This window comes from Triplophysa dalaica, chromosome 4 (genome assembly GCF_015846415.1).
Source record: "Triplophysa dalaica isolate WHDGS20190420 chromosome 4, ASM1584641v1, whole genome shotgun sequence".
NCBI lineage: Eukaryota > Metazoa > Chordata > Actinopteri > Cypriniformes > Nemacheilidae > Triplophysa > Triplophysa dalaica.
The window spans coordinates 11,547,494-11,830,332 of record NC_079545.1 but is presented as its reverse complement, the minus strand read 5'-3'; the positions used below and the strand labels follow the sequence as shown (position 1 = coordinate 11,830,332).

Below are 282,839 nucleotides of genomic sequence, written 5' to 3'. Positions count from 1 at the left end.
ACAAGTCAGTACATCAACTCACCATCCACATTACCAATCACATGGTATGTTGAAATGTGGTTCGTAAAGCATTTTTTTAACAAACCATTTCTCATCTGCTGGTCAAAATGAACAGGATTGAAATCCTTATAAGTGCAAAACAAATACGTAATGAGAAATTGTTTCATTTATCGAATTAAACAAATATTATATCTTATAGATCTCTTTTATATTTTACCCCAACACATAAGGCTGCTATTAACAATGCATAAATGAACACTTGCTCACAAGCTGGGGCAATTGCAGAAATTTAGCCGCTAAATTAAGTCTGCGTCTTAACAAATAGTCTCTTTAACTAGCAATTATTTAAGACCAATCAGTCTTACTTTTCATATTTCAATTAGACCAATCTTCGTTTTTATTTAATTTAATTTAGTCATTTGGCAGATGCTTTTATCCAAAGCGACTTATAGTGCACTTATTACAGGGACAATCACCCTGGAGCAACATGGAGTAAAGTGTCTTGCTCAAGGACACACTGGTGGTGGATGCTGGGATCAAACCAGCAACCGTTTGATTCACCAGTTCAGTGGTTTAACCCACTAGACCACCATCTTGCACGTAAATTTATAACTGACTTTAAGAAGTAATGTCCAGTCTTGAAGAAAAAATGTGTTGACTAACTTGTAAGACTAGTCTTAAGTAGTTTATGCAACCGGGCCCTAGTCTTTCTTTTTAGAAATTTAAGGCAGTTCCCCAATTAATGAATAAAGACATATGGCAGTCAATTGACTTTTACTTAAAAACAATGAAATACTCATTTAAATGAGTCTTTGTTGTGCTAATGACAATTAACTCCCAAAAATAATTCTCTATAAAATAACTTGAGGTTAAAATATCATCATTTAAAGGCGTCATGAATTAAGACATCAGTTTAACCCAAGCTTTTGTTATATAAGCTAATTGTATTCAAGGAAAAACATCCTGGAACAGAGTCACTGCATAGTCTTCCTTTGGAATCCGATTGGGACGGGTGCCGTGGCTCCATTTTGCTACTGATATATCCTTCTGTGTGGTTTTATGAAATTATTAATCAAAGATGATCAGTATTTACTCTTTGTTAAGAATGATTTAAATACGATTACAAGCAAATCAGTAGTTAACCCTTCATGGTATTATTGTTAGTATAGGCCTATGTGGTAGTTCCATCTATTCCTGGAACATGTGTCATTCCAAGATGTCAAGGATGTCAGAATTACAGCCAGACAGTTGTCTCTGTGGTATGAGTAAAACTCACAGAGCCCCTTATTTTAATTCCTTAAATCAATACAGTTTTTATAACAGGTCACTGACTACAGTTGTACGGGCAGAAACATCTTATCATTATGTTTTGGGTACATTGACTCAGTTTGTGTAAGAGAATGCAAACGAACAAAACATTGCGGCCTTGGTGTGTATGTTCTTAGGTTGAGTCAAGGAATGAGCAAGAAAGCCACAGATGAACAAAGAGGAGATGACCTATGACATGTTTGTGTATTTCCAGACCATTTGCTGTCACACTTGATAATCTATGGAACCCTATGTTCTCCGACAACCTCTGCAATTAATACAAATGACTAGAGGTCACCAGGTAATACTAATGCAAATGCTGCTAAGGGCACATCTCTAACAAAGCAAAAGTGTTGTATAGTACAAAAATGTTTTACTCACATAAGATTCCTGCGTCATTCCTGTCCGATCCAATAAGGCACAGCACTGCCTTTTAATTTTAAACTCTCCACAAATTCAGTGTCGACTTGTGCCTTGTTCACGAAGGAATCCTCAGAGAAATGAAACAAACAAACGCTCCATGTTTTTCCCACATGAGGTGTAACGTCTTTAAAAAATAAACTTTAACCCCGCATTCGTAATATTGGAATCCGAAGGAAGGTTAAGCAGCACTGGGCCTGGTGTCAATAACAGATGTAATCTCAGTAACAAGTGCGTTTTCAGTTCTTACACTTACATGATGTTCTGTTTCTGTTCCGTCACCGTTTCCACAGTTGATTCACAAACTTCTCTAGTACCCCATTCTTTAAATTTGCTTCAGTACAATCTGAGTCACTCTGCAGGCAGGTTTCTTGTATGAAAGTCCCCACTTGCTTGACCCTATGCCCTGTGGTCTTTTTAAATCATGCTTTGTCGTCCATCAGTGCTTGCTATAATAAATGACTCTTTGTCAACTGGTGTTGTGCCTGCCGCATTTAAAACTGCTGCTGTCACTCCCATTTAAAAAAAAGCAAAGCACTTATGTGAACAATTTTTATCGGCCAATCTCAAATCTACCATTTCTGGCGAATAGTTGCGGCTCAATTGAATAGCCATCTAATTGATATTAACCTATTTGACCCCCATCAATCTGGTCTGGTGATCATATTTCTCCTGTTTTGGAGTCTTTACACTGGCTCCCTGTCAGATAACGTATGGATTTTAAAATCCTGTTTACATTTCAGGCTTTGCCTGACCTGGCTGATCTGTTATTGCCTTACACGCCATGTCAAAATTTGCGCTCTTCTCAGTGTTTTTTTTGTGCTTCCCAAGACATGGCTTCGCTCCATGGGTGATAGAGCATTCTCCTCATATGCTCCTAAACTCTGGAACTCTCTCCCGGCTGACATCAGGGAGGCAAATCTCTTTATAAAACGTTTTATTTTAGGATTGATTTTGATTAGATTATTTGTTTTTGTTGTGTTGTTTTACAAATTGTTTTTTACAAATTGTGTTGTTTTACCTGATGTGATGTCTGCTGAGAAGCGCTTTGAGAAAGCAACTTTTAATGGCGCTATACAAAATAAATATATTATTATTAAATTATTAATTAAGCACTGGGTTACTGTGTTTTGTATATTTTTGCCCAATTTAGTTTTCATTAAATCCACGGATAAATCTCCCAAGAATACATACACGCATAGACCACAAAGATATGATGAGAAAAAAATCTATGGGGTCGCGGTTTCCCGGACTGGGATTATTTGGAAACCAATGCTAGGCCTTAATTTAATAAGGCCATTTAAGTAGTTTTAACAACAGGCCTAACAAAAAAAAAATTACTTGTGTGCATTTTGAGACAACATAATGGCAATGATGTATTTTAAGATATGTCAGTGCAAGTTGTTTTAAGTTTGCACTGCTCTAACATTGACTTTAGCCTAGGACTAGTATTAAAGTGAATGTCATAATTAGACCTCATATAACAGTATAAAACAATAAACAACACTACTTCATCGCACCTTTAATGCCTCACTTCATATCATACATTAGATCCACATTATCATGGTGATAAAATCTGCCATGTTATTTGCGCTTGTATCGAAATGACTGCATGTTGCTTCAAGTCCAGAGTCAAGTTTCCACAGTCAGTGATGATTTGGTCTGTCATGTCATCTGCTGGTTTTCTCAAGTCCACAGTCAACGCAGGAAATTTAAGAGCACTTTATGCTTCCTTCTGCTGACAAGCTTTATGGAGATGCTGATTTCATTTTCCAGAAGGACTTGGCACCTGCCAACAGTGCCAAAGGTACCAAAAGCTGGTTCAATGACCATGGTGGTACTGTGCTTGATTGGCCAGCAAAGCCGCCTGACCTGAACCCTGTAGAGAATCTTTGGTATTGTCAAGAGGAAGATGAGAGACACCTGACCCAACAATGAGGATGACCTGAAGGCCGCTATCAAAGCAACCTGGGCTTTACTACCCCTGAGCAGTGCCACAGGCTGCTTGCCTCCATAACACACCGCATTGATGCAGTAATTCATGCAAAAGGAGGCCCAACCAAATATTGAGCGCATAGAAATGAACATACTTTTCAGAAGCCTGACATTTCTGTTTAAAATATCCTGAGATATTCTCTATTTTCTGAAACACTGAATTTTGGGTTTTTGTTATCTGTAAGCCAAGAAATAAAGGCTTGAAATATTTCACTCCACGTGTAAGGAATCTATATAATATATGAGTTTCACTTTCTAAAATGAGTGACAAAAATGTTGAACTTTTTCACAATATTCTTTTTTTTGGTTTTCCCTCTGTATTGCATTTTGTTCAATAGATCCTTCAGAAAACTACACACGTCAGAAAACTTTTAATTGAAATCTTGGGTTTTCTTAGTGTAGCAAGAGAAAGTCAGTACAGTTAAAAGACTGTGCACTTTATTTATTTGTTCGTCAATAGAACATCAAATACTCTCGCTTGACATATACTGTAATAAAATAGGACTAAAAACGCATGCAACGAAAGCCAGAAAAAAACAAAATAATTCAGTTGTTAACAATAAACAGCAACTCATTTTCAGTACACCAGTGTTGGCACTACAAAGCATTATGTAACAAAAAGTAAGGCTGGCATTGATACAACACTAGGAAGAATGAAACTGTAAACTGTTTCTCTTACAATCTTGTTGAAGAGGTATTCAGACACTGCATATGCCAATGCTACTGTACTGTACTTTAAACAAGGAAAAGGTCTATTTAGCTTGTGTGTGTGGCCGGAGCATGTTTGACACCTGGAGCCACGGGCCCTTTCAACCAGACCATTATAAAAGGCACTAAAGCTTTACAAAGCAAAGATCAACAGGCCACCACGACACTGAGGAATAAATTCAATGTTGAAGTACCATGATGGATGTGGAACACCTATGTAACGGTCTCGTTTCTAAAGTCACATGCACCTTTGATTCTAGTTTGTTAAATGAATCTTTATAAAAGCAAATAAAGAGAATGACATGATTTCGCTGTGAAATGGAAATAACAGACTTTAGTTATGGGATGAAAGACGTTACGGTGCATTCACAACACTCATGGATGTCTTACAGCTATTGTGACATTTATACAAGTCAGTACCAACTCACCATACACATTACTTATCACTTTGTAGGGCAGTGCAATTAATCGATAATAATCGTAATCGTCAATTTGGGCCTACAACAATTACAAGAACAAAATTGTGCCACATTCCATTTTGCAAGGATGGTATAAATCCACAGCACACCCTCTCCTTTAAGCTGTGCCATTTTTTTACATTTAATTTCAGTTGAATTCACTGTTAAAAAGCCAAGTTTTAAAAAATGTCTTTGTTGTTTTAAAAGTTAATGTCGTGTTTAAAAAATCTGGAACTCAATATTGGCCAAAATAATCGTGATTACAATTTTTGTCATAATCGAGCAGCCCTATTTGTGTTTAAATGTGGCACAGTTCACCATACACAGATACTTTTCAACCAACCATTTCTCATATGCTGGTCAAAATGAACAGCATCAAAATACATAGTGAATTAAAAGTGCAAAACAAATATGTAATGAGAAATTACCACATTTATTGAAGTTAACAAATAAAAAAGGGGAATATTTCACATTCCTTCTTTTATAGATCTCTTTTATATTGTACCCCAACATATAAGGCTGCTATTAACAATGCATAAATGAACACTTGCTCACTTGGTCTTCTTTTTAGAAATTTAAGGCGGTTTCCCAATTTAAGAATAAAAACAACATATGGCAGTCTATTGACCTTTTTTACTTAAAAACAATGAAATACCCATTAAGAATGAGTATTTGTTGTGCTACTGACAAATAACTGACAAAAGTAATTCAATAATTTACTTCTAAATTATTAATTTAGCTCTGGGTTACTGTGTTTATTTATTTTGCCCAATTTAGTTTCCATTAAATCCACAGATAAATCTCCCAAGCATACATACACACATAGATAAGAAAGAAACTAGAAAACAAAGATTAGATTAGAAAAAGTCTATACAACCATTACAGGAGAACTGAATATGCACATCATGATTCAGGAACCCCTGGGGGATGTGCATATAGTTGTGTTCTACACAAGAACCTGAAGAAAACTGAAAGACAGCCTGTTTTGAAATCGTACCAGCACAAGAGTCCAGTATGAGCCGATCCCAATGTCTCTCCAGCTTCCATCATGACATCTTTGACCTCTGCTGCATTGCATCCTTTCAAACAGGCCACACTGTACTCGGTAATGTTTGTTATTTTAGGCAGTTACTAGTTGGTGGAAATTCAGGGTGAGGTTGGACATGACGGGGAGTGTTTGTTAAATGGGGGCGTCACCGAAATGTTTGAGGCGGATCCGTTGGATGTAGCTTACGGGGCTATAGTTTGAATGGGCGGGGCTGTAGCGTCCAGGGCTGCAGAAGTCCGGAGAGCCCAGGTGACGGGCTGGGCTAAAACGGCTCGCCGTGGACATCAAACTGCTTGCAGGGGAGCCAGGGGTTACAGAGTGAGCCCTGAAATTACTTTTGCACACAGCGGGGGTCTGCCAGCTGTAAATGTACCGAAAACATGAAGGCTCTTACTAAACATGTTTGCCATCATCACACAGGAAATGAACGTGTCTTCGATAACAGGGTTTTCATGCTATTAAAAATGTTGTCAGTGATCATTTGCATATACATTTAAAGGCATATAAAACAGAACAGCTGTAATACTAAAGGCCAGTTTAAACAAAGAATGATAACTAACTATAAAGATAAAGTTGGTACAAATTATTCTAAACTTAACAAAAATCTTCATATCATTCCTCCTCGCTCACTTTCTTCCAAGCAAGATCCTTTTAATTCCCATTTCAATAAAATAAAATAAGATGTATCGTACGGCTCCAGGTATCCACAAACAGCAACGATGATTTTGTCCTCCATTGTTGTTTCGGATTTTTGCCTCCACTCGCTATGTCATAATCTCGTCACTACTTGAGAAAGCTACTGATTGGTTATAGCGGCGCAAATTTTATCCAAAGTTCAGATTTTTCAACTCGCTCAAATCACGCGTTACACGTGTCTAACGCACGAAATGCTCAATTCGTGCTGCATCATTCACGCGGATAGTGCCACAGGATGTCATATCACGTCTTTCCATTCACTTACCATGTAAATCACTCGCGCTTAACAGTTATTTTGCGTTTGGTGGGAACACACAGTTAGTGTTGCTGTTAATATAGTTATCATTATAGTTACTCAAGTAAATATTAAATAAACATGATTATATACTGTAGTAGAGTAGGCGGGGCGAGACCGTGGTTCGAGTCTGGTGAGTAATTGTGAATTAGCGCCAGCTCACCAGGTTCGAACCACCTACTCTACTACATATACAAACAAGTAAAAGCCTAATTTAGGAGCTGTGTGAACTCTGTAAATTGTGGTAAACATGCGTGTTTCACAGATATTCTTACCTTTGCATGTCTGACTGAGAGTATGTCTGAACTGTGCTCTTCCATTTGTGAATGATGGGATACTTCGAAGGGTCAACATCTGTTGTTCCTAAAGCCAACAAAACCTCTCGGTCCAACTTAGTGGGCGAATCTCTGAAAAGGGAAAGAAAAGTAAATCAGAATAACTTTTATATTACAGTAATTCCCCCACACATCCATAATGAATTTGTGTTATATAGGGTAAATTGGGACACGATAATAGATTTTCACTTTGTGGTTATCAAGTAATTAAATCGCTATAACAATATTATAGCTACATAAATTTTATGTTTTTTAAATAAACAAAACAGTACAAGTCAAATTCATCTTAAAATGTTCTTCTTTTTTGGCCAACAGATTTTTGAGTGTTTGAGTGTAGTGAGTGTAAGGATAAGAGAGAGCGTCTCTGAATTCGTAACCATTGTGGGGCTTGAAACAAAACTTTAAATAGGTTCTAACTTATTTACGCCATTATCATATGTGTAATTTCACACAATATCAATAACATTAATATCTCTCATATCTCACAGAAGTGAGTACCCTCACATTTTTGTAAATATTTTATTATATCTTTTCATGTGTAAACACTGAAGAGATAAAACTTTGCTTCAATGTAAGAGTGTACAGCTTGTAAAACAGTGTAAATTTGCCCTCAAAATAACTCAAAACACACCCATTAATGGCTAAACAGCTGGCAACAAAATTGAGTACAGCCCTAAGTGAAAATGTCCAAATTGGGCCCAAAGTGTCCATATTTTGTGTGGCCAACATTATTTTCCAGCACTGCCTAAACCCTATTGGGCATAAAGTTCACCAGAGCTTTATAGGTTCACACTGAAGTCCTCTTCCATTCCTCCATGACGACATCACGGAGCTGGTGGATGTTAGAGACCTTGCTCCACCTTGCTTTTGAGAATGCCCCACAGATGCTCAATAGGGTTTAGGTCTGGAGACATGCTTTGCCAGTCCATCACCTTTACCCTCAGCTTCTTTTTGGGTCGTTATCTGCTTCAGCATGTCGTGGTACGTGTTGGCATTCATGGCTCCCTCAATGAACTGTAGCTCCCCAGTACCGACAGCTCTCATGGAGCCCCGGACCATGACACTCCCACCAACATGCTATACTGTAGGCAAGACACATTTGTCTTTGTACTCCTCACCTGTTTGCCGCTACACACGCTTGACACCATCTGAACCAAATACGTTTATCTTGGTATCATCAGACCACAGGACATGGTTCCAGACGTCCATGTCCTTAGTCTGCTTGTCTTCAGCAAACTGTTTGCGAGCTTCCTGAGCATCATCTTTAGAAGAGGCTTCCTTCTGGGACTACAGCCATGCAGACGATGCAGTGTGCGCGTATGGTCTGAGCACTGACAGAATAGCCCCCCACCCCTTAAACCTCTGCCGCAATGCTGGCAGCAGTCATACGTCCATTTCCAAAAGACAACCTCTGGATATGAAACTGAGCCCCTGCACTCAACTTCTTTAGTCAACCATGGCAAGGCCTGTTCTGAGTGGAACCTGTCCTGTTAAACCGCTGTATGGTCTCGTGCCACCGTGCTGCAGCTCAGTTTCAGATTCTTGGCAATCTTCTATAGCCTTGGCCATCTTTATGTAGAGAAACAATTCTTCTTTTAAGATCCTCAGAGAGTTCTTTGCCATGAGGTGTCATCTTGAACTTGTATAAGAGAGTGAGAACGATAACACCAAATTTAACACGCCTGTTCCCCATTCACACCAGAGACCTTGTAACACTAAATAATCGCATAACATCGGGGAGGGAAAATGGGCCCAATTTGGACATTTTCACATAGGGGTATGCTCAATTATTGATGCCAGCAGTTTAGACATTAATGGCTGTGTTTTGAGGTATTTTGAGGGGACAGGAAATTTACACTGTTATACAAGCTTTACATTCACTACTTTACATTGTAGCAAAGTTACATTTCTTCAGTGTTGGCACATGAAAAGATATAATAAAATATTTACAAACACGCAAGGGGTGTGTCTGTGTATATGTATGTATGTGTATATATATATATATATATATATGTATATATATATATATATACTTAAGGGACATATTAATATTGTATTAATTGTATTGATATTTTATCATTAATTATAAATGATATTTTAATATATTCAATGATGTGAAATTCTTTTTATTTTCAAGTATCACAGGGATAGTCGCTCACCCTTCGATATAAAGTCTTTTCGTCACTCTGGGAGGAGTCCTCAATATGAAGTCCTGAGAACTATCTAGAGATCTATAGGAGCTGGAGGATCCTGAAGAGCTGAGGTCTCTGCCCCCATGATCCCATGACTTTGATCTGGCACAGATAGTGCGCTCACCTCCCGGCGACTCATCGCTCAGTTTGTTAAGAAAATCGAGCCTCTCACTGGCCAGAAAGTATTCTCCCGAACTCGCACTGGACCTTGCATCGTCCTCATTTCTGGTCTCCACTCCATCCTTCTCCACTGCTGGTAAATGCGACATCCTGCCTTTTTCAAACACAGAGTCATCTTCAGACGACAACGAGAGGCGGCCCAACCCAGACGTGAGTTCTATGGGTTGGGTGTCCCTGTAACGTTTGCCGCCGCTTCTTCTCCTCTCCCTGTTGGTCCTGTCTAGATCGTCGTGTAGGGACATCCTTTCAAACTCCGCCATTAGGTTTGAGATAGGTGACAGCATACATGAATTTGTGGCACTGCAGATACGAGGGGACATTTTGTCCCCGTTCGGATTCCTGTCTCCGGGGCCATGCTCACACAGGCCGTTTTTACTGCTTGAAATTAAAGATTTCTCAGAGAGCAAAAGATCCTGCTCCGCCGCCGCCTCTATAAGATCAGCATTATGAGAAATGGGTAGGATGTGAAACTCGATTCCCCCTACCGCCCCCTGCAGGCCATCTTTAGAGCAGACGGAAGAGATGCTGGTGAGAGCAGCATTTTGCCTGTTTTTGATCTCTTCCAGACTGATGTCCTCACTCTCATCCAGAAATGCCCCAACAGAGATGGAGTTACAGAACTTTTTGAGTTTTCCTAAAGTGTAAGAAGAACTACTGATGAAAAACAAGATTTTTCACATGATATTCAAAATGTAAACTCCCACAAAACATACACATACTTGTCTAAATATTTAGGAAATATTTAAATCTATTAATTTATATTTCCCAATAATTTAAGTTCTAAATAAACGTACATTAATTGTTATATTTTATCTTTTTCTCAAATATATGCATTCATGTGTATGTGTTCATAAATGCAAAATTAATATGCATAGTAACACAGACATATATTACGGAAACACAAACTTTTATTCTGGATGCGATTAATCGAGATTAATAGCCATTTAACGTTGTAACTGTTGTGACATGATTTACAAAGATACAAACATTGCGTTTTGTGGAGCCATTATGATTTTTGATATGATATTTGTTTAGTACTATTTGTTGTGGTGCCGATACACGATGTGTGAAAAAGAAATTCTTAAGTAAGGGCTCTCAGTTCCTTTATTGATTTAAATTTAAGAACAAATTCTTGTCTTTTTTTAGAGACAGACATACAGTATTTCCATTCTATTCAATTTGATAAAAAAGGTTAAATTGAACGTTGAATGTTGTAAAATTACCCATACCACTAACTTAGTGGTAGTAGCAAGTTTGATTTATCTAGAGGGTCAGAATGTACATAAAAAACAAAGTGTCTGTTCTTATGAAAGAAACCTTTACTAACGTGCGCTTTAGAAAAAAAATTGTTACAATACATATATTTGATATGGCCCCTATAAGGATCAGAAGACAAACCTGGAGATGGGGTTTTAAACCTGTTGCTAGCTTCGTTCTCTCCGGCCTTCTCGTGTGCGCGCTCCCTAAAGTCCTTTTTACTGAGATACTCTTCAAGGGCTTTCAGACCCTGAGCAGATGACAAATCGACAAAACTATCCAGGAAATCCCAGTATTCTGCCCACGGGTGACCGAGCTCATGGGCCAGATCTCTGTAAGCATAACAGTAAACAAAGGGTTGTCATCAAAGTTAAATGACTTCTAAAGAGTGAAAATGAACTCAAATTTAAATAACTCATACAAAATATAAGTGTTTCTAGCTGTCTATACTTGTATGATAGCACTTACCGTCCAACTCTTTCTGCACCGCGGTCAGGGTCTGACTTTAAAATGTTGTGGAAATTATATGCTCGTTCTCTTGGAGGTGTTTTCCACGCCCGTCTGAACTCATCAGCCTAACAACAATTTTTTTTAATTATGGAGTAAAACATCTGCTGACAACTTGTCTAAATCTCACATTAGACTCACTTTAGATGGACTTAAAGGCCCAGCAAAGGCCCTTACTGCCATAATTGGATCCTTTGGGCTTCTGGGTAACCGTGGTGACAGGTTTTCCATTGGCTCAGGCGACCAAGGTGCACCGATCACAGGCTGGGAGGAGTTATCTGTGGCTCTCAATAACGGGATGTATAATCGATCTGTGAGCAAGCAGAATTCACTGTAAGAACATGCAACACGGCTTATTTGTGTAATTAATACAAACACATGGATGTCCTAAGTGCTCACCTTCTAAATACTCATTTATCTTCTGCCTGATCTCCTGACATTTACCCTTTTCTCTCATTCTTTCACAAACAACCTAAATGTTTGAAAAATGTACGAACAGATGATTGATAATTCTGCATTGACAAAATCTTAATAAACATACAAACGTACTGAAGCTAACAAACCTCAGAAGGCTTCTGGTTGTACTTGTTCTTGCAGTTTTTGTCGATGTCAGGATGAGAACAGAGTATATTTACCACATCCGGGCAGCCAAATTTACACGCAAAGTGGAGAGGCGTCTCGAACCCCTACGAAATACAAAAATAAGTTTAGCCTGCTTATATATTTGCTCTGCCACAAAATATAGCAAGCTGCCTATCTAGATAACATTTAAGACATCACAGACACAATCATGACCAAATGGCTGTTTTAATTTCAGGCAAACATACTTGCTTGAAAAGAGTCCCAAGCTCGATGTTGTTAGCTTGGTAAAAAATGTTTAACAAAATTCCTTTTTCCTCGAAAGAAGCTACCACCTTCAACAATTATTTATTGATATTTTCGTCCTTAGATTTTTAAAAGGCTTTTCTTACAGCTTTGTCTGGCGTATTGAGATACAGGTCCACTATATATCTGATACGTTTCTGCAGCATGCTGTCTGGGTCGTCCGGGTACATGAGCCGCATGAAATCCGGATTCTCCAGAGTGTCCAACAGAAGCTGGACGATGCCCGGCTGGTTCTCCTTAGCGGCCACATGCATCACATTATACCTGCAGCCCTCCTGCAGACACACAGAAACATTTAGAACATTACAGATATTGTAGTTAACAAGTGGAATAACATAGAAGTAAAAATAGACAGTATTTGACCTGACAGTCTCATATTGGATTTGTTTCACACGCAGACATCTTAATCTTAAAAATGTATCAATCAAATATTGGCATTTCGTGAATATTAAATACCATCTGTAGGTTGATCAGGAAAGACTAAACAGAAAGACTAAGCAAACATCAGCCATCTCATCTTTGTGCAGACGACACACATCTTGCAATGTAAATAAAAGAACTTCAGTAACCGCAGGTTCTGTTCTCACCTGGACTACGCTTGGGTTGTCTCCGGACCCGATGAGGTATCGAGGGTTACTCCAGACCAGCTCAGAAAAGGCCATCTCATCTCCCTTCTCCACAGCTTTCCTCAGCTTCGCAGTCAAATCTTGCGTCCGAGGGCTCTTAAAACTGTTCGCTTTCTCCCTGTTGATCGTGTCAGATTCTACAAGAGACGTGTGGTCTGGGGAACAGTGAACACGTTTGAGGTAAACCATAGGCCAGTTCTCCGACATGTCTATGTCTATATGTCTATATCCTAAAATGATACTACTAGTCACTATAATAGAACATACAGTGCGCATACTTTCAGAAGAGATCTGATCTTACCTTTACCAAACACCATGCCAGGCTTGACGGGAGAAACGCACGGGGTGCTTTTACTAGGTGACGGGTAGTAATCACAGATGCCTTTGGCAAACTTCTCTGCATCCTCGCGGTTGGAGAAAGCCTTAAATCGAGCCCCCTTCATCATTTTAACAGCCTGCAAAGCCTCTTTCTTATCTGTATATACGTGAGCTCTCTCTACAGAAGCAATGCAAAGAAAGCAATTGGGTTATAATATTATGACAGGTTCAAACTCTTAAATACATTTCAAGCTTATTAAACTTTCCATTATCAAAACAGAAGTCCAGCTTTAGGGTTTAAAAACCATTACATAATGTGATATGTAAAGAGAGACCAATAACATGAGAACATATTTAGCATTTTTTTACAAGATGTCATTCACCGTACACTGCGATTTAAAGAATAGGTAACAAAAAGACATCATCATGCATCAATACTGTTTATGAAAACCCTTCATCTTCATGGTGTTATTTTGTATTCTTTTACTATTACTGTGCCACAATACCACCACTGTACTTTTTGTAATTGTTCAAATCGATCAATATTTTGAATAGAAACAAAAAATAAAATGGTCTCCCATTTTCGGTAGAGCAATGCACTGGCAGCACTTATGAGTTCGACTCATACCTCGTAAGTCTCTGGCATATGCATTAAAAGCTCCAATTAAAGCCAAAGACTTTGATATAAAGTAAACACTTTCTTACCATTCCTAGCCAGGACATCCTCCCATAAAGGGCACACCCCGTAGAAAAGACTGGGTGACGTCTCTGCTGTTTTCGAGGGAGTCTGTGCTTCAGACTTCGAGGTCTCCACATTAGGTGAACACACCGTTCCACTGGACTCCATCAGACCCTCCTCCTCAGGAGGGTTAAGACCCAAACCGTACCCAAAATCGGCATCCGGATCCGGGGCTGCCGACGTGGCACCAGGTGGCTGTTTGGCGGGGTTGACACTCCCAGAATCGCCCGTCCCCACAGAGGAACCATTACTGTCAGGTTCGGTGACTCCAGCATTCTCCACCAAAGCCCGGGCCAGCTTGCGCTCAAATATGGCTCTTGTGGTGGCAGTGATGGGGCCACACTTCAGGTTGGATTTGAGTATCTCCTCCCGCAGCTCGTCGGCACTCAGACCTTTCAACCTGCTCAGAACCGCTTCCATGCTTCTGCTGCTACGGTAACCTACTGCAACACACACATGGACTTAAATGCACAAATGCAATAAAAGCAATGGGATGTGGACAGGATCTTGATGATATGACACAGGTGGAGCATTTCAGAAAAGACACAAAAATGGTTCTGGCCTACAATCATGGTGCTCCTAGGAAATCCTTTACTTCGGTGACGTCACGCCGCCTCGCCAAGACGCGTCACAACAGCGGTTGACTGACAGCGTCAATCTCCCCAGTATTGTTCGAAAACGCAAGTGCGTTAAGTGAATGGTAGGAAGAAACTCGTCTACATTCACTCCACGTCATCCTCTACACACTTTCACGACATTAAAAAGTTTACCGAAACCGACGCGTCACGCCCAAACAGTTTTTGTCTGTATGTTCCACGAGCGTGATTAATGGTGATGACAAACGTCTAAAGAAATCGCGATGAAAACGTCACCCGTAATATCAGCGGCACTGAAAGGTGATGCCATGTGCGGTGTGAACGCGCAGATGTGCGTGTGCGATCAATTATACGTTTATGTGGAATAGCTCAGACGCTCTAGAAGGGTCGCATTGTTTACAGCTCGCTTTGCGCATGCGTGCGGCACACTCCGTGCCTGCGCAGTGGCGGGGTTCCTGTGTTTTATAGGTGAATGCCGGGTAAAGAGACTGGTCAACTTTACTTAAAGCACATTGGGACACAGTATTTTAATCATGAAACCCCACAAGTAGTAAAGAATTAAGACAACCTTTGATTTGTATGTGGCATTTAACAAAGCTAGCAATGACATAGAATTAAAGCAAGTCAAAACCAAACCTGTCAAGTAAATCTGAGTTTTACCTTTGCTTCTGCAAGCAAATATATGAAGAGCGCAGGAGAAGAGATGCGAACCAGGAGCTCTTTACATGTTTAGTTTCCATGCAGGCATGACTACTGAAACGTTATGTTCCAGAACAAGAAGTAAGTCTCACAATGGTACCTAAAGAGACTCTTTTCATAAAATATAATGGTACAGAAAAGTATAATTGTTAAAATTTAAAAATGAGTTATCGATATCACATCTGTTATTTCAGTCTGACTAACGTTTAAACAAAACGTGCTTCCCGGAAGTGTCTTGGTCGGTGTTGGCATTTGAAAGGGTTTAGCAGCGCTCCCAATGGTCGCCCCCTGTATTTATTACACACTTTAATTTTTGTGTAGAGAAAAAGTTGCTTCTCTTTCATTTTCTTGAAGTTAAACATGCTGACCACGGATTTTTTACTACTACTGTCACACAACTGTTTAACATAACAGTAACACACAAAAAAAGAGTCAATTACATTTGATCGTTTTGTCTTATACTGTCCTCACGAACTGCTTTCATCCATCAATGCTTCATCCCAGTTTGCCTGTGCCTCAGAAATCTCAAGAATTTTCTGACAGTGACCATTTGAAAATTTCAATTCGTTTTATATTATGTGACAATTTGTGTTTTTTTGCAATATAACGATACATCGTAATTATTGATAGGCTAATAAACTCAAAATTTACTTGAGCTAAATATACACGATACATTGATGCTACATGAAAATAAATAGTACTAAATTAATTAGTTCTATAAAAATAAAGAAATTGTAAACATTTAACGTGTTGTAAAAATAAGGATATTTATGTTTATTTAAGTACTGCATACTGCACAATAAAGGCTGGCTGTAGGAAATTACGAAACATTTTCAAAGATTTTTTTTTTAAAGTATATTTTACTATGATATTACACTTAATATGACTTGTTTTAATGGAGCGAATGAAGTATGTATACAATGTCAGGCTGTATGACATATAAAAACACTTTTTAGAGGGGTGGAATTATGGCATTGCAAGAATAAACCCTTTTCCCTTTTGTAGTGTAACAGAACATAGCCTGCCTTAAATAAGTATGTATTATGCAAAGAAATGTCAATAGCTTACATGTATTTTATGACTGGGCACTAGAAAGCATCTTCAAAGTTTCCCAGTACAGAAGTTTTTTCAATTAAACTTTTTCATTTCATAGGCTAAGAATTTGAATCTGAAATCAAATGTTGTACTTCTCTAAAGTTCAATACGCATCTGCAAAACAGAATATAAAAAGAGAGACAACAAGGAATCATCTTACAGAATGATTTATATTTTACACACAATTATGGCATATTCCATAAAAGCAAGCATTGAAACATTGAAACAAAAGTTGAACATTTTCTTTGAAACGTTGAACAGAAACTCGTGCGTTTAACGGTCAGTACATTATATTACACACAGTATATTTTCAATTAATTAAAAACCCTCCCTTTTGTTGAATGTGTATTATTCCTTTTAATATGAATGTACATGTCAGCATGTAAAGCTTGATTTCCCAATACGTCTTAAACATTTAAAGCAGTTTAAACATTACTACAGATCTCAAAACATTCTTAAACAGTTCAAGCCAATGACAGTTGAATTCAGCTTCACTTAGACAAACAACAGACAGAGTTTGTAAATCGCAGATATCAGGGGAAACACCAAAAAAATGACCAAATTATAAATCTTTTTTTATAATATATCCATATACATCTCCAATAGTTAAGGCTGTAATGGCAAACCATCCATGAGAATTTTGAGAAGCAAAAATGTTTTTGAATAATTGAACATTGCATCAACACAGGCAAAAAAAGGGCATCAAAAAGTAACAATATTTAACATCTGTCCATCCCTGAAAGTCAGTTAGCTTTCTAATATTATCAGTTGTGCAAAATCAATACCTTTCATTTATATTATAAATATATACGTAAAACACACTCAACAGTACTTTCAAGAGCACATTCATCCATTCTATGTTACATTATTTTCCAGGTTTTAACAGAAATATTTTTCAGTTTATTTACTTGAGAAACCTGTAGCTGTATTTCTTTTTTTTGTCGTAATTTTAAGGCGCAGCCCTAAAGAAACTAGTGAAGTCGCACTCTCATAGCAGTTATTTTATTACAGCATCAGGGCGATATTTACAGGATCTCGCAATTGCAACCAGACGTCAGTTGATGACCTGATGTGATACACGAGTTGTTACCCTGTACAAAAGGGCAACTGCTTTCTCCCACTTTCACACAAATATTTACACATTTGGGGGTTAAAGTCCCGAGTTTGAAACTTTGGGCATTACAGGAGTTAAAGGGACAGTTCACTCAAAAAGAAAAAAAAAGATGACTGTTCTATGGAGCACAAAATATATTTTGCGATGTCTCGGGGGTTTAATGTTGGTTGTATCCGTTTAACAGGTTTGGAATCATGATGGTCAGTGAATAATGAAAGAATTCAGATTTCGGGTGAACTGTCCATTTAAGGAGGACATGGTGCAAATTACAGTATTGGCTCCAAGGTCCCATTAATCCTCACAATGTGATAAACCATCCCAAAGAATGTGGTACAAACAGTGGATGTAAACTGAGACTTGTGGGTAAAGTCGTACAGTTTATAGTGTATAATGACAGGACATTGACATCATCGCTATAGACTTTCTATCAGAACTATTCATATCCTGGGGTTTAAGTCGGGCTAGACAGCATCCCTCTAGGATCGGAGAACAGCCCTGCTATTAAATGTAGAATTTTCAAAACAAAGAATGCTGATCAAGGATCTGTTTTTGCCAGTTATATCATTGGAAGAAACAGAATACTAGAAAGAAAAAAGCTAATATGTGCTTGAGATGTTTGATAAATAGGGGGCCTAGTTTTGTTGATAATAAATGCATATTGCATTGGGAACGGCTCAATGTTGGCTTGAACAGGCGTCTGTCCAGCCACGGAATGAGAGATTAGCTCATTCGCAGGCACAGAGGAATGGAAGAACAGTTCAGCTGCTAAATTCTCCATGCAGTGAGTACTACCACCAGACGGATATGCAAAATGTTCGCCGACCAAAACAGGCCCCTAGTTACTGTAACACTGAAAGTCTGGTGCCCTGAATTTTTTTCACTGTCCTGCAGAACTAAGCAGCCTAGCAGTAGCCCTCACTGATCCGTTTCTGCACCTCTCGTAAGATGAGAAAGGAAACGACTGGAAATCACAACGTGAACATCGGGTGGGCGACTTCTGTGAATTGCGAGATGAAGAGCGAGATTTGAGAGTGAGCAGCTCCGTGTAACATAATAAATAGTGACAAAAGAACAAAAACAAACAAACAAACACCCATATAACCCCAAAAGAATAAAGCTGTGGTGCACACAATCAAGTTTCACCTAAATATTCTTGTTGAAGATGGGAAAGCCAAATATTGGCAGTTTATAAGCAACAAAAAAGTATTCTTTCTAAAAAGTGCCCAAATGATGAAACAGAACTCTCCCAGCAAGTGTTTTTAAAGGATTTTTTGTGCATTACGAGAGCTGCATCTCCTGCTTCATGTCATCATTTTCTTCTTTACTAGATGAATCTTTGCTATTGTCATGGAGTCCCAATCTGTGGAGCTGATCCTCTGCGGTGGACAATGATGTCACCGTGACTGTGTGTTCCTCCATCTGCTTCTGAAGGCTGTCCATCTCAAGCCTGGGAGAAAAGACCATCGGGGAGATAGTAAGGAGATGCATATAACTCAAGCACCATCTGCTCTCTGGTTGTGCTAACTTGATATTTATGAAATGTGTAAAATAATTCTGTCATACGGCATAGATATAGAACCACGGAATTTTTTTTGTTTACATTTAATTTTTGAGTATTTTTGTTTAATTCTCCAAACTTTAACTATTTATTTCAAATAAAAATATGGTTCCAATTAGCAGTCATTTGTAGAAAATGAAAACTGGAGAAACGGGTCAAAATAACAGAAAAGATGCTCTGTATTTTTCAGACTTCAAATACTGCAAAGAAATCATGTTGATGTTCACGTTTAAGGAATACAGCAGTCATATTTCAAAAATGATTTTTTTATATGATGATCTCAGTATATATCTTAGTTTTCATGTGTTTTGTTAAACTGTCAATCTGTGAGTCATGTTGGATGACTGTAACTCCCGAGGTTCGAATCTGTTGAAATTCAACGGATGTCTTACGAATGTATATAGTCACATGTTTCCATGAATGTATATGGTCACATGTGCAAAAGCCTTACTTCAGCTGTTTCAGACAGTTGTGGAGGTTATTGAGAGGTTCTTTATTAACTGATGTTGAGGGCCTCAACAGTTCGTCTAAGAGCGACGCTGGAACAGGGCAGTCTGGGATTTTTACCGGCGTCACTGGAGTCGACTCCCCCTTTAGCTCCATTCGCTGGTGCGGGGGAAGAAAACAGAGCGAACATTTATTACACACTTCTAGTTATTTACCATTTCCAAAATTAGTAACAAGCACAAATATTACATTCTTTGAGAAACTAAGCCGAAGCCTATCCTTCTCGGAGGTTTTGTGAGAGCATACACAGTAGATCAACGTTACCTTCCTCATCTTGTTGTTTTTGAGGTCCTGTTTGAGCTGGTTGTTCTGCTGAAGAACCGTCTTCATGGTGTTCCTCAACTCCACCACTTTAGCCTGCAGCATGAACTTATCCTTTCGTGTGCCGTTCAGCTCCTCCTGGACCATCTCCAGCTCCACCTTTATCCTCTACACATGACAAAATAATCAAGATGAATGAGGAGCTACATAACATAATAATAAACATTACTGATCAACCTTAAAGGGACAGTTCATCCAAATAATGCTGTCATCATTTACTTACCCTTAAAGGGCACCAAATCTAGCCCTTTTACAGAATGTAATAGAAGTCAGAACAGGAAGTTTTAGCTCAAAATACACCCCAGATCTTTTATTATACTGTGCCCTACATGTCCATTTTTGCCTGTGAGGAAAAACAGGCTGTTTTGCTGTGTGTCTCTTTAAATGCGAATGAGCTGCTGGTCTACGTCCCCTTTCCAGCAGAAAGTGCTGGGCTGTGCGAGCCGGTGCTTCCAGTAACAACAAAACTGAAGAGAATGGTCATTAAGCGAATCAAAAACACCATCTCTTCTTTAAAAACCAATGCATCGTATCTATAAAAACATATGAAAACATGCTCTCCATGAGTGAATGCACAAACGCGTCATGTCTTTATAACGAGTGCATTGTTTTTTTATACGGGAACACGGGACAAATGAGTCATATGTTTAAAAACTGAAAACATGACCCATTATGAATCCAGCATATTATTAACATTCTTTTGTCAAGCACCCAAGTGTTAGGTGACTTCACCTGATGTCTTCTGAACATTCCGTTGAGAAATAATACTAATCCACAGCGTATACAGAAGCTCAATGTCGGGAGTAAATGAAGACTTATGTTCAGTCTTGCATCAAACAACAAAAACCGTTTTTTGTTTACAAACATTCTTGCAGCTCAAGTAGTCCAGCGTGAGGACAATGGCGGACAGTGTACAACTCGATGAGGGCGGAGACAGCAGAGTCCAACAGCAGTCCATCAGTCCATCACACCAATGTGTGATGTCAAATAACAGAGGGTGCAAACAGCTCATTCAAAAGGACAGTTGAGGTTTATTGGGGATTTTAATAAAAATGTATGGGTGGATTTATATAATTCTAGGGTTGTTCTGTAGACACACTCCAGACACACAGATATGTTCAAACAACATTTAAAAGTGCCTTTTCTGGATTAGGGGGACTTTAAGTTGTTCCAAACTTGTATAGTTTGTTGTTCTGCTGAACACAAAGAAATTTGAAAGAATGTTTGTAGCCAAACAGTTCTGGGGCACAATTCACTATCATACTAGGGGGAAAAAAAAATACTATGGGAGTCAATAGTGCCCCAGATCTGTTTACAAACATTCTTCCAAATATCTTTGTGCTCATCAGAACAAAGGAATTAATTGAGACTTAGAACTAGAGGGTGAGTAAATGATGACATATTTCATGTTTTGGTAAACCCCCCCTTTAAGCAAGTTATCTTTACATTCCCAGACAGTGTGCAATGCAAGACAACGTTGTGGAGTGTCTGACCTGCAAGGTGTCCTGAACAGAGTCCATCTCTCTATGGTGACTCTGTTCCACCATCTCCAGTTGCTGTTTCTGTGTCTCGATCTCCCGCTGTCTCTGCTCCACTTCCCACTTCAGATCTTCCACCTGCAGGGACGCAGCATATGGAATACAGTGACTCAGAGTGGGAAGTGGGTGTGCAATGTTGCTATTTATGTTGTGTTTTAATCCACATGAACACGCCATGTGTGTCGTACCTCTTGGTTGGTGAGGGGCTGTTTATTGAGCTCCTCGTCGAGTTGCTTTTGAAGGATCTGAAGTTGTTCGTGAGCATCATCCAACTCCTCCTGGAATCGAGCAACCTCCTCAGAGCGCTTATCATCTTGAGCTCTGTTCAAGGAAATTAAACATACAAAAGAATTTAATGATTGTAATTGAAAACAAAACAATACATCTATTACAAATGATGCTAAAACCGAATAATGTATATTTTTTAGGGCTCTCAAACAAGGCTCTCCTGTTTTTGCCAAGTGGTTGATGTCCTTAGGACAACATTGTGTTGACCCTGGGACAACATTTAAATCAACCAATCAGATTTCAGAAATAAGATTACAGTTTATTTTAAGTTTAAACTTCCAACCAAGATGAGGTGCTTCTAGACCCCTGTCTTTCACTTATCATTCCCCTCTGATTTTAGGGGTAAGTTATGGTTAGGATTGGGGTTTGGTGTGGGTTTAGGTTCTATTTATAAAAATGTTATCCTTAGGTATACAAAATATGTTGACCTAAGGACGTCAACAAGTTGGCAAAATCAGGTTGAGCGTCAAACGATTAACTCTTCCAAATTGTGTAACCTCAATGGCAGGGAAAAGTACAGAATCTTTTAACCTAGAAAGTATATTTTATCTGTTTTTTATCTGTTATCCCTAATATTTATTTTAAGTTAAAATGCAACGCCCTGGATGAAATGCTTTTTTAATGCTCTATAATTGTAGTGCTTTGTAACTTACGTAAGCATCTTGGCTTCTTTCTGCAGAGCTTTGACCAGCTCCTCCTTGGCATGCAGATCTTTCTTGATCTCGCTCAGTTCCAGCATGGCTGCCCTGTAGTGCCTGCGGTTGTGCGCTGCCTCCAGGTTGGCCTCGGCCACCTGCACGAAACACACATGACCAAAACAAAATAAACTAAAGCCTACGGGCCTCTTAAGTGGAACTGGAAATGTCAAGCAGCTGCTGTGGAGTTCACAAAATGTGTGACTATTACACAATGTATTAACCTGCTCTGTGAGATCCTTGACTTTGATTTTCTCCTTTTCTAGGGCAGCCTGGAGCGTCTGCACCAGCTGTCTCATCTGTTGGTCCTCCTCTTCTTTACGCTTTAATACTGCCTGAACCTGCATTATAGTGATTCAGAAAGACCACCATCATGTCCAAATAAAGCATTCCACAGTAATAAATCAGTAATAATATTACAGCTTTGGGTTTTATTAATTTGATTAAAGGGATAGTTTTCCCATAAAGAAAATTCTGTCATCATTTATTTACCCACTATGTCGTTCAAAGCCTGTATATAACCCTTTCTTCTGCATAACACAAAAGATATTTGGAGAAATATGTCAGTGGTTTTGTGTCATAACAATATATGTCAATGGAGGCAAATGTTGATTGTTTTTGACATTCTTCAAAATATCTTCTTTTGTGGTTTGCAGAAGAAAAATGATACTGGTTTGGAATTACATGAGGGTGAGTGAATGAAGGAATTTTCTTTTTTAGCATTAAATTAAATATCAGTTGAAAGAGATGATGTCATGATGCCGTTTCACACCTGCAGGTTGAGCTGCACCAGGTCTGCTTCCCTCTTAGCCAGCGCAGCCTCTAAAATATTGGCATGTTCCCGCAATGTATTATGGGATTTCCCAAGCCCGGAAAGTTTTCCTTTCTCGTGCTCCAACTCGAGCACAAGCTTCTTATTAGCATCCTCCAGACGACGAATTCTCTTTTTAAAATTGCGTGATTCTTGCAACTGTGGGAAAGAAAAGTGAGAAAAATATCAAGCGTTTTTGTTCAAGACACTAGTTGTATAGAACCCCAACTCAAAATTTATTTAGGGAATGAGTTTCAACTGACCTCGTCCTCTAGTTCCATGACCTTCTCCTGATATTCTTCCAGCTCGGTGCTGGTGAGGGTGATGACCTCTTGGAGCTCTTTCTCAAGCATGGCTTTACTATGGCTTACTGCCTTCAGCTCTCTCTGCAGGGACTCCACTTTGGCCTGAGGCATTCACAACAAACACGCAAAAAAAGTGCCCTGTAGTTTACTCATGGCATCACTTTAACATTGTAGCGTTGATGATTGTGGTTTAAAAGCAAGGTCAAGTGTTCTAATCACAGTGTTTCAAAGCATTTGCATCTTTGCACGTTTGACACCTTTAATACCCATTTACCTGAAGTTCCTGACTATTTCCTCCCTGAGAAAGCCGAGCTTTCACTTCCTCGAGTTCGGCCTCTGCAGTCTCTTTAGCCGTGAGGGTTTCCTGTAGCCTACGGCTCAGAATGCCGACTGCATTCTCATAGGCCTTATGCTTGGCCTTCACGTCCTTCTGCGCGCTGGTCAAATTTGTGCCCAGACGCTTCATCTTCACCTTCTGCTCCGAGATGGACCTGCGAGAGGAAATAGAGAGAAAGTTACAAACAGTTGATGGCATAACAATCGCACGGTTGCTATGGAAACCCTTATGGCTGGGTGGAGGTTGTGATGGTGACTCACTTCCTGGCTTCATCTTGCAATTGCTCGATCCTTTTTCTCAGATTTTCATTCTCCTCCGTCACTGCAGCCAGCTGGCTCTGGTCGAACTGAAAAGACTATAGCAAACAATGTGGAGACCATTAAACATCACCAACGGATGCATCAGGGGCGTATTTTTGAAACCGGGATTGATGCCGTGTGTGTACCTGCAGTTGAGAGTCAAGTTGGTCTCTTTCTGTTTGTACAGACTGTAGGTGGTTTTCCAAGCTGTTCATTTGTTGCTGTACTCGCTCCACTTCCTTCAGCAAGCGAGCCTGTTCCTGCTCGGCACTCTTCTTCTCCCCATCCATTCTCAGAAGTTCCTGCTTCAGGTCTTTAACCTCCGCTATCAAACGCTTCTTAGATGCCTTCAGCTCAGAGATCAGCTGATCTTTAGAGCTGGCGTCCCTCCTGTACGCTTCAACCATCACCTTTAAACATAAAGGATAGTTTTTGTGCAAAGAACTGATTTGGATTTTGGTAGACTACACTTGAGACATCTAGGGCACATACCTTTTGATGCGTGAACTGCTCTTTTAGTTTCTGTGCTTGTTTTTTTAAGGTGCCATTCTCTTGTTGTAAAGATTCAATCTTGTGGACAAAAATAAAACAAAGATTTGTATCACAAAAGGCTAAACTGAAAAGCTCTGGTTTCGAAATGCACAATTTCCGCTGAAAACCACTCACCTGTGTTGCTTTAACCTGCACTTCCTGTCTGAGCTGATCGAGCATCTCGGAGGCCACCAAAACTCCCTCTCCGAGCCTCTCGGCTCCTTCATCCAGCTCGCTTTTATCAGCACGGGCTGCCTGCAGAGCCACTTCTAGGACGATTTTCTCGTTCTGCAGATACTGCAGGGTTTCATCTTTAGCCGTGGCGTCTGTCTGAAGCTCCTCCAGCTGCACCTGGAGCTCCTGGTAGCGTGCTTCCAGCTGGTTGAGGGCCTGTTCTTTGGTTTGGAGGTTCTCCTGAGTAGTGGTGAGCTGCTTCATCAGCTCTAAGTGCTCAAGTTGGAAAGACTCCAGCTGGGCGTCTTTTTGGGAGAGAGTGAGTTTAACCTTGGCAGGAAGAAATTGATCATGTTAGGTTTTATTAGGGGACAACTGAACCCAAATCTAACCAGCCCATTACAGTTTTATTCAGAATAAATGGGTCAAGTAACTGAAGTAGAATAGTGTTAATCTGGAGGTACCTGCTCTAGCTCTCTCTCCAGCGTTGTGGCCGTGTTGGCCAGTTTAATCAGATTCTCTCGTTCCTCTTCAAACTCCTCCAGCTTGTGATGAAGATCTTCCTCCACCATTGTCTTTGCTTCCTGAATCTGATGTATGGCTGCTTCCTGTGTTAACATATCAACCTAAACAAGATACAGTCCGTTTATTATACTGACCTGGCAAGATTGACTGTAGAGAATGATACTAAATCAAAAATATTATGATGAAGAGAGCAAGAGGTTTAGTGTGCCCGACCTCAATGTTCTGTAGCTGTACAGCAATCCGTTCCTTTTCTTTAATCGAACGATGTTTGGTCTCTGTGAGTTGGTGAGACAGTGTAACGTTCTCCATCTTTAGATTTTCCAAGACGCCGATCTGAGTCATCTGGCCTGCCTGAAAGTAAATAAACAAATAAATGCATTTAAAATCTAAACGGTTCTGACAAACACATTATTCAAAAAATGTACACATTCTTTTAAATAAAAACTAGAGATGTAACAAAACTACATGTCTTCAATATTGCCTGCTGGACGACTAATCTACGAAGATCTGGGGCTTCCTGTCGACTTCACCTGCACGATCTTAGCAACTTCGGGGTGTCAAACGATAAATCGCATTCAGAATAAAAGTTTTTGTCCACATAATATGTCTGTGTACTGTGTACTGTGTACATATTAATTTTGTATCCATAAAAACATAGGTGTATTTAAGAAAAATATCAAAGAAACATTTATATTCCATTTAATTATTTATAGATATAAATACATGTAAATATTTTTCAAATATGTATAGGAGTTTATAAATACAAAATTATTATGCACAGTACACAGACATATATTGTGAACACAAACTTTGTTTCTGGGTTCGATTAATCGTTTGACAGCCTTATTAGCAACAAAATGTTTTTCACCTTCGTCTTAAACATGAATGCATATCGCCAGCAGGATATACATACCTGCACGTTGGCCATTTCTCCCTGCAGCCGTACACGTGCCTCCTGGGCCATTGTGAGCTGTTGCTGGTACCAGAGGCGGAGCTGCTGTAGGGAGTCCACCTCCGCCTGTGACGTCTTCAATCTACTCTGCAGAGCGTTCCTCTCGCTCTGGACCCGCTGAAGCTGCGTCTGCAGACCTCCCATTTGCTGCCGTAGATCAGAAACTAAATGGAGAAATAAAAATTAGCTGGTCACCGATTTGGTGTGCACGATTAACACTGACAAATACTGACTAGCATCTTTCTCTACCAATTCATTCTCACCTGCGTTGTCCTTCATGTTTAGACTAAGCTGCATCTCCTCGACTTTACCCATCAGTCTCTGGTATTGCTCTTCAGCCACTTGCAGGTCGTTTCCAAGTGAGGCCAGGCTGGCGTTCTTTCCCTCCAAACTGGCCTGGAGGTCCACCATGGCCTTCTCCAGCGTCGAGCAGTTGGACCGTAGGGTAGTGACCTCAGATGTGAGGGTGGTCTGCCTCTCCTGACTGGCATTGGTCTGCTCCACCTGGCCCTGCAGCCGTGCGCTCACTGTGGCCAGCTGAGCCTGGAGCTCAGTCTTCTCTTTCAAAGCCTGAAGATGAGAGGTGCCTTCAGATGGTGCAGGTACATGACAACAGTGTTTATAAAAACATTATCTCACAGAAAGGAGTACATCCCTCGCATTTTTTAAATATTTTATAATATCTATTCATGTGACAACACTGAAGAAATTAAACTTTGTTCTTTGCCCTATATTCAAATATATTATTAAAGATGTGTTTAAATATTGTTTGCATAGCTGTGACTGGAGAGTAAGCTTAAGCTCACTTTTTGAAGAAAGTTTGGCAAAACGTTTACATTATTTATTCAAAAACAAGAGAAGATCAACTAAATATACGTGTTTGTATATATATATATATATAATAATTGTTAATAAAATAAAAAAATAATACAATTGTAATCAATGTATGCTTTTTTTCCTGCAAGCGTTCTGTTAATTAATCAATTTCTGTACATTAGAATAAAACCTCCATTCCCTGAAATGCTGTAGTTTGCCTTTAAAATATGGAGACTGTAGTACAAACAGGTGATAATTTGATATACTAATGTTTTAAACAAACCTAAGAGGGAATTCAAAGCAAATATTGCACAAATATTCCCTCTGGACACCATTTTTTGTCACTCTCCTATAGGTTCTGTTGGCGATGTATATTTCAGCTGTTAGTTCTTGAGACTATCATCAACTAACCTGATTGGCCTCAGATGATAGAGATTCTAGCTGTCCCTCTAATCTCATTTTCTCTTTCAACACCTGGAGCATCTCATCATGAGTGCCCATCACCGAGCTTCCATACGACACACTATCAACACACACACAATAAACAGATTAGTAATGTTTCCCGACAAACATTCTGGGAACGAATCAACAAAAGAAATGCAATCATAAATCACACACCTGCTGGAAAAGCTGTCTCTCCGACTACGCGGCTCCACACTGCCTTCTCTCTCCTGTTCCAGTTCCTCCACATGTTGCTCTTCAGTGGCTGCCTGCAGGACTTCCTGTAGCGATGGGAAGTGGCCCATGGCCTCTGGAGCGATCTCTCTCCCTTCTACATTATATGGAGCTCTCGGCCTGTTAACTATTGCTGCCATCATATTATACGTCCCTGTAATAGACACGCTACTGTAGGAAGAGCTATCGCTGTCATTACCATCAACCCTGAAACCTGATTCGCTCCCATCCATCTCAAAGTCTCTGTTTGGCGGAGAATATTCCAAATGAGCATTGGACTCCGAGCTGATGCCGATCTCGGAAACCGTGGACACAGAGCTGATGGAGGAGTGCAGTGAAGTGAACGAAGCATCGGCAGACGTGGAACCCGCACCTCCTGACGCCTCAGTGTTTTTGGTGTCAGATTCAGGAGATTTGTAATCGGCGAGAGAATGAATCTTGTTTGAGCGGGATGATTTCAATCTCTTCTCTTTTGTTTGAGGGATTCCCAGGCTGCCCAGTTTGGGGCCACGAGGAACGCTGGTGCGCAGAAAGGAGTATTCCTTCGTCATGGCAACGGTACTGGCCCGTGGGAGATCCTCTGGATGGAGCATGAGCTCCGGGTCCAGAGTGCTGAATTGGCGGCTCTTAGGGGTGGAGCGATGAGTCTGAACAAGACACGGAAGCAACCATTACCCAATTGAAACATTTGTGACAACCAATTGTTGTCACCTTCTCATGTTAATGTTGGTTCAACAGTTTTAGAGTAATTTTTGCAGCTCAACAACATTTCGCATTGACTCATTCTGTATGGAGTTTTCATTTAGCTCATTTGGTTCAGCATTGAGTTCTTATCACAAAGGCAATAGGTTCGATTCGGAGGGTTTACACATTCAGACACTGCAATGTAAGTTACTTTGGATAAAAGCTTCTGATAAACACATAAATGTAAGGAAAAAGTCTCTACTTATATTCCAGGGAAGTACAAAAGTCAAGGTTTCAATGCATGAATGACAGTCATTCCTAAACATGTTATTAACTGACTCACTCTCTCTTTGTGCCGTTGTACTCTGTATTGTTTAAGCTGTTCCTCCAGACGCCGACGAGCCTCCTGACGGATCTTCTCTTCATTTTCCATCTCCATAGATGGTTCCTTAGATGCTAAAAGAGCAAACCATCAGTAAACAAACAAAGACACCTTGCTGCATCAAAACATTCAGATGAAAGGTTTTGATATTGTCAACCAAGCTGTAATGGATTAGATTCCAAAAGCTATTGATTTTTTGAGAGAAAATAACAGCTCATCAATCATGAAACATACTTGTTTGACAATGTCTTTTCCAGGGGTGGGAATCGAAAGATGGTTCCATAAAAAGTTTTTCATATTTATTTGTTATGCATTATGTTTGTAAAATTGAAAAATCAGTCAATGTTAAAGAACGTATAAAATATTTGAATACTTGTATATTTATTGAGATATATACAGGTATATCCTTATATTCTTTTGACTGACTTTCTACTGCAAAAAAAATACAGAAAATCATTTGGTGATTTAATAATGCAAGAATTAAAATTTTTGGCTGAACTATCCCTTTAAGATTTCCATCCCTAGACTAATCCCCAAGAATTAAAATGCAGCATGTGAGCCCTGCTGCATCCCATGAGCCATTCCAGATATATTAGATGAAAAGTCATTCCATTACAGCCACAGTTAGTTTGTAGTAGTTTACCAATGTGTCATAGTCAAGCCAAACTGACTTGAATATTGACAATGGGCTTTCGCCAATCTTCTCTCGTTCATCTGAACAACATACCCTGCCTGTTTTCCCAGAATACCCACCCCTGAAATTAGTGCAATTTTACCACCATAACACACAAGCAGATATTAGAATTGCCATGAACGACAGCCGTCAAAATCCTCACAACCACGAGAGACAGCTTAGCCTTAAAAGAGGGGACGAATTTAAAACAAGAGGGACATTCCTAAAAAAATCTCTTTGCAAGCCAAAAGAGAGCAGGCAAAAATAGGGTACACTAATCAGGGAGAGGTTGCCTATATCAGCCTCAAAAGCCAATCTCTTAAGCAAACTGAGGAATTACAAAGTAGGGAAGAGGCGACATGGGGGGATTATCCAGTATTTTGTGCTTACACAATTCCGTCTCCTGCATAGGAATACTTAGTCTGAGCGATTGCAATGCATCGCCCTTGTGAACAGAGCCCTCAGACTTCTCTAGGTTGTCAGGGAAACGGGCCACACCTGGATCCGGCTTGGCATACAGGGGGGAGTCAGAAAGCTGGCTGCCTGGAAAAGGAGTTGCCAGAGGTGGGGTGTCTCCAACAGGTTCCTGACCCTCCACCGTGGCCTCTCCATTTGGTAACGGCTCAGACTTGACATGGCCTACAAAGAATGAAATCATGAAAAAGTCAACCAAAACCACTCTCATGCTAGTGTACACCATTAAACATTTGTCAAAAGTAAAATAGGTAAAAAGCATTTTACAAACTAGAATAATAACATCTCAAAATCATTATTGAGGATATGAGCAGTGATTATGTCCACAACATTCACAACTTCCAAATGTGAAAAACAAGAAGCGTAGGTTGAAAGTCTTCTTTGAGAAAATCTTGCAGAACAAGTCAGATAGTCAAATCAAGCTACAGAATCCGGCGAAAGAACTGAGCGAAGTCTGTTAAAAGATCTACAGTCCAAATAGTCCTTACAGAACAAATGGCATTTATCAAAAGTGAGAAAAAAAATCTTAAAAGCCAAGTGAAGCAGTAAACTGCAAATGTTCACTTTGCCATCTTGCCAGATTTGGAATAAAACAGCAAATAACAGGCATAAGCTTAGCAGTGGAATGCAAAAGGTATGACTGAACAGCTTCAAATGAAACAGCTCATGAAACTGAACAACAAAAACTCACCATTTGGGATTTTCTGTGTGAAAAGTGATGTGTCCAGTCCTCCATGCTTCAGAGATTCTACAGTATTGCTGTCTGGATCTTGGCTAGGTTGCGTGTCTGGCTGGTGAGGGGTGGCCTCGTTTGAGGGCACTTCTGCATTTCCATTTTCCATATCGCGTTAAATACAGATGCTGCTTCAGCATCCATGAACATAAGGTAAGTCTCAGTAGTGCAATGCGCCTTTACTTCATGGTCGGCAAACTTTGGTTAAAACTGTAGGCTGGGCTTGACGAAGGTGCCTTGAGGGTCTGTAAAATAAGAGCAAGCGTTTAATTGGCCAATATGTGAGAAGAAGTTTTATTGCTCAGAGCAACCTGGAATAATGTTTCTTTGTAATATAGACTAGGGCAAAATGCACAATTCACTTTATGTTATTGTTGGAGAACGTGGTACTGGCTGTTTACATATACTTGGAAGTTGGTCCATAGTTAAGGTATCTGCATTTGCTGTCGCTCATATTTAAAGCTCTTAAAGATAAAACGAAATAAAACTGCATTTAATAAGATAAAAAGGTTATTTATTATAATAAAAATGTAATAATAAAAGGATTAGCATGAGCTTATAACTCATTTATATATAACTATTATCCAGCTGTGGTTTAAATGACATTTGCCGTATTTCTGTGTCATGACAACCTCGTGACTGACTGACAGGAGTTCAGAGGACGACACGGTATACACAGACATCATAGAGTGGCGATTTTCGTGACACACAATTGTAAGTGATTCGACAGGAGCGCAGTGATTTAATTATAACCCAGTTTATATATTGTAACATCCAATTAATACAACTTTCAGTCAGACACGAAAATACATCTGACATAAGTTTTAGCCAAAGCTAACGTTAAAAATCCACAAATAAACAGACCAGACTGTCAAAAGCATGAAAACATGTTTGATGCTTTCAGTTTTAAATAACGTTACTATGCCTTTTATTTTGGTCAAATAAATTAAATTCTGGACTAACGTTAATGCACTGACACAAACCGAATTAACAAGCAACATTGACAAGTTTTTACTATTGAGGTTAGATGTAAAATGAAAGATATTGAGCGTTTTAAATAGATATCTGATCTTATTAGCAACAGTGTGTTAGCTGCTTAGCCATCATCGCGCGACATCCGGAAAGCTCATGCAACCGATGCATGACACTGACACGAGAACCCACTACTGTAAGCAATAATCACGTCAAATAAACGGAGGACATTAATTGTGGTGATAAGCATATGCACCTTAAAGTAAATCACAACCAACCTTTCAGACGTTCCCCTCCCTGAACTACGTGGCTGTTTAGATTCCGTCCTTTAAAAAGATCCCACTGGTAACTTTATCTGAATAAAAAAGGTTCCGCCTAGACTGCTGCGTAGTTCAAATACCGATGTGATAAGAATAGAGTATAAAGAGAACTAATTTTATTTATTAATATATTGTCTATATTATTTCCCGTGTAAAAAGTTAGTTAGCACACATTTATTTAATTGTTAAATATTATATATAAAATGTTGCTATTCAAGATCCAGGCTACTGAGCGTGTTTTAATGTGCATACTCTATATAGCCTAATGTGCTTTATTATTTTAAGCAGCATTTTATTTTTTTATTCATCGTTTTAATATTCGTTTTCAGCGCATGTTCGGTATTTGAACAAATTTCGTAAAACTACATTTTGCAATTAATGGTAAAACAACCAAGATCTGATTAGGTTTAAAACGAATGCAAAACACACACTGGCATATGAATATCAAACAGGCTTTTAATTTGGTTTGTATACAACCCTTTTACATTAATTCATAATATAAGAATTGCCACTGCAAAATGAAAATTTAAATTATTAAATGCCATTGAAAATTATGAGACCAGCTGCTTTTATTTAAAAAATGGGAATTTGGGGAACGTAATGTTCTTCAAACATATCAATCCTGGAAAAAAATACTAAAATGCACAAAATTAAAACAAAAAGGCAAAAACATGAAAAAAAAGCTATGAGCAAAAGGTGTTGTGTGAAATCATTTAAAGATTGCCTTTATGTATGAGATTCAAATATTCTTTTTTTCTTCTGGATAAAATCCTTATGGAATGTTAAACATGTTCGATCTGTGATAATAGCAGCTTCCTATTCCAAATGCTAATCATTTCAAATGCACAACGCAAATCCATCTAAAATATTTTTAAACACTTTCTGCTTCTCCAGCTTGCGGGACAAACAGTATGCAATTACTGAGTCAACCATTTTTTATTGTCTGGATTTCCATTTTAAGCAGTAGTGGGTCACTCAAAGCAGGTTGAAAATGTCCTTCAGTTATTGATGACAGCGCCGATTTACCCCTCCACAGAATATGTTGTGAAAAATAGTCATATTTAGTAAATATTAAAGCCACAGAGAAGTCAAATGTTCCTCATGTGACTTTATTGTAAAGAAAAGTCAGATCTCAGATACTCACACTCCCTATCAACTCACACAACCTGCTCTCATATCAGACAGTGCTCATCTAGAAACTCTCAATATAACTCTAAGTACAAAAGAAAAAAAAAAGAAGAAAAAATTGGTTACCCAATGTGGGAATCAATCAATAGCACAAGCCTTGTATCATTACATGTCTTGTCAATACACAAATACATGATAGCTGACGACTGGTCCACAATGTATGGGAATATGAAAGTCGATATGAGAGATTGCGAATGGGACAGATGATCACAACAGCTTGATGACAGAGAAAATGGACACATTAAGAGTGGCATCAAGGTCTTCTCAATTCAAGAGGCCAAAAAGGAAAAGTGTCCAATTTAAATTTTCAGAGTCTGTTGTAAAAAAGGGGAAAATGGCAAGTGGAGGATCCATACGATACAACGTTCCTGGGCTCATTTCTTCTCTTCCTCCCCCGTTTTCTCCTCTTTCTTCTCTTCTTTCTTCTCTTCCTTTTTAACCACTTTTTTATCTTCTGAACTCTTTGTCTTGCCATCATTCACAGAGAGCTCCTCCAACTTCTCTGCCACTTTGTTTGGACTGTTAACGCTATCTGCGAGACAACAAAAACTAAACATTAAAATTGAAGCTCACACGTTTAGCATACATTTGGCCTTAATCAAAAATTCCTATAAACTGCTTCGGACACAAATAACTGAAACTAATGTTGTGTCAACAAATGTCTGAGAAGATACTATCACCTGCAAAGTGAATGGCAAGGTGCTTCATAACATTCTGCATGTTACTGTAGCAGACAGAAAAAGTTTAAGGCCGGATGCTTCGGCCTCAAACAGAGTGAGTCTGCATTAAAACATGGTAGAAAATGCCATAATCTTACCATCTAGAGACTTTTGGGCCTCTTCTTTGCATTCATCAAACTTCACCTTGAACTTCTGTGCATCTGCAATAGTGGAAAATAAATGAAAATGGCAGAAGCAACCAGAGTATATTTAGGCCAATGAACATTAAATCAACTTATAAAATTCAAAAAATTGCATTATAAAACTCCCGTTTAATTTCAATGGTTTCTGAAAATGACTTAAAAACAGCTCTAAAAAACTGCTTTTTATCATAGCACGACAAATTGCTATACTTTACAAGAAGCGGCATTAAAACCGACACCTGATTTACAATATTCCACAAGGTTATGTTTTTTGTAAACATCCATGGTAATTTATACTCACTCTCTGCATTGAGAAATCGGATAGCCAGCAGCTCTGGTTTTGGTTGTTCATCTGCAAAGTCAGCAAGTGTATTCCACACCCAGGCCCGGTCACTACCAGCATTGGGCTTTAGCTCCATCGATGGCATAACTACAGAATAAGACGCAATTCGTAACTCATCAGATCACCTTAATAAATATAAGTTTATTTGTGCTATCCAAGATCTATTACACTTACTGTGGTGGTTGGCACAGATTTTGAGAGTGCGATCTCTTCTCATGAGAAGGCGGATGGTACCTCTCTCTTTGTGCCGCAGGAGTTTGACATCACCTGTTCCACGTTCCTTCCACTCAGGGGGGTCGTTCTCACTGGCAAAACGATACAGCTTTGCCCTCCTGAACATTAAAAAAAGTGTCAAATATTTTTGAAGCTTGGGTATACATTTAGAAAACAATCCCAATGAAGGGCTAACAAACAAAGCACAATAAGTTTAAAGTGGTTTAAACTTGCATTTTGAAAAGTTCCTCTTCGTCCTCCTCTAAAGTTTTGACATCCTGCTCAGGAAGTGAGACTATAGGCTCAAATTGAGGGTCATGGTTGGACTCTTCTACAGCATCTGTGGGTGTTTCAGGATCATCTTGTGCCGCCTGGAGGGTATAATTATAACAGTTGACATACAGCAGACAACGTCTAGGAAAACGTGATTATCATAATGCGATGCAAATTTACAACAGAACTTCTAACACCGCACATATGCTGAGCTTTACATGGTCCTGATCCCTTCCATGTTTCCACACCACTCATCAGATCAGTGCAGTGAAAGGCCGTGGGTTTTGGAGGGATGGCTCTGTGCAGTTGGCCTATTGTCTCCAAATTTGCTGCTGCAACCAAACTTGCACCCGCTTGTGATTGCCGTAAACCTTTACTCAATCCTGATAATGCTTACTGATTCCTCTCAACTCATCGACAATATAACATAAATGAAGGCCTTGTATCTTGAATTTTTAGCTTTTTGACCAACTCTGACTGCATGTGTAGATATAAAGGGCTATGGCTGCAAAGTGCGTCAAATCACAATTACTGGAAAACATGCATTTCGCCAAATACTGGACTTTACGTAAAACCAGAAAGGTTGTGTTTACATTAGAAGTCCACCGTATGACTACGCAGTCGGCTAACGGTAACGTTAGCTAAAAGCGCCAAGAGCGGCCTAAAATTACTAAAGTGTCTGTCTCTGTTTCTCGTGACATAGTTATAATCTTACGGAGCAAACATTGTTAAAAACACCGAGATCGTGCCAGACATAAGTTACACGAACGGTTTGAATAAACCGGCTTTAAACATCACATGTGCTGCGGTTTAGGGATGCTAAAGCACATGCTAACAATGTCGTAGCATGACAGCTTGCAACTAAAAACAAATTAACACCGAACAGGAAATAGGTGTGTTATTATCATAAACGCACATTTTTGATAGTAGTATATATAGTTTAAATCATTATAAGCACAAATTTATACAAAAACGGATTTTGATGGGCGTAACAGTTGTAACTGAGCTTGTGGTGTTATTATATCTAAACAAACGCATTCAGTAGCGTTAAATAACGCGATTTCAAGCGGAGAGAGAGTAATTTATCATTAAAATGTGGCGCGTTTGAAGACTTTGTGCAAAACGCCTGAGGAAAGAAGAGTACAACACACAGCCGGCTTTTCCCTCTCTGTTTAATAAGACACAAGAAAAACATGTATAAACAAACATATCCCCTCAAATAAGCGTCTGTCACAGTTCGAAAGGGATAGGTGATGAAGATGACAACATTCTTACCTTCGTGTCCGCCATTGTTTTTGCAGATGTTTAAAGATTACAGGGAGTTTCTTTGAGATCGGATCAGGACCAGCTCGTGTGATTTCACTCCGACACTTTCGCGCGCGCCTAACCGGAGTAGAAAGCCGATGACGTCAGCGCAACCCGACAAGGCGCGACATCAAGGCAAAGCGGCGCTCTAATTGTGCAGAGACGCACATATTCAACGATTTTTAAATCCTAAAATGATGTTCCTGTTGCTGTTATTTCGTTATCTCCATTAGTGACATGGACTCTGGAATTAATTTCAGTAAAAGCATTTGAAAGGGAAGCTGTGTTAAAGAACTTGTGAAGTCTAACATTGTGAATACCGAAATGAGCTACCAATGTGTAAATGTAATATGTTCGAGTACGAAACCAAATTATATAATATGAATGTGATTGCAAAGACTCCTTACTTTCTAATTAAAAAAAATAAGATAAAAGCTGTTTAAATTGTATTCTTATTATTTTGGGTTCTTGTATTATTCTATTTGGGAGAGCTATGTGATCACACTGAAATACATAACCTTAAGAAAACAAAGGTGCATGTCCATCGTGATTTTCTTTCATATGTGAAACCAAAGAGAAGATATTTTGATAATTATTTCTGTGGTTATACAATGGAAGTCAATAAGTGGCCGTTTTGTTTGTATACCAACTCTTTAAAATATCTTGGGTTTTGCAAAAGAAAGAAAGTCATGCATGTTTGGAATGATATGTATGAGTGTGAGTAAATTACTATCTTACTAAACTAAACTATCCCTTTATGTATTGCCATTTTGCTTCATAATATTCCAGGAGTGGCCCTGTAACTCAGTTCAGATCAGCAGAAGCAAATAGATTTCACTATCACTATGTTCACTAAATCTACAAAAGCACTTGATGTAAATTATAATGCACTCATTGATCATCCACGGAACTCACAGGAGCAAGCTTCTGACTTATCCCACAAATCAATCAAACACTGGTTTTACCCGCAAGTCGCAGAGTTTATTCCTTTTTAAAATATACATAAACAACATTTTCTGTTTTTAAATACCCCAAATTCCCTCCCATTCCTCCTATTTTAAGCCCACTCCTCCCCTTGGCCTACATCATTAATTTGCCATTCTTTTCTTTCCCCTCCCTTCTATGAGAGGGCAGCTACTACCCTCCACAAGAAAAAAATCACTCTAGATGTGCAGCATATTGCTTTTTCTTTTTTTAAGACATTTGCAAACATAAATTCTACAGTTTGTTTACCGTCCTGGTGTTGGACTGTTCAATAACAGAGTGAGCTGAAACAGCAATGTCCTCCGAGCTGCCCTTCCACTGCAAAACATCAAAAATACAGAGGGCTGTTCTTCCAGCCCATGGTGTGGGTTACACAAAGCAGATACTGAATGGATGCACTTTCAACCCTCTGTTAAGCTGGTCTCTTTTTTTTAACTTTATTATCCCCTCCAGTGGTCGAGTTACTGTTTCAAAGGTTGAAACTCCATTCTGCATTCACCTTTGCTTTTTTCTGTTGGTCTCACTGTACATCTAACCAGTTCTCTCAAATATTCCGCTTCCACTGATGGCAAGATGGGCACCCACATTTTCGAGTTGGAACTGGTTGGTGGACAAGGTTACAATAGGTCCACAGTAGGTGGTTGCAGGCAGGATAAAGGGCAAAGCTTAACTGCATTACAGCACTAGAGAAAAGTTGACTTAGTCACAAAGCATGCATGTTACACACTCAGTTCTACAGTCTGCCCACCAAAGGGTGCGATATCTGTGTGCATGTACATACATCTGTCTGTGTATGCGTGTATGTGCAAATGTATGAGCGCATCTTTGCGTTGTGTGTGCGAGTTCAGCCTTTCAAGTGTATTGGTTCTTTTGTCTTGCAATCTTTATTAATGCAGTCTTTTAGGCCCACTGCGCCTGGGCGTCGCGGTCTCATACCCTGGGGGAGTATTTGGGGTTTCTTGGCACCTCGGTGAAAGATTTCAGCTCGTAAGGAATCCCGGCATCCACCTCGATGGACTTGCGGGAGAATAGCAGCCGGATATCATTGTGCAAGTAGATTTTCCCAGATTTGGAACTCTGGAATCTGAGATATGCAAGCAGAGAGACAAATACAGGTTTATTCTGCAGCAACGATTTGAATTGAACTACTTATTGCAAGAAACAAATAGAAGTTGCTTCTTTTCAATTAAAAAGAACATTAAAGAGTACATAACTAGGGATTTTTAAGGTCATACTTGGTTTATGGAGTGTCCAACAACAAATTTATGTACAAAGATGGTGTAAAAACACTATTATTTCGTTATAATAGGTAATTATTCTTCCCTTACTTCTTGACTGACTCTCAAATAATTCGTTCCAAGATTCATCTGTCTAGTCTGCTGTGATTGGTCTGCCAAGAATGAGGCTCACCAGCTACATTGTTTGGGGGTGAAGAGTGAAGTTTTCGCGGGCAGTCCTAGCAAAACGTTGGGGACTATATGTAGTGATGTAATTACATCACTAATATGCAGCGGCTCGCGAATCGGACTAGGGACGACTCGTTTGCGTGATTCAGAGGTGACGGTTTTTTCTAAGCCAATAACTTTGTTATTCATTCAACTTCGGATCTACAACTTGGCAGACTGCTTACTTTCAAACACGGCAACATTACACACTGCATGAAATTTGATTTTCATGATCCCATGTTATGTACTCTTTAATATTCGTCAGACAAAGACATCCAGGCAAGTTTACCTGAGGTGTATCAAGTAGCAGAGAATCTTCTTCCTGTCAGACAAGGAGCCCTCCTGCCCCTCTCCTGACCCCCCTGGCTCCTCCACAGGCACCAGGAAGATACGATGGCGCAAGAAGGTCATGTGATTGACGGGCATGTCCCCAAAATTATACGTCACCAGAAACATTTTAACCACAGTCTTATTTGGGTTAAATAAGGTCTGTGAAACAAACATATAACAGTATTTAAACCAGAGTTTTTGAATTGTCTTGTCATTCTAAGGTAAAGCATTTAATTCTGTCCATGTTAAAGAAAAAAGATATGAGGTGTCATCAAAACATTAAAACTTAAGTTGGCATAACAACATTGTTTACCAACAGCATATGTTTTGGTGGTGTTATCTGATCGTTGGACCAATGGGAGTGTTTTAGAAAATACGTTTGAAAACAACAAGCATTTGTAAGGCTAATAACGCAAAAATGACATCCTTCATAAACATTTTTGTAAATAAAAGATGTGCAAAACTAACACTGTTAAATTGATAGTTTACTAAAAAATTAAATTCTGTCATAAATTACTCATCCTCAAGTTGTTCCAGACCTGTCTACATTTCTTTATTTGGTTGTACAGGAAATATATTTGGAAAAATGTTAGCAACTGAGATTTCTGGGGCACCATTGACCACCATAGTCGTAAGAAAACTATTTTCTGTTCTGTTAAACACTGAAGAAGATATTTTGAAGATAGGAAAGACAACTAAATTTTGACTATCCAAATATTGACTCTTCGAAATGTCTTTCTTTGTGTTCAATAGAACAAAAGGTGCGTCCCAAATCTTGCACTTATGCACTATTCTACACCACTTTGTAGTATAAATAGTATGAGTAGTGCGCTCACATTGAAAATTCTCAAAAAAGAAGTGCAATTAAAGTACCCGGATAATGCACTTTTTCAACCGAAAATATGAAGTGTGGAACTGTGGACACTTCGCACATTCAACTGTTGCAGTGTCTCTTACGTGGCGGAAGGGAGGTGGGGCTATCAGACGCTGCTTGAGCAAAACTCTCCTGTAGAGTGATAATGCTTCCGTCTGATGATGACTAAAGTAATGCTGGGCAAAACAGACGAAAATCACAATAAATGTACACGTTAATTTTTATTCACAGTCATGTGCCGTGCGTTTGACGTCATTTGCGCTTGTCTTGGAAACCGATTCACTTATTTAGATACTATAAAACCGTTTAGTTTTCCATTTGGGACAATACTAACCTTCTAAAATCCATACATTTCATTGGTTGAGTACATAGTTTAAGTTGTGGAAACAGCTAAAGAAATTTATACAGGTTTGGAACTACTTGAAGTTGAGTAATTCATGACAGGACTTTCATTTTTGGGTGGAGTATCCCTTTAAGGAAAAGAAGGAATGCCCACCACTTGAATGGTCCCTGCTTTGGGTACACTGTATCCTTTCTTCCCAAGAGGCTCTAGCAGGATTACCCCCTAAACACAAATATATAGGTACTAAATATCAAAAATAAAATGCATTTGAAACCAAATTACTACACAAAGGTTGAGAAAATTATTAAATAAAGTATCCGTATTATGAAATCCACACTAAAATGTAATCTCTCACACACCATGAATGGGGACGGGGCGCTGTGCTCTGAGGTGTCATAGTAAGTGACTTGCACAGGTAAAGTGGCGTGTTGCGGACAATAGGAGCCGCTTGCCCCGATCTCTGCCGTGAAGCCCTCTATGCGTCCGGATGGAGTGAATCGACCCTTTAGGATTGACTCCTGAATTCACATTCAGACACAGAACAACATTTAGAAAAGCATCAAAGCATCATCACTTCTGAAATTAAATTTAAAGGTCCAATGTGTAATTTTTGCAGGATCTACTGACATGTCTATGTCTTCAGAGGTGTGTAAAGACCTTACAAAATAAAGCAGTTTTTATTACCTTAGAATGAGCTATTTATATCTACATACACTGCGGGTTACCTTACATGGAATTCTTTGTTGTTTCTACAGTGCAGACAAACTGCACTACAAGAGCGCCTTTTGTAAACATTTTGTCTCCTTCGGCAAAGAAGCGAAAACATAACAACATCTTAGTCCTATGTCAACCACCTTAGTGTTTCGAAAGTGATGGCTGAGCGTGGAGTGAGGCGTTGGTTGCAATTCGCAACCTCACCTCTTGATGCCGCTAAATTTTATACACTGGACCTTTAATTATGTTGACTATTATATTGCAATATTCAGTCTTATGACCAAAAAAACACAAGAAACAGGTCCCATGATAGTTTATAATAAGCATGTTATTTGTAAAGGCTTTAGACTTGGATGTACCTCAAAGTTGCCAAGGAGGGGTCTGCTTATGGATGATAAAGAGGAGAGGGAACTACAGGAGCGGCTGGTGTCTGTCCTGCGTCCACTGCGCAGCTGTCGACTGTAAAAACAAAACAATAACATCCAAAAACATTTCATCATAATATAATCATCATTCAAAATTGTTAAACAGCCTCAGATTATTAAATAAGTTACAGAAATAGGAAACATGCATAATTATTGGTACTAATAGAATGTTTGTATGTTTTAGAAGAACAAGACGTACGATTTGAGACGATTCCCAGCTTTGAGCCTTCTCCCTACTCGCAAACAGTCAGTAGCCGTCTAAAGAGAAGGATGGACAAAGATGTTAAAAGTAAGGAATTTGAGACATCCATTCTAAAAAACTGGACTTGGGACCACAAATAACTGTGTCTGTTTTGTGATCACATAAAAACAGATAAATGTATAAAGTACATTTATTAATTTGCGACATTTGTCATTACTGTCATAGATATGAAAAAGAAAGGTAAAAACTTAATAAAAGGTGAACAAAGCCAATTATGACATCATTTTGTTTACATTTAAATGTGTTGTTTATAAGTTATTAAAGCAGAAATAACCAGTAAAATATTTCAATGGAATCTATTAAGCAATTATTACCACAAAGTGCACTAAAAAGTGAGCGAATACTTACAGATGACGAGGTGGCTACAATTTCACACACACTGCAATAGTCCATAGTATAGTATCATTCTGATAACATGCGCTCTCTTTACATCAGCTAGTCTCGTCGATAAACTTTGTATCAAACACATAAATTTTCAGCTATTTTCTGCCTCTATTTCGACTACTCATCCTCCCATCTTTCTTCCTGAACTCATTTCATTTGTTTCTCTTTGTCCCGTTGTCTCATTTCACTGTCCTTCACTTCCAGTTTTATTCCTCCTATTTGGCCTTCCTTCAGTCCTAAACTCAACCTTCAGTCCTGAAGTCAACCTTCAAGCACTGACATTGCCATGGTGAAAGTTACAGCATGAGCCTCTGTAGTCTTTTTAACTCCTCTGACCCCAAAATCAGTCGTTCTGGAACTGAATTTGACCAGAACAACCTTTATGTGTGTCAGTTAGGTCAGGTGAGGTCGGCCATAAACAATGGCTATCTCAATGGGTTTTGTTCTGGTGTCCTAGTGTGATTCTAATGCAGTGTAAAATGAAGAGTTTACTCTAAAAATCTCAGAATTTCCCTTTCAAATGCTTTTTATAATGTATCAGTGCATGAGATGGTGATTTATTCTTGCCACCGACATGCTATCTACCAAGTTTAAAACTGTCTTTTTAAACTAAACTATCCCTTATTTCCACTCCTATTCCAAGAACTCAGAAAGTAAAGAACACCTGGCATAATTGTTTGTATATTAAAGGGATAGTTTCCATCATTTCTCCCCTCATGTCATTCAAAATGTGTATATGACACTTTTTTCTGTGGAACTCAAAATATATTTTCAGAAATGTTTTTGACTTCCATTGAATGGACACAAAACCACAAAGGCAGCCAATCTTGTTGGCTACCAATGTTATTTTTTAAATCTTCTTCTTCTGCTGGTTTGGAACAACATGAGGGTGAGTAAATGATTAAAGAATAACAATTTGGGGGTAAACTATCCTATTAAAAACTAATAACAATATCGAAACAGAATGGAGAATGCGAGACATGGGGACATAATGCAGTTGGATTTCTACTTGATAAGCTTTTTACCTTTGTGTTTTCCCTCGCTGATGGTAATAGATGGTTCCAGAAGGGTGCACCTTTGGCGTCAGTGCTGCGACAGGATGCTAACCCAAGCCCGGGCGCTAACAGTGCCGACCGACAGCGTTTTGATGTGGATGGGCCCTCGTCCTCTGAACAGGACTCGCCTGTATCACTGGACGACAGAAGTCTTCTCTTGATCGGGCAGGCAGTGGATGACCCTGATGTCAAGCCATTTGCCTCTACTGGAGTTTTCTCGACAGAGCTCAGTCCATTTGAAGAGGAGAAGGTCTTTGTTTCTGATGGCGGAGGAGAGGATTCGAAACTTGCCCCCCATTCAACAGCTACAGCTGGTGTTGAAAATGGAACGGGTGCCCAACTGCTCTCTGCGGTTCCTAACGTTCCCTTGACCTCCACTGAAAGATTACTGCTGCTATGGCTCTCATCCCCTGGGCCTTCTTTGGAATCAACTGGGATGCTTCCTGCTGTGGAGGCCTCAGTCCGAGGAGTAAGGGAGGAAGGACTCCCCTCACAGTGGCCCCAGTTGGAGTGAGGCCCTTGGGGGTCAACCATGGGTGGAGATTTTGGGGAGAGTGGGGCGAATGTGTCCGGGATGGGCCGGTCATGATTGTGCTGGGCAGGTCGCCGACCAGGTATCATTGGATGTGATGGGGAAAGAGGAGGGGACCTAGGGATTTCTGAGTCTCTGTGCTCGTAAAGTGAACTGGAAAACAGTGGTTCCACCCCAGATCCACAAAGCAACTCCCCTTCGGACTCATTATCAACATCTTCATCCGTTTGGAAAGGACGCTTTTGGGCGACCGGGACCGGTGCGCCCTCCAGGCCGCGTTTCATGCCTACTCTAATTGGCCGCAGCGTCTCTTGATTTTCTCCGAAACCACCTCTTTGAGATAGGATGGACAGCTGGTAAACCTTCTGCAGCCGCATCTCTTCTTCTCCGAAGGGCCTGGGAACTGATCGTCGGACTCCGGGCTCAGAGCTTTCACTCTGAGTGTCAGGCGGTAAATCCCGAGCCTGGGCTGGAAGCTCAACGGGTGGCTCTTTACGAGCCAGTTCCACATGGATGTGACGCATAGTTACTTTTCTTGTGCTGGGTGATTGTTTTAGGGGAAGTTGTGCAGTGTTAAATAATGCAACCACAAGCTCTAGTGAGTTCTAGAATGTCTAAACGAGTGCAATAAGGCTGTACATGTAAAGTAAGCTTCCAGTACCATAGATGGAAGGCACTATAGTCCGTGGGTCAGTTGTGGAGCAGGCACAAACAACAGTGCACACAGCTTCTGAAGAAAAATAAACAAGTAAAACAATCGTAAGTAAAATAAAAAATACTAACAATGCAACAAAATAACTGTATTGACACACATCATGAAATACATTGGCATCCAAGTTAAAAACTGCTGAGCGTAATTTGGGTTGTGTGTCAGTTATAGTATTACTACTTAAACACACTCATGGGCATCAATCACTTTATTATTCTTACCTTGAAATCCATCCGTTTTCAAATGCACACATTCAAAAAAATATGAAAACTGCAAAAATTATTGTGCTGCATTCCATTTCGCACGGATTGTCTTATTTATTTTTATTATTTTATATTATTTATTTAATTAATTAAAAATCTGTTTTTATATTTTTCTTTGTTATTAAGTTGAATCCAGTGTTAAATTGACAAGTTATTTATTTAATAATAAATAATCTATTTGTTGACTTTGTCAATGTGTATTTGTGTTAAATAATCGCAATCTCAAAAAAATATTAATAATTTTATCATCTTTATCATCTGAAAATCATGACATCATTATCTGTCAAAAAAGAATGTGCACAGTACACAGATTTCACAGATTTCCAACCAAAAAATCTTCTCAGTTGTTTAAACGATGAAGGCAACTATCAAAGGGTGCTTTCTCATCTCTAGTTCGGTTTATTTGGTCCGGACCAATGGCAAAAAATTATATATTGTAGCATTTTTCAGCGGTGTTGGTTCCTTTTCACACCACACTGATTGCTTTGGTCCGAACCAGTTGAAACGAACCAAAATGCATTCATGTGACAACATCCACACCACTGTTGGCGAGAACTTATTTCCTAAACTGCATTTTTAATTGAAATAAACTCACCGTCAACATTGCGTGTCAGTTGTGGTAACAGATGTTACCCCGATCAACTGTGCTAGCATCACTCGCATCATTGTAAGCGGCGATGGCGATCTCAAAAACATCCACCGGATCAACATCCGGTTTTGCCCCAAGTATATTATCGAGGTAATCGTACCAGGGGAACTTCTAGATCCCCCACTTGGATGATTGGGACTCATACAAGTGTGTGCATGATCATTTTCCCAACTTACGTGCTTCTTGGTGCTTGAAACTTGGTTGCAGGCCTTTTCACATCCACCTTGACCCTGACTTTAGCCCCAGAGTTTGGCCATCTCCATCACTGCCCCTCAGATCCAACAACAGGAATCCCAGACACAAAGGCAGCGAAGAAGGGCCTGTACAATGACAATAAAAAAAAATAACAGATTAAAAATAAATAACATTTATTTAATGATATCTGTCATTAAACTCAATGAACTATACTCAATGAACATAAGGTCTACCAACATTTGACAAAAAAAGACATTTGGTCTGCTTATTAATTATTTTAATTGCATGCTATTAGTCCACTTTTTTAAATTTACTTACCAAGGGCGGTGTGTCAGTGAGGTGGGAGGAGCCTTGCAGAAAGTGCCAATGAATAGGTAATATCCCTGCAACAGCTCCACCCAGATATGGCCAGCGGCCAATCACGCCTCCCCTTGTCTCCTGAACGGAGTGAACTGCTCAATGGCTGCATCCTGAGCCAGGCATTCCAGAGACACGACCTGTCAAAAAACAGAGCTATTGATAAACAACAAATCAGTGACCATGCTAATAAAAAGTCATTGTTGAACATAATCCGAGATAAATTGGGCTGATATCTCATTTGGCCTGATGAGATAAGATGTTGCTTTATGTAACAGATGCCAATCAACTTTTAATCACTATCAAAAGCTGGTTCTGTGAGTCATATCAATCAATAAAACAATACATTACACGAATGGGGGAACAATCACGTGACGGGAAACCTCATTTTGTGGCAATCGTTTAGGACACATGTTTGAACAGACTGTACCGACTGGCTTGGTCTTTGCCTGATTCCAAGACTGAACTTTACAAAGCAACAAGACACACTGAGACACACAACAGAGCCTTTGTACTGTCCTACATCACAAAATGGCCAGCCAGGCTGATTAATGATAAAAACAAGAATACACACATGAACATTCAAGCTTGTGCAGCCAGAAGTAAAATAAAACATAGAAAGTTCTTATAATGCAATCTGGCTTTGACTGGAACAGGATGCAAATGACATTTTATTGCTCCGTCTATGTCTTAGTCTTAGTAAATAACCTGTTCAAAAAAGAAAGTGGAAGAGGAATGCAAGCCATCACTGTTGTGTCTATTTCTTAAAGATATAAACATCAACGTCCACTGAGGGAATATACTTACAAATTCTTTAACTGACCAGTAAATTAAGTTTTAATAATGTAAAGAGATACTTATAGCATCTATTTTACGCATCCATGTGTCATGAATACAATTAAATGCACAAGGAGGAAAGTGGTAATTGATGGCACACTCAAGTGACACATTATGCATCACATATCTTGCAGTACATCGGGATAATCTAATCAAGCACAAATAGGTCAACCTTTTAAAACGGCTATAATTTCACGAAACATGCAATGAATAGAATCAGCCCATTCTTAGAGATGCATTTGCATTACACTGCTAGAACGTAGCATTCAGTGGCCTCTCAAGAGAGGGGCTTATCTCAATTGGGTTAGGCGTGTCCAGAATGGAACACACTACATACTGCGTACTAATAAAGCACTAAACAGTAAACATTATGCGTATACAAAATGTAAGACAATACACATTTTTCAATAAAACATCCATATTTAAAATAACTGTTGCCACATTACCTGAAAACACTGCATGTTTATTTAAAGTAATCCCCTTTTATTTTGTGTGAAAAAGCGTGAAAATGTAAAACAAATGTTAGCCTGTTCAATCCAACAATGAGTTATAATGTACAAAAATTACATTACTTACCCAAGGCATTTTGGGATACAGAAGTCTATTCACGGTACACAATATGGATTATGCACACTATAAAACTAGGGCAAGTAGTATAATTATAATTCTTTTCTATCTCTCTACGCGTATGTTTGGAATAGCAATGGAGATGTAAGTTGAGAGGATGACAAAGGGTGGGCGGAACAAGTTTCTTGACCTGAGCATACATTGTTAATGCCTAATGTCTCATTACTGCAGTTGTAAAGCTACACAAATCACAAGAAGGGGTCAAGGAGACCTCACACTGACATAAGATCTGAAATAACATTCAGACATATAGAACGGTCTATCAAAACAATATCCTGAACTCTGACAGGCTGAAACAAACCAAGACAGTTTTCAGAAGTGTGAATAGAGCTTGTTTATCGACGTCACGAGGAATGTTGCGTCATCTTGGGAGGATGGCTGCTAGTGCATAAATATAACTAAATATAACTATGGTAGGTCGGTTTTGCTTTGTTAAAAACTGCTATAGCAATAAGCACAGTCGTTCAGGAAAGGCCCATGGTTCTTTTACTTTTAATTTCTCCATATATCAAACAAAAAAAGTAACGGTACACATCAAAACAATAATAGCAGTGGAGTATTGTCCTCCCAAGATGGCGGCGCCACTGCTACATGAGGCGTGAAGTCAGCTTCACATTCTCTATTATACTGGGTGGTCTGTGTACCATGATGATGTAATGCGTTCACAGAGGGTTGCTGTGAATCTCTCAGGCTCAGATAGCACGAACCCTGAACCCCAGTTCAAATACAGCGGAGTTGACCCAGACAAAAACAGCCACTAGCAAACAAGACAGTGTTTACCGGTTCCACACCTACATGTTTGAAGATGCAAGTTTGTTTATTCTTTGATGCTAGTTCTATAACTAAAATACTCATATGCACTCCTCAACTACAGACTGAACTCTCCATATGAGTCTCAAATGTTTAACTTTTTTCTAGTTTTAGTTTTGACATAAAAGGTTATTGCTGCTTCAGGCCACTTGGTTAATCATATTCTTGAAGGTCTAGATGGTTGCATCATGAAAATCTGCATATCTTTTCAGATGTTTAATGAAATCGACCGAGAAAGAACTGCCTTCCAGGTTGAATGCATACATTGAGACACGAAGAGTTCAGTTTGATCGCTCTGCCTCTGAAAAAAATCAAGAATGTGTGTAAACCCCCACTCACAGAGAATTCAACACTGACTGAAAAAATAGAGAGAGTAACCAAACAGTCAAGGCTAGCAAGGACAGCTGTCAGTGTGATGATGTTTTTCCTGGTTACTAGGTTATTTATATTGTGTTTAAGGAAAAGCAATGAGTCATAAGTCATTTTCATTTTAACATCACGCCTTTCACAGTACAAATAGCTTAAAAGTAGCTTTACAGAAAATAATAATGCTATAAACAATCCAAAAAGCGACTATGGTAAAAACTTCCTAAGATTAATTAAATGACTATTTAGGGGGTATAGGAAAGCTTATGCCCAAAATATAACTTTCAACAATGAATTCTTAAATGCATGGATGCACATCTGTTTATAATTACAATGCATGTAAGTGTATAGTCTTTTTTGAAGCAGACGTTATTAAAGAAAGTAAAATCACTTCTTGGAAGAAAATGAAAATTCTGTCATCATTTACTCACCGTCTTGCCATTTCAAACCTGTATGACTTTCTTTCTTCCGCAAAATACAAAAGAAGATATTTTGAAGAAAGTTGGTAACTGAACAGCGACGATACCCATTCGCTTCTAAAACCAACGAAGGTCAATGGGTACCGTCGCTGTTCGGTTTCACAACATTCTTCAAAATATCTGTGTTTTGCAGAAGAAAGTCATTCAAGTTTGAAATGACACGAGGGTGAGTAGGCTAAATGATCATTTTTTGAGCACTAAATGAGCACTGTTGATGTGTATGGCCTCAAGGGTTTGGCAAGAACACCTGGCATTTACAACATAGGAAGTCTTGACAAACATCATGAAGAGGAAAGACTAAACCACTCACAAGCGCACCTCCGAGTTGTGCTTATCTCCCAGCAGCTAAAAGCCTGTCGGTTAGCAAAACCAAGGGCTGAAATATTATCTCTAGACACGACAAGTGTAATGATGTCATTGATTCATTTGTGCCTTGACAGAAACCAGAGAGATTTTCACACAGGTGTTCCTTTAAAATGTTTTTAATGAATATGTAGATTCATATGTTTTTAGTTGAGGTCACAATTACTTTTAAATATTTTTTTTAAATCACCTTCTAAATAACATTCGATACATTTCATGTCAACCACCCATAAACACAAACACAAGACACGTTCACTGTAACCTTCCAACCTACCTCTCTAGGAACTGCTGTCCTCTCCTCCTCGACTGTTTCTTCTTCCTGACTGTCGAAACTCTCCAGTCCTGGTTGTTATTACTTCAACGCTGTGGGGAGTTGAAAGGTTACATGCCAGGTCTCTCTGTTCCTCCCCTGAGAGAATGAGATATACAAATAAAATAAATATACAAGGCTTATTTAAGTCCCAAACAATCTATAAAGGCACATCTCTCTCTGTTTATCCTCTTGTCCCTGCTATTCTGGTATGCCCAACTGAGAATTTCTCTTCCCACCCCTCTCTCTCTCTCTCTCTCTCTCTCTCTCTTTTTCAATAACTCACAAACAAAACCTCTCTCTCAAGCTCTCTTTGGCACATGCATATAAGCTCTGTAACCCCCCCACTCTCTCTTCTAGCTTCCCCCAACCACCTCGCACTCATTTATCCCCCCTTAAATAACTTGAACACAATGAAAGCAGCTTTGGTGTACCGCTTCGGCCCCCCCTCCCTTTCTGTGCGGAGTGCTCTCTGCTGCTTGCAAAATTTCTCACCACTTGTTTTCTCTCTCTCTTGCTTTGCCTTTTTAGCCTACTTCCTCTCAGCTGGTTAGTGAAGGCGTGCTCGCTTGCTCAGTCAGCACACAACTCATGTTTGAGGTGGCTGCTGGGATGTGATTGGCTGGAGGGAGGGGATTCTGATGCCATGGCTGCTGTCCTGATAGGCGTGAAGGTATAGGGTAATACTGAAAGCCCCGCCCACCTGTTCTGCTTGTTTTGCAAATGCAATGTATTCTCTCATAGAGCTTTAGTGAGTTATTGTGTGTCGATGCCAATATGAGTGTGTGTTGCGTGCATGTGTGTTTAATACACTCCAAAGCAACCAGTTTGTGTTACTTTGAATATGCATTTTTTGAGATGCGCGCACACACACACATATGCGCAGTTCTGTGTCAGTTCTGTTAAAACCTATTTAAACATTACAAAACAATTCAGATCTTAAGTAAGGAAATGTTATATGGTGTTGTAAGATTCTGTAGCTTAAGTTTTGAGGTAAAAGTTTTGTGAATTATCATATATAGTAAAAGAGAAAAGAATACGAAAAAAAGAGAAGTGTAAAGCATAGCGGATACATCATTGCGTGAATCATGTTATCAGTCCTTTCACAGACTTCTGAGACTTCTACTGGGTGTGAAGACATGGGTGTGTGTGTGTGCAGGCAATGTGTCACTTGCAAAACCTCTTTCAATTGCATGCAGCATCTTCCAAATAAGGATCAGCAATTCCACATGCACTCAAATAAAAGCTTTAGCACATGTCGGACGCAGACACAGATTAATTTCATCTCTTTACATACAGTGAATGGCAAAGGAGTGGGGGAGGGGGCACAGAGAGCTTATTCTGAGAATGCATGAGGGGTTTCTTGTGTACATTGGTGTGAGAAAGTTAGACTGTGAAAAATGACAAACACAAATGTGTGGAATGATCAAAGTGGAGGGTTATTCACACAAAAGTGCTGTGAGGTGCAAAGTTCTGATGTCTTTTACAAGTTGTGGTGTTTAGACCCGCTTAAATTGAAAACATTCCTTGCAGAGACACACACAGCCACTTCTGTGCCCAGATATGGAGTGCTTGGGGGCGTGGCCTGAGACACAAGCTCTCAGCTGGCTGAGTTCAGGTCAAAACACAACCAGAAAAGTGCACAGACGCAATGCCAGACTAGTGACATTCAAGCATACTTTTGTTCTATGTTGCTGGCTAAACACTGAAGGAGATGACAACCCTGCTTTCAGCAAGCTCTCAAAACAAGTTCTATTGTTTTGAGCATTTCCCCAGAAGCTATTCTTAGCTGGGTTGACACATCAGGTCTATGAGGGCTGTTGAAGCTCACAGCTAGTCAGCTTTATTCTAACCCTTCACTTTCTTAATGTTCCTGGCATTCTTTTTGGTCAACCATATTTGAACTATCGTAATAATTAAGTCAATACTGAATTTGACAAAACCAACTAGACATTTATATTTCTCTGACAACATGAGAAGAGCTAGTCGGACATGTATTTGCTAGGAGGGTTATAGGGTGTTTTGTAGGGTGCATTTTGTGAGATAAAGGAACAGTTCACCCAAAAATGAAAATTCTGTCATCATTTACTGACCCTCAAGTTGTTCCAAATATGATAAATGTCTTTGTTCTGAGGAAATCAAAGAAAGATATTTGGAAGAATGCTTTTAACAAAACAGTTCTTGGCCACAATTGACTACCATTGAAGGGAAAATGGCTTTATACTTGTTTTGTGGTGTTGAAGACAAAAGAAGATATTTTGAAGAATGTAGAAAAGCAAACAGTTCTAGGGCACTTATGTCCACCATCATACTTTTTTCTACTATGGTAGTCAATGGTGGTTTGGTTACAAGCATTCTTCCAAATATCTTTCTCTGTGTTCATTGGAACAAATACATTTATACAGAGCTGGAACAACTCGAGGGGGAGTAAATGATGACAGAATTTATATTTTTGGGTGAACGGTCTCTTTAAACCATGGTTAGTTTTCGTAAGGTTGCCAGATGGTTATTTCTTTACCCTAGTCAAAATAACCCACCCTACTCCCTAGTTATGTTCTGGGCACCTACTTGTAAGTCAATAACTATTTTGTCTACTTTCTTTCTGCTGTTTGTATGACAGTTGTATATACAGTGGTTATGAATATAAAAGTTGTAAACAATATAAGTTATACATGTTATGTTGTTACAGTAGCAGACATTTGAAGCAGATTCTAAGTCCCACCAGACTGACGCTGTTATAGTCAGCTGCTCAACTTCCTGTTTTCCACTTCAATGAGCCAAGTGAGAACACACAAAAGTTAAAGTCCCTTTACTCTCAGCTACAATATCGCACACCAGTGTAAAGACATAGAACGTCATTTCTGCTGCTAGTCTCACCTTCAGTCTAATGATACTTTTCTCACTCCATCATTCTCACTTCTGACATTGGCACTTGTGCGAGGAATAAAGAGTTAACTAGAATAAAGGTAATACGTATGGAGAAAGGCACAAAGGAGACCAAATCTGTGCCCTATTAACAGAAAGCAAAGCTAATAATAGAAATGAGACAGCAATCTGTCGCTCATATTCACGTGTCTGTTTTTACTCATCTCTATAACAAAACAATGGTGTTAAAGGTCCAGTGTATGAGATTTAGCGACATCTAGTGGTGAGGTAGCAAATTGCAACTAACGGTTCACTCAACTCCATCCCTCCTATTTTAAGCACTATGGTGGCTCTCACAGGACTAATATGTGGTCACGTTTTCGCTTCTTTGCCAAAGAAGATAACGTACCCATGGTGTATGTAGATAGAAATAGCTCATTCTAAAAATAGATAAATAGATAGAAAACACCTAATATAGGCACTAACACAATGAGGCTTTACAAATCTATAAGGAATCAATTTAACACTTAGCCGTAAAAAAGGCTAAACATTAAGGTTAGCTGTTTTGTAGCACCCAACACTGATGACTGATGACTGTAACTATCATACTCTTGGTATACCACTCCCTGAGGTGGGGGTGGCGGATGACAAATTTACTTCACACTGTAATAGAGTAGGGGCAAAAAGGAGGTAAGAAAAACATGGTGCCTTTGACTGCAAAATAGGATCAAATTAAACTACAAGTAATATGCAGAGACCAGTGCACTGCTAAAATAGACTGTGACAATACATCAGAATTTAATTTCAGAAAACATTTCTAGAACAAAAAGAGCATGCACTCTATCACTATTCTTTAGTGCTTTGATTTTAGTTTGAAGTGAGAAGATATGTACATTGATTTATTCAACTATTTAATTACAGCCATACCGTATGGCCACTATTTATTGACCCACTGCTTATTCTTAGTAATGAACAGATTAGTAGGTAAGGACCTTGGCATGCTTATATCGCATATGTGCACATGTACAGGCACATACACAAACGCAGATGCATGCGCTGGCAGTGGCAAACCCATGTATTTAATCATGTGATACTGCTGCTGGTCAATCCTTTGTTTTTTAAATCTCAATCAAAGCCATAATGATGAAACCTGAAAGTTGATCTCAGATCAGGGAAGGGGTTAAATGTTGAGGGAGGTGACCAGCAAAATGGGATTGGCTATCAAAGTTAACCAACCATGGCAGCTCCAAGCCTATTTAAAGAAGTCAAGGTCCGCACGTTTATCTCAAGTCACACTTGACACACATGAATCGGAATCATAAAGGATATTCAAATATTATTAATGCAAAAAAATTCTAAATAGATTTTTACATTGCATACATAAAATGTTTAGTTGTGCTTGTCCACGCAAAACCTGCTACCACAATGAAAAGACGTTCTGTGTGGTTGCCAGGGCACCTTGCTAAGATGTTATCAGTGTTGCTATGTAGTTTCTAGGTGGTTATCTACTTGCTGTGACACTTTAGTTACATGCTGAAGATTAATACTTAAGCTTAAAGGGTTTGATGGGTTTTGTGTCCTGAAGATGAACGGAGGTCCTAGGGCTGTCAATCGATTTGAGGGTAAGTAATGTATGACAGAATTCTCATTTTTTGGCAGTTTCGATTTAAAATACAAAACCATAAAAACACATCAAGACGAGAGAAAGAGAATACATTGCATCTACCGGAGATGTTGAATTGAAACCCGTCATTCAACATTTACACATATATCGGTTGCAGAAACAGAATTGCTGCCGGTCTTAATGCCCTCATGCTGAAAAACATTAAAAACGCATTTTTAACACGCTTTTCCTTCCAACATCAGCTCGACGTGGCTTATCTTCTATGCAGCAGCTATTCCTAACATGCATTTTCCCTCACCAACCCAATGATGTAACAAATGCTTCTGCTGATAGCCACACTAAAAGAGGTCACGAACCAAGGACATTAGGAGACTCTAAGAGGACTGGTGATAAAGGGCAAGGTTCTACCTGCAGTTATGGGCCATTTATTACAGCGCGAGAGAGAAAAAGAGACCCTCTGGACCACTGCTAATTATTTTGGAGGACAATGAACATGGCTCTGCAGCTCTCCACTGTGCTATTCCATTGACGTTTTGTCTGGCATTAGTAATGAGCAGGATGGATGCATTTACATTATTCACACAACCTGTCAGACACACAACCATTCGCAAAATTCTGATGCTAATCCTTCTCTCTCTTTAACAAAATGTTATTGATATTATTGATAATACGAAAAAACACAACGGGCTCGGAGTTGATTCAACAGTAGTCTATTGTGTAGCATGCAGCCAAACCTTTATAAAGAAAGCCAATGGGCCCATTGCTGGAGGTGCATGACAGAAAAAACCCCCACCACATTTCAGTCTCAAAGAGTCCAATAAACCCACATTACATTTAATCCAAAGCGATTTACAAGTAAGAGAGCATATAAACATTTAATCAACGAGTTAAACAGTGCCCTTAGTTTACAAAGCTAAATTTAACTCCAGAACAAAAGGGGAAGAATGACTGGGAAAGGAAACGAACATGTGCACTGATCAAAGTTGCCCTCAGTGGATGAAATAGCATGAATCAGACAAAGCAGAAACGCCCCCTGCGCATGAACATACAGCAGCTCCAGTATGCATTGTGTGCAGATTCATGATCATACTGTGATTAATCTTCCATTATTATACCATCAAATACCATCGATCAATAAAGAAACAGTAAATCATTGTATGAGACTAAGGAATGGTAACATCATTTAAGGTCAAATAAAGAGCTAATGAAGATTGATATGGTGTTTACATGATTGATCAGTCAGACAGATCTCAGGGCTATCCTTTAACTTGGCCATAATGATTAATTTCATCATTACTATATCCGATTCCATACCATATATTTATGGTGAAGTGAAATGAGAGTGATTTAAAAGAGGATGGCAACACAAAGAGAATCAGACTGGTTACTTACCCAAAGCAAATCTATGAACGCAATGACAAGGGTCGCATCAGTCAGCAAACTAACATTTCCATCATATCGTTATATGGACGAGGAGTTTGATCCTATTTTAGACAGCAGACGAGATCTCAGTATCTTCTGCTTAATCGACGACAAAACTATCTGCGCTATGTAACGACGATATATTTGGGCGATGATGATACAATTACGTTGACACGAGATCCTGGTTTTCAAAGGTCGACCGAGCTGTCTTGATTGTCTTTCTTCTCCTTTTCGCGTCCTGTAACTACCTCTGCCAACGGGCCTTTCTATTTTCTGCTTGACTGTCGGTCCAAAGCCCTCGCCCATTAAACGATCTTGTCCCTTTAAAAAACAATACTTCCGGGATTTGCTGAAAAATAACTCGGGGGAGGGACGTTCGAACAGCTGAAAGGCTGTCATTTAGGCGATTGGTCGCTTTCTCGTCCACGAACCAATGAGAGTTGTACAAAAATACAGGCTTCGAATATATTTGCATAAAAGTAATATATTTCGACGAAACGCGTTTTCATTAGTTCGAGGGCAGGCGACGTCGTCACAAGCCACGCCCCAGTACACGTGCTATTTGTTCCATTTACTTCGCTTTGGTGGGGAAATCTATGGATAACAGGAGACCGAAATAGGGTTTATGTAACGATGCACTTGTAATATTTCGTTAAAAAGATTAGCTTAGTTATTTCTGCACGCGGCAAAGCACGTCATACGCATGATCCTGATTAAAAGCAACCTAAATCATTCGGAGCTGAAATCAGTCTCAGCTGTTATTTAGTCTTCTAATACAGCATACAGCATACAGAGTGACTTGTAACATGTTCTCGCGTTTAAACCACATCACATGATAATCTTTGTTTATTCTTCTTTTTTCTGTTTAAAATATGTATTTCCTAAAGCAGGTAATTTTTGTGATCTCATTGTTTATGTGAAGGTCTCATCTAAGGCTGATCTCTGTATTCTTGTTCACGGTTACTTTCTCCGACGCTTTGAAACTAACGTAAAGTCATTATGATTTTGCAATGAAGAAACACAAGTTTACCGTTAGATGGCGCAATTATGCTTTAAATTGGACCCCAAATCAGTCTGTACAGTACAACTGACATACGGCTATTAAAATAACAGTTTGATCTAAATTTAAACAATAATATATAACGACCTGCAATTATTGCTGTTGTCGATTGATTGTTAACGTTTCCATTATGTACACATTAGTGCATAAATACTTATTTATATTTATTGGCGAATGCAGAACAACGAAAAGCATGAGGTGCAATAAAAGCTGAGGCTACACGCTTCTTCCTTTACGAAAGAAAGATCATCCAGATAATGTTACATATAAGAAAGTATCTACTCTTTGATGGGGGCTTTACATACCTGTGAGCGTCCAAAACGTTATTATCCTTTAGATCCGCCCATATGCACATTTTAAGGAGTGTTATTGGTTCACGCTCATGTCACTAACACCTAGGGAACAGAAAGGGTTACCCAGGCTCATTGCAAACACAAGCGATACTTCATCCTCATTGTCGTGATGACTTCTAAAAACTACTTTTGTTTCTCGACGCTTCATGTATCGTTTAGTAACGGAAGGAAATAATACCGCCAATGGCAAATTACGTAATTACGCCAAAAGCCATAGGTGTGTTTTGCTGGACTTAAATCTCAGCCATGTCGCTTCTATGCGTGCGAGGTTAGTAACGTTAACCTACTTGATACTTGTTAATATTTCGCATATTTTTCTCTGTATCTCATTTTAAGCTTCTGTTTAAATCAAGACTTTGAGGTTGGTGTGTATAAAATAGTCTAAACTTCAGCAAAGGAAAGCAACAGGTAAAATTGCGAATAGGAAATTTATTCCAATAATGTTAAATTGCTGTTACTTTAGTTGTATTAAACAACCAGTATTTGTGTTTTTAATAGATTGATAGCGATTCATCGTCTGTTAAGACGCTTAACGGGGTCTACCGGCGTTACGGGCGGCAGATACTGTAACATTACACTTGTTATATTTTCCTGCTAACGTTATTATACGGTTTACCTATGCTACAACAACTCTTAATGGGGTTTCCTGAATTGTTAAACTTCTTCTTCTGACAGGGCTGTGGGTCTGTTTTTTGTGATTTTGTTCTTTACAAAGTGCCACAAAACTGTATCTTTTGCCTTAGGATGTGGTGCAATGTAATATTGCACTTAGGATCAGTTGTTATAAATCGTTGTTGATCGTGTGTTTGAAATGTAGTTTATATCAGATTTGCACTGGGCGTTAAATGTTACATTAAAGTTCCTGTCAGCGGGTTTGTTTTCGAATTAACAAATTGCACCTGATGGACACATGCATCAACGTTTAACATTATGGACGTGATGCTGTTACACTGTGTCAGCGAGTGTCGTCTGACTCTGTTTAAAAATACTTCAATTGATTTTCAATTTGTGTGGACTACAGTAAATTGATGTTGTGTGAGATCATTTGTATCACAGAAATCTGCCATGCTGTCAGCAGTCAGGAGAGAGGAAGCATGTATAGAAAATCTAAAGCGACTGACATGTCATTAGTGAATAGAGGAGAGATATTCTGGGTGCAAATCGTTGCAAAATACATTCATCCTGAATGTATTGGGATTGAAATCTTTAGCATACTAGTTTTGTTTCTGGCCATGTTTAAGAGTAATGCAGTGTGCAAGATCATCACATATTCTTCAAAATAAATTAGTAGGTTTGCTATGGATTATTGAGAACGCAGTCATACATTTAGATGTTTGTTCTCCACATTGTAGATGGGAAACCCACCAAGAGAAAGTGATAAGGCATGTGTATAGCATAAAGCTGGTGTTGGGGGAGGACAGATTCATTATAATCCTCTAGCCATCTGGTGCAGACTGTGTATGCGTCGCCGGTCACTGCAAAACTCTGTGATGTCTGCATTCATCTCACCTGACCAGAAGAACGCATTGAACTCTTGAAGAACATCTTTATTGTGAAAAGGAAGGAACAGTGTTTGTTGACAACATTCCATCCTTTCCGCATTGCTTCAGTTCTAGTGTTATTTGAATATGCTAGGTGTGGATAGACTAGCTTAGTGTTTCTTATCTTTGTCTCAGGTGCCCCCGCAACCCCATCAGGAAAGCTAAAGTACAACTTCATCTCCACCAGATGTGTGTTTTATGTTATGTCATGTAGCTTTGTACTTATTGTTGATGCTGATTCACATTTAAAGTAGCAATTCAGAAGTCAGAATCATGGCCTAAAATGGACCCATGAAATTGGAGCCTCCTTTAATTAAGACACATGAGCTTGTTTGTCTATTAAAGGGCAGTTCAACCAAAAAATTAAATTCTGTAATCATTTACTCACCCACATTAAATCTTTTTTTTTAACTTTACATCTTCTACAGAACACAAAAGAAGATATTTTGAATAATGTTCGTAGTTGAACGATGGCATCCCCATTCTATTGTACGGACAAAAAACCAATGCAATGGATACCACCGTTGTTCTGTGTAATACGGTTCAATAAAAGGAAGGAAGGTGGCGGGAACCGGCCAACATTTAACAAACCACTTTAATAAAAATAAATAAACAATAACACGGAAGTAAAAGACCGGCAGCCACCTCACGGTCGACTGCCGGCAACATGTCTGGGCCCGGTCCTCTCTCGTCAGCAGTCCCGTCGCTCATCCTCTTATGCTCCTGATTTCCTCTGTGAGATATGCGGGACCGGTGTGCGCACAGCTGATTCCAACTATCAATCATGCTACCGGCCCCGCCTCATGGATCTCGTCACGCCTTCCTCATCACATACCCCCATCGCCCCTTACAGGTCGGGGGGTACCACCGAGACTGTACCTACTCCCCCCCCCCCCCCAGGGGAGCCAGCCTGGGGGTATGCACCGATGAGACGAGAGAACAGAGATGGGAGCACCAGGAGTGTCAGGGGCGATAGGAAAATAAAAAATTAGGTCCGGTTCCCCGACACACTGTCGCTCGGACCTCAGCACAGCCGAGAGGCTCTTCCTCATGGTGCAATGCGGTGATGCTGGACGTCCGGTGGACGACCCGATCCTCCTCCTCCTCCTGGCTCACGAACGAATACACCATTTTAGAGGTTTAGCAAAGCAAAATTTATATTATTTTGTGTACCCCATAGAAGCTGCTTAAGTATCTCCTGGAGTTCTATAAGTATTCCTGTTATAAATCAATAGACTACCAGAAAGCATTTGTAAAGGTGACAGAAGTTTCTACTGACTAGGGGACAAAAAAACAGGGTGCCTTGTTTGGAGTTTTTTCTGATATGTTTGGTGGTTAAGTTGTTTAATAAAATGTATGTGTATTTTTGTACCTTTTAATATTCAATACTACAGCAAAACGATCTCACTTTTTTCTTTGTCTTTCTTTTCTTTTCAGTGAAAAAAGCCAAGCTTCAAGGACCTCAAGGTAATGAACTGTTTGCATCATAAAACAGTTGGGCTTGTTATGGCTCTACTATTACCGTGGTCTCAAAGAGGAAAGAATAATGCATAATTTAATGAATTATCATTCAGATAAGTGTTTGGTGCTAAATCGAAGTACTTGAATCAGACATCAAATTCCTTCTATGGCCCAGTTTGACGTGGACAGGAGAGACAGTGAACTGGTTTACTGGTTAGCCAGCAGGCAAACACTAAACCTCATGGGATTTTCCAGCAATCGTAACCAGTTAAGAAACAAACTTTCTGTAGCTCCGTGGTAAGAGCATCGCGCTAATAACGGCAAGGTCGTGGGTTCTATCCCAGTGGATGGCACATACTTTGAATTATTCTATACATTTGTTTCTAAGTAAGTCGCTTTTGATAAAAGCGTCTGCCAAATGCTTAAATGTAAATGTAACATGCTTCTAAAATAGCAAATTTTCTAGTAGGCAGTTTTGATGAAACTAACCTTGGTGATGACTTCCCCTCAAGAGAGGTACTCGTCATGGATGTCCTCTCTATCCTCTAGTGTTCGCGTTAGCAATAGAACCTCTCTCCATAGCTTTGAAAAATTCCTTGCTTTTCTCAGGCATTATTAGGGGAGAGATAGAACAACAAGTTTCACTCTGTGCTGATGACTCTCTCGCTTTATATTTCAGATCCTGTCGCCTCAATCTCTGATTTGTTTTTAATTACTTTCGATCCTTTTCTGGATACAAGCTTAATATCAAACAAGCAAAACTCATAGCTGGTACAATTCTCCCCATTTAGATTGGTGTAGATTAGAAGCACAGTCCTGTTCTTCATCTTCACTCTCTGCCTAGCATGTGCCTCTTTGTCCAGTCGCCCCTCAAAGCTTACTACAAATCCAGTAGTATGCACTTCTTTTAAAGGAGGCATGAATTAAAATCAGAATTTTAACCCAAGCTTTTGTTATATAAGGGGGAATCCTATTCACGCGAACATCATGTAAGTGTTAGAAATGAAAACACCCTTGTTACTGAGATTAAATTTGTTATTGACACCAGGACCAGCGAACAACAGGTACTGGAATGCACCTATCTATGATGACATGAATTAGAAGAATACAGTCGCTGCATAACCTTCCTTAGGATTCCAATATTAGAAATGCGGGGTTAAAGTTTATTTTTAAAGACATTACACCTCATGTGGGGCAAACATTGAGAGTTTTGTAAGTTTCATTTCTCCGAGGATTCCTTTGTGAACAAGGCACAGGTCAACACTGATTTTGTGGAGAGTTTAAAATTACAAAGCAGTGCTGTGCCTTCAATATTGGATCCGATAGGAATGGCAAAGCAATCTTATGTGAGTAAAACATTTTTTACTATGCGACTCTATTGCTTTGTTAGAGATCGCTTGATATGCCCTGAGCACTATTCTCACGAGATGAGTATTACCTGGGGACCTCTAGTCAAATGTATTAATTGCAGAGGTTGTCTGTGACCTTAAGCCTGTGGGAATCGGCATCTCTGTGATTTGGTGGGCTCATATATAATTTTTCAACGTTTTATACACGTTTGTGAATAATGGAGGCTGTTTTAAAGTGTTTTGGTATTATTACGGGTGCTGGGTGATACCAAAAAGTTACTGGTAGTCTCCCGTTTGCTTATTTATCAAGGAAACATTTGAGACTTGCGATTGCGATGATCTTTTGTCCGGTTCGGGATCACTGGTCTCAAATGCTGAGAGGTATGGTCATATATCATTAAACATCATACAACTATAGGCTATACAAACTTTACAAGCCAGTCTGAGCCTGATTCAATTTCATTCAATCATTTTACAAATGTCAAAATAAATAAGCTATTCCCGGATGTAGATTCCACTTGCAATAGGTGCTTACTGGCTCCTACTGATCATACCCATATGTTCATTTCTTGTTCAAATTTGGAAGGTTTTTGGTACTCCATTTTTGACACTTTTTCTAAAGTTTTGAATATTTCTCTCGAAACATGCCCTTTAATTGCTATTTTTGGTGTTCCACCGATTTGTAATGAGAATACAAAAAAGTATGCTAATGTTTTTGCTTTTGCCTGATAGCTTGCAGACGAATTCTACTACACTGGAAATCTTCTATATCTTCCCCCATTTTTTCCTGGTTAGAAGACCTGTTGTCTTTACTATTGATTACAAAATATTATGTTTGCATTAAGAGGTTCTACTGACAAATTTTATAAAAATTTGGGGACCACTTTTCTCTGCTGATTCATAATGGTTTTTTTCTTCTATGGATTCATTTATTTGCTTATTCTTGTGTGTCATTTAACAATTTTTCTTTCTATTTGAAATTGTACTTAAATTCTATTCTCCTCCTTGGGACTGGGTGGGCTGTGGGGTATACTAAGGGTTGTGAAATAATGATTGTATAGATTCCCTTGAATTGTTATTTTCTGGATTTATTCAAATTATATTCCATTTAAAAAAAAAAAGCTTGGTGATGACATTGGACTGTTACAGCGGTCAGAAAAGATTGTGCTATATGCCAACCAAATCTATACTGTATATACTGTGACATACTGTGTGACATGAGAATTTTTTTTGTCTAACATTCATCGGTCCATTTGTGCAGTACAAGCTGTAAGGAGCAGATCGTGATTGTGTGTGATTGTCTCAGTTTGATTCCTCTTATTGACTGTGTCTGGCTCTCAGTCTCCTTTTGCCAACCACACCATAATTTTTTTCTTGCGTTTCATCCATCATCTACACATTTGCTAAATGCTTTAAAGCTTTGTCTGTTATGATGTGTTCACACCAAACTAAACCCACTTTTATGATGCTTTATTATATGCTTTATGCACCTACACCAGGTATTGACAGTTGTAGTTAAAGAAATAGTTAATTCTAAAATTCTGTCATCATTATTTCTCACCCTTTTGTCATTTCAAGCCTGTATGACTTTCTTTCTTCCGCAGAAGACAAAAGAAGATATTTTTCTAACTGGACCCTATTCACTTGCACTGGTTTTGTGTCCATACAATTGAAGTGAATCGGGTCCAGTGCTGTTCGGCTACCAACTTTCTTCAAAATCTCTTCTTTTGTGTTCTGTGTAAGAAAGACATAAAGGTTTGAAATGAGAAGAGTTAATGATGACAGAATTATCAGTTTTTGGTGATGTTACAACCTTTTTTCAGGCATGGTCTAGGGTTGAAAGGAGTAACATTTTCACTAGGGTAAAGTTGTGAAATAATGCTGGTGGCAAGTGACAACAAGGTGACAACAAACTGCCAAAGAAATAAATGTTTTATATGCAAAAGTGAAAATATGATGTCAAATCATATTTACAAAATGGATGTTAATAAAGAAGCAAAAATAAAATATAAATATTAACAATTCGAATAAACAGCAGAAAAGTCAAGTCAAACCAAGAGAAAAGGGAAAATTAGTGACGCCAAAGGAAAGATCATAATAAAATAAAAACAAGTTCTAACTTAATTTAAACAACTAACCTTACTAAGCAAAGAAAAGAAAGGAAAGCAAAATCTTCAGTGCCGAGCGCTGTATACTTACCTACTCTAAGCTTAAGAATAGAATAAAACACACATGCACAAGCGCTCTAAAAACAAAACATCTAGGGATGTAACAGGTGAATTATCCCTTTAAAGCTCCTTTAAAACTTTTTGAAAAAAACTGTCTCCATATCTTACCCAGACTCACAATGGTAAGATCATAAAAGTGTTTTATATATTGAGCTATTGGGTAGGAGGGCTACTATAAGTTTTTTAAAGTCACCTGTAATTTTACATTTCAAACAGAGGTGGCGATACAGAGGCAAAAATGTATGAAAGTAATATTTTTTGAAGAATGCAATTGGTCACCAGTAGTTTGGATTCAAATATTTAGATTGATCCATATTTAAATATTTTTTTATTGCTGCTGAAAGAGAAATGCTAGATGAGTTTTTAAAATCCATATTTTCACCTGACAAATACCTGCTGCTTTCCATACCGTCTATCCACCCATCCAAATATAGAAACACCCATATCTAGGTAGGTGTGTGTGTGTGTTTATACATGGAGACTTTTAATTACCTAATAAAGGACCTTATGGATGCATAATTCATGGTCTCCTGATTTACCTCATGGAGAGTGACTACCATGAATTACTAAGATCACTGGGAGAGAGAGAGACCTCGATGCAGAGTGTGCTTGACTCTTCTGTCCATAAGACATAGCATCTCAGAAATGTCATCTATTCCTAATAGCAGCAAAATGGCTTTTCAGCTCAGTTTCTAACCCACAGCAAAGAATTCAATACCATGTCACAATCAAATGCAGTTTGACTCATAATAAGATTGCTGCCGAAAGATTCCTTATGAAAACTGCATTCTGAAAATTATGAAAATGTCATGCATTCTGACTTCTTCATGTGCTGGCTTCTCATGCTTAACATGGTCAGCTTTTAAAAACAAGTTGGATGTATGACGTAGCATTTCTGTGCTTGATACACTCATCCAGAACTCAAACTTGTTTCGAAACGTTTTTTAAAAAGTCTGTGTCTTTTCCTTTTATTGGGCACTTTTCCCGAAAAAGCATACCCATTGGCGAGACAAAAGAAATAGTACAAGACCCTGTAAATTCAAAATCTACATATTAGGCATGAAGATTTGGGACAAATTAGTGTGATTTTACTAACATGCATTTTAAAAATGTTATAATGTGGGCTTTAGCAGCAAAAGCGTCTGCTTTCTTGTCTTCATACATGCTTTAGCTAGGCACCAGTATATGTTGTGATTTGCATGCTGGTCCCCAGCATGAAACAGTGGTCTGCTGTTGTGACATCTTAACCATCTTAGCAAGAGTTCTTAACGAGCTTAAACAGCACTGCTGTCACATGACCCTTAACCTCAGGTTAGTGTTATCCTCAGGTTGAGGATACTTTTGATCTAACTAAGTGGGTTGAATATTGTAACTTCTGTTTATAACTCCAAGATGTTATTACAAATCAGTTGTAAGTGGCATACTAAACTTTCTGGCTCTTTAAAAACTTTTGGCAGCTTTCAATATGCGGTGAGGTGGCCAAAAATAACAAATTTCTATGGAGTGTTTGTTAGCATTTATAGGCTTATATTACTTTTCTCCCAAGTATGCATTGTTATTATTAGTGTCAGTATTTTTGGGGGTAGTTTATATCGTTTCATTTAAGGCATTATTTTATTAGCATATTTTTAGAACAGTAATTTTGTGGTAATGTTCTGCATTATTTAGCATAATTTTAATTCCTCTGTAAATGCATTTATGCGGCTTTAGAGCCGCATAAATGGTCTGTGTAAATACTAGTGGAGGGCATAGATTTTTTTTTAATCTAGATTAATCTAGATTAATTTTGGAATTAATCTAGATTAAAATGGCTCATTTGAATTCTGCCGAAGGCATTCAGAATATGTGTGCTACCCAAATAATGACTAAAAGTAAGTCTTTGAGAACGTGTGTCTCAAGTCAGGTGGCGCATTAGACCAGGGGCTCATCTCCTGTTTCCAAAATGCATCACAAACTGCTTGAGAAAGCTGTTCTACTATGATAATTGGTGATGAAAATAAATGATGTTCAATAAGATGTACTTGTGTTTACTTCCGCATTAGCTAAGGGATGCTTTGCCTTTAGGTGATACTTGAGACTGGAAGAGCTCCTACCGTACATTTACATTTAGTCATTTAGCAGACGCTTTTATCCAAAGCGACTTACAAAGAGTTAGGGAGCAACAAGTGATATGTCATACAGGAGCCATAATACATTAGGTGCCAATACAAATTTACTTGTTTCAACTAAAGCTAGACCACTAACTGTTGAGAGAAAGTTTTTTTAAACCAATTCCCCATTGCACAAGGTGCAAACAACCTTAGTCTTGTCGATATTTCCATTGGGAAGCTTCTTAAAAATACATTTTCCCTGAAGCAAACCCCGCGGCTTCAAAGCTGCATCCATGTTAGCACGTCACGTTTGATGTGGTAATTTCACAGTAACGTTATGTTGTGTTCAGACCAAACGCGAATGGGGCGTCAAGCGCGAGTGATTTACATGTTAAGTCAATGCAAAGACGCGATAGACCTACTTGCGGCGCGAATCGCGCGAATGAAGCCCTGGTTATGAGATGATGAGGCGGCGCGAATGACGCGAATCACGCGAGTTAAAAAATCTCGTTCTCGCCCGGTACAGTGCAATTCAGCTAGGTATACATCCGCGCTAAAATATCAAGGTGAAAGTCATCATGGCGTGCGTAGTTTAGACCCAGCTCCCAACCCAACTTTGATAATAGATTAACTGCGACATTTTTTTTATTGCGCGATAAGAGTCTCGTTAACGCTGTTAACGGCCCACCACCAGTAAATACACATTTATGCCTCTTCAGATTTGGTTTCTGTGCCTTTGCTGTGTAAAGAGGCCACAAGACATCTAATGATCGATGGACAAGTCAAACTCTTTGCCTCCCTGTAAAGCAATTTACAAATTACAATATTCATTCAAACCCCCTCTACTACAAATAACTACTTTAATACATTAAACTCCACCTTAATCTTTGCATCTTTGATGGGTCTATTTGAAATTTGAAAGGAATTACCTTAGCGGTTATGTTTACGCTACTGGCTCAGTAATATATTATTCATGGGTCTAGAGACAGTAATCTACACATCATATTTCACAAATGTCGATAATAGGCTTCTTTGTTTGATGCAATCAAGAATCTCCAGCTGTTAAACTAAGGATCAGGTAACACACTCTGTTTCTGCCAATCTCATATTAATCTTGAGTACCTATACAGTATTGCATACATTGTATCTTCAAAGAGTATTTTGTTTGATCAAATTCATAAAAGAAAGATACAGCTGTATGATGATTTCCAGAAAAACATGAGCTGCTGGAGGCGGGCAGTGGGACGGAACTACAGCCCGCGCAGACAATAGCATGCGCACACAATTATGCACATACTCAGCGATTGCCAACAAAACTCAGACATATGACTTATTTTCACTAACCACGTGCAGTTCATGCAGTTCATGTCCGCTATCTTTTAGCACTGGAACCATCTATCAGTTTCAAACGATCTCCAAATCCAGCGTTATATCCACCGTTTATATAACATCCATCACTGAAATGCCGTGAACAAACAGACACACCTAAACTTCACTATCGCAGGAGTAACGAGCTGCAGTGCAGACCCACAGTGAAGCCAATCTTGACGCAGCGCAGCCAATCTTGATTTTAAGTGGGTGGTATTCGTTGGCGCGTGGGCGGGCTCTTTCTTTCCTCTTGCTTTTCCTGGAGAATTGCTGGATAAAAGGAATATAATCCTTTTTACGAAACAGGGATTCAGATATATACAAAACTAACAGAAACAAGTTGGAGTGCTGGGGGAGTGAATAAAGCACGTTTTTTAACAAGTTGACCATGTTAAGCATGAGAAGCCAGCACGTTCAACAGTGTAAAATAAATTCAGAATTCATGACATAGTATGTTTTTATAGAGTTTTATTTGCTCTGAATCACTATTTTACGTATGACTTTTTAACAGTGACACACACACACACGGATAACCAACCTGGCCGACTCTTAGACAGAATCAATTGCTGTGCACTGACTTTTTCTATCTTCTCCAGCTCTATCCCACCATCTCTCTCTTTCGTTCAGCCCAATTCTGCTCTTCATTACGATGGTCATATCAATTGTGGTCTGAGGGAGCTGTGGCCCTCTGTGCAGACAGTATGATAAGTATGGATCTGTGTGGACAGAGATTACACAGAGGGTCTTACACCCTGTCTGCAGAGGAAATTAAGGGATTCTCATTAAAGTAGAATTATATGTTTAGATATGCTGCATGATTTCAACATTCAGGACAAACTAATGTTTGCATACACACTCTGAGGAAATCAGATTTATTGCTCACAATATTATTTAGGTACCCTGTTTGAGACGATCATTGAGACAGGGTATGGGTATAAAACTGCAAAATATTTGATAGGTGTTTAAATAACACCTTTTTTTCATTGTGTCTTGATAATTCTGACCCTTCTCACTGTTGGATTTATGAGGCATTAGATTTTGTAAAGCTGCTTTTAAACATTATTCAATTGGGACAAAATAAATCTCTATCACACCATTACTTTCTCAATTTTTCTACTTTCTCCATTTATTTATCCTTGATTAGAAAACACAACTGGGATGGTTATTCTGTGTTTGCCATCCATATATATTTCTTAAGACTGATGGTTGAGGTAAATTGGAGGGAAGTAAAGCGTTGTGTGTTGGCGATGGAGAATTGAAGAATTAAAGTCACGACTGTATATTTGTTAGCAGTGCCAGGTAATTTTGGTTGGAAAGATTGAGACGTTGTGTTCAGTGACAGACACGTTTTCTCTGGGAACTTCTATAAGGTTCATTACATGAAGTAAATCAATTGGTAGAGCAAAACAAGAGGAGGTGGTCCGCAGATTTTATTGAACATTTTCTTTCCGTTTGTTTAAGAGCGTCCTTCGTTCAGGATTGTACAAAATAAATGTGCTTTGTTTCTGTCCTCTCAGGCAAGAACTTGATTCGATGAACAATGGCGTTGTAAAGAGAAATGCCATTGAACAATCTACTGCCGATTAATTCCACCGGATGAGAAGTTCAACCAATGCTGATCTTTTTGTGATAAATTTAGAGTAATCACAGGATCAGGAATGCATTGTTTTATGGAAATAATATCTGGAAGCGAAGAATATTTTCTAGAAAAAATATGAAATTAAGTATATATGTGGGAATACATCTTCTGTCAGTATGGACACATTTTTTATTTTTTTCCTTTTTCTCTCTCACACACACTCATTGTCTCACCTTATTTTGCCATTTTCTTTGAAGAAAGAGCAAAAAAAGACCCTCATGAAATGAGTCTTTATTGGTAATCTGCTTTGAGGTCTTCATAACACCTTATTATTCTGGGTCAAGATCTAGATCTGATTTGCTCTTTTTTTGTTTTTTTACTTGGGCCTTACCAAACCAAATATCAGAATAATGTTAGAAAGACTTTGTGCAGGGTGATGCATATATTTATCAGCTCAATGTGATATTTATGTGATAATAATACTATAATCAGTTAATAATTGCATTAAAAGCTAGTTACCACTATGCAAGAGTGTTGTGTGTTATCTGCTCTCTTACTGACCCAAATGTTTAGAGCCCAATGTAACAGGCCTATGCCAATTTTTATTATCTTTAAGTCTGATAGATGAGAAAATAAATAGATAATTGGGAAACCATACACCTCAAATATATAATGGAACTCATGGGCAAAATGCTTCTGTTGACCACATTCAAGCCGTATTTCTGAGTAAATTTAACATTTTCAAAGTGGTTAAACTTATATAGAGAGTTTCTTTTGTAGAACTACAGACAGACAGTTAGAAACACCTTCTGTACCCACAGCTTTTGAAATGCTCCTTTGACGCTTTATATCTAGGTTTAATTATGCCTGCTTGTTATGACCTCTGACAGTCTTTTTGAACCTGTCTCTCTCTGCATATAATAACTGTTTCATTTACATAAAATCATGAATATTTAACACACAAACTTAAACAGGAAGAGGAAGATGTCACATCTCAATTATCCATTACAATACTTGTCATGACATGCATGATTAGCTTTTTTCAGGTTATACAGTGTTTTAAGTTTTACAAAGTTTTGAAGTTAATATCAGTGAAGTGTTTCTAAAGGGATAGTTCACCCATAACTGAAAATTCTGATGAAAGTCATATGCAGCGTCCCTATTCGCCTACTTCTACTATGCCCTTGTTATGGAAAATTATATACATTTTAGTGCGTCTTAAAACTATATGCAAGCACTGGGACATACTAACACGAAACGGAAGTGGCCGTAGTTGCATAGACGACACTGTGATCCTTAACCGTCAAGAACATCAAGATACAGCTCTTCCTTGCATTTAAGTAATTATTCATTTATTATTTTGTATGTAATGTTTATTGTATACTTACAATTAAATAAAAGATGCTTTGCTAAATTAATAAATGTATTTATGCAGTGTAGCGTCACTTAACTCCGTCCTCTCGTGGTGAGTTGTGGGAAATATGTGTCCATGGATTCCCACTTAAAATTTTCACCGGAAACAGTCGACCATCCGGGTACTTTGAGAATTCTCATTTCACCATTCTATGATTTGGGACATACACATTATATTTCGAATACTATTTAGGACGGATAGTCTGCGAATTGGGACGTAGCAATAGTGATCTGGAACTGGATGAGGGGTCAGTAAATAATGTCAGAATTTTCATTGTGGGATGCGATGCACCATATCACTTTGTGTGACCGGAGTTTGATTCCAAGCACATGATCCTTTTCTGATTCTTTTCTCTTCTACCCCATATGATTTCCTGCACTCTCTTTGCTATATTCTATGATGAGATATACTGTGTAAAGGCCAAAACAATAACTTAAAAATTAAGATTGAATTTACAGGTTTGGTTACTGGCATCTCAACTTGTTCTTCTGTTCCTTTGCAGACAAGTTTAATGTGTATGTCACACTGAAAGTCCAGAATGTTAAGAGTACGACCATCACCGTGCGAGGAGACCAGCCCTGCTGGGAGCAAGACTTCATGTTGTGAGTATTTCTGATATTAGTATTGCGTTGTTGTCATGCTTTTGTGCTTGTCTGTACCACAACACTCAATTCTGTGTTTAATGTAAGTCTCTGATAAATTGTAAGACTCACTACAGCTTTGACCTATGTAATATTGTTATCATATGAACACATCAATCTGTATCAGGGGCCGTTCACATTTGTCATATTTTACGTGCACAAGATCATTACTTTAAATATAGACGCGTGGCAAGAGCACTCAAATTGAGAGCGACATGGTCACGACTCGCATATGGTACTACATACTTCTTTTTTTTAGGCGTGCCACCATCCTATCTAGTTGAAAATATTTCAACTTTTCAGAAAGGCGCAAGCACATTGTAGGTCATGTGTGATGTGTATTTTCCGTGCAGCTTTAGATGCAAAATGTAAAGGGCCTCCTTAAATGTGTTGCTTACATGATAGGTCTGATGGTATCCATTTTTAAACTATAATCTTTGCTGTATGTAAGCTTACATTGCGTTTTACATTCTTGTTGGTGTGCTTTGGTCTTATATTTATAATAGCCTTAAGTTTAATCAAGGTTATTTGGGGTAAAGGAGCTGTCTTTTAACATATCTTAAAAGTTTTACGAACATATTTGTGCTTTTATTCGCTTAATTCAGCAGACAAGATGTTCGTAGAGATTGGTTCTTTTCTTATCTGCTTTAAATTACCCCACACTTCAGTTTGTGTTACCTCTGACCCTTTTGTGTCAAATTGACAAATGTTAAATAGGTTTTTGATGGCCTCTCAGGAGGTTATTGCGTCCCAGAAATTGTCCCCGATTTTCTGGTTGTTCCAAAGAGAATTTTGGCAGAGTTCTGAGAATCAGGCACAGTTTCAGTTTGATTACCAGAGACAGAGAGCGAGAGAGAGAGATGGGAGAGACACAGACAGAGACAGACTAGTGCAATGCTAGATTAGCAAGATTAAAAACTTTGTGTTACAATATTAAAACTGGACCATTATAAGAAACTACTGCTGTTTCGTATCTAATTATGTGTAAACATGATTCTTGTCATTCAAAAATATATATATATTAATAAAAAATATTTTTATTTAAGGTTCAGTTTCATATATTTTGTTCAGCTGAGTACTTTCAATATCTCAAATGTTTCCAACTATGTGTAAATCGTGAGAAAATCGCCATTGTAAACTGTGACATGGGGCTGTGCAGTCAGTGGTGTCATATCCGCATTACCCGATGTGACCGCCATTACTGACGTAGAAACCGCATGACAGCAGTTGGATTATTGTTCTGCCGTAAATCCACAAACACTTTAACAAATAGATTGAAGAATCTCTGTGTGTGCAATAGGACTGTGACAATATATATTGTGATTCACACTTATTTTACCTATCTAGGCCGATTCTGAAATCGAAAGGGCTTGGATTCTGTGTTTTATGCACAGCTCTTCCGTTAACTACGGCTCTTCGATCAGTAGGAAATGCTGCTCGATCTAAAATCACTACGCGTTCGAGTCGTTTATAACGTGCATTTTAAAAAGCAACACTCGTCAAACATCAACATTATAAATATACTTTATATTCATGAAAATACCTGAAAAGGTTTGAAGAACAGTGATAGAATAAGACCATTATCATTACTGGAAATGTGTAAGTAAATCGTTCTTCTTCTGTGTACCATATTTGGAGTTTCTGCGTAAGAGCGCTCTCCCAATTTTGTATGTGGCGACATTTAACCGTAATTCATTTAGAAACTGAGCATAAAAATGACACGATATATCGTCCCAGCACCAGTGTGCACTGTGCAGAGAATAGAGGGAGTGAGTGAAGAAGAAATGAGAGATGAAAGAGAACGATTGATACAGAGAAGATTGTAGAAGGTTTTGAATGAATTTAAGTGACACGAAATGCAAAAAGCTGTCAAATTATCCATTTTAAGCAGGAGCAATATTCAAGGCTGTCATTTTAGTGGTTGTGGTTAAACTGTGTTCGGCCGTGAGTGGATGGGCAGTTTAAATGTCTTCCAGATGAATTTCTTTATTATCTCTGTGTCTGGGGACTCTTTGATAATAGATTGGTTTACAAACATGAATCTGGGTTACACACACATACACATAGTCAAATAAGTTTACTATTTCTGTCATACGCTGTATATAATATCATCATATTATTTCAATTTCAATTTTTTGAGTGTATTAGAGTGTTGTGTCTATGGAGTTTGAAAATGTTATAAAAATGCGGTTCGAATGGTGCAGTTGATTTTTTTTATTGGCAACCATCCAGAATGTAGGTGTTCATAATTGTTAAACTTGTATTTGTTGCTCTTTTTGATAACTAATAGAAGGCACAAGCATAGTACTGTATTTGTTTAAAGTCAGGTGTTTGTAGGTTTTTCTGGTGTTGTTGGGTCAGCGGTCATAAATGTGTATAATGATTCAGTAGATGTGGCCTAAAATCTGGCCTCTCATAAGAGGCTTATCTGTCCAAATCAGAGGATTTGGTGTGGCGGTTATTATTGAGAGACCACAGCTGAAATGTTTGAATGTTTCTAAGGGTTTCTCTTATTTTTCAATCTCTGTTCTTTTAAGATACCTTTAGAAGTATCAAAATGTTTTTCTTGGTTGTGTATTAAGTTTAATTGAAAAGCAAAATGAACATATTTATGTACTCATGAACAGATATCATGTGTCTCATATGAATGACGACATGCTTGCGTCACTGACTGTCAGGGTCAATTCCTGTAAAATGGTACTGATTATGTAATGTAAGGATTAAGATATCGGATATCTAACAGCTGGACAAAACATAGGCAGTGTAATGTAGAAAATTGGAAAAATGAGGGAAATAATACATCAGTCATCTTGTGTTTGTATCAGCCTTAAAATGACTGACTTGAATGAATATTAATAAAAATAAACTGAGAAATAAGAATGAGAGATAAGCAAAAATATTATATCGAGAAAAGCGCTAACAATGGTGGCCTCATGTGTTTGAAAGCCAGGGACAGCGTGCTGCACTGTAAATGTTATATAAATGTTTAAGATGATTAATATTTAAGGACGAATAACATATAAGTGAGACATGTGTCCACATGTTTGTGTGTTAGTGGAGTATTTAAACATCACACCATGCACTGAGGTCAAGAGGTTGAACTGTGAGCTTTTTTCTGGTCATTGATGGGTTAAACTGTGACACGTGCTGACCTCACATGCAAATGGATCAGACTTAAAAAGAGACAAGAAACCTATTTGCTAGTGAAAAAAAAAAGTTAATACATACCCATAGAACGTTTGAAAACCAATCAGATTGAAGCATTTAACCGCCCTGATGATATAAGTGTTTTTATGTGGCTCTCTCTGTAACACTTGCTGTTTGCTCGACTGAAAGCAAAGTTCAGGAATACATTATCAGCAATCATTAGTGCAGCTCAGCATCAAAATTTCAGAGAGAGACATAGGTAAGCTCTTTTTGACTTGAGGCTGTGTACTAAAGCAGTGCGTGGGCTAATAAAGACCTTGGGGCTCCTTAAAGGCCCCAGGGTCCCTAGAGGCCCCTCAGGACTAGTTATAACTCAGGATTAAGCTGAGGTTCAGCTCTTTTTGACATTCAAGAGCGTATAGAGTTAAACTAACATCCTTGAAGTGAGTGTACCAGAGAAAGAGAAAGAGAGAAATGGTATAGATTGAACAATGTGCCCATGGTTTGGAAGTTTTGGTATATGAATTTGGTGTATTATTAATAATTGATTGTGAACTTTACTTAGTGGTTGAAAAGGTGATTTAGTTTAGAGAATCTAGGTTGGCTGGGTGCAAATTTTGTTGGTTAAACCCCTTAAAGAGCACCATTATTTTGTGACTTTGTTGCTTGATGGCAGTAGTCTCTCATTATCCCTTCCTCCAGTTAGTAGCTTTAAATTTGATGGTTATTTTTTTTAACAAAATGAATGTTATGCATTGACAGCTTTCTGCAGTTGTCAAAGTTTTCAGAATCTGCTAAGAAATTAAAATGTTCAGAGAAATTAAAATGTTAAAGGATGAATCTGAATTCTCTGTGAGATCTGTAATTAACCCCTCTTCATCTCCCACCTTGTTATATAATTACTGTCTTTATATAAATATGATTGTGAACTAGTAAGATTTCTGCAATTTCTGCAAGGGACAATGTATGCTTTACTATTTTAACATTTAAGAACATATTACATTAGCTCTTTAGACCAAAAATCAGGTCAGTCAGTGTTAACACTCTGCAAGTAAAATTGCCTTAATTCAAAACTGTTAGCTAATAACACTAGGAATTGCCAAAATAATAGTCTTTGGCATAGTTACAAACGAAATATTAATACTTAAGATACAGCTTCATGGCCAGCTCAAGATTTTTAGGTGTGACCCTAGATTTTTTCATAAAGGTAGAAGAATTGTTTTAAATTTAGTATAAATTTAGGTAACAATAAATTAGTATAGTATACACAAATATAAATGCGCATTTAGCATATATACTGTTCATTTGACTTTGTCTCTATTTCTGTGTCTGTGCTCTTAGTGAAATTAATCGTCTGGATCTGGGTCTGGTTGTGGAAGTGTGGAATAAAGGACTCATCTGGGACACTTTGATCGGAACTGCATGGATCCCGCTTAACACTATCCACCAATCAGATGAGGTAATTGGGCATCATCAGCCAATCAGAGCGCAGAAACAAAGGTTCTCTGCAACCACACATCTTTGCTCAGCTGTCTGTCTGATGAGGCATGAAAGTGCCACTCCTACCATTTCACAGTTATTCTCAAAGCTGGGATTTTGGGGAAATACATATTGCCTAGCAAAATTATTTCAAAACTATCCAGTCAGAAGAACTTTTGATTAATTTGTTTGTGAACTTGGTCTATTTTGTTTATTAAACAGGCCATCATCCCACGTCACCCTAGAACTGTATCTGCCAGCATTTGCATGAAAAAACACAACTTTCCCTTTCTTCAGAAAATTTGAAAACTAGTTACGTTGAATCTCATACATTCACAGTATGTCCATTCACTTCCAACGCACAGACCAAATATTTTCCATTTGTTAAAACAAGTGAATGCATTCCAAATTAAAATCTTTTTTAATGTGTGGTATTTGTTGTGTTAAATTTTGGCTGAAGGTCTATATACATTCACAGTGTATGTGCATACTCTCCAACATTCAGAGCAAATTTTGCAATTTGTTAAAACAAGTGAATGCATTCAAACTTCCAATCTTTTAATGTGTGTTATTTGTTGTAATATCCATGTACTCAATGTCTCTCTCTCTCATAAGGAAGGGTCTGGAGAATGGACCTCACTCGATTCAGAGGTTTTAATGAAGGAAGATGAGATCTACGGCACTAAAAACCCCACACCTCACCAAGTGCTGCTGGACACACGCTTTGAGCTCCCTTTTGGTAATCCTGTTCTTTTGACCCTATCCACAAGATAAAATTGACTTTTTGCCACACCCACCATTGATCAGACGTTTTCTTTTAGTGAAGGATCAATACATCCTTTTTTATACATATTTTTTTCAGTTTTCCAAGTGCTGTGTTATATTGCAGTTTCTAATAAAAGTTTTACTTAAATTTAAAGGGTTTACTTGGACTCTGGTCATGTCCATATGCTGTATATGAACACATTCTTTAATAATGCATCCTGTCCATTCAACATGTTTGGACACTTCAGACACTTTTAAAATGTGTGAATTTAATATGCAAACAAATGCTTGTTAGAGTGATAGATTGAAAAAGAGAGCATTGCGATGTAGTGGAACAGTAGAGGCAGGAGTTTAACATGAATTTATCTGTGACTTGACATTTTTGCACATTTTGCTGCTGTTCAGATATTCCCGAAGAGGAGGCCCAGTATTGGACCAAAAAGCTTGACCGCATCAACACTATGAGGATACATGATGAGGTGCGTGTACAATGTGGGTGTTGTTAGTGTGATGATGATACGCAAGGACTTACACTATAGGCATACATTCAGATTCAAATGTAAGTGCAAGTACTCATAGGTTCCTCAGCTATAAGCAGGTCAGGATTTTGTGAAATGGATTTAAATGTTAAATATTGTGGTCGAATATACCGATAAATTGAATGTATGTCTGTATATATATATATATACATAGTTGTGTTCAAAATTATTCAACCCCCACTGAAATTGATTGTTTTGGTCGGTTTGACATTGATTATGATCATTCAGTCATCCTGCTTACAATTAAATCAAAGAGGCACGTGTAGTTCAGACAAATATAACATAACATTTATAATGAAATAACCACAAATGTCTTTTCTGAGCTCACATCATTATCAGTTTTATTCAACCCCCAAGTGACATTCAATCTTAGTACTTAGTACAACATCCTTTTACAGTTATAACAGCTTTTAAACGTGAAGCATAGCTTGACACAAGTGTCTTGCAGCGATCTACGGGTATCTTCGCCCATTCATCATGGGCAAAAGCCTCCAGTTCAGTCACATTCTTAGGCTTGCGCACTGCAACTGCTTTCTTTAAGTCCCACCAGAGGTTCTCAATCGGATTTAAGTCTGGTGACTGCGATGGCCACTTCAAAATGTTCCAGCCTTTAATCTGCAACCATGCTCTTGTGGACTTGGAGGTATGCTTGGGATCATTGTCCTGTTGAAAGGTCCAACGTCTTCCAAGCGTCAGGTTTGTGACGGACTGCATCACATTGTCATCCAATATCTCCTCGTACTGAAGAGAATTCATGGTACCTTGCACACGCTGAAGCTTCCCAGTACCTGCAGATGCAAAACAGCCCCAAAGCATGATTGACCCCCCGCCATGCTTCACAGTAGGCAAGGTGTTCTTTTCTTCATAGGCCTTGTTCTTCCTCCTCCAAACATAGCGTTGATCCATGGGCCCAAACAGTTCTAATTTTGTTTCATCAGTCCACAGAACACTATCCCAAAACTTCTGTGGTTTGTCCACATGACTTTTGGCATACTGCAGTCGACTCTTCTTTCTTTGGGGACAGCAAGGGGGTGCGCCTGGGAGTTCTGGCATGGAGGCCTTCATTACGCAGGGTGCGCCATATTGTCTGAGCAGAAGCTTCAGTACCCACATCTGACAAATCTTTTCTCAGTTCCTCAGCAGTCACACGGGGACTTTTCTCCACTCTACGCTTCAGGTAGCGCACAGCAGTCGAAGTCAGCATCTTCTTTCTGCCACGACCAGGTAGCGTTTCAACATGCCCTTTGCCTTGAATTTGCGAATGATGCTTCCTATGGTGTCTCTTGGTATGTTTAACATCTTTGCAATCTTCTTATAGCCATTGACCTTCCTGTGAAGAGTAATCACCTGTTCTCTTGTCTTCCTGGACCATCCTCTTGACCTCACCATGTTTGTAACCACACCAGTAAATGTCTAGAAGGAGCTGAGTATCACAGTCATTTTAAAGCTGTCTAATTGGTGCTTATTAGGCTTTATTGCTGCTCCCTGATATCCACAGGTGTTTTCAATACCTGATTGAAAACACTTCATTGAACCTCTGTTCTTCAGAGTGGTAGTCTTTAAGGGGTTGAATAATTATGTCAATGAAGAATTCACAAAAGAAACATTTACTACTGTATTACAAAACTAATTGATGTCATTTTAGTTGCATATGGTTCTTTAAGAAGTCCTTTAAGGATTTCATTCTGAATACAATTACAAATGTACACTAAATTCCCTAAAACCATTTACAGCATTGGGGGTTGAATAATTTTGAACACAACTGTATATTGTGGCGAGGCACAGATCGGAGATCAGCTTCGCCTGGGAAATGGCGACGATAAAAGTTGCGTGCTCCCAGTAAAAAAAGCTCCTGTCCGCTTTTCCGCGTCCGATGCGGAGCGTGCAAGGACGTCGAAGAGGAGAGAGCGAGAAGGCTCCCAACGGCACCGTAGCGAGGAACGAGCCCAGCCGGCAGAGAGAGCTGCACCACCGACTGAGAGCGCTGCCCAGCTGCCAAAGAGCGCTGCCCAGCTGCCAAAGAGCGCTGCCCAGCTGCCCGACAGAGCTACCCAGCCGCCGGAGACTGATGCCCAGCCGCCTGACCGAGCTATTAGCCGACAGAGGACGTGGCCGAGCCGACCGAGAGCGCTGCCGAGGTGGGATTCCCGTTCGCCTGCCAGCCGGCGAGTGTGTACAATTCCGTACCAGCCGGTGATCCAGTCCATCTTCCAGCCAGCCTGGCAGTCCGTCTTCCAGTCAGTATGGGTCGGACTGTCAGGCGACATCTTCCCTCCCACCCTTACATCTTTCCGAGGCGCCTACAGGAGCCGCCCGGAGACCAGGTCGACGCTTGGGGGGGGGATGTGGCGAGGCATAGATCAGAGATCAGCGTCGCCTGGGAAACGGCGACGATAATAGCCGCGTGCTCCCAGTACTCTGGGTCCCGTATCTGTCCGCACCCACCGCTGTGCCTTATTGACCCCCAGAGCGTGAGAGTGGAGGAACAGAGAGGGAGACAGAGAGAAGGCACCCCAACACGAGCACGGACTGGCGAGGTTTTAAAGAGCAAGCATCCCGATATATTTATGTTGGACGCGTGAAAGTAAGCTGTCTAATAAATTCCCCGCTGGGGTTGTTTGAACTGCCATCTTGTGTGTGTGTCGTGTCTCTTACCCAGTCACAATATATATATTAGTGGTGGGCCGTTAACGGCGTTAGCGTGCTGTGTTAACATGAGACTCTTATCGCGCGATAAAAAAATGTCGCCGTTAATCTATTCTCAAAGTTGGGTTGGGAGCTGGGTCTATACTACGCAAGCTATGATGACTTTCACCTTGATATTTTAGCGCGGATGTATACCTAGCTGAAATGCACTGTACCGGACGAGAACGACATTTTTCAACTCGTGTGATTTGCGCAATTCCCGTCATTCACGCCGCCTCATCATCTCATAACCAGGGCTTCATTCGCGCGATTCGCGCCGCAAGTAGGTCTATCGCGTCTTTGCATTGACTTAACATGTAAATCACTCGCACTTAACGCACCATTCGCGTTTGGTCTGAACACAACATAACGTTACTGTGAAATTACGTGATGTGCTAACATGGATGCAGCTTTGAAGCCGCCGGGTTGCTTCAGGGAAAATTTATTTTTAAGAAACTTCCCAATGGAAACATCGACAAGGCTAAGGTTGTTTGCACGTTGTGCAATGCGGAATTGTTAAAAAAAAACTTTCTCAACAGGTAGTGGTCTAGCTTTAGTTGAAACCAGTAAATTTGTATTGGCTGTCACGGTTCTGCCTATCTTGGTTGATTTATTCCTGGTCTTGAGGCAGAACCGAAACAGAATCCTTTGTTTCTTGTGGGGAGAGATGTTTTTTGACCTTTTGGGCTTCCATACTCTCCCCGAGTCGCGTCATCGTTACTACCCTCCTGTTTCCTAGTTTGTGTTAATTAGCTTCCCTTGAGTGTTTATCCCCTGCCCCTGTTCCCTCTTAGTTTGCTCCCTATAAAGAGTCCTCTTGTTTCATTGTCCTGTGCGCATTCATTGTAAACTGTACCTTGTCTGTTTGCTATAAGTTTACCTTGCCCGTGTCTCACCTTGCCCTGTATGCATTTTGCTGTTTGGATGTTCCTTGTTCCTGGTTCGTGTTCCTCTTGTCTTGTAAGTTTAGTTTAGTGTTTGTTCCTAGTGTTTGCATTTGTAGTTTAGTCAGTCTTTGTTCTTGTCTTTATTTATACATATATATTCCTGTCCTGTTTTCCCCCTCGTGGGTTTTTGTTTTGTCATTTTATAGTCTCGTTATTTGTTAATAAATCAGTGTTAACCCCTCAACCTTCTGTGTCTGCCATCTGCCTGCCTGCACTTGGGTTCTGCTCACGCAACCCTGTGACAGAATGAACGCGCCAAGAAGAACCCAGCAGGCAGCCGTCAACGGTCCCTTGCGGTCCCACCAGGCCCGACTACTGTTTGGGCTCAAACAGGGGGATCGCGGGATCCGAGACTTCGCCCGGGAGTTCGTGGCCGCGTCTATGGAGACTGAGTTAGGTTAGTTTTAAACTGCTGCCTCACCGAACCACTCAAGCCGTCCGAGATGAGGATGTTGAGCTCCCTGTGGATGGGCGACATGATCAGGTACGTGGTCAACCGGGATGATCCCTGGCCGTTAGTGCCAGACTGGGTATCCACTCCCGTGGCTACCATCCCTGGAGGACTACGTCCTGGCCGCCCTTACCCTGGGGAGCTCAGCAGCCTCATCAGCAGCACCCCCTGCAGCCACTCTACCCTCTGCCAGCTCCATCGGTGCGCGGGGGAGAAAGAAGCTCCGGAGGGCCCGAGTCCGAAGGTCCCGAGTCCGGAGGTCCCGAGTCCGGAGGTCCCGAGTCCGGAGGTCCCGAGTCCGGAGGTCCCGAGTCCGGAGGTCCCGAGTCCGGACGTGTCAAGCCCCAAATATTTTTTGGGGGGGGCGCCGTAGGGAGGTGATGGGCCGAGCGGCCAGCCCGGTCCCAGAGTCCTTCCAGGAGCCGGTGCCAAGCCCGGTCCAGGAGCCGGAACCAAGCCCGGTCCAGGAGCCGGAACCAAGCCCGACTGCCCAGCCGCCGTCAAGTCCGGCTGCCCAGCCGCCGTCAAGTCCGGCTGCCCAGCCGGCGTCAAGTCCGGCTGCCCAGCCGGCGTCAAGTCCGGCTGCCCAGCCGCCGTCAAGTCCGGCTGCCCAGCCGCCGTCAAGTCCAGCTGCCCAGCCGGCGTCAAGTCCGGCTGCCCAGCCGGCGTCAAGTCCGGCTGCCCAGCCGCGTCAGAGTCCGCTGCCCAGCCGCCAGAGGTCGCTGCCCAGCCGCCAGAGGTCGCTGCCCAGCCGCCAGAGGTCGCTGCCCAGCCGCCAGAGGTCGCTGCCCAGCCGCCAGAGGTCGCTGCCCAGCAACCGGCACCAAGTCCGTTCCAGCCGGAATTCAGTCCGGCGTCAAGCCCTGTCCAGCCGGCCCAGCAGCCGGCGTCAAGCCCTGTCAAGCCCCCTGGGGCTCCGCGCTCTGGCGTGTCCCCAAGGGCTGGAACTTCCCCACCCAGCCCTACCCCTTTTGGACTTCCTCCCATGTTTTCTTGTTTGCCCCCACCCCCCTCCCTTGTTTATTATTTTTATTGTCGCACCCCAACCCATGGATTATTCTTGCCTGTCTGCCCTTGATTTTGTTTTCCATGTTTTGTTTGGTCTTGTCTATGTCCCAGTCTGTCTTGTCCTGTGGGTCTCCTTGAGGAGCGTCAGGATGTCGCTCCTTAAGGCGGGGGTTCTGTCACGGTTCTGCCTATCTTGGTTGATTTTTTCCTGGTCTTGAGGCAGAACCGAAACAGAATCCTTTGTTTCTTGTGGGGAGAGATGTTTTTTGACCTTTTGGGCTTCCATACTATCCCCGAGTCGCGTCATCGTTCCTACCCTCCTGTTTCCTAGTTTGTGTTAATTAGCTTCCCTTGAGTGTTTATCCCCTGCACCTGTTCCCTCTTAGTTTGCTCCCTATAAAGAGTCCTCTTGTTTCATTGTCCTGTGCGCGTTCATTGTAAACTGTACCTTGCCCGTGTCTCACCTTGCCCTGTATGCATTTTGCTGTTTGGATGTTCCTTGTTCCTGGTTCCTGTTCCTCTTGTCTTGTAAGTTTAGTTGACTGTTTGTTCCTAGTGTTTGCTTTTGTAGTTTAGTCAGTCTTTGTTCTTGTCTTTATTTATACATATATTCCTGTCCTGTTTGCCCCCTCGTGGGTTTTTGTTTTGTCATTTTATAGTCTCGTTATTTGTTAATAAATCAGTGTTAACCCCTCAACCTTCTGTGTCTGCCATCTGCCTGCCTGCACTTGGGTTCTGCTCACACCGCCCGTGACATTGGCACCTAATGTATTATGGCTCCAGTATGACATATCGCTTGTTGCTCCCTAACTCTTTGTAAATTGCTTTGGATAAAAGCGTCTGCTAAATGATTAATTGTAAATGTAAATGTACTGTAGGAGCTCTTCCAGTCTCAAGTACCACCTAAATGCAAAGCATCCCTTAGCTAATGCGGAAGTAAACACAAGTACATCTTATTGAACATAATTTATTTTCATCACCAATTATCATAGTAGAACAGCTTTCTCAAGCAGTTTGTGATGCATTTTGGAAACAGGAGATGAGCCCCTGGTGTAATGCGCCACCTGGCTTGAGACACCCATTCTCAAAGACTTACTTTTAGTCATTATTTGGGTAGCACACATATTCTGAATGCCTTCGGCAGAATTCAAATGAGCCATTTTAATCTAGATTAATTCCAAGATTAATCTAGATTAATCTAGATAAAAAAAATAATCTATGCCCACCACTAATATATATATATATATATATAAAGTGTATGTTTTCTCAGATTCACAACGATCCCACTTTGGAAAACAAAATGTAAAGGTGTTTTGACGTTTAAATCTTTAGGGAGTCATATGACGCGATTTCGTGTTTTCTTGTAGTTTTGGTGTGTCACAAACTGTTTCAAAATTTAAAGTCTCAAACCAAAAGAGATGATTTATTTAAAAGCTGAGGCTCATCCAAACCTGCCTAAAACGCCTCGTTTAAACACGCCCCCACATTTCTGCGTCCGTTGAAGAACACAGCCCAAAATGTTTATGCAAAGAAAACATCTTTGTGTAAACTATTTGCGTGTATATTCCCGCTATAGTGTTATTGTTGCTGCCGCAATGTTGTGGGGACGGTGTGTGTTTCATTACAAATGAAAAAATGCTAACTTGGGTCTTCCAAACAAGGACACAGTTAGAAATCGGTGGTTACATTTTATTTACAACAATGCAATTGTTGAATGCAACAAATGCCTTGTTTATAAAATGTTTTATTGATTTTGTCGCGTTGCGTCGAGTCACAGCATCAAAGGCAGCTCAAGAAGTTAGCTATAGTTAGCTAATTGTTTAACCTAATAGTAAAAAAAAGAAAACTTACCGATCTGTTAAGCTCTGCTGGCAAAGTCGGTACACATGGTAACGGTGACATTATCAGCTTTCAAATTTCTTTGAAGACTTATATTCTGAATACGGTAAGGGACCTTACATTTCCGGCACATGCTTGAGGTATTCGGCCATTCCCCACGCACTGGATATCTGGCCAATCAGAGCACACAGCGCTTTTCCCAACGATGAGCTTTGTTAAAAATGGAGGCCTTTCAGAAAGGCGAGGCACAGAGGAGCAACAGTAATGCACGGAATGTGAAAACGTATGTGTTTTTTTTACCGTAAACCGCATAAACACACTGTATTACACTAAATACAGGAAATAATGTTCGTTTTAACCGTCTAATATGACCCCTTTAAATAAAATGGGTTGAGTTGGTGTAGAGCTGTAAAAATCAGTGAATCATTCTTAAAATATTTTGGTCTCCTATTGCCGCCTACTGTGGGGACAGAGTCACTGCAGAGACGGTGTTTTGGACTTTGAGCTATATTTGACAAATGGGGGTGACCCAACACTGTACCAAAATTGTCACGTAAAAAAAATTACCATGCTGGTAGTGAATCTTTATTTTATCCAATTGACAGATAAGTTTGTGCAAAAATATTGTAAAATTATAATCTTTGTCATCAACAAAAAGGATCTGGACACATATCCATTCCGTTTAATATGCCATTAAGCCATTAATAATAATAGTTGGTACATTTATTTTGCTAGCTACGTATGCACAGTTTTCTGCTTAATGGCTTTTATAATTTTTCTACCATTTTTAGTCAGTCACCCGTTATTTATTATCCACTGATTTTATATGATATAATAGAGGGATTGACCTTAAAGCTGTAAAACACTTATATGATAAGATCATATCAGATCACAAAGTTAAAGATGATAGCTTTAAACTGTGTTGCCAGTAATCTCAGTATTGTTGTGTCCTTTGAACCCACGTATATTCTGACCTCATAACTTTCCATCTTTATAGTATTCACCACAAGATGAAGGACAGAGAGGACAGCTACCCTCAGTGCCCTCCCAATGCTGTAAGTGTTCTCATTTTACTTTCTACCTTCAGTTTTTACATGTCCCATTGTAAACCAGTAGGTGGCAGTAGTTTATAGCTATTCTTTTTCCACCCCACTAGGCAATTGGACTTACTTTGGATGGAGTGATCGGCAGAGTATGTACTTCGCACTTCTGTCTGTTTTATGGCATGCTATTTTTTTGAGAAAAGTGAATTTTGAGTCCAAGCCAATCTGTAGGACCATAAGATTCAAGGTGCATATATTGTGCAAAAGAAGAAGTCTGGATGTTAAAGGGATAGTTCACCCCCCTCAAAAAAGGCCATTGTTTATTCACCCTCATGTCATTCAAAACCTGTATAATTTAACCAAGTTTAATAACCCCCAACAAATATTTTGAGAAATGTCTTAAAATTGTGTTTCCATACCATGGTGGTCAAAGGGCTTATTGCAAAAAATATTTGTGTTCTGCCGAAGAAATTCAAATGACACGATGAATAAATGATGAAATAATTTTGGGGTGAAATATTTCTCTAGGTGAAGCTACCATTTATCTTTTGGTCTTGGTAGTTAATGAAATGTCTTCCTGCACTGTGACGTGAATTTTGTAAAAACTGTATTTATAATAAGTTTAAGACAAATAATATAGAATTCATTTTTAATATTTGAACTGTTTCAATGATGTGTGGCCTATCACTCTACAGAACACGGTTATCATTATTGATAACTACAGTTTTTGGTTAACTTTTTTTAAATTTTGTACAGGGAGTCCCTGGTTTATTTCATACTTCCATTATCTACTTTTTCATGTATTCAGAGCAGAGATTATGTGTTAGGTCTGTGTCCAGTTTCCTCTATTCTCTGTTTGTGTGTGCATTAGCTTTCGATGATCATGACAGTGCTGTGGATGACAGAGACAGTGATTACCGCAGTGAGACACACAGCAGGCCTCCACGATACCACACCACAGCCCAACCCAATTCCTCACTCCATCAGTACCCTATTGGCCGGAGATTACAGCATCAGGTGGTATCCAAAGACTTGAAGACAGAGTCTTTCCAGGGTTATGACTTGGATAACAGGGAACAGAGGTAAATTTAAAACATATTAATTAGAGTATTTATGTTACTGTATAAGGCTCATATGTTTTCTTTTTTTGATTTTTCAAATGTTTTATGTTTCTTAATTTAACCATTTGATGATTTTCTTTTCTTCACCATTTGTGTTTTTTTTTTCTCTTTCTGTTCAACCCCACTCCATCAATGCTTTTACAATTTGAACTGATTTACAAACAGTAGAGAGGATGTCAAATTAATTCCAGTAGATTCAGGCATGGGAGTTGAAGATTGGGAGACCAAGTACAAAATGAGCAGCAACATACTGGATGATTACCTGGAAGCAGCGCAGAAAACTTGGGATGATGATGATGACACCAAAAATGAAATTTACAGAATAGTGAGGGACCAGGGTTGTTCTGAAGGCAGTCAGTTATACCAGACAGAAGAGTGCGATGCAGTGTCCCCTGAGGCTGAGGTGTATGCTGCATCTGAAAATCCTATAGGAAGAACAGGTACAGGCAGCAGTGAAGCCCGTTTAGAATACAAGGAAGACAAAAACTTTGAGGATGAAATTTCAGTTATTCCCTCAATTAGGCAGCTTTGCAAACAAAGGGCAGGGCAGAAATCCAAAACAGAGGGACTGTTGTACAAAACCAGAATGTGGGCCAAAAACTCATTTGAAGACACTCTTGAGAACTATGCAATTTATTGTGAGGAGGAGGAAGCCAGGATGAAAGCGAGAAGTGAAAATGGGTCTGCAGGATCTGATGAAATGCAGTTCTCTTTCGGGTCTGAGGAGGAGCTAGATGATATGTCATTTGTAGAAGAGGATGTGCAATATGAGTATGACGCCTATTATAGCAATAAAAGAGGTATGCCGTATACCGAAAGCTCATGTGGCTTTTATGAACAACAGGGGAATGTTTGCAAAAGGGGCCCAGATGAACTATTGTCAACAGTGGAAGAACCAAGTAAGACGTATCATGATACTATGGATGAACTTCAGAACTTGGTTGACTCTGTTTCACAGTATCTGGCTGGAAGAGAGGAGGAAATGAATAAGTATGAATCAATTCAAAAGTCAATAACAAAAAGAGAGACAGGCAGCAAAGAAAAGGAAAGAGAAGCAAAGACAGTTGAATTAAAAGAAGAAAATAGTGTGGAACAAGGTATTGCAGGTGTTAAAAATGCTATGAGCTCATTCTTTAATTCAATTACAACCACAATACCAGCATCTGAGAATACAGAATCAACAGCAGCTGCACCAAAACCAAAATCTCCGGTTCCTCATCAAGCAGAATCTGGTATTTCAAAACTGTTTTCTTTCATGCCTAAACCCACTGGTAATCCGACACCTGTAGCGGTAGTGCCACCTGCGAATCAGGAACCTGGTGTAGACAAAAAGTTATCTTTGCAATCGCTGTTCCCATTACCGTCTCCAGAGCCAAGCCGTCCATCTAGTGCCTCATCAGTGATCGATGTTTCTGACAACGCAAATTCAAATGGTGCTCAACCTCAAGAATCCACTTCAAACCAGCCCCAAACCGTGGTTGATTCATTCCTGGGGCGATTGAGCCCTTTTAGGCTTTTTGGAGACAACCCCAGTGCTGAAGCCACCCCACAGCCAAATAAATCTCAGGGAAACGAGTCCAAAGAGGGGTCAATAGAAAAATCCAGGAGTTTGTCCAAAGAACGTTCAGGCTCACAACCCGAACACCAGTCCTCATGTGGTGGATCAGGTACTGGATCAGTAGAGCTCTTACCTGAAACAGAGTCGTCTGGTGAGATACCTGATGCAATGCCAAGAGGAGATTCTTCCAAACCAGAAGAAAGCAAAACTGAAGAGAAGTCTGGTAGTCAAGCACCAGCTGAAGATGCTGGGTTCTTCAGTCCTTTTAAAAAGTCATTGAACTCGCTGATCTCAACCACAACAGCTGACGACAAAGCAGCTGAGACATCATCATCCCTTTCAATGTTTTCTATTTTCAAGTCGGCAGAGGCTCCAAAATCTGAAGATGTGTCAGGTACTTTTGGAAACAAATTAAAGCTATCTCTCTTTTCTTCAGATGCTCCTGCAAGTTCTCAGGCGCCTAAACCAGAAGGAGGAATGCTGTCTGGGTTTCTAAAACTGGCAAAAGGAGAAGAACAACCCGGTGAACCCCAATCTGGTGGTAAATCACCACTGCCTAGTCGCTCTGCACTTCTTGAAAGTGTGCCCAAAGGAAATACAGATACTGGATGGTTTTCCAACCTGTTTAAAGCAAGTCCAGCAGAACCACCCAACTCACAGACTGCAACAAAAAACATTCCCACAGATGAAGCTTTAGAGGAAATGTCTGCTGATGTAGTTTTAGAAAAATGTACTGATAATGAGTTTCTCTCTGCGGCTGAAAATCAGACCGATGTAAATGCACAGAATGCAGAAGGTGAGATACAACAGGAAACGGCATATCTAAATGAGTCATCTCAAGATCCCAATAAAACCAAGCTAGAGGACAAATGCCACCCAATGTCGCAGCTGAAGCCAAAACCACAAACTGTTGCACAGGCACAACCTGAGTCACATAGCTTGCTGTCTGGTCTTTTACCTGGTGGCAACAAATCCCAGTCCAGTTCTAGTGGAATATTCTCAGGGCTGCTTTCCAGTGTTACTGGCTCCCAAACCCCAAACCAGTCTCAACCAGGGGTTACAATCCCCCAATCAGGAGGACTGCTTTCTGGAATTGCTGCCCCAGAAAGCCTCACCACAAGCACTCAATCAGCAGGTCCACAACCACCTCGATCTTCCCATGAAGATGCTCAAGGAACAGCTCAGAATGACAAACAAATACAGCAAAATATTGCTCCTCCTCAGGCTGGTGGAATCTTATCTGGGTTATTTAAATTGGCTAATGATGCTTCTCAGTCAAAATTAGATCCTGAAAATCCAAAGCAAATGACTACTCAAGGGACCTTTGAAACATCACCTCATCCTCAGTCAGGAGGCTTTCTGTCTGGACTTTTAAAGTTAGCAGCTCCTGAGAATGCCACAGCAACTGAAAAAGAACTCCAACCTCAACAGCAAACATCTGAACTGAACAATGTTCAACCATCAAATAATCAACAATCAGAAGAAAAAAGTCAAACACAAATTGATCCACAGCAAGCTAAGCAACCTCCAAGTCAAGCTGGAGGACTTTTCGGGGGACTTCTAAAATTAACAGAGAGTGCTCTGGCTGGGCCACAACAGCCTGGTGGTCCTTGCAGTCAACCTAATCAAACACAATCCAGCAAACCAAGTTCACAGCCAGCACCTGTTAGTTCGTCTGGAATGTTATCAGGATTTTTTAATAAATTTACAGCCCCTGAGTGTACTCCTCAACAGCCAACCAGTGGAACCAGTAGCCAAACCCCAAAGCAGGACTCTATACCTTCCCAGCAACAACCACCGTCTCAGCAAGGTGGCTTCATTTCTTGCCTGTTTGGCATGGGTGCTTCAGAGACTAATACTCCCAAAGAACCAGCTCCCCTAAGTAATTCACAGCAACCATGTTCTGATCAACCGAATGCACAACAAGGATACAGAAAAAACCTGCAAAAACAAAACCAGGTTCCACCTCAGCAGGTACCTCCAAGTGGACCGAGTGGAATGCTCTCTGGGTTTTTTAATAAGATTGCAGACCCTGCCACTGCACAACCTCAATCACCAGTTCAAACCACACATCAAAGCAGTAAGTCTGGTCCAAACAGAAGTGTCCCCCAGCAGTCTCCCAGCCAGCAGGGTGGATTTTTGTCTGGGCTTTTTTCAACCAACCTTTCACGAACAGAATCTCAACAAGGGCCTCCTGGACCTCAAACTATTCAGCAACAGCAAGGAAACATACAGCCCTTGCAAAGACAAAATCAGATTCCCCCACAAACTCCAACCCCTGAGCCACAACAAGGGGGTTTGCTTTCAGGCTTTTTTAACAAATTGGCTTCAGTAGATACTCCAGCTCAGACAGCAAATTATGTTCCTGAGGGTAAACAAAATCAACAGTCAAGTATGTCAAATGCATCAAGAAAGAGTCAAAATTCTACCCAGCAGACTCCTCCTCCAAGCCAAACAGGTGGATTGTTTTCTGGTACTTTGAAAATGGGTTCAGAGAGTGCAGCTCCAAAATCAACATTGGCAGGACAAGGCAATAATCAGGGCAAGCAGAGTCAGACTTCAACTCAACAGAAAGATCAGCCAAGTGGTTTCTTTTCTAGCATTTTCAAAAAGGCCATTCCTGATGAAACTGAGCAGCCTAAAACTAAATCAGACAATCAGCTGTCAAATAAGTCTTCTGAACGTGCTAGCAGTCAGCAAAATGAGTCTAGTGGCATCCTGTCAGGATTTTTGAGCAAACTTTCTACAACAGCAGAAGAACCAGTTACAACGAATGAGCCCACTTCTGGGCAAAAGCCAAAGCAACAGCAACAAGACCAAGCTGGTATGAAACCCAGTGAAGGTCGCCCACAGATTCAAAGAACTAAGCCAGTTGAGATTCAGTGCTCTCAGGATGGAACAGTAGAAATAGACCAGAAAGCTTCAGCAAAAAAGGGTTTACTGTCTGGATTATTTGGTTCAGTCCAAGAGGAAGAATCTTCAGCTAAACCTCGAACTTTAAAAAGCAAAGATGAGTCAAAAAGTAATACAGGTGTGCTTTTTAGTATTTATAAATCATTGGCCAATGATAGTAATTCTCCAGCAAAAAATAAAGATACAGAAATGGGTTTTCTTGATATAAGTAATTCTATTAGCAGTACAGGGTGTTTAGACTCAAGGAGATCTGAAAGTGAATCTTCCCAACAGCCTGCTAACTTGCATCCTGCAGTGAAGTCAACACAACAGTACATGGATGAGGTCCATAGACTTTTATATGGCACAGATTCTGAATATGGCTACCAGGATCTATTGTATGCCTTTGCTGAGCATGGTGTGATTCCCCCAGAACTATATGAACATCAATGTCTAATAGAAGCTCTTCTTTGGCAGCAGCTAAATGACTATGCTTTATTGGAAACTCTTACAACACAAGTCCAGAACTGTTATCCTTCAAATGAAGGGTGCACACCTTCAACTTCTCGACCAGTTTTAGAGGAGTGGAGTTTAAAAAATATAGAGACTAGTCAGTATCATATACCTTCACATCCCTGGAAGGAAGTTGTCAGTATGCCATTTAAAAAAAAAGGTCTTCCTTTAGCACATGAAGAGGATATTATTGTATTTGACCTGAGTAACCCAAACAAGAAAGCCTATGACAATCTTAATGGCGCAAGCAATATACCAGGAAATCTACATCATTGCCAGTCAAGATCAGACGATTGCCTGAATTCAAAGAATGACTTCAAAATAACCCAAAAGCCACAATTTGATTTGAAACTTGACAAAATTCTTAAACGACTCACTGCCAAGAAAGGTCCTTTGGATTTGACTCCGGGTGCAGTCAACCTCAGTGCCACTGCTTGTGGAGATGTAGATGATGACATATTTTTGGATGATTCTGAGTGGTACCAGCAGTGGCTATCCCTGTTAGAGCAAGGAATGTGGTGGCCGGCTGAGGTGGGAGATTGTGGTTATTATGTGTATATGGATAAAGAAAACATATGTGCTCTTTTGACTGACAGGGCTGGAAAGCATCTTTATGCATGCACAACCCTAGAGGAAAGCATTGCTTTACAACGAATCACAGAAAATATTTCAAGTATTCTGCAGAAAAAGGAGAAAGCAAAGACAACACTCTGTGGCTTTAAAATACCTCTTTTCAATGATGATGAATTGCTTTGGGTGCCAGTGAAGAATCAGAATGACTCGCAGCTCCTAAGTGCTCCTGTTGATCTGTCTTCAGCTCTTAAGAAAGGTGATAGGATTATGAACATGAATCTTGAACAATTCTCTCAAATGTTTCAAGAGTCCATCATTGCAGAGACAGAACAGCCTGTTGATTTCAGCATTTATAAACTTAAAAAAGTTAAAATGGATTCACAAGACCTAAATATCATTTCTCTTGAGGAGCAACTAGATGCAGCTGATCTTTCAAGGAAACCAACAAATCCATTCCATGGACAACCATTTTGGAAGAATCAAGGGAGTATTGAACTTTTCACTGAAGTATCTGTGCCATGGTCCTTCTCGCCACAAATTTCATCAGTAACCTATAGAGATTATCTCTCAACCATAAAACATTCAATTCCTGAAATCAGAATGAGTAATGTTGATGATATACCAGTTAAGCACAATAAACCAACAGTAGGTTCTATTATTTCAATTAATGGGAACAAGACTACATTAGCAGCACAAACAACTAAAGGCACACCAGGATCAAAAATATATCCACAGCCAGGGGCCAGGGTTACAAAATGTCCTGATCCATTGAAAACCAATGTAACACCATTTAAATCAACTAGAACACTCCCTGTAACGCCAGTGAGTTCCCCACAGCCCAGTGCAAACCCCACACCTCAAGTATCACCTGCTCCTTCAACCTCAGCTTTGTGCTCACAGTTCAATGAAAGTATAGGTCATGCTTCTAAGCCATCTTCTGCATCTCCAAGACATAAACTGGCTAGACAGCCCTCACAGTCAACACAGTCTTCTTCATCAGAAGCAAATCACAATTTTGAAGGAACCAAGACTGCTGTAGTTCCAACAGAGCCAAAACATGTCAAAAAGATGTCAAATGAGAGTCGATCATTGCCACCTCCACAGAATTTACTTTTCAACAAACCTCAACTGCCAGTAGATAATCTTCTGTGCAGCAAACCTATGGATTACTCTGGGTCCACTCGCAAAAAAGACAAAGATAATGATGCGAAAACTCCATTAAACACACATGTTGAAAGCTCAATTCAGGATATCATTGACTTTACCAAGCCCAAATTGAAAAATGCTAAAAAGCAGAATGAGACAACATCTGAATTGACAGCTGTTGATCTTAGTGTTGAATTAGATGAGGAGGTGAGCAAAATAAATGTGACATTTCCGACTCTAGAGGTCCACAATTTATCAATGATAATGTCTGAAGTATATCAAGGAAGTGCATTTCCTTCAGCCTCTCCTAGAAGCCAATCCCAATACTACTCTGTAGATAGTAGAATTTCCAGACGAAATGAGAGTTCTGTCAATGAAGCACCCACATTACCTAAACAAAAACCTCAACTTGCTAGACAAACCTCAGTTCAGATGTCCCAGGCAAAAGGTAATATCCCAGAGGTTACGTCTCCAAAATTGTCTTCAAAGGTGGAGTCAACCCCAACAGCAGCTTGGCATGAAGGGCAAGTGGCAGGGACATTAAAATGTAAGCAAAGTGCCAAGTGCAACCAAGAAGGTGTAGTTACAACTTCAGACACCTCATCTCCTATACCATCACAACATACAAGTCCTGATATAAACAGATCACCTCTATCAAGCCCAATCTTACAGATGCCTGATCAAACTAAAAAAAATGGTCTTATGAGGCGGACTTCGCTTTCTAGTGAATCCACAAGAATTATTCAAATGAATGGTCTTTTATATCATGAGAATACTGCTCCAGCTAACTCAGTCAAATCAACACTGGATATGACTTTAAAATCAGTCACAAAGCCTGTGGAGAAAACAATTTCTATGGACTCAGTAACTGAAGCAGTATCTCTTATAAGAAGCAGACGAAACTCTATCACAGATGCTAATACATATTCTGTTGGTTTGCCCCTGCTCGTGGAGCCGTCAGCACCAGAACTAAAACTTCTCACACAAAGGTGCAATTCACTACCACAGCTTTCATCTAGTCAGTCTATCCAACGAAACTCACACAGAGCATTCTTCAAGGAAACCCCTGTTTCACCCAGAACTCAGAGTTTGCTAATGCAGCCTGATTTTCATCAAACAGCACCAGCAAATGCAATGAAAGCTACATTGGATATGTCTCGAAAATCAACTACTTGTTTTTCTGTGGTTACTGAGGCAAGTCAGAAGGAAGCTGTGCCGCTTGTGAGGGCAAGATCGACATCACTCTCAGGTGGCAATGAGGAGCTTGTTGGTGTATCTTTAATTGTGGAGCCCCCTACACGACAGAGTACACCTTTATTTAAGAGATATACGTCGAAATCAAATGTTATACAAAGTGATCCTTTACAACAGAGGATAGATTTCATAAATGTCTTTGCTGAAGTTCAAAACAAAACAGGTACAGCACCAGCTAACACAATTAGGGATGTAGTTGACATGTCTCCAAAATCTTCATCACAGCCACCAGAGCAGCTTTCTGGAGAGCCTGTGATTGAAGCTGGTGTTATGTCACTGGTAAAGACCAGACGAAACAGTGATGTGGAAGATTTTAAAGGTTTAGCTGGTGTACCTTTAACTGTAGAGCCCCCTTTGCTTCCAAAGCAGGTTCATGGTATAAGCAGACTGCCATTGGTTAAAATGTCACCTATGACAATTTCTTCTTGTAAGTCAACTATAGCCCAAACAACAAAAGTACCTTCAGCACCAGCTAACTCCGTTAAATCCTCTATTGATATGTCTGTGGTCCGATCAACTTCCAAAATGGCTTCAGCTGCAGAAATGCTTCCCAATGGAACAATGCCTCTTGTAAAATATAAAGCAGCCACCAACAGAAGTTTAAGAAGAGATTCAATTGGAATGTCATTAAAAGTTGAATCTTTTTCACCTCATGACCATATCCATCAAAAACAATTAGACTGCATATCCCTATCAGACCACAAAGGCAAATCAGACCAAATGCAGTTATTGAAAGGACGTCACACTACAGAACCTGTTTTATGTCAAGAGATCCATACTTCTCACAGAAATGGATTCCTCTCAATCTCAAAGAAGCAATATGCAGAATCTCAAACTTTAAGCCAACCCGTGGACTTCTCCGTAATTGTTTCTTCTACAAAACAAAACTACCCCTCTGTTCTGCAGAATGGACATCCTATGGATTGCACTAAAAACACAGAGAGAAAATCAAGAATTGGGCACAAATGTCCAAACAGTAGTAGTACAGCTTTTAAGAAATCTTTTGTTGGGGCTGTTGACTTGACAGCCGGCACAGTAGTAGATGTAAATAGAAACAAAAATGATGATGAGGTCAAGGATCTTTCAGCCTCAAGAATGACCAGCCTGTCTACTCAGAACACATCAAAATGTTTTCCATCTATATATTCCCTTCAGAGTTATACCCAAGCAAATAAACAAACTTCTTCAGAAATATCAAGAAATCAGGAATTGCATTCTACCCAGTTAAAGAATTTAGCTAGACCTCAAGAATTACACCCATCTGTTCAGTCCCTTTTGCCTACTAGAATGACAGATCACCTCAATATAGCATTTATGGTAATATCAAATACTTCAGTACATTTGAACAGGGCTGATTTGAAAAATACACACAGTTGCAGAGCCTCTGAACAACAGTTGGAAGTGCAAAAAGAGCCTGCAAAACCGATCATTACACAGCTGTTGAATGAACATGCAAGTGTTGCTGCAGATGGTTCTCATCTTGCCACAAATATCAGTGATTCATCCAAGGTAGATAAATTGAGCGACCTGCCCCCAAAATCTATTCCACAGATTTACTGCTCAGAGCACACTACTTTTCAGCAACCAGCTCAAATGTCAATCATAAGTTCACAGATAAAAAAACATACTTTAGTTTCCGCAGCATTGATTAAGAATGAATGTCAGCAGATTCAAATGGCAGAATCTAATTGTCCAACTACAGCCTCAAGACCCAAAGGTATTATTAAACAATCCACAGTGGAAAGTTTTGGAGAAGAGCATATCGCTCAAAGTGAGACAGCTACTCTTCATGGAAAGCCTCAAGTTTTAGACAAAACTTGTTTTGATAGTTCATTGATGTCCCCAGCTACCCCGGCTATATCAATCAAACCGGAAGTGTCTAAAATGGACCAAGATGTGACATCTAACCTTATGTGTCTTACTGCAAACATACCACTGACTTCTGAAGTTGTGTTGGAATCTGTTGTAGTTGTGCCCACAAGTATTGTAAACTGTCGAATTTCCCTGGCCCATGCAAGACCATCAATAACAAGTCCAGCTGTCAGCCCGCCAAGAACACAATCATTGCCCACAAGTATTGTTGATGGTTATTTATGTCAAACCCCAGATTCACGCTCGTTCACAAAGAAGTCAGTCAAGGGAATTATATCATTGTTTGATGGAAAAGACTTGCAAACTGCCCCAGCAAACGTCTCAAAGGAAATTAATTCAGCGAGAGGGTCAGATGTGAAACCATCACTTTATCATTGTGTTGAACCTAACCAGGAAGCGATCACATCTTCAAACCATTCAGTGACAACAACAGCAGACACATCTTTGAAGGGCTTTGTGTCAGTGTTCAATGAAAACCAACTAACTACTGCTTCAGCACATACTGCGTCCTTGGTTTATGCACACTCAGATCCTATTCCAACTCCAATATCTACTTCACTGCCTTCTGTGTTGTGTTCATCTGCTGAAGTTGCACCAGTTTTTCCCACTGACCTCTCAAAGAAAATTAAATGTTCCTCCCCTGAACCAAGAACGTTCACAGATGAAGGAAGCTCACAAGTACAAAATAACAGAACATCTCTTCTTCAGATCACTGAGTCATCTGTTCAGGGTTTGGTCTCAATAAGTAGCACTACTCAGTCATTTAGTGCTTTTGTAAAACTAACACAGTCACAGTCTCAAGAAAAAACATCTGGAAGCATTCCCTTAGATGAGGTTTTAGTTGATGGTTATATACCCCTTCTGGTTCCCACCACCTCTGCTATATCTTCAAGTGAGACTTTAGTTACCCCCATAAAACTTCAAACACAGTTTAAAGAGATCCATTCCATTGATATGTCAAGCAACCAGACTGATTCACGTCTACAAGAAGAAATGTCAAACCAAGGTAACTTGGCTACAGTTAGTAAATCTGACAACCAGCAAATGTTAATTCAAACCACCCAGCAAGACTCTGGACCTCATACAACAACAAGACCTCAGTCTGCTTCAAAATCAAAAACTAAGAATGACAACAATTGTGAATTAGATTTTAATGTCCATAATCAATCAATAACCAATCCTGTTTTGTCTGGGATGATATCTATTGAAGAAAAACCATCATATACTCCAATTTCACCTACTGAGCTAGAGGAACGATCATTACGTATTTCAGGTTTGGGTCCAAGAAAGATGCTCATTCCCCAGGTAATGATATCAGAGCCCAGTAGTCCTGAGGAAGACTATCCTAGTGAAGGAGATGTAATGACATATGATACTACTAATAAAGAGGATTCAACATTATCTTGTATTGAGAGCATTTCAGGGGACAGTACTGAAACTACTCAATATGTAAATCCTTGCCATTTTGATACAGAGGGAAATGAAAACCATTTGACTCTCGTGGCATCTCAAGAAACTGTCAGTCATTGTACCAAAATGGATATCTCAAAGGAAACAGAGGTATCTGATATTAAAACAGATGACTACCTTGAGTGTATTCCCCCCAACTCAGATTTATCATCAACATCAGTCATCCCAAATAATACTGAACACAATTCTTTCAATACTGATCATTCTCATTATTCTGTATCTATAAAGGCACAAGAAAGTTATGAGAGTGTTTGTCCTGAACCTGGTCTTTCTGTACAAAAACAACTTAAAGAAATATCCAATGATGGTGCCAATGTGCCCAGTGCTCCTATAGATGAGTCTCAATCTAACTTGAAAGATATCACAAAGGTTGTAAAGAATTTAAAAGATCTGGAAGCACACTCTCATAAAACAAAAGATATCACAAACTTTGAGTCATCAAAGGTTGAAGAGAATTTAAAAGATCTGGAAGCATACTCTCATAAAACGTCTGCCAAACTAAGAAACAGCAAAATAGCCCCTGAGTCAGAAAAAATGTCATCAGAAGAACCTCCAATTTCAAAGTTCGAACATAGTACAAAGAAAGTCAAAGTGCAGGAGGCAGAAACTGAAAGATTAAATGAAGAGGGAACATCCACCAGCAGCACTGAGACAGTTTCTTGTGCTTCTAAAGAAACACATAGTAATGAGCAGTCTAGCAAAGGTATATTCTCACTTTTTGGGTCTTCTGGTTCTCAGCATCAGAGTGGATCATCTATTCTAGGAGGCATACTCCCTGGGTCTTCATCCTCTGAAGAAATGCCATCCACAGGATTGTTCTCAATGTTTGGAAGTTCTGCTCCTCCAGCATCTGAAGCAGTATCTGTACCCAAAGAGTCTCATGGAAAGGGGTTATTTTCTTTATTTAGTGGATCTAATACCCAATCATCACCACACCTGGAAGGTCCACCAGGGTCTGGGTCGAAACAGTTACCTGTAGGACCTGGACCAAGAGGACCATCAGGCATTGGACCTAAAGCTGCTCAAGGCAGTGACCCAAGATGTCCACCAGCACCTGTTCCTAGAGGTACAATAGGACCTGGACCGAGGGGTCCAGCTCCTAAAGGGCATGCTCCAAAAGAACCACTGGGTAAAGGATTATTTTCTGTTTTTAGTGGGTCTTCTCAGCAGAAAGCACCCACAAGCTCCGCTGCTGCAAGGACACCAGGGTCTGGATCCTCAATTCTTGGAGGTAAACTGCCTGGTACTGGAGCCAAGGAAAATAATGGTTCTGGTTTATTTTCTATGTTTGGTGTAGGCAGTTGTCAAACTGAAACTCTTACATATACTGCTTTGGCAGAACCTGCTAATAAGGAAACAACAGGTAAAGGACTGTTTGCCAAGTTTGGTGGACCAAGTACTGGAGGCTCTGGTGGTGATAGTATGTTTAAAGTTCCTTCCGTTTTCTCTATAGGGAATTCTTCTGACTCTGATCAAACAAAACCTACTGGGTTCAGCCTTATATCTTTCATGGATAAAAAATCTGATGATCCAAAACCAGCAGATGCAACCATTATGAAAGCGAATTCTCTCACAACCCATATAACTCCAGAAACTACAACTGATGAAATTGCACCTATTGAGACTAAACATGCAGATACTACAGAAATCACATCTGATTGTTCTAGGGAAATAGACCAGAAACCAACTGGTGAAATCAAAGAAGAACATGTTAATGCTGAGGAACTGCTCTCTGACCATACAAAGTCGCAAATGACAACACAATTAAGGGGTGCTGAAGGGGATAACCAACCAAAAAAATATGAAATACCTGATATTACTAACAAGAGACTTCAAGAGGAACAAGACATTAATGAGAAACCTATAAATGAAAAGCTGAATGTAGATGGTGAAAAAGAATCTGTAGCCACTAGTTTGGAGAAAACTGATTCTGAAAAAGATGTAGACCAATCTGTGCTAGAAACTTCATCAGAGGCGGTTAGGCCTGAGAAACAGGAAGAGGTGTTGGAGACAACTTGCATGCTTTTAGAAGCCGACAAACCATTGCAGTTAGAAACAACGGTAGACTCCGAACACTTGGTGGAATTGGAAAAATCTCAAGAAACTAACAAGCCTCTGGAGTTTGAGAGTCCCACAGAAACTGAGAAAAGTTTAAAGAGTGAGGAATCAAGGAAAAATGAATGTGTACAAGCACCAGACAAAATCTTAATTAAAAATGAGAAAGAGACTATCTTGAACGTAATTGATGACAGACAGCAATCAGAACTGGAGAGATGTCAAGAAAATCCAGATACCGAAAGAACTTTGAAGCATGAGGAATCTGGGAAGGATGAACATGTACAAACAGTAGACACAATTTCTAATGAACATGAAAATGAAATTATCGAGAGCAAAATTTCTGACAGCAATCACGCAGAACTGGAAAAATATCAGGAAACTAACAAACTTCTGGAATATGAGAGGCGCACAGAATCTGAGAAATCTTTGCAGAGTGAGGAATCCGTGAAAGATGATCATGAACAAACTGCAGAAAAAATGTCAATTGAATATGAGAAAGACACAATTTCTGTTTGTCAGCAAGCAGACCCGATTTTGGAGAACAAGCCAAATAAAATTACAAAGTCAGAAGAAAGTGAAAACTCTGTAATAATGACACCCACACAACCCTCTTTCGATCTACTACCTATTTCACCTGTTCAGCAGCAGGCACTACCTAAGCAAGAAATAATTGGATCACAGCCAGCAATACAGGGTTTTCCAGGTCAACCAAGGCTAAGATTCCAAGTTCCTTTCAATCTTCCTAGACCAGGTATGTCTGAACCAAGACCTGGAATGAGAGGACCAGTACCTGGAAATTCTGGTCAGCCGAGACCAAGAATGCCTGGCCCTCAAAGATCTCCAGAGCCAGCAAATTTTTCCGGCTTTATGTCAATGTTTTCTGGGTCAAGTGCTCCAAACAAACCATCAACTTCAGGTTTCTTCTCAGTGCCACAGAGCTCATTCTTTAAGTCATCACCTTCTCCAACACAACCCCAACAACAAAAGAGCTCATTTTTTAATTTGCCAACCAGCCTGCCAACAGACTCCCTGACAGGTGATCTGTTTGGACTGTTTAAAGGTACGGAAGCCACTAAACCCGATGAAACCAAGCCACCAGTGAATTTGGAAAAATCTGAAAATAAAGCCTCTGATGGAGGACAAGACTCTAAAGAGCAAAGAAGCCGCAGTGATAATAAGTCAAGTACAGTTTCTGAATCTGTGACTCTTAAACATCTTACTGAAAATAAAGACCCTGATAGAGGACTATATTCTGAAGGACAAATGAGCATCATGGGTAATAAGTCAAGTACAGCTTCTAAATCGGAGACACTTGAAAAAATTACTGAAAATAAAGATGAATTAAAGGATGGTGATGTAACCGTGAAGTTTGTTGAAAATCAAGAAGTCCACATTCCACATGAAACCATAGATGACACCAAAGTAGTCACCGATGAACCTCAAACTCCTCTTAAAGCAAAATCTGAAGAGTCCTCAAATGTACAATCAGGAGACATTGAAACGCCACCATTTACAACCCAAAAAACACCCGAAGACAAACATTTGACTTCAAAGGGAATCTTTGGATTATCTGGTTTGTCCACATCTTCTTTTGGTGGTTTGATGTCTGGTGTAGCAGATACAACAAAACCTTTCAGTTCTTTGTTCGGCTCCTCGTCTCCAGCGACCTCAGTAAGCCTCAACTCTTCACAGCCACAACCAGAGAGCGGTGGTCTGGTTTCTGGCTTAAAAGGCCTCTCTGCAGGTCTTTTCCAAGAGGAGAAGTCAGCTCCTGCAAAGGGAGATACCATCTCTATAAGCCACAACCCTTCGCAGCCGCAACCAGAGAGCGGTGGTCTGCTTTCTGGCTTGAAAGGCCTATCTGCAGGTCTTTTCCAAGAGGAGAAGTCAATTCCAGTCAAGGAAGCCCCATCCATGTTTGGAAGAAAAATAGGCTTTCCATGGCAAAGCTCACCGCCTCAGACCCCTCCTGCCACCCAGTGCAAAAACACAGCGTTGAATTATGAAGAAAAGGACGAACCAGAGCCTGAGAAATCGTCACCTGAATCAGAGGTTACAGGCAGCGCGGATCCCAGTGATACAGAATGTCTGAGTGACATCGCTACATATAACCAGTCAAGCTTTGACACAAGTGAAGAAAGTCTAACTCCCCCTAAAGAAGTGGAAAATTTGGAGAAATTTCCAATTTCTCAAGATCATACAGTCAGCAGCAAGGACCTCCTCGATCTCTGTGCCGAAAAACCAACAGAGAGCTCTCTGCAGCAAACTTTTGACAAAAGGCTAGTAAAATTATAATAAATGGCTATTCTACAGCCATTTATTATGCTTTGTTGTGAATATTACCCTCCATCTTCCCAAGATTAATTTGTGTATTTTTTATTTATTTATTTTGGTTTGTCTGGACATGTATTGATGAAGAACCACTTTAACAATTTAATACAATCATCATTTAAAGAAAACATTGTGGTTACTGATTAATCTAATTCATTTACTTGGCTTGGTTTGTTATTTTAGTGATCTCTTTATTATTATAACTACACTTTTTGTAAACCTACTTTTGGACCAGAAGGGGTTAGAAATGTTTAATCTCTCTGTTGGTAATGATTGTCAGTTAATCTTTCAGCTTTGTGAGACCTTTTGACTTGTTCAAAAATACAGTACACATCCAGATTTTAACATTTTGTTTTGTTGTTCCTTAGCCCGGTTGACAGTTCTCGATTTGGGTCTTCTGGAAACCTTAGTCAAGCCAGTTCTCAGTTCAGCTCTGAGCCTGAAGAACAAAACTTTTCAGACACACAAGTCAGGCCTGCTACTGTTACTCAACCCCTTCCACATTCAGATCAAACCGAGAAGGGGGAAAGAGAGATACTGAAAACTGTGGAGAAAGAAGTAAAAGTGGAGAAAGAAGTAGAAGAGGTGGATGTGCCTAAGCCACCTCTTAATAGAGGGGAAAAGCCAGAGAGACAGCAAAGGTATGTGGTGTCTGTTTATTTTACTATTGATCAGAAAACATGTTTTTTTAAATAAAGACTTGCACTCACAGGCAAATCCAAATAAGTAATAATCATAAATAATTAAATCTAATAAATTGTCTTGCATGAAGGTATAATATTCCCTCTGCCTATCAAAAGCAGTGGCTTCCTGTTTCAACAGGAAGCAGACAGCTGTGTCACTCAAGCCCTTTCATGGGTTCGTTCTGATTAGTGCTCTATTTAATTGTCTTTTCTCATTCAGTTTCTATGATTGCCCACCTCCTTTCTCTCCATCTCGCCTGCGCTGGTTGAAGGCCATCAATAAAGTCAGAGTTAAGCTGCATGAGGTAGGACGCAGAGATCTTACATCTTTTCACAATGGACGTGATTCTTGTTTTCTTTTCTCTTCTTTTTCATCCTTAATCTATTTTGTTAAATCTCTCTTTGCTGATGTTTGGTTGATTGACATTTAGATGAGACTGGTTTTAGTGAGTTCAGGGCACAGTGTCTAAAATTCTTCGCTTGGATGGAAAAATATATGAGTTTTTTTGAAAAGCCTCTATCTTCCAAAGTCATTGAGATAGACATGCATACATATGTGTAGAAAGGGTTTAAGTCGATTGTTTAGCATTTTTCAACATTTATCAACATGACATTTGATGGAACATGAATTACTTTTCTTTGTATTGTATTATTTTCTTTGTATTGTATTATTTTCTTTGAATTTTGCTTTTAATGCCATTAAGCTCAAGTCTGACGTTATCCCAGCATCCTTTTGAGAGCGTTGCAAAATGAAAGCAATACATCTTTCGGACCTTCTTGGACTTTTAGGGGCAGTTTCCTACACCAAGGATTAGTTTAAACAAGGACTATGCCTTTGTTAAATTAGAATATTTAAGTTAATTTAACATACTTTACAGAAAAACATTACTGGTGTGCATCTTGAACCAACACAATTACACTGAATTACTTGAAGCTTTGCAGTGTACGACACATCTAACATTTAAGTTAGTCTGGGACTACGTTTAAGACCTTTCCCGGGAAACCACCCCTGGAGTTTATTTTGTATGATAAGAGATTTAAAATGGTGCATTCATAAGTATTTCCTATTAATTTTACATCACACCATTACTATGTTTTACATTGTACAACATTGTAAGATGTTGTTTATTTATTCGTTGGGAGGTTTTGTTACGTTGCAGATTTTGTGTAACAGAAATATAGGGTGGCCAAAATAATTTTGTGTGAAGAAAATAATGTCTTTTATTGAGCGTTTTTCGCTAGACAAAGGATATCGAACAACTGGATTTTAAAACTTGTATTCCTCATATGCCACAATTATGTGCTTTCATGATGAAAAGCTGGATGGTCCTGAATTAAAAATGATTGTAAATCCATAGATGGATGATTATAACATTTTATAAAAATCTTAGTTTGTGGTCTGCATTGATGTTTACAGTCTGCCACCACAGCTGCGTGTTCAGATGCTTGCAGCTGCTGTAGGAAGGGTCGATGATGATTGGTGATCTCAAGTAAAGGGTGATTGCTCTGTTGAGACAAAGGCTGTGACAGGAAAAGTGTTGGTTTGGAAACTCTTCTCCAAATGATCACTATTTTTCTGTTGACATTTTGAAGAGTGCCTTCTGCACTTAAAATTTGACGTATTTGCGCGTTTTCTTTATTATTGGATCAGAGTGCAAGGGATGTTTCACAGGATATTGTGTATATTTTAGTTTGTCCGTTTCTAAAGATTAAGTACAAGAGGCAAGAGTCTAAAGAATTTATGACTCGGATAAGTGCTGGAATTAAGTAAACCATGCTTCTTTGTTTTAAAAAGCCATTGTTTCCTCTTCCTTAACAAGATATTATGTGCCATGGCAACTAAGTGACATTACTATGGAAACGCAACCTTGATTGTTGCAAGAGTTTTTATCCTTTGATGCCTTATGTATGATTATTTTAAATTGAAATACTGAAATGTTGTGTGGGATTTCATATGTCTAGAATACAGTAAATCAAGGACATTGAGTACAGGTATATTGGGTAAATATCGGTTGAATATGATTATAATCATTAACAGAACTTAGCTACTTTTTCTTGTGGGTAGTTTCAAACTGTCACAATCGTGCGACCGGCACGAGAAGGGAGAACCCAAGCGCAGGCAGCGGTAACGAATGAACATAAATAATTAACACATAACAAAGGCCCATGATGGGGAGTAAAACAGGAAAATAACAAAATGCAAAACTTGAAAAAAAAAGACTTCCCACATGGGGGAAAAAACTGGGAGAACACGGTCAAACTAAAACTTACACAACATATACACGACCTGGGAAACAAAGCATCAAAAGGGAAAAGCATCAAAGCAAGGTAAACAGGACAACTACTGGTCATACACAAGGTAAACAAAGCAAAACAAACAAGCACGGGACACTAGACACAAGGACATTTTATAGGGGACTAAATCAAGATGGAACAGGTGTGGGGCATGAAATCATTGACAATTACTAATGAGGAAACGAGAGGGCGGAAACCGAGACTAGACAGGAGAGAGATTATGGATTTGGCAAAAGGCCAAGATGCCCCCCTCCACATAAAACAAGAGGTTCTGTCATGATTCTGCCACTAGATCAAGAAAAGCAAGACAAGATGGTTCAGAACCGTGACACAAACATGAATGAAGAAATACAATGATCTAGTTTCAGTTTTATCATTGTCATTATGTAGTCAATAACATGCTTAAGTCGATTTGGACTGGAAGTAGATGTATTTTATTTAATGAGATTTTCTTCTGTGGTACACAAATAAAGATATTTTGAGATATTTTTCAGTGGTTTTGTGTCCATATAATGGAAGTTAATGGGGATCTATGTTGTTTGGTTAACAACGTTCTCAAAACATCTTCTGTGTGTTCTGCAGAAGAAAGTATGTCATACAGGGGTGTGTTTCCCAAAAGCATAATTCGCCAACTATGGTCGCAAGTTCCGTTGTTCCAGCATTGTTCAACGATTTAAGTATTTCCCGAAACCATCATTCCATCGTACCATCAATCGCAAGCAGCATCGCAATTGCATGGTTGGAACTACAGGTCTAGTAGAGCTCTGGTTAGAAGCATAATTTCTTATTATTATGACATGTAGACTTACATGCATCACGCTTTAAAAAAAAGAAGGCAAGCAACATGCAATGAATTCTATATTCATCATTCTAAACATATACAAATTCAATTGAAATTAAACAAATTAAAGACCTGTTTTTTTTAAAGTGTGCAATCTGCACCTGGCCTATGTGCACTAGGACCCTGGGGACTCCCTAGGCGGAGTGACGTACTATGGTCGTACCATGGTGGTTAACCAACAAGTTATGTTCTTGTTCAAGAAACGCAACCCAGGTTTGGAATGACATTAGAGCCAGTGAGTGATCATTTTTTGATGATCGGATATAACAAAAGTAATCAAATAAAAATTATACTATTGCATGTACAGAACTTGAGGAGGTTATGCTTATAGCTTCATAAATGTATGTCACTATACATAATGAATATATTACTAACAGTATACACTGAATGCTTTCCCCAATGCTGAAAAGCATTTTAAAACCCCTGCAATGACAAATTTGTGTTCCCAATTAGCTTCTATTTAACAGGCATTTTCCTCCGAGCTGCGGCGAAATAATTGCAGGGCGGTCCTGCCGTGGTAACCTGAGGGTTAAGAATAATAATATACCTATTTAAATATAAATAATAACCTGAGGCCAAAATTTAGTTTAAGACCTTTTCGTTCCTGGCTTGTTTGAAAACCTTAAAGGCTTGGTCAACATCGGTTGTTTCTTGGTTTGTGATCAAAATCAAATGTTTTTTCAAAGCTAGACCAGAAAAAGGTGCTTCTTGTGAATTAATGCAGCCAGAATAGGTATTTTTTTATAATAGTCTGTTGATACTGTACATAAAGTATTTTATGTTAATTATCCATGTCAAAGCCACTTGGAAGCAGGATTTGATCTTTGCCTCCATCTATACAAAAAAAGAGAGAGCTACTGATGAGTCCAAGAAGCCTAACACCACAGTTCTGGTAACATTTATTGACTTAAGCATATGACTGATATTTTTTACATTCATAAAAATTTAGATGAACGGGTCGGAAGAAAGGCATTTCCTTCATGAAAGGCATTTTTTTGCTTCCGGCTTTGCTATTGAACGGATGCATTTACTATCTTATTTAAACACCAGCAGTTCAGTACAGTGCTCAGACTAAACAATTAGGCACTAAAACTGGTGTAAAAATGCCTTCTTTTGGATCAACAACCACCTGCTGCTAAAACTGCCACAAACTTCTACAAAAGATTGCAGTTCTCGAAACAAAGCTACTCACAGTATTGCCGTCCCTGCAAGAACACACAGCTGATACTCGCAGTGGACCCCCTCAGCATATAGCCGGTGAGTTATGTGAACCCAGCACTTCTCATCAGATTATAGTTAGCTCAGACAAACCTGTACAGATGCAAACAAAGGTAGCTGAGGACACAAACCGTTGGCAGAAAAAGGGCGCAAGACCTAAAGATGCTCGTAATATCAGACTGTCAAGAGTTTCACAAATTGCCGCATTAGCTTCATCTACCCCAGATATGACTAAGACTCGACTAGACAATGTTGGTATTCTGCCACGCTAATGAATATGGGTGAAGAATCCCCAAATGTGGTCAGGCAAGTGGACACTGCAGTTTGGCAGACGCTCTGTGTCAAAAGGCAACGGCACTCTCCTCAGAAAGCAGCCAAGCCATATACTCTGATAGTGGGGGACTATTATCAGAAACCTTCGTAGCAGGGCTATACGTACAAACTGTTTCCCTCAAGCAATGATTGCTGATGTAAGCAATGAACTCTCAAACAACATAAGTCTGTAAATCAGATTGTTGTACATGTGGGGAAAAATGATACTCGAAAACAGCAGTCAAAGCTCCTAAAAAGGGATTTTAATGAACTCTTTGAAATGCTTGGTTAGATGATAGTTGTAGTGCTACAATCCTAAATGAATCTACCCCCCAACTTTACTTTTATAAATGTTTGCAGAGCTGTTAGGAGAGGTGGAGGAATAGCTGCTCTATTTAAAGATCTCTCTGACTGCAAGCAAGTTTTTCTTGGTGACTACCTGTCCTTTGAATACTTGAGTATTGCTTTAAAAGGTACACCACGCATTCTGTTTACAATTATTTACAGACCTCCCAAATACTCCCCAGTCTTTGTTGATGTTTTTTCAGAACTGCTATCAGCTATTTCCTCAGAATTTGACTGCTTTGTTATTGCTGGAGATTTTAATATTCATGTAGACAAGACAGAAAACAGCACTGCAAATGAACTTTTAAATGTTTTAAACACTTTTGATCTGATCCAGCATGTGCACGGTCCCACACACAATCGTGGACACACTCTGGATCTGCTCATTAGCAAAGGTCTAAACATTTCATCCACTATTATTAGAGATGTGGCACTGTCTGATCATTTCTCTATTTTCTTTGATATATCAGTCAGATGAATTACTTTGTTCCCGTGGCCCTTACAACAAGCATTATTACTTTGTGTTGGGCCTAAAACCAGCCCTTAACTAACACATCGTCTCTGATGGCGTATTCCCTAAAATAACATTCACAACAGCTGGGATTTAATGTTAGTTTTGATAGACCGGCACCAAGAAATGACAAGTGACTACAAACAATTTACTAGGTATTAATGGTTTAGATGTAAACTAAATTTGCCATCAACTTTGGTTAAGTTATTGGAAACCTTTTTTGTATGCAAAGCATAACTGTATAAATCAAGCCATATTCAACACAGGTCTCTGTTTATGTAGGTCATAGTTACATTTTCTTGAATTTAGGACAGGATATATTTATTTTTATTACAGACTGGACAGACATTACTTTCCTTCAGACTTCTCATCTATATGCCTATTACAATAGTCTTCCATAGAGCTGGAAAAACCCTAGAGAGATGGCAGAAGAGGATGTGTCAAAGAGAATCAGAGCAAAAGAGAGAGAGAGAGATAGAGAGAGAATGGCGCGAATGAATTGGATAAGGAAGAGTTTCTCACTCTTCAGTAGAGGTATGCAGTGAATATTAACTGGATGAAATCAAAGACCTGCAGATTGACATTGGCTGAAAGTCACTAAAGATATCCACTTTTCCCAGTTTTATCTCTTCTTCCTACACCGCTGATTTCCCTACAGCCTGGAAGCGTTGTAGCGTGGATGGTCAACTAGACCAATTTTTGTGAATCCCTCCAGTGGCGTGTACATGGTTGATGGAACATTGATTTGCTAATGAAGAATGTTATGAGGTTTGAGAGGAGATTTATAGTACAACTAAGCAATTTTCCTAATAGCAAATACAGTATAAGAAATATTCAAATATCCACCGATGATGTAATTATATGGCCATTCAATTCATTGTCACTTCAAATTTAGTTTGCAATGAACTTGTGCACTATCCCAACTAAGTTATCTAAATATTTCTCAAATTATCATTCATGTCAGTTTATTTTTATTATTGGAAAAAGAGACTGAAGACTGATATTAGAAATACCATATGGCAAATCAGTTGCTTGGGGGTCAGCTGTACATTTTAGTCATACAAAATATTTGATTGCAGAATGCTGTGACCAATCAGTATCCGTTTTTCCAGAGAGCTATGCAATAAGTCAACATAACCTGACATGTTGTTTAATGCTGCAAAAGCCTCAAACAATTTTGTCACTAACAATATGCAAGATTCATTTTTTTTATATTTCTGCAGATTTTTCTTTCATAATGCCAAAAACGCCATAAACATTGGTGGCACGTGATTAGACCTCATTAGACCAAACGGTAGGATGATTTCATAGGGTAAGAGGAAGAAGACCAAGTTGCAGGAAAGATGGAGTGTGCATGATTTTCCGCAAGGGGGAGGAAACGAGAGAGAAACAGATGGATGGAGAAGTGTAGTGTGAATATGGCAGAAGTGTGTGTGTGTAAGAGAGAGAGAGAGAGAGAGAGAGATAGAGCGAGAGGAGGAGAGTGGGTAGAAGTGTATGTCAACACACGCACACACAGCGGAGGGTGGTTGTGTTCTTAGCAACAAGCCAGAGGAGTGTAGGAGGAAGATGCTGAAGAGATAGAAGAGTGTAGCAGTGACACAAATGTGGGTTAAGAGGGAGGAAAACGGAATTGCCTGTAGATTTGAATGAATTACAGCCCGTCTGCGTTATTTTAAAAGAGAAGACAGTGAGGGGCTTGTCAGGACTACAAAGACTACTTTAACTCTTTATAATAGAGAACGATAGCTGCTGGTATTGTTTTAAGTTAACTTGTTGGATTACTGTGGAAGCTGCCTGGAGGTTCTGGGAATGTTGGCTTATGGCTTGATCAAAGATGCTTTAGTGTGTTTTTTACATTTTTGTTAACCTTGAACTGGTTCAGCACGTCTGTAATGGAGATTGTACATGGAAATCGGAATATGAAACTGTGTATTTAAATACACGCTTTTGGAAAAGTTGCACAGTACTTGTTTTTGTACATCTGTGGTTTAACAGAGCTGTGTATCTTCAGCGGTAAGTTGCATGTTTAATTTGTTTTATTTGTTTGTTAGAAATATATATTTGTAGTTTTGAGCAATATTTAAATGTTTGAGAAATCAAATTATTTCACCTTTTTCCTCTCTTGTCAAAGGTGCTTTGAATTGGTTGATTGAAAGTATTTGTATTTTAAAGGAATAGTTTATCCAAAAATGAAAATTCCCATTCGCTTGCATGTTGTTCTGTTGAATAACGTAGCGTAACATCAAAGGAGATATTCTGTTTTCAGACCACTATTTTTCATGAGAAAATGGTTCTATGAACCACACCTTTAAAGCTCCAAAAATTACATTGTTAACTAAATCAATACAAACCGCATTCTTTAAATATTCAGATCATTTTATTCTAATTCTGAAGCCATTGCACTATTTGAACTAGAAAATAGTGATGTGAAGATTCTTCAAAAATTCTCCTTTTTGTTCTAAATACAAGACACAAGATTAGTAAAGATTCACAGATGGTGAAGCTGACGATCTGTGATATATGGGCAACAGGTTTTTGTTCCAGTACTGTATAAGGATTAGGTTTTGCATGTACTGTATTGGAAATTTATTGTCATTTTATATTGATTTGTAGACTCCCCATGTTACAGCTGTTGCATTTATTTTTCAGCTGCGCAGAGAGGTCCATGTAGACATTGTGCATTTACATTATAGACACCGCTTTATTCTCTTAATTGCACCTAGCTCTTGACCTTCTGCCCATTTTTGACCTTTTCGTGAACAATTGGTAGACATGGCTTTGAGAATTAAATGATCTTGCCTGTAGCTGTACTGTATCTGGGTGTGTGCCCGTGCGAGGGAGTTCAGTTTTGACCCATCTGGCGTTCCGACAAATTAAGAGCTTGTAATCGCTGCAAGCAGCATGCCTGGATACAGCAGGAGGTGATGCTGTCTAACACTATAATGTTTGAGGAAATATAAAATGATATGGAAATATAAAATATTGAAACATTGTTTTTCTGTCACTTTTACCTTACAATGTCTTTTTGGTTCGATGTTATTCACAGTACATGGCATTTCCAGTAACTAGTTTTTACATTTTTCTATTGGGCTGTTTTAAATTGTGTCTAAAGCCTGGAAACTGCATAAAGTACAAGGATGATCTTATTGGCTTTCAAATATATAGTTATGATAGTTTTGTTATATTTTTGTGCAACAAGCATTAGAAATTAGATACTGAAATACGCCATTTCTTTGGTACCGAAGCCATGTTATTTTTCTCGTTTGACTTCTCCACTTTTGCCTTTGAAGCTGTAAGGGTTAGTTATAGACAAACCAAAATATCAATATCTAAAGATAGATGATTCTTTCTAAATCCATGTATCATTCGTTCTTTTCATATTCAATTAAGATTCCAAAATCGGAAAATTAAAAAACGGTTTCTTATTTCGTTATTCGTTTATAAATGTAACACCAAAAAACAAATAACGGGTCATTTTTCGTACTTTTGATTTAATGCTTAGATCAAAAATAGGAAATGACATAAAGGGGGCACGACCGATTTTGATATTTTATTTGTTCGATTTGCGTAAACCGGAAGTTATCTTTTGCCGGTGTGTGTTGCACTTGGAAGTTTGCCGCAATTCTGGATCATCCGTAGTGGTTTTGTTGTGCAAGCAGGAACTCCAGCTAGTAGCGCATTGCAATAGTCCAGTCTGTACAGAACACTAGGAACGCTCTTCTTTTTTTCTGTGTTCCATGACATTGCTGCATAGAAAAGTGCTTTTCCTCTACCATTCAATTTCAGAGTTGTTAGTTTCATTTAGTTGTTAACCCTCTGGTTTCTATTCCAGCATGCCCTCTTCTCCAGTCTTTCTTTCAAAGAATCAGGGTTTGTCATTAAATCAGTTAAATACACATAGAGCAAATTAATTTCACACTCCCTTTTAGCTTGTGTGCTTCAGTGATTTTCACTTTGCTTATGTAGATCATTACATGCAGTGAGAAAACAAGTGAGACAAAATTACAAGACTAAGAGGGATGTGAGAGTGAGCCATACCGTATGTGTACCGTATGATTGTGTGAACAATATTGAATGACATATGACAATATTTGCCTGCCTAACTGTGCAGGTGTTGCAGGATTGTAAAGCAAAAAATGGAAAGGATGAAAGGAGAGGAGTGATTTGATTGGAAAAATTGTTGCTGGTGTAATTTTCTCATTTACACTGTTGCACTCTGTGATGAATGGGACCAGATACCCATAGTGGAAAATGAGAAACATACTATTATAGAAATGTATAAACAAATTGAGAAATTTATATATATAATTACCATATGTCTATAGAGAAATCTTTAAATCTGAGAACCTGGATGCAGGTAGAACATGGTTTCCATAGTTACTGTACCTGTGTCTCATGTCTTTGCTCTAACATGACATTTTTTTTGCTTAATTGACGCTCTAGGAGTCTTCGTGAGTAAGCATATTTTCATAGCTTTCCTTTTATTTGTGAACATTTTACTTTTGTATGAATTTTCAAATTCTTTTTGGTTCCAAAGAGTATTCCATAGCACCCTTTTATGTGTCTTAATATGCATGTTTTATGCTTGACTGCTCTTTGTTGCCATGGATTTGAGTGAACGCTCTGTTTAGTTAATCTGTTGCACTTATATTATCTTTTGTCTGCCTGTAGTCACAAAAAGCAGAAGTTGCTTTTGGCTACATCACAGTTGTTTATTTGTTTTTTGAATGTTTTTTTCTTTTTAATGTATTTGGGTTATTTTTGTTACCACATTATGTAACAGTTTCTCCTTAGAAGAGCCTTCCCTTTAGTTGTGGCATGAGTTTCTGTTTGTGGTGTATATGTATGTACAGTATACAGAATACAGAATACAGTGTACATGTATTTACACTGCCCATCCTAAAAACGTCACCATCTGGATTTAACTAAGCAAATAGGTAAGAGCCTCCCATTGAATTGTAGGTATAGGTTCAGCAACGTCATGTGCCCAAAGAATGAGGTCAGCTTACAAACTTAATATACTGAATGACCAGGTTATTCCATCAATGGGTTTTTCTTCCCTGATGCCACTGGCATTTTCCAAGATGACAATGCCAGGATTCATTGGGCTCAAATTGTGAAAGAGTGGTTCAGGTGGCATGAGACATCGTTTTCACACATGGATTGGCCACCACAGGGTCCAGACCATAACCCCAATGAGAATCTTTGGGATATGCTGGAGAACTTTATGCAGCGGTCAGACTCTCCCTTTATCAATACAAGATCTTGGCGAAAAAGAATGCAACTCTGGATGGGAATAAATGTTGGACGTGAATCAAATATGCAGAAGCTTATCGAAACAATGCCACGGTGAATCCGTGCTGTAATCAAAGCTGAAGGAGGTCTACGAAATATTAGAGTGTGTGACTTTTTTTGGGATGAGTAGTATATTTAGGGTACTTAATCTTCAGATGTAAAAAAATATGAAATGAGATTTGGAAGTTGTAGAACAATATGCTAGTCAAGTGGAAACTGTTGTTACTGTAACATACATCTATGCCTGCTGTTTATCATAATGAGCTTTAATTTAATTTATTATTTATTATATTCTGTTGCCCATCATTTACCAAAACTTTGATAAGAGAGGAAAGTAACGAGAAATCTAATTACTCTGTAAGGGATCATGTACTTCCAAACTGAATATTGATATTGTTTAATTCTTTAAAATGTCCTCTTCACCCATAGTCATGTCTTTTTGAATTGTCTGTATCATCAGATGTTTTACATCAAGCCTGAGTAATTTGATTCAGCTCTGCAGCGCAGGAATTGGGAGGCTCTCCTTGACCAATCGCAATCAGAGATGTTCTCCCGGAGCCGCTGCAATGGACAGGACGGGACAGGACTCCCTCAGTATCCAAGACCCAAAAAGAAAACCACGGTGTCCAAGAGGAGACAGCCTAATCCTAAAGTTGCTCTGGTGTTGCGTGGGAAAATCCACCGCTTTCTGCAGGGATCTACAGATCAAGCTGTGAAAGCTTCTGGGCTTTACCATGCTGGAATTGAAGAAGAGGGTGAAGAGGGAGAAGATGATGTTGAGATGTTGCAGAATTACTACAGGAGAGGCTTGGATTCCGGGGAGGTCTATTGTTCACCTCAGGTTCCTAATGGACACGCCATGGGAGAAGTTTTAGGAGCACCTTGCGTGGGGGAGGTCGAGCTGAATCGAGAAGGAGGCATCAAGATTCCATGTACTTTGCTGCAAAACCGTGCCCTGGCAGTTATTCAGAACCAAGTGACCCAAGATCTAAATGGAACAGAGTTTTCATCAGGGAAGGGATTTGAAGTGGAGCCTAAAAGCCAAAAAGATTCTTTGCTGTACAGGTTTAATATGACAATGCAGGATAAAATCGTGGAAGGGAATACTGAAGACTATCAGGAGGAAGAATCAAGTGCCATCATTGAACACATCCTTAAGGAATTGCGCGGGATCAACAAAATTCAAGAGGAGATTTCAGACTTAAGAGAGTACCTGTCATCAGTACGTGGTTCTGTTGAGGAGGTGTCGAGCTGTGTGGATGCGGTTCTAATGGAGATTGAATGTATGAGATCTGGAACCAAATCTGGTGTGGAGACCTGGCCTGCAACCTCCCACCATCAGAAATCAAACAATACTTCTACCCAAAGCTGTGACAAGTCTTATACCGTTGAATCCTCAAGTAGCTGTGGTAATATTCTCTCTGAATATCAAGTTCTGGATGGAAAATGCAGAGAGATGCCAAGCCAGGGATTGGCACGTCAGTCATTTAGATGCCAGTCTACGTTTGCTAGTCCTGAGACTTCAAAATGCAATGAACACATTCTATTAACACATGAAATGACTGATCAGAGCTCAGATGTTTCTCATGGTGTAGGCAGAAGGAGACTAAGCTTTGGTTACCTCGAACACCAGGATGGACAAGACTGTCCAAGCACAAGTTCGCTCTCTTCAGGACAAAGTTCCAAGGCCGAGTCTGACCCAGAAAGACTTACCTTTGGGCAGGGCAATACATGGCAAAACTTGAACCCAGTGGCTTTGAAACCCAATGGGAGTGGGGAGATCAGATGGAGTGAAGATGATTTTGGCTCTAGACAAGGTAGTTTTGAGGAGACAGACTTCTCCACAGGTGAAGTGGGTGGTAGGGAACCATCAAGATCTAATGGTACTTGTGGAATAGGCGTTTCAGATCAACTATCTGATAAACACTACAACTCCCCTTCTAGTACTTGCAGTAGAGAGGATTGGAGGACTTTGAAGCATGATACAGACATGCTCCCTGAAGAACCTGGATTGGGTTATAAGGAATGCACCAAGGTTTGTGACTCTTTTTGTCTTACTGCTGACATGTATGAGAATGAGAAGGTCTATGCATCATCTCTGAAACCAACTGAGTTTAAAGCAGATTTCTGTAAATCATCTTGTGAGAGTTGCCCGGCTGTTTTTAACAGTGTGCATGCAAGTGGCATTGTTGAGCCTTTCTGTAAAAAATCAACAACAGACAGTAACCTTTTATACGACGGCACTTCATCCTGCAATGTCCCTGACTCTACTGATGCCAGCTATGTGACTTTCAATGTAAAAAAATTTGGCAGAGCAGTTTTTGACTTTAAAAGTGCATTGCGAGGAGCACTGAAGAAGCTAGATGGTGAGAAGGTTGAGATAAATCCCCCCATTTCCTCATGTGGGGAGGAGATATCAACTGTTAATGCCCCTTATAATGGAGAAGTGCTTCAAATGGGGACATCTTCAAAATCAGAACCCCATTATGCAGAGGAAGCTCAAGCCACCAATACTGACTTTGTAGAGACACCTGAATGTGAGATTGTAGATGGCAGTAACTCTGCTCACCATCATGATATTGAAGATTCAGAGCATCCGAAATCTCAAGAGTTAGACCAACTCACTAGTAACGCATCAGATACATCTGGACCTCTCACCAACGCTGACTTAATACCGTGCTACTCTACAGACACTATTCCACAGTCTCTCTCACCTGAAGAACTAACAGGTATAGAGGAGCAGAGGGACACCTTAGGAGAAGAAACGCAGTCTCCCACCGAGTTGTCTTCCGATATTGCTGGTAGTGAAGCAGAGCTTAGTCAGAGGGATGCACGTCGTCTGAAGTGCCTTAGAAGTTTCCAGCAGATCCTGAGGGAGAAAAGAGAATCCAGAAGACACCTCAGTATGATGACCATATCAACATTTTCTGAAGAGGATTTGAATGCAGGTACATTCATCACCATTTGACTTGTATGCATGCAAAGCTCTTTCCCCTGGTTAAAAATATGTGCAGTGTTTCTAGTTTAAACTCAATCAATATCAAATTTATTATTATGTCAGAAATGGAAAGTGCAGAATTATAAATAAATTTGTCAGTGGGACGCACATCAAAGTATCTCAAAAGTTCTTCACCAGACATGTTGTGTTTTTATTTTATTCTGTAAAAAACTGATCCATTTACAAGTTGAGAAACTGCTGACTTGTGTTGCCAGTGGGTGTTTAGGCCTTCGCTGCAGATGTATTAGCAAGCACCCTGCTGGGTGTTAAACAAGTCCTTTTCCCCAGGCTTAGGGAAAACTAATTACTCCCATTGAATGGAAATGAAAACAAACCTGACATGAAAGCAGAGTGCAGGCATAATTAATGAAGTTAATAATGCATATCAATGAAACTTTCATGAACTTTGTCTTGATCGATTGCAAAATTTCAGTTATGTAGTTAAGACTGACTGCGTGTTTATACAGTATACTTTAGATGAATATATTAAATGTTCTGTCTGATGATGTCAATATATACATAGACAGGGAGTTTAATTGCTTTGTAGTGTATTTGTCTGATGTCTGGTTAAAAAATTATGTTTCTTCTGGTTAAGAATGTGGTTAGATCATCTACTATGTACTATTTGTTATTTTCAGATGGAGGCCAAGATGAAGATCAGGTTATATCTTTTTCACATTAAAGATGCTTTCTTTTGCAATACTGGAGAAAAATAATCCAGTTTATTCAAATGCCTTTAACAGGCATGATGCTGACATCCTTTAGATCTGAGTTTACTACACCGTTTTGATTTACTCTTAAACATATTGTCTTTGATTTTCTTTTATCACATGGCTTGTTCTTTTGATTTGTCAATGCTGCACACATTTTATTCTTCCATGTTGATTGTGGTTCATTCTTTTTGAAAGTATCCCTCTTGGTTTTAAAGAAATATGCCATGTAAAATAGAAAGTTTGCAGATAAATCTTCAGGCCTGTTGCTGAAATAGATGAGTCTGAGTTTTATGGCAGTGGTTTTTCTACTAGCACTTTGCTGATATGTTTGGCATGATTGTTAAGTCTGCAGTTTTCTATAATCACTTTGTGTCAAGTGTCTCCCACCTTTTCACAGTTTCAGATTTGTGAACTTTACATGTACTTCATTTTTGAGCTTGACCACAGCAGCGGATTGTATAAATATAGCAGGGAAGCTTAATCAACCAAACATCAGATATTTCTCTATTTCTCTCTCTGTTTGTTTGTTTATTTCCTTCATATTATTTGTGTTTTATTGTCTGTGAGCAGCAGCAATATTCATTTTTCATTTTACATATGCTCCACTTTTCATCTCAAACAGAATATCAATGGAGAACACAACAAACATCCAGTGGCCAAACCTGGGTATGAGTCTCTCTCTCTCTCTCTCTCTCTCTCTCTCTCTCTCTCTCTCTCTCTCTCTCTCTCACTCTCACTCTCTCTCTCTTTTTCTCTTTCATTGTAAAAAACAATAACAGTAGTGCAAATACTTCCAAAAAAATATGTAATAGCAGAAGAAAAACTAATAACAGTAGTTCAAAATCATTTATGTATCGTTTAGTAGTTATTCATCCATCTTTTTTCGTGATTGCGTCATCATAAATCTCTGTTTTCAGTGGAGGAGGATTATTTGGCATTGACAGCATGCCTGATCTTAGAAAGAAAAAGCCAATACCATTGGTTAGCGAAGTGGTAAGTTGTTGCTCAAACACTTGGAGTAATGTGAAAACACAACATTATACCACAGTTATACCACAAAGTAATATTTCCTTTTATATTGGTCATAATGTGATAAAATCGTAATGCAGATCTAACCTTAGTCGTGTATACAGCCTTGGAAAAAATGAAGGGACCATTCCAAATTTTCATTTAATCAGCATCAAATTTCAACAAAATCAAACATCAGGAGTGACATAAAGTAATCCAACATCAATGTGAAAGACTGACAGCATAACAGGACAGATAAAAACTGTGATAAAAATCGAGGTTATCACATAAAAAATGAATTATTAACTATTCCTAAATACATGAACAAATGTTTCTGTTGTATTGTTTAAAAGTGAATATGAACTTGTTTTCTTTGCAGTATTTAAGGTCTAAAAAGTGCAAAGCATCATTTCTGTTATTTTAACCCGTTTCACCAGTTTTCGTTTTCCCAAAAAATAATCTATATCTAAACATTCTTAGTAGTTCACAGAATGAAGCAAAAATACATACAGTATAAATAATAAATCAGAAAAACAATAAAAAATCATTTTACTCTTCATTTTTTCAGTGGCTGTTAATCATATCGCACCAAAATCTTACAATTCCTGAAACTTCTTACAAATATGATTTGTTTTTGTCATTTCCACTCATGCGTTCTCTCATTACCAGGCTATGGTAAGTTTACTTTTCTATTTCTCTGACTTTGGTTTTTAAGTTAAAGGGCAGTTTAGCTGCTTTATCTAGCCTAGATATTATTTTCTGTGTGTAATGTTATTTTAGGTGGTTCTGTAATGCATTATGTCCAGTGAATGACAGCAAGCGATCTGAATGTCTCATAATTGGCGTATCCAATTATACAGACTATAGTGTGCTTCACAGAACACTTTGATAATACACAGATGAGTGGGCAGTTTTTTTTGTTTTTTGTTGAATTTTATAGCCATATTATAAGCAATGCTGTTTTGTCAACTCTTGAGCATCTCTCCTTTATGGAGGGATTATTCCAAGTATATGGCTGGAGCATTACAAACAAGTGACTTTGTACATGGTTAAGCGGCTGAGCCAGATAAAGAGGCAATGTGTCAGAAGCCTTTTTGATGTGATAATAGAACTGAGAGAAACATTTGTCATGCTGTTGATTAAATGGAAAAGAAACACACAGACTTGATGTTGACTTGCATCAGCAACAGCTTTCATGGCAACGAATGCTGCAATTAATATCTATTCATTGATCAATAGATTAAAGAATAATTCATAGAGATTTTATGCAAGGAAGTTTAACATTCCTTTATACCGTTTTATTATTTAACGTTATGTGCCCAAAGAATGAGGTCAGCTGACTACCTGAATATACTGAATGACGAGGTTAATGTCGTGCCGTAATGGCTGAGAAAGTCTTCAATGAGACAAAATCTCACAAACAAGGGTTCCAGGTGTCAAGGAGTTAAAACTTTATTGCTCGAGCCAACAAAGTAGTTAGAAGCCCATGAGATCGTCTAACAACACAACATTTTACATCATCAATTATACTGTTTCTCTAGAGGGGTGTAGGTCCTATTAAACCAATCAGGTGTCTCAGGGTTATCACTTTTTTATTTAGCCAATCCCCTTTCCTTTGCCCACATAAGTTTCTAAGCACATCGGCTCAACTTTAATGGTGTCAAGTTGGCCTGTTTAAAAAAAAAATTAAAGACATTCTCAAATAATAAACCATAACATCATTATTTTCCCGTGGCATACAATAATATTTTCTCTAAAACAACATCACTCTCTTCTCGGTAAATAAGAATTTATTTTTCCCAACGGTATTGCTCGTGCCTTATCTCTAGGTCACACTGCCCTGATGAAAATGAGTCAACGCTGAAAACTGTTTTCTGTAAGCCTCAGATGTTCTGTTAGAAAACACTGTATTTTTAATGTGCTTTTAAAACATTGAAACTGTGCATTTGTGTCTTACACAATTGTCATATTGAAAGGATATTTGCTACGAGAATATTTACTACATAGTGAAGGTATTTTAATTAATTATGATGATATTGAATAGTACATAAGTGGCATTATGTGTGTATTTGTTCATAATAGAGGATAAAGGTGACATTTGTATCAATATAATGCATAATATAAAGGTGCTCTTTTATAATATAAAGATGCTCATTCTCCAATAATATCAAAGCTAAAGTCGGTCCAACGAAATATTAGAGTGTGTCACCTTTTTTGGACAGAATGTGTATTTCACAATGCTTCAAATTGTTCTTTTTTACTGTATTTTTGTGCCATTCTTTTTCTAGAAATACGGTATTGATTTTTGAACTCAGCTTTTACATCTTTATTTATTGCAATAAAAGAAACCACAGTTGTTAGCTGAACCTCAGTTATATGACATTCTGAAAGACCCTGTGCAATTCACGATTGACTCGAGAATAATTGAGCCCCAGAAGAAAGATAAAGACAGTCCATTTGTGTCTGTTGAATAGCTTTCATTATCTATGAGAGGGCGAATCATGCTTTCGTGGAAAATAAATCTTACTTTTAGAATAATGGTCAGGATGTCATGGGTTATCTGTTGTGGGTTTTGGCACTGTTTATTATTCTGTCTGTATTTAATAATTCAACTGGATGTTAGCCGTGAAATTCTTAAAGCTATTTATTTAAGTGTACATGGCACCCTTAACGGGCAAACAGTGTTTAGCATATTAATGTGAATGCCGTGACAGCCATGAAATCACATTTGGCAAAGTATTTAAAGTAACATTGTAAGCAATGATGATGAATAAACACATATCAACAAACAATATGATATTATTAGTACTGATACAGCTGGTGTGAATGAACACATTGTAAATCAGTCGCTGTTTTCTTCCAGTCTCTGGTGCGGTCCAGGAAGGCAGGGATCTCGCAAGCATTGTCTGTTCGCTCTTCACTGAAAGATGAAGAATTGGTAAGACTTACATGCAAATAACTCTCCGTCAGACATTACTTTATAAAATGGTCAGTTCTGGTCCTTGATTTTGATTGGCTAAGCAGAGTTCTAAGCCATTATAAAAATCCACGATTTATAACCGCGTTACATAGCCTAAATATCACTTTATTTATTTTAATTTTATGAAACCTTGCTACGCATATGGAGTAACCGTTTTATAAAAGCAGTAAGCCTCGTGAAGCAGTGGGTTGCATGTGCATTTTATAACAGCTAAGGCCATGTTCACACTTGACTTCTTTTTTGACAAGAACAAGTTGACACTTTTAGTTGTGGTTACAAATAGCAGCCAACCATTTTTTGACTGATAAGTGAGTGATAGCAATTTTCATTTATGAACAGATGGTTGCTTTATGCTAAGATGTCTTTGATTCCACCCTGTTTCAAAATAGCAACTTGGCTAGTCATATGCTCTGGCGTCCATTTAAGAATATTTTTGGATAAACTTTTTCATGGTAAACTAACAAAATAGGTTTGGACACCCACTCTTTGTTAAACAGAAAAATATATCTACATGTCTTCATTTAGTCATTATGTTGACACCTGTCTTAACATAACAACACCTACAGGACCAGAGTGAAGCATGTATGATGAACATCTGCCTTTTATTCATTCTTAACTGCTTTTTCATTATAGCACATCCTGCTGGTCTTTGTTTGTTTTGAAATGTGTATTTTTTAGGGTTGTATTCGTGGCCTTTTCTTGGCGCAAACTGGTTTTATTTCTTTCTCTCTCGTCTCTCTGTAGAAGAATCATGTGTACAAGAAGACCCTGCAGGCTCTCATTTACCCTATTTCTTGCACAACACCCCATAACTTTGAAGTGTGGACGGCCACCACTCCCACCTACTGCTACGAGTGTGAGGGCTTGCTGTGGGGTATTGCACGACAGGGCATGCGCTGCTCGGAGTGTGGGGTCAAATGCCACGAAAAATGCCAGGAGCTTCTCAACGCCGACTGTTTACAACGTTAGTCACGTACCAGATATATGAAATCTAAGAGTAGACATATTATTGTTCTTTTCATTTTTTAATGATTGGAACTAAGAGGAAACACAGCAATGTTTTTCTTTGTTAGTAATTGTTATACTGTAGCACTCATGCGTCTGTCTATGATGAATTGATATTATGATATATTGTATTGTAATTTCAGCAGATTTCCCCTTACATTATTTTTCTTGTCTTGCTTTATAACAATCACATTACGTTTTTATAAGAAAAGTCACAAGAATCTATTTCTGTCAACCTTTTTGGTTGATTGTGAGACAAGATGTCATAATCATAATGCATGGCCTTTGTGTGGGTTTGTTTGTTTGTGTGTTTGTTTAGTTCTGAAATTCTGTTGAAATCCGAGATCACGCATTTGACCTTTATTCTGATTTCCAGGAGCTGCGGAAAAAAGCTCCAAAACAGGGGCAGAAGACAGAACGCAGCATATCATCTCGGCTATGAAAGACCGCATGAAGATCAGAGAGAGAAATAAACCAGAGATCTTTGAGTTCATAAGGATTGTGTTTCATATGACCAAATTGAACCACGCTCAGCAGATGAAGGGCATTAAACAGACTGTGCTTGATGGAACGTCCAAATGGTCTGCTAAGATCTCCATCATGGGTACGGAAATCTTGCAGGGACTAGTCATTGTTACTGATCTCTGTCCTCTTGTCTCCTGAATAAATATTTGGAGCCTTCTTTATAATCTGAATTTAACGTTTAAATCATGATTGAGTCAAAACGTAGTGCTGTTAGAATTAGACAGTTTAAGTGGTTATGACAAAGATTTCTCTAGGTACCATGGTCCAGACTGTGTGTGTTTGTGTGTTAAACAGTGGTGAGCGCTCAGGGCCTGCAGGCTAAAGACAGAACAGGTTCCAGTGATCCGTATGTGACGGTTCAGGTTGGAAAGACTAAAAAGAGAACCAAAACCATCTATGGTAACCTTAACCCTGTGTGGGAGGAGACGTTCAACTTGTGAGTCAATATAATCATTTCTCTGTTCTTTTGCGATCCTCTCTTTGCACTGCTCTGTTCATATTATTATTCATTTTCAATTTAATCTATACAATTTTAATGCAATTCTACTAGAGGATAAAAATAATGCTTAATGTTTGCACGAGACCTAATGAAGATCTTACTTGTGTTTTGTTCTTCTTTAGTTCTTATATTTTAATATTCACTTTCATCTCATGTTTCTTCTTAAACGAATAGTTCACCCAAAAATGAAAATTCTGTCATCATTTACTCCCCCTTTAACATTTTAAAGCTCTATAACTTTCTATCTTCTGCAGAACACAAAAGAAGATATTTTAAAGAATGTTGATAACTGTTGGTCCCCATTGACTTGCATTGATTTCGTGTCTATAAAAGTAATAGAAGTAAATGGGTTTTTGGGGACCAACATTCTTTGAAATATTTTCTATTGTGTTCTGAAGAAGAAAGAAAGTCATAAAGGTTTAAAATGACATGTGGGTGGGTGAGTAAATGAAGACATCATTTTTATTTTTGGGTGAACTATTCCTTTAAGGCCTTTAAGAGAAGGAAAATGATAAAATATTGAATATATTTTTCATAGCTGTATATAATAAAGAGCCATGAAGTTAATGTGTACAGTATAGTACAGATCATTTGGTCTTAAAAGAATTTGATGAGAAATATTTAAAGACTGTTTTTTGAGATTCGTCTCCCACTTGTATACATATTTTATTTATTTTATAATAAACCGCAATTTAAAACAGACATCAATGTTTAATGAATAATTAATTTATCATTTAAAATTACATTTATTTTTAATGAATAATTCTAGTGAGTGCCACAATTCATCTGACCGCATTAAACTGCGTGTTTGGGATGAAGATGATGATATAAAGTCTCGGGTGAAGCAACGTCTGAAGAGGGAATCCGATGACTTTTTAGGTCAGAGCATCATTGAGGTCCGAACGCTTAGTGGGGAAATGGATGTCTGGTACAATCTCGGTAAGTTCTCAATGTCTGTGTGCTTGTGTGTGTGTGGTAGTACAGGTCATAAAATGTGTGATGTTACTTAAATATGAACTATAATCCAATATAATATGGCTCAGATCTTTTTACATTTTTAATGTTGTAATACGTCTGGTCGGAAAGACATTATGCAGACTTTTTACAGTGTGTAATCTGGGATATGATCAAAATCTTACTTTGAGCCAATGGTGAAGAAAACCTCATCATTAAATAAATATACGTCCACTATTGGTGCTGGATATTTTACAGCCGGTCGATTGGTTTTACTGCATTTCTCTGAATACATATTAATATTACAGAAGTAAGAGAGCAATTCTTCAGATTTTCATAAGAGCTCAATATATTGATGTCCATCTATGACTTTCTCAGCCAATGACTTCCAGACCAAGAAATTGTTTTGTTGGTGAAATATTTATTGTAAAAAGGGGTAAATAAGATGAGCATGATTTTTTAGTGTGAGATTTTTGAGCATGCAAATGAAAATTGTTAAATTGTACTTTTCTGAATACAATTCAAATTTAGTCAAGTTCACTATTCAGGGTCAAATGTCAGACACCTGTGTCACTATTGGCAATAATCATTTTATTTTTTTCGTACAGAAAAACGCACAGACAAGTCGGCGGTATCAGGGGCCATTAGACTGCAGATAAGTGTAGAAATCAAAGGGGAAGAGAAAGTGGCCCCATATCATATTCAGTACACCTGCTTGCATGAGGTAAACTCTATAAAGCTAACTAAACCAAATACAATAAAATTTGCTTCAGTTTTAAAACAAAAAGTCTGTCTCGGTCGTTCACCTAAGTGTAACTTAATGTCTTTCTCTTTTTTTTTCTTCAGAATATCTTTCATTATTTGACTGACATTGAAGGTCAGGGTTCAGTAAAGCTGCCGGGGGCACGTGGAGATGATGCCTGGAAGGTCTACTTTGATGAGATTCCTCAAGATATTGCAGATGAGTTTGCGATGCGCTACGGGATAGAATCCATTTATCAGGCCATGACGTAAGTACTGACACTTTGTGTTCTTTTGTTTATTAATATTTGGGCATTTGTAAATTTCTCTGGATTCTGATAGCTATACTTCTGTTGTCATTGACAGGGGGTCTTTTACACACTTTGCCACGAATGCATATTCTATTTTTTGTTTCTAAATGTTTATATTCATTGGCTTATTTACACATTTATAAAAAATAATGTTATACCATACACTCCTCTCACAATATGGTACAAGATACTGGGTTAACGATTATGATTTTATAGCAATATTTTGAACAAAATCTAAAAATGGAACAAATTCAAATAACAAGTTTATTTTTGTTTCATTAACCATTTTTAAAGAGATAATGACATTTCATGGTTTCATTGAAATTGTATGGAAATTAATAAAAAAATAGTAGATCTGTCACTGAGATAATAAAACAGAATTTGAACTAAATAAAAATTGGGAATGGAATTTCATCAAAGCATGAGGACTTCTTAAAGCAGTAAAGCTCAAAATTACAAACAATAAAACATTATATATATATATATATATATGTGTGTGTATATATATACACACATAGTGACACAGGTCACAATTTTATATCTTAACCAATAGTATAAAAACCGATGTCAAATTTGTAAAACAATTGCAGTGGTTCTAAACTACATATCATACATTTTTGGTATTATGAAATAAGGCTAAATTGTTACACCCATATTGTCGCTGTCCTTCTGAAACCTTGTATGTTCTGATTCACATTTTTTCAGGAAATGGAAAAAAAACACCGTACTTTTAAACTGATTACATACTGTGTTGTCAAAGTTAAACATTCCTTTTTAAAATAAAAATTATATATAAATTAAATATTTGCGAAACCCAGTGACCAACATAAATGCACATTTTGAAAAGCGCTATATTATTAAAAAAGAATTGAATTGAAAGGGTGACTAATGTTAATGATTTATGGCAAAGAATAAAAATCACAAAATATGGAGACATGAGATTTCAGAAGGATACCAGCGATATGTTATGTGACATACCAGTGACATTTACGCAATAATGCTATTAACACTTAAGCAACGTTCTCATACTTTTTGTTTTCATGTCTCTCTCTGCTCATCCACAGACATTTTGCATGCCTGTCTTCTAAGTACATGCTGTCCGGGGTACCTGCGGTGATGAGCATGCTCCTGGCCAACATTAACGCATTCTACGCTCACCCTACCTCAGTCACCAGCGGCTCAGCCTGTGACCGCTTCACCGCCTCCAACTTTGGGGTAACCTCTACAATAGCTTTGTAGTAAATTCAAATGATAAAATAAGACATGCAAAAATCTAAATATGTGAAAAAAGTCAGAACCAGTGCCATTTAAATATTTTGACAAATAAAGATGAATAATAGATTATTGTTAAACTATTACCTTAAAATGATTAGTGTCTTAAATTAAGTACAGTGCTGTAGATAAGTTGTAATATAATATTTATCGTAATAACACTGGTGGTGACGTTGTTGTATGAAAATGACATAAAACCTTTGATATCCAAACCATGGCTTTCATCATACTATGGCTGTGACGGTGGCCAACCACCGCGGGGGTAAAGTGTCATGGCGGTGGTGAGCTGCCACCGGCGGTAGTGCACGTCACTGTCACAAATATAAGTGTAATAAAAATTATAGTTGTGATCAGGATTGCTATTTGTAACCTTTCAGTTTTAGATGGTTTCATTTAAAATATTTTACATAAACACAGAAACGATTGGCATGTTTCCGTTGGTGCGTTCGAGCCTGCACGACTCTTTTGCGGGTTCTGCAATAGATCTTGTTCTGAAATGAACAGTTACACAAAATCAAAACTTGCTCGGTGTCCGAGCGCACATAGATTCTGCCGCGGGTACTGAAAGACATCTTTTCTTTGCGCTCCTGTGCACATCTTCTGAAGGCGCATTTATTGCAGCTGTAAACATTTTAATCTGGACAACGTCAACATATAAATTTTCCACCAACGAGCAGGAAAAAGTTACGTTTTTATGGCAATCTGAATAGGAAAGCCAAGCTAGGTTTAAACAGTTTGTTTCAAATGGAATTGTTAAGGATTGTAAGGGTTATTACACGACTGAATGAAGTTGTCACTGCAACAAGAGCTTTTTTATTTAATATTTGACTTTCTTATATCATTTAAGCTTTTATTATTTACTGATGTTTATTTAAATGTTTTAGATGCTGTTATGTGTTGTTTACTGATGGATTTGTATATTAAACATGGACTGATGTTTCATCATTTATTTCAGATTTCAAGTATTTAACAATTTCATGTATTTAAATAAGGTCCGTATTTCTCTTCTACTCGTCATGTGGTTGCTTCACGCAAATATAATAATATATATATTATTTATATAAATAATATATATTTCGAGGCAACCGCACCACCGCTTTTGATTTGTCCATTACCACCGCAGTGGTAAAAACTTCCACCGTCACAGCCCTACATCATACACAGTGGAAAATGCTATTGTGGCAGCTTCAACTTCATTCTTTTCTTCCCTATCTTGCGCTTCACCTGACCATGAACAGGATTTTGTGTGACATTACAAGATACAAGATTGTGAATAAGTGGCATTGCAGTGTCCCTGACCCGTTGATTCCAATTCATGTTATGCCTTTATCATTATCATTAGCAGGGTTTTTCCAAACGCATTGCTCTGATATAACTTCTCAGTGATTGTGTGTGCGCTGTAATTATGCTTTCTGTTCTTTGACCTTGGCTCGGGGTATGGAACTCATTCAGAGAGAATCTGATTACAGAGAAATGTGGATGTGAATATTGTGGCAAGGTTTTGTGGACTTTTAGTGTATGTAGAAAGATTGTATGCTTTAGTTACAAGCAAAGTAACAAACATTTATAATAGGAATAAATTGATCAAGAAAGAAAGGTGCTAATGTCTGTCTATCACTAACTTGTCCTTGTCATCATATGTTACAACAGAAAGATCGGTTTGTTAGACTGCTGGATCAGATTCATAACTCCCTCCGCATTGACTTGTCAACATACAGAGTGAGTATTTGTTTTGTTCTAAATTAACGAATCAAATTTTATGTGCACAGATATTGCATTTATAGAAAAAGCATCTAAAACATTTTTACCACCCAGAGTTAAAAGACTGTTCATTGCACATCGAGTCCGAAATTTGCGTCCGAAAAATGTCCGCACATTAAAAACTAAATAAGACCTCACTTTGTGTCAATCACATTTACACATTGTCTCCGATAGATTCCTCCGTCATAAAAAAATTCGGACGGGGTTCGATTTTCTGCGTTTTTTCGCATCTGTCAAGCTTTTTGATTGGCCTTTTTTAACAATTTAGAGAAACCGTGCAAACGAGATCCAAATACGAATAAACGTATACCGAAAATTTCAGACTGTATGTGCAGTGACCTTAAGAAAAAACTTTCAAAATGTAAGCGAGCTACAACCATGAGAAATACGGAGGAAAAATAATGTAAAAATAATGTTAAAGAGGGAAAAGATGTGGAGGGCTGTCACATTTAAAATGTAAATATGCTGCATGCAAACAAAAAATTAATATGACATTATTGCATATTGGTGTGTACAGTTACGTAGCTATAGTTATCGACTTTGGTATGAGTGTACTCCAAAACATGTGTTTTGTTGCCATGGTAAAATTACCAGTTGCTAGGTAGTAAATAACTGCAGGTACAAAAAGGACTTGTACTTTCTCTCGACTAGGGTCATGTTGTACCTCTCACTCAAACCTCCTATGATGTTCTGCTTGTCTCTCTTATCTCCAGAATAATTTCCCAGCAAGCAGTAAGCCTCGCTTGTCGGATCTCAAATCCACAGTGGATTTACTGACTAGCATAGCATTTTTCAGACTGAAGGTAAGATGTCTTGCAATAAATCACATTGGGCAGTGTGTTGTTTTGCCCGTTTCCTTGTGTTTAAAACATCATTTGGGAGTTATAGGATGTAGGTCGAATTTGTAATACAGATATTAAGTGCTGTTTTTTAGAGATGAGTGCTTCATACAGTGGTCTAGATGTCCTAAAACTTATGACCGTACAGGAGAAACAGACAATAGGGTGAAGATAATAAAAGGTTTCAGATGAAGACTTATTTCTTTGTGTTATGAGAGAGAGGCTTTTGTTCAAGGTTTCGTAACAGAGATTAGTCACTGTTGATTTGACAGCTCATCGCTTCTCGGCTGGAGTTACATCGTCTCTATATTCTTCGACTCAAGCAAGAGATATTTTGCCAAGATCTGTGCCTCAGCAGCAGAATATTGCTGTAGTACAATGTACATTGACAAGCTCCTGTCCTCTCTGGTGCCCTCTGTGTTCAGGTGCTGGAACTACAGTCTCCCCCACGTGCAGCGCACGTTGTCAAGGATTGTGTGAAAGCTTGCCTCAATTCCACGTATGAGTACATCTTTAACAACTGCCAAGAGCTGTACAACAGACAGTTTCAGCCGGCGGTGGAACCTGTGAGTAAACATTTGTGACATTGTATGTTTGTTTGATTACAAATGTATATAACATTGTTCCCTTACCGAAATTTACCATGGTTTTACTATAGTTAAAATTGAAAAGCTAGGGTTTTACTACAGTTAAAACCCAAAAAACATGGTTACTTGGTAAAACAATGTTTATCACAAAATAACCATGGTTTTGAAAACCAGAGTAAAAAATGGTAACTGTAGTAAAATCATAGTTTTGCTCTAAGTAATCAATGCACCAAAAAATATGGTTACTACACTTGTATCACAGAAAAGCATGGTTAATTTTCGTAAGGGTTGAAGTTTGGACATTTTGTTTTTTGGTTTTTTTAGTTGTTGAATTTCTGGTGCTGGCTAAAAAGAGAAATATTTTATAGAATTTATCTGCTACCATAGAGGCCACCCATGTCACTCAAACTGTCACTCAGAAATGTTTGTCTTCAACAAAGGGCAAAGGCCAAAATCCAGTCTCAGAATGAGCTGAAAATATTTTTTTAAAATAAATATATATTAAAAGTTTAGAGTGATAGTAGTTTTATCACCATTCACTCACCCTCTTGTCATTTCAAACCTTCAGGACTTCCGCAGAACACAAAAGAAGATATTTTGAAGAAAATTGGCAACCGAACAGCACTGGCCCCCATTCACTTTTATTGTATCGACACAAAGCCAATGCAAGTGAATAGGGTCCAGTTAACAACATTTTTCTAAATATCTTCTTTTGTGTTCTGTGGAAGAAAAAAATGACAAGAGGGTGAGTAAATAATGACAGAAGTTTTATTTTTGGGTGAACTTTCACTTTAATGACAGACAGACGTCATTTTAAAGGCATTTAAATGCATTAAAGGTGCTAGGGATTGACCACAGTTTTCTTGGTTGCAAAGTTACTGTTTTGACTACATTTTAATTTAATGGGATAGTTCACCCAAAAATAAAACCTATCATTGTTTATTCACCCTCGTATCATTTAAAATGCGTATTTGACTCTTCTGTTGAACACAAAAGAAGATTGAGAAATGTCACAGTGGTTTTGTGTCCACACAATGGAAGTCAATGGGTCCAGTTTTGCTTAGTAACCAGCGTTCTTTAAAATATATTATGGCGTGTTCTCCAGAAGAAAGAAAGTCATACATATTTAAAATCACCCCTCTGCTCATTGCAGCAAAAACCAGAAGAAAAGAAAGAAGACAGCGATGAAGAAGAGGAAAAGAAAGCAGAAGTGGACAACGCCACTACAGAGGAACCAGGACCAAGTGTGCAGAACCTGGACTTCTGGCCCAAACTCATCACCTTAATAGTGTCCATCATTGAAGAAGACAAAAACTCCTACAGCCCTATAATAAATCAGTCAGTCAATGCCCAGAGACACACAATGTCACACACAAGCGCATTGAGCGGGTAAGATCAACCTTCTGTGACTCTCACGCAGGTTTCCTCAGGAGCTGGACGTGGGGAAAGTCAGTGCTGAGGTCATGTGGACCCTCTTTTCTCAGGATATGAAGTATGCACTGGAAGGTAAGAGGATGTGTGTTTTTTGTTTCAGTTGTGCGCTTTGCTTGTTTGTGTGCTTTATGTATGCGAATCGCAATTCATTTTTGTTTATTCTGCCTAACACACCATCTTCATCACACTTGCTTCTTTTGTTCTTCAGTCCTTGACCACATCGGCCACAAACATGGGAAGAATGGTAAAGGTTAACATAGTATATGCTACATAGTTTCATAGATTCTAAGCCTCATGTCATTTCAAACCTGTATGACTTCGGCAGAACACAAAAGAAGAAAATGTTTTTAACCAAGTAACATTGACCCCCAATGACTGTCATTGTATGAAGTCAAAGTCAAACACATTTCTCAAAATATATTCTTTCGTGTTCCACAGAAGAAAGCGTCATATACAGGTTTTGACTGACAGCAAATAAATGAAACATTTTTTATTTGTATCATTTTTAAGTCTTCATGTCCTCATTATAGTTGACAGAATAGATCCCCCTGATTTGACTTTAGTCTGCAAAGTAGAAGCAAACTGAAGTGAGACCCCCAATTGACAAAATATTTTTTTTCCTTTCGATGCCAACATCATTTCCTTTTGAAAGCGCCTCATTCATTGCACACCTGCACTCGTTTTTTTTCTCAAGTGCTCTTCATCTGTCATGTCTTCTTTCTGTCCTGCCTCATTTTCTTGTGTTTGTAGCATCTGCCACATTCCATATTCGCAGACTTGATTTTTGCACTGGTAAGACATACAGTGAAGTGACTGTCAAAGTGTTTTGTACTATATGTGTGTGTGAAACGCATGTCATGATACATTTTTTAGCTTTAGCTTCAGCGGTAACAGCTTCAGACCTGCTGGAAAAAATATTGTTCTTGCACTACTTTATAACTGCAGACCAGTGGAAGAGTAAATGTGAAGTTGAAAAAGTATGACTGAGAGGTTAAAAAAAGGTCTCAAGACGTTAAACGTGTGGACTCACGCTTTGTTGTTCTCTCAGAACACGAGAAGCTCAGGTTGTGCAAAAGTGCCGACTACATGAATCTGCACTTCAAAGTCAAGTGGCTCTACAATGAGTACGTCCGTGACCTGTCCGCCTTCTCGGACGCCGTCCCAGAGTACCCATCGTGAGTCACGCCGCTTCTGAAACTCTTTCAAACAGTCTTTGCCGCAAGTTTTGTCTTATTCTCGCTGCTCCCCGTTATCACCTACACTGATATTTGGCTGAAATCTTTGGAATGTCTAGCTGATTCTTTCCTCTGTTGCTTAAACTATCATGACCTCTTGTTTCCTCACTTCTTTCCTGCCTTTTTCTTCTGTTTCTCTATCCGTCTCTTGATTTCTTCTGTGTAGGTGGTTTCTGCCATTTGTTCTGCAGTGGCTGGCTGAGAATGAGGAAGTGTCAATGGAGTTTATGCATGGAGCTCTTGAGAGAGATAAAAGAGAGGGGGTATGATTCAGTTACCAAAACCTTTCTGTCTGCTTCAGTTTCTTATATTTGACTCCCGCTGTCAGTCTGTGTTTGCCAAAGGAATGGCTTGCTGTATATTTACCAAGCACTTGCCGAGAATTTATTTCTGAGCTGGTGTATGGTATAATCACAGTACATATAGACAGTACTTTAATACAGAGTTTTTGTTGCTCTTAAAGATGTTTAGCTTTCCTGTAGCTAAGTGGTTAGAGCATGGCACAATAACGCCAAGGTCATGGGTTCGAACCCAGGGATTCCACATACTCAGAAACAAATTTATAGTACAATGCAATGTAAGTCGCTTTAGATAAAAGTGTCTGCCAAATGCAGAAATGTAAATGTTTTAGTTATTTTAAAACCACCTGATGTTTAATAGAAACAATCAAATGTTTTATTTATATAGCGCCTTTCAAGAACCCAAGAACGCTTTTCCAAAATTGACAGATTTATACAATTTAAAAGTATCTTTCAGCATATAAGAAACTTTTGTTTATTTATAATTTTATTTATAATAAATTGTTTATTTATTTATGCTTTTTTAAATAATTTATTTTATTTCTGAAGTCATTTTACCAATTATTTAACAAATAAATGAATTATATAATTTAATAATGATTAATAGAATAGTGTGATTTCCGATAAATGTAAACAATTATGCTAAAGATTTCTTTTATAGATAAAAGCCATGACCACTTATGTGACCTTTGACCACAAAAATGTAGATACTGCATTCTGCCTTTGGATGACCCTACACAACTAAAACACTAATGGAAAAGCCAAGTGCAAATTTGCAATTTGTGGATCCCAAACACAGATTTCAAAATTCAGACTCATCGCCTATGTAAGTTTAATTTGATATCCAGTAGCCTGAAGTAGGTGGCGATAATGCTCCTGAGGAGGTTTCGTTATTAAACAAGAAGAAGAAGAAAGGTGGATTGAATGCTACTTCTGTTAATGGCGGGTGCACGTGGGGTATCACTTTTGCTGAGGAGGCGCAGCTATTGTTAGCTAATTACGCATAACAATAACTTTACCAGAGCCAGCAAACTTTTGAGGGAGTAACCTTTGTCACTCCAATTAGATTTTCTGCCTGAAAGATGTCCGAATCGACGAACATCAACTCAATTATAAATCGGATTAGTATTACGAGTGTCAGAGTAGATATTGCCTTCAAGGGAGAAGGTAGACTAATGTCTGTTTAATTTGCTAGCGGCCGGCTAGTTAATGTTACTTTTAAAAAAAAGCTGTCATTTGCATTGATATGAGTTATTATTTTGCGATCTTCCTAACACGTCTTTGGATATTTGCGTTTAACGCAATTTCAACCATCATTTGACCGCGAGATTGTGCCATGGTGGACTAGCTGGTTGGCTTGTTGGTTCTGTGTGAGTGTTAAGTCTACCAAGGCAGACCTCATTATCTGCGGTGTCAAAGCCAGGAAAACAAAACAAGAACGAAGTGACTTCACTTACTGCGGTTTGCCTTGGTATTAGCTTGGATTTTGTAGTTATGCAATTTTAACTCTCCCTTTCTCAGAAACGGGATAAGATTCAACCAGGAGACTTTGTCACAAGACAGAGCAGATGTCGTTGTAGACCTTTACTAAATTTTGACCAAATGTGTAGTTACTGCGCTTCTCCTTTTGACGGCAGTATAGCTTTGGTAATCCTGATTGAGGTTGGAGCTATAATCTGCCGGGCAGTGACACTCCAGGATTGACGTTGCCTATCCCTGCCCTGGCAATTTAGCAATGCCTACCTTTACAACCTTACAGTGATCTTTACACGAGTCACTTCGCTGGTGCCACTGATTTCAGATTTTTCTTTTTTTAATTTTTAACAGTTCCAGCAGACGTCTGAGCACGCTCTGTTCTCCAGCTCGGTCGTGGACATCTTCACTCAACTCAACCAGAGCTTTGAGATCATCAAGAAACTTGACTGCCCTGATCCTGGCGTCGTCGCCCAATACAACCGGCGCTTTGCCAAGGTACAGATTGACAGTCAACTACATCGAATGCCATTAGAGTCACGCTTAAAGACAAATCAGAAGGCAGAGCAGCAACGATGAACAGAAATATATGGCAAAGAGTTTTGTTGTTGTTGGAGAGTCGCCATCTGTTTTTTAACCTGCGAGTCATTTGAAGTTAGGCGTGTGACGCAACGGCATCTACGTTGATGCCCAGACAGATTTTAAAGAAGCTGAGATGTGTTTGCATTTTAATTTCTTTCATTTTATCTTTAAGCTGAATAATGGACTGCTCTATCACGGTCATAATCTTTGTCTATTTTTTTCTGTAATTTGCATATTGAGTTCTGTTTAGAGGGACAGAACAGGAGCGTAATGCATTTGCCCGTGAAACATTCATTAATTTTCAACAACATCAAGTCAATTTATCAAGCCATTTCAGAGCAACAGCTCAGGACGGCGTGTATTTAATTTTTTCCATGTATAGTTTAGTTGTGATATTTAATCATTTTTTTCTTTCCCTGCAGACCATCACCAAAGTGCTCCTGCAGTATTGTGCTATTCTAACCAAGAGCTACCTTTCCTACTGTGAGAAAGAGAAAACTGTGAGTGTAAAAGATATAATAAACAAATATAATAGCATTAAGACTTGTTTTTGTCTATTACTTAAAATTCTCACTCCCGAATCTCTTACAGCCCTGTGTGTTATTGAATAACATTCAGCAGATGCGTGTGATGTTGGAGAAGATGTTTGAGTCTATGGGGGCCAGGCAGGTGAGTTAAACATTTTGTAATATCAGTCTATTGACACAGGAGACTGAGCTGAATTTTGTATGTGTGCTGTGATGAAAGTCATAAAGAAGGCGCTGTTTCGTCAGAGCCGATGGTCGAGTGCTTCGTGCTCCAACATATGGCGCCGGTGCGTCCCGGGTACCCGAGTTTGAATCCCAGCTTGTGGTCCTTTCCCCGACCCCACCCCCTCTCTCTCATCGACTTCGCTTCCAGTCCTCTCTAAAATAGCTGTCCAATAAAGGCAAAAACGGCAACATATTTTAAAAAAAGTGCAGTTTCATGACTTTGAGCTCGTCACTTCAACACTTGCTTCACATGCTTTATTCTGACATGTATGTGTATCTTTCCACTACTCATTGCCATAGAATCTGGCAGTTTATCTTGATTCTCTCTGTAGTTGCAGCAGTGTTTCATTAATATTCCAGAGATTACTGGCCATCCCGGTTGAGTCTGGTCTCTCCCAAGTTTTACATATTTATAGATATATGCATTTATAGTGGAGTTTTGGTTGCTAGCTATTCTTATCAGAGATGTCTGGGACACTGTCGGTGTGTGTGAGACGAGCAAGTGGATCTTCGGGATGTTCTGAACAACTGGGTTCGGATCACTGACATTATATATAGTTTGGGCTCTCCCTCTTCCTTGTGGATATTTGCTCGGTAGCTTTTGGTCGGGGTCACTGAGTGCAGCTATGACACGTCAGAGGGGATCTGGCCCTCCCGGTTGAGCCTGGTTTCTCCCGAGGTTTTTTTCTCCATTAATCAATCATTGGAGTTTGGGTTCGTCGACACAGCAGGGCAGTGTTGGCCTGCTCACCGGGAGACTGCATTCATTCATTCATTTATTTATTTATTAATTAGATATTATTTATTAGAATGATCTTGCTTGTTCTATAAACACCATGCACTGTGCTGTGTTTTACCTTTTCTGTTTTTCCTGTTTGCCCCTGTAAAGCTGCTTTGGAACAATGCACATTGTGAAAAGCGCTATATAAATAAACTTGAATTGAATATATATTACAATACAAACTCACATTTACAGGGTAAATTCAGTGCAATGATCCTTTTTAAATCAGTCTGTTTGGAGAGTTTTGTCTATGTATACAGCACAGAGGTAAAGTAAGGTGGCTCATTAGTTTTAGGTTTCTGGCTGGCATGCCATAAATGGAATACTCTGGCAGGCCGTAAGAGGCTGAAAAACTGAAGCGTATGGTTTCGTTTTGGATGGGAGATGGCCCGCAGAGCTGTCAATCTGCACACATGATATATTTGGTTGTAGGCTCTGAATTGGGTGCTTATTCTGTAATAAATTCATCTATAGTTATGCTGGTGAATCATCTACTGGACGTCACCAGAATGTCATTTTTTGACGCTAGTTTGTCTCTCCAGAGCTGTGTGTATTTATAAATGTATCCCAGCAGTACTAACCGTATATCTGTTTTTTGTGTAGTACACCACTGAGGAAGAGAGGGTAGGTGAAAAGATGTTTTTTTCAGATGGACTGTAACCCTCTGTGTGTGCGTGTTGTATTGGCACCCTTTGATTAGATTAAAGTACCCTTGTTTGTACTTAGTAGGCTTTCTTTAGTGCAGCCTGTATGGTTCATCCCTCCATAGTGCTTTATGACAGAATCCCTAAAAGCGCTTTGACTTGAATGTTTTCCTTCACTACCAGCTGGAAAATGAGGAGGAACCAGAGGACGATGAAGAAGAGGTGTGTGATAAAAAAAGAAAGAGTTTGTTTGTGTTTATGTAAACGATTCAAAATCAACTGGAAAACTGGTCAAATATTATTGTGGGTTTTTAGAAATGTTTTATTAAAAACTTTGACTTCCCCTCCCGGCTAGTAAGGCTTCTCTCACAAAGTTAAATTCTGTCAGATAATTGTGTGGGTGTTGAAATATGGTCGTGGTTCCATCCATCCATTTTCTACCGCTTTATCCGAACTACCTCGGGTCACGGGGAGCCTGCGCCTATCTCAGGAGTCATCGGGCATCAAGGCAGGATACACCCTGGATGGAGTGCCAACCCATCGCAGGGCACACACACTCACTCATTCACTCACGCACTCACACACTCACACCCTACGGACAATTTTTCCAGAGATGCATGGTCGTGGTTATGCACGTTTATTTGTAAAAGCAATTTCTTCAGTGTCTAAGCTTTACCATCGGTCAAGTAAACAAAGTTTTGTTTTTGGTCTTCCCCTCTCAGCCCATCACTGATGATGAAGGCAATGAGGTGTGTACAGTACAGTCTAGCAAAGTGTGTGCGTTAGCAAAGTTGTTCAATGCACATCAACCAAGCAGTGAAAAAAAAAGTCATTACAGATGTTTATTTAATATTTATTTTCGTTTTGTTTACCATTATTTTTGTTTACCACCATTTACCAGTCAGATGAATCGGAGGCCAAGGTGAGAAACGAGCTGATCTGTTTCTTTATTAAGCTCTTGATTATAGCAATGATTATAAATATCTGATAGTCAGCTATTTACAGCATCAACAGAAAGCACGACAGAATTTAAGATAATGTAAATAGGAAGTGTGCTGATACAAAACCTGTGCGCCGCCTCCTTATGCCAGGGTAGATAGTTAAGTGATAGCCATTTACATCTAGTGGATCTTTTACTATAACTCGTTTATAAATTTTGGTTTCTCTGTTTCTTTCTTTATTTCACTTCTTTCACCAGTCTGGATGTTCCGATTCAGAAGGATCAGAGGTACGTCACTAAATGACGTCAGCTGTCCTTTATATGTTTGGTTTGTGTCCCTGGAACTGAAAAAGCATCTAAAGCTTCAATCCATGACTTACCTTTAGATCACCATCTCTGTTTGAAACCAGAAATTTTAGGTTACTTACACACTTATCTTTACATGTGTTGATATCAAATGACTTCACACCTTCATTGTCAAATGTGGCACGGTAGACGGCATTTTAGCATGTAGATGGTCTTAACACAAATGCACTAAAAGTCTTTTTAATTAAGGATATTTAGTATTTCACTGATATATACTCTATCAGTCTTCGGTCGCTCTGTTGAAAACTAAAATGAACAGAAAAACACGACAGTCTATAAAATTTCTGCATGTTAAAGTTTTATTGCTCTGTTAAATAATCACATAATTAAATGTATATCTCATGCTGTAAATGCAGCTGGATGCTTTTGCCGGCAGTTTTGTATGTTAATTAATAAATAACCTTATTAAGTTGTGGATGTAGGACATTTACTGTAACTTGCAGAAGAGATTTTAATTCTGCTTTTGAAGGTCTTTTATCACTTATGACATTGGAGATGTCTGGGACACTGGGTGTGTGTGTGTGTGTGTGTTTGTGCGTGCGTGTGTTTTTGCGCGTGTGTGAAAGATGAGCAGGTGGAGTTCCTGTTTGGATGTTCTGAACTCCAACTGTGTTGATAATGATGGGAGCTGATTAAGGAGCACTGTCATTGTCTTGTATTGATTTACCATGTACAATATTATGTAAACACACATATTTTCTAAAAAGCAGCAGTAGAAAAGATTTGCATGTTTTCATTAGAGTCATGCATCAAAGATTTTGTGTCATTGTTAGATGTGCTATACGTTAACTCACATAACTTACGTTACATTTAAAAGTTGAAAGTAAATACTTGCATACTTGCATCCAAAGTTAAAAGACCTATCAGATTTACGCAAAACAATTATTGTGGTGAAAATCAATCACAATAACAATATTATCACAATATCTTTTGCAATATTATAATGATTTTTCTATTTTTGGCAATGATTTACACCCATACTGTATGTAAAGTATGAGTATTGAAAGGCACGAGAGAGTTTGTAACCATTGTCACAAAATGTTACTGTATACTGGCACTGAATAAGTTAAGATGTTATCATGTGTGGAGTATCAACACAATATCAGTTATCAAAGTTATTGATGTTGTGCTTATTGCCAATGCCGGTATATTATGACACCCATAATATTAATTATATGTATATTTTTTTAAATAAAGACTCAAAACTTGGTGCCACAACAGTACCTTTTTAGGTTGGTGTTGTGGAATCTTATTTTAAAATATGATTTTTTTTGTATCTTTAGCTTGACAACAAAGAGAAGGAGAATAAGGTTGGTTTTGTAAAGGACAGAGAAAATATAACTCCTTTACATGTTTATTCTGTTCATAACCCTCATTGCTCTTTGTTCATGTCCCATGGACCTTCACCTTTCAGATCTTTGTGTATGTATCTGCAGTTCTGTTAGACCAAACAGCCACTGTGCTCATGTGGGAAACATGGCTACTAGGAATATTATTGGATTCTTTTTCAGATCATTTATTCTTTTGTTTCATTATTGTAGATTTGCCAAAATGTTTCACATTTATAGAAGTGACAAAAATCTATCCCCTAAACCTAACCCTCACACAAACCTTTCTGCATTTTCGTATTTTCAATAAATATCATAAACTGTTATGGAGATCTAAAAAAATTCCACTCAAGGTCAAAATCGAGTGATGTTACATTACATTTATGCATTTGGCAGACGATTTTATCCAAAGCGCCTTACATTGCATCAACCTATATATTTATACTTAGGTATTAGTGTATTAATGGGCACACACTAAATTGTGTCCATCACAAAAATTTTTATTGTGTGTTTTGCCTAGCCCTTGTGTTTGTGTTGACCTTCATTTATTGTAAATTGAATCAGTTTTGTACTATTTAGATGACACTGTCACTGTCTTCTTTGGTCCTTGAGATTCTGTGTGTTGCTGTTTCTATCTGTGTTTGTGGTTATTTTCTTTAGCATTGAACCTATTGACTTTTGTATGTGGGACAGAGAAATTAAACTCAAAGAGAGAGAGAGAGAGAGAGAGAGAGAGAGAGAGAGAGATAAACACATCACCTTGAGTTCTCTTGGGCATAGTTCACAAGCTGTCTCTTTTGTTGCCTCTAATAAAACAGTTTTCCTTCACCTCTACACCCCCCTAGTTTATTTCTCTGTTTTTCACTGTTGTTTTTATCATCACTCTTTTGTTCTGTGCACAAACAGTAAATTAGTTCCTTTGATGAGTGTATTAGTGCAGTAGTCAGGTGCATTCAGAAGGAGTCAATGATATAGGAAGGCAATATCCTTATTATATTATAACCCACTAGATTTTTTTGTGATAGTGATCTTTCATTCCCTTTAGTTCTCTATATGCAGGTGTGTGGAAAAATCCTGAAGGTCATATGTTTAAGTTCATCTATGACAGCATGTGAGACCGCATCTGAGACTATTTCTTTGTTTGTCTTTTATGCTTTTTGTCACCTGTCATCTGTCTGTCTACAGTCTGTTGCCAAGAAGGAAAAGGTGTGTGTGGTTAAACTATCTTGTTAACATAAATTACGTGTAGCAAAGGAAATACAATAGAACAAACAAGACATTTTAAAATATACATAATTATTTTTTATCAACGGTACATTTTTGTACTCTTAACTCTTTTAATGCCACCTGTATTAAATAATATTTAATAGTTGTTTTTTTGTATGTACAGTATGTGCTCTCATTTAGCATTTTCTTTTAACTACTGATTGAAAGTTTAGGATCAATTGCCTGAAATGTATTTTGTGATCTTGAAAATCATTTCATTTGAAGGCACTTGCTTATATATTTGATATCAAATCGTTTTTTATTACAAAACCGATATTTTATAATAATAACGTTTCAGAAATTAATGTTTTGATCTCAACATTGAGGAAAAGGCAGTCCAGTAAGATGGGAACTACTTCAATACTGTTAACAAAGCATCTTAGGGTGAGACCTGAAGAAACTGGGCTGATAACATGCAAATTCAGTAAATTCAATATAAATAGTTCAAAGATACTAAGATATATAATAGCTTTGATTCGTTTCAGTTTTCTTTAGTCACATCATAATTCAAATAATCACATTATTGTTTCAATGAGATTTTTTATTGTTCTAGACAAAAATATGAATAATGTAGGAATAAGTGATCCTAAACTTTTGAACGGCAGTGTATGCTTATACGGTATTTGCATCATATTGTGCGTTTAGTGTTTGTTTGTTGACTCATTTATTTTGATGTTTTGGTATCAGGAGGAGAAGAAAGACAAAGAAAAAGAGGTTTGTGCTCACACACACAACACACATTGTCTGTGGCTTTGTTTTTTGCTTTCTAGTCTCTGGATCAACAGGTCTCACTGTGATACTGTGTCATATTGTTTCTGTGTCAAGAACGAGAACACGAGCACAGAGGTGTCTGATGGAGCTGAGGTAATAAGGTGATATGGCTGTGTGTGTGTGTGTGAGAGAGAGAGAGAGAGAGAGAGAGAGAGACAGATGATAGAACAAAAGGTCTCATTATTGTGAGGAGTCACAAACACCAAGCTGAAAGATCGTTCGTGTGTGTGCGTGTGTGTTTGTCTCACCTCGGGGCTCCTGTACCTTACTTTTTGGGTCAAATCAGACTTCCCATCAGTGACCTGATGTGACACGAAAGAATCACCCAGAATTCTGAGCTTAAATAATGAATTGCTATGGGCAAGTGATGATATATAGTTGCCTGCAAAGAAATTACAATTTGTTTGGAAAACGAAAATAAAAAGATGCTTATTGGGCCTCATTCGCAGTTTAATTTCGCCAAAAACAACCCAGAGAAGTGTCAGTAATGTGCATGTACCAATCACAGGTTGTGCAGAACACACCTGCAGGAATCGGTCTAGACTTCGATGTTCTGTTTAATGAGTAGATCAGTCCAAAGAACTGTGACTAACACAAAACACACACATGCTGTTGAGCTACAAATTAATTACATTTTTTATGTTTTTTTTCTATTCTTCAGCTCAAACATGAGGGAAAAGAGGTGCGAGATCTTTCCATTTTGATTCTTTAAATTTAAAGTCTACCGTTTCTCAAATCTGACATTTTAAAGAATCTGTTCCTTTTGAGGTGAATACATTTTCTGTCTCTGCCTTTTCCTTTGTTTTCCATTTTCGGTCTCTTGATAGAAGGAAGCAACTGTCAACACAAAAAAGGTGTGACGATTTGTGTGTGTGGTGTGAATGTGTATGGCCATGTGTAAGCGTGCCTGGAATCCTGGCTGTCTTTCCCTACATCAGACACTTTTCCCATGTCTGCTATAATATATTAATGCATAGTATAAACCCGGCACATACACTGGCCACAAAATATATTTGGACACTTTGAGTATAGCAAACTGTATCTATATTGTATTTGAACTACACAGAAATATCTTAAAGGGGACTTTATACATTCACTTAAATTACTTTGCAGTGCAACCAGATGCAGAGGCATTTATGGTTTTATATGTTTTGATATTCATAGATTTTAAAAGTCCAGTGCATAACATTTAGCGGCATCTAGTGGTGAGGTTGCGAATTGCAACCAATGGCTCACGTGTACCACCCCCATTTTGAAGCAGTACGGTGGCTTACACAGAACTAAGATGCCGTCACGTTTTGCTTCTTTCCCGAACGAGATAACATATTTGCCAAACGCGCTTTGTATGTACACAAAGTTCAGTAGATCCTCCAAAAATTACACACTGGACCTTTAAGTGTGGCTTTTGTGACAAAATACTTTTTAACGCCACTAAAAAGGTGCTGTAGATAAAGGAATTCTTGTTAAAGATTTTACTATACTGTCCATCAAAAAGGATGCTCTAACTATTCAGGACCTAATACCTATACGCTTTTGTGGGTTTTTTGTGATATATTTAAATTTTCTTTTCTTTATTCTCTTGAGCAGAGGAGTGAATAGACCACTCTTTCTGTTTATTATGGCAATGAAACCGTTACATGTTGAGTTACGTCTTGGTTTTCCTCTGCTTTAATTGAACCATTGTTAAATCTAAAACATTGCTGACTATTTTTTTCGTGATTATTAAAAAATGTGTTCATTGAAAATGATTTCAGGTTGTGTCCAGTGTAGTTTGAACCCAAACAATTAGACATGAAGTTATTTTCCCTTTGTCCCACTTTCCTTGCCTCTTGCCTTGTCTCTTTTGTGTCACACTAACACTACATCTTGTATGTTTTTGTGCTTTTCTCTCCAGCTTGACACAGAAGCTGCAGATATCCTCAATGACCTGCAAGGGAAGCTCAATTCTGCCCTGGACAACCTGAGCGCCATGTTTGCCAAAAGGTACACTTCATTTTCCTGATGAATATCATTATTACAGTTTTAATGCTTCGCTTGGAAATGTCACTGACTAAAATCTGTGCTCACATTTGTAATACTTTGGTCAGTTAATAATATTATTTATTTGAATGAATTAAATAAGCCGTTTCATGTCTATCCTTGAATCACTTAACTAATCAAGGTTGATGTAGGATATAGAAAGTAATTAGTAATGAGTAACTAAATACTTTTTGGACAGAGTAATTTGGACAGTAATCTAATAACACTATTGAATAAAGTAATTAATTACTTTTTCAGAGTAACTTACCCAACACTGGTTATAATTTACACACCCTCTTGTCATTTTAAATCTGTGTGCTTTTCTTTCTTCTGCAAAATGCGAATTTTGAAGAATGTTGGTATCAGTAACGTTGGTAACCACCACGCAAATGCGTAGAGCCCCGCAAGCTTGGGGGTCCCCTAGTGGCTACAAATGGTAAAATCATTTGACGCTTGATTTAGACACTCAGATAAACACAATGAAGCGTACATTTCAAAGAGGTGCTCAGAAACGAAAGAAAGCAAAATAACATAAATGTAATACAAATTTTACGAATAAAGCAAAACAATGCAATGCAAGAGAAGCATGAAAAGAAGAATATTGCACCTTTTACTTATACTGTAGTTGAAAGCATTTAGTATTATTCTGAATAAAAAGGACACTTTTTCATCCCAAAACTGAGAAGGTTTATGCTTATAACAAACTGTAGAGAATTTTGTGCTGTTATGTGGTTCAACGTAAAATAAATCCAGTTTATATTCGTATGTATATATGTCTAATAAATTCCATGTACTCGATACTGCTGTGCAATTCAAACAAACATTTGTGGGGGGCCTAAATAATTAAGAAATCATAATTATTTTATGCATCAAGTGATTTTACACGACCTACATCACGACACATCAGCTGTCCTTCCGAAACCTTGGATGTCCCAATTATTTTGTCCAAATTCTGGAAATAAAAAAAAAAACTGTTCTTTTTAAATGATAAAATATTTTTTTCTCAAAGCTGACAAGCACTTCTTATTGGTTAGATATTTGCTAAACCCAGTAACAAACATTAAGGGTGACTTCTAATAATGATTAATTGCAAAAACAACAAAAAGCATGGCACAAAATATGGAGATACAAGGTTTCGGAAGAAATGCAGCGATATATAAAATGAAATTTAAAAGTGATCAAACCAAACTGCCTCAACTTCGAGTCTTGACTTAAAGCCACTATGAAAATTGCTTTTATTACAAATGAGTTTATAAATGGTTTATTCTGCAATATCCAACAACTGGATTAACATTATGCCTTATGTATGAATAAAATGTAACTATGAATAGATTAGAGTTAATATTACATAGCTGTGGTTACATTTACCTTTGGACTATTTATTCATATACATTTTTCTGTCCTCATAGTTTGTCTTTTTTCGATCTGTGTGTACAGTTTCCAGGCTCGTATAAACGTGTGCATGCGACAGATGGCAGAGATCATGTACCAGATTAAAGGTCCTCTGAATCAGAACAGCCGGAACACAGCAGAGGCTGATGCAGACAACGCACTGCGGCCGCTTATGGAGTTCCTTGATGCAAAGTCAGTTCAACTCAATTACTCATAATCCACGTTTCCAATCCAGTTTCTGATCAACTGCCATTCAGCATACAAAATACATTTTTCTTTAGAAATGTTGTAAAATCCTGAGAATCCTCATAATTGCTGACAGCAGATCTGTTTGTGTGTGCATGTGCAGCCTCAGCATCTTTGCAGACATATGTGAGAAGACTGTGTTGAAGCGTGTACTGAAGGACCTGTGGAGGAACGTTTTAATCTGCATGGAGAAAACCATCGTGTTGCCTCACAGCAGCGACAGTATCGTGAGTGACATTAACTTGTGTATATATAAATATATATATTTTTTAATAACAAACAGAACAACACAACAGCAAGCCTGCAGGAGGAAATAAAAATGCAACATATTTGGTGATATTTTGCTTTTTCTCTACAGGGAGCTCAACTTCTTACTGCTGCTAAAGAGCTCTCTAAACTAAAGGTAATAACACAAACCACAAATGCTGGTTTATTTGAAGCTAAGATTTATAGCATAAGGCAGTGGGTGGTCTAATGTGGTCACTGTTTGTCACAGGCAGGGGTGGAGCCGAAGAGCTTGTCACCGAGGCAATGCGGGATCATGGAGGCGGCGCTGGACGCAATCAAGGTGTGTTGGTGGAGATGGTCTGCCCGAGTTACCACACGTTCACTGTCTGCTTTTATACACAACTGTTATGCCTAGTTAACATTTCACACACTGAGTGTTTAGCCTTGTTGGATTGGTGCGTCATACAGAAGCGTGTGTGAGTGGGAGACAGCACGATTTTTAAAGATCCATACAGCCTTGGTGGTTACTCTACAAATGATAAGGTGTTGGGAATTTGCCATTTAATATTTACCTGTAAAATATAGTCATATTTTTGCAGTGCTGTGATGACGCACACACTTGTGTATATGCTTTTACTAACACGCCACACGCAAGACACATAACAAGTTCACACATAACAATTTAAACAGACCAGAGTTACTGTCTGTGAAATGTAGCACTTTTTGGAGAAGGAAACACATAATATTGGTTTAATTTAAAGGCGCTATTTGTATTTCATTCATACTCTGTTGCTGGGTAGCTGTTTTTCCATGCTGGTGGGAACGGTTTAAAGAAAGTCTATCTGGAGAATAGCCCTGAGCTGTCATCCCTGCGGTACGCTCTTTCCCTCTACACGCAGACTACGGATGCTCTTATCAAGGCATTCGTGACAACACAACATGCTCAGGGTAAGAAACATGTTGTTTTCTTGAAGCTGCATGCAGTATGCACCCATGTGCACAAATTATTGAACAGCCGCCAGTTTATTGTTTTTAAAATGTCATTTTTTTTCTCGCTAAGTTCAAAATGGCATGGGCATCAGAATCACCCCCAAAGAGAGCGTTCGACCTGACAGAGGTGAGCCAAAGTATTTGTTTATCCACGGCTTTATATAAAGGACAAGGATCTCTTTCTTTCACTCTCTCTCTCTCTCTCTTTCTCTCTCTCTCTCTCTCTCTGGTGCTTCAGTCAGTGAATTCTAAATAAAAACGAAGTCCGCCACCAATGGCACACATGAGTATATTTAATTTAGATAAACTCCTTTGAAATGTTGAAGCCCTTGTCTGTTTATTGAGTAAACTCAAGATAAATGCTAGAACTTATATAGTGAAGTGATATAAAAGTGTCACAGTTAAAGGGACAGTGCATCCAAAAATTTAAATTCTGTCTTCATTTATTCACCCTCGAGTTCCAAATCTGTATAGATTTCTTTGTTCTGATGAACCCAGATGAAGAAATTTGAAAGAATGCTTGTAACCAAACAGCTCTTGGCCACTATTGACTACCATGGTAGAAAAAAAAAATGTTAGTCAAGAGTGCCCCAGAACTGTTCGCTTTCCTACAACAAGAAATTTATAAAGAAATGAGTCAATGGTGGCCAAGAACTGTATAGTTACAAGCAGTCTTCCAGATATCTTAAAAAAAAAACACACAGGTGCTGGTTGACATGCTCCTAAGGGCTCTGTTTCCTTCAAGAGTATATACAGTATATATTTTTGTATTTATATTTGGCAGTAAGTCACATACATTTTTGGAAACGAAACATACTTAATATAAAAAAATTGTTGTCTTAACATTTGATAGGCTCTGGGGTTGAGCGGCCAATAGGAGAGACTGTGATTCAGCTTGATATGTCGCCCCCTGCTGGAAACACTGAGCAGAAACTTGCAGTGAGAGGTGAGAGCAATACATTTTTGGTAGGTTAGGATGGTTATTTGTTTATTTTAGCACACAATGATTTTATTGCTATTTATTGCTATCAGTATTGCTATTTCTGTCTCAGATGTAAATGAATCTCTTCCTCTCCAGTGATTGCTGTGAATGACATGAAATGGCAGACGTCAGGTATGTTTCGACCATTCGCTGAGGTTAACTTGATCGGCCCACAGCTGACAGAAAAGAAACGGAAGTTCACAACCAAATCTAAAAACAACAGCTGGACAGCGAAATACAACGAGGCGTTTCAATTGTGAGTGAAAACAGCTCTCTTTTCAAAATTGTATTTTGTTTAAAAATGTGCGGTTTAAAGTGTGGAAGTTACTTTTTGTTATTCATATGATGTAAAGAATACCAAAGTATGTGAGCAGAGCTCTTTTTTTCTTACCAAGTGTGTGATAGTGGAATTTTTTTATTGTTTTGCACTCACAATGTGAGAATCACAACAGTTTCCATTTCATAAATCATGACCACTGGACCACACTCGAAATCTCTCATGTCTTGGTCTTATTTTCCCACTTGTAATCTTTGGTTAACTCATCACACGCAAGACGCATAACAAGTTCACACATTACAATTCAGACTAACTAAAGTAACTCTCTGTGAAATGTAGCGTTTTGCAGAAAAAACACTTGCGTCTTTCTTGTAGTATCACCCTCATGGGGTTTAGTTTAAAGGGTAATTATTAATGGTTGTGTATTTTTCCCTCCGAACATGTTTAGTGTGTTGGGCAAAGGTGTGAGTCTGGACTGCTATGAGGTTCAGATAACGGTCAAGGATTACTGTTTCGGTCGGGTGGACCGGGTGGTGGGGATTGCTGTCTTGCAGCTGCGTGACGTTGCGGACCGGAAAAGCTGTGTGTGCTGGTGTCCCCTGGGCCCACGGATAAACATGGACGAAACCGGGACCACGGCACTACGAATCCTCTCCCAGCGCTCGGCTGATGAGGTCGCCAAAGACTTCGTCAGACTTAAATCAGAGACCCGACCCGTGGAGGAGGGGAGGTGAAGATGAGAAAACAAACCTGTTCAGTCGATCATAGAGATAAAACAGAACAAGATAGAGAAGAGACTTTGATAAAACGAAACTGCGACTAGTGAACGATAAGGACACACATTTTTTTAATTGTGGACATTTATTGAAATCCTTAATAGAGGCAAAACTGTTTAACTGACTTTGCATCAGTGCGTACTGTATGTGCTCTGAATCGCTATAAATTGTAAGAATTTAACAGAGTTTGTTTAAAATACATTCAAAGGCTTTACAATGACATTGCGGAAACTTGCATGTGCAAGATGCATTTCTAATATATGACGATACAAGAGTTGTTTTGCCAAAGCACACAAGTCTTGTGGCTCATTCCACACCGTCCCTTTTGTCCTTCTGAGTGGGAGGAGTCTTCATGAAAGGGGGTGTGGTCTAACAAGAATTATTCACATTATTTTCGTGACAGTACAACCGTTGATTGTCTAAGAAAACAGCTGTAACAGCGATTTAACATTAATGCAAGCATGTGAACGCAATGTGGATGTCGATTGATATGCCGCTTGTTTGCATTAAGTGGCATTCTGGTGTCCATGTTAACATACGGATGGAAACATCTTAATATGATTCTCATTTTTAAGGTGTTGTTGAAATACCTGAATGATATTTCACTTTCAACGGCCTTTTCATTTCAATTTAGAACAACTCTGTTTACAAATGGCCAGAAATATGTAAAAAGTGTACAGCTGCAGGATAGACCAACCAGTAGTGCCAGCCAATGAGAAGGGAAGTATGAAACTTTGTTTACCTTGTGCCAAGTAGTTTTATGGTCTCTTTTTGGGATGTAAAGGTTATGTTGTTTTTGTTTTTTTATATATGCACAGCCCAACAGATGCACACATTCTGTAAAATAGATTCCCACATGCACGTGTTTACTGTAAACTCTAACGCTTTTGGTCAAAAGTTTTATGTTTTGTCAATATGTGAAAAACGATTGATGTATATGAGATAACTTGGATGGATATTAAGAATTTATTTATAAATGATTTATCAATGTATCTTACTGTGATTGTTGTATTAATTACAGTCTTAGGTTGTGGGTAGCTAAGAGCTGTTGAAATATAGTTACGACCCTAATAAACACCTCATAATAAAAATGGAATGCGGCAGTAACTTGTGTCATGGAGCGACCAATAGTACCAAACACTGCACTAAAGCCCATTCATTTTAGTGTCTCCCAACTCATTTGCTTTACAGTTGGTAAAATAGCGGCACGAGTGGTTTTAAAATAGTGGTTTTAACGAGTTGACGGACATATAATATTTTAAGCAAAATTAATGCAAATATAGTTTGCTGTTGTCCTTGCCGCTAAAATCCATTCAAATAGGTTGACTGCACTGATTTGTTTGGAACTTTTGAGTGCTCCGTGAACCATGTGACCACACCTGCGACGAGATTGAGTGTCGTAACTCAACAGCTCTGTGTTAGCTGTCATTCTCTATAAGTAATGAACTGTCATCTCAAAATTAGCAGACAAGAAAACCTTAAGACTTATTAGGAATAGGCCAATAATCCTTGTCATGTTCTCAAACTTTTTCATAGTAAGGCCCTGTTTGTGTAGAGTGCATCGCTTTGCGCCCCCCCCAAAAAATACTTATTATCTTAAACTTATTATTTTAAATAAAACAACATATCCAGTTATACAATGCAGGAACATCAATTCTTTTGGTTGGTGGTCTTACTCTTCTGATGTTTGATTGCATAAAATCTGTCATACATTTTTATATTTCATAAAATTTCCTTGGATCCATCGTGGGACCCCCAATTTGAGAACCACTGTTCTAGAATGTCACCTAGTGATTTAGGATGTAGACTTTTTTGTTTGATAACCAACCAGAACTCCCTAGCAACAAAATACCAATGCACTGGCAACCTCCCAGAACACTTCATGGGAGCAAGTTTTGCACAAACAAGCATCCCCATTGTCTCCGAAAATGTACTTATAGTAAATATATGATTTACTTGCTAATCTACAAATTTAATCTAAAGTCACTGAAGTCCATCACTGTACAGTAAATCATCTGATGTCAATCTGTGTGTTTGAATATTGAATCCATTTACGTATATTTTGGTCTTGACAGACTTTTACCTCTTTATCCCCCAGAACTCTGGTTGTTCGTTTTGAAGAACTTCCTCCATTTTTTTTTTTTTTTATATTTACAAGCATAATCTTGTCATTTGTATGTGATAGTGTTCCTCCTTTCTTTAGAAGTTCCTTTAAAGGAAACCTGATCCAGGTACAGCAGATCCTGATGTACTGAGCTTGTTGTTCAAAACCACAAGGCCATTTTATTCCGTGCCTTGAATGGTGTGACCATTGAAGAAAGTAATTGAGGTAAGGCTTCCAATATTGCACAGGTTTCTATTAAATGCGCTGTCCTTTGTATTTTTAGCTGCTTGATATTTATTATCTGGGAGACAAAAGAACATATGATCTCTCATACAATTTAAGAAAGCTACTTTTAGGGAGAATTTAAGATCACCTATTTTTTTCACATTGCTTTGTTACTAGATCATTGTTTATGTCATGTGCAATACTTCTATAAACGTTTACTGTTAATATGAAGGGAAATAGACGCAGCACATAAAGTGTAAAAATCCTGTCATCATTTACTCAGTTATTCCAAATCTGTGTAAAATGATGTGCCCTGATGAACACAGAGAAAGATATTTGGAAGAATGCTGTAGTAGAGTAGGCGGGGCGAGACCGTGGTTCGAGTCCGGTGAGTAATTGTGAATTAGCGCCAGCTGTGCGCACACCGGGCTCGAATCACGTAGGAGATTGGGAGCATATAAAAGGAACGAGCGACCGGACCGTCGAAGAGAGAGGACTGGGCCCGAACTTATGTTAAGTTTATATTTATGTTCTTGTGTTTTGTATTTATGTTTTATTCGCCGGCGGTCGTCCGTGAGGGGCTGCCGGCTGTTATTATTTTTGTTATTAAATGTTTAAAATGGAGTGCGTGAGTGAATGAGTGAGTGTGTGTGCCCTGCGATGGGTTGGCACTCCATCCAGGGTGTATCCTGCCTTGATGCCCGATGACTCCTGAGATAGGCACAGGCTCCCCGTGACCCGAGGTAGTTCGGATAAGCGGTAGAAAATGGATGGATGGATGTTTAAAATGTCTTCCGGTTCCCGACTCCTTCCTTCCCTTTTATGGAGATGTATTACAAATGCTTATAATCTAACAGCCACCATTGACTACCAAAGTTGTCAAAAGTTCCCAAAACAGTTTGCTTTCCAACATTCTTCAAAATATCTTCTTTTGTGTTCAACAGGACAAAGAAATGTATAAAGCATTTTTTCTACTATGGGAGTCAATGGTGGCCAAGAACTGTTTGGTTACAAGCATTCTTCCAAATATCTTTCTCTGTGTTCATCAGAACAAATCAATGTATACAGATTTAAACGGCTTGAGAGTGAGTCGATGAAGAGAGAATGTTTCATTTCGGGTGAACTGTTTCTTTAGTGACTCTCTCGTACTATGCATGTGTGTGCGTGTAACCTTGTGGTTTTAGAGACATGCTCAGTACTGCTGTTTGCTTTCAGCCACTAGAGGAATGGGGAGAAAAAAGGTTGCTTCCTCTTTTGGTGTGCAGGAAATCGATACTTTACTAGTAAGTGGGCGAGAGAGAGAGAGATAAAGAGTGAATGAGGTGTGGTGAACCAAGCAGAAGTTCTACATTGTCTGAGTCTGCTACACAGCAAAATTATCCCACCAAAACACTAAAAGTCACTGGATTACGCTTTTCAGTTCCCGCCTCTCTTGTTTATCTTGCGTTGTCCGTGAATGAGTCTACGCTGGATGCCTGCACTCTCTGTTTCCTATCAGCATGGCGCGAGAGCAGATGGAAGGCTGAGGAGCGGCTGAAAGAAGGAGGGGATAATAAGAGACAAAGAGGAAGAGACTTTAGCTGACTTTTGTAGTCTCTGGTTGGAAAAAGGAGTGTCTGGATTACCCACTAGACCTACACACTGCTGTGTCACCGAGGGACGCTTACGGTAAGAATCCCAAGTGTACGAAGAGGGGTTCTGCTGGAGGTCAAGGGTCAGAGAAATAGGAATCCAGAGTCTGCTGTCGAAAGCGCAGGAAGTAGGATAGTGGGTGTGCGTTTTAAATGAGGGTTTAAAGGAGTTGTGTGTTTGTTCACAGCCTGAGGGGGATATTTTGTTTTAGTTCCTTTCTCTGGTGTGTGCTTATCTCAAAACACTGAGAAAGTTTGCGTGTTTGGATATTTTACATTCCGTTGGACTTTACAACATTTCTGCACATACAAAATTCAACACAAAGTGTTTTTATCACTGGGTAAGATCTGTTTTTACTTCACTACATATACCACTGCTGTTTGTATGTTCCCACACTTGAATAGTGAGTGTTTTTTAATTCTTGATGATTTAGAGGAGTATAAATACAGTGATCATTTGTAAAACTAGATATTGAATATATTAAATTCCTTACTGTAACTGTTCACTGAACACCCAGTTTAATAAGTCATATTATTGCGTTTTTGTAAACCCAAAGATAACTTTATTCTGTTTTGGAGCGCTATTAGTTATTCATTTTATAAGACGATCTGGAGTGAGAGGTTTATACATCACCTCTGACAGCTTTAAGAGGTTTGGCATCAGTCTGTGTATATATCATATATCAAATATTAGACTCTCATGTAATGTGTTAAAAGAAAAGTACTGCATCTGTCAAATGTTTCACACGAATGTTCTCAATGATGACCAAAAGTATTCTGCTACTTTGTTAGATCTGCAATGGAAAGCTCAATGAGAGTTCATTGAGTTGAATGTCTGGTAATATCTGCCATTCGGAAAGATGAGATAACATCAAACTCTGATAAGTGAAGTTTGCTCGCAAGTCTCCATATTACTATTGCTCATACTTGAAGCTACTGCAAACTGACTGGAGATCAGACCCTCATACAGAGTTCAGTTGGAGTTAGAGGTCAGAGGATTTATATAGAGTTCATAGAAGGTTTTCTCTTTTGAACAGAAAATGCTGCTGGATTCTTTTCTCTTGTATTCTGGTTGATTTATTCCATGTACCTTGTGAATAGGTTGTGCCAGTTTTATTTACAATAGAAAAATCATTTTGAAGACCTTATCATTGCAATGGTCTGTTTTGCACAGGCAAGTATTTGAAATAAGAAACAGTTTGTCCTTGACATCTTTTTTTTATGATAGAATGACTGGACATTGTGGATAAGAGAGAGTGGAACAGCACCACAAGCCGGGACTTAAAGTGGTAGTTCACCCAAAAATGAAAATGTGTCATCATTTACTCACCCCTTTGTCTTTCTAAACCTGTATGACTGACTTTCTTCTGCAGAACACAAAAAATATATATATTTTGAAGCTTGTTGTCAACTGGCACCCATTGACTTGCATTGGTTTTGTGTCCATACAATAAAATCAAATGGTTGCTGGCTCTCATTGGTTACCAGCTTTACTCAGGATATCATCTTTTGCGTTTTGCGGAAGAAAGAAAGTCATATAGATTTCTTTTAAAGTTTCTGTGCACTGTCCTTTTGACCTTCTGCCATTGTCACATTTTTTAGATGAAATGTAATCTCTTATATACACTTCACAAGAGTTGTGGAACTTTACAGTGATAGTTTAGCAAAAAACTAATCTGTCATCATTTTTTCATCCTCATGTCGTTCATATGAGTCTTATTTGCAACACAAAAGAAGATATTTTGAGAAATATCTCCGTGGTTTTGTGTCAATGCCATGGAAGTCGATGAAGGCTAGTGTTGTTTTGTTATCAACATTCTTTATATATATATATATATATATATTAGTGGTGGGCATAGATTATTTTTTTTAATCTAGATTAATCTAGATTAAAATGGCTCATTTGAATTCTGCCGAAGGCATTCAGAATATGTGTGCTACCCAAATAATGACTAAAAGTAAGTCTTTGAGAACGGGTTTCTCAAGCCAGGTGGCGCATTAGACCAGGGGCTCATCTCCTGTTTCCAAAATGCATCACAAACTGCTTGAGAAAGCTGTTCTACTATGATAATTGGTGATGAAAATTAAATTATGTTCAATAAGATGAACTTGTGTTTACTTCCGCATTAGCTAAGGGATGATTTGTGTTTAGGTGGTACTTGAGACTGGAAGAGCTCCTACAGTACATTTACATTTAGTCATTTAGCAGACGCTTTTATCCAAAGCGACTTACAAAGAGTTAGGGAGCAACAAGCGATATGTCATACAGGAGCCATAATAGATTAGATCTCAATACAAAGTTACTGGTTTCAACTAAAGCTAGACCAGAACCTGTTGAGAGAAAGTTTTTTTTTAAACCAATTCCGCATTGCACAAGGTGCAAACAACCTTAGTCTTGTCGATGTTTCTATTGGGAAGCTTCTTAAAAATTAATATTCCCTGAAGCAAACCCGGCGGCTTCATAGCTGCATCCATGTTAGCACGTCACGTTTGATGCGGTAATTTCACAGTAACGTTATGTTGTGTTCAGACTAAACGCGAATGGCGTGTCAAGCGCGAGTGATTTATATGTTAATGCAAAGAGCCAATAGACCTACTTGCTGCGCGAATCACGCGAATGAAGCCCTGGTTATGAGATGATTAGGCGGCTTCTGCTTCCGCGAATGAGACGAATCACGCGAGTTGAAAAATCTCGTTCTCGCCCCGTACAGTGCAGTTAAGCTGGTATACATCCGCGCTAAAATATCAGGTGAAAGTCATCATAGCTTGCGTAGTATAGACCCAGCTCACAACCCAACTTTGAGAATAGATTAACGGCGACATTTTTTTTAACGCGCGATAATAGGCTCACTGCGTTAACGGCGTTAACGCCGTTAACGGCCCACCACTAATATATATATATAAACATTTTTAAATATATATTATATATATATATGTTTTTTCGAGTCATACAGGTTTGAAAGACATGAAGGTTGAGGTAATGGCAAAATAATTTTCATTAGTCTAAACTATCCCTTCCTGTTAAAAATTAGAAGTTGTGAAAAACTTGTCTTTAAATGTAGTTCTGGGGATGAACAGTTTTGAGAAAGATTGTCAAACTCCATCTCCGTGAGATGTGTGTGTGTTCTCAGTCTATGACTGAAGCGTGACCCCGAGTTCCACCGGTGGTCCATATAACTGCATTGTCAAATACAGCAGCTGAATAATGCAGTGACAACAAACAGCAGGCTCTGTCTGATCAGATATGATTATCTCACTGACAGCCTGTTATTGTTAACTGATAAATATTTTAAAGCTCATTAGACATGACATGCCTTTATCTGGTAAAGTGAGAAGCCAACATTCTGTTCTTATTTTGCTACACCTGACACTGCTGTAAAGATTAGTTGAATTATTCAGCCCTTATCTGCTCTATTCTTAAACATTTTCCATTTAGTCGTGATTTATTCACATGATGCCTTTACTAGACCATGCAGACACAAATTAGGATTAATACATAATCAACAGTAAATAAATAACAAGGATGTTTAATTGTCGTACTTTTTATTCTCATGATTGAAATAGCAGAACAAACAGACAAAGCGAAAAGAAGTAACTCACTTCCTTAAAAATCGTAGACTTGCAAAAGGATTTGTAAAAACAGAATTACTTTTCTACAACTACTTAAAGGCATAGTTCACCCAAAATTTAAAATTCTGTCATCATTCACTCACCCTTTAAACCTGTATGACTTTCTTTCTTCTACAGAACACAGAAAAGATATTTTGAAAAATGTTGGTAACCGAACAACAGTGGTACTCATTGAGGTGCTTTAGTTTTATATCCATACAATATAAGTGAATGGGTACTGCATTCAAAGGAAAGTCATAGATGTTTGAAATGACAAGCGGTTGAGTAAATAATGACCAAATATTTCTCTTTGGCTATACTGTCACTTAAATTCAGTTATTGAATGAATAAGTGGTGGTAAAAATAGCAAGAATTTCTTAAAGAATTGGAGGTTGGTCTTGGACAGACAAACTCCACTCAGGTTTTCTAAAGAAAATGTTAAACATACAATTTAATTCAGTTATTTTTAACAAACTTAAGCTTGAGGAAACCTAACGATTTTTGTGATAGATTCGCTGGCTTTCTCAGTCAGAGATCCGCAGTGGAAAAACTGTTTCATTGTGTATTATATTTTACAATATAAGTCACGAGTATGCCTATCTCACATTTATAGTTCTTGTGAATGTCTAAAAAGACGAGAGCTCCAGAGTCACCCGCCGTTTTTCCCATGGTGCCCATCTGATCTCAATATGTTTTCTCCACACCCTGTGAGTAAAGCTGAGGAGATGATGAAATCACAACGCAACAGGGCCACACTTCACATTTTCTTACTTTCCCTTGGAAGAAGCTTTCGTCTACGAATCCACAACCAGACGATCATGAGAAGTTCCTTCATTAATGCTGAGCGACTGCTTTTGTTTAGTTTGGAAAACACCGGTTAAAGACATTCCTCCATTGAGCGCTTAATCTATAAACTACAGTGACTGCTGTTTGTCTCAACATGAGCTGTCTTGCGTGTCATCCAGTTTAATAATTATAAAGCAGCGGGTCTGTCTGTTCTCTGTGGATGAGTTTTAGATGGTTTACATGTCTGAGGGACACTTTCCTAAACACAGATTCAATTTAAAGCTTCGACCGTAAGAAACTCACTTCCTGAGATTTAAGCTTCTCTCCTGTTATCTTGTTTATGACGCGATGTCAGCTTGGCTAAAAAGAAGCATTCGCTTCTCCAAATTTGGAAAACATTTTGGGCGATATAATCTTTTTAGGTTAGCTTGTTGCTAAATGGATTTAGATTAAACGTTCAGTCAACATTTCCAGATGGTTCCTATTTGGGCACTTACTGCATTTCTAAAGAATACTTTTGCAAGTCTAAGCATGTTTCAGATTCTCCCGAGGCGCATGCGGACAGCTGAAGCATTCAAGACTGGAGATTTAAAGCACAAATTTAAATCACGTTTCAATATAAAGATGTTTGTTGTTTGTACAGTATGTGCATGTTCATTGTTTTGGGGTATTGTGTTGTACTTCTTTGAGGTTTCCCACAACTCGGCTAGTGTTTTTTGTAAGCACTTCCATGTATTGTATGAGCTGTCAGCGGTTAATCAACATGTTGCCAATCAAAATGTTTTTCATATTTGCAAGTGCTCCTGTAGCTCAGTTGGTAGAGCAAAGGAATTCCAGGAATCATACTGATACTGAATGTACACTACAGGTCAAAAGTTTAGGATCACTTGACAAAAATATTTTTGCTGGGCTTACTATTCATCTGAAATATGGAAAAATATACATAAAGAATGAGTGAGCGATCCCCAGTAGGAAAAATGATAATGGTAGTCAAAAGTGCCCCAGAACTGTTTGCTTTCCTACATTCTACAAAATTTCTTCTTTTGTGTTCAACAGGACAAAGGAATTATACAGATGTATGGCTTGGATAAAAGCATCTGCAAAATGCATAACTGTGAATTTACCAGACTGTACATCGTTGCAGGATTTGTGTCTGATAAATGATTAATTCAGAGTTCCTTTTTGTGGTCCACATGTAAATATGTGGTCCTCAAAGAAACAACAAGCATTTCTTTTGTCGTCAAACAATTTCCAACGAATCCCTTGATCTTAACACCGGCCTACTTGTAAAACCACCAGAGTTTCAGTTTCAGTTTTTTCCATTTTAATTTTTTTTTAATTCTTTTTAAATTAAAAAATACAGATAATAAATAGAGGTAGTAGCACATACTGACATCATGATGTCTTTTGTCTTATGATCTTCTCTTCCTCTTTTGTTAACAGTATATTTCAGCGTCCACATTTATCTGTATTGTGACACCTTTACAGTTATAGTAAGTTTTAAAAATACTTGTTGGAGATTATCTGAAGTACTCTGTAATGGAACATCCGCACACACAGGCATCCTGAGAACTGAAGTTATGTTGCCTTTTCCTAAAACGTGATCAAAGATACAGCATTTCACTTTTGCTCAAACACTTTTCCTTTTATGGGAATAATAATACTATAATAATAGATAATTTAAAAAGTTGTTTGGCTTTGTGTAAAAAAAACTGCGATGTACCTTTGTTTACTTCGATTTCCCGGTGAGATGACGTATGAAGGGTCCTCTGGTTTGATAATCTAAATATTCATTTATTTTTGCACTTGCTACCTTTATTCTTATTTATAAACACAGCTTTACCCCCCAAAGTTTTTCAGACATGCAAGTTTACAAAGGGCAAACCTATTTTTGTAGTGCTATAAAAGAGATTAAAATGTAGATGTGTTGTCAACATCTAAAAATAGTAAACCCATTAAAATGGTTACTATTAGCTCCTTTTACAAAACTGCATTGTAAGATCCTACGGATATGTAAAATATGTGTAGTATATATTTAGTTGTGCACTGATGAGTGTGAGCTTGTTTAAAAATTGAAATAAAAGAATCTGTCAAGATTCTCCTTATGTGTGTGCTGCAACCAGAATTTTAAATCTATCAGGATTTTTTAACTCCTGTACTCTGAGGCAGGCTTTACAGAATAAAAGTCATTTCTCTTTTAGACTATAGACTATGTTTGTGAAATCAGTGATACCACCGGAAAGAGGAAGGTCAGAGTATTGAGTTAGAAATGTTGAATAGATTAAAGAATACCAATAATGGTGACTAGAGCACCTCTTGCTTTTATTCTGCAGTCTCATGGTGTTCTGGTAATAAACCAATGATAAACTCTGGCAATAAAAAGTTTTGAACTTTTTGTTCCACAAAACATTTCTTGAAAATGTTAAAAAAATATATTTTTTTCTCAACATTTTTCTTTGAATTTCACAGAAAGACAGACATTCACCCATATCGTGATAAAACTACATTATAATACTATTCTATGTTACAAACAACATGACTGTACACTTTTGTCAAGTGTTCCGTTGAAGGGCGCTACATTGATTATGATTATTATAATTTACTTTGTGTATTTTCTGTGAATGATAACATTGTTTTAGGACAGGTTTTTTGTAATGGTGTCACTAAACCTTTCTTTGCCTCCTGTTTTCAAGCATGCACTTCAAACCATTTCGGTTTCTATATGAATGTTTTGTGGTTCGTTTTTGAGAAAATGTGTATCTGTGGTTGGATTTGATGTTTTTTCCCAACCGCTACCTCTGTTTCTTTATTCAGTGACCCTCTTTTTTTCTTTATGAGACTCTGCCATTGCTAGCATCAAGCTGCAGCATTTAGCTGCAATACTATTTACACTACAGTATTGTTATGGGTTAAATATCCCTAGTTTTACTTGTTAAACTTACTGTAAGTAGGTCATGTGAACTGATTTGTAACAAGTTAAGTGTGTACTCTTGGTTTTCTAAATTACTAGTTTTTTTCCAGTGATGTGGACAACTCGCGGCAGTTGCGGTTGCAGTGGAGAATTGCTCTTCCAGCGTGTGTCTCACGCATGCTCCTGATGCATCGTGTCCTTTTAAAACACATTCTTAAACACATACATATGGTTTCTATAATTAACTTCTGCGTTGAAGTCATTCTGGAATTCAGTCCAATGGGCGGGTTTTATAATAGCTGTTTCCTGAACCCCTAAGTGTGTGTGTGTCTGTCTGTGTATTGTTTGTGTGTATTTGTTTGCATTAAAGGTGTGGTACAGTTGCATAATTTCAGAAGTTCTTCCTATTTTTTTGCGGTTCCTCTTGAGACACATTGAGGTTTGTGTCAGCAGCACAATAATGATGCGTGAAGCAGTTCACGAGTTCATTAGACTGTTTAATGTTTTTTTTTTCAGAGAACGATGAGCAATCTGTGAGAAGGAAATAAAGAAGCCATGTCCTTCTTTGGCCTAGACTGGACGCGGAGGAAAGAGAAAGGTAGATATACAGCATGCTGCTCGACATCAAAGTTTCTCGCCTCTCAGAAGTGTCAATTGAAGAGTCTGATGTCATTCTGTCTTCCTCTTTCTCCTCTGTAATTTTCACTTTAATTCTAAGGGTTTTTTCTCGAAATGACCACTTGATTCCAAAGAGCTTTTCAATTTTGCATATTTTGATATATACGTTATGAAAGCAAACCATTGTTTGTCAAGATTTTTTTACACTCCTCTTTATATTTGTTTCTAGAGGTGGAGAGGAAAATCAGAGCAAACGACAGAGAATATAATTCATCTTTCAAGTATGCTGTGAGTAGGCTACTCAATATCCATTCAGTCTGACATGGTACATTACAACAGTATTCAATCATCATTAAAGGGATAGTTCACATAAAAATGAAATTCTGTAATGAACTATTCACCCTCATCTATATAAATGTAATTGTTCTGTTGAACAAAAAGAAAGATATTTGAATGAATGTTTGCAACTGAGATTTCTGGGGCACCATTGACTACCATAGTAGAAAGAATGAATGTATTTTTTTGTTTGATGAACTCAAAAGAATATATTTTTATGGATTTAGAAATACAAAATGTTGTGGGGCACCTTTGACCACTATTTTAACTTTAGTCAATCATGATCTTAATCAGAAATCTAAGTTGCTAACGTTCTTCCAAATAGCTTTGTTTTTGTTCAACAGTACAAAGAAATTTAAACAGATGAGGGTGAACAGAATTTTCATTTTTGGATGAACTATCCCTTCAACCTATTGATTATTTCTTTCCTTTAAAAAAGACGAATGCCATCCAGACCTCCAAATACAACCTTATCACCTTTCTTCCTCTCAACCTGTTTGAGCAGTTCCAGAGGATCGCCAATGCTTACTTCTTCTTCCTGCTCATCCTACAGGTGTTTTTTTATTCATGTATCGATCTGTTCATTCACTATTTTTTATATTAATCTTGGGGATTGTGTGATTCGGGGAAGTGAAATTCTTTGGGCAGGTGGTTTCCTCATTTTATTTATTATAGTCCTGCATTTCTCAGAGACTGACCGAAACATGACCCTGACTTCCTGTATACAACAGCGTCCCATGCATGTTGCTTAATGCTTACACAATAATACATTTCTCATGACTCCAGTAACTATAACCTCATAAATAATGAGCCAACATTTATTTGAATCCCAAAGATTAACCCTAACTCTGTTTAAATGATATTATATAGTGTGTCTGCATTGCAGGTTATTCCTGCTATATCTTCTCTGTCTTGGTTCACCACTGTTGTACCTCTGGTGTTAGTATTGTGGATGACTGCAGCCAAAGATGCCATTGATGATATTGTAAGTACACACAGACACATTCATGTGATCAGACCAAAACTGAAGGTCTGTATTTATTCTGTATGTTCATATATTCCAGAAGCCTGTAAATCTGATTTGATGTGCTTTAATACTGAATCACAAAGCATGTTATTGTTCAATTTTATTGCTAATTTTTGCTGTCCGGCTGTGATTGAGAGTAACTGATATCAGAATCTGGCGGATCCTCAGTCTGGCTATGAACGTTGAAGAAATAAAGATCATTAACTGGAAAGCATTTGTTAAAAGGCTAAGCATGCGTCTGATTTAAATGCCCTTTACTTTAAACGTCAAGCTAACTTTTCTCAGAGGAGAAACTTGTAAAGGTTGCGGTTTGAATTTGTTCAGTGGCGGACTGGAAAATATGATACAGGGGAGCTACCTCACCCTCAGCAGGAGCACAATAGTCCTTATGTTCCCGACCGAAGGGAGTGAAACACACCCCCTGCTCCAAAACCTCTCCTCTCTGCCTCCTTTGTTCTCTCCCTTCCTCCCTCTGTAAAACATGGATGACTGTGTTTTGGAACACATCAGATTTTGGCATTTAAAGACTTTAGAAGCTTTTATTCTCTGCCTATACGTTGGCTGTGTTAAGAATAGCATTTTATTCCACTTAACAGAAATGTTCTCTTGGTGTTCTATCAAGTAGTTTCTAGGGGTTTCACACTAGAATGTCGTACTGAAGTAGTTTCCATCTTTACGTGCTTTTATTGCCTGCTCTTTTTTTCACTATTCAGTCAAAGTCATCCATTTCCAACATATTTTTACGAAATACAATTTTTGTTTATAATAAACAAAAAAAATTATATTAAAACATATATTAGATTCATATTAATAATTATATTTGAAAGTATTTTTGTCAACGACATTTTAGCATTCACCTACATACAACAACTACATTTAAGCATACAACTTCATATCAAAACTTTAAAATTTGACCCTGGACGACAAAACCAGTCTTGAGGGTCAATTTTTCAGAAATTAAAATTTTTACATCATCTGAAAGCTGAAGAAAAGAGATTTCTATTGATATATGGTGTGTAAAGATAGGACACCATCTGGTGGAACAACAACTGTTTAGAAAGCTGGAATCTGAGGGCACAAAAAAACGAAATATTGAGAAAATCGCCTTTGAATTTGTTAATCTGAGGTACTGTAGGAGGCCATCCACAGGAAATGTATAAAATATCTTCATTGAACATGATCTTCACTTAGTGATTTTGGGAAAAAAGAAAAATCTGTAATTCTACCCCACAATGTATTTTTCGCGATTACTATAAATGGCATGGTAGTGAAGTTGACAAAATGTTCATAAGGCAATGCACTTACAGTACAAATAAAAAAGTCATACTGTAAACAATGTGTATGGTATATAGTATTTCATTCTGGACATATTTTCCTCCTCTAATTTCTTGGCAGAATCGGCACAGAAGTGACAGGCAGGTGAATAACCGAAAGGTGAATGTGCTTATCAATGGAAAGTGAGTGACTATCAAACTTTTACACTTTGCGTTGTTACAAAGCAGCTGTACAGAAAACATTGTGAAACTAGCAGAAATAAATATTAATTATTTTGTTCAATATTAATTCTATTATTACATTGATTTATTATACATAAATAATTTGAAACAAAAACAATTCATATAGATATAGATATGGATTGTATTATACAGTAGATTGACAAGAAATGAAATGCTATCTTTGGTTCAGTGGTTTAGTAACAAGTTGTGTTCAGTATATGATATAATCAAGTCAGATATTTAGTTTTGGTTTATGTTTATTACACAAGAGTGATTGGATGTTTTAGAAAATTCTGTTTATTCTTTGGCGTCTGGGCAGATGGTTTTTGTTTTATATCTACTGCACTTGAATTAGAAGAGGTAATAAGTCCTAATGAAACATGACAAAGTGGTGTCATAAATATTGCTTAATCTTATCCTTACTCAAGCTAATAAAAATATATTTTCAGTTTGGTCTAGATAATGCACATGCATGTTCTATAGCAGAAGTACCAAAATACATTTTTTTCTCTTAAGCTGTATCTGGTTTGGTATCAAATGTTTGGATTTCACGAATGATAAACAAAACAAACACATCGTTCTCAACAGGACACAGCTGCAGACACATAGAAAGGTTCTTCCTGTTGTTCTGAACTATGTTAATGTGTCATCATCTTAGTAACAACCAAACCAAGCTGACTCACTAAAATATGGAGATTAGAAAAATAGCTTAAATTTCTGTTCTGTGCAGTCCGTTTTTTAATCTCCTCCAACACATCAATTTGAATTCATGAAGTGTATTGGAATGTACATTCATCACCTACATTACATCAGAATAATTGAAAGCATATGATGCACACAACCTTTCAAAATGTGCTCTCTCTCCTTCCCTCAAAGGCTGATAAGCGAGAAGTGGATGAATGTGCAAGTGGGTGACATCATCAAGTTAGAAAACAACCAATTTGTCACAGTAAGACACTTCACAACCATATAATGAATACAGCCGGGGAAAAAAAACTTAAGAGACCGTTTCAAAATTATTTTCAAATTTTCCTGAAATGACTATTCATAAGTATGTGTTATAAATTATGTTTTTTATTCTGTGAACTACTAACAATATTTCTCCAAAATGTTAAATAAAATATTGTTTCTTTTTGCATATATTTACAGAAAATGAAAACTGTAGAAAATAACAGAAAATATACTCTATATTTTCTCATACCTCAAATACTGCAAAGAAAATAAGTTAATGTTCACTTTTAAGCAAAACAACAGTAATATTTGTATATAAGCTCAAAAGATAATTGTCTTATGTGACAACCTGTATTTTTATCGCAGTTTTTCCGCGGCTGTATATTAGCTAGATCAAATATTTATGATGTGAATATGATCTCCGTTTACTTTCTCATAGGCTGATCTACTTCTGTTGTCCAGCAGTGAACCTCTCAACTTGGTGTACATTGAGACTGCAGAGCTGGATGGGTAAGTGAGGGAGAGCGCTAAAGATAGTGTTGTTGTCATTTTAAAGCTGTATTGAATGCATTGTATTCATAAAGATGCAATAGCGAATCTAGTTGCCTGTCCTTGCATGTCTGCCTAACCTGCCTGAGGTGGTTAGCCAGTCTCCCATCCTGGCCAAGTTTGTTCGGCTGGTCTTGACTTGGTTTTAGAAGGATTTGGGCACTCGTTGGATTGATAAACCAGCTGGCTGGTGACCAACTAGACCAACTTAAAGCAATCGTTTATGTTCAAAATGATAAGTCTGTCATCATTTACTCACTCGATTGTCATTTTAAACCTGTTTGATTTTCTTTCTTCTGCAGAACACACAAGATGGTGTTTTGAAAAAAGTTGGTCACCAAAAACCATTGGTCCCTATTGACTTCAATTGAATGGACACAAAGCCAATTCAAGTCAATTGGGACCAACGGTTTTCTGTTGCCAACATTCTTCAAAATATCTTCATTTGTTTTCTGCAGGAGAAAGAAGAGGGCGTGTAAATAATGACAGAATCTTCATTTTGAGGGTGAACACAAATTCCTTTAACACCAAAGTCTGGCATTAAACGGTTGTTTGTTGTTCAGCTGGGTCATCTGCATGACTTAATCTTAATGTATATTTGTTGTCTATGTTGCTTTTCCTTACAGTGAAACCAATCTGAAGGTGAAACAGTCTCTGACTGTGACAGGAGACATGGGTGATAATCTGGAGGCTTTGGCTGCATTCAACGGTGAGAGAAAAGAGTACTCAATAGATCCACATGTTGCTCTTGATGTTACACTTGACTGTCTTACAATATGGTGCTACATAGACCTATAAACTAATAAGTTGCCTAATACTTTGTATTACGCTCTGTACAGTGGTACCATATTTACAAAGACAGTCCTGCTACATTTCAGATATCCAAGAGTGTGTTCATCATAGACACTGTAGAAACAAAGAGCCTTCTGTTTCAAAAAGATAACAAATCTTTCTGTCTGTAATAGCTTTCCTGTGCCTCAGTGGTTAGAGTATGGCATTAGCAACACCAAAATCATGGGATCGATCCCAGGGGACTGCACAAAGTCAGAATCAAATGTATGGTACAATGCATTGCAAGTCGCTTTGGATAAAAGCACCTGCCAAATGCATAAATGTAAATGCAATGTAAATGACATTAAAGAGTACATCGCATGAGGTCATAAAAATTACATTTCATGCAGTGTGTAATGTTGCCGTGTTTGAAAGTAAGCAGTCTGCCAAGTTGTAGATCCGAAGGTGAATGAATAACAAAATTGGCTTGGAAAAAAGGGAGTCAACTTCGAATCACGCAAACAAGTCGTCCCTAGTCTGATTCGCGGACCACCGCGGATTACGTCACTACATGTAGTCCCCGCCTACGTTTTTTAGGACCCCCGCGAAAACTTCACTCTTCTCCCCCAAACACTGTAGCTCGTGAGCCTCATTTGCGATTGACCAATCACAGCAGACTAAGCTAGTGTAAAGGAGGGGAGAGTCAGTCATTTGAGAGTCAGTCAAGAAGTAAGGTAAGAATAACTGCCTTTGATTATGAAATATTAGTGTTCCCTTTCTGTCGGTCTCTCGACGTTGTGTCGAGAAAGACAGATGGGGTTCGCCCTTGAGAACCAATCAACTCTGACTACTATAGAAAAGGCCAATGAAATTTGGCGAATGCAATTTGCATGCGGGACTCCGCCCCCGGAAATCCGGTATAAAAGGAGGCCGGCGTGCAGCATTCACTTACCTTTTGTTCTTCAGAGCCATCGCTCATGATTACATCTCAGGATTCTCAAATCCTCTTCAAACTTCACTACCGGATCTTCGACGTGTTGCAGCGGATCGTCCCTCCTGCAGCGACCTTCCCCTGGGCGTCTCGGTGGTTCCAGTGGTGTCAGAGCTATTTCCAAAAAGTCCTTTTCAGGACTCGGCACTCTACAGCGCGGCATGTCCCGCTGTTCTCTTGGGTGCGGTACCCTCATCGAGGAGGGGGATGGACACGATCGCTGTGTTAGGTGTCTGGGCGTCCAGCACGCTGAAGCAGCGTTCGTTGACACATCTTGCCCGCACTGCGGGCAGATTGTCATGCAGAAGTTGCGGTCACGGTTGGCTGTCTTCCTCCGGGAACCAGCCAACATTTCGTCTGCTACCAGGGTTGTGGCATCTGTGGCTACGGCCCCGATGTCCTCTCGTGTTAGCAGCGTTAGTGATTCGGGGGCTACTGTGAGCGTCAACCCGCCAGCCAAGCGCTCACGGGCCGTTCACACCCCAGCACGCTCTTCTGACCGTTCCCCAACCGGCGGTGGCATACCGTCCGGATCCTCATCCACGCACTCGGAAACGGGGCGTGGCGAAGATGAGATGTCTATCGCAGCATCGGAGGGAGATCTGCTGGCATCCGACAATGACGAATCCGAGCTTCCCCCTACGGGGGGCCAAGCTCTGGAGGAAGCAGACGTTGAGATGTCGGCCATGCTAACCCGGGCTGCCGCGAGCATTGGGTTGCAGTGTACGGCACTGCCTCTACCCCAACGCTCGCGGTTGGACACATGGTTTCTGGGGTCGGATCGTGGTGTCAAGCCACGCCCACCCCCGGTTCCATTCTTCCCGGAGGTGCATGAGGAGCTGTGTCGGACATGGAGCGCCCCACTCACGGCTCGCTCCTCTCAGTCCAGCTCCGCCTCCCTCACCTCCCTCGATGGTGGGGCGGCCAAGGGCTACGTCGACGTCCCCCAGGTGGAAGGGGCGATTGCGGTGCACCTGTGCCCGCAGACGGCCGCCACCTGGAGGACCCGGCCTCGCCTTCCGTCCAAAGCCTGTAAGACTTCGGCATCCCTGGTGGCGAAGGCTTACAGTGCTGCGGGCCAGGCCGCCTCCTCTCTCCACGCCATGGCCATCCTGCAGGTCCACCAGGCTAAGGCGTTGAGAGAGCTCCACGAGGGCAGGGCCGACCCAGGTGTTATGCAGGAACTCCGTGCCGCCACTGACCTCGCTCTACGGGCGACTAAGGTGACGGCGCGGGCCCTGGGTCGGACGATGTCCACTCTGGTGGTCCAGGAGAGACACCTCTGGCTCAACCTTGCGAGAATGAGTGACGCCGAGAAAGTCCGCTTTCTCGACGCACCCATCTCGCAGGGTGGGCTGTTTGGTGACACCGTCGAGAGCTTCGCACAGCAGTTCTCGGCGGTGAAGGAGCAGACGGAGGCTATAAGCCATATCTTACCGCGTCGCGACTCGGCCGCCCCCAGGCCTTTTCAGGGCCTGGCGCCCACTTACTCACAAAGAGAGTTGCTTTCCCCGGGCGTTCATTCCAGCCGATCGCACACTCCACCGGACTGTGCTCGGCGAACCGACCTCACACCCTGGCGAGGTGTGAGGCCGTACACATGCGACAACTGTCACCACTCTCAAACCGACAGTGCGTGCCGTTGTCCCGCCAGGCAGGCAAAAAGGCGGAGTCAACCATCCCTCCGGGGAAACCTCCGCGACATGCGGTTGGCTCTGCCTGCCAACGAACCACCCTCGGTCGGAATGATGAAGCAGGCCGTCCCCTTGGTCCCCCTGTCACAGTCCATGGGAGCTTGGCAAAAGTTGCCCACACTGTCTCGGTGGCTAATGCGGACGGTCCGTCTCGGCTACTCGATCCAGTTCGCCAGGGCCCGTCCCAAGTTCCGGGGCATCATCTCCCCCTCTCTCAGAGGCAGAGACGCCTCCGTGCTTCGGGCAGAGGTCTCCACCCTCCTGGCGAAACAGGGGATCGAGTCCGTCCCACAAGCCGAGATGTACAGCGGGTTTTACAGCCCGTACTTCATCGTTCCAAAGAAAGACGGAGGGTTGCGTCCCATTCTGGACTTACGTACCCTGAACAGGCACCTTCACAAGCTGCCTTTCAGGATGCTAACCCAGAGGCGCATCCTGACATCTATCAGATGTCAGGATTGGTTTGTGGCAATCGACCTGAAGGACGCTTACTTTCATGTCTCGATTCTTCCTCGACACCGACCGTTCCTACGGTTCGCTTTCGAGGGTCGGGCATATCAGTACAGAGTCCTCCCCTTCGGTCTGTCCCTGTCTCCACGAGTCTTTACGAAGATCGTGGAAGCCGCCCTTTCTCCTCTCCGGGAGAAGGGCGTGCGAATACTCAACTATCTCGACGACTGGCTTATCTTGGCGCACTCGCGAGATCTGTTGTGTACGCAGAGGGACATGGTGCTCCGGCACCTAGATCGATTGGGCTTTCAGGTCAACCGAGAAAAGAGCAAACTCTCCCCAGTGCAGAGCATCCTCTTTCTCGGTATGGAACTCAACTCTGTCACCATGACGGCGCAGCTGTCCGCAGCATGCGCCCAGTCAATGTTGAACTGCCTGGAACACTTCAGGCAGTCGGCGGTCCCCCTGAAACAATTTCAGAGGCTCCTGGGACACATGGCGTCTTCCGCGGGGGTAATACCCCTCGGATTGATGCACATGCGACCGCTTCAGCATTGGCTACAGAGTCGAGTTCCGAGGACGGCGTGGCACACCGGCAACAGGCGTATGGTGGTAACTCCTGTCTGCCGACGCACTCTAAACCCATGGTCTTCCATGACCTTTCTCCGAGCGGGAGTTCCCCTCGGGCAGATTACGAGGCACGTTGTGGTGACAACAGATGCCTCGCTGCAGGGTTGGGGTGCAGTGTGCAACGGGCACGCAGTAGCGGGGCGCTGGACGGGCCCCCGGCTGCGCTGGCATATCAATTGCCTAGAGTTGTGGGCGGTGCTGCTTGCACTGAGAAGGCTCCGGCCTCTGGTGCAGGGCCAGCACGTACTGGTCCGCCTGGACAGTACGGCAGCCGTAGCGTATATCAATCGCCAGGGTGGCGTACGCTCTCGGCAGCTAACACAACTTGCCCGACGCCTCTGGAGTCAGCAGGTGATCCGCTCCCTGCGGGCCACACACATCCCAGGCGTACTAAACGAGACAGCCGACGCGCTCTCTCGCCAGTACACGCCCTGCGGAGAGTGGCGACTCCACCCCCGCGCAGTTCAGCTCATTTGGGTACAGTTCGGCCAGGCACAGATAGACCTCTTTGCCTCCCGGGACAACACCCATTGTCCGCTTTGGTACGCCCTGACCGAGGCTCCCCTCGGCACGGATGCCCTTGCGCACAGCTGGCCGCGGGACAAGCGGAAGTACGCCTTCCCCCCAGTGAGCCTCCTTGCACACACACTGTGCAAGGTCAGGGAAGAGGAGCAACAAGTGTTAATGGTTGCGCCGTACTGGCCCAACCGCACTTGGTTCTCGGAGCTGATGCTCTTGACAACAGCTCCCCCCTGGCCCATTCCCCTGACAGAGGACCTGCTCTCTCAGGGGATGGGCACGTTATGGCATCCCAGACCAGACCTCTGGAACCTCCATGTCTGGTCTCTGGACGGGACGAGGAGATCCTGAGCAGGTTACACCCCGCTGTGGCTGAAACCATTGCACAGGCCAGAGCGCCATCCACTAGGCGGTTATACGCTTACAAATGGCGCCTCTTCTCATCCTGGTGTCTCTCCCAAGGAGCAGACCCACAGAGATGCTCGATCGGTATCGTGTTGTCCTTCCTACAAGAGAAATTGGAGACTAACATCTCCCCTTCCACGCTGAAAGTGTATGTAGCCGCAATTGCCTATCATCACGACTCAGTAGATGGAAGGTCTCTAGGACAACACGACCTGATCACCAGGTTCCTAAGGGGCGCGAGAAGGCGGAACCCGCCTCGTCTCCGCTCCGTACCCTCTTGGGACCTTAACGTGGTCCTGGGGGGCCTATCCAGGCCTCCCTTCGAGCCCCTTGAAGCTTCCGATCTTCCTCACCTGACGAGTAAGACGGCCCTTCTGTTGGCGCTCGCCTCCTTCAAGAGGGTAGGGGACCTCCAAGCATTCTCTGTGTCCCCGGATTGCCTTGAATTCGGGCCTGGTAACTCTCACGTTGTCCTGAGACCCAGGCTCGGATACGTGCCCAAAGTTCCCACTACTCCCTTTCGGGACCAAGTGGTGAACTTGCAGGCGCTCCCCATCGGGGAGGAAGACCCAACCCGGTCCGTGTTGTGTCCAGTACGCGCACTGCGCCTCTACTTAGACCGCACACAGAGCTTCCGCAGCTCTGACCAGCTCTTTGTTTGTTTTGGAGGACAGCAGAAGGGGAAGGCTGTCTCCAAGCAGAGATTAGCGCACTGGATCGTAGATGCCGTTACGACGGCATACCGATCACAGAATCTCCCATGCCCACTGTCGGTTACGGCTCACTCCACACGGGGTCTGGCCTCCTCATGGGCATTGGCCAGAGGCGCGTCTCTAGCAGACATTTGTAGAGCTGCGGGTTGGGCTACGCCCACCACCTTCGCAAGGTTTTACAATCTTCGCGTAAACCCGGTGTCAGCCCACGTCCTACGTGGCGACATGTAGGACTGGCATCCGGGAGGGCGTATGCCTGCGAAAGCACCATCCCACCCTCTAGCAGGTTGGGTCAGTGTGCTATATATACCTTTTCTTCTTACCCTATCACATGGCTAAGGAAATCGGTACTTCACCAGCCTCCCTTCTTACCCAGACTCTGGTTAAGAACAGGCATTCCATCCATCACTAAGCAAAGCACCCCCTGCGGATTGGTTGGGCAGAGCAACCTTTCCCTTAGGCCGGGATACCATATGACCTATCACAGATAGTTCTAACCGGCCTGGTGCTGTCAGACGCATCAACACCCCCACCGTGGGTTGTTCCGTCTGCTATACTCTCATGACTATGGTTCCCACACATGGTAACCCATGAACTTCCCCAGGTGGACCTCCACCTCGCGGTTAACTACCCAGTCCGCACATTCCATGCGTTCTCCTCCAAGGACGAGACCATACTTTTATCCACCATATTCCTCCCCACGGGTAGGAGGTGGCCTCTGTAGCGCTTCTCTGATTAAGAGTCGCGCTTACCCGGTGTAAACTGATCCGGACGGCCTCTCGCCTATAGAGAGCTAAGGCCCCGTCCGTGAAAGTTACCGGTCAGGGCTGTACCCATCTTTCTCCAAGAAAGCTCTGGAACCCCCCGACCACCACACTGGAAGGTTACAGTCTCACGAAAGCTTCGAGATGACACGCCCAGGCTTGTTACCGTCGCTTCGCTAGAGATTGTGACGCGATACAGCGTTGTGGCGTTTTCCATAGGCAACCCCATCTGTCGTTCTCGACACAACGTCGAGAGACCGACAGAAAGGGAACGTCTTGGTTACGTATGTAACCTCAGTTCCCTGATGGAGGGAACGAGACGTTGTGTCCCTTATGCCACGAACACGTATCGGATTCTGCTGCAGTTTGAGAGGTCTCAGGCTCTTCAGAACAAAGGTAAGTGAATGCTGCACGCCGGCCTCCTTTTATACCGGATTTCCGGGGGCGGAGTCCCGCATGCAAATTGCATTCGCCAAATTTCATTGGCCTTTTCTATAGTAGTCAGAGTTGATTGGTTCTCAAGGGCGAACCCCATCTGTCGTTCTCGACACAACGTCTCGTTCCCTCCATCAGGGAACTGAGGTTACATACGTAACCAAGACGTTTTTAGACCTTCTATGTACATAAACTTGTTGTTGGACACTCCATAAACCAAAGTAGGACCTTAAAAATCCCTAGTTATGTTCTCTTTAAAATTGATTAAAGTCTAAATTTAGTGTGTTTCTCAGAATTCGACTACGAACATTTCCCAATAAAGCCATTCAAAGCAGTGTAGTAACATGTGTAGAGCATACATTAGGGTTGTGTGTTGAGTTTTGTGGGTTTTTTTGCGGTGTCTCAAAATCCAACCAATCACAATTTTTCTGTGACAGTTCAGTCTTCTCCATCTCACATGCTTCTTGAAATTGAAAATAAGTTTAGAATTGACAGTCATTTGCGTTATGTGAAAATACAATTAGGTGTGTACTGTATATAGCCGCAAACAAATTAAAACACCTTTTCATAATATTTTTTTCTGAATTTACTATTTATATATATGTGTTTAGACAAAATTATCATTTTTGTTTCATTCTATGGACTACTAACGATATTTCTTCCAAATTTAGAAAAAAAATAGTTTATATTTGCAATTATTTACAGAAAATGAAAACGAAGGAGAAACTGGTCTAACCGAAAAGATTCTCTGTGTTTTTTCAGATCTCAAATACGGCAAAGAAAACAAGTTCTTATTCACTTTTAAGCAATTCAACAGTAATATTTCTACATGTATTTAAGAAAAGTTCAAAAATATTTTTTTATGTGACAACCTCAATTTGTATCACAGTTCCGTGTGTCCTGTCATGCTATCAGACTTCACATTGCTGCTAGACGACTTAGATTTTTTTCAAATTCAACAGACACTGGGCTGGAATGGCTACAATACATCTAGAAATGCTGAATAAATGAAAACTTGGAATGGTCTCTTCATTTTTTCCACGGCTGTATTTTCACTTTGCTGATTCTGCCCATGAAGGAAAAAAAACAAACTTAAATGTCTTGATTTTCTTTTAGACAGCAATGAGATTAAAAAAACGTAAAACGAGACTTGCTAGAGTCCTGTGATCAAGACTGTGGTTATGTTTCTCTCAAGAAAAATGCATCAATGCTTTTCATACCTAATGATTTCTCTATAGTCTCTCCTAATGAATTGTATTTACATCTAAGAGAAAGTGCATACTTGTGAGATATTACAGAACAACTTCTGAGCAATATTTTCCTATGCTCTGTGTCTTGCTTTAGACGAGGTGTGCTGTGAACCTCCTAACAACCGTCTGGATCGCTTTACAGGCACACTGACATGTGGCACACAGAAACACTCTTTAGACAATGAACGGATTCTGTTGAGGGGCTGTACCATCAGAAACACAGACTGGTGCTTTGGTCTGGTGCTGTTTGCAGGTAATATCATTGACATAATGAAAGAGTACCGCTTTGGGGTGTCCTATGAACCTTTTATCTGCTTTTTATTTTAACTCTTTGTTTTCGAGCCAGGAATTTCTGAATATAGATTTTCTATTACTGTTTTTGCTCATGATCAAAACATTCAGAAACAGTAATTGCTTATGAATTAGTCTTTGATTTAGCTTTAAAAAAAATAGTAGCAACTGGAAACATTATGGAATGGTAGTTGGAACTGGTTGAGAGATGTGGGAACCCTGTTTTTATTCTTTTGATGTGTGAAATATGCTGTTATATGCGTGATCCTTAAGGTCCAGAGACCAAGCTGATGCAAAACTGTGGGAAAAGCACGTTTAAAAGAACCAGTATTGACCGACTCATGAATGTGCTGGTTCTCTTTGTAAGTGTTAACCCAAAACCCTTGTCTAAACTAAATATCTTCTCAATAAATGAAATCAATTAATATCTTCTCATTTTGTGTACAAAAATGTGTTCTGTAGATTTTTGGACTTCTGGCTCTGATGTGCATCATTCTGGCTGCGGGTAACGCCATCTGGGAATACAAAGAGGGGTCAAAGTTCACCGTCTTTCTTCCAAGGGATCAAAACACAGCGTTTTCCGCCTTCCTCACATTCTGGTCTTACATTATAATCCTCAACACTGTGGTGCCCATCTCGCTTTATGTCAGGTATGATTTGTATTTGTTCTTGTTTGTGTTGTACATAAGTAACATATTAAAACTGCATTTCTAGTCAAACCATAGTAATGAAGGTTCCAGATTAAAAACACTTTAAATTGATAAATAAATAAATAAATAAATATTAAATAAGAAAGAAAAAAAATCGATCATCATTTACTCATTTCTTTGTTGTGATAAAAGTGAGAAAAGGTTTTGGACGAATGCTTGTAACCAAACGGTTTTTGATTGACTACCATGGTAGGAAAATGACAATGGTAGTCAAAAGTGCCCCAAAACTGTTTCCTACAAGGAAATATATAAATCAAATTGTTCTACTATTGTAGTCAATGGTGGCCAAGAACTGTTTTGTTACAGGCATTCTTCCAAATATCTTTCTATTATTAAATTTTTGGGTGAACTGTTCCTTTCTATGGAGAAACCTGCCATAGTTTTATAGTAACCCATATCTGCTTGTGCCTAAAAGTCCAGATTTAAAGAACCTTCACAGACTAAAAAATCCGTGAGGGACCTTAACTTATTTTTAGAGTTCTTCCTAGTGTTTTTTTCTGGCTTTGTGTTGGATTGCAGTATGGAGGTGATTCGTTTAGGAAACAGTTACTACATCAACTGGGACAGAAACATGTATCACGCTCGATCGGACACACCAGCTGAAGCTCGAACAACAACCCTAAACGAAGAGCTCGGTCAGATCAAATATATCTTCTCAGACAAGACCGGCACCCTCACGCAGAACATCATGACCTTCAACAAATGCTCCATCAATGGGCAAAGTTACGGTGAGACCCAACCCTACATCCTTCTGCAATCAAATGTCATTTTGTAAGAAAGCTAGACGTACAACGACGTGAAACACCCCTGGAGTGATCCAACATAGAAATGTGGTCATTCTGCTCTTTAGGAGATGTGATCGATCCCTACAGTGGACAGAGGCTGGAGATCACAGAGGTAAGAAACAACTTCCTAAAGACATGTAATGGTTTTTGTGAAGCCTGCTGTGTTATTTGAGGTTGAATTTTGGAACAGGAAATGACACCGGTGGATTTCTCCTTCAACCGGCTGGCGGACTCAAAGTTCCTCTTTTATGATCACAGTCTGGTGGAGGCAGTGAAGTTGGAGTCTCCAGAGGTTCACGCTTTCTTCAGATCGCTCGCTCTTTGTCACACTGTCATGGCTGAGGAGAAAAAGGAGGGTGAGTGATTGTGTGTACATCTGACTTATAATGTGCATTAAAATACAGGAATGGATGGAGGAATGATAGATGGGAAGGAAGATAGATAAAAAAAATGAAATCAGAATATGTTGATGAAGATTTGTCTCTCTGCAGGTGATCTGGTGTACCAGGCTCAGTCTCCTGATGAGGGCGCTCTGGTCACAGCCACACGTTGTTTTGGATTTGTGTTTCGCTCACGGAGCCCTGAGATGGTGACAATAGAAGAGATGGGGATTCAGAGGAGCTATGAGTTGCTGGCTGTCCTGGACTTCAACAACGTGCGCAAGAGGATGTCTGTGATAGGTGCGTGCACTGCCATTGGCAAACACCCATTAAGTCATTATGGAGCATCTTAAGAGACCTTTCTCGTCTGTGTGTTTGTCTCTTAGTTCGTAATCCCGAGGGCAAGCTAACTCTGTACTGTAAAGGAGCGGACACCATCATATATGAGAGACTGGATCCTTCCTGCAGTAAGCTGATGGAGGCCACCACAGAGCACCTTAATGTAAGTGAACACCAGAGGGCGCTAGTGACGCTACAAAAATACCACAAAATATCCAAATTATTTGTTGCTTAGAGTTTTACTCATACACATTCCCTTTGGGAATTATTCTATTATTATTCTCTATGTCTGTATAATGTATACGTCTCTATGTGATAAATGCACTTGATTTTCACTACATTTAACAATGATTTCTGTGTTTGACATGGTCTTGCTCAGTCAATATTGATCTTTTCACAGAGTGTTCTTTATATTATGTGGGATGATTTTATGTAGAGATCGGCAAAAATGATTTTTGCTGGGTTATCACAGACTTTCACACATTTATTATTATTATTATCATTATTATTAAGTATTCATTTTATTTAAACTTTTTCATTCTCTTCCTGTAGGAGTTTGCTGGGGAGGGGTTGAGAACTCTTGTTCTTGCTTATAAGGATCTGGATGAAGAATATTTTTCTGAGTGGAAGCAGCACCACCATGAGGCCAGTGTAGCGCTAGAGGACAGGGAAGACAAACTTGACAAACTATACGAAGAGATAGAGAAAGACATGCTGGTATGCACACACAACACATACACAAAACGGCACTGAATTTTAATTACATGAATTATCATGAAAAATATAAATATGAGGATTCCGTCCGATATTCAGAGTGTCTTTCTGAATTTTTCCAGGATTATTCTTTTACCAATACATTTTCAAATATCGAGTTCTCATTTAGTAATAGTTTGCCTTCTGGATCTTTTGTGTAGTTAATAGGGGCCACTGCAGTAGAAGATAAACTCCAGGATGGTGTTGCTCAGACTATTGAACAGCTGGCCAAAGCAGAAATCAAGATCTGGGTGCTTACTGGGGACAAACAAGGTACATTTTTGCATTGTTTCAACCGCCTTACCCATCAGCTCAGCCATCTGATCCTTTTTTTTGAGTAGACCTGCATTTGAGTTTTTTTCTATCTAAAAATTATTTGACAAGTTAAATGACTGCTGGAAACTATAGAATGAATAGTGCTAAGAAGATGTTCACCATAATGTCCATTTGACAGCCGTAAAATTTCACCTTTGTTTTTCATTAAAATTCAATGATTTAGTTATTTAACATTATTGACTAATGCAAATCTAGATTTAAAAAAAATGATGATCAAATTTCTTCCCGTTTCTGTTACAGAGACAGCGGAGAACATTGGCTATTCCTGTAATCTACTACGGGAGGAAATGAATGAGGTGTTTATCATTGCTGCTAACTCACCGAAGGAGGTCAGACAGGAGCTGAGGTAATTTACCTGTCATACATGATATAATGTTTCTTGTATTAAGAACTGAATCAGAGCTACAGACTGTAAATAGTCTTTACTTTTTCTACAGAATTTGGGATTTATATGTATAGATTTATATATTCTTTTGCACAGGGACGCCCGTCTAAAGATGAGCCCCACTACGGAACAAGACAAATTCCTCATTCCCGAAATTATACTGGGTAACACACCTAAAGTAGTGGAGGATGAACATGCGAATGGAGATTATGGATTGGTGATAAATGGACACAGCCTGGTGAGATAAACAGCCTCTCTGTCTCTCTTTCCCTTCTGTTTCATGTCCTTATATAAACTTGGCATTGGCTCTAAGATGGGTTTGGCTGCCCAGAGGGAATCACCAAATTTCATGATGTCATTGTCTGGGGTGTGTGTTGATTTTAGGCGTTTGCTCTGGAGAGCAGCATGGAGCTGGAGTTTTTACGGACAGCGAGCATGTGTAAGAGTGTTATCTGCTGTCGGGTGACTCCTCTGCAGAAAGCTCAGGTTGTGGAGCTGGTTAAGAAATATAAGAAAGCCGTCACTCTAGCTATAGGAGATGGAGCCAATGACGTTAGCATGATTAAAGGTAACCTTAATCAGATCAGCATATACAGTGTGTAAAGTCACACACTCAGGTCTGATGCTTATCCGTCTCTTTCTCTCTGTACAGCGGCTCACATCGGTGTGGGCATCAGCGGTCAGGAGGGGATGCAGGCCGTGCTGTCTAGTGATTTCTCCTTCGCTCAGTTTCGTTTCCTGCAGCGCCTCCTGCTGGTACATGGCCGCTGGTCATACCTGCGCATGTGCAAGTTTCTGCGCTACTTCTTCTATAAGAACTTCACTTTTACGTTTGTGCACTTCTGGTACGCATTTTTTTGCGGCTTCTCTGCCCAGGTGAGTCGTTTTTTCGTGCACTCCGATTTTCACTTGAGCAGAATTCATATCTATAAATAAACATTTGCTTTATTTCTGTTGGACTTCTTTTTTTAGACAGTATATGATGAAGGCTTCATCACTCTATATAATTTGGTTTACACCGCCCTGCCTGTTCTGGGATTGAGTCTGTTTGACCAGGTAGAGTCTGTGTGTGTGTGTATATGTGTGCGTGCGTGTGTTGTTGCATGCGTGTGTGTGCCAGTGTTTGCTTGTATTTTTGATATATAAATATAGTAATTATTCACCACCCTGGTGTATATCAAAGTACCATTGTACTGCCATAATACTTTATTACGTGTGAAGAACAGGGTTATTATCAACATCTTAAACTAAAACTATTAACACATTTTAGTTAATTGAAATCAAATAAGATGTAATTATTTTATAATACCCATCACACTTTTTCTAATAGTATTGTATGATTAACAGCATCAATATAAACTTATCTATAAAAGTATTACAATTATTAAGAACTGAATCATAGCTACAGACTGTAAACAGATAACTGACAACTAAACTAGAACTCATATAAACCTGTATATTAAACATAATAAATAAATAATAATATTAACACATACAAAATAGCTCAAAATTAACCTAAAATTAACATGAAAGCTAAGAAGATCAAAATATAAGCTAATTTAAAATATGAATAAAACTACATTTAAACAAAAAAAACGAAATAATTTTGGTAGACATTTAACAAAGTCACTTATAGATTTGTGTGTATGTTTCCCCAGGACGTGAATGCAGGCTGGAGTCTTGAGTTTCCTCAGCTTTATGTACCGGGACAGTTGAGTATGTACTTCAGTAAGCGTGCTTTCATGATGTGTGTACTTCACAGCTGTTACAGCTCTTTGGTGCTATTCTTCGTGCCTTACGCCGCCATCTATGACACGGCGAGAAGTGACGGAAGAGATGGTGTAGATTATCAGTCATTCGCACTGATAACTCAGACCTGCCTCACTGTTACTGTCTGTGTGCAGGTCAGTTTATATCAAATGTGTGCGCATAATACTTTTTTTTTTTTTACCTAATTTCTTATCAACCTCTTTCAGCTGAGCTTGGACCTTTCATACTGGACTGTGGTGAATCATCTTTTTGTTTGGGGTAGTTTGGGAATGTTTTTCATTTTGACCTTCACTATGTATACAGACGGGCTTTTCCGGTTACATCCGCCGTCTTTTGCGTTCATAGGTAAGAAGGACTCATTTGTAGTCATTTGCCTGTGTAACAAATTCACTCAATTTACTCAAAATGTCAATAAAAAAATAAAAAAATGTTACAGGAACTGCCCGCAATTGTCTGAACCAGTCCAGTGTGTGGCTGACTGTTGCATTGACGGCAGTACTTTGTGTTCTGCCTGTGCTTGCGTACCGCTATCTTTGCTCTCAGATCTCTCCAACCATCAATGACAAGGTATAAAATCACATATATTTATCAGATTACAATCCCATATAATCGGTTTGAATATAACAGAATTATTTGTAAATATCAATCTGTTCATCCATCTTTTAAAAAATATGTAGTACATTTTTTGATGATAAAAAAAGTTTGTAGAATGAGAGACTGTGTGCTGATAAATGCCTAAACAAATAATACATCTACAAAATATACCGTTGAATACAGGTGAGGTATAAAGTCCATCAAACGAAGGAACCTGCTCCCCGTCCACGCCGCACTAAGCTCGTCCGCAGGAGCACGCGTCGGTCTGGTTATGCCTTCTCTCATGCTCAAGGTTACGGTGACCTTGTGACCTCTCGCAGGTTTCTGCGCCGGCCCCCACCTGCACGTTCCACAGGATTCACTCCCACAGGACGATCTCCCGGATTCAAGCCCACAGGTCGTTCTGCAGGTTACAGTCCAGCTGGGCGAGAACAGAACCCAAAACAAAAAGTAGAACCCACATCACTGCAGATGTTCCGTGCGGTTAAAGACTCTTCATTTTGATGCTGGAATGCAGGGAACTTTTGAAAGTTAAGACCACCACCTTATACGTTGTTTACATGGTTTGAACACCTGGGAACAATTTCAAAGCTGTCATGTTAATATGTATAGAAAAGTATACAAACACACTAAGAACGATGGATTTTATTTTCAAATGTAGGAGAGGTTATTTGGGACTCACACAGCCACTTCTGTCTGTTAGTCCTTATTAGAAATTGAAGTGGTGTTATCATTGACCGTGAGAATTGAATCTCTGCTGTTCTCATGACCGTGAGAGCGGCAAACACACTGGACTGAAGGAGAAAAACAAAAAGAACGGCACAATTATGTCATAGAGGGGAAGGTAAAACGGCAAAAGGTGTTCTATTGATTGTTCGGTTAGAAAACATTTTTCTCTTCCTGTTCCAGGCACTATTTTCATATACTCTCTAACAAAAGTCTTGATTTTTAAATCCCACATATTTCGGTCATTTTAAAATTTCAGGCTTCTTATCATTTTTTTACCATTACATTTTCCCCAGAGCTTTAATTTTAATCAAGTGTTCTTGCACCATTATTTAGTTTTCCATGACCTTTGCCCACCCTCTCTCTGACCATTAAAATTTAACAGACATCTTTACAAAAGCCCTTAATTCTCAACTTACAAGTTACTATTCAGCCTTCAGAAGATGACCTTTTAGAGCTTTGAGTAAATGTTTGTTTTTTTACTGGAAATATTTTTTTTAAGTTTAAACAGTATGGTTACTTATTAGATCCACCCCCTTTATTGAAAAAATGGAAATTGGAAGAATATTTTTATGACATAACCTTATGACCATCACCATGACATACTGTTAATGACCGACTTAAGTACAGAATATTAAATACCTATATAGGTGCCTTGAATGTGGCTGAGAAATAAATGTTATTACCAAGCATTGTATTTTAGTTAGTTTTATATGGTTTGGGGATAAATATTGTAATTATTTGTTATGCGAGTATGTTTTCAATGCAATACAAGTTTTCTCGTTATAATGATATTTGATAATTGCCTATATGGTACAATTTTGCAAACCAAAGACCATTTTGTACAAATAAAATAATTTTTTACTGTTATAAAGTATAGACTGGGTCTGTTTAGTTATACACAACTGTAAATCCTTTGGTTGTTTTGCTTATTCTTATTATTTGCACATATGTTACTACACACATTTATTCTAAAAACAAGATCACTTTTTTTGCTAAAGCTGGAAGGTAGATTGATAATAGACTCAAAGTAAAGTGGTCAAAATATGTGGCATACATACAGCATTATTGTATCATATCAAACCAGGTGAAATTTATTTAAAACAACCCTTTTTACATAAGTATAGGAAATATGAAAATAAGTATTTTTTTTCCGTATTGTTTTGCTTATTTACAAAACGTATATTTTGCAAAGTAAAAATAGCACTTTGTTTGCATGCTCAATACATTGAAAATTAATATAATCTTGAAATTTAATGTCACCGCCTATAATGCTGATATGTATAGAACGAAAGGAGACATAGATCTTAATTTTCCAGATTTTTATTTGGCAGGGCAGTACTACATTTACGCACTAAAATAAAATATTTTGGAAATATTATTAATGATTAAATGAGTGATGATGAGGATACAGTATGTACAGGCCTACTATATGCCCAAGCCAATATGTTAGTAAGAACATTTTTCATGTGTTCAGATCAGGTTAAGAAATACCTTTTTACTACATTTTGTACCCTTATGTACGCTTCAAACTGCCTACAATGATTGTATGAGAATTATTTTGAAAAAAACGAGGTGGAGCAGTGTAAGTAATTCGTTTTGTATGTCAAGAGTAAGAACTTTTATGGCGTTAATGATACATTTTATTTATACATTTATTTGTCGGCTGGATGATTCACAGAATGCTATTATTATGTTGTTGTCAAATCACCAATCAACCAGTCATCTATGACAAAATACTGGTATAATTGTCTTTTTTAAATGTTGTGTAGTATATGTGTTGTATTTTTTTTTCCAATGGACCTTGAGTCTGGAAATAAAATTTGAATTGAATAATTGTGGTAAATTAGTTCACTTGTGGTTTCTCTGCTAGTGATATGGTGACTGAGTATATACTTAAATAAAAATGAGGCTGTAGTGTATATAAAGTTACATGTAAGTTCTGAGATAATGTACGGAATTGGTTGATTTGTTAAAATCTTGTCAAACATAAAAATGCCTAAATACTTTTTGCGCCACTGCATTCCCTATCAAAAGCTGTACGTGTGAATTTAGGTGCCAATATTCTCGAGTAGACAACAAACAGTCCCCGAAAAGGCAGCCATTCTCAGAGGGAACAATGCAGAAGTGCATCTCCGTAAAAATCCAAAGTACTGTAGGCCCACTGTTTGACTTTAGTAAATGAACAAAGAACTGCCCTGCGGGGACCCACCACGCAACCCAACACCCCACCCACCCTCACACTGTTAAACCACGGCATCCAACACGAGCTAGTCTAACCGGGCCCACAAGACGACGAGATTTGTGATCCAGAATCACCCCAATTACGCAAAAGTCAGCATTATATGATACACTGGAGAAGAGACCTTGCGAAACGGAGGCGAGCCCGCATCGCTCGGAGATGCGCTTCAATCCTGGCGTCGAGCCGCCCGTGTCGTTCCTGCGCCGCTGATCTGTTGACTTGAAAAATCGAATGAAGGTCGTTTAGTGAGACTTTGTTTTTGTGATCTCAGAGGGACATACGGAGACGCCATAAATCGTCAACGTGAGTAAAAGAGTGTCTTATTTTTAGGATGAATGTGATGAACGCGATGGGTTGGTGAACGGACCCGAGGCGTTGATGTAACGCTGGCCGCTGGCAGATCTTACATCATTGCTGATTCAGATTTAACACAACGCTGCTATTTATTTAAAGGAATTACATGCCATAACATTAATGCGTGCATCAAAATGTCATCTGCGTATGACACGTAGACTATATTTAATTCTAGGGACGCGCACCGTTATCCTCGCTTACATACTCCGTTTTTTATGTTTTACGATATATGACGGATTTGCGTATCGTCGTTTTCAACAGACTACGGGATTGTTTTACCGGTCGTGCGTGTTTGACAGAGTGCTTCTAAATAAATTGTGTTTGGCAACCAGCTGTGCGCTAGCCTGTCGACGCTTCGTGTTTTGGTGCAAATTTGACAAGACTATTGATGTTTCATCTTAACGTATCGCGTGAAATTATGCGTCTACGTGGATTAAAACTGCAAGATAAACATACAATGTATGGCTGTTGTGTCATGTGCCATCGCATTCTCTGTGGGCGAGTTTGGGCCTTGTGTTTGCGCATATTGAGCAGGGCGCACCAGCGGTTCATCACATCATCAACCAAATTTCGCTTTATCGTATATAATGCTAAAAACAGTATTAACGTGCGAAATAAATAAAAAACGACGCATTAAGACAGGCTCACTGGTTCATGTTAATCGAAATCATTTGACATATTGTATCAATAAGCATGGCGCAGATGTTCGTATTTAGGATCCCAGCAGTGATTTAAAAGGTTAAAACGATGTGTTTTCCTGTTACATAAGTGACGAAATTTCTGAGAGAGCTTTCTAGTGAGAGAGCATTGAACAAATACAACTTTTTTAAGACCATGTTTACCTCCTGTGAAATTGTTTAAAAAAGAAATATAATTAGGATTTTAATGATAATTATCGATTTGAACATATTCTTCTGTTCGGTCGTATTAACTCACTAGGCCTGTTGTTATTTTTACAGAAATGTTGTATTCTGCGAATGTGACTGTTTTTATAATAAATTCCACAGTTTGTTGACACAGTTCAAGCATGGAAGCCTATAGTTTGGGTCATACATCGCTGTTCCTCTGTGGTCATGATTTCATTAGAAATCCACATATGGCTAATGGATGAGTGCTATTATAGTGATCTTTAGTCTTATGTTAGTTGTCTGTGGTCAGATCATAATGTTTTGACCTTGACATTTACATTCCTGACGAATTGGCTTTGACTGTACATGCACAAACAGAATGTAACAAACAGAATAAGAAAGTCATAAACTTTATTTATTTAAAGTAGTTCTTACAGAAAGGTACACTACATTATACTCATGGAGGCCAGTTATCTGTTTTTATTTGTGCTTTATACTTAGACTGATTATTTATCATTTCTGAATAAAATGAGATTTTGCTTTCGTTTTGGTTACCTTTGTCTTATAAGAATTCCTAGCACAAACTTCTTTAAATGATTTTTATTGTATTTATTATTTTAATAGCAAATAACCTTAATCTTTACAATAGTTGGACGTCAGATGGACAAAACTGTACTTTTTTATTATTTTTTTTAATTTTTTCACTTATGTTCATAAAGATCACCTCATCTGGGTTCTGTGTGTCACAGCGTGCAAAATGCATGCCGTCAGTGTGCAGCTGATATTGTTGCTAAACACCCAGGGCTGTAGACTATAGGGCTTGTCACAACCTTTAGTTATGTAATGCTGGAAAAAGTGAGATAGAGAGAGCATTTCCTGCTCTCTTAACTAGCCTCCCTTCATATCTGAAATAGTCAACAAAGAACGAAATGTTCAAAGACTTTCTTTATATCCCCTATGTGAAATCATGCATAAGTTCCGCGCACACAAAATTGTGGTTTTGGTGTCGGTCATCATTATATCTTGCAATCGATCATTATTGACCTCAAACTTAACATGACACATTTTTTCTGATCATTGTTTAATACATTTTCTTTGAAAGTTTGACAGCTCTGGTCCCTACTCATTTTTAATAATTAAAGGGACAGTTTACGTGAAAATGAAAATTCTGTCATAATTTACTTACCTACAAATTGTTCCAGAGATCTATACATTTTTTTGTTCTGCTAAACACAAAGAAAGATATTTGGAAAGTATGTCAGTAACCAAAAAGATCTCATCCCCTATTCAATCCCATAGTATTGATTTTCCCTTCTATGGCAGTAAATGGGGAATGAGATCTGTTTGTGTAACAGTTGTGTTATGTTATAGTTCTGGTTTCAGGTCATTCCTGTGTAGGGCTGCAGCTATCCATTATTTTAGTTATCTAGTATTTTACTGATTTACCATCGATTAATCGGGATTTTCGGATAATAAATACTTTTTCTTTATTATAGAGCAATACTAAGTACAAGTTTACTAAGTACAAGTACTAAGTTTCCTTTTTAGAAAAAAAATGTTGACCCATTTAATACATTACATTGCCATATTACATTCAAAATGCAATTTAATAAAAATGTATAAATAAGAAACAATAATAAAAATAGAAAGAATAATTTAAAAGTTAAACAACAAACTTCAGCTTACACAAGATGCATTTAGTTTATCTAAATTAGTTTTCGTTTGTAATAGTAATATATTTGTCCACATTAAATACAGAGTTAAACAGACTTTTGTTTTGGCAGGTTGTCGGAAGACGCTTATTTCTTAGTTGTCTGTTTCTTCACTGAAACCATAAATGTTCGTGAAATAAACTCTCAGAGCAAATCTGGAGATGAAGTTCATGTCCTCATAAAGCGCAGACACAGACAAATTCATGAGCATCACGCATGTAGCATGATAAACTGTGCAGTTCATTCACTCCGACATGCAGAACAGAAAGATGGCATGTGTAAATAACAGTAATTTTTCACTTGCAAAATTGGCTAAAATAGCAGTTCACCATTTCAATAAGCTATCACTTATTTATCAGCATGAGAAATACGTATGAGCGTGTGAACAGACTAACGGTGATTGCGTGAGACTTGAGAGCCCTGTAACATGTATAAAGTTTAGCCAGCGTTAGTAATAATGGTCCGTGGGGAAACACAGTGCTCCGTGTGTACTGTAGTTAAATGGATTAAACAAAGCTTTGTATTAAACATTGACATTATTTTTTGTATTCGAATTACTCGAGTAACTCAAGGAATCGTTTCAGCCTTATTACTGTGTTAATAAGTCGTCATTAGTTCATCAGTTTCATCTTTGTTTGCCATCTCTATTTAAACCATGTGTTTTCCTCACTTCTTAGTAGGTTATTGTTTATAGTTACGTGTGCTTGTATTTCTGTGCTGTTCTTCTTAAATACCTGATAGGATAATACCGTCTTGTCGTTCGCTTCTATATAGGCTACACGTGACAGTTAAGTTACTGACATTCTTCCAAATATCTCTTTGTTCAGCAGAACAAAGAAATGCAACGACCTGAGGGTGGGTAAATGATGACAGAACTTTCATTTTTGGGTGAAGTATCCCTTTAAGAAACACAGTTGCCAGGATAGACATCAAATCTTCAATTGTGTTAATGGGGAAACAAACTGTTGGTGAGATTAGAGATATAGCTGCTGGAGTATTTCTGTTGCGGGTGTGACTGCCCATGACTCAGGATTGTGTGACTGAATTGACTCATTGCTGGAAATAGCTGTCTCTGACAGAACGTGTATATAAATGTCAGATTTAAAATAAATTTCAGTGTATTTCCTAAAGTGTCTATTTTAAAATGGAACTGAACTCAGTCTTTGACTATTTTGTATCAAGTTTAGATCTTGTAACAAAAAAGTTAGAATTTGTATACTTCTAAAAACACAGTGTGTTGCTGTCAAGCCCTTTTTTTAGCAGGAGGACACAGACACTTTGTTGAGGGCTCGTATTGACAGATGATGTTAGCAGGGGATCTATTGCTATTGAATGACAGCGATAGATTTGTACAATTGGTAAAAACAGCAGATGAAATGAACAGCTAAAGAAAATGGTTATGTAGGTTTATCAAGTATCCAAGAAAAACAAAAATGAAATACTGTAAGTCACTGTATGTTACCACCACATATAAATATATCACTGATAGTTTATTAAAGGGATAGTTTACCAAAAAGTAACAACTTTGTAATCATTTATTCATTTAATCATTTATGACTCTTTGTTCTGTGGAAGACAAAAGAAGATATTTTAAGAAATGCCTCCTCTGTGTTGTGTCCATATAATGAAAGTCAATAGGGGTCAATGTTGTTTGGAGACCAGGATTGTTCTTAAAATATTATTTTGTGTTCTGAAGAAAAAAATTCATACAGGTGGAGGAATTTAGTATAGGCCCTATCAAAGTTGTGGCACTTTGAAAAGTAATAATTCACTTTTCTTGGTTTCCGGATTTTGTCCTTTGACTTTACAATGTAAACTATCTGTGACAAACAAACACGTGCACAGGCTTTAGGATGATGTAATGTGCTCTACTGCTTTATGGAGATTATTTTAGGTCATTGTTATGATGTACACATCCTCTTACTGTCTGTCTCTGCGCACCCAGAACTCCAACATTAGGTCACTGTCTCACTATTTCCTCCTTCAAGATTTTCTCTGGTCTGTAATAAGGTCAATCTACAACACCCATCCCCCTCATTCTCTCTCTCTCCCTCTCTCTCCCTATTTCCCTCTCTCTCTCTGTCTCTCTCTCTCTCTCTCTCCTTCTCACACACTCTCTCTGTCTCACACACTCTCTCTGTCTCACACACTCTCTCTGTCTCACACACTCTCTCTGTCTCACACACTCTCACACACGCTCTCTCTCTTTGTAGAATACTCAACTCGGTTTACATAGACTGGCAGAGAAGAAATGCACAAGACATGTGTATTAAATCACAACATCTTGTGTTACATTCTCTTACAGAGACTTTTAAAGTCATGTACATTTTTAACCATGTACAATAATCTATTAATCCTTTATAATTGAAACAATGTGAACAGATTAATGTCTAAATTCTGTCTCTTGTTTTTTTCAGATGTTTACCTTCCAGCGAGAAGTTTACTCCAACCTTCTCTTTAACGTTCCTTACTCTCCAAAACCACGGGTTGGCATTGGACGTGTGAACTAAAATCCTTGACGACAGCAGTCCACAACTTCTTTAACTATATTCGCCCACGCCAGGAGAAGATGAACAGCCCACCTAAGCTATCCGGGGAGACCCTTATTGTCCACCACATTCCACTGGTCCACTGCCAGGTCTCAAGCTCACGACAGTACTGTGGCAGTCCGTTGAAACGCAGCGGCAATCCCTTCAGCTGTCCAGAGAACCTGGGACTAAGTCGGACTACCTCCTTGCCCGAGAGAGACATTCTTCAGCGGGAGGCGCTGGTGTACAGTAGCCTTATACAGACATCAAGCAGCAGCCTTAGCTCCAGTGACACCTTTGGGGATGGAGGGATAAGGGGAGGAGATAAACAAGCCAGAGGAGGGAGAGAAGGAAGTATGGCGAGTGACACTTCCTCTTTCACGTCAAGTAATTCTGAAGATCAATCTCAAGCCCTGCCTATGAAGAGTCGTGAACGGCTGAATTCACGACGCAACCCTTTTCTGCTCCATGCTGAAGATGAAGACGATGAGGATGAAGACAATCTGAATGGATATTTGGAAGACTCCTCTTTTCACTTGCATGGAGATTCGCTTGAAATCTCAAATGCGATGCTCGCAAATAAAGACTTGCCGCCTTTCCACCTACATGACCTTGGTTTCACCGCTGAACCTTTTCTCCTGCATGACTCAACAGAGGAACAGTGGTGTTCTGTTAATGATCCAAGAGGGACAGCAGAGAGCAGAGGCGAGACGTTTAACCCCACTCACTTGGAGGGCCTGAACTTGCTGAGATTGGACAGCCAGAGACGTCACGGTAGCAGCGGTTCCACCCTCTCTATGGACTGTGGCGAGCAAGAGTGGGGTGAAGAGGATGATGATGATTATGATCACTCAATGCAGGGTGGTCGAGGAAGCTCACAGAGTTCCAGTCTGACAGCACCACACTGCACATGTTGTGGCCTTTCCCAGCCGTACCCTGAACCTTTCCTGGAATCCTTTCCTGAATGCCACCTGGGCTACGCTAGTGACTCCTCTTGCAACAGCTCAGATGGAGTGCTGGTTAACTTCAGCACGATTTACAACAAGATGAATAACGTTGTCCCAGCAAAGACGTCGCTCTACATCAACAGTTCCGCAGACCAATCCTGTGCCTCGTGTGGCTCTGAGCCCATCGCTATGTGTGGGAAAGAATGTAGCAGTGGGAGTGGAGCTTTCTACCTGGACTTACACACTTCCCCAACAGAACCTCAGCATCCTTCGGCCCCTCAAGAACACGCAAACTCTTCCTCCGTATGCCACTCTCAACCGCAAGGTCCCACAATGGAACTAGACGCAAACTGTAACTCGTACCACAACCACCTAGGAAGCGAGGGTCTGTCCTCTGCCGACACCTCTGCCAACGATCTCGTTTCGTGTCTTCAAAGCCAGGCCCGCTTGGTTCTAGCAACCCAGAATTACTACAAGCTCGTGACGTGTGATATTTCGTCGCAGTCCTCTCCCAGTCCAGTGGGTTCTTCGGTCACAAGCTGCTCGGATGAGCACAGCAAGGGAAGTCCCACTCAGCCAGCAGAATACTACCTGTTCCAACAACTAAAGGAGGACGAAGACGAGGACACAGAGCTGGTAGAGTATTTGCTACGTTTAATGTTAGCTTGTGTTTAGCGTTCACCAGTCCCTTATAGAAATATCTCACGTTCTGATTTCTCATTGTTGTTCTTGACCTTTCCTGCTATTTTCTTATCAGAATGAAGAGAAGATGGGGGACTCTACCCATGAGAATGTGATTGAGGGGCAGGTGTATATCAACGTCTCTCCACCCATGATGGTCTGCAATTCGATTGCTGCTTCTTCCGGCAGCGGTCGCCCTCGTTCCCGCAGTTACGACCGGAACCTAGACAAATCTCCATCTCCTAGACTCGGATCACTGGAGCGGATGCTCAGCTGCCCCGTCCGGCTCAGTGAGGCTGCAGCCGCCAGCCCACCTCCTCCACCACGTGTTACATCTTTTGCAGAGATAGCAAGAAATAAGAGGAGAACTGGAGGGTCACCATCACAGAGGGGCGGCTTGGAGGCCTCGTCCTCACACTCTCAATCCTCTGGAGAGTTTTCACCCATCCTGGAGGACCTTCCTCAGGGTCAGAGCCACAGTCTGCCACCACTCACTCGATGCCACAGCCAGGGGAGTGGTGATATGCCATCCCCACACAGGTCACGGAGCACACCACTTCGAGAACCACCGGGGGGAGCGGGAAAACAGGCTCGAACCAAAGCCGAAGGTTAGAGATGTTTTGTCTAGCTTCATGTACTAAACAAATTGTTGTTACTGGGAAGAGGTGATTTTGTTCTGGCTTTTTCTTTTGTGGTTTGACTGCGCTGTAAAATAATTGTTTTTGTATGTCAGTGCCAGTTGCTTGGTGGATACAAGCTTAAAATTAGATCGAGGTGTGATAAAATTGCTGATGTTGATTAAAAAAGCTTCAATCTTTCCCTTCTCTTTTTATGTGCTGCATACTGCTATTTCAGCCTGACACCAAGAAGTGACTTCCAATCTGGCTTAATTCAGCCAGCATTGTGTATTCTATGAAACAGGGGATTGCCATTAACATTAGCATTGTGCACATTGTTATAACCCAATTTTGACGCCAGCTACTAAAAAATAAATATGCCATTTATTTCCCCCTTTGAATAAATGGCATATAAGAAGTTTACAGTGGTTAAAATTGTGTTTGTTTTGGTTGCTGGGGCATTGCTAGGTGTTTGCTTAGGTGTTCTACGTGGTTGTTAGATGGCTAAATACTTGTGAAAAAGCCCACTACCTTAAGTTTTTTGTACCTGCCAAGTTTGTAGCATTTTTGCACATCATTTTGTCATCCTCTAGCACACATACATCTGGGAGATGTCTATTTAATGTCTGCTTTTGCATATTTGCAGGATGTATTTTTCTATTATTTTGAGAAGTTTGCTGTCAGATGTCATATAGACATTTAGAAAGATGTATGTAATACGTTGATGAATATATAAAGCTGCCTTTTCTAAGAAGTTTATCAAATGCTTTTACACGGTTTATGTTTTCCAAATCTCCAGATCTTTAGCAGACATCTTGGTTACCACACTCTCAGTATAATAAAACCATGGCTTATTTTCCTAAGGGGGTGGGCAATATTGTAAATACAGCTGTAATTACAAATTTGCTGGTTTTTATCGTTTGTAGAGTTTGTAGATTTATTATGCATTTATTGGTGCAGTTCTAAAAGTTTTGTTGAAAAAGAATAAGGTTACCTTGCTTGCATACACATGTGTTTTGCTGGAACATGTATGTGTGTTTTTTTTGTGTGATATGCTGCCCCTGCTGGCTGTGACTATGTATTGCAGTATGCTAAGTGTTCTGTCACCCGATTCCTCAAGCATGCAGAGCAAACAGTTTACGTAACAGCTGCGTGACGTTTCACACACACTGTGTACCTGTCAAAGCACATGTGAACACATACCAGAAGTCTACATATACACAGAGGAGTTATAAACACAAGATTTTCCTCGAGGGTTGAAGTGAGCTATTTTGTGGATCATTTTGTTGGAAAGTCGTTTTTTTGACGCAGTAACTGCAGCTCTGTGTTCGACTGATTTTTTAGTTTTCCTGTGTTTTTTATGTCTTTCGGTTTCTTAAGAGGATCATGCTGACATGCTAGCTCCTGCTTTATGATGTCCTCGATTTTATGCCATGTCATTGCCTTTGCTTTTCTGATATAGTTTAAGTTTAGGAAGAATGCTTCATTGAATCAATCATATGTAGTAAGTCATACTGATTTATTAACCCCTTTAAGTACGGTTATGCTTGTAGTGATGTTGTTGACTTGTACAGTAATGTGTTTTGCTGTTTTATCTGTTGTGTTGTTTGCTAAGGATTTGAAGAGAAATACCATAAAAACTGAAAACACCTTAAAGGGAAGAATTTGTTTAATCACAACCAACCAACAAACAAACAAACAGATTCTGTCATTTATTCACCCCATGTAATGTAAAAACTGCACATTCAGTGGACCCAAAAGAGTATATTTTGAGAAATGTCTCAAGTGGTTTTGTGTCCATAAAATGGAAGTCAATGGGGTCTAATGTTGTTTGGTTACCAAGTTCTCTAAAATATCTTCTTTTATGTTCTGAATAAGAACAAAAGTCAAATAAGTTTGGAATGACATGAGGGTGAATAAAAGATGAAAGAATTGTCATTTTGGGGCGAACTATTCCTTGAATAGCAACACCCTGGCAACCGAACATAACTGCATTGACTTGCACAGTCAGACACAATCACCCTTCTTACTTTTTTCTCTCTCTCTCTCTTTCTCATTTCTTCTAGGTGGCCTGTCTAGCTCCACAGACTCCTTTCCGGTTATCGTTCGCTATAGCAAAGATCAGCGACCAACCTCATTACCCATTCAGCCCTTCACTTTCCAACACCAGTTTGGGAAATCACAAGCAAAGCCCCTCCTTCCACTTCTTGACGGTTACATCAGTCACATGCAGGCTCGGGGGGCTGCAGCTCCCGAGGGTGGCGAAGATGACTCTGAAGAAGACCACGGACGACCTCACAGCACTTCGAACGGCCCAACAGCTGTGCGGCCGTCTCCACTGGGGAGCTACTCTCCGGTTCGTCTCCAGGGTGCGCCGACCTCTTCTGGTACCTGCTCAACATGCACCCCGACCCCGAATGGTCCAAAACCACCACGCTCTGTCTCTTGCCCCATCTCTGCGGGTCTCCTGCCTCAGCATATCCCACCTGGCTGTACACCATTGGCTGTACACACAGAGACTCAACCTAAACTTGCGCCATTGCCTCCAACACCGCCTCCACCTCCGCTGATGAAGCAGAGCCCGCTAATGCCAGCACTGCCGACTAGAAGTCACTGTTTTCACCGTGACAGTCTCAGTCCACTTGGAAAGTTGGAGCCAGCGCCACAGGAAGAGCCGGTGAAGGTTTTACCTGCGTGTGTGACACAGCGGCAGCCCAATGGTAACATAATAACATACATTTTATTGTTTATGTTTTTAGTTATTGATTTCTGAGTGTTAGCGAACGTAAAGCTTATTCTTAGATCTTGTCTCATCTTTTCTAAAACTTTGCTGACAACTTGTCTTTTCTTGTCTTTACTGTCTTTTCTGTTTCTTTCCCCGTGTACATGTTTCTCTTATGTTTTGCACTTGGTTATTTCCACATCTTTTCCATCCACCTATTCATCTTTTCACCAATACCTATTTTTCCTTTTTATCCCTTTATATTCCATCCATTGCTTGTAAACTTTCCTCCACCTCGCCCCATAGTACACCACCTCTCCCCGCAGGCACTGAAATGGAGAGAGTACAGGCGAAAGAATCCTCTTGGTTTGGAGCGTGGCATAGATGGCTCTCATTCGCCATCTTGTGCTCTGGAAAGCAAGAGACCCGGGACTCGTGTCATGAGACGCAATGTGTTTGATTTCCCTCCGACCAATCAACCGCTCGGCTTCAGCAGATTTAATGGTGCTGAACCAATTCAGTCAGAGAACGAAAAGAGGGCGGGGGGATCTGTGCATAAATGTAGTCTTTACGATGTCATGTGACATTTTATATGACACCACAGAGTTGTTTTGTTTCCTTTTGATAATGGTTTGCTTTTGTCTTCTTCTGATTGTTTGATGTATATGTATTATGTTTTAAAATATGTTTTTTTATAGGTCAGTCGATTAGGCAATTGCCGCAGTGCTACAGCGACTTCCTGCCGGATTATTTCTCTCAGACAGAGCGCCCCCCAGAGGAGTTCTGTTTATCTCCAGATGCTAATACTGATGAATCCATCTCGATAGATTTGTTACAGAAGAGAGGTGTGTGTTTTATTCTCGGAGTAAGAACACCAAACAAGACATGTGTTTAATAAAAGTTTTGCGTTCATGGTAAATTTTTCAGTGTGGTAAATATGGATTTTTTTTGCTTTATCAGAATGCTGTAGAATGCCGTACTTTGTAACGCAGATGCGCACCCACGTATGGACATGCAGAAAATGTTAAATGTACTCTAGTGCGGAATGAGTTTAGAGAGTCTGATGTCTCTTGATGTTGTTCCCACAGGGGCCACCTGTCAATCAAACTTATCCCATTTGCTTTACCTTTAATCTCCCACTTTGACTTTCAATGAACGAGTATCTGAACCGTATTAGTGCATGACACAGTTTGTGTCTGTGCTGTCAGTGTTTCGTTTCATTTTCATCTCTGTTATTTGCCTCTAGGTTTGGTGAAGGCCATAAACACAGCAGTTGATCTAATAGTTGCTCATTTTGGGACCAGCCGTGATGCTGGCGTTAAGGTATAACCTTAATTTCTCAGAAACTTCAACTTGAGGAACTTGGATAAAGCCACAAAGTTTTAATTGTGTCCTCTCCTTTTTGCTTGTTTCAGGCTAAACTGGGTAATAGTTCTGTCAGTCCTAACGTGGGTCACTTGATTTTGAAGTATCTGTGTCCTGCCATCCGTGAAATACTGCAGGATGGACTGAAAGCGTATGTACTGGATCTGATTATCGGGCAACGTAGAAATCAGCCCTGGAGCGTAGTGGAGGCCTCTACACAACTTGGTAAGAGGAATGGGAGGAGAATGTTGATAATGATAATGTGGTATGAAGAAAATGTTAAAAATATATTTCACCCCTCTACTCCAGGTCCCTCCACACGGGTTTTGCACAGTCTGTTCTTAAAAGTCTGTCAGTATTCAGAGCTGACCAATAACAACATGAGGTTCAATGCCTTCGTCTTTGGCCTGCTAAAGTAAGTTTCATTTTTCATCTCGTCATCACACTGTGTTTGAAAGCACGTTTTTGTAATTTGCTCAAGTATCTCTCACTAAAAGCAAAGATGCATTAAAACATCCGATGATATGGTACATTATATAGTTTAATTTTGTTATGTAGTTACGTTTCCATCTCAAATTAAATATATTTGCATTTCTTGACTAGTCTTACATTTTCAACGTTTTGCAAGGAAATTGGTTCAGTGCATATTTGCTTTGCATTCTCAACATATCCTAACGTTTTTGTTTTTATAGTAAATTATATATTTTACTGTCAATGCATATTAGCACAGACAGCAAGGAAAAAAGAATATATAATATAATATATAGAAAACATGGGATCATTTTTACTTTAGGCATATTATTTTTGATTTGGCAAAGAATTTGCTACCATTTTTTTGCATTCCTTTTGCATCAGGAGCAGACCTGTGATTATTTAAAATGCTTTCTAGATATACAGCTCACAAGACTTTGGAGCTCTGGTATTTGACTTCTATCAGCACTTTAACCAGTCAGGCCTGAAAATCTCTGCAGTGCGGTTATAGAAGCCTTTTGAAATCTTCAGAGGATTGAGTTCTGCTTTGATGGGCCTTGACATAGCTCAGCTCCTCTATAAACTATGAACTGGCTCTACTTAACCTCCATAAAACTTATATTGAACACGCAGGGCATTGATCATAGGTTTTAATGATGAATTCTGCTGCATGCAGATGTGTTTTTCAGTTTCTCTCTAATATAAATGAAAAAATATTTCCGTTGTTGTTCAGCAATGTTCCAGATTTGTGTGCATTTCCTCTATATTCACATTTATGCATTTGGGAGACACTTTTATCCAAAGCAACTTACATTCTATTGTATAATACATTTTTGTTTCTGACTATTTACAACCCCCTGGGATCGAACACATGACATTGGCGCTAGTGCCATGCTCTTACCACTGAGCCACAGGAAAACTTGATAACGCTGTCTTCACATTCTCTGTCTTTCAGCTTGCGGTCTTTGGAATTTTGGTTCAATCACATCTATACACATGAAGGTAGGCCAATACTTTCTATTCTACATAGTGACTTTACATATAGCAAAGTGTAATTATATAAGATGAAAATTATTAAAAAAAAAAATATATAATGAAATAAAATGTAAAGATCCAGTCTATGAAATTTAGCGGCATCTAGTGGTGAGGTTGTGAATTGCAACCAACGACTCACTCCTCATCCCCCGTTCGAAGCATCGCTTCATTATGTAAGGTCTCTATACACCTCTGAAGACATAGTTGTGTATATTATATTGCATTTGTGTCAATGGATCCTCCAAAAAAATGAAATGTTGGACCTTTGATAAAATAAAAATGTTTTTGTCTGTTTGTTGTCCACAGACATCATAGCAGCACACTACCAACCATGGGGTTTCCTACCCCTATCTCAAGGGGCGTGTCAGCCGCTTTTTGAAGAGCTACTGCTCCTGTTGCAACCACTGTCACTGTTACCCTTTGACCTTGATTTGCTATTCGAGCCACACCAGCTACAAAAAGGGGAAGAACACCTGAGACGCAAAGAACAGCTGTGCTCAGCCCGTCAAAGCCTAGACCTATCAGATCGCTCCACCTTCCAGCTCATGAGAGGTGGTGGAATGACAGAGTCTGGCGCACAGGAAGTAGACATGGTGCATTCAAAAGAAAGGTTTATATTGAAAGAAGAAGATGCCCGGCTTAAGATGGAGGCAGCCGCGTTCAAGATGAAACGCGATGGCCGGAAGTGTGATGGATCGAGCCACGAATCACTGGCTAAGGAGGCTGGAGTTGGCAAAGAGTGTTCAAGAAAGAGTGATGTGCTAGAGGGAGGTGGATGGAGTGCTGGAAGGATCAAGGGAGTTGGAGAAGAGAGTGAGAAGGAGAAAAGAAAGGAAAGAGACGGAGACCCATCCAGACAGAGAAACCGACAAGCTGGATGGTGGTACCAGCTCATGCAGAGTTCACAGGTTTACATTGACAATTCTGCCGAAGGCTCGAAGTTTGTAAAGTTGGAGAAGAGGCGGAAAGGAGGCATTGAGAGTCATAGGCAAAGCCATCCACCTCCTCGAGAAGGTGTAGTCGAGGGTGCCGAGGCTGTCCAGCAGATAGATGAACAGGTGGAACACGGACAGACCAGGAATAGCAATATAAATAACCTTAGCAATGGTGTTCTCAACCAATCAGCATTGACAGAACCCACCAGAGCTACAAAGGGGAAGCTATCGTGGATGGGAAGTCCACCAGAATCAGTTCTTAGTGAACTGAAGAAGAGTAAGGAGAAGCAGCCAGACCCTCAATACGCAGATGAAGGGGTTCAGGGTCAGGCGGGAACAGGGGAGGATGGGTCTACACAGGGTCTGCGTTGGGGTCGGCTGTTTGGAGCTGGAAATGCAGGCAAGGGGGAGAAAATGGATCAGAAAGCAGTCAGGAAACAACGGTGAGTAATTGAGAATTTTGATAAAGATATTACACAGCTGTCAAAATGACATCCCTGCTTGAAACACAGTAGCGTGCACATGAACATAAATTGAATGGATTTAATGTTTATAATGGGGATTGTGTTGAATTTATTGTAAACTATAATGGTGTTTACTGGTATGTAATGGATTTTATTGGTAGGATGTTTTCTGACAGATGGGAACAAAAAGAACACCATTAAATCCTACTGGAATAATGCCAAATACAAAAGGGAATTTTGTAAAGGTTTTAATGGAAAAAGATAATTTTGTAGTTAGTTTCTGTAATGGTTTCTATTTTTTTTTTTCAGCAGGAATGTGTTTTAAAGTAGCATCAAAAAGGCACACACACTACAACAATGAAGGCAATGATGAATGAAACTTATCATCTTGAAAAAAAAAAACATTAAATCCCAATTTTTCATTAAAATGGTATCACGGTTTTTGGTTTTCCTGTCATGCTTTGAAGTGTGCTGGTCTTTTTTCAAATAAGCTTTTTTTATTACCTTACTTGGGCAAGTTTTTTGAGTTGTGTGATTTTTCTTGTAGAATAGAACTGTGTCATGTTTTAACTTATAGATGCATTTGCCAAAGACTATAAAATACAAACATAGAGATACAGAACTTGTGTTTTCTTCAGATTGCCATCAGGTTGGTTGAGCATCGACCGTTCCATGTTGGATCTGGTAGCCTATTCGGTTGGAATGGGAAAAAGAGTGGAGCAACAATCTCACACATCTCAAATCCAAGATTCCCAACTTAGCCCAAGTGAAGAAGCACAAACACAGAATTCAGAAACACACACACAAAGACAAGCCCCACGGTAAAATCATCCGACATTCTGATATTTAACAAAACAAGATAATACTGCCATACCCTAATGAATTCTTTCCTTCCATTTCTGTTGCCATTTCTTTTTCTCCACCAGTGAAGTAAAGGCACTATGCCATAATATTGCCACAGAGCCGGGTCAGCTCAGTTTCCACAAAGGTGACGTGCTCCAGGTACTCAGCAGGGCGGACCCTGAATGGCTGATGTGCGCTCTGGGTGACACCCAGGGTCTTGTTCCCATCATATACATTACTCTGATCGAGGACAGTCAGGAGCCCCAACCCTGAAACTCTGAAGCACGGGCTCTGATAAAGAGGGGTGTAAGATGGGGCACGGAAAGAGGGTCACTGCTTCTTTGAATATAAAAGCTGCTGCAAAGGATTTTAGTCCGATAGATTCATTTTGTGCATGTGTTAACATCAATACACACTGACACACAGTAATCATTTGTTTGCTGTTGTGAAAGCGACCTCTTTGTTTTTGTTAATAGCAGTGATTCGAAAGTGTAGATCTAGCTGTTTAGAAGTGAAATTGTTTGCGAAGAACCATCAGGTTTTGCAAGTTAGCTTTGAAATCATGTCCTTTTAAAAAAGAACTAAAAACCAAACGAAGTTGTTAGATATACTAGACACTACTGGCACATGCCTTGGGTATACTGTAAAATACTGTATTATGTAATGTAATCTAGACGTTAACCAATGTATGTGTTGCGACCTGAAGTTTGTGCAAAAAACCTGTCGAGGCAGTGCGTAACCTAGAGGTCATCCATAACATTTCGTTCTTACATGCAAGTGATGAACTGTTCATGTAAATAACTGTATGAAATCCAGCTGAATAAGGAAAATCTCGATGGCAGTCAGTGAACTGCCCTTCTGTTTTGAATTCTACAGGAATTGATTGAATTAACACCAGGAAAAAAAAACTTTTACGGGCGAAAGTAGTTAGTCGGTCAGCATTGTGTCTTTTCCAATGTGTGCTGCTTGACAGGTTAGTGGTCATCACTGCAGTCTCCACCACTTGATTTCATGTTTTGTTTTTCACTAATAAGGGAAATATACAGCAACGTTTTCTTGCATGTGATGGAATATACTACAATGATTTGCATTTCATATACTTAACTAAAGAGTTCAGAGTAGAATCGAGCTTTGTCTTTTACCGTAATTGTTTTATTTCCCTTCCTACGTTTGCACAACCTGCAGAAAGTAAGATGTTTGTACACTTTGTTTTGATTTAAAAGGCTATATACAGAAGATTTATAATGATGATGTATGTTTTAACTGAACATGGATGTGTGTAAACTAGGTAGTTGAACAGATACTTAAAAAGGAGTTGAATGGGGTTGTGTATAAACCAGTTCCAAACACACACATTAAAATGCACAATAATATTTATTTATTGATCCAGAGGTTGCTTTAGCGAACACTATGAGCTTTATTAACTAACAGTTGATTATACACAAACATCTAAAAGCTGGTTAATAAACATCCCTCTGCTTCTGCAGCGGTGGACAAAGAGAGAATATAGGACAGGGACTCTTCAACAAGAAATATTGCATCATTTGATGTGCTAAATTTAACTTGAGGTGAGGCCTTATGGATAGGAATGTGAATTAAGACATTAAACGGTTATTGAAGGACTGAAGTATTTTCAGAATGTTTATTAGAAATTAACACGGGTCCTCAGTTTGATATGATTAAGCTTAAAGTAATATATATTTTAATTTGATTTGATCAAATTGCATTGTTAAAACATCTCTAGATGACAATGTTAAGGTATGTTTTTGTTAAAACAGTTTTATTATGATTTATATTGTTTTCTTTTTAAGAAATGCGTTTGCCATTCTTGTCTGTATTTGTAAATATGCTGCATTCTTGAAAGGGAAAATGACATTATTAACTATTTGTTAATAACAACCTATAACACATTGTTATCGTTGAAAATTAACAAAAATAAACTATTCAGATAGTATGTACAATTTATTGTTATGAGATGTTATGAGTAGAAGACAGTTATGTCATGCAAAAAACTGCGCGATTTAGATTCAGGTGCCGCTTTAGATCTTTTCTTCATCGCTCGAGAGTTGTATGTTGTTCTTCAAAATATGCTTTGCTTTTCACTGAAATCCATCCCATAAATATCGGAGAGAGATTGTGTGTATAAAAGCTGTCCAGTGCCTTTTTTTAACCAATGTGTCTGCTAGAAGGAGTGTTCATACTCATTGTGTCTTCTCACAAGTTTGGTGACACCCCAGATCTTTTCTCTTGTAAGCACTGGCCTTTACAAAGAGTTCAAAGTTACTATCTATGATCAGTTTTGGCCAAAGTCTGATGTCATCATTCCATGCTGATTGGTAGAGGATTAACAATCATGAGAAGAAGACTTGATGAAGTGGTTGATGTATGATTGTGTAATGATCTCTCTCTCCCCTTCTCTCTGCTTCAGTCGTCCAAGATTTTTTTTCTTGCCTGTACTGTATATATAATACTTGTAGCCCACCTGGCTCTCCTGTCCCTTCGTTGTGACCACGCTGTGCTTCTGTAACATTATCACCATGTATGTATATCAATAACAGAGTGCTCATGCGATCACTGAAACAAAGCCTCCTGTCATTTCTTCCCGCTCATTTGTGTCTGTAATAATGCTATTATTGAAAAATCTGCTGATGATGGTGTTTATGTTTTGTAAGATATGCGCTTCAATATTTCATTGAGAATTTAAAAGAAAAGATGCTATTCATAATAATGCAAATTTTGACTGTAAAATTTTTTAAAGGAAAACTTCAGGTTGAACCCTGAGGTAAACAATGTTTTGCACCAGTTTCGGTAATTATCCCAACAGAATAAAATCAACATAATAATAAGGTATAACGATAAGGCATAAAAAAACAAACTACATAAAAGCATTTGGTTTTATTGACGTCGGTAACGGACGCCGTTAGAAATTGTTTTGTTTTTCAGCAGAGACGCTCAAAATATTTAGTTCACAAAACCACGCCCCCTTTCTCCCCGTGACGGTTCAACCAATAGTAGACCTCCAGTTATTTCGTCATTCAATGGTGTCGCACTCGAAATCCAGACGGATAAAGAACTTAAAGGTATTTATTCAAATACACACACAAATACATGCTTTTGAAAACAAGAAATGTTTTAACAGTTATTTTGTGTATATTATATGTTATTAGTTGATACAAGTTAGTGACAAATGTGGGATCATTCAGTCACAGTGTAGCTCTTGCTTTCAGTATGTTGACGAGTAACTGTATTTAATATAACCTCCTATAGCAACTTGACAACAATTTATGGCGATTCGTTTGAGGTAAACGCTGTTATTGCTTTATTAACATGAACATAATGTTAAGGTCAGACAAACGGATCCAGTTTAACCTCGTGTTGTTTATATCATAACGAGACGCGACAATATAAATGCTAACTGTTAAATGTTCAAGGCTATTTAAAAACAGGTTACATATACATGATACAAAGTTTTGATAACATTGAACTTAATATAAAAGTTCAAATAAAGGCATATTCATAAAGAGCCTAACATGTGGTACCTGGTTTATACACCAGCATAGTTTGACAGATCCAAAGTAACGTTATCAGTCATCATCCTAATTTAAGGCAGTTGTTTGTTGTGTTGAATTATAATATCTATTCGTTATGGATTTTAAAGCCCACCACCTACCAGCTGAAAATTGGAAACCATCAAATAATTTCGAAGGGATTTAATAGGTTGTAATGAGAATTATTGGTTTTAATGGCACTAATTGTATACAACACACTGTCATTGTATTCAATTTCTCAGAATATGTTTTACTTCATCTACTCATGTCATATTTGAGACGTATGGCAGGTTTGTATCTAGTTACTCACCACATGTCTACTGACCTTCCATGTTGTCAATATTATATTGATAGGCTGTTTGTGTGAATTACTATTCCCTCCCCCTTGTTTCTTACCCATCATGCCTGAACTTTCCCCTAGAGACACACACACACACACACACACACACACACACACACACAGTATACAGTCTTGTGTTGTGGCTGTCAGTTGTAAAAAGAAGATCAGTGTGCACATTCCGGAGTAGCTCTGGAGAGACTAACTGTCTGTTTCAAGGTTGGCTTTAAAATCTTTTGTACTTTTGTGCATTAACTAATATTGGTACCTTTCATTGTTTAAGAATTTCTTAATGAGTGTGGTTAATTTCTAGAGCAATGTTTACATTCCTTCTCAGGTCTGTGCTTGCATTTTAGAAAGGTTAGAAAGAAGTTGTCACTCTGTTCTTAGGGCAAAAAGCTGTTATAATTAATTTTATTATTTGTTTATAAAAAATCATAATAATTTATTCACCCTCTTGTCATACAAAACCTGTTTGTGACACTTTCTTCTGGGAAATTTCTCAGTGGTTTTGTGTCCATCCATACAATTGCAAGCTGATTGGGTCCAATGTTGTTTTAAAGTGTAGTCATGCATGTTTGGAAAGACAAGGGTGAATAATGAAAAATATAACTTAAAGGATGAACTATCCCTTTAAAAGATGTTTAAAAGTCTGTATGTTTGGAAATGTTTGTTTTATGACATTATTAAGATTTATAGCATTAACCATAACTGTTTAAACCCAACTGTTCATATTTATGTGTATTTCATTTGTAAACATCCCACTTTTTGAATGTGATGTTCAATAATATAAGCACACTGATTGCACCTTGTGTTTGGCACTCTTAATATGGTTGTGGGATGGTTTCTTTTACGTTTTGCCATTAATAACAAATAACATTGATGTAAATTCAAATCAAAAGAAATCATTTCTGATTGTATGTAGTTTGCTTAAAGTAGTTTAAAGTAGTTTTTTGTTTTGCAGGGACACAGAAAAGCTCCCTGACCTCAAATATTGTATTTTTTTTAATGGCCAGTGCTTAGTCCGGGTAAAGTGATTAGCGTAAAGCATAAAGCCAGTTTAAATGTAGGATCCCTGTCTACAGGAACAAACAGATGGCATCACACACACCAAATAGTTCAGAGGAACAGACTCTAATGGACCAGCAAACATCACGCACCTCAGCAAGAAATGAGCAGGTTCCCCCATCAACCACCGGTCATCTCTCAGATCAGTCTAGAGCTGCCTCCAACCGTGTTCCCATGGTTGAGTCTGTTAGGCCCAGGTTCAGTGCTTGTGTTCAGGGTAAAAAGAGGCTGAAGTTTATTCTGGGAGCTTCTGAGGATAACTCCTCCGATGAGGAGCCTGTGCTCGTTCGCCAGCCACCTAGACCTCAGCGACAAAGCACAGAGACATCCAGGGAACCTATCACGGCTGTATTAGACACACAGCCATCCCCTGCGCCGGCTCCGTCCTGCAGTTTGAGGTGAGCGTCCCTAAGCATCCTTTGCTTTGCTGTTGGCTTTGCTGTTTGTGTGTGTGTTTGAATGGTCTAATGTTTTAACTGTATATACTGTATTGTATATGTAAAGTTGAAATGACAAGGCTGTCAGCTGACAAAATGAGAGTACTGTGATTTCAAAAATTATGCTATTAGTATGTAATCATGTGACTATTAACTGTATAGAAATTCCAATAAATGTTTATAGGTTCCCACGCGTTTAAAGCAACACTAGTTTATAACCAATTAAGTGTGTACTGAATGCAGAACAGATAGAGAAAGAACAGAATTGGTACATATTTACAGGTCAAACAGCAGCAATTCTCCACCAATGAATGCAGTGTGATTAAAAAATGCAGAATAGAATATATCAGAATAGAATAGAATTGGTGCATAAAACAGGACCAATTCTCCACCAATCATTAGACAATGCAAAATATAACAGAATAGAATAGAAATGGTACATAAAACATTCTCCACCAAAGAATGCAGTATGAATTCAACAATGCAGAATATAAAAGAATGCAGTAAAGACGATAAAATAATACAAAAAATAGAATAGAATTGGTACATATTTACAGTTTAAACAGCATCAATTCTCCACCAATGAATGCAGTATGAATTAAACAATGCAGAATAGAATAGAAACGGCACATGTGTCAGCCCTCTATTGGTACATTATGAAATTAAAATTAATTCTCAATTTGTCTATATTTATAAAAAATAGATAATATTAGAGTTCCCAATACAAATTCCCACAGTACTTAAACAGAATAACATATAAATAAACTGTATACAAATTTAGTAAAATGTATTTTGTTGGTAATATGAAACTCCATAACATGAGAGGAATGGGGGAGACTCACGTTCCCCCATTTCCTCTTAAAATCACTTGGGGACATTTTCTACCACATGAAAGGTCCAAGGTCAAACAGGGCATAGTTATGGACCTGAAGTACAGCCATATGTTTATTCTCAGCACACACTGTGATCACTTGACTGACTTGTGCTTGTCAGTTGTTATTGTGGCATGCCGCACATTTCTGTACTATTATTGGAAGCCGTGCTCTGATGTTTATTTAATGCCATTCTTAATGCGTTAAATATAAAAGTAGAAAATAAATCTCATGAAAACATACCAAAGAACCATGAACAGTACAGTACGTTTCTGGGGTTAGATTTGGGAAGGTCTTCATATGCATTTTTGCTGTTCGTGTGTAACTTGTGTCGTGTTGTCCTTTTCCACGAGACACAACTGGCTCGAGCTCACACAGAAACGACAGATTGTCAATCCAGAATTACACATATACTGTCTGTTTTGCTGACGTGAAATGTTCAGAGAGACAATTGAAAAATACTTGACATGCAGAGAGGTAAGAAGAGCATATAAATGTTAGGTGTTGGGATTTTGTACATTTGATTAAGTACTTAGGTGAGGTTTCTCTGCAGATATAACATTTCTTTTGTATTGCTCTGCCTGTATAATAGCATGTCACCTTAAAATCTCAGTGCCTTATACTTGTGTTTAACTTTGTGTTTATATTGTCACGTAAATTGTTACTTTCAACATGCATTAAACATACCATGAATCTAAATTGACTGCACTACGCTTTTGCTTTGAAGGTTATTACAAGTTAAACTGAAACAAGCGGTTAAAGAGTTACTTAATTGATTTACATTTTTGGAAGTGAAACAGTTTGTCTGGATATGGTGAAGCCAGGTCTTCGAAGACATGGGGGAGTGGTTATGAGAGAGAGAGCAAAAGAGGAAAAGGGAGGGAACATGAAGCGTTTTGGATGTTGTTTTTCAGTCCCCTGCTGTATAATCTGATACTTTGCCATGGACGAGGAAGCAGAGCAAACGCTCAACTGGTTTCAGTGTTTAAAGAGGTTGGTTTTATACTGAATGTGCACTTTGCTCACTTTGTCCTCTAGAACCTTACGTTTCTGTGAACAGTTTGTTCTCGACAAGGGTAGTGTAGTGGAAGTATAAAAAGGGGAGAAGTTTTGGTTGTTATAGCATGTGAAGTAGTGTAGCATACTACAGAAGAGAATGAGTGTGTCAATAAAGTCATTTCGAGTTTTTGGAATGCACACGTTTGCCGGAAGATGGGAGGATTTGGTTGAAATGCAGATCGCAAGGCAGTTTGAGCTGTGCATGTGTTGTGTTATGTAACAAGCTGATCATTTTAATTCAGTGTCTGTGTTTAGAGAACATGCACTCATATCAACTGCAAATATAATGGAAATGTTTGATCCTTCAATTCAAAACGAATAAACATGAATATAGTAAAACCGGTTGTTTGGGGTCAATTTAAATGAAAACAGTTTGAAAACATAGCATAAAAAGATTTTCAGGCAAAGGACGTGTTTTGCTTTTTATTTAATATGTTTATGTTTTGTGTAAATGCTGGTGAATGTCCTGCACTAAACAAAGCATTGTTAAGCTAGAATGCAGTTTTTAATAAAGTCTTTTGTTTTGGATGCACATAAGGATCTTGCAGGTCGATATTCTACACAATGATAGATCGTAGGATCTGAATTTCTTAAAAGCAACCTGTATGTGTGTGTATTTACTTAAGATGATGAAATTCTGACTTGGGAGCACAGACACACATTTAGTGTTGTATTTCATTTCTTATTTCCTTATCTTTTTTATTCTTTATTATTATTCTTTATTTTGCTATATATTTGCTTTATTGTTTCTTCATGTCTATCTTGTTATTATATTCTATTTTACTTTTCTTAATGTTGTGTTCTACATTCTGTTGGATGCTGCATTTGTATTGTCTTCACAAGTAGATAGGTTTGCAGTGGTCTCATTCTCAAGGTTCATAATAACGTCACAAGACAATGGTGTGAAGCAGTATTTTGTATGTTGGAATAATAACAATGTATTTCTAGACAGATGAAGTTAGACGGAGATAGACGGAGATAGACGGAGATAGAGTGAACTCTAGACAGAGTTCTAGGCAGAGTTAGAATGGGCATCTGAACGCAACTATGTTTTCTCCCTACAATAAACTTTGTTCATTTTATTCTAACATCACTTTGTCTCCTGCCTGCTGTTCTTCACCTCTGATATCCAAGTCTGCAGGATAGTTAGATCTATCGGTTCTGGCATATGAACAAGATTGTACAACACATATCATTTTGAACCAATAACAAGATGGTAGCATCTATCAAATCTATCAACAAGAAACATGTCTCACATCTTATCAAATTCAAGGTGAAACAAAACTCATAATGTACAGCATCTCTAGATTTTGTTTCCACTTAAGACTGCAGAAATGACATCAGGTCAGCCTATATTGTTCATAGTTCTTTACTTTGATGAAGCTTTAACACGTTTTCAGAAATTATACTAAGGGGTCATGCTGGAAGCTTTAATGAACAGTTAAGTTCTGTCTTCATTTACTCAACCTAGAGTTGTTCCATATATGTATACATTTCTTTGTTCTGAATGCTTGTAACCAAACAGTTCTTGGCCACCATTGCCTACCAAAGTAGGAAGACAGAGTTCATTTTTGGGTGAACTGTTCCTTCAATGGCCAATTCCAGTGTAAAGATGTTACATTTTGAGTCAAAACGTACTGTTTTGTTTTGTTTTGGAAAACACCTTTATGGATGCCGTTATGGATGCGCCAATTCACTTACATGACTATTGACAAATATGCTTTAAAAACAAACAAGAAATGCTTATAAAAAACTATAATAGAGACTTCTCATTGAAAACGACCAAATATTGACATCTGATTCATATTCGTGGTGCCTTGTACTGTACGTAACGTCTTGGTTACTTATGTAACCTCAGTTCCCTGACGGAGGGAACGAGACGTTGTGTCGAGAACAACAGATGGGGACACAACGTCGAGAGACCGACAGAAAGGGAACGTCTTGGTTACGTATGTAACCTCAGTTCCCTGATGGAGGGAACGAGACGTTTTGTCCCCATCTGTCGTTCTTGACACACCGTCGAGAGACCGACAGAAAGGAAACGTACATTATATTACATTTGCTTCATGCATCTGCATTAGTAGATAGCAGTAGTTTTAAAGTTCAGGGTAAAGTATTATCTGTCGTCTTAATGATAACACAGTAAGCTGTGATTGGCTGTTCGGCTCGTGTGAGCGTGTATATTGAAGCACACTTGACAGAGGTGAAGAGTACAAAGGCCAGACCGGTAGAGGAAAACAACTGTTTATGTGGAAGGATCAAATTCGGTTTGATGGATGCTTGCTAAGTATGTCGTCCTTTTGTTTTATTTCATAATTTTATCGGCTTCAATGGTGTAATGAATATTGACAAATGAAGGCATTTCTATTTCCTAACCACTCTGTACTGTAATGTTTTTACGACTGTTCTATTTTAAGTTTTGTACACATTATGGTATTTGTTATGGGAACCTCAAACAGATTTCTATTTTAGATTTATAGTAAGTGATTGAACAATTAATAGCAAACTAACCTACTCTGGATCATAACTGAGGGGATTATCACGGGGGAAAGTGCAAAAACACAGTTTTCTGCTCATCTCTGCATACAAATATTACTTTTTTGTAGGCCTAGCATGTCAGGACCCCACCTGCTGAAAAAAGGCAAAGAACACAGAAAAATGGACGTGCACAGAGATTTCACCGTCGCCTCGCCTGCTGAGTTTGTCACTCGGTTTGGAGGAAACCGGGTTATTGACAAGGTCAGGTCTGCATGTGTGTTCGCGTCTGAAAAGACTTTAAAGGCATGTCTGTCACTTTAAAACTGAATATCCTCTATTATGTCAGGTGCTGATTGCTAATAATGGGATCGCTGCCGTTAAATGCATGCGGTCCATTCGCCGCTGGTCCTATGAGATGTTTCGCAATGAGAGAACCATTCGCTTCGTGGTGATGGTCACACCTGAAGACTTGAAAGCCAATGCAGGTTGTTAAAAAAAACAAGCGTAGTTATGGTTCACCCCAAAATTATTCATCCATGCATATTTATTATTTGAAATTTTCTTCTCTTGAATGGACATTTTTTACATCAAATTTTATTCAATTGGTCCACAGAATATATTAAAATGGCTGATCATTACGTGCCAGTTCCTGGGGGTCCAAATAACAACAACTACGCAAATGTTGAGATGATCATAGATATTGCCAAAAGGATTCCAGTGCAGGTAGTTGCTTTCAAACATCTGTTTCTGTGTCAGAAACTATCCTCGTCTCTCATGTCTGATAATGTTTTTGCTTTAAGGCGGTATGGGCTGGATGGGGCCACGCTTCAGAAAATCCCAAATTACCAGAGCTCCTTCATAAAGCAGGGATATCTTTCTTAGGTATCTCTTCTTTTCTAGAATAAACTATATAGATGTTCCTAATCAAATTGTACCACATTAAGACTAATGACTTGTGTTTTTCAGGGCCCTCGAGTAAGGCCATGTGGGCATTAGGAGATAAGGTTGCATCCTCCATTGTAGCTCAGAGCGCACACATCCCAATCTTGCCTTGGAGTGGAACAGGTGAGATGTCTTATTCTTATATTCTTATTCTTTTTACATACAGTATATCTGACCTGTTGCTTAAGCTCACGTTGTAAAGTGTGTCTGTAGTTTCTTTGTTTTAAAATGATGCCAGCAATGCCATGATCATGGGCACGCAGTGATCAAATGTATAGCTTGAATGCACGGCAAGGCATTTATAAAGATCAAATTTATTTTCAATCTCTCTTTCTCTCTGTCTTTGTTAGGTCTGAGAGTTGAATGGGCAGAGGAAGATCAGAAACTTGGTCATGTGATCAGTGTTCCTCCTGAACTTTATGTCCAAGGCTGTGTTAAAGATGTGGATGAAGGATTAGCGGTACTTTTCAATACAAACTTGGCTCACCTCACTTAGATTTACTAATGGTGGAGTAGCAGTTATGAAGTTTTGAGCTTCGAGTGCTTCACCAAGAATCTTGAATTCCAAGACTAATAGTTTAGCCAATTGGAATGCACTTGGCAAAATAGTAAACGTTAATTTTCCCTTTATACGAGACAACCCCACGTGCCAAAGGAGAAACAGAAGGGGCATTTCTCAATTATTGGGCGTACTCAAATGGCATATGCGTTTTTCAACCATCCAATGGGAGAAAGGATTTGGGAATCGGCCACTTGATTTTTACAAATCAATAAAGATGGCATGAAAACAAAATGGAAAAATCATATTATTATGGAATACTGCAGTGTTTTTATAAGTGACTTTAATAGTTTTTTAATTCATGTGCCCTCATAATCCTTAATTGAAACGTTGACCGGCTTCCCCCTTGAAACGACTTCTCATCACATCCGGTCAGGAGGAATGATGCAAGGGCAGAGCTTTCTTCACGGGTGGGTGCCGATGTTAAGTCCGGTAGGGAATAATCCACCACGATTAACTGCAAACTTGCATTCAAATCTGCCTCTATTTTGTTAGCAGCGCCCATCTTCCATCGATACAATAAGTTCTCAATGTGGGAAATGAAGTCCCACCCCAAAATTTCCTCTTATTTCAGAAGCCGTAAAATATGGACGTAGTGTCCGTGACGTCACCCGTAGATTTGTGAAGATTAAAAATTAAGCCTTTAGTAGGTGGAGCCGTTCGTCGCCATCTTGGCATCACGTCATCACTCGTCACTCCCGGATAATCGAAAATGGGCAAAGAGGCTGAGAGCTGACGTGTCTGGTTCCTGAAACAAACCAGGTCCGACAAGCTCGAGGTATTGATGGTTGACATTTAAACGTTCAAAGCGGTTTACAGCTTACTTTTGAGGTACATTAACAGAAACTAAACAAAATGTTTGTTACTTCCTTTTTATACCGACTTCAAAGAGATTTTGAAGTCTGAAAACCGCTAATGATTGAGAATCACCCCCTTTTGTTTCCGCAAAGACCCCAATCTATCCCAAAGGGGTTGTGTAATTGTAAAATTCGTCATTTGAACTCTTCCTCTGACAAAAACTTGGCCCTATGCGACACAGGCTTATTGTTGCAAGCCGCAAAAGCAAATGTTATGTTTTCAGAGTGCAGAGAAGATAGGCTACCCCGTGGTCATCAAAGCATCGGAAGGAGGGGGAGGAAAAGGCATTAGAAAAGTCGACAGTTCAGAAGACTTTCCTGGCTTCTTCAGACAGGTGAAACTCCTTGTGCCTTGTTAAATTAACTGTATCAGTTGAAAGGTTCTGCCCCTGAAGTTTCTTGAACGATCAGATTTTTGTGTTTGACTGCAGGTGCAGGCTGAGGTGCCGGGTTCCCCCATTTTCATCATGCAGCTGGCCCAGCACGCCCGCCACCTCGAGGTGCAGATCTTAGCCGACCAGTACGGTAATGCCATCTCTCTGTTCGGCAGAGACTGCTCCATCCAGCGACGCCATCAGAAGATCATAGAGGAAGCTCCTGCCACCATCGCCTCCACCAACACTTTTGAGCAAATGGAGCGGGTGAGCATATGATCAATTAAAAATGTATGTATCTGAAACAGCCTTTATTTAACTGCTTATCACATGAAAAACTCTTTAATTGTAGTAGTACGTGTGGTCACATAAGTTAAAGAAAAAGCATGTCAACATGCACATTTGGGCATTGACTTCATAAAGAAACCTTAAGTCTCACTGGTGCTTTGTGTGTCAGTATGCAGTGCGTCTGGCTAAAATGGTGGGCTATGTGAGCGCTGGTACGGTGGAGTATCTGTTCTCCGAGGACGGAAGTTTCCACTTCCTGGAGCTGAATCCACGGCTGCAGGTAGAACATCCCTGCACTGAGATGATCGCTGACGTCAACTTACCCGCTGCTCAGCTTCAGGTAAAACAAAGTTATAGTTTAGTAGACCTGTTATAACTTCTTTTGTATTTATAGTTTATTTAAATGTTTATTTATAATTGTTGAATGTTCTTCAAGTCATATATGTTTGTACTCTCTCTGTGTAGATAGCCATGGGCATCCCACTTTATAGAATTAAGGATGTACGTGTTTTGTATGGTGAAGGTCCTTGGGGGGACACGCCCATCAACTTTGACTCCCCGGAGTGCATTCCCTGTCCACGCGGGCACGTCATCGCTGCACGCATCACCAGTGAGAACCCAGATGAGGTGAGAAATGATTAAACGATGAAATTGTATCAATCATTTATATTTGGACAAAAGTTGCTCCATTGTTTGTTTTTATTTTTGTTTTTTAAACCGATGATATATAATGTACCATGGCATGCAACAGCATTTCCAAAATTGCCGTAGTTTTTGAATACTACAATCAGTTAATACTAAGTTTGTTTGTCTATTCTGTTTTCATTTGAAAGGGTTTTAAGCCGAGTTCAGGCACGGTTCAGGAGCTGAATTTCCGCAGCAGTAAGAATGTGTGGGGATACTTCAGTGTGGGAGCGACGGGAGGCCTGCATGAGTTCGCAGACTCTCAGTTTGGACATTGTTTCTCATGGGGTGAGAACAGAGAAGAGGCCATCTCGTAAGTCCATTGAGATCGACACACTAGCTTCATGGCTTTTCATTCTTGTTTTCCTCTCGTCTCATTATTGGATCCTTTTTTATTATTATTCTTGGTGGTGATGTCTTGCAGGAACATGGTGGTGGCCATGAAAGAGTTGTCTATAAGGGGAGACTTTCGAACCACTGTGGAGTATCTCATTAAACTCCTGGAGACCGAGAGTTTTCGGAATAATGACATCGATACTAGCTGGCTGGACCAACTCATTGCAGAAAAAGTACAGGTGGGGCACAGTCGTCCGGTGTTAGTAGTGCCAGAGCAGAGATTGTAGAGATTGATAATACGTGTTTGTACCTTGCCTGTAATTCACTTTGAAAAAAGCGCTGACCAAATGTAAATGCAGTGCGACCTAAGATTTAATGTTGTGTACATGCATGTTCTCCAGGCTGAGCGGCCGGACACCACGCTAGGTGTAGTCTGTGGAGCTCTACATGTCGCTGATGCTAGTTTCAGAGAGAGCATGTCTGAGTTTCTGCATTCACTGGAGAGGTATTGTCACTTCTCATTACCAGAAACCATTAAAGAAGCTCTCTACTGTTATAGCATTTTGTGTTTTAATGCATCTGTGACTGTTTTAGGGGTCAGGTGTTGCCGGCTGTGAGTCTGGTCAACACAGTGAATGTTGATCTAATCTACGACGGAGTCAAATACTCCCTCAAGGTATTGTAACATCTTTTTCCCTAAAGGCCTTTTTTACCTTTCTACTTATGGCACACATAGACTGTATATATATATTAATATGTTTGATTGTGTGTGTGTGCTGTAGGTGGCCCGCCAGTCACCCACCACATACGTCATCATCATGAACGCGTCAGATATTGAGGTGGACGTCCACAGGCTCAGTGACGGTGGTCTCCTTCTGTCATATGGTGGAAGCAGTTACACAACCTACATGAAGGAGGAGATAGACAGGTTAGAGGAGTTTTTGTGTGCGTGTTTTTAATTCTATTGGGGGTGCACAGCATTAGCAAACATCCTCAGGGTGGATCTGTTGTATTAACAGTTTTTGCTCTTCTGTCTTGTGATGTATAGCTACCGCGTCACAGTGGGAAACAAAACGTGTGTGTTTGAGAAGGAGAGAGACCCCACGGTGCTCAGGTCGCCCTCTGCTGGCAAGCTGTTGCAGTACGTGGTTTCTGACGGTTCTCATGTTTTGGCAGGGCAGCCTTACACAGAGATTGAGGTGAAATGGTTTTATTCGTTTGTAGATAAATATGAATTGAGAAGCAAACTTTACATTTGTTTTTGTTTTGACAGGTTATGAAGATGGTGATGACACTGCATGTGAAGCAGTCTGGTTGTGTTCACTTTATAAAGAGACCTGGAACAGTGTTGGAACCCGGATGTGTGGTGGCCCGCATGGACCTGGATGACCCCAGCTGTATTCTGCAGGTGGTTTAGCGAAACTTTGATTCCATTGTTTTGTCTTTGTGCAACAATGTGTGATGTGAATCATAAAGCTTTATTCTTCTTTCTCAGGTGAAGCCGAACACAGAAGCATTACCTTCCCAGGAGCCTCTGCCTATTATAGGAGAGAAGCTTCACCAGGTGTTCCACAGTGTTCTGGAGAATCTGGTGAAGATTATGGATGGGTACTGTCTACCAGAGCCATACTTCAGTGATAAAGTGAGAACACTAAACCAAACATGAATCTTAAAACAGTACGGTAACAGATTAAAGTCTGGCACAACAGGATGCCTTATGTAGACGTAACCGTTCCTATCTCTGTACAGCTGAAGAAGTGGGTCGACACGCTGATGATGTCCCTCAGGGATCCGTCGCTGCCTCTTCTTGAACTCCAGGAGATCATGACCAGTGTGGGAGGCCGCATACCCATCACTGTAGAGAAGTCAATCCGAAAGGTCATGGCACAGTACGCCAGTAACATTACTTCTGTGCTTTGTCAGTTCCCCAGCCAAAGGGTGAGTGATGAAATAAATCGTCACTGTGTTTTTGACACCTTGGATGTCCAGATTCATTGTTTTTCATGAAATGGGAAACAATGTTCTTTTAAAATAAGTAAATACTGATTTTTCAAAGTTGAACAGCATGTTTTTTTATTGGGTATTGGATAAAGCGTGAGGGCTGTGTATTGGCAATTGTCTCCCGATACGATACATATCACGATAGATGGGACACGATACAACATATTGCTATATATTTCGATACGATACACATTTGCAAAATATTGCAATGCTTTAAATAGAAAATGTAAAATGAAGAAATATCCCTTACCTCTGCAAAGTGGCCATGATGTGCGATGCATGGACCTTTAGGTCAGAGGTTTGGGTTCTCAAACTGTGGATTGCACCCTTCAAGTGGGTAGCACAGGGGATAAGGCAGGTCACGCAAGTCACTTGGCACTTATGGTGCATAACAGTTAAAACAATGAACACGGGGCAGTATAAAACCCCTGGGACATCCGTGCTTAGCAATATAAAAATATAAACAAATAAATAATAAAATGACAAAAGCACAATTGCAAAAATGAATCTAATAATATAATATAATATATATATATACATATTAATACAAGCTAATAAAAAACTTAGACTGAAATAAAACTGAAAGCAACTGTTACTACAACTATATGTGACCCTGGATCACAAACAGTCTTAAGTAGCAAGGGAATATTTTTAAAGTCAAAAATACAATGTATGGGTCAAAATTATCGATTTTTCTTTTATGCCAAGAATCATTAGGATATTAAGTAAAGATCATGTTCCATGAAGATATTTTTAATTCCATATGCTAAATATATCAAAACCTTATTTTTGTGAGTGGATGGCCAGTAACAGTGCCTCTTATTAACAACTTCACAGGCAATTTTCTCAATATTTTGATTATTTTGCACCCTCAGATTCCAGAGTTTTAAACGGTTATATCTCCGCCAGATATGTTCATATCCTAATAACCTATACATCAATAGAAAGCTTAATTATTCAGCTTTCAAATTATGTAAAAATCTAAATTTCTAAAAATTTACACATTAGACTGGTTGTCCAGGGTCACAAATTTGCTCCGTTTGATTCATTGTTATTGCAGAAAAATACCTAAGCTTTAGTCCATTTAATTCAGTAATTTTGATCATTTTATCAATATTTTCCTCCAGATAGCAAATATCTTGGACAGCCACGCAGCCACACTCCAGAGAAAAGGTGATCGTGAGGTTTTCTTCATGAACACTCAAAGTATCGTTCAGTTAGTGCAGAGGTGAGATTTGACAGATGTTGGACCTTAAAGAGCTCAGGCAGATTTTACCAGACAAAACATAAGACTTGTCGACCAGAATATGACCAGTCATTATGTCCCTGTTTGTTGTTCAGGTACCGCAGTGGCATTAGAGGTTATATGAAATCTGTAGTGCTGGATCTGCTGAAACGTTACCTGCAGGTGGAGATGCAATTTCAGCAAGGTAAATAATTACAGAGCAACAAAGATGATATCTGCATTTTATTGGTTTTAAATATCAGCTCTAATGTAATAATACAAATCTACCAACATGCTTTTCGTAAAAAAAAAGATTTGTAAATATAAAAAGTTCTCTTTCCCATCAGCACACTATGATAAATGTGTGATCAACCTCAGAGAGAAATATAAGCCTGATATGACTCCAGTATTGGAGTGCATCTTCTCCCACTCTCAGGTGTCCAAGAAGAATATTCTAGTCATCATGCTCATAGTAAGATCCTTAACAATTCTTTGTTGTATAGTGTGTTATGCCTTTGGCATTTGATCTGAAAACTGGAAGTATGTCTGGAGTGTTAATGACAGGTGTGACATTATTCAGGACCAGTTGTGTGGACGGGACCCGACTCTTGCTGACGAGCTCATGGTGATTCTGAATGAGCTCACACAACTCAATAAAATGGATAACTCGAAAGTGGCTCTCCGGGCAAGACAGGTATGAACTGAACCTTTGACCTTTTACGTGTAGATTTTATGAATAGAGTATTATTCTACTCATGCTTTTTTGACTGCGAATGATATAGCATAAATGCATACATTTATTAGCAGTAAATTGTAAATGGATGACAAAATTTGCAGTATGGACCAGGTTGCACTATAGTACAAATGTGCATAAAATTGAAACTAAAATAAGTATTAAAATAAGATGCATACAGAATGAATCCAGTGTGACTATTAAATACATTTTTAACATATTGTTTGGTTCAACTGTCAATCTGAGATTGAATAAAAATTGTCTAACTAAATAAAGATTCGCTTAATAGGAAAAAATAAAATGTATTGTTTTAAGATATAAATTCATTAATTTATTATGTATTTAAAAATGCATTTTATTACTTTTGTTTTATTTTTTTATTCTCAGGTGTTGATCGCCTCTCATTTACCCTCATATGAACTGCGACATAACCAGGTGGAATCCATCTTTTTATCAGCTATTGATATGTATGGACATCAGTTCTGTCCCGAGAACCTCAAGGTAGAGCATCCTGTTATTTTCTTCAGTTGTTCTGAACGTTTACCTGCTTTAAAATATAACAATCACAAATCCTCTCCTTGAAGAAACTAATCCTATCTGAGACCTCCATCTTTGATGTCTTGCCCAGCTTCTTCTATCACATCAACCGGGTGGTTTGCATGGCTGCCTTAGAGGTCAGTAGAGCTCAAAAATTTACCCAGCTGCTCAGTGGTGTGGTGTATGATCAGGACGTCATGTCAAGTGTGCGTAATTCCTCAGGTGTACGTCCGAAGGGGCTACATCGCTTACGAGCTGAACAGCCTACAGCATCATCAGCTACAGGATGGGACGTGCGCAGTGGACTTCCAGTTCATGTTACCATCATCCCACCCAAACAGGTAAAGCACTTTCTATCTAATAAAGTGGATCTTTCTATTTTGAACAATGCTTACACGTGTGGGTGGTTGTAGTTGGCAGACAGATTTAAATTAATGAAAGGTTCCAATTGCAAGATGGTGTCTTAAACAATGCTCATAGAAATAATTTAGGCGAGCCCAAATCAGATTATTCAGAGCGATTTTTCTCTGAAATGAAGTTTTTTATTTAATAGAACAACTGGTGATGCTGGTTCTTGCACACCTAGAAGCAGCTGATTATGGATAGGTATCATCACCATTATGTTTAAAATATGAAGGCACTCATTGTCGTATACTTAAAGGGATAGAATTATATCATGAAATACTCACCCTCAAGTTGTTCCAAACCTACTGTATATACATTTCTTTGTTCGGTTGAACACACTGAAAGATATTTGGGAGAATGTTAGCAACCAGCAGTTCTGGGGCGCCATTGACTTACATAGTAGAAAATAATTTGTAGCATTTTTTTTGTTCTGTGGAACACCAAAGGTGATATTTTAAAGAATTTTGGTGAAGAAACAGTTCTGGTGCACCTATGATTACCACATCATTTTTTACTATTATGGTAGTCAATGGTGCCCCAGAAATCTCAGTTCCTAACATTTTTTCAAATATCATTTGTGTTTATCAGAGCAAAGAAATTTATACAGCTTTATACAGCTTGAGGCTGAGTAAATGATGACAGAATTTTCTATTTCTGGTTGAACCATCCCTTTAAAAACGTACAACCTTGTACTACATTTTTGCACGTAGGCTTCTATTTTTATTGTTTTTATACTTCTCTCCTGAAAGAGACACTACCGTCACACCGAGCCAACCCAAGTCCAAACCCACGTAATACCTTATCTGTTTCTTAGCATCCCTCTTATGTGTTCCATAACAGAGTGATGAAAACACTAGCTATCCCACATTGCTAACTCCCCCCTTGGGCTGAATGCCTGGTTTGGGTTTCTTGTACTAAGCTGTAGTGTCAGTTGGTTGGAATGGAGTACAGCACAAGAGATTTCACAGCATCACATTGACCCCAGATTTCAGTTACTGATTAACTTGCTTTGCGTATTAAAAAGAAAAATATGTGACTGTTGCATTTTAAGATTTTAAGATTCAACAATGAAGTATTTTATCCAGTTTTACTTATCTGTTCTTCATAAGCTTAAAATAAATGTTCTTGTTATTTTTAAAAAGCCTGTGATAGAGCAAATATGTTCCACTTGCAGCCCTCTATGGCATTGATGTTCCCTGGTGGCACTGGTCTCTTTCAGTAGGAGATTGCCCCCCGTCACACAGGAAAAATTGTTTAGGAGTGATTTGGGAATATGACCAGTAGTTCAAGCCAGTCACCTTTCTATCTCTTTTTAACCCTCGTCAACCTTAATTCACTGATTGACTATTTTATTTGAATAAATAACAGACGTTTCAATAGTTCTTAGGGTTTAGGTAAATTATTTGGATATTTAGATATTTGGACTCTCTCCAAATTTACCAGGCAGAGAACCATGGCTACATTAATGATATCTAGAAATAAATCTAAAGTTTAATCACAACTGACAGTATTAGAAATGTATTTCACATTACCGGGTTTGTGATTTCCTCCATCAAAATGTATTTAACCGCCAGCGCACTTGAATGCTTTACTTGGAATGTACTGAAGAGCATCGTACAAGACTGACTGGAGCAGCTTGCATGTAAAACAGCGACTCAATGTTCGAAACGCAGCTCACCGACATACAGTATAAGTTACTAAAATGAACAAACAGTACACACACAAACATGTTTGCATTGAATGAGTGCCCTTACCTTCACAAGTACAGGCTTACCAATATCCCTATTGAATATGTATGCTGGTTTGTGTTCAAAAAGCGACTAGCGACAAATCTAGCTACTTTCTGAATCTTTGGCAACTTGGCGAAACATTCTGCTTCACTTCTACTGCACGGCGATAGCGAATTTTTGCTTTCCCAGTGCATCACCGCCTCTAGGGCTTTTCATACTGCACTTAACCCTGGGTTATCTTCATTCAAAACCCTGATTTTAACCCCGGGTAAACGAACCTACCACACACTATTTTCATTCATTCAGTTTGACTCTGCAGTATATGCAATCATGACTGTTGACACCGCAAATATGCAAATAAGAATGTTAACCCAGGGTTTAGTGATATACAGTGTTAAACATCAGGTTACAAATAGTCAGGGTTATCTCTTTACCCCTGGTCAATTATAAGCAGTATGAAACGTGAAACAGATATCCCAGGATTCTGTTTGCCTGGGGTCTAGAATAACCAGGGGTAGGTTATTAGGAAAAGCCCTATTCTGTGTCTACTCTGTTCAGTGAACGGATGCGAGAAGTAGGACATTCAGTTCAGACCGCACTGATGCATGAATGAAATATGCATGTGCAAACAGTGTTTCCAAGAACTTATCACTTATTGACCTTGTTTGATTTTTTTTATTAAATACGCGATGACTGTATGGACGCATAAACATGTACACAGACGGAATTTAGCTGTTGAAAGTGACTGCTGGTGTGTAGTTTTAAGTGGTCTAGTTCACTCACTATTACATCGTTTTTTTTTTCTGCCAACAGAAATAGAAAATAAGTAATTAAGAACTTATATATTTTGCATTTGGGTGTATTGTTTTAATATAATAATGTAAATGACAGCTCATAAAGTAGAGATATGAAGCAGACCTGAAGGGCTTAGCTTGTCAGATACTATGTGATGACATCACTGATATGCAAACTAGCGTGTAACCTCATCTGCCTTACTGTGTTGGGCTTTTAACAATAAAACGTATTTAAAAAGATCAACTTGTTGAAAGGTTTCATCACTAGAGGATTTAAAATAAAGTTGAAATGACATGTAGACATAAAAATTTACAGCATTTGCATTTTTATTGAAATGAACTATAGACAAAAATCCACTCCACCTCTCTTAAGCAGTAGATTCCTCACTACAGTTCTCTTTATTTCATTCACTGGGCTTTGTAAAGTAGTCTTTGAAACACTACAAATACATTGAATTAAAATTTGTTCCGTTCTCTTAGCCAATTATTTAATAGCCTATGTTGTCTTTACAATATCATACTTATCATTTGTTTTACACAGCTTAAAAGTGTCTTTATACAAAATATATATACACGCACCTAAATGATTATTAGGAACACCTGTTCAATTTCTCATTTAAGTAATTATGGTGGTGGTGTAATGGTGTGGGGGATGTTTTCTTGGCACACTTTAGGCCCCTTAGTCCCGATTGGGCATCGTTTAAATGCCACGGCCTACCTGAGCATTGATTTCTGACCATGTCCATCCCTTTATGACCACCATGAACCCATCCTCTGATGGCTACTTCCAGCAGGATAATGCACCATGTCACAAAGCTCGAATCATTTCAAATTGGTTTCTTGAACATGACAATGAGTTCACTGCACTAAAATGGCCCCCACAGTCACCAGATCTAAACCCAATAGAGCATCTTTGGGATGTGGTGGAACGGGAGCTTCGTGCATCCCACAAATCTCCATCAACTGCAAGATGCTATCCTATCAATATGGGCCAAGATTTCTAAAGAATGCTTTCATCACCTTGTTGAATCAATGCCACGTAGAATTAAGGCAGTTCTGAAGGCGAAAGGGGGTCAAACACAGTATTAGTATGGTGTTCCTAATAATCCTTTAGGTGAGTGTAGATGAGCATGTGTTTTAGGAAGGCGGTCCCCACAAAAGATTCATCATATTTAGGGGTTCCCTTACATCGCAAATTTTGAAAACCTGTATTATTTTCATGTTTTGCTCTGAAATGTCACAACACAGAAGTAAAACGAATTGTGAATGCCGGTTCATGTTGACTTGAAGAGCAGTTTATAGTTCATCTAAAATCTAATTGTTTTTTCTTCCTACCTAAAATATGTTAAGCTACAAGTCACAGCAGTTTGGTTTATCACACAACATCACATTCCTGTTTTTTTCTTTATAACAGTTTATTATCGATCTTGTCTTTGGATGCTTTAACATAATTATTTTACAGTTATATTGGCTTATTAATCACTTCTCATTTGGTTTGTTTTCCATTGTTCTTTTAGCCTAACGGTAACAGTTGACTACTAAGATAATGTACTTACGTAATCATGCTAGAAAGAGATCCAAAACAGGACCTCACAGACCCATGCTAACATTCACCTGCTCTTATTTCAGAGGGAGCAGTCCTACTTTGAACAGGTAGAGTACAGTCCTCGCTGCCAAGCAGTCAGCTGTGTGTACAGTACCGCATATGTGTGCAGCTGTGCATGCCCAATGCATCCATTTAATAATTGAAATACGAAATGCAACCTTTAAAGAAATGGTTAAATAAAAATTCTGTTATAATTTATTTACCCTCGCGTCGTTTAAAACCTGTTTATGACTTTTTCCTTCTGTGGTACAAAAAGAAGATATTTTGTGAAATGTATCCGTGGTTTTGTGTCCATATAATGGAAGTCAGAGGGGGCCAGTGTTTGTTTGGTTTGGTTTCCAGAAGCAAGAAAGTCATACAGGTTTGGAAAGACATGATGATAACTAAATGATGTAAGAATGTCCCTTTAAACTTTAAAGGGAACATCATTGAAATTTGGATTTCATTTCTCAGATAATTTAACAAAGCTAATTTGAGACATTTAAAAGCTCACCATTGCCTAAAAATGTGATTACAATCAATTCATAATTCCCAAAACAGCAAAATTTATGTTTGTATCATGCTTGCCTGTCAGACTTTAAAATGACTGTATTTGTTCAGACAGGGAATGTAAACGCGGGATATTTGTCAGTTCTAGTACTTTTAATGTCAGCACAACAATATTATTGATGGACTCTTAGTGTACTTAATTGATACCCATAATTATCTCTGTTTGTATGCTTAATGTTTCACTCACAAACGCACACACGTGTGTTTATCCTCTCCTCTCAGAGTTTCTGTTCCTGTAAGCGGTTCAGGGGAGTCAATGCGTCGACAAGGCAGTGAGCTCTTCCTGGAGGGGGCGCTGTCGCCCCCATGTCAGAGAATGGGAGCAATGGTTGCCTTTAATAGTTTTGACCATTTCAAAAGGTAGAGTCCCTATTTCTTATGATAATAAAAATATTTGCATTAATGAAGGGTCATATTTAGGGAATATATGAGGGTCTGATATTGTAAAATTTGATTTGTGTTGTAGGTGTTTTGATGAAGTGATTTTCTGCTTTGCTGATCCACCGTGCGAGAGTTCTCTGTTTTCAGAGACTTTTTCCAGCTTCTCTGATGAGGATAGCTGTAAGGTGAGAAATAGAGAAAACGCTTTGAACCAAACATTCTTTATATTAAAATCATTAAATTCCTTTTTTATCATCGTCAACAACGTGAAGAAACGTTATCTGGCCCAAACTTAAGCTCCGGTAGACCTTTACAAAGAATTAATGACTGTTGAGTTTGATTTAATTTGATTTAATAGGATGAACACACAATACAATATTGATAAATTAATTTGAATCTAAATTGAATCTAAAATAAATTCTTACATTATAACACAGACCGGAGATTAACTAATAAACAAAAAACATATATTATATCTAATACATTTAAAAATAAACCTTTGAATTATGTTTTAATCCTTTTTTAGATTAATTCACAAATCATATTTTATGCGTTGCAGTTTAGATCTTGTATCTCTCTGTTTCAGAACATGAAGGAAAACCCCATACACATCATTAATGTGTCAATCAAACAAGCTGACACTGAAGATGATGACGCTCTTGTTTCAGCGTTTACAACCTTTGCTCAGTCTAAAGTAAGATATCGAAACACAATGCTGCTGCACTTTTACCTGCGTGTAGTGTTTAGTAACTTTGTTCTCTTTGTCCTTCAGAAAAATCTGCTGCATGAGTATGGAATCAGAAGAATCACGTTTTTAATTGCACAAAAGGTGAATGCAAATATAGACAATTGTGTATAGCCTTTTTGAAAAAAATAGAAAGTCAGAGATTTAAATTAAATTGTTTCATTTTTCCACTCAGCGAGAGTTCCCGAAGTACTTTACCTTCAGGGCCAGAGATGAAGTGAGTGATGCTTTTGATATTTGAAACATAAATTCTAACTTGTTATTTGTTGGAAGAGAAACACTGCCATTTTTCTGTTCTCTCTAGTTCCAAGAGGACAGAATCTATCGTAATCTGGAGCCGGCTCTGGCGTTCCAGCTTGAGCTCAACCGCATGCGTAATTTCGACCTGACGGCCGTGCCCTGCGCCAACCACAGAATGCAGTTGTACCTGGGTGCTGCCCGTGTGGAGGAGGGGGCCGAGGTCACAGACTATCGTTTCTTCATCAGAGCCATCATCCGGCACTCTGACCTCATCACCAAGGTAACCAGCATCCCTGAAAGACAATTTGAAACATTATGTCACGTTTAGATAGATCTTACATTTATGCTTTTATCCAAATCGAGGGTGAGATGTGCTAAACAATGTTTTAACAATTGCTAGAGACCAAACCGAATAAAAGATGATTTTTAATCCATTAAACACTTTTAACTTTTTCTTGGTAGGAGGCGTCATTCGAATACCTTCAGAATGAAGGAGAGAGGTTGTTGCTAGAGGCGATGGATGAGCTAGAGGTGGCTTTTAGTAACCCACTCACTCGTACCGACTGCAACCACATCTTCCTTAACTTTGTGCCCACAGTTAACATGGACCCCTCTAAGGCTAGTTCCCCGAAAAAACACAATAAACCTGTTCATCTGATTCTTGATTATATTAAATCTGTATATTCTGCATGCTGCTCACGGGGTATCTTCTCTCACCCTGTAGATAGAAGAGTCTGTCCGTTCCATGGTCATGCGGTACGGCAGTCGTCTGTGGAAGCTGCGTGTGCTCCAGGCTGAACTGAAGATCAACATCCGCCTCACCACCACCGGCGACGCCATTCCCGTCCGCCTCTTCCTCACTAATGAATCCGGATACTATCTTGACATCAGCCTGTACAAGGAGGTCACTGACTCCACTACTGGACAGGTACCATGTCAAGTCGAGTCCACTTTATGTATAAAGCCCTTTTTACAATTTTCATTGTTATATAGTACATGAAACATATTTACTATAAGCAAAACATTTAAGTTATAAAAGCAAAAACGAAAAAGGTGAAAACACAGAAAACAGACACACACACCGATTCAAACACACTGAACACTCCACAAACAATATGCACACTCACCAACACACAGACACCCACACAAACGAGCACAGACACACGCACACACACACACACACACACACACAGTGTCTATCACTGAGAAGCACATATTTAAGATAAAGGAGGGAGAAGCACAGGTAAAATATATATACTATAAATTCCTATGAGGGATATTCATTTTAAGTAAAAATTCTAAAGCAGCACCCCGGCTACTACTGCACCCCTGTGACTACTGACTCATATCAAGGAGGTTTAGGAATTATGTCCTAGTCATGGGGGGCAAACATATTTTCTCTCACAACTAGCTGCCTCCTGATGGTAGCTTGCTAGCATTTTCATTGTATAAATCACAGTTAGTTTCTTAGCTACTGTGTTTGTTTACATGTAAACATGTATGTATGTATCCTTGTTCTGAAGATCATGTTTCAGTCATACGGAGACAAACAAGGTCCACTGCATGGCATGCTCATCAACACGCCGTATGTCACTAAAGATCTGCTCCAGGCCAAACGCTTTCAGGCTCAGACCCTAGGCACCACATACGTCTATGACTTCCCTGAGATGTTCAGACAGGTGAGGCGACTTAAGTTACTTACTCGCACGGATGCTTTAATACTTTGAGAGCAGTTCATGAATTTGTTCGACTCGTTATGTTTTCTGCCATTAGGCTTTGTTTAAGCTTTGGGGACCAGGAGACAGTTACCCACAAGATGTGTTGATGTGTAATGAGCTGGTCCTGGATTCTCAAGGCAGTCTCGTGCAGATGAACAGACTGCCTGGAGACAATGAGGTGCGAAGAACCATCAATGATTATCTATAGAGTATAGGAAAGTTACCGCATTAAACCGTCCTGTTTCCGTCCTCTCTTGACAGGTTGGAATGGTGGCCTTCCGAATGAAGATGAAGACTCCAGAATACCCAGAAGGCCGTGACATCATTGTTATCTGTAACGATATCACTCATATGATTGGCTCATTCGGACCGCAGGAGGATCAGCTGTTTTTAGAGGCATCTCAACTGGCCAGAGCGGAAGGCATTCCACGAATCTACATTTCAGCCAATAGCGGAGCTCGAATCGGTCTGGCGGAGGAGATCCGCCAAATGTTTCAGGTGGCGTGGATTGACCCCGATGACCCCTATAAGGTGAACCAGTGCTCCTAGATGGAAATCCAACAACTGCACTGTATATAAATAAAAGTTCTGTCTTCGTTTACTCAGCCTCGAGTTGTTCTAAATCTGTATACATTTCTTTGTTCTGATGAACACAGAAAAAGATATTTGGAAGAATGCTTGTTATCAAACAGTATGGTAGTCTAAGGTGCCCCAGAACTGTTTGCTTTTCTACATCATTGCTTTTCTTTTGTGTTCAGCAGAACAAAGAAATCTAAAAAAGAAAATGTTCCTTCTATGATAGTCAAATGTGGCCAAGAGTTGTTTGGTTACAAGCATTCTTTTAAATATATTTCACTGTGTTTATCAGAACAAAGACATTTATACTGATTTGGAGCAACTCGTTGGTAAGTAAATAAAGACAGAATTTTCATTTTTGGGTAAACTGTTCCTTTAAGTATGCTTTTACTAGCTAAGGTCTGACTCTATTGTTTTTATCTTACAGGGCTTTAAGTACCTGTATCTGACCCCGCATGATTACACTCGCATCAGCTCGTCCAACTCTGTCCATTGTCGCCATGTGGAGGAGAATGGAGAGTCAAGGTCAGCAAATGATGGACAAGATATGTCTATTAAAGCTGGTCTACTGGAAAAAACTTGGCCCACATACCTAACTTCAGCTTCTAGTATTTTTAAATGAACGCTCCTTTTGTGAATATCTCAGGTACATCATCACAGACATCATTGGGAAAGAAGAGGGGCTCGGCGTGGAGAATCTGAGGGGTTCAGGCACCATAGCTGGAGAAACCTCTCAGGCCTATAAGGAGGTCATCACAATCAGCATGGTGAGATCTGAAATCGGAATATGATATTTTCAGACAGTTATGTGTGTTAAAGGTCCAGTTTGTGGAATTAATTGTCATCTAGCGGTGAGGTTAGGAATTGCAGCCAATGACTCAGTACATCGCTCACCCCTCCCTTTTGAAGCACTACTGTGGCTGACACAGGACTAGGTTGTCATTTTGGTTCTTTAAGAAAGCATATAACGTATTTACAAAACGTGCTCTGTAGATCAGTTTGTCCGTTTATGCCTCCTGTAGAAACAAGGCGACCCGTGGTATATGAAGATAGAAATAGCTCATTCTATGTTAATAAAAACATAATGCTTCTTTATTTAAAGTCTTTATACAGCTCTGAAGACCTACAGTAGTAATGTATATAATATTGCATTTCTGTCAGATACTCCATAATATCACACATTGCACCTTTAAATTCCGTAAGTGATTTGCTTAATGCCACATTTAAAAATGATGTAGCATCTTAGAGATCGATGAAGTAGGTGTCTTTAGAAATTACAAATATATAGCAGAAAATAATCTGACTGAAATTGAAAGTTGCCCACAGTTTGGCATGGATTTTTGCGAAAAATAACTTGAAAATGGTCAGATGTTTTGGTGTTGCCCCTAGTGGCATACAGTAGAAAAGACATATAACAGTTTAAAACTATTTATGTTATTGATATGCAGACTATTTTATCTTTGGTTTGGATACTTCACAGTAGACAATGTGGTGTTTTTTCGGCTTTACTGTGCGTTCAGACTGCCAGTGACTCTGCGAGGTCGTTAGAAGGCGTTCCTAACTTTGTTTGTTCTAGTAACATTTATAAACAAACCCTGCAGTAACTGAAGAGAGAAGGATGACGTGAGCTTCGCTGCTTTACTCCTATTGGTAGTCCCTTTCGAAAGTCGCTCATCACATCGCTAGACACGCCCACTTCCTGTCACCAACGGTCACTGTCTCTGGTGTTGCCCGGAAGTTACCAGCTCTTCATTGAAATTAATGAAATGATGTCGCTTTTACGCTGGATGTCGCTGGCGGTCTGAGCGGGTGTTATATCACGGCTTATTTGTAAAAAACACAACAAATTTTTTTGAAAAAGTATATAAAAAAAGGCCCTCCCCTAAACCGTCAATGGCACGAGAGTAGTTTGCAGTGAAATTTAGAAGTGAGATTGAACAAATTCAAGCAAATTAGTTGTGTCATAAAATAGTTACGAATTCCTCAAATAAAATAGTTACGAATTTATGATTCATGATGTGTATGTTTCTCTAGGTGACATGTCGTGCTATAGGAATAGGGGCATATCTGTTGCGTCTTGGACAGAGAGTGATTCAAGTGGAAAATTCCCACATCATCTTGACCGGGGCAGGAGCATTAAACAAGGTGTGCAATTTCAACCTGTTTTCCATTTCACACCTGATGTTACACCTCACACAGCAGCATGTTCTTGTGTACTTAATTTCTTTTTTTTTGTATGGATAGACAGGTCTTGGGTCATAAGATTTGCTGATATATTTATTTGGATGTATTTTGCAGGTGCTGGGTCGTGAGGTTTATACCTCCAATAACCAGCTGGGAGGAGTGCAGATCATGCACAATAATGGAGTGACACACACAACCGTGCCAGATGATTTTGAAGGGGTGCTTACAATCCTACAGTGGCTCTCATATATGCCAAAGGTTTGCTTTTATAGATTATAGTTTTAGACTAATCTTAAAAGGGATAGTTCAACCAAAAATTAAATATATTTTTTGCCCTCATGTGGTTCAAAACATGTACAGTATATGACTTTTTCTTCTGTTAAAACGCATAAGAAGATATTTTGAGAAATACAGTGGAAGTCAATGGAGGGCAGGGTTTTTTGGTTACCAACATTCTTCAAAATATCTTCTTGTGTTCTGCTAAAAAAGAAAGTCATACCGGTTTGGAATGACACGAGGATGAGTAAATAATAAAATCATTTTTAGTTTTGGTCGAACTATCCCGTTATGTTCTAAATTCATGCTATAATTACATTTTCACACCATGAATTAAAGCAACAATATGCAACATTTTTCACACCAAGATGAAGTTCAGTTTACCTTAAGGTTGCACTGATATTTGCTTTTATCATTTAGGACAATCAAAGTCCAGTCCCAATAATGCCTTCGATTGATCCAGTAGAAAGAGAGATCGATTTCGTTCCCACCAAAGCCCCTTACGACCCCCGCTGGCTCCTTTGTGGACGACCTCATCCCAGTGAGAAACAAGTTATGCATAAACTCTGTCTGCGTGAGTTGAAAAATGCACGCTCGGGTTTCTTCACCTGACCTTGTGTTGTTTGTGTCGATAGCTGTGAAGGGAACATGGCAGAGTGGATTTTTCGATCACGGTTCTTTTATGGAGGTGATGGCCACCTGGGCTCAAACTGTGGTCGTGGGGCGAGCGAGGTGAGTAAAGCAAACACTGAGTGAAGATGTTTGGTTCGTTGTGTCAAATCAAATCCTAAACCAGTGCTGTGCGGTTATGTCATTTTGAAGAGAGGGACACTTAAGACACCTTTATTCTTCCATAGACTTGGTGGGATTCCTCTTGGGGTCATCGCCGTGGAGACCCGTACCGTTGAAGTTGCGATTCCCGCAGACCCGGCTAACTTGGATTCAGAGGCAAAGGTAGGTTTGTGTATACCTTTGAAGCCTAAAGATCCTTTGGATTCAATATTCGAAACATTTTTCTCCATTAGCTGGTGCAGCAGGCTGGTCAAGTGTGGTTTCCAGACTCGGCATATAAAACTGCTCAGATTATTGAGGATTTCAACAGGGAGAAACTTCCACTAATGGTGTTTGCTAACTGGAGAGGCTTCTCTGGAGGAATGAAGGGTACGTTGTTTTTATCTTAATAGATTCATTAACATCGACATATTTTATCTTCTTCAAGGTTCTTTAAGAAGTGTTTTCTTTGTATGTCAGACATGTATGACCAGGTACTGAAGTTTGGTGCTTATATCGTGGATGCGCTGCTAGAGTTTAGTCAGCCTGTTCTGGTGTACATCCCTCCCCATGCCGAGCTGAGAGGAGGATCATGGGTCGTGATCGACCCCACTATTAACCAGCAACACATGGAGCTTTACGCGGACAGAGAGAGCAGGTATCTACACACTACTGTTCGATTCTACAATTTATCCCTCACCAGCTTTCTTATTTGATCTTTATTGTCCTATCAAGAGGGGGAGTTCTGGAGGCTGAAGGCACTGTGGAGATTAAATTCAGAAAGAAAGATCTGCTGAAGAGCATGGGAAGGATCGATGCTGTGTATTCCAGCCTAGCCGAGCAGCTTGGTAAATTTTGCAATCTCAAAAAAAAAGAACTTCAAACTATTTTACCCTCATTACAACTGCATATGACTTTCCCACTTCCATGGGACGGAGTGGAAATTTTCTACCCCCAAATTGATTTAATTATTTAATGATTCATTTAAATAACTTGATAAAGCATTTACTACATTTATTACAATCTATCCTTAAGAAACTATACTTGCTGACTGGCTAATGCACTTCCTGCTGTTATAGGTAAGCCAGAGTTGTCAGCCCAAGGGCGTAAAGACTTGGAGGCCAAACTGAAGGCCCGAGAGGAGTTCCTTCTTCCTATCTACCACCAGGTGGCAGTTCAATTTGTGGACCTCCATGACACACCAGGGAGAATGCAAGAAAAGGGCGTCATCACGGTAAAAAAAAATCAAATATTTAGTATGTCACTGTCTGGACAGTGTCACCCCTCTATAAAATGAGCTGTGAAATAGGTCATCGCTGAGAATCATGTAACAAACAAGCATGTTTATGGTTTGGTATAGTCATTCAATTAAATGTTTTCAGGACATCGTGAACTGGAAGAATGCGAGGTCATTCTTTTACTGGCGTTTGCGGCGTCTGCTGTTGGAGGAAGTGGTTAAGGGGGAGATCCTGCAGGCCAATAAAGACCAGAGCAATGGGCACATTCAGTCAATGCTGCGCCGCTGGTTCTTGGAAACAGAAGGCACTGTTAAAGTAAGATTTATTTCCCCTCATAGGGGTGTAAATCTATATATGACTCTTTCTTCAGTGGAACACAAAAGAAGATAGTTTGAGAAACGTTTGGTTTTGTGCCCAAACAATAAAAGTCAATTAGAGTGTTTTTTGGTATCAACATTCTTCAAAATATCTTCTTTTGTGTTCTCCAGAAGAAAGAAAGTCAAAGAGGTTTGGAATGACATGACGGTGAATGTTTAAAGATTTTTTTGGGTGAACCATCCCAGACACCTGCAAGTATCTTCATCCCGTGTTGGCAATTGTTTGCTTGTGCGATTTTTCAGGCATACCTGTGGGACAATAACAAAGTGGTGATCGAGTGGCTGGAAAATCATCTCTTGCAGCAGGAAGGAACACATTCTGTCATTAGAGAGAACATCAAGTACTTGAAGAGGGACTACGCTCTCAAACACATCCGCAGGTAATTTGTTTCCATTTGGATGTGATTTTTGGTTACAATGAGCCATGTTAGCATATCTGTATTAGCAGCATGTATAAATGATACATTTAGCACAAATACTAGGTCCATTAAATAAGGTGAACAGATTAGCTGGCATCTTTTAAAACAGGACACTGGAGTATTTATAAAAATGTATTTTCTGACATACCACATTATATGTTTAGCTTAGTTCAGGCCAACCCAGAGGTGACTATGGACTGCATCATCCACATGGCACAGAACATCACTTCATCACAGAGAGCCAAAATCTGCCACCTGCTGACCACCATGGACAACTCCACTACCAGCTGATCTCATCCAAACATAACAAAAAATGTAAACAGAGAAACATTTACTTACACTACACAGGGACAGGACTGAGTTTAGTGTTTACCACATTTTAATATTTTAAATAAGAAAAGTAAAAACCATAAAAACTAGAGATGAAAAAGGGAGAGTTTGGATCAGAGCATTGGCCTCAAAAGCACCACTTCAGGTGTTCAGAGGACATCTAGTGTACTTCACTTATCACAGTGCACACTTGCTGTTTGTGACGTACAGTGGCCACCTTAGGATACACGTTTTCCACATGAGCAAAGTAATATTGCCTTGCACATCTTGCACATACATGCTTACTGCCAATAGAACCAGTATAGTGTTTACCTGTAGCTCATCTATGTGTCATTGATATGAAAATATGCGACAAATGAATGTAAAATCAATCATACTTAATATTATCTTTTAAGGGAATCAACGATATTTAGACAGTTGGCTACACATTGCTTGATGTTTCTCAGGAATATCTGACATAATTAAGCAAAACAAACTAGATTGTTTGTAAAGTAAAGTAGAGTAAAGTTACAGTATTATACCTAAATAGAATCACTGTGCCTTTTCAAATAGGATTGTTTGCATTTGTGTAAATGTCAGTAATTGTTAATAATGTCATTTTTTAAATGATAGAAATGAACAAAGATCAAATTTTATAATGCTTTATGAATTGGTCATGTATTCATTAAGCGTGATGTAGTACTGCCACTGTATGTGTGTTTGTATATTTACATTCTTAATACGAGTGCACATTTCACTTGACTACTGGAAGTATTTCAGTTCATATGAATGCAGCCATATGGGCTGGATATGTGAACTGATATAAGAATAAAGCTCTGGTACTGTACTGGACTGGACACAATAGTCTAAAGAAGTCTTTGTCAGCAGTTTTTAAAAGATGTGTGTGTTCTTATGAGACCAGAAACTAAGCTGGAATACCAGTCAAAGTGTCTTTTTTGTTGGCTGTCTATCAGGATGGTTTTAAATGAAATATAAAGCTATGCATACTTAAATCATATTTTCATCACGTTTTTTTTTCCATTTCATAATTCAGTTTTAAAAATATACGTAGGTTGATTCCTATTTCTACACACTGGTAAATATAGTTGATGTACTGTTTTACTGAATACACAGTTTCATTTTTCAAAGATTTTCTTGCTGTCGTTGCTATTGTTAAAGGGACAGTTCACTCAAAAACAGTTAAATCTGTATACATTTCTTTGTTCTGATGAATACCGATACATGTATATATGAACACATGGTAAGATATTTGGAAGAATGGTTTGTAACCAAACAGTTCTTAGCCACCATTGACTACCATAGTAGAAGAATTACAATGGTACTGCCCCAGAACTGTTTGCTTCCTACATTCTTCATAATACCTTCTTTTGGGTTTAACAAAACAGAAATTTACTAAGCAATTTGTTCTACTATGGTAGTCAATGGTTGCCAACATCTGTTTGGTAACAAGCATTATTCCAAATAACTTTCCATGTGTTCATCCGAACAAAGAAGTTTATACAGTTTTGGAACAACTAGAGGGTGAGTAAATCATGAACTGTTCCTTTAACTAAGATGTTACCAACCACATTGTGTTGCAAGGTGGCACTTAATTTAAGAAATGAATGGTGTACTTGAACTATACTATAACATAGCAGTCCTAAAGTGATGATGAGGTAATTTTATTTGAGCTGAATGAACCACATTCTTTATCAGTGTTGTGAGATTTTATAGCTTGCAGACATTTCAAATATTCAGATATGTACAATAAACAAAGATTCATGTCACCATTTCAGCTCATTTCATAAATATAAATAAACACAAAAACCAAAGAGCAGATATGGTGTTCATCACAGTACAACAAAAGACACACGACTACAATTACAAGGCTAACAGTTAAAAGGACAAAATCAGAAGAGAACAAGTTTCTTTAATGGTACAGATGGCAACAAACCCCAATTCATTGTTTCCCTTATTTTTTAATTTACTGACTCACTATTTGCATTAGATTCAAAAGGAGCAGTAATACTTGTATAACCAATGATGATGTTTGGGCTGTATTTTTATTTAACTTTTAAATCACTTTCATGGCAAGAATCTTCTGGCAAAATCGTCTTTTTTGGCTGCCTTCAGATGTTTGCCTTGCAGTTAATTGGAGTCTTCACCACACAAGCTACAGCCAAAACGTAACAGGTTCAGAGTAAATCTTGACTGTATTAATTGGTTGATGGTGAGATTAAAGCAAAACAATAGGCTTTGTTGCCCCTTGTGTGTTCATGTACTGGTTTGAGAGGGCATCTACAGCTGAGTATGCGGAATAGAGGCCTGTCACCTGCAGGTCTGGATAGGACAGTCCTCCTGCATTGGACACAGGTGTAGAATGACCAGTGTCCAGGTCACAGTCAGACAGGCGTAGGGGGGAGTTACTAATTGTACCTAATGCCTCCAGGTTAAAGCTATCATCCTTCATATCCTCCCACAGGTTTCCTGTAAACAACAGAGGACACTTCTTGTCTTAATATAACAACAATTAGTCATTTAACAACACTTTGAATGTGACTCTTTGGCTTAAAATTTTGTTAAAAACTGACCAACCTTGCCAGGAAAAGTCCATAATACTGGGGTCCAGGGCGTCCACCTCTGAATTAGCATCTGTGTGAATGGAGTAGAAGTCGCTGAGCTGCTTAGTATGATGCTGGAGCAGGGAGCTGTTCATCAGGTCAGGGACTGTAAGGAGAGGGGGGGTTTGAGCAGGGGCTGGGGAGGCGGGAGCGAGGCGGGACTGACTTTGGAGCTGAAGCTGAAGGTGATGTTGCATCGGTAGGCACTGCAGAGACAGTGTGACCATGGGCTGGGACTGTAGATGAGCCGGTACTGGAAGAGTATGGCCCGGGGGGCAGCTGGGTAAGCGGGTCATGCCAGTATCAACAGACTTTTGTCTGCAGCTCTCTGGTCTGTCTGTAATGAGTTTGTCTAGTTCATCTGGTGAAAGAAGAGGTCAAAGTTACTAAAGGCTATCACAAGAGTGGACAATTACAGTTTAATACATATAGTCAGGAAGTACAGACCTGGGTTGGCCATGCTGCGGCGGATGGCTGGGAGATCTTTGCGTTTCCATTTCTGCATCTCTTCTTCCATTTTGTCAATCTTTGCAGGGTTGAGTGCCCAGAGGCAACCCTTTCTGGAGGAACCACTCATCTTGTTCTCCACCTTCTCAAAGCACTTGTTCAAGGACAGGTTGTGACGTACCGAGTTCTTCCATCCATCAGGTGCCGTCTGAAAAAAGGCATTAACATAACATTTGATATCATTTATTGGCTGTTAAAGCATGCCAACCTTAGTTTACGTAATTTGTGTAACCTTCGTTTTGCTTTTACGCTGAAATCCCTTACCTTGAAATAAGGAAAGTGCTCTTTCATGAAGCTGTAGATTTCACTAACAGGAAGACTGCCTGTTTTGCTGTTCTTCAAAGCCATGGCAATCAGACAGCTGAAAATGAACCATATCAAACATAGCTTAGAGATGTTATATCCCAAGAATTATATTTTTCTTTAAATTCTAAAAGAATGGATAATTAATTATTTCTCAGTATCAGTAAATCTTAATTCACCTGTAGGAGTAAATGGGTTTGGGAAAAGTCTTGGGTTGCAGGTCTTGGTTGTGTGAGTTCATGCGGACTTGAGGGTACAAACTCTGGCTGTTGAAGTTGCCGTAAAGTCCACCGGGAGAACACTAAAAAATATAAAACATTTTTTTTTTAATAAAAACAATTTTCTTATGAAAGGCCACTGCTTTAATTACATCTGCACCTTATAAATCCTCCTAAATATTGAACTAACCTGTTGGTTTGCCTGAGTGTAAGTGTGCACTTGTTGATGAGGGGTGGTCTGGTACACTGAGGCAGCACATGGAAACCCGGGTGAAAACTGGGGCATCTGTACAAGTTAAAGTGCTTTTTAACAGCATATATTCAGCACAGTATTTGTTATTACGCATTATGATGTACAGTATGTCTTCGTAATGTCAGAAAAGTCACTTACGCTGTTGATGGCTAGAGGACTGTGCTGCATCTCACTTTGTAGATGAATCGCAGATCCTGCTCCACCTGCTGTCATGCTAGTCATCTGAGCTGAAAATTATGAGAAAATTGAAGTGTCAGAATTCAACTGTGTGTGTTTTTTATGTTTACTCTAATACTCTTAATAATTCCTGGCTTTATATAAAATCTGATAAAAAAGTAATTAACATTGATGAAGAAATGACCAAACAAATATTTTTAATTGTAGTATGTTTCTTAATCCCATTCCCCTTTTTTTCCTATGGCTTACTCTCAGCCATCATCGGTCTTGACCATCAAAGGTATAGTGAATTCAAAAAGAAATTGTCATTTATTTTAATAATGAATAGATTTCCTATTTGTGTCAATTAACTCTATTTCTTTTTTAACCCATTGTGTGTAAAGCTTCTGACCTGTCTGCTGGTCCAGCAGGCTGTTCTGAGCAGAGCTGCTGAATTCAGGCCGCCTGCCCCCGATCTGCTGCAGCCGGGGGACGTCCACAGACGTGAGCCAGGACAGTGACTGAAGATCACCGGGAAGCTCGTTCTTAAGCTGTGAGGGGTCAGTTGTCAGGAGTCTGCAAAAACAAACATAAACAAACACAGCATCTATTAATTCTACTCAATTCTTTCTTCGTGTTTCCAATGTTTTTTTATTTCCAATAAATAATTGAATAGCAATATTTTTCACCTTACATCCTAAAAGATCTTATCTTTTCAGGAAATGCACATCGTCTTTTCAATCTGCTGTTTGGGAAAAGAAATAAAAAAATACTCTCACCCTGAGATATAAACCAGCGTAGCGAGAGTTATTTACTCTGCCAATTCTTCATTCGGACTAAGCATCAAGTGGGGAGAAAAACCCTTTTGAATTCTCTCCAGACTTCCCTGCACACTCACTATTCAGTCCAATAATTGGGGTCGCTATGACAACCCTCACTTTTCAGTTATTTTGTGTGTCTGGACCCTTCAGTTGCCCCCCCTCCGTTAAACCAACCTCTAACGGTGGTCAGGTGACCGCTGCCTTCTTCGCTGTCATTGGCTGAATCATATGTAAACAACGCATGAGATCATTTGAAACATGGGTATGTGGCACACGTTGGCTGCAACAGTTGGTCCAGCCCTATTGAAAAATGATCACCTATTGTGTCCCAAACGACAAATCTGCTGAGCGGCACGTGGCTCTATTGTTTCCCCCCCAGACCCTTCCTTGATTGTCTTTACCGTTTTTTTTTTAACCAACCCCTTGCATTAATCTACTGGAATGACAGGCCTCACACAATAGAGAAAAATAGGATGCCATCTGTTTCCCTGTCCCTTTCCACCCAACCCTTGTCCCCTTTTGCCCCCTCCCCCCCCCCGCCTGGAGGCATCAGACAGTACCTAGGGGGGTAGATGGGAGGGGTAGTTGAAGGAGTTGGAGGTCAAGCCACATTGCACACACAGTCTGCCACCTGAATATATTACAGCATTGAAGGAAGAACTTAGCGACGTGGCCTTGCACTCTAGTTGCTCTGGTTCAGAGCTTCCGAATAATTACCCAACACACACACACATCCTCTCCAATATGAAACCTTAGACAGTGAACATGACAACACCGACAGCACTAAACCATCACCACCGCACTTTGAATTATCGTCCTAACACCCCTCACAATAGAAAGACATGAAAGAGGAAACTTGGGAGGACAGTTAACACTTGGCTTTATGAGTTTTCCCACTTTTTTGTGTGTGTAAAATAAGTCCTTTTGTTCTGTGTATCATTAAAAGAAATGAACCAAAACTGTCTATATATACCTAGCCTTTTTGTTTTCCATTTATCCATTTAGAAAACACTTTATAAGTGACGTACAGTGCATGTTACTCACACTAACAGAAGTTATAATGACATTTTCTGGTATCTTTATTTTCCATGACATCTAATCAAATTAGGACCATTTACAAATCAGTAAATAAACACAAAAACATTATCACTATTATTGAATGTGTATAAAGAACATACGTTTTTGTTTTATTGTCACTTTTTAATATATTTTAACGGATCCTTTGACCATATCGAGTGTATTATAAAAATGACCTATCAAATGCTTCAAAATGAGCAATCCCCACAATAAATGATAAACCCTCTCTAACGCTGAACATTTATAAAGGAATAAGCAGTTTAGAAAAAGGCATGTGAATAAAATCATCCACACAAGTCCAGAGATGTCCAACAGATGACCAAAAACTGATTTTTGGCACAACAATGTTACCCGGGACATCCACTTGTTACATTGCCAAACAATGGCCGCACTGTAAATTCAGAACTGACAATAAAATAAAGAATTATTTAAATAGTGCTTTATTTAAAGTGTCTACAAAGACCTTAACAGGAAACATACTGCTTATATTTACATAAACATCTTAAGTCTTTAAATCCTTCCTTCCATACATATGTGTTTAAGTGTTTCGCAGTCTGTATAGTTTCTAGAGAACTTTGTCTTTCACTGCAGTTCAGAGATTTTCTTATGTTCTATTGACATGCGTAATGAAGGAAAACTATCATAAAGCGACGACGATACTAGTGTTGATCACAATAATGATTTAAAAACGCTTGAATAATTGGGAGGTGAGGGGGGTATATTTTGTAAAGAATTAGTAACATGCCACATAAACTCAAATTTAGGATCATCAAGTAAGGGGGCCTACTTCCTTGTACTTATTAGCATTTCTGAAGTCTAATTGTAAACCCAGCTGTGTATTGTACCATTTTTTACGGTCATTAGGGGGCAGTTATACAAGTGGAAGAAAAAATGATTTTATTTGCTCACTGATGCAAACCATTACGTGTCCCACAGAAAGGGGGAGGCGGGCACACACAGTCACGGTTTATCACAGCTCAGGTCGCCCTCGTTTACATTCTAATTGGGAGCCACTTCTCCTTAGTGACCCGTGGAGGCCCCCGCCAAGGTTCTCAATCCCTCCGTGTGCCGACAGCGGGCGTGTAAACAGAGCTGATGCTTTCTGACAGATCCATTCAGAGCAAAGATGATTTATTCTCTCGCTCCTTTCTGTTTTCACAAACCCAATTCCTTGCTTCTCAAAACACACCTTCATTTTACAGGATAGGGAAGGTGGGGATTTGATTTAGATTAGCAGCACCCCTCTTCTTCTTGAAATTATCTTTTTATTCTCTGATCTGATACAATAATATCATTTCAAAGCAATGAGAATCGGGCATCAAAGGCGTAACCCCCTACCTGTATTCTTGTGCAGAGGTGTGGTGACTTTGTCCAGGGTTCTCGTGGATTCCTGACATCCTAGTTGTACTTCCACTTTCTATCATCTTCTGGCAGGCAAAATTAAAATGCAACGAAAATACAAACGAGATTACAATTCAATACTTTGCATACGACAGAAAAGTTTTGTTAAGGAGACATGCGATGTCTTGAATTAGATGTTAAGAAGACAACTTAACGACTGTCAAAAGTGTCCCAATTTACCTGAATTCACACTAGTGTTTAATGTTTTTCTTACAAATATTCATAACATGATGACAGTATATTGAGCAGCAAACATTTCAAAATGATAAAGAAGGAAATAAAAAACACATAAAAAATAAGAAATAAGGTTGAAATATGATCCAGAATGCAGGTAAGATTTGACTACGATCACGGGATGTAACTTAATTGGTCGACGTAACCTGTCAGTCTGCACGCGCGTCTAAATATTTACATACGAGTAACATCTCACCCTTTTTGATTTTAACAGAACACTTTACATTTATTAGCTATAGACACGTAAACAACATATTTCATCAGCTATATATAAACAACTTTATTAACTCTCTGTTATAATAAAGCTCGACATCATGTTTTGCCAGACATCGACGTGTTAGCGTAATAATGTCAGTCAGAAACAGGTGCGCAGACTCTTTATCCGTCTCTAAAATAAAAAATAAACGGACATAACTCAATCTTACCTGTTTGTGTTGAAGTTGCTCTAGGCTGCGGGCAATCGTGGGTTATGATGCGGAGGAAAAATGTCTACTGTTGGTTCGGGCACTTGTTCTCCCGAAAGAAGAAAAAAAACGTTTTTAAATTTCCCTCTCCGGTGCTGCTCGCTCCCGTCTGTCATGCGCACTGTGCACAAGCAGCGCGAGCTGTGAGACGGGAGGGGGTCTTGCGCTCTGGCAGCTGTTGCCACCGAAATCACGCAACTATCTGTCAGGGCATCTCAGTATGCTGGAAGTTTGCAGTTGTTATTTTATATCAAGTAAAATAAGGCTTTCAAAAGCTCTGCGGTTTCCGTTTCTGTTTTCATCCGTAGCACGTTCAAGTTCACAAGTTAGTCCATAGGTGAACCTTGTCATATGTCCTTGAAAACCAACGTGTCTTTGCAGTCTTCTCCAAAACAAAAAAAACGAGTCTAGCAGAATTCCTCCTCAGTTTATTTTAAACGCATATTTTCAAGCCTACGAAATCCTATAAACGGTCAAAGCAAACCGAGACCTGTATTTCCACATCCACTCGTAGCCATTGGCAACATATAATAACATTACAGTTCCTGATTTATGTTTCGCCTATCGACGTCCAGGCCTATTTTGTATACTTCGAGCTAAAGACATCCTCTTCCTGCGATTCTCTGTGAAATTCTGCGGCAATAGTGTGCTGTAATTTAGTTCTGCTTGTTATTTAACCGCCTTTGAAACCGCGTCGTTTTGATAAATTGCAGCGGGAAAAGGCGCTGTGTGGCGCGCGCTGCAGGTGACACATTCACGACAAGACCATTCGTTCCCATTATAAAAGACTAACCTGTGAAATGAAACGTAACCTAACGGCAACTGATTATATTATTAACAAACAACACAAAGTGATTTTATTTCTGTTTGCTGTAAGTAGTATTTGGACAAACATTACAATAATGTAATATTCTAATGACAATTAAAGTTACACATGATAGGCCTACAAGCTTGGCTTACAATTATGGGTTTTGTTTCTAAAAAACATCAGAAACATTGGAAGAACATGTGAATTTAATATACGAAACCATTTATTTATTATTGTTTTTATTAAAATTATTGCTTGTATAACAAAAAAAATATTCAATAGCTCTTCGACAATTTCCAACTTCTAACATGACTTCAGAAAAACTGTTGAAATGAAAAATGTTTTAAACCAGTTGGAAGTGAGCTGGCCGGTGACGTTAATTGACTTGAACCACATGGGACACTACAGATGGTAAATCGCAAAGTCACAATGGTCACAATCAATGAGCACTTGCAACGGACAAAAAGACGCTCCCAGGAGAGGAACACTGGGTCCTAAAGCTCATGTTTTCCACCCACAGCCACTGATTCGTCAGAAGACTGCAGATCTTGAGTCATTTTAAGCAGTTACAGCAATAACAGTTTATCTGTAGGTTAATAGCTATTTTTTCAATTATAATATGCGTATTTTACATGCAGTTTTTATGAACTCATATTAAGGATCAGACTACAAAAAATATACATGTGTAGTTTAAAAATAAATAATTCCACTTAATGTCAAGACTTATAAAATTTCAATCTAAAAAATTTCAATCTAGAATACACACTTGCTGTGTTGAAAAAAGCTATAAAGAATAGGCTCTTCTATTTGTATTATGCACCTCTTTTGAAAAAAAAACATAAGCCCTCTTTTCATATTGTTATTCAGAAGTGTCATCTTTCATTTAACTGTAACTGTCAGTGTAACTTCCCAGATGTTTTAGGATCGTGTTTCGACAAATAGGGCTAGATAATTGTCAAACATATGTCACAATCCTATTTCAGACTTCATTTTGAGTTGTTTTGATTTTTATATTGTTTTAACCCAATCACTTGTAGTGGGGAGGTCATTCTTTCCCTCTCTTTGCCCCTATTGGTATATTCTGCTGCCTAGATAATGAAGGACCTTTTGAGTGACCTTTTCGACGGCTGTCACCCAGACTGAACATATATGACATCAGAGAAGCACAATGCATAAATCTGTCTTTAATGGGTCAGAGGGTTCTTTAGAGAATCTCAACATTTTCACACAAAACTAATTGAATAGATCCTTTTGGCGAGGAATTATCGTGCCATGCTGTGTTTAGTGCGATGTTTGAAATGTTATAAAAGTTCTGTGAAAATACTTTACAATTCTATTAGTAAAATCTTATAGTGTGCCTTGCCATACAAAACAGTTGTAACACTCAAATAAATTGATTTAACCCCTTGTATCAGTGGCCGCCTCCTATTCTTCTGTTGCTGATCTGACCTGCAAAGATCCAGTTCAAACACCATGTCTCTGGGGTCACCAATCAGGTCACCTCTTGACACCAGTCTTTTGTCATATCAACAGGTCAAGGCTTGCCTAAACTCTGACAGGGAGAGTGAATACAAGCTTTCCACCATTCATTCAACACCTCAAATACGACTTGTGTCATCCTACTTGGCTCATGTCAAAATGGTTACTTTTGCTTGATTTGTTTGAAGAAACTGTGAGTCTCTCTCACGGCAAAACAGATCTCTATTGACCATTTTGTAAAACAAAAACAACACTAGTCCCGAAGCACTTCCTGTTTAGTATTTTGACTATACAAAACATCTTTAAGACTTAATTATATAGACCACTTTGCAAGATGTAAACACTGGTCCGGAAGTACTTCTGGTTTCAGTTTTTATTCGATTTTTTGAATCTTACACATATAATGAATTATATTCTTTCAACATTTTGATTCGGTTATAAATGTTCTGTTTGTTGTGTTCTGTTCAGACCTTTGATTAGTGTTACAAGACAGAAACAGGATAGTTTTCTGACCGGCGTTGCTCATGTTTTCCGAAGTGGTCTATATGTAAAATTTAAATGAAATGAAGAGAAAATTTCATTCATGTTTTGCAAACAGGTCTACAAAAATAAAATACACATGTTCTCTTCATAAAAATACTTTCTGATTATTACCCACTACTAGGAAAAAAGAAGAGAAAAAAATGTAAGCAATAAGAATCGAATGTTGTAAAGAATGCTGATCTCAATGTAGAGTAATTTCTTCCCATCCCTCTTTATAAAGAAAATCCCAGCAAAAACAAAGACGAAACACCCAGCTAATACTGAGAAAAGCGAGGCGGGACTTTCGGTGGGAACGCGGCAAAGCCGGTGTTATAATACACCCTTATTCTCCGCTTGGAATCTCTAATGGGAAAATCAAGTGCTGTGACTCCTGTATAATAGGATTTGCTGGGTCTCGTGCTGCATCAGGGCCCAGTGGGCAGCACAAAGCCTGTTAAGGCTGGACAAGCATTACTAGAAAGGGGGGTGTGAAACAGAACAGAGTGAAGGTAGCCTTGACAACAGTGGTTGTGAATGGGACAACTTTGAATATGACTGCGGAGAGATGAGTATGCTACCTTTACAGTACTCCATTCCTCAGGGGTTTGCAATCAATACAGAATGACAATGCCAATGATTATTATAGGTTTAATCATGCAAGGTCGTAGATAAAGTTCAAGTGCAGCATTTCAATTGTCACCTTGTTGAAAGTTAGTCTGTGGTATTTAATCAGGCCGTGCACTATATATCAAGCTGGAGATAAACAGCAAGTGCCTCTAGGAAACTCAATCGTTTCTGCTGGATTATTTGGGTCATTAGTAGAGCGAAAAGATACACCGGTTAATCGTCTCAGGCATGCCTTGGATAACTAGGCTAAGGGAAAATACAGGGCTTGGCTGGATCACACAGTCTTAAACATCTTCCCAAGTCCAGTTTATCCAAAAATGACATAGTAATCTTCTTAGTCATCCCTGGTAGGTTGCAGAACAAGCTGTGATTTAATGGCCACTATTTTAGGCCCGAGACAGTGCACAGAAACACAAAGGAGCGCCGTCAGCTCCTACGACAAGTTTATTGACGCTCTCAAACTCAACGCTTGTATGAACAGCGGTTAATTAGCCATTAATGTATTTCCCCGATCAAAGATCAGAAATAAGAGCTGCCCCGTTGTAGTGTTCTGTTTTAATGTGACAGCATAAGAGGACTTGGGGAAGGGTTGATATCCACGTTTAGTAGGATTGTGTTTCTGTATCTTTGTGTTACACCCAAAGCTGAGGTAGACACCTAGGTAAGCACTGAATAAGATCTCTGAACCCCCACCTGACTGGGCCATGAATCATTAAGCACCCAGGCCTTGCAACCAGAACATGGTTCATCATCACTGTGAAGAGCGCAGGAATAATAGATGGCTATAGTCGCCGTACCCGAGTAAACTGAGTGAAGCCTTGTTAGAAACACACAAATCGATGTTATGGGAGTTTTTGAAGTCTGAGACGGTTTACTGAAGGTTCATTTTATGATCCAGGGATGGTCAACGACACAGACTGGTTTAAGCTTTATTCAACATAGGAGAATCGGTCTGGATGTGTGTAGTTCTCCTGTTTTGATCTGCGGCTGAACCATTCGGCTCTCAGGATGCAGGTATGATGATTGTGTGCATGTGAATTTTTGTTGGAATTACTGAATGTGTTGGCTAATGCTAATGGACTCGGCATACAATAGTTTTAAATGCTATAATCTTTATTATACCCCAATAATATGTTGCATAAAGTAAACATAACAGCAGAATGTCATGACAATGAACGATTTAATCAAAGCAACATTTCACTATTTGAAAAGGCCATTCATGTGTTATTTTATTGTTTTTATCCTTTTTGTTAGCTCTTTCCACGCATTGGCAAAGAAAGCATATCAGCTCACTAAAATGTGTCCTTGTGTTTATCGAAAGTTATGAAACTGTTATAACTTTAAGTTGTCACTCTAAGAAAGAAAGACGTAACCAGACCTCACGGCTCACTTCATGAGAGTTCTTGTATTGCCTGTTAGGTCTAGTCTTTCCTATTCTTGGCCAGGCCTTAGGAGGAGTAGGATGTCTTCAATGTATCTATCATTACGTTTCTTCCTCCATTCTTACCAACCTCCTTCCCTCCCTTTCTTATTTGGTTGAGGTCATCTCCACTCAGCCATGACTGACACGTTAGACCGGGCTGAAGGACCATCTCTTAATTAAAAGACAATTGCCCGGTATAGCAGACAAGGCTTAAGGCTAGCCCCAGAATGAAATGAATATTTGAGCTGTCTTACTTGAAAATAAATTCCCCTGTCATGTCTTTAAATATCTTTAAATATGTCAATGCCATTGTTTTGTCTCAAGATGCACACCGGTAATGTTTTTATCTAAGGCATTTTATTAAAACCGACTTAAATATCCTAATTTAACTAAGGCGTAGTCCTGGCTTAAATAAGCCTTGTCTGTGAAACCTGGCCAATGGGTTCTATATTTAGCAGGAAAGCTAACGTGACACCTCATGTGACAAGGGAATATACTGTCAGTTTTGTGTCAATGGCCATTTAATTTTCTTAAAATGGAAAAGATGCTTATGCCTAAAATTAAACTATTTGTTTTGCAGACAAATATTTGTGCATATTAATTGACAAAACTGTAAAGTAATACATTTATATTATATTATTTCCTCCTTTTGTTTACACAACATTTTTCTCTTCACTATTTTTGTAAATGTGGAAGATAGTAATAGTAATGGTTGAGACTGTTTTTTTCAACCAAATTGAAAACTTTAGGTTCCTCGGATGTCTAAGAATAACACGTTCCTTACTGCAAGTTTGTGAGAAGAGGAACAGGCTTTTCCTGGGGCGACGTCCATGCGTCTTATCACACCGAACGTCACACTATCAACATTAGCATCCCCTCTATCCATTGTTGCTCATGTGACATTGAGTTCAGCTTGTTCCCATGTGGAGAGAGAAACTAGAGAGGGGGAGTCTCCACAATTACACTGAGATTGAGATTGGTTCTGACATCTCAAATGGGGGATCTTCAATGATATTGTTCACCTGCCCCTTTGGCTTAAAGCAGGGTGAGCGGGGGAGGGGCATGTTTTGGGGTTGTGGGCGAGGATGTGAAATGCTGGGGACCGCAAAGCAAGGTGGTGGGTGGTGATCCGCCACTGCATGTGGCGGGGTGAAAATTTTATTGGCGGACAGGTGGGAGAAAATCTCCCAAATACCTCCCCCGCCCTGATCGCACCCGCAACAGCCTTTTCCGTACGGTGTTCCAATAACCGCACGGTTCAGAACAAGCCTCCATTGTGTGGCCGGAGGGCATGCTAAATGAGTGTCTTACGGATCAGCGGGGCACGGACCGTTACAGCACAATTTAGTCTGTCCCGTTGTCTCAAGACGGCCCCATTTCAAAACTCTCAGATCAGACAAATATAAGCAACCCCCCTTCCAATGTCCCTTCCATATCGCCCTCTCCCTCTCTTCTGCTCCTTTGCACTCGTCCCCTCTACATCCAAACAGGCCGCACCAGCCCAAATAGGCCAAATCTCATCTATTGTCCTGGGACTGCCCAGTGTGAAATTCGGTGTGACATTAAATGTTTTCTAATGAATAAATTGTGAAAGGATATGCAGAGAGAATATGTGTAATGGAATGTAGACTGCATTTTAAAAGCTTCTTCATTGTCCATCGTCTTTGGAATTTACAGGACAAAAAACGGCCCCTTTCAAAGCTAATGAGGTTTATGGGGTGAAGGCAGGGGGGAACAGAAGAGATTTTCAGGGGCTTCAAGTCTTAGATTAGATTTAGATTTTTTTCAGCAACCCCTCTTTCTGTGTCTTTTATTAATTTTCTATATGAAAGTCAAATATCGTCGGATTGTAAAGGTCAGCGGAGGACAAACTCAAGAACAAAAAAGTATCCTCATTTTGTTGAGAAATACACAACTTCTCTATTTTTAAAACACCATAAACTAACATTGAGCTGAGGAAGTAACTCAACGTTATGGTAAACCACTTACTGGATTACTTTAAGGAGTGAAGAATCCGATTATTTAGAACTGGACAGTTTAGTAATTTTTTTGTTTACTCTTGAATCCTTTTTATGTGAAATAGATATTGTCATTGTTTTTGTTGTCATGTCGTTGCTTTGCTTTATTTTACATTCCAGAGCCAAATCAGAAGATGGCTGATTGCATTTAATGCTATCGGATACGCTCTGTGGAATATATCCAGATACAACATATATATAGCCAAAGCTAAGCTGTCAGTCAGGCACAGGAACATGTTGTACTCACTGCAGATGATATCTCATTACAGAGTGCTTTACAATAGAGATAAGCACTGTAGTTAAAAATCTGATTAGAATAATGCGGTTGGATGATCTTGATATAGTCAGAGACCTTAGACCCTGATTCTTGGTTTTAGTATCAACATTTATTCAAGAGTGGTAAGAAAGAGTAAAGACTCATAAAATGGCTTAGATATTAATTTGATTGATGACCAAATGCAGAATGAAAGTTGAAATAATTGAACCACATTTTTTTTCTTTTACAATCACTATATATCACTACCAACTTTTTGTTTCATTCTGTGAATTAGTGATTAAATATGATGGAATAATCCTGTTTTTTTAACAACTCTTATTCATTTTTGCATTCTCTCAGTCTTTCGCATTGCTGTTGGGTGTTTCATGTCATTTCTGAGGTTTGTTTCTGTTGAAATTCAACAGACACCATGTGGTCTCTTAATTATTTCAGCGCCTGTTTTATTTGACTGAAATTTATATTTAGGTTTGTTTACGCCAAGCCGGAGCCACACGGATGCAGACTTACAACAAAATCCTGAAGACTTGGTCAGTGTAAAGCATTGCACTGAGTTGTGGTCACTGATGTCCTTGTCTGATCGACAGAAAGGAAAGGTTAAGCTGGGTCAGCTGGACTTGGAGGGAGCACTGATTGCCAGAGACCGAGTTGGCATCCAGGATTTTGTGCTTCTCGATGCCCACAACAGTGAGACGGCCTTCCTAGACAATCTAAAGAAACGTTTCTCAGAGGATTTGATATACGTGAGTGAAAAGCCAACCCTTAAACCACGAAATACACCGTCAATCATTTTATAAAATTTTATTATTATGATTGTATAATCTTTTTAAATTTTCACATAGACTTATATAGGTACTTTGCTGATATCCGTGAATCCATATAAAGAGCTGGACATCTTCAGTAAAAAGCAGATGGACCTCTACATGGGGGTGAACTTCTTTGAGCTTCCACCACACATGTAAGTGAAGCTTTACCTTCATTATCAAACCACAAATGACAAGAAAAAAGACTCAAATTCTCATGTCGTATCCTTTTTCAGTTACGCATTAGCAGATAATGCTTACCACACCATGCTAACAGAAGCCAACAACAATTTCATTCTGATATGCGGAGAGAGTGGGGCGGGGAAAACAGAGGCCTCCAAAAAAATCCTGCAGTTCTATGCGGTTAGCTGTCCGAGCACTACTCTACTGGACACCGTGAGAGATCGCATGCTCATGTCCAACCCTGTACTAGAGGTCAGTCCTTTAAAAATGTTGACTGTAAGTGTTGGATGATGGATAAGCATCCACTGTGTATACCGTACATTCTTCGTCTGTGTTTTTAGGCTTTTGGAAATGCAAAGACGATGAAAAATGATAACTCTAGTCGTTTTGGGAAGTATATGGACATTCAGTTTGACAGCCAGGTATTGACTGATAGAATGAAAATAGATCTGATCGATTTCTCTGTAACATAAAAGATAAAGAAGGTTCCTTCCTGTTATTCATAGGGAGATGCTGTCGGTGGCCATATCCTCAGCTATCTGCTGGAAAAGTCCAGAGTGGTCCATCAAAACCACGGAGAGAGAAACTTTCACATCTTTTACCAGCTGGTAGAGGGAGGGGAGGAGGACCTACTGAGGCACCTGGGCTTGGAGAGAGATACCAAGCGTTATTGCTATCTGGTGCAGGTATGACTTCTAGTTTGATGGGAAACTACACCAAAAGTGTCCAAACAGGATTCAATTTCCCAATGTTTCTGTTGTCCTCATAGGGTGAATGTTCCAATGTGAGCTCCATTAATGATAAGAATGACTGGAAAACAGTTAAAAATGCTCTGTTGGTCGTTGACTTTTCTACTAGCGACATTGAGGTAAGTTCAACCATTAAAACGAACAGTGTGTAATTTTGGAGGATCTATTAACAGAAATGCAATATAATACAGACAAACTGCTCTGCAGATCGCGTCTCTTAAACAGGTTATCTCCTTTGGCAAAGAAGCGAAAACGTGATGACATTTTTATCCTCTGAGCCGTTGGTTGCAATTCACAACCTCACCACTAGATTTACATTTACGGATTTGGAAAACAATATATCCAAAGCGACTTACAATGCATTATACCATGCCATGTATCTGAGTATGTGCAATTCCCTGGGGTCGAAACCATAACCTTGGCGTTGCTAGCACCATGCTGAACCACTGAGCTACAGGAAAGCCTGGGAAAAATGCCACCAAAATCTCAACATTGGTCCTTTAAATGTCTGAAATCGTGTGTGTGTGTGAATTATGTGTTTAAAGGTGAATTTTAATAAAACTACCTCCTTTTATCATAACTTGCTTTGTTTAATGTGCTAGCACCTCTTTGGGATTATAGCTAGTGTGCTTCATCTGGGGAATGTGCACTTTGATGGTGACTCCAAAGGTTATGCTATTCTGAACTCAAATGCAGCACTACGCTGGGTATCTAAGGTCAGTCTTCACTATAGTCTTTTTTTAACTACTTAAACACTCTTAGTGATCATGCAATTTACATAATCTTTCTGACGTTGTGATCGTGATGCTCAGCTGTTAGGGGTCCACGTGCAAGTGCTTCAGGAAGCCCTTACATATAGGAAGATTGAAGCCAAATCAGAGGAGGTAAAATGAGAACATGTGTTAAATGGCATGTGTTAAAATGTCTAATGATTCTGTTTATTCAGTGTTTCATTCCTTGGATTTGTAATCTGTCTCTCTGGTCCTCAGGTACTGAGCCCATTCACTGTGGATCATGCAGTCTACGCCAGAGATGCACTGGCAAAAGCCATATACGGCCGTACCTTCACATGGCTCGTCAACAGGATCAATGAATCTCTGGAGAATATGGTAGGACAATATTAAAGAACAATTCAAATAAACATTCATTTAAAAGTTGTGTTAAATTTTGTTGGTTAAAGTATAGAAATGGTCTGCACCAATAGCCCCGTTTTGTGCTACTATCCTGTCATAGTAAAGCCAAAAGCCCCTCAAACATACCTTAAAAGAAATAGAAACAATTTGTTTCATTGTATGGACGTGTATTTTTAGTTTATTTCGTTAACACGTATAAGGCACATCCCACTTGTATCTTGCCATCTTGTATCTCAGTTTTAATGTTTTGTTTAGGACTCTAATAGGAAGACAGTCATTGGATTGTTGGACATCTATGGATTTGAGGTATTCACTGTCAACAGGTATGAATTTGAAATGAAGTGTCTTATTAAATAGACAAACAGATACACAGACATAGGTAGTTGAGTTAACATCTAAGAGCTGATAGACGGATGTGTACCTTTATAAAATATGCAACACCCAGCACACTTCTTGCCAGTGACATTGTAATGCAACCTGTAGATACTGTTCTGTTTATAATTTATCTGTTGTACTCTATTGATGATTTTTCTGTTTTTAGTTTCGAACAATTCTGCATAAATTACTGCAATGAGAAGCTCCAGCAACTCTTCATTCAGTTGACACTAAAGGCTGAACAGGAAGAATATGAAGCGGAAGGAATTGGGGTAAGAATACACTATTATTAATTCTGATATGGTAGTAATGGCAAAGTTACTTTTGCATAGTGACCCCTATCAAACTTTGCTTGCCTATTTTATGATTTACATAATGCAATAACATCCAAAGATCATAGGAATTATTCACTTTCTTTCTGTGTCAGTGGGAGCCGGTGCAGTTCTTCAACAATAAAATCATCTGTGACCTGGTTGAGGAGAAGCATAGAGGAATCATCTCTGTGCTGGTAGGGAATGATGAAAACACTTCTTGACAAACATCGAAAGGACAGACCAATAACCTGATGATTGTAATGAAAGATGGTGCCAACTGAAGCATTTGTATATTCTGTCTGATGGAATTGCAGGATGAGGAGTGTTTGAGGCCAGGAGATGCCACAGATCTCACATTTCTTGAGAAGCTTGAGGAGAAAATGGGCAATCATCCGCACTTCTTGACGTGAGTTTATCTTTTAAAAATAGACAATAACTTAAAATTATTCGTTTTCAATTAATTCAGCGCTGATTGAAACAATCAATAGTTTGATTCTTGACTACAATGCTGAAGAATCAGTCAAGGCTGAAACTGAAGCATTCGCCCCCTGGTTGGGTCGCATTGTATTTCTTAAGCTTTTATTGACTGATTTGACAGAAAGACAGAAAGATTGTGATGCTGTAATATACTTCTTTCAGATCAAAGACCGTTACTGAATAACTGAGCATGTGGCAAAAAACTAGGAAAATATCTCATGCGCTGTGATGTACTGAACACGGCACATATTGATGAAATGTATCTCATGCTTTAAGTTGCTTTGGATAAAACTACTGTCGAATGAAGAAATAAATAAATCAGAATAAAACACAAAACTCACAACAAGAATACTGGTGGATTATAACAATTGAAGTCTATTCAAGCAGTCTTTAGTAAGAATTTGATTTGCTTTATTATTCTGTCAACTAAAGGCATAAACTGGCTGATAAGAAGACACGTAAGACACTTGAGAGAGGAGACTTTCGTCTGCTTCATTATGCAGGGGAGGTGACCTATTGCGTTGTGGGTAAGAGAAGAGCAGAAAATGTCCTGTTTCAAATGTTACGAAACCTCTGATTTGCCAGAATGGCTCTCTTTCAGCTTGATTCTGTCTTTGTTTGAATTATCTATCAATGATGTATTTTTTTCTTATTTTACAGGGTTCATTGACAAAAACAATGATCTTTTGTATAAGAACATCAAAGATGTAAGTGAACCGGGGGAGACTTTAAGATAATGCTGGTCAGGATGGATGAACGGAAAATGACAAAATAAGACACTCAATTATGCTCTCCTTATTTTTGGTCTAGGATGGTTGATGAGGTGGATTTATCATCTGTCTCTATGTGTTTGTCATAGGTGTTGCGCCTGTCAAAAAATCCCATAATTCAGCAGTGCTTTCCAGTCACTCAAGAAGACAGCAAAAGAAGGCCTGAGACAGTGAGTCCACTGGCCGTGTTCAATGTAACTCTGGAGAATAGAATAGAAATTCATTGTTATTGTATATTTTGCATTCACCGAAATTGGAGATACTAGCACTGTCCATACGTAAGCATGCACAAGTCAATACAACTCACCGTAGTATAAATTATAGAAAACCAAATTGTTTTCCTGAAATAGGAAGCTAAAAGGGACGTTTGGAGTTTAAAATAATGCATTGTGGGTAACTAATAAGTAGCCTCAGATAAGACTGTTAACATACATTTTAAGGGGAATGTGTGCATAGTAAAAATACAGCTATAATAAATTAAATATAATATAAAATTGCTATAAATACATTTTAAACATTTTAAAATTGTCATTTCTAGGTGGCCACTCAGTTTAAGAATAGCCTTCAGAGGCTGACAGAGATTCTGACGGCTAAGGAGGCATGGTATGTGCGATGTCTCAAGTCCAATGACAATAAACAACCAGGTTAGAATCTAAACCATCGCTTTTTTTTTCTTCTGCCATACGATATAAATATAATTTTGTAAATATAAAACAACTATAAAAGTTCAGTAATATAATTTATTTCTATATTATATTTCAGTCATGATGAAATTATGTGCCCTTCTATTTCTTTCATCACAGGCAAGTTCGATGAAGTTCTAGTGAAACATCAGGTGAAATATCTGGGGTTGATGGAGCACCTGAGGGTCAGACGAGCGGGATTTGCATATAGGCGTAGATATGAAGTCTTTTTAAAGAGGTGAACTAACAAACAACAACTTTAAATTGTCGTGACAACTGTGGCTTTTCAAATTATTTAAATGAGATAAACTGTATAGCTAATGCAATATGGTAATTAAGGTATAAAGCACTTTGTCCTGCAACATGGCCCCACTGGAGGGGAGTTCCTGCAGAAGGGGTGGAAAAACTAGTTCAGCATCTGGGCTACCAGCCTGATGAATATAAAATGGGCAGGTGAGTGAGTAAATGAAAACGTAACAATTTAATATTAACAAATAAGCATGCTTTTGAATTCCAAGAGAACTCAAATAAAATGCTTTGCCTCTCTCTCAAGGACAAAAATATTTATACGATATGCTAGGACTCTATTTGCCACTGAAGATGCTTTTGAAATCTGCAAACATGACCTGGGTAAGCAACAGAGGACTCAAGAGAGAGAGTGCTCACAATTTCAACACTAGATTTGATTTGTTCATGTTTCTGTTACAGCTACGAAATTACAAGCCAAATATAAAGGATACAGAGCCAAAGGAGAGTTCAGAAAACAGAAAGAGGCTGGTAAGAAAAATATTTTAGATTTTCCACCTCATGTCTCTCTCATCGGTCACTGTGATTTTAACCCCTTTTACTATGAAATGTTGCAGACATACACACGTTTTCATTTGATTCAATTAGTTTGAACTGCTTTGTTTGGCAACATTTTTCCTAGCTACGAAAATAGAGACCTGCTGGAGAGGGGTGCAGGCACGGAAGGAGAGAGACAGGAGAGCCTGGGCTGTCAAAGTTATTAAAAAGTCAGTGATATCAGTTTCTTTATTTTAATAAATGTTATAAAACAGGTATACACCTCTTTATTCATGGCGTGCTTTGTTATCCGTGTAGGTTTATTAAGGGCTACATGACACGTCGAGAGGCAAAAACTACAGACAACTCAGAGTACCTGGCTTTCGTCAGACAGAGCTACCTCAATCGACTAAAGAATAACTTACCAAAGACGGTGCTGGACAAGACCACATGGCTGACCCCACCTCCAGTTATTTCAGAGGTATTCAGATCCCTTCCGTTCCCTGAATAGATAGGGATCCAAATATAAAATCATTTTTATATTTCTTTTTTATTGTGCTGCAAAATATCAAACAGAGTGGCATCTTTAAGGAACAAAGTGGGCCAATTTTGCTACTATTTTAACCAACTGGTCCCATTGATAGTAAATGTATGAAGTGAGTTCTCAAGTTCACACTGGTGCCCTGGCAGGGGAACCACAAGTAAACTTGATTTCACAATCAAAAGTGTTGAAATAATGTGTCTCAATGTCTTCATTTGTCTTGCACTAACTAGTAACTTTGTATTGGCACCTATTGTATTATTGCTCCTGTATGACACATCGCTTGTTGCTCCCTAAACTCTGTGGATAAAAGCGTCTTATAAGTGACTAAATGTAAATGTAAACTATGTTTTATAAGTAAAAACAAACCTTTTTGTCTACTTGATTTGCTTAATAATCAAACCCATTTACAAATACATCTGGTACCAATAATATTTTACAAATAGCATCTACAGCTATACTGTTTGCAGAGTTTAAGGACAATAACTTCATTGATCATTTTTTGGGGAAGTCTTCTAAGAGCTTGACATTGCTGTGTTTAGACCTCTGAGATTTTGCGTCAGCTGCACACTCGTATGATGGTGAGGAAGTATGTGCGTGGAATCACACCTCAGAGAAAAGCGCTGGTAACCATCACTCTTGCTTTGTCTCATTAAATTAACCACAATCAAGGAGACCATGTAAAATGACTGCTGAATAATTCTGTCATTGTCCTTTCATAGCTACAACAAAAAGTAGTAACCAGTTCAATCTTTAAGGGAAAGAAGGACAGCTATCCTCAGAGCATCAGTGTACCTTTTGTGGACACCAGAATCAGTCAGTACATTATATTTTCCATAAAGACAAATAACAGTATTCTGCACATCGTATTTTTAATTTATATGTTCAATTTCCAACAAGGTGACCAAGATATAAACATGAGGGTTCTTCAGACCATAAAAAATGAACGTATCAAGGTAAACCATAAACTTAATGAGGTCATTACTGTCAATCATGCAGTGAAGAATAAGAAGATAAGCATGTTCTCCTTACCTTTTCTTTCTGCAGTACAGTGTTCCTGTGGTGAAGTATGACAGGAATGGATTTAAATCCAGACAAAGACAGCTAATCTTCACCCAGACTGCTGTGTACATGGTAGAAGAAGCTAAGATCAAACAGAGAGTTGGCTATGTGTCTTTAAAAGGTGACCACACATGTCTCAGAGAGTAAAGAGCATGTCACGAAATAACATTAAAGTTATTTCTTGCAAGAATTGTATTTGTTTTGTACATAATAGAGTTTATAGTGTGAAGCATTGATTTTTTATCTGCAGGTGTTTCTGTCAGTAATTTGGGTGACTCCATCATGATTCTCCATGTTGCTTTTGATGATCCAAAACAAAAGGTGAGTCAACTTGAACATCATCAAGCGAATGCTTCATACTGTGTTGTGACAAAGGACATTGTTTTAAGGGGGTGCACGATAAATTATCAGCCATATCGGTATCGGACGCTAAATGGCCCGATAATAAAATTATATTATATCATTTATTGTTTGAATCAGACTGCTCTCTGAATATTGTCTTGAGACCTGTTAGACTTGTGGCTATTAAGAACATTGTTCTAGATTGCTGGAACAACATCTATAATTTGTCTATTGAAGAAAAAATTACCAGAAAAGTTTTAAAGTTTTAAAAGTAACTAAAATAGGCTTTGTGATGTTTTCAAATAAAAGCAGGTGTCCACTTTGCCTTGTGTTTCAGTCTTTCAGTTTGATATTTAGAAACTGCATTTTGGCCATTTTATGGGTTATCAGCTTTCTAATGTTAAAGAATTATCATTATTGGCCAAAACTGACTACTTTTAAGGGCATTACATAACTTTGTATTTATTTGGATGAGTAATGTTGTTCTTTTCTGCTTTCTGCTTTAAGGGCGACCTTATACTGGAGTGTGAACACCTGTTTGAAACTTTGACCAAACTGGCTATGGTCACAAACAAGCAGAATGACATCAAGGTGCTTCAAGGAAGGTAAAGAAAGTTTCATCTTATTTGTTGACTGGAAAGTGGTTTTTTTAACGATTAGTTCTTGTCCTTAAATCTGATTGGTTGTGCCGTGATCTGAGCCATTGTAAAATTCCCAAAAACGTACAGTTAACTACATTACATAAGAATCACAGACTCACTGTTGCCACATCTGTGTTGCTCGGCAACCACTTTAGTTGTTTCTGCTTCATTGTTTGGAAGAGACAATTTTTCTTATTAAAATAAATTTTTATTTGTGTTTTATTATTGGTGGAAACTAGATATACAGTATATGGTGCAAACAACATTGCATGTATGAAGAAATGTGTGATGAAGTGTTAACATAGATTTGTGCCACTCCAATTTCCAGCTGACAATTAAAATAATTTAAAATGAAATATCTATTATTAAATACTTATTTGGGTTAAATAATAATCTCTCAATTTAATCACAGTAAAATGTAAAAATGATGCACGCATGCAACCCTCCCGGGTGAAGCCACCGGGCCTATCTTAATGCCAGCATATGAGGCTTTGCAAAAAACTTAATGAACAAAGCTTTCTGATTCAACAGAATGGCTACAAAATGTGTGTATCTGGGAGTTGTTATGCTAACAGTTATTCCACTCACAGCATTAAGTTTGAGATCAAAGCAGGCAAGGAAAACTGTGTTGACTTCAGTACTGGACAAGAGCCTATGGTTTATAAAGGCAAAAATGGCCATCTGATGGTGGTAAGTGAACTTTAAATTCAACACGATTTTTATACTGTTAAAGATTTCTGTGACAATGGTACTCAAGACACTTTCAATATCTAAGGTGGCTCCATGGATCAAACCTCGATGACCTCAGCAGGTGATTTGAATTGTATATATTTCATGAGGGGAATCATGTAAAGGAAGATGATACCTCACACCACGCCCACCATTCAGAGCTCAATATACAGAAAAGCAAAAAGCATTAATGGCTGAAAAAAACACAAAGAGGAAAGCATCACAGTGTGGATAAAAAAAATATTTTGTTGACCAAGTTGTGTTTATAAATGCTGCCTTTCGGATTACTATTATTGTAATGACATTGTATATTTTTATCATTTTAATGCTATTGTGCTAACCAGCTATATATTTTATATCAACATAAACAAACCACAGAAATAAAAGACAAAGCAAGTGCATACTTTGGTCTACAAAGGTTGTAGAAATCTTTATTTGTGATAACGTGTATAAATAATTTGTATGTAAAACATTTTTATGTTCACGTCTGTACAAACTTCTCTACAGTATTACAGTTTTTTAATACACTTTTAATAAAACTAGAGAGCACAAATGATCTGTGATGCTACACGCTGCAGCGGAAGAGAGTTCTGGCAAGTACATAACCGTACATGGTGTCTGTTACTCAATTACGCACTTACATCTGAATACATCTCACTACATCTCAATGTCTTTACCAAACCCAGAGGCCTAATTAGTTTGACAAAATTTAAAACTGCGGTACGAAAAGATTTGTAATACTAAAACCCGGTGTGATCTTACTAGATATAACTAATAGAGTTAGAAAAAGTATGATTTTGATAAAGTACTAGTTTTGACTAGTCTTGAAGTGTCTCATTGACACTATAACACTATACTGCCCTCTATTGGCCACAATTCATATCATCTACTTTAAAAGACCTCTGAAAATAACCTCATAAGGCAAAGATAATGACCTCTTACTCCTTCACCGAACTAATGGACCGTCAGAACATTTTGACTTGTTCAAAATCGCCAAACGTCCTGTAGCTTGCAGCAGAATATCTCAGTAAGACACAACAGCACTGCGAATTTCTGGCTCCAACACTTCAATTTAAAGCGACAACAGCAATAAAAAAGGGATGAATTCAAAAGCTACAAAACTCAAACGGTAATCACAACATAACACAAACATGGGACACTTTGTTCTGCAGCTATGATATGATAAAATAGTTGCAAATCTATATGTAAATGACAAACGTAAAAGTCAACTTGATATATTCATTGGAAACTGCTTTAGAAATGGCAAATAGGGCAAATGTTAAGGGAATGTCAATGCAGTGAAAGTATTCATAGGGTTGCTTTAGTTCACATTAAAATCGCTATCATATCTTTCAATGAGGTCTGTAAAAGTTAACAAATGATGTTAAAAATCAATGCCCGACAATTGCCATACATATGGATGCCCTATACACTATATTCATACTTCCAAGTGACCTATGAAGATACTAAATACCAGTTAATCTTTGAGTATCACCTTTTATATGAAAGCAGAGTCGTTGCAGTATCTAACTCGTAACTGACGTGTCAGTGTGCAAATACAGAGGTGTAATGAAGCGCTGGTGGTTTTTAAGGCACTGAAAAGAGGGTATACTTTAGGGTCACTGGTGGTGGTGAGTGCGGTCATCAGGGCGCTTTATGTGAATCCTTCGCACTCTTTCGATACGCTCCCTTTCTTCGTCCTCATCGATGTGGTGAGATCGACCTGCAGCGCCCCCAGTGGCCTCCAGGAGTGCATTGTCTGGCCCACGTCCATCTTGAGACTCATAGAGCAGGATGTTGAGAGTCTCTTCATAAATCCGAGCCTCTGGGAACTCAACCTGTCGGAGAGGAGCGAGTCATAAATGAGCATGTACACATTGACTCAATGTACACATTGAGTCATGTTTTGAAAATATACAAGGACACAGACCATAGTAAAGGTTTCATTTCAATGAGAGGGACACCTTACCTTGGTTTGCTTCTTCTCAGTAGCGTAGACTATTGAGGTGCAGCACACCTCTGCGATCTTTCTGCCCTGGCCATAAAAGGACCAGCAACAGATTTCATCGCCAATCACGTCCTTGATGAAGAGCACTCGACCGTTGAACCTCAGGGACAGCTTGTCAAACAGCTCAATGTTCTTCAACATGTTGTCATCAGAGTTGCTACAAATATAAAGAAAAAGCGGATCAGGTAAAACCTCATCTGTATATTCCATCCTAACTTTCCAACAACTCAAACACAGTAATCCATTAAACCCATCTTACCTTGTATAAGAATATTTATTGTTACTCCTATTGTACAGCAGTTTGACTGTAGGCTGTGAACAAAAAAGATGTCAGGATTTAAAGCTTAATAATGTCAAAAACGTAATTTTTCTGAAAATGAGAAAGGTTGTAGAGTATTTTCACCTTATTGGCGGTGGCAATCAGTCTCTGTTCCTCTTTGGATGATGTCACTAATGGAACTTTACAAAATGGTGCATATGCATCTTTGTTCTGTAAAAAAATGACAAGCAATAATTGTAAGACTAAATGCAAACTACTACTGTCATGCTGTGTATATTCTATATCCAATGTGTAAATTTTCTAAATGGTACTCCACCTGTAAAGCTGCCTGACATTCGTCGACCAGCCCCTGCACCAAATAATATTTTGCCTCTGCCAACAACTCCTCTGTCTCCCTCCGGCTCTCAGGTAGCGGGACGACGCCGTCCCTCAAGTAGTTCAGAATGGTCCCAAAGTGCTTTCCACACCTGTCAATCAGAATCCAACCTGCAGACAGATCGTCCAGAGTGAGACTTTGAACCTGAAAAAAGGTCTACAAAAACATGCAATTGCATTACATTTACCTTCGCTATCAGTGAGGACCTCCATACGGCCGCTAAACATTGCCTTTAACATGGTGTCCTGCTTGGTCAGGGTCTGCATGGTGGTGTAGTATAGCGCTCCCCCAACATTCAGCTTGACATACTTGGAGCTAGGACTGGACCCCTTAAAAGAGGTGGTCCGTGTTGTAGCTGCCGGCACAGCCGAGCTCACCACACTTTCTCCTGACATCTCTTCCTGAATAACAGAAAGGGATGGAAAGGTGACAGATGAAGACAATGTACGTTTTATAAAATTCTGGACACATGCAATATATACAACATGAACAAAACGCATATAAACAGTCAAAACTAAATATTTACCAAGCTCTGAATCTTAATTATAAATTCACATCTGACTCACATCTTCAATTTTCATAGTAATGATGCATTTTCTTTTACATACAAGATACATCATTTCCAAAAGGAAATATTTTTTCGGAATTAGTGGTCCACGATAAATTATTGCCCATATCAGTATCGGCTGATAAATGGTCATTTTTTATGTTATCGGTATTGCCCGATTACAAAATTTAGGCCGATATATTATGCACACAGTTAAAATACAGTACAGTACCGTCTTTCTGTCGTGATCATTCACCTACTGCTATTAGCAAAACATTATGGATGTAGGTAAAGTTTGTACAGTGTTTATGAATATATAAATTATAGAAACAAAAGCATATTGTTTAAATCTGACTGATGGCTGAATGCTTTCTGTCTCGAGACCTGTGAGACATGTGGCTATTTAGAACATTCTCTTGGTTGCTCTAGAAGAACATCTATAATTTGTTTATTAAAGGTACAGTTTGTAGAAATCGCCGCTAGAGGGCCCACGATCAAAACAACGATCAACGATAGCTTGATGACACGGTGTAGAAGCGTGGAATGATGGGATATGTTGTCTTCAACTCCACCCCTGATGGTACTGCTGATACATCAATCAGACGGGAACGAGAAATCATGTTAACGGAAGAGGTAAAGTAATAAAGTTTTATAAATGTTGCGTTTGAAGAAATCATTTTATTTCATTTTACGAATTAGACCCGAGTAATGTAAGGTATAAAACTAAATTGTTAGTCACAGATGTTACAGAAATTGTCCAAGTGTGATAACACTGAGCAGTTTTAAGTGTTTGAATCAATTCTAGTTAAAAATATTTTGAACGTACCCACATCATTTCCAATAATGCTAGACGGACCGACGGTGCAAACTACTTCCGGATCTGTCTACGATAGGATCACGTGGTTGCTACATAATAAAGGGTAACGCGGATATGACACCATTGACAGGCGACTAAACGGCCCCGGGCCACTGTTTAGAATGGCAATTTTCTTATGATTTAAAAGTAGTTGGAAACACTTGAGATATTGTAAGCACTCAGCTGAAAAATATATATAACATTGGCCTAGTGGTTTTTGGATATTTTACTGCAAAATTCTTACACCCTGTACCTTTAAATAAAAAACATACCAGAAGAGTTTGACGGTTAAAAAAACGTTAACTATTGTAAAGGAGGCTTGGTACATGATTTTTAAAGGGAGAAACAGAGAACTAAGGATCACCTTGTTTTCTGCAGTTACTGTTTTCAAATAAAAGAAGTTGTCCGCTTTTTGCCTTTTGTTTCAGTCAATTGAGTTTTATATTAATATTTAGATATTATAATATCAATATATGATACAATATATCAGTTATCGACTTGCAGTGTTAAAGAATGGTCGGTTATAGAAATCGGCTAAAATATTTGATGAGTTTACTAAATAAAACTTTTGTTCACTATATTATATAAATATGGTACAAGAACTCATATCTTTACAGACAAACTTAACATGTAAAACTTAAAACAATACAAAACTAATGTTACATCTGTCATTTAATACACATGACGTCATTTCATAAGATGCCATAGTTTTCCACAAAATTAACTAAAGGTAACATTGTTTCTTTATATTTGTGTGTATACGCAGCATTAGGAATGAAACAAGACGAATGCAAACAGCTTTATTTAAAGTTAACGTTACCCATTAGAAACAGGTAACTTAGCCACCTAACGTTACTAGAGCTAAAATAGCTAAAACTAGCAAGCAACTTCTCTTCATTTATTTACCGAAATAAAAGCAAACATACTAAATAAATGTCAACAATTACACGAGAAAACAAATTATTAGCAAAGAAACGGAGTGTAATAAAAGAATAATGTAATCGTTTACCATAGAAATACCCCGATTCTTTCGGGCCTCCTGGAACGGGTCTGGAATCGGATCACTTCCGGTCGCAACCCAAACTCGTGCACGGGGTTGCGGGTCGCGCGCAGTACGAGTACGCGGAGTCGCAGTTTTTTCATGATAGTAGATGGGAAATAACCCCACCTGGGCCATGTCCTGACATTTAATGTGCCTTCTTCCTGTTATTGTACTTTTTAAATACACATATTTGTAAAGGGCTGCATGTTAAAATTGGTTGTCAACTTCTGCCTCAGTCATATATCTATCTATCTATCTATCTATCTATCTATCTATCTATCTATCTATCTATCTATCTATCTATCTATCTATCTATCTATCTATCTATCTATCTATTATCTATCTATCTATCTATCTATCTATCTATCTATCTATCTATATATATATATATATATATATATATATATATATATAATATATATATATATAAACTGAAATAATATGTTAATCCTAAATACACAGTACAACGTTGCCAAATAAATGACGCACTAAAACTATTATGAAAAAAACTATTATGATTAAGACAATTACAAATGGTTCCGTTTAGTGCAAAATATAATGTCTCTACTCTTCCAAAGCTTTGCGTTATTCGTAAACACGTTTAGTACTGTAAAGTACAATATTGTATATTGTTTTAGTTTAACAATTTAGATAATCAATAATGCACTCAAAAAAACACCTTTCTTGTGTGACTGCAGCCGGAAGGATTAGGAGGTTGCACCGTTGATGGATTAGAGCTGCGGTATCTGACTCGCTCTTTTGTTTACCTTAGTTTTTCATTTGTTCTCGCCCTCTAAGGTAGGTCAAATCAACCAAGACTTTCTTCACAGTTCGTCAGTAACACGTTTATTCTGTGACAGTGTTTGTCAACCGTTGCCAGCTCGCTAAATGCTGAATATGTATTAATAGTTGCTAGCATAATAGCCATTGCCTTTGTGGACTAATTCAATTCGTTAGTACAGCTCCGTTTTTTTGTTTTCAACGTCATTTAATGTAAACGCGACGTGCACCTAAAACGTTAATCCAAATGTCACCTGTGTTGGTAGTATCTGATTGGGGCTTTTTATATTTTGGTTGGATCAAACGATAGGTTCTTTCACATACTGTGGGATTTTAAGTTTAATTGGCTATCTGTTGCTTGACTAAATGTGACTAATGTTGCAATATTTTCGAGGACTATAAACCCATAATGTTGTCTTTTGATTCATTTGAAATATCAACTGTCGTGTTATTTTGTCTGTTGTGAACCTGAGTTTGTTGTGTTGTTCAAGGGAGCAATATCCAAAAAGGGGGTTTTGACATTTTTTGTGACGCTGATTTTATGTAAATATAACATTTCTAAGACCTCTTATGAAGAAAATTATGTTCTGCAGAGTCAAATGGACCTCAAGGACATCTGTCAAACCCATGTGAATATGCATTTATAGCATTTATGTGACGTGTGACAACAGTAGAATTGCCAGTCACTACATTGGTGGAAGGTAACAGCCTCTTTTATATTAAGGTTTTGCAAGACCGCATATGTCCAATAAAATACTTATTTTGCTTTAATGTTTTAATATTTATTGCTTTTCTTGATTTTTCAATTGAATATTATAAATATATTATAAATTCATATAATCTCCTGACTTCTGTATTTGACTAGCATCTGGCCTTTTACATTAAAAAAAGTTGTTCCATCCTGATCATGACACATACATCTTTAAACCATAGTTTGGAGCGGAACCATGTTCACCACTACCCAGATCTCCAAAACCCAGTTCCTGGATAAAGCCAGGGTGGCAAGGGAGGAGAGAAAGGGCTATAAGGAGAAAGAGAGAGCGGCCACTCAAATTCAGGCTTTGGTCAGAAGATTTATCTGTCGTTGCAAGCTTCAAAGGGAAATCAGGTTAGAGCTGAAATTGAACACACAATGACCAAACCATTCTTTAAAGTCGGCATGAAATGGAAGTTTTGATGGTGTTTCTTTCTAAATGTTGACATATATCTGAGTGTAGCTGGCTGCTTCTGGAATGAGAAAATATATATTGTGCCAAGAAATTTCTCATGTAAAGAAGATATTTCTTTTGGAGCAGGACAGGATATTTCTGATTTTATTTAAAGATTTACATTTTTTTTTAATTGTATCTTTAAAGAAGTAATACTACAAATATGTATGTGCCTAATAGCTTGTGTCTTTGCTTAAAGGGGTGGGTAAATATATTCAAATACAAAACTAAGGTGAAAAGTATGATTTTTCAATAATTTTTCGCTAGTATTTGGTAATTACTGTGCACTAAACGCTATAAGTAAGCAGTTGGTTGAGTTCCTGTTTATTATTCTTATACAACAGAAGATAGGGTGTGGTGTGGAAGAAGTCTAAGAATGTTTAGAAGTCCTGTTAAGAAACAATCCTTATATTTGCACATTAGGGGTTGTTATCAATGCAGAACTGATACACTTAACCTTTATAAATTGCCTAGTGTTTCAACAAGTTTTGCTTCAAAAGAAATGCATTATATTTTGTATGCTCGCTATATTTTTTTTATTTACTGACATTCACAGTAGGTGTTTAAGAATTTGTTGTCATCATCGCTAAGTCTTTATTTCCTAACTGTTTCAGACAAGAAGTTGATGATTTCTTTGCAGCCATTGATGCAGTTTCAGCAAAAAGAAATGCATTATCTATCTTCAAAATTGCGAGAAAGTTATTATTCATATTGGGCAAAGATGATAAGTTGGTAAGCATCACAAAATTCAAATTATATACGCAGGGGCCTTTGTTTATTAAGATATTACAAAGACATTTTTACTGAATCTTGTGTATTTTAATAAAGCCGTTGTTGTTTTCCTACACAGAGATTTGAAAAGCTTTGTCGAACCATACTAAGTAGCATGGAGGTCGAGAATGAACCAAAAGTAAGTCTTTAAACATTCAATAAGCGAACACAATTTAGCATCGCCTGTACTGTAGTATTCATACAGTTATTGAATTGTTGTGACGGGCTGGTTCTTTTTCTAGGTGTGGTATGTATCGCTAGCCCTTTCAAAAGACCTCACCATCCCCTGGCTCAAACAGATCAAAGATGTCCTCTGGGTCTCTTGCGAATTCTTAAAGAAACTGAAGGTATTTCCTTGTAATAATATTAGGTCTGTTAATAATATGTTGTTCAGGTTTGTTGCTACCAGCATATTTGTTCAATTCTGAGCCTGTCAGTTATCTGTACATATAGGTCAGGCTGTGCTTCTTAATGAATGCTTATTTCCTGTTTCCTGTCTCTCTCTGCAGCCTGACATACTGCAAGATAATAAATTGGTGACTATGTATCTGACAATGCTGATAACCTTCACAGACACATCCACATGGAAAATCCTTCGAGGGAAAGGTTCGTGTCATATGAAATCACTGCTGATGAAATAATGAATAATGACCCACAGTAGAACCTCCTGTCATTTTTTTTAAGGCGAAGCCCTCAAGCCTGCCTTAAACAGGATTTGTGAGAACATCATGGGATATCTCAATCAGAAGGGCTTTTACTCTGTATTACAGGTATTGCACATTTAAGCAGCATGTAAAAAAATATTTTGAATGATCAGTTACTATTTATCACGCTGCTCTGTTATAATATACCTTCAATGACCCTGCCCCTCTAAATGGTGCATGAAAGTAAACAAGCTAATTGCTGTAAGTGAGACTAGAACCTGAATTTTGAACTTGAGCTTCCGACATTCAATTAATGTTGTCTGTCCTGTTTGCAGATTCTGCTTACCAATGGTCTGGCAAGATCTCGACCTTCCCTTTCCAAAGGAACCCTCACAGCCATTTTTACGCTGTCACTCAGGTCGGTTGTTATGGCAACAAGGTTAACATTCTTAAGACATCTGACAGTTTGATTATATCATAGCTCAGTTTCTGCGGCCCAACTTATGCTACTTAAATGTGATGTGTTGCAGGCCTGTTATCGCTGCACATTTCTCAGACAACCTGCTGAGGTCTTTTCTTCTCCACATCATGTCCGTTCCAGCTTTCATCTCGCACCTTAACACACTCACTCCAGATGTAAGAAAATCATCCATCCTGGACAAGAAAACAACACGATCTTAATATGAAATCAAAATCTACCCAAAATATAATTTGTAATCCAGCAATTCTCTTAAGTTTTCTGGGTTGGTGTTGAACTTGTTTTTTTTCTCTGCTCAGTGTATGATCACTATCCAGACTCACGATCTCTTCCGCAAGTTTGTCTTATTTCTGAGCCGAGAGGAGCAGTGTTTGGATATCTGTGTCTGTCTGGAGGGAAGCCACACTCTCTGCTTACTTGGTGAGCTAGTGTACTCCATGCACATCCACATCCGTTGATTTGGAGAATGATCTCACTGGAAACTTATGCTCCCTTTAATTCTTATTCAGGCAACCTCATTCAGTTGGGATATTTTAATGTAAAAGTCCTGGAGCAGGAAGCAAGTCACTTTGTCAAGGATCTGATAGATATGCTGTCATACTGTCAGAGATACGTCTTTCAGAAGAAATCCAACCTCACCCACTGGCATCCAGTTTTGGGCTGGTTTTCCCAGACTGTTGACTATGGGTATGTCCACTGAGACAAAATATAGCCACTTGCACGTCCCGGAATCGTATGTCACTCTCTCTCTCTCTCTCTCTCTCTCTCCAGGCTTAATGAGTCTATGCCGCTGGTAACTAAGCAGTTACAGTGTTTATGGGGCGTGCCTGTGATCTGCACACTCTTCTGTGATGTTCTCAGCAAAAAGCTGGAGACGCAAGAACCCACCCCACCACCCCTGCCTCAGGCAAACACGCTACAGAATAACCTGCCCGTCAAAAGTGAGACTGTTTTAGTTATTCCATTATTTTACATGCCTGTCGATGTCGATTTTTAATGCAGGTTTTGCTATAGATAACCGTAACCATAACTCATCATTATCACTATGACTTTGACAGGCTGGTTGTTAAAATCATGGTGATTTTCCATCCTTCCCCGTTATCTGTTAAATTATTGTCAGGGTTTTTAAAATTCATTGAAGGAGTAGTTCACTTTCAAAATGAAACTTCTGTCATCATTTACTTCCCCCTTTTGTCATTTCAAACCTGTATGACTTTCTTTCTTCCGCAGTACACAAAAGAAGATATTTAGAAAAATGTTGGTAAATGTTTGTGTCCAAACAATAGAAGTGAATGGGGGCTGTGCTGCTCTGTTACCAACATTTTCCTAAATATATCTTCTTTTGTGTTCTGCAGAAGAAAGAAAGTCATACAGGTTTGAAATGACAAGAGGGCGCGGAAATTTCATTTTGAAGGTGAACTATTCCTTTAAATAATCGACATTTTGAGTTTAAGACAACGTTGGCTCACAAAACAAAATGTTTGTTTTGTATTTGTTGCTTAATCTATCAAGAAGGCCAGCATTTGGGTCAAGGGCTTTGACAGCTAAGGGGCCTTTGAGAATATTGACAAAACCGGATGGCTTGAAAAATTATTGTGAAAAAAAAGAAAAGACACAGTGTTGTGTTTCTAGTGTCATTTGGCCTGTATTAATCATGTTTATTCTTGTTTGATCTATGATTAATTCTGTCTATGGTTAGATCTGTTCAAGCGAGCGTTCCAGAAGTCAGCGTCTGTGAGGAACATACTGAAACCAGTCGGAGGGAAGCGGGTCGACTCAGCCGAGGTCCAGAAGGTGTGCAGTATATGTGTGCTGTATCAGACGGCACTCACCACTCTCACGCAGATCCGCCTGCAGATTCTCACAGGTATAGAGACCTTTCATGTGAAACCCTGTAATTTGTGCACACCTTTGTATGCTCGTAGAGACAGACAGATATGGTTTCATCTATTGTATATTTTGTGAAACAAATGACCAAAAAATTACATAATGTAACTTTAAATATTGCATAAAACAAATTTGGTTGACAATCTTCTGAATTGCTATAAAAAATTTAAATCTTTATTTCACGATTTCTAATTAAACTCTTTTTACAGGACTGACATATTTAGATGAGCTGCTGCCCAAGCTGTGGGCCTTTATCTGTGAGCTTGGGCCACAGGGTGGCCTCCGACTATTTATGGAGTGTCTCAGTAATGACACAGAGGAGTCTAAACAGCTTCTGGCCATGTTAATGCTCTTCTGTGATTGCTCCAGACATCTCATTACGTAAGTATTGTATACATACATATACGGTATACCCACTATATAGTTCCCATAAGCATCACATATTTTGACCCTGGATGACAAAACCAGTCTTAAGGAGCACGGGAACATTTTTAGTAAAAGACAAAAATACATTTTACTGGTCAAAATTAGCGATTTTTCTTTTTATGCCCAAAATCATTAGATATAAGTAAAGATCATGTTCCATAAAGATATTTTGTAAATGTCCTGCCTAAATATATAAAAACTTTATTTTTGTGAGTGGATGGCCTGCAACAGTGCCCCTGATTAACAACTTCAAAGGCAATATTCTCAATATTTAGATTTATTGTACCTTTAGATTTCAGAGTTTTAAAAGGTTGTATCTCAGCCAGATATTGTCTTATTCTTACAACCATACATCAATAGAAAGCAGATTTCAGATTATGTAAAAATCTCACAAGAATGGTTTTGTTGTCCGGGGTCACATATCTATGCTGACCTCCCTGCCTATTAAGTCTTCTTCATTTTAGCAGATAATTATATCTGCAAATGTTTGAGATTTTTTTATTTGTGATGTATCACAGGATTCTGGATGACATAGAGGTGTATGAGGAACAGATTTCATTTAAAATGGAAGAGCTTGTCACCATCTCCTCTTTCCTCAACACATTTGTGTTCAAGATGATCTGGGATGGTATTTTAGGTACGCAAACATGGGTTGGTCTGTGGCCTGATAGATCTTTTGCAGCTTCATCAACGTCTTTGAAAACCTTTGCATGTGAACCAAATTGTAATATTCTTTCTGTGTGTGATTGTGCATGTGTTGCAGAAAATGCTAAAGGGGAGAAGTTAGATTTGTTTCATAGCGTTCATGGCTGGCTAATGGTTCTGTACGAGCGAGACTGTCGCAGGAAATTCACACCTGAAGATCACTGGCTTCGCAAGTATGTCACTGAGAAAAACTGTCACTTTGCTTCCCTGTTGCTCAACTGGTGGAGCATGGCGCTAGCAACATCAGAGCCATGACTTTGATTCGTGAATCAATGCACATATATAAATCCTCAAAGTCATTATTTAATATACATTTTGTTTGTTTGCTTTGCCTGATACAGAGACCTGAAGCCTAGTCTTTTATTTCAAGAGCTGGAGAAGGGCAAGAAGAGAGCACAGCTGCTACTTCAGTACATTCCTCATGTCATCCCACATAAAAATGTGAGTCAATTTAGGACATTACTATTTTTTACTGTAGAACATTGGTCAGGCATACTTTATTTAACCTCTGTTCCTCATTAGCTGCTTTTAATCTCCATCATGTCCACATAAAATCTTCATGACGTATATGTGAAATGTATATGTGTATGGATGGACAATAATGTTTTCCTATCATCCCAGAGGGTGCTGCTGTTCCGTAACATTGTGACAAAAGAGAAAGAGACTTTAGGATTGGTTGAGACAAGCTCCGCCTCACCACATGTTACTCACATAACTATTCGTCGCTCGCGCATGTTGGAGGCAAGTTTAATTAACATTAGCACAATAAATGAGTTTTGTTCCGAAATGAATTAACTCTGTTTTTTTATTTTCAAAGATCGTGTTTTTTATGTTTTTATTATGTTTTATTGTGTTATTTGGCTGTATTTTTTTAGTTAGTATGGCTTACATCAAAACAAACCAACTGCAGTTTGATTTATATTAATTGGAATGCACAATAAAAAAACATAATTCTTGAAAATGTTTGGCATAAGGAAATTAAGTAACATATAGAAAATGTTCTCTCTCCCTGTCTTCTTCTCTGTCTATAATTTACACTAGGATGGTTATGATCAACTGCGGCGTCTGCCTGTGAACTCCATTAAAGGAGTGATTCGAGTGAAGTTTGTGAATGATTTAGGAGTGGACGAGGCTGGAATCGATCAGGATGGTGTATTCAAAGAGTTCTTAGAAGAGATCATCAAGAAGGTTTTCAACCCAGCGCTCAACCTATTTAAGGTATAAACAAGCACAAGGATGTTGTCCACTATAATGCTTTAAATTATGTCTTTCACCGCCATTGACGAGTTATCTTGTCATAAAAAAAAAACGGTTCCCAAAGACCAAAAGTCCAAAGACGAGTTATTACGGCAATCAGTGTTTGTACTGTTTTACAGCAGGTGGCGCTGTTACACACCTTCGGGAAAAAGTACAGAATCCCAGAACCAAGAACGTATATGTTTAAGCGGTTTTTAATGATTGTTCTGAGTGGAATCTGAGCAGAATCTTTGACAAATAACATTATTATCTCAGGTGTTTAATCAAAGTCATGCATTTTTGAAGAAACCAACCCACCTCTAGGGAGTGATAAAAAATCGAACAAAAGAAGAATACGGTTTATTTTGTTTAAAAGCTGAGACTCCGTTCTTTCATTTGACATATTTGATTGTCCATATATTCTTTACAAAAAATAACGGTGAACCATTAAAGTTGGGTGAAAATGTTAAAACCGCTGGCGTAGGCTGGCAACTTTTAAAAAAAAAAGGCTGGCGGGGAATGAGTTAAGGAGTTCTGGTCATAGAAGAACTTTCTTTTCAGACCACCAGTGGGAATGAGAGATTATACCCCTCCCCAACCTCCAGCATCCACGAGAACCACCTTCAGCTGTATGAATTTGTTGGAAAGATGCTGGGAAAGGCCATGTATGAAGGGATCGTGGTAGACGTGCCGTTCGCCTCTTTTTTTCTCAGTCAGGTTCTGGGTCACCATCACAGCACCTTCTATAGCTCCATAGATGAGCTGCCCTCCCTCGACTCAGAGTTCTACAAGAACCTCACTTCCATAAAGGTCAGTCTTAAGATTAATGTAGTACCACAATTATAAATTAAATATTAAATTTAATTATTAAAAAAAAGACAGGACAGTGTGAAAATTCCGTACTGGTAAAACATGTGTGCTAACAAGATGATTTGGAACAGTTAAGGTTAAAAAAGTAGTTTTGCCTAGGTCATGCCGTATGTTCAGAATTCACAACTGTTTCTTAATTTGATTTTTCAGCGTTACGATGGAGACGTCAGTGACCTGGGCCTAACTTTATCTTATGATGAAGAGGTGATGGGGCAGGTAAGTGTATTTTGACCTTATTCATTCGTCTTGCAGCTCTTGCATTCTGTGTTTCTAATTTCTTTTTTTTCTGTGCTCACCTCACAGTTAGTCTGTCATGAGCTCATTCCTGGGGGAAAGACCATGCCTGTCACTAATGAAAACAAGTGAGTCCATTTTGTCCTCTCAGTCAAGTGTAAATAACATTTTCATGGCAACACTGCCTGCTTTTCTCATTCGATACCATATGAAGAAAGGTCTTGATTAAAGAACGCATTAGCAGAGGAAGCCGAGTGGTTTTAAAAGGAATTAGGGATTAGATGACGAAGACAAATGCATTAGGGCAACTTAATTTATTTATTAAAGTCCTTTTGTTTTATCACAATTAGATTCACTGACGTCAACACGCTTCAAGAATTAGACAAAAGAGAACCATATTTTAATTCACATCACGTTAAATCTTTACCCTCCCTCTCCTCGGTCTAGGATCAGCTACATCCACCTGATGGCTCACTTCCGCATGCACACCCAGATCAAAGAGCAGACGGCAGCCTTTATCAGAGGCTTCCGCAGCATCATCAACCACGAGTGGCTTCACATGTTCTCCACCCCCGAGGTTCAGAGACTCATCTCGGGAGACAATGCTGAGATAGACCTGGATGATCTCAAGTGAGCGTACATTTCTAAACATTGGCCTGTTGGGATTTGTATTTGTTTTGGTTTATAGAAAAGAATGTTAGCATGTTTGTTTATGAAATATTGTAGCAAATTTGATATCGCTTTTCATTTTCATCAAGTGTGTGGCGATCCAACACCAAGTTTTACACTGGATGCATTATATTATCCATGATGCTAATCATTGTAATTGCCAGAAAAGGAAAGGTTATTGATGATGCAATTTGCCCTCAGGAAACACACTGTTTACTATGGAGGTTTCCATAGCAGCCACCGAGTCATTCTTTGGCTATGGGACATCCTCTCCAGCGATTTCTCCCCTGAGGAAAGAGCCATGTTTCTGAAGGTAATATTTTTTTCATGTTAGTATGAAGACGTTATTAGGATTATTGCATTGTTCATGTTTCTCTGTTTTCTTCTGCAGTTTGTCACCAGCTGCTCAAGACCTCCCCTGCTTGGATTTGCCTACCTCAAGCCCCCTTTCTCCATCCGCTGTGTGGAAGTATCGGACGACCAGGTATGACATCAGCTTTCAAGCTCCCACTTAGATAGTTATCATCTTATTTCTCACTAATTTGTTTCCCACTAATTCGTGCAGGACACGGGGGACACTTTAGGCAGCGTCCTGCGTGGCTTCTTCACCATTCGTAAGAAGGAGCCAGGCGGCCGTCTCCCAACCTCCTCCACTTGCTTCAACCTTCTTAAGCTGCCCAACTACAGCAAGAAGAGCATCCTCAGAGATAAACTCCGCTACGCCATCAGCATGAATACAGGCTTTGAGCTTTCATAACCCACAATACAACTTCGTGTCCTGGTTCATCCCACATATAAACACACACAAATACAAACACATACGTGCAAAGACTGGCAGTCTGTTAAGGTGCCCGCACATTGGTTGAAGGTTCGGTTTCGAGTAGGAGTCGTAAGAACTGGAGATTTGCTAAGACTGCAATCCTACTCAAAAGGAACTTTTCGATTTATAGGTGAACTTATTCTTGTCAACCAAACGGCAGGCAAATGAAGTTACTAACCAATGAAACTGAGCTCAACGTATCCGGTCACAGACTTTGACTGTAGATATATATGATAGAGTACTCACATTTACTGACACCGAGCATTTAGACAGACTCAGATTTTACTCCTAAATGAAAGCTCTGACATTTGAAGTTTTGTAAAAACTTGAAGATCCACGTATTTGAAGTCTAAACGTCTCATACAATCCGTTTTAAACCCCACAGTACATTTAAGAAACCTGTCAATCAGAGACTGGGGAATCCAATGTGAATCTAGAATTCAAACATTATTATTGATCTTTCAATGGGAACTGGCTTCTAAACACTGATCTTTTGTTGAGGAACACTCCTGAACCATCTGGATGATACAGCGAAGTCAGCAGTGGATGTACCGGCATAAGAGCTTCAGAATTATGTTCAGCGTTGTCTCTCAGGTCTGCGTGTCTCACTCCCCTGAGAAAGGGAACAGGAAAGCAATACTAATGCAACACAAGCCATGCAACTCAAGACACACAGGACACTTTGCCTGAAATGGTAAATGCTCTCCAACCCATAACACATATTGCTAAACTTCTGCTCAAGAGTATCTGAGAATTGAGGTAAGGACGTCGAGAGGAAACCCAGCACCATTCTTTGAGTAGTATGGTGGATAAAAGATGTCAAGAAAAGATGCACATCTCCATTAATGTCTTCTAAATCTCTACATGGGCTTCATCAGACTGTTACGACAAAAACAGCCCAGTGTTGCTCAACGTTATGGTAAAAGAAATTCTGCTCATTTAATCTAATTGTAGTTATTTTAATTCTGCGTTTAATGCAGGAAAGAAAGTATTAAACTTCATGATTTACTAATACAGGCACTGAAATCATATATAGTTTTTCATTAAAATTCAATAGCTTCTCTTGGACTTTTTTAATTGAAGATTGAAAGGTTGAACAGGCAGGACACTAAACCGATATTAAAATATGATTTTTTTACCAACTCATCACTTGATAATCTGCTCTCCCTTCTTGGTAACTCTGGCCATTGTGTTCTTTAGGTGTGTATTGGAATTAAGCCATACAGTAAAGATGACTAACTTGCAAACCAGCTCTAGTATATTCGATTTCTTTAAGGGAGAGTGTTTCATTTTTATAGTGTGCTCATATTCCAAGTGTACAATTACTCTCCCTGTGCATGATTTCACTGGATGAAACCTGTGATACTTTTATTGTTAGGGATCGCTATAGAAACTCAATCTAAACTTCTCTCATTCTTCTCTTCTTTCTCCAAGATCCTGTGTGTCTCTCATGCTGTCAAGAAATGTCTGGGTCATATTTCACACCAAAACATTTAATAAAAAATAATTCCGAAAACAAATCTTATATTTATTTGTGAATCTGATAATTGTGGTTCAGAACAGGTTGATCCTTACATAGATTTTATTTTATTCATGCAAAAAAACACTTTTCAACAAATTTTCCCCTTGATGTTGGTGTTAAATATACCCCATACATTTCTTCGATTCAACCATCATACTTGTTTTCGGTTCTCTTAAGGACAAGTATACAGCAGCAGATTACTCCAAAATGTAATTGTATGCATACCCTCTACGTTGTGTATTCAGTATATACAATATTATACAATGCTCCCACAAAAGTTATCTGTCCTCATCTGCCAACTCCATTCATTTCTGTTTTGTCAAATTAAGGTGTTTAAGTACTCTCGCGTGCAGAAACTCTGAGATGTAAAAACTTTGGCTAAAAGGCCCTCTTTTTATGCATCACTTTTCTTGTTAAATTATAAATATTTTGTCCTTTATAGCACAAGGACTTTGATTTTGTCCCACAGCAGTTTTGAATCTCAATGAACTTACTGTACATTAACAAACCCTTGAAAGATGTTTAAGCAGGTTTTAGGTTATAAATGCAAAAATAATCACGTTATGGGCTATTAAGGTTTTTGGCTGTGCATATTGTGATTTCCTCCCTGACATGATGTCACACCTGAATTTCATGATGTTACTGAATCTTGCTCTCTTTCCCTCTTCCATGCGATGATCCTTGAAGGAGGATGCAACAACCTTTAAAGCATCCGCTCATCTCCCTTTCTTTGCCTGACAATGAAGTGTCTTTTAAATTTGGTTGCACTATGTGAACTGCAGGTTGTTATTATATTATGAAAGCAATGTCGTTGTAAAGTTATCCATGTGTACAGTAATATTTCCTCTGTAAAATGTAAACTTAAATGTCGATCAACCATGTAAACATTTAAATATCCAATCTAAAAAAATGACTAAATAAATGTGCACTGTCGTTTATTATCAGATTCTGTTTAAAGGTCATGTTGATTCTAGGTTCAAAACTCCAGCAGTTCTGTGGCAAGTAAAACACATATATAGGTCCTTTTTCATGTAAAGTTTTTTTTTATACCATTAAGAAAATGTCTTCACTTCATATCTGAGTACAGATTGTACTATTAGAATACATTTTCAAAACAAATTTCCATTTCAGTTTAAATTGAAAATTAATCTTTAAATGAAGATACAGCTTTAAAGTGATAGTTTACCCAAAAATGAAAATTCTTTCTTCATTTACTCACCCTAAGATATTTCCAAACCTAAACACATATATATGTATGTATAAATGTCTTTGTTCTGTTAAACACAAAGGAAGATATTTGAAAGAGCAAATCTCGGCCCCTGTTTACTGCCATAGTATGGAAAATAAATATGGGAGTCAATGGGAGGCAACAATAATCCAAAACAAATGTCTTCATTTGTGTTTAGCAGAACAAATAGATTTATAAAGGTTTGGAACAATCTGCCATAAATGCCAGAATTTTCATTTTTGGGTGAACTATCCCTTTAATACACCCTGAGATGCTGGCATAGGCTGTAGTGCATCAGTGGTGTGTGTTAAAAATCAATTTCAACAAACATGTTCCCTAATGTTCATTGTTCCCAGGGATGTTGCTGAGAATTTGCCAAAGAAAATGTTTTCGAATTCAAAACCATGGTTCAAATTCTAGATAAGACTAAGCGTTTCCTTCTCTACTCAGGTCTGTTGTAGATGGTTTCTGCATTGCCCTCTTTCATTGCAGCATATCTAGCCAAGGTGAACAAGTAGTCGCTCAATCTTTAAAACCAAAAACAGTCTATGAATTATTCAAGATTAAATGCTATGTTTAATTTTTTTTTTACAAATAATGATGAATACCTGTTCAGATATTTGGCAACTTCAGGATCTGCCTCTCCAGAACGGACAATAGGGGCAACACTGAAATCAATAAAAACATGAATGACTTTATTTGAAATGGGGAAACTTTCCTGAATGTTTACAGACTATTTATAAATGAATTAGGAATGCATGTGTTATACTGACCAGCGTTCCGCCCGTCGACAAACTGCCCTGGCTACATGTAAAGCGGCACTGCTTTTACCTCCTGACTGCAAAGTACCATATGAACTAATATAAAACGACTTTTCAGTATTAAGCACGCTTAATCTATTATGTTACAATTGTCAGTATGCATATCACAGGTGCATACGGATATCGTCACTACAAAAGCTTTACTAAAACATACATACAGGTAGTATGAAGTTAGTGAGCGGAGGCAGCTCTTCTGTGAACGAATCAATCCATCTCTCCAGTTCTGTCACTGGCTGGGAGCTGAACTTTGTCTTTTCTATTTAAAATGAAAACATTACAATAAAGCGAATGGATTACTGGCTATCCAATGCAATAGTTGAACGTCTTGCGGTGTTACTTACTGATGTGACTGTCTCTAGCTGATGATAGAGGGGTAGCAATGTTTGACCCCACATCCTGCAGGACACATTGGATCTGTACAGAAAAGACTCGATTGAAATGCATTGGCCCTTATTAAATCAGATAGCAAAAAAAGAGAGAGCCAAACCTTATCCAACTGGTCTGTAAATGAATGACCTTTGTCGAAGCAAAATTCTCTGGCTAACCTGAATGAGGAAATCAGTTTTAATACTAACAATTAAATCACTGATAACCATCACATTTGATGTATTATGCAGATGTCCATTACCCAATTACAGATGATAATTCATCTGTCGTTCCCAAAGCCTCAAATATATGATCCTCCTTTGGTCGCCTCTCACCTGTGAAAGTACTGGAAAAGCCTAACGAGGTTTTAAAAGAGATGTTAACACTAATCTTTGACATGATCAGGGTGAGCATTTGCGTTTTTAATGCTAAATACATCATATTTACAGTATAGAGACATCTACTAGCTCACACCAACAGCGTGTGGAGTATGATGTATAAAAATAACCTTTATCTCCTGTTTTTGTGTATATTTTCGGTGTTCTTCTGTCTTCCTCAGATGTGCTGGCGTATCTTGCGTATCTGAGAGAACGTCAGTAACATACAATGTAAGTTATACTGTAACGTTACATGGCTACATTAGCATGGAAGCCACACATAAGGTATATGGACTCATTTCTCAATGCCTTTTTGTTTCTACCTGCTCTGAACACAACACACGGACTGCATCTGCTTTATTCTCGCGCACGTAGTCAAACGAATGACCCGATTTGTAGATCTGAGCACGACAGATGCCATTGCAAACGCGTTTCTGTGTTTACCATTGACCTTTTTTGACCACTTTTGCTTCCGGTAGACACGCCGACCGGGGTTCGCTCATCACGCAATCGTTGACACGACGGTGGTGCGCCTTTTGATTGGTGCGTGACTGTGAGAGTCTCATCCTGATTGGCATTTTGAGAAACAGCGGTGGTAGTGCTTTGCTCTGATTGGTCCAGAGGAGCGAGAGCGTTCACATGTTGACCACAATCTTTTCTGTGAAGAGGATTTATTTTGCGGACTTTATAGACTTCAGAGCTTTTTATTGACAGAACGGGATATTTTAGATTTTTTGTGTCGTGGATTAACATAAACATGAGAAGCAAGTTTGTCAACTCTGGCACATACGTGTATAAATAGAGAGTCAAGTTGTCGGTGTAATATTTTTGTTAAAGCGTAACATTCACAATGCATGCGAGGGACTGCTACGTTTCAGCACCGGGTAAAGCGATTCTGCACGGTGAGCATGCTGTGGTGCATGGAAAGGTGTGTGTTTAACGATATTCAGTTAGTCAGGGGAAATCTTAAATTATTGCAATTTAGTTTAGTTAAAAAAAGTGTTAAAACAAAGTTAACACACAGTTTTGTCCTTCAACAGGTCGCTCTGGCTGTGAGTTTGAACCTGCGCACATACTTGCGCCTGCAGTCCACATCAAATGGAAAAGTGTGCATCAATCTCCCCAATATTGACACTTTCCTGTCCTGGGAAATAACTGCACTGCAGCCTCTTCTGGATGGTTGTAGAGGTGAGAACAGACGTGTATTACGTTATGATATGATGGTTTTAATAAAACGTTCTCAGAGGAATAGTCCACCCTTTTAAATTCCATAAAAGAAAGTCATATGAGTTTGAAGTGTGTGAGACTGAGTGAAGAATGGCATCGTGTTATTCTGGGATGATTTCTTGAAGTTGTAATAATGCCTTTTATCGGCTCTGTATTTTTTTACTGTACGATAGTAATAAAGTCGATGTTTCTTTAATTTATGTTTCTTTGACTGTCTGGCAGAACATGCAGTCCTGAAGCAGGAGCTTGATGACGATCTTTTGATGAGACTCCGTGTATTTACTGGCATTGCAGATGCTTCTACAGACACAAGAAGCATGGCTGTTTTGGCATTCCTTTACATGTACCTGTCTGTTTTTGGCGAGGCGGAGTAAGAACATCATTAAACTTCACCCAAACAGTTCACCCAAAAGTTCTGTAATCATTTATTCACCCTCTTGATGAAAAACCTGTCAGAAGATATTCTGAGAAATGTCTCCGTGGTTTTGTGTCCGTATAATAGAAGTCAATGAGGGTCAGGTTTTCTTCAAATGTTTTAGGGGGTTTGATAGAAAAAATTCTTAAAAGAATGGAATGACACGGGTGAGTTAATGATGAAAGAATTTTCATTTTGGGTGAACTCTCTGCAATGCATCATTCATTATAAATGCATATACATATCATCACACAGCATATGAATATTGTTCTGACCAGGGTCCTTTGACCTGCCGTTCCTTTAGGTCTCTAGCCAGTATCACAGTATCTGTGTGGTCAGAGTTGCCCACAGGAGCTGGTTTAGGCTCCAGTGCCGCCTATAATGTTTGCCTGGCTGCCGGCCTGCTGTCTGCCAGAGGGATCACATCCTCTCCTCTCACACCCCAACAGGATTCAGCCAGGTAACACAGCATATATCTACTTAAATATGTGTTTAAGCATATACTGTGTACGTGAAGTATGTATACTTAATGTGTTTATACATTGATTTTTAAGTAGAATGTATTTATCTTGAATCATTTTACTACTACTAATTCATGAACCTTAACACTTACATTTATGTATTCGACAAATGCATTGGTCTTACAAGTGCCTTAAAAGGTCTATTGTGAAATCTAGCGACATCTAGCGGTAAGGTTACAATGCACTACGGCGGCTGACACAGGACTAAGATGTAATCACGTATTTATCTGCTTTGTCGAAGGAGATAACGTATTTATGAAATGCACTGTGTACAGCAGTTTGTCTTTTGAGGGGCACTGTAGAGAAAATAGGGGATAGAAATAGTTCATTCTATGGTAAAAAAACGAAACACTCATCATGTAAGGTCTCTATACATCTCTGAAGACGTAGTTATATTGCATTTCTGCCAATTGTTTCTCTGAAAAATGAAACATTGGAACATTAAAACAGAAATATTAATAGTTTATGCTTGTTCATTGGAAGGCACCAATATCAGCATCTTGCATCTTGGTGCAATATATACTAGTACAAGTAATAAGGAAACATCTAAAATGTTGACCCTAGTATAACACAGTGCTTGTCTGTCCCCGGTTCCTCTACATTTCCTCCAACGCATCTTCAATTGTAGAATTGTTCTCCTGTTAACTGTATTTTGGCAAATGTAAATCTTCCCCCTGTTTCTGTTTCAGATGGAGTAAAGAGGAGATGGATCTGATTAACAGGTGGGCGTTTATGGGTGAGAAGATCATCCACGGGAACCCTTCAGGGGTGGATAATGCTGTGGGTACATGGGGTGAGACGCTTAATTTCTCAATTATGTTTTATACAGTCACTATTGTGTTTTATTTCATTAAGTGTGCTTTTATTGTGACTTTTCCCGTTCTTTCTATAACAGGTTGTTTCTTAAGATACCATGACGGGAACATAACTCCACTAGACCGGTAAAACAACCCATGAATTTCATTTATCCTAATCAATCTATATAATAACATTTACATAAAAGATTCATTTTCATTGTTATATGTGCCCTATTTCATTTTATTACATGGCTCATTTGAATGCTTGAATCTGATTGGCCAGTCGCGACATTCCAAGGGTTGATATTTTCAAATAACAACCGCTTAAAACTAATAACACCCTCTAACCTGGATGCTGCAAATCATTTTGAGAGGGGCAGTTTAACATTATACAAAAATGTAATATAAATATGTGTTTTAATAAAATACAGTATGACATTATGTTGACAAATTATTAAACCAATTTGCCTGGTCGTGACGCTTGAACATCGTTTCTTACTTTAACCAAAACCAAACGGCTTTTCCTCGCGGAAGATCTGCATTCGGGAAAAATTAGCTAATAAAATTTTTCAAATTCACATTTTATGTCCAGTTTTTTTTCTCATGTGGCAAGTAGCCGTGTATTTCTGCGATAACAACCGGCTGCCTGTACATTATCCCTTACTTATTATGGAAGTATCCTGCAGCTTGCATTTGTTTCATTGAAAGTTCGCAAACAGCAGAATTGTTTTGTTTCTGCGTTCTGATTCTCGGGTTGTTTGCTCCCCAGGGTCCCAGTTCTGAGAATCCTTCTTACTAACACCAAAGTACCACGCAGCACCAAAGTGCTTGTTTCTGGAGTTAAGGACAAAATTAACAAGGTAGTAAATGGCTTTTCTCCCCCTTCTGTGTTTTTACTCCTGTGCCCTTCAATTAGCATAATGGCTGGTGTGTGTGTGTGCTCATGAGGGAGGACCGCTCTAGGGGCCCGGTGCTGAGTGCTCTTTATAAGAGCTCCAAATAAAACACTCCTGCGACACTCTTGTGCCCTGTTACCCTGACAACGGCACCAGGTAGCCGCACTGCTGGCGTCTCCTGATTGGTGAAGTGGAATTCTGTGATGATCGGGGTGAAAAAGAGCAAAGAGTCAGGACCGGCTTTAAAGGGCCCTTACTGTACTCTTTTCCATGCGCTGTGTTTCTTGGACTTAAAGCTGCCATAACAAACGCGGTTTCTGGCAATCTCATATTAATCTTGAGTAACTATAGAGTAGTATTGCATACGTTGTATATTCGAAGGGTATTCAGTTTGAAAAAGTTATAAAAATATAAATACAGTTATAAAAGATATATAGAGTTGTACGATTATTTCCGGAAAAATACGAGCTACTGGGGGTGTGCGGTACAGGAAATAAATCACGAGCACACAATACATCATCACAATAAATTATCCCTGCATAACTGTTGATTCACTATAAGTTTGTGTTGTTTAGATTATGCACGTATGCGCCGATTGCCCATACATGTCTGGCATCTTTTAGCGCTGGGACCCCTTCATAGTTTCAAACGATCTCCAAATCCAGCGTCATATCCACCAGTTATATAACATCCATCACTGAAAGGCAGTGAACAAACGAACACACCTCGACTTCTCTCTCGATCTTAAAAGTTACGAGCTGCAGCTGCAGGCCCACACCAATCTTGACGCAGTAAATCTTGGTTGTACGCAGGTCTTCCTCGCTCGTGCGTTGACGCATGGGCGGGCTATTTCTTTTGCCTTGCCGTGGGCGTGCTATTCCAGGACAATTGCCCTTAAGGGAACAAGAAAGATTGTTACAGAATGGATCTTCATGTTCCCATACGAACGTTGGGTGTATCGAGCACTGAAATACAAATTAATTCGACCATAAGAAGACAGCACGTTCAACATTCTAAAGGAGTCATAATGCTTGGCCCCTTTAAAAGCTTTTCGTTGCTGTACTTAGAGACTTTTATAACTCTGGTAATGGTTGTGACATCATAGCCATAACAATTTGTAAACAAGCCATTTTGACAACTTTTATCTGAAAATTGCAATAAACAATTGCTGGGTGCTGTTTTTATAATATCGCCTCTTTAGAGCCTGAAGCAGGTATTTTAGTCACAGTTGTTTGGGGACATCATGCTTGACTTTGAAATAAATGATAATTATCTTTGATGCAAATTTTCTTGATGAGTAATTATAAGTAATTATGTTTCCTCCTCAAACTTGAACATCATTCTGTGTTTGCACAGTTTCCTGCTGTAATGAAGCCGGTGTTGGCGTCAGTCGACGCTGTGTCCTGCACCTGTGAACAGACTCTAACGGAGATGTCTGCACGTGGACCTTCAGCTGAGCATTACAACATACTCGAGGTACAGCTACATGCCCGTCCTTTTTAAAAACACTAGCAATGTGCATTTATTGAAGGAGAATATTTCAAGCCAAAGACTTAGATCTATGTTAAGATACTGTAGAATTTAGTTGTCATAGCTGTGGCCCTCCCGTTGTGCACATTGACTTGTGATACTCACTGGGGGGATGCAAGTCTATTTGAACTATTGGATTTGTCTGTTTGAAGTGATTGATGGAATCCTTTGTGGTGGTGTTTATCAGGAGCTGATTGATATAAACCAGCACCATCTGAACGTGATGGGTGTGGGTCACTCCTCTTTGGACACCCTGTGTAAGATCACCCTGGCTTGGGGTCTACACAGCAAACTGACGGGGGCCGGAGGGGGAGGCTGTGGAATCACTCTGCTCCGACCAGGTACCTTCACCACATGTGTTGCCTATCAGAGTGCTATAATGAAGAAAAAAAAAAACTATGGTCTATGGTTGTGTTGATGTTGTTTTAAAGATGCTAAAGAGTGTTTTTAGTGCATTATACAATTCTTAGGGTTGTTTCTAGATAGTTGCTTACTGAGTCAAAAAGAAGCAGAAACCAAACCTCCAAAATTTTTTTTGAATTTCCTACGTTTATCCAAAGTGACTTGTAGTATAGGTGTAAACATCACATTTTTTGTGGCTCTTTTGTTGATTTCTCGGTCCTTGTTATCGTTTTACCAGTCTTTGCTGGTATGCTACCTGTCATCAATCACGTCTTATTCATGCGAATTAGTTTAAAAGTGTCTGTGATGGTGGCACCCTGCGATACGTTTTTGTGAGGTGAATCTGACCTGTCACTCTTGTCTGACAAAAGCTGACACTAAAGACACATCGAATGTCAAACTAGGCAAGACTCTTTGTTTATGCCCCGAGCCAATAAAGCATTGAATTTTAATCAGGATCTTAGAACTCTCGGCAACAGCCTCCGATAACAAGAAGAAACAAAACAGGATGAAGCCTGATGACATTTCCAAGCTTAAATATGTTATTTTGAAACAAGTCTTGGTAAAGCTGAATTGAGATTTCTGAGATGAAGGTCTCTTGTGCTTTTAAATCACAGATAGGATTGGGTTCTCATAGCTTTCCTTTGTCCTGTCAGGCTGTTTACTTACTCTTACAGTGTCATTTAAGCAGAAATTCGTACATGTCAAGAAATATGTTCAATTGCTCATGCTCCTGACACAGCAGGGGGCTTTTTTGTTGGCTAGCAGGTAAAATTACACCCATTTTCATCCTCTGAAACCTCCACAGGGGCATTATTTTCCACATGGGATGCTGATTCTTTGTAGGTTTGGCACACTGTCAGGTCACCTGCAAGGGGTCAGTGGTCCAACAAATGGGAAACAATGTGTTTCAACTGGAACAATGTTCGTATTTAAACTGTTTTTTTTCCATTTTTGATCAGACATAAAGTGCTCATGCCATTCCTAGCACACATGCTGAAACAACTAAATTGAAAATTAAATAGAAATGTAACTGAAAATGTTTTGCTCTTGGTGTTGATAGTACTGTTTATTTTCTTTCTGTTTGCAGAAACAGATGCATCAGTGATCCAGAGCACCGTTGAGGAGCTGCAGGCTTGTGGCTTTGACTGCTGGGAGACGAGTATCGGAGGTCCAGGAGTACAGCAGCACTCTTCTGATGCACTCACACGGGACATACTGAAGATACTTACCAGCTACTGAGACACAGAAAATACCTCCTCATTCACAGATGCTTGTGCTGATATTTGGGAAGCTCAGTTGGCATTCCTGGTTTGACAGAGAAAAAATGGTGCAATTCTATATGTTGTCTATCAAGTTGAAGAAAGAATATTTGGTCTTTGGTATATTTGGTCATTACATTCAGAGCGATTGTGGACACTTACAAGTATTTTTCATTTTCACATCTTCACTTTTCTAAATATTTTAAAAGGATATATTTGCTTTTTTAGGAAATCTTGACATTCATCTACATTTCGGATAAAACATACTGTTAAGGAACGTGAAATATAGGCACCACAGTTTGCGTGCATCATCCTCACCATCATAACTCAAAAAATTTTGTTTCCACATAATTGACATTGCTGTCAGTGAAGTTGCCAATAGAGGGCAGCAGAGTGTAGGAAACGGAACTGATGCACTCAAGCTTATGCATAATATATAATAAAATGTAATACTTTCTAAATGAATAAGTCAATAAATATTAACATCTTTCTACTTTTCATGAAAAGACATGTCGTACAAAACAAAAATTACTTGGTTGTCTGTCTGTGTATTGTTAGTATAGGTAGTCTGAACATCTCATTTGCAAAAATCCAGTCAAAAACGCATATCACATCACTGATCAGGGATAGAGTAGAGCTGTTAGATTTTCACTAAACCCAAAGTAATTACATTTCAGTTTTTTGCCCTTTGGATTCAGAACTGTTCTTGTGTAGAATATTCAGACGGAGATTAGACACAGGGATGCATTTGGCTGTCGACCAGAAGCAGTCCAAGTTGATCTTTCCAAGCGCAGA

The 282,839-nt window shown here is 39.0% G+C and overlaps 14 protein-coding genes and 1 non-coding gene across 39 annotated transcripts; 7 read left to right on the top strand and 8 right to left on the bottom strand.

Annotated features, from left to right (window-relative positions):
• Positions 1 to 5,303: 5,303 nt before the first annotated feature.
• On the bottom strand, positions 5,304 to 15,483 carry ankle2 (ankyrin repeat and LEM domain containing 2). 5 transcript variants are annotated; one of them, XM_056746090.1, is made up of 13 exons: positions 15,224 to 15,483; positions 13,934 to 14,410; positions 13,212 to 13,406; positions 12,872 to 13,065; positions 12,371 to 12,559; positions 11,963 to 12,085; positions 11,799 to 11,871; positions 11,541 to 11,710; positions 11,361 to 11,467; positions 11,034 to 11,224; positions 9,423 to 10,269; positions 7,204 to 7,335; positions 5,304 to 6,298 (listed from the first exon to the last, which is right to left on the bottom strand). In XM_056746090.1, the coding sequence occupies exons 2-13, from the start codon at positions 14,385 to 14,387 to the stop codon at positions 6,070 to 6,072; spliced, it is 2,904 nt and encodes a 967-aa protein (XP_056602068.1). In that variant the 5' UTR covers positions 14,388 to 14,410; positions 15,224 to 15,483; the 3' UTR covers positions 5,304 to 6,069. The 5 variants fall into 5 exon arrangements, with proteins under 5 accessions (XP_056602068.1, XP_056602065.1, XP_056602066.1 ...); XM_056746087.1 differs by lacking the exon at positions 15,224 to 15,483 and adding an exon at positions 14,530 to 14,978; XM_056746088.1 differs by lacking the exon at positions 15,224 to 15,483 and adding an exon at positions 14,530 to 14,978 and having other exon boundaries at positions 13,934 to 14,407.
• A 1,025-nt stretch (positions 15,484 to 16,508) lies between these two features.
• Positions 16,509 to 32,046, bottom strand: golga3 (golgin A3). 2 transcript variants are annotated; one of them, XM_056745883.1, is made up of 24 exons: positions 32,000 to 32,046; positions 30,708 to 30,994; positions 29,933 to 30,181; positions 28,831 to 28,943; positions 27,747 to 28,450; positions 27,540 to 27,651; positions 26,576 to 26,882; positions 26,274 to 26,476; positions 25,574 to 25,711; positions 25,300 to 25,461; positions 24,797 to 25,165; positions 24,623 to 24,700; positions 24,277 to 24,540; positions 24,092 to 24,186; positions 23,769 to 23,985; positions 23,453 to 23,596; positions 23,151 to 23,348; positions 22,603 to 22,719; positions 22,337 to 22,476; positions 21,584 to 21,716; positions 21,351 to 21,473; positions 19,801 to 19,965; positions 19,481 to 19,635; positions 16,509 to 18,918 (listed from the first exon to the last, which is right to left on the bottom strand). In XM_056745883.1, exons 2-24 carry the CDS (start codon positions 30,856 to 30,858, stop codon positions 18,750 to 18,752), a joined length of 4,506 nt encoding a protein of 1,501 aa, XP_056601861.1. In that variant the 5' UTR covers positions 30,859 to 30,994; positions 32,000 to 32,046; the 3' UTR covers positions 16,509 to 18,749. The 2 variants fall into 2 exon arrangements, with proteins under 2 accessions (XP_056601861.1, XP_056601862.1); XM_056745884.1 differs by having other exon boundaries at positions 30,041 to 30,181.
• A 433-nt stretch (positions 32,047 to 32,479) lies between these two features.
• Positions 32,480 to 36,352, bottom strand: ranbp1 (RAN binding protein 1). Its single transcript, XM_056747349.1, has 6 exons — positions 36,196 to 36,352; positions 34,882 to 35,018; positions 34,609 to 34,766; positions 34,393 to 34,521; positions 34,047 to 34,109; positions 32,480 to 33,761 (listed from the first exon to the last, which is right to left on the bottom strand). Exons 1-6 carry the CDS (start codon positions 36,208 to 36,210, stop codon positions 33,604 to 33,606), a joined length of 660 nt encoding a protein of 219 aa, XP_056603327.1. The 5' UTR covers positions 36,211 to 36,352; the 3' UTR covers positions 32,480 to 33,603.
• On the bottom strand, positions 33,884 to 34,013 carry LOC130420250 (small nucleolar RNA SNORA77). The gene has a single exon (XR_008906609.1). It is a non-coding gene; the product is annotated as a small nucleolar RNA SNORA77 (small nucleolar RNA).
• A 1,718-nt stretch (positions 36,353 to 38,070) lies between the features above and the next one.
• On the bottom strand, positions 38,071 to 56,954 carry LOC130418985 (atos homolog protein B). Of its 5 annotated transcripts, XM_056745301.1 has the most exons (12): positions 55,420 to 55,779; positions 49,503 to 49,637; positions 45,708 to 45,886; positions 45,371 to 45,514; positions 44,235 to 44,303; positions 43,012 to 44,113; positions 41,540 to 41,598; positions 41,275 to 41,374; positions 40,561 to 40,719; positions 40,355 to 40,423; positions 38,944 to 39,143; positions 38,071 to 38,293 (listed from the first exon to the last, which is right to left on the bottom strand). In XM_056745301.1, the coding sequence occupies exons 6-12, from the start codon at positions 44,095 to 44,097 to the stop codon at positions 38,140 to 38,142; spliced, it is 1,827 nt and encodes a 608-aa protein (XP_056601279.1). In that variant the 5' UTR covers positions 44,098 to 44,113; positions 44,235 to 44,303; positions 45,371 to 45,514; positions 45,708 to 45,886; positions 49,503 to 49,637; positions 55,420 to 55,779; the 3' UTR covers positions 38,071 to 38,139. The 5 variants fall into 5 exon arrangements, with proteins under 5 accessions (XP_056601279.1, XP_056601276.1, XP_056601278.1 ...); XM_056745298.1 differs by lacking the exon at positions 55,420 to 55,779 and adding an exon at positions 56,815 to 56,954 and having other exon boundaries at positions 43,012 to 44,303; XM_056745300.1 differs by lacking the exon at positions 55,420 to 55,779 and adding an exon at positions 50,034 to 50,055 and having other exon boundaries at positions 43,012 to 44,303.
• An 86-nt stretch (positions 56,955 to 57,040) lies between these two features.
• Positions 57,041 to 148,729, top strand: LOC130418983 (protein unc-13 homolog B). The gene is made up of 41 exons (XM_056745297.1): positions 57,041 to 57,130; positions 59,841 to 59,870; positions 70,395 to 70,494; positions 75,022 to 75,139; positions 75,775 to 75,898; positions 76,330 to 76,403; positions 84,391 to 84,448; positions 84,550 to 84,585; positions 85,308 to 85,518; positions 101,593 to 101,865; positions 102,128 to 102,212; positions 117,061 to 117,104; positions 117,356 to 117,431; positions 120,310 to 120,384; positions 121,171 to 121,390; positions 121,808 to 122,035; positions 122,251 to 122,392; positions 123,225 to 123,394; positions 124,018 to 124,133; positions 124,256 to 124,419; positions 125,526 to 125,676; positions 127,384 to 127,452; positions 128,208 to 128,297; positions 128,759 to 128,899; positions 130,074 to 130,258; positions 130,341 to 130,426; positions 131,403 to 131,529; positions 131,756 to 131,852; positions 133,716 to 133,859; positions 134,366 to 134,443; positions 134,535 to 134,612; positions 142,686 to 142,774; positions 144,248 to 144,394; positions 144,552 to 144,675; positions 144,807 to 144,851; positions 144,945 to 145,016; positions 145,477 to 145,624; positions 145,737 to 145,793; positions 146,520 to 146,612; positions 146,745 to 146,904; positions 147,374 to 148,729. The coding sequence occupies exons 1-41, from the start codon at positions 57,109 to 57,111 to the stop codon at positions 147,657 to 147,659; spliced, it is 4,833 nt and encodes a 1,610-aa protein (XP_056601275.1). The 5' UTR covers positions 57,041 to 57,108; the 3' UTR covers positions 147,660 to 148,729.
• A 2,602-nt stretch (positions 148,730 to 151,331) lies between these two features.
• On the top strand, positions 151,332 to 181,766 carry atp8b5a (ATPase phospholipid transporting 8B5a). Of its 3 annotated transcripts, none has more exons than XM_056747002.1 (28): positions 151,332 to 151,698; positions 159,484 to 159,565; positions 159,815 to 159,873; positions 160,361 to 160,474; positions 160,808 to 160,906; positions 162,344 to 162,405; positions 163,321 to 163,393; positions 163,835 to 163,905; positions 164,571 to 164,653; positions 172,709 to 172,819; positions 173,131 to 173,219; positions 173,320 to 173,507; positions 174,087 to 174,295; positions 174,418 to 174,464; positions 174,543 to 174,708; positions 174,844 to 175,032; positions 175,119 to 175,234; positions 175,624 to 175,788; positions 175,986 to 176,097; positions 176,401 to 176,506; positions 176,642 to 176,783; positions 176,930 to 177,113; positions 177,198 to 177,421; positions 177,518 to 177,601; positions 178,204 to 178,449; positions 178,522 to 178,660; positions 178,752 to 178,882; positions 179,093 to 181,766. In XM_056747002.1, the coding sequence occupies exons 2-28, from the start codon at positions 159,523 to 159,525 to the stop codon at positions 179,411 to 179,413; spliced, it is 3,573 nt and encodes a 1,190-aa protein (XP_056602980.1). In that variant the 5' UTR covers positions 151,332 to 151,698; positions 159,484 to 159,522; the 3' UTR covers positions 179,414 to 181,766. The 3 variants fall into 3 exon arrangements, with proteins under 3 accessions (XP_056602980.1, XP_056602978.1, XP_056602979.1); XM_056747000.1 differs by having other exon boundaries at positions 172,661 to 172,819; XM_056747001.1 differs by lacking the exon at positions 151,332 to 151,698 and adding an exon at positions 151,709 to 152,002 and having other exon boundaries at positions 172,661 to 172,819.
• Positions 181,767 to 181,894: 128 nt separating this feature from the next.
• rusc2 (RUN and SH3 domain containing 2) lies at positions 181,895 to 199,353 on the top strand. Of its 2 annotated transcripts, XM_056746998.1 has the most exons (13): positions 181,895 to 182,180; positions 187,209 to 188,902; positions 189,024 to 189,555; positions 191,631 to 192,284; positions 192,593 to 192,790; positions 192,985 to 193,131; positions 193,533 to 193,609; positions 193,702 to 193,876; positions 193,961 to 194,066; positions 195,078 to 195,124; positions 195,464 to 196,535; positions 197,195 to 197,377; positions 197,483 to 199,353. In XM_056746998.1, exons 2-13 carry the CDS (start codon positions 187,361 to 187,363, stop codon positions 197,670 to 197,672), a joined length of 4,923 nt encoding a protein of 1,640 aa, XP_056602976.1. In that variant the 5' UTR covers positions 181,895 to 182,180; positions 187,209 to 187,360; the 3' UTR covers positions 197,673 to 199,353. The 2 variants fall into 2 exon arrangements, with proteins under 2 accessions (XP_056602976.1, XP_056602977.1); XM_056746999.1 differs by lacking the exon at positions 192,593 to 192,790 and having other exon boundaries at positions 181,896 to 182,180.
• Positions 199,354 to 200,434: 1,081 nt separating this feature from the next.
• On the top strand, positions 200,435 to 231,068 carry acacb (acetyl-CoA carboxylase beta). 8 transcript variants are annotated; one of them, XM_056746012.1, is made up of 55 exons: positions 200,435 to 200,479; positions 202,370 to 202,750; positions 207,327 to 207,459; positions 207,545 to 207,683; positions 207,812 to 207,921; positions 207,999 to 208,080; positions 208,165 to 208,263; positions 208,491 to 208,600; positions 209,781 to 209,891; positions 209,988 to 210,197; positions 210,388 to 210,558; positions 210,684 to 210,845; positions 211,052 to 211,215; positions 211,327 to 211,477; positions 211,640 to 211,743; positions 211,833 to 211,914; positions 212,021 to 212,166; positions 212,287 to 212,437; positions 212,512 to 212,646; positions 212,734 to 212,880; positions 212,988 to 213,176; positions 214,367 to 214,467; positions 214,581 to 214,669; positions 214,812 to 214,936; positions 215,045 to 215,158; positions 215,585 to 215,698; positions 215,782 to 215,871; positions 215,957 to 216,075; positions 216,889 to 216,930; positions 220,293 to 220,316; positions 221,041 to 221,178; positions 221,285 to 221,384; positions 221,786 to 221,893; positions 221,972 to 222,028; positions 222,120 to 222,161; positions 222,249 to 222,464; positions 222,647 to 222,802; positions 222,909 to 223,112; positions 223,708 to 223,863; positions 223,958 to 224,080; positions 224,164 to 224,433; positions 224,906 to 225,003; positions 225,125 to 225,245; positions 226,513 to 226,623; positions 226,777 to 226,920; positions 227,359 to 227,479; positions 227,574 to 227,670; positions 227,796 to 227,892; positions 227,964 to 228,099; positions 228,190 to 228,367; positions 228,445 to 228,557; positions 228,789 to 228,943; positions 229,092 to 229,262; positions 229,568 to 229,704; positions 229,908 to 231,068. In XM_056746012.1, the coding sequence occupies exons 2-55, from the start codon at positions 202,380 to 202,382 to the stop codon at positions 230,032 to 230,034; spliced, it is 7,161 nt and encodes a 2,386-aa protein (XP_056601990.1). In that variant the 5' UTR covers positions 200,435 to 200,479; positions 202,370 to 202,379; the 3' UTR covers positions 230,035 to 231,068. The 8 variants fall into 8 exon arrangements, 7 of the variants coding, with proteins under 7 accessions (XP_056601990.1, XP_056601988.1, XP_056601989.1 ...); XM_056746010.1 differs by having other exon boundaries at positions 200,436 to 200,479; positions 202,249 to 202,750; XM_056746011.1 differs by lacking the exon at positions 200,435 to 200,479 and adding an exon at positions 200,544 to 201,503.
• A 218-nt stretch (positions 231,069 to 231,286) lies between these two features.
• On the bottom strand, positions 231,287 to 238,876 carry foxn4 (forkhead box N4). 5 transcript variants are annotated; one of them, XM_056746017.1, is made up of 11 exons: positions 238,069 to 238,876; positions 237,347 to 237,435; positions 234,805 to 234,855; positions 234,523 to 234,686; positions 234,093 to 234,181; positions 233,892 to 233,987; positions 233,663 to 233,784; positions 233,445 to 233,541; positions 233,121 to 233,328; positions 232,648 to 233,034; positions 231,287 to 232,539 (listed from the first exon to the last, which is right to left on the bottom strand). In XM_056746017.1, the coding sequence occupies exons 2-11, from the start codon at positions 237,430 to 237,432 to the stop codon at positions 232,289 to 232,291; spliced, it is 1,551 nt and encodes a 516-aa protein (XP_056601995.1). In that variant the 5' UTR covers positions 237,433 to 237,435; positions 238,069 to 238,876; the 3' UTR covers positions 231,287 to 232,288. The 5 variants fall into 5 exon arrangements, with proteins under 5 accessions (XP_056601995.1, XP_056601996.1, XP_056601998.1 ...); XM_056746018.1 differs by having other exon boundaries at positions 237,347 to 237,432; XM_056746020.1 differs by having other exon boundaries at positions 234,800 to 234,855; positions 237,347 to 237,432; positions 238,069 to 238,874.
• Positions 238,877 to 241,570: 2,694 nt separating this feature from the next.
• myo1ha (myosin IHa) lies at positions 241,571 to 255,205 on the top strand. Its single transcript, XM_056745521.1, has 32 exons — positions 241,571 to 241,580; positions 245,850 to 246,001; positions 246,101 to 246,216; positions 246,298 to 246,496; positions 246,586 to 246,666; positions 246,751 to 246,930; positions 247,014 to 247,112; positions 247,596 to 247,709; positions 247,806 to 247,877; positions 247,983 to 248,102; positions 248,382 to 248,449; positions 248,668 to 248,773; positions 248,929 to 249,009; positions 249,130 to 249,221; positions 249,725 to 249,819; positions 249,953 to 249,999; positions 250,152 to 250,232; positions 250,601 to 250,706; positions 250,866 to 250,983; positions 251,085 to 251,198; positions 251,299 to 251,375; positions 251,454 to 251,522; positions 251,674 to 251,758; positions 251,847 to 252,009; positions 252,612 to 252,695; positions 252,792 to 252,885; positions 252,970 to 253,025; positions 253,117 to 253,252; positions 253,382 to 253,452; positions 253,981 to 254,078; positions 254,705 to 254,804; positions 254,890 to 255,205. The coding sequence occupies exons 1-32, from the start codon at positions 241,571 to 241,573 to the stop codon at positions 254,914 to 254,916; spliced, it is 3,111 nt and encodes a 1,036-aa protein (XP_056601499.1). The 3' UTR covers positions 254,917 to 255,205.
• A 39-nt stretch (positions 255,206 to 255,244) lies between these two features.
• On the bottom strand, positions 255,245 to 260,102 carry kctd10 (potassium channel tetramerization domain containing 10). Its single transcript, XM_056747312.1, has 7 exons — positions 259,920 to 260,102; positions 257,695 to 257,908; positions 257,448 to 257,617; positions 257,255 to 257,341; positions 257,111 to 257,163; positions 256,813 to 257,008; positions 255,245 to 256,681 (listed from the first exon to the last, which is right to left on the bottom strand). Exons 1-7 carry the CDS (start codon positions 260,085 to 260,087, stop codon positions 256,463 to 256,465), a joined length of 1,107 nt encoding a protein of 368 aa, XP_056603290.1. The 5' UTR covers positions 260,088 to 260,102; the 3' UTR covers positions 255,245 to 256,462.
• A 571-nt stretch (positions 260,103 to 260,673) lies between these two features.
• On the top strand, positions 260,674 to 270,617 carry ube3b (ubiquitin protein ligase E3B). Its single transcript, XM_056745998.1, has 27 exons — positions 260,674 to 260,750; positions 261,326 to 261,433; positions 261,666 to 261,840; positions 262,555 to 262,672; positions 262,791 to 262,850; positions 262,954 to 263,058; positions 263,221 to 263,317; positions 263,396 to 263,481; positions 263,691 to 263,773; positions 263,886 to 263,991; positions 264,133 to 264,253; positions 264,343 to 264,520; positions 264,605 to 264,774; positions 265,533 to 265,700; positions 265,930 to 266,101; positions 266,665 to 266,783; positions 266,910 to 267,024; positions 267,193 to 267,292; positions 267,473 to 267,592; positions 267,893 to 268,069; positions 268,649 to 268,897; positions 269,108 to 269,173; positions 269,261 to 269,319; positions 269,639 to 269,821; positions 270,062 to 270,173; positions 270,252 to 270,344; positions 270,426 to 270,617. Exons 3-27 carry the CDS (start codon positions 261,680 to 261,682, stop codon positions 270,615 to 270,617), a joined length of 3,210 nt encoding a protein of 1,069 aa, XP_056601976.1. The 5' UTR covers positions 260,674 to 260,750; positions 261,326 to 261,433; positions 261,666 to 261,679.
• A 512-nt stretch (positions 270,618 to 271,129) lies between these two features.
• Positions 271,130 to 275,477, bottom strand: mmab (metabolism of cobalamin associated B). Of its 2 annotated transcripts, none has more exons than XM_056745999.1 (9): positions 275,318 to 275,477; positions 275,126 to 275,199; positions 274,880 to 274,973; positions 274,739 to 274,796; positions 274,593 to 274,665; positions 274,410 to 274,507; positions 274,204 to 274,268; positions 274,039 to 274,098; positions 271,130 to 271,293 (listed from the first exon to the last, which is right to left on the bottom strand). In XM_056745999.1, exons 1-9 carry the CDS (start codon positions 275,413 to 275,415, stop codon positions 271,131 to 271,133), a joined length of 783 nt encoding a protein of 260 aa, XP_056601977.1. In that variant the 5' UTR covers positions 275,416 to 275,477; the 3' UTR covers position 271,130. The 2 variants fall into 2 exon arrangements, with proteins under 2 accessions (XP_056601977.1, XP_056601978.1); XM_056746000.1 differs by lacking the exon at positions 271,130 to 271,293 and adding an exon at positions 273,121 to 273,957.
• A 159-nt stretch (positions 275,478 to 275,636) lies between these two features.
• Positions 275,637 to 282,535, top strand: mvk (mevalonate kinase). The gene is made up of 10 exons (XM_056746399.1): positions 275,637 to 275,922; positions 276,035 to 276,182; positions 276,444 to 276,591; positions 276,941 to 277,096; positions 277,847 to 277,950; positions 278,053 to 278,098; positions 278,724 to 278,814; positions 280,207 to 280,326; positions 280,568 to 280,721; positions 281,873 to 282,535. Exons 1-10 carry the CDS (start codon positions 275,845 to 275,847, stop codon positions 282,022 to 282,024), a joined length of 1,197 nt encoding a protein of 398 aa, XP_056602377.1. The 5' UTR covers positions 275,637 to 275,844; the 3' UTR covers positions 282,025 to 282,535.
• The last annotated feature ends 304 nt before the right edge of the window (positions 282,536 to 282,839 follow it).

Excerpts from the sequence above, each read along its gene's own strand:
- ankle2 (XM_056746087.1), bottom strand. Across the intron at positions 11,468-11,540 it reads GGCCTTTAAGTCCATCTAAA|GCTGATGAGTTCAGACGGGC; the intron begins GTGAGTCTAATG and ends AATTGTTGTTAG. Across the intron at positions 7,336-9,422 it reads AAAAGACTTTATATCGAAGG|AGATTCGCCCACTAAGTTGG; the intron begins GTGAGCGACTAT and ends TTCCCTTTTCAG.
- golga3 (XM_056745883.1), bottom strand. The coding sequence starts at position 30,858 with ATGGAAAATGGAAATGCAGAAGTGCCCTCAAACGAGGCCACCCCTCAC. Across the intron at positions 25,712-26,273 it reads GAGAAATGGCCAACGTGCAG|GCAGGCCAGATGACTCAGAT; the intron begins GTATGTATATCC and ends ATTTACTTTCAG. Across the intron at positions 21,474-21,583 it reads AGCCCCTCACCAACCAAGAG|GTGGAAGATCTGAAGTGGGA; the intron begins GTACGACACACA and ends GCGTCCCTGCAG.
- ranbp1 (XM_056747349.1), bottom strand. Across the intron at positions 34,522-34,608 it reads AATCTGTGCCAACCACCACA|TTATGCCATCGATGGAGCTA; the intron begins GTAAGTGTAATA and ends CTTATTCTGTAG. Across the intron at positions 33,762-34,046 it reads GGCCCAAAAGTCTCTAGATG|ATAGCGTTAACAGTCCAAAC; the intron begins GTAAGATTATGG and ends GTTGTCTCGCAG.
- LOC130418985 (XM_056745298.1), bottom strand. The coding sequence starts at position 44,097 with ATGCGTCACATCCATGTGGAACTGGCTCGTAAAGAGCCACCCGTTGAG. Across the intron at positions 40,424-40,560 it reads GCGCCCCGTCCCCATTCATG|GGGGTAATCCTGCTAGAGCC; the intron begins GTGTGTGAGAGA and ends ATTTGTGTTTAG. Across the intron at positions 39,144-40,354 it reads AAGCAGGGACCATTCAAGTG|ACCTTATTTAACCCAAATAA; the intron begins GTGGGCATTCCT and ends TTTGTTTCACAG.
- LOC130418983 (XM_056745297.1), top strand. The coding sequence starts at position 57,109 with ATGTCGCTTCTATGCGTGCGAG. Across the intron at positions 85,519-101,592 it reads TTGGATAACAGGGAACAGAG|CCCGGTTGACAGTTCTCGAT; the intron begins GTAAATTTAAAA and ends GTTGTTCCTTAG. Across the intron at positions 128,900-130,073 it reads TTCAGCCGGCGGTGGAACCT|CAAAAACCAGAAGAAAAGAA; the intron begins GTGAGTAAACAT and ends TGCTCATTGCAG.
- atp8b5a (XM_056747000.1), top strand. The coding sequence starts at position 159,523 with ATGTCCTTCTTTGGCCTAGACTGGACGCGGAGGAAAGAGAAAG. Across the intron at positions 162,406-163,320 it reads AATGTGCTTATCAATGGAAA|GCTGATAAGCGAGAAGTGGA; the intron begins GTGAGTGACTAT and ends CTTCCCTCAAAG. Across the intron at positions 172,820-173,130 it reads TGGTCTGGTGCTGTTTGCAG|GTCCAGAGACCAAGCTGATG; the intron begins GTAATATCATTG and ends GTGATCCTTAAG.
- rusc2 (XM_056746998.1), top strand. The coding sequence starts at position 187,361 with ATGAACAGCCCACCTAAGCTATCCGGGGAGACCCTTATTGTCCACCAC. Across the intron at positions 192,285-192,592 it reads GACACAGCGGCAGCCCAATG|TACACCACCTCTCCCCGCAG; the intron begins GTAACATAATAA and ends CTCGCCCCATAG. Across the intron at positions 194,067-195,077 it reads TTCGTCTTTGGCCTGCTAAA|CTTGCGGTCTTTGGAATTTT; the intron begins GTAAGTTTCATT and ends TCTGTCTTTCAG.
- acacb (XM_056746012.1), top strand. The coding sequence starts at position 202,380 with ATGGCATCACACACACCAAATAGTTCAGAGGAACAGACTCTAATGGAC. Across the intron at positions 226,624-226,776 it reads GGGCAGGAGCATTAAACAAG|GTGCTGGGTCGTGAGGTTTA; the intron begins GTGTGCAATTTC and ends TGTATTTTGCAG. Across the intron at positions 227,480-227,573 it reads TTGTGGACGACCTCATCCCA|CTGTGAAGGGAACATGGCAG; the intron begins GTGAGAAACAAG and ends TTGTGTCGATAG.
- foxn4 (XM_056746017.1), bottom strand. The coding sequence starts at position 237,432 with ATGATAGAAAGTGGAAGTACAACTAGGATGTCAGGAATCCACGAGAAC. Across the intron at positions 234,856-237,346 it reads ACCTCTGCACAAGAATACAG|CAGATTGAAAAGACGATGTG; the intron begins GTAGGGGGTTAC and ends TTTCCCAAACAG. Across the intron at positions 234,687-234,804 it reads AAGATAAGATCTTTTAGGAT|ACTCCTGACAACTGACCCCT; the intron begins GTAAGGTGAAAA and ends TTGTTTTTGCAG.
- myo1ha (XM_056745521.1), top strand. Across the intron at positions 252,696-252,791 it reads CACCTCAGAGAAAAGCGCTG|CTACAACAAAAAGTAGTAAC; the intron begins GTAACCATCACT and ends GTCCTTTCATAG. Across the intron at positions 253,026-253,116 it reads TAAAAAATGAACGTATCAAG|TACAGTGTTCCTGTGGTGAA; the intron begins GTAAACCATAAA and ends TTCTTTCTGCAG.
- kctd10 (XM_056747312.1), bottom strand. The coding sequence starts at position 260,087 with ATGGCCCAGGTGGGGTTATTTCCCATCTACTATCATGAAAAAACTGCG. Across the intron at positions 257,342-257,447 it reads AATGTCAGGCAGCTTTACAG|AACAAAGATGCATATGCACC; the intron begins GTGGAGTACCAT and ends ATTTTTTTACAG. Across the intron at positions 256,682-256,812 it reads CTGAGAAGAAGCAAACCAAG|GTTGAGTTCCCAGAGGCTCG; the intron begins GTAAGGTGTCCC and ends CCTCTCCGACAG.
- ube3b (XM_056745998.1), top strand. The coding sequence starts at position 261,680 with ATGTTCACCACTACCCAGATCTCCAAAACCCAGTTCCTGGATAAAGCC. Across the intron at positions 263,992-264,132 it reads TTAACACACTCACTCCAGAT|TGTATGATCACTATCCAGAC; the intron begins GTAAGAAAATCA and ends TTCTCTGCTCAG. Across the intron at positions 269,320-269,638 it reads CCTGTCACTAATGAAAACAA|GATCAGCTACATCCACCTGA; the intron begins GTGAGTCCATTT and ends TCCTCGGTCTAG.
- mmab (XM_056745999.1), bottom strand. The coding sequence starts at position 275,415 with ATGGCATCTGTCGTGCTCAGATCTACAAATCGGGTCATTCGTTTGACT. Across the intron at positions 275,200-275,317 it reads GTGTGTTGTGTTCAGAGCAG|ATACGCAAGATACGCCAGCA; the intron begins GTAGAAACAAAA and ends ACGTTCTCTCAG. Across the intron at positions 274,974-275,125 it reads CACAAAAACAGGAGATAAAG|GCTTTTCCAGTACTTTCACA; the intron begins GTTATTTTTATA and ends AAACCTCGTTAG.
- mvk (XM_056746399.1), top strand. The coding sequence starts at position 275,845 with ATGCATGCGAGGGACTGCTACGTTTCAGCACCGGGTAAAGCGATTCTG. Across the intron at positions 276,592-276,940 it reads TCTGTTTTTGGCGAGGCGGA|GTCTCTAGCCAGTATCACAG; the intron begins GTAAGAACATCA and ends CCGTTCCTTTAG. Across the intron at positions 277,951-278,052 it reads TAATGCTGTGGGTACATGGG|GTTGTTTCTTAAGATACCAT; the intron begins GTGAGACGCTTA and ends TTTCTATAACAG.